The 288358-nt window shown below is 39.8% G+C and overlaps 5 protein-coding genes, 1 long non-coding RNA gene and 1 pseudogene across 8 annotated transcripts; 2 read left to right on the top strand and 5 right to left on the bottom strand.

The window, feature by feature from the left end:
- Nucleotides 1-17703: 17703 nt before the first annotated feature.
- Nucleotides 17704-19763, bottom strand: ARL11 (ARF like GTPase 11). Its single transcript, XM_079721565.1, has 2 exons — nt 19658-19763; nt 17704-18868 (listed from the first exon to the last, which is right to left on the bottom strand). Exon 2 carries the CDS (start codon nt 18848-18850, stop codon nt 18263-18265), a length of 588 nt encoding a protein of 195 aa, XP_079577691.1. The 5' UTR covers nt 18851-18868; nt 19658-19763; the 3' UTR covers nt 17704-18262.
- A 44452-nt stretch (nt 19764-64215) lies between these two features.
- On the top strand, nt 64216-96379 carry RCBTB1 (RCC1 and BTB domain containing protein 1; the record flags this gene model as incomplete). Its single annotated transcript, XM_079721583.1, has 11 exons — nt 64216-64341; nt 65112-65262; nt 75245-75411; nt 78057-78215; nt 80935-81042; nt 81548-81690; nt 82711-82901; nt 86689-86815; nt 89201-89352; nt 90372-90502; nt 96179-96379. 11 exons carry the CDS (start codon nt 64216-64218, stop codon nt 96317-96319), a joined length of 1596 nt encoding a protein of 531 aa, XP_079577709.1. The 3' UTR covers nt 96320-96379.
- Nucleotides 96380-106058: 9679 nt separating this feature from the next.
- PHF11 (PHD finger protein 11) lies at nt 106059-115130 on the bottom strand (the record flags this gene model as incomplete). The annotated part of the gene is made up of 6 exons (XM_079721625.1): nt 106059-106886; nt 108821-108892; nt 110456-110587; nt 111274-111325; nt 111767-111989; nt 115078-115130. 6 exons carry the CDS (start codon nt 115128-115130, stop codon nt 106744-106746), a joined length of 675 nt encoding a protein of 224 aa, XP_079577751.1. The 3' UTR covers nt 106059-106743.
- A 2538-nt stretch (nt 115131-117668) lies between these two features.
- Nucleotides 117669-138918, bottom strand: LOC307065241. Its single transcript, XR_013811328.1, has 3 exons — nt 138895-138918; nt 122341-122448; nt 117669-117687 (listed from the first exon to the last, which is right to left on the bottom strand). It is a non-coding gene; the product is annotated as an uncharacterized lncRNA (long non-coding RNA).
- A 4195-nt stretch (nt 138919-143113) lies between these two features.
- Nucleotides 143114-178197, bottom strand: SETDB2 (SET domain bifurcated histone lysine methyltransferase 2; the record flags this gene model as incomplete). 2 transcript variants are annotated; one of them, XM_079722064.1, is made up of 13 exons in its annotated part: nt 143114-143231; nt 143817-143905; nt 147398-147723; nt 150628-150721; nt 152319-152418; nt 153188-153407; nt 155167-155336; nt 156086-156202; nt 160343-160906; nt 167823-167919; nt 171225-171290; nt 172336-172461; nt 178182-178197. In XM_079722064.1, the coding sequence occupies 13 exons, from the start codon at nt 178195-178197 to the stop codon at nt 143114-143116; spliced, it is 2103 nt and encodes a 700-aa protein (XP_079578190.1). The 2 variants fall into 2 exon arrangements, with proteins under 2 accessions (XP_079578190.1, XP_079578191.1); XM_079722065.1 differs by lacking the exons at nt 147398-147723; nt 150628-150721.
- Nucleotides 178198-207714: 29517 nt separating this feature from the next.
- Nucleotides 207715-208536, bottom strand: LOC307064917 (protein ILRUN-like; annotated as a pseudogene). The gene has a single exon. The product of its transcript is annotated as a protein ILRUN-like (transcript).
- A 27578-nt stretch (nt 208537-236114) lies between these two features.
- CAB39L (calcium binding protein 39 like) lies at nt 236115-287024 on the top strand. The gene is made up of 9 exons (XM_079721685.1): nt 236115-236200; nt 237856-237998; nt 242651-242815; nt 248270-248388; nt 262096-262264; nt 266238-266297; nt 270019-270084; nt 277564-277707; nt 286729-287024. Exons 2-9 carry the CDS (start codon nt 237897-237899, stop codon nt 286906-286908), a joined length of 1005 nt encoding a protein of 334 aa, XP_079577811.1. The 5' UTR covers nt 236115-236200; nt 237856-237896; the 3' UTR covers nt 286909-287024.
- The last annotated feature ends 1334 nt before the right edge of the window (nt 287025-288358 follow it).

Here is a 288358-nt window from a genome sequence, read left to right as displayed (position 1 = left end):
AACAATTAAACGTGCCAGGCGCTCAGGCCTGGAACAGAGCAGCCGGCCGAAACCTGGGGCTTCTGAGCAGGCACATCAGAACAAAATTAAGAAGCCTGTGGGCCGGGAAGCTTTGTCAGTCTGACCATCTGAGACTGAGTTTGAGTTACTTTCCCGCTGCTGTTACTTGGTGGCGTCAGGGCTTTTGTGATTGCTTGTCCTCGGAATCTTTTTGTTTCCTTTCTAAGGAAACATTCTGCTTGTGCTTCAGAGAAAAGGGATTTTCGTCAGCACCTGGATGGAACGTTGTCAGCACCAGGAGAGACCAGAAGAAACTGGGAAAATACGTGACAGAGCCTCCTGTGGTGAGGGAGCTGGAAACAGCTATGACTGTGAGTTGCCGACTCCTGCATTTCACCCAGACCAGCTGAGCTGGACCCCTGGGGTTGTCCTCTCCGCGGCTGCCCCTACCATGTCCAGAGCCAAGCCTGACAAGGCCTGAGCCTCGAGGTCTATCCCCAGTTGGGGGATAGGGCTGCTGCCAGGCTGATCTTAGTTTTGGGTGGGGCTGCCATGGATCTGTGGGCCCACTGGGCCCCAGCCTCCCAACTGGGTGCCTAGGTACCTTAGAACTGGACCTGTGCCTCTGTGGCTTTGTGTAGTTAGCACTTCAGTTTGCCATGGGGATAGAATCTGTCGTGAACCTCAGTTTATTTGCCTGTTGGCCCTGAAACTCTAAGTAGACCTCACTGGTGAAGAGGGGCTTGGCGGTGGTGGTGAAGGTGACACGTGGGAACCAGGTCCTTTTCCTGTTGGTGCCGGCTCCAGTAGTTCAGTAAGAAAGCGTCATCAGTAGTTCACTAGTCTGAAGTCACGTTCTGTGTTGAAAGGGTTCCGTGGTCATGATCAAAGTGGTATACCATACCCTTGCCTGCCTTGCTTTAGAGACTGACTATTCCCATCATCATATTCAGGGCTCTGAGATGTCCTACAGTGGAGAAACCTGTGTAATTCCATTAAGCCCACATTTCCCAAGCTTGTTGGACCATGGAACCCTCTTTTCAGGCCAGTAGCCCTTCACAACCTTCAGAGCTAGTGTTTCACAGATCCTACCTTGGGAAGCACGGGCACAAACCATGCCACAGCCATGAGAGCTGAGAGCCGTGAGAGCTGTCAGCTGCCTTAACTCGTGGCTGCATCCACCCCCGATGGCATCTCCTTGGACACTGATCCCTCCTGAAAGCGAACCTGAGCTCATCCCATCATGAGTCAGCCCCGCCTGGCCCATCTCCCCACTCCTAATCCCACTCAGCCCTGGCTTTCTACCACCTCCCAGTTGGCCTGGTAGCTGAGCCATCATAAGTCAGCAGTGGGGGCGGGGAGGATTCCCCTGTGTCTCCAAATCTTCCCAAAGATGCCACAGCCATTTTCCCCGTCCCTGCCCCCATCAACACCCAGAGGTGCCGCTCACCTCGAGGCCAGGAGCCCCTTGGGCAGCGATCTTCTTGCTTTTCCCTGCTTTCCTCCCTTCCGGTTCCTCAGCCTATGCTTCCCCACATCTGCTTAGAGTGCCCTGGGCCTGGGAGGAACCTTTTATTAAGTGAACCCGTCCCACACACAGCCTCAGTCCTGATTTGGCAGACTTCAGCCCTGGCTACCCTGGCCATTCTGAGACTGTATTACCCTATTTTTTTCCTTAAATCCAAGCAAGATGTCAACCACAGTCCTTGAATCTGCCTGTCCTTCATCCCTGGTTTCCCTCCTCTTCACATCCCCAGACCCCCAAGTTTCGGATGAGTCCAAGCAGAGGAGACACCGCAGGAAGGACGAGGGTGGTTTGTTACAGGACTGGGTGAGATTAAATCCCAGGGGCTCCTGCCCAGCTAAGGTGCATTTTCCCCTATGCTTTATGATGTTTTCCTCCTCTCTGCCTTGGTCAACATCATACGGGAGTCACTGCTTTGAATCCATTCTGGGATCTCTGGCTTTAGAACCCATCGCCTGCTCCTCATTCTTTACTGAAACCTGCTCTCAGCGTAGCATCTGATCAGTACATTCCCATGAAGTTAGAATCAGCTAAACACCCCCAAGATGGGAGAGAGTTCTGTGGCCAGGGACTCCTCCTGGGAGCATGTGAAATTGGGAAACTAAGGAATCTAAGAAGTCTAATATGCAATTTCACACAACTTATAGCTGAGAAGTAGCCGTTGTCACCGCATGCTCACCCTCAACATCTAGGGGTGCATATCCCCCTGGCATGGCCACATTTATGTTAGACTGTCTTCAGTAAAAAAATGTCAAAGCGTATGCTAAGTAAGTAGGACACCTCTGTCATCCACCACACCTGTCTGAGGTTAAGAGTTCTTTTCCTTAGCTCGTAAATGATTAAAGACTCAAGCTCTTTTTATGATTTGACCTTGGGAAACCACCCCTGAGCATTATTTTATAAACCTGTGAAATCTTGGTATAAAACTGTAGATGGGTGGTTTCCAACACTTTGTGCCTGTGTTAGTCACCCAGCACTGAGGGGGAAAAAAACCACAAAAATCTTTTCAGTGGCATGCAGCAATAAGCATTTGTCTTCAGAGCTCTGTGGATCATCAGGGATTTGGCTGACCCAGGCTGGGCTCAGCTGGTCGACTCTGCTAAGGCTGCAGTGGCTCAGTGGCTCTGCTACTCACTTCAGGTCTCTGGACCACTCGGTCGTTTTGCTCTACATGCCTCTCATCCTATCCTCCTTAGACAGCAGGTTAGCTGAAGCTTGTTCTTCTGATGGCAGAGGCGGAAGTGGGTAAACCCCAGTGTGCAAGCACTTTTCAAACCCCTGCTTGTGTCCGTCTACTGACATCCCACTGGCAAAGAAAGTCATATGGCCAACCCCAATATCAACAAAGAAGGACATTCCATCCATGATGAAGCCATAGCAAGTGTGTGGATGGAGAAAGGAGTGAAGAATTTGGGTCCAGTAATACCACCATGCTCACCTGTGGCACACAGGGACGAGATAAAGGGTTTCTTCTGCCAATTGTTGCTAGCAGCGTTCTCTTACAACAAAGATGCTACAGGGAGCCCAGCAGTCAGGGGAAACTTCTGAAGGTTAAACAGCTCACAGGCTCCCTGTGACCAGAGAACCAGGTGACCATCCTGATCAGTCCAACTCAGGTTCCAGTGGGGGTGGGTAGCCCAGGAGCCCAAGTGAGGAGAGAGCAGGCAGCGGAAGTGCGGAGGGCGGTGCAGCCACCGAAGTGCCCTTCCACGGCTAAGGGTGCGAACCGTTATGCTCTGACATACAGATGCCAAGGAAAGCACTGAGGAGGTTAGAACTGGGGCCAGCCAGGGGAAGACCAGCTTTACCCAAAGTCAGAGCAGGAAGGAATACCAAATACGTGAGGTTGAGACCCTGACTTGAGCCTACAGTTAGTTGGGTTTATACGCTTAAATTAACCATTGGGTAAGCAAGGTTACCCATGAAGTCCTGGTTGCTCTTGCCTTATTTATTTATTATTTAAAATATAGTTTTTATTTATTTTATTTTTTTTAATTTATTTATTTTGGGCTGCGATGGGTCTTCGTTGCTGCGCGTGGGCTCTCTCTAGTTGTGGCGAGTGGGGGCTACTCTTCGTTGCAGTGCGTGGGCTTCTCATTGCAGTGGCTTCTCTTGTTGCGGAGCACTGGCTCTAGGTGCCCGGGCTTCAGTAGTTGTGGCACATGAGCTTTAGAGCACAGGCTCAGTAGTTGTGGTGCACGGGCTTAGTTGCTCTGAGGCATGTGGGATCCTCCTGGACCAGGGATCAAACCCGTGTCCCCTGCACTGGCAGGCAGATTCTTAGCCACTGAGCCACCAGGTAAGTCCCTAGTTTTTATTTTTATAAAAATAACACAGGTATCTAGTTTAAGAAGTGAAATAAAAACAGAGACTTATAATGGAAAACAACAGTCTCCTGCTCATCCCTACTAAGCCCCGACTGCTTCTCCCCAGAAACAGCTGTTTTAGCTGTGCCTTCTTATCTTTTCCCTACATTTTTTTTTCCAAATTTGTGTTGCTGTTTCTTGATTTTTCAACCTTAGACATAATCTATTCTCTTCCTACCTTGGAAAATGAGAATTTAACTCTCTTACATTCTCCCCCATGCTCTACCCACACACATATATTTCCCTTCCCCACATCTTCCCAATATAGATATTTTGGTTAAATGAATATGTTAGTATTTACATTATTATGACTTATGTAAAAAATTTTCACAACTGAGCCATTTAGTATGCTATGATTACAAAAAGTGCAACTTTCGTTTCCCTATTTTTTTTGTCTGTTTGCTTGGTTTTCTAAATACTTATCAATAATACAACCCTAGAGGGACTTCTCTGGTGGCACAGTGGTTAAGAATCCGCCTGCCAGTGAAGGGGACACAGGTTTGAGCTCTAGTCCGGGAAGATCCCACATGCTGCGGAGCAACTAAGCCCGTGAGCCACAACTACTGAGCCCATGTGCCACAACTACTGAAGCTGGCGCGCCTAAAGCCTGTGCTCTGCAACAAGAGAAGCCACTGCAATGAGAAGCCCGCGCACTGCAACGAAGAGTAGCCCCCGCTCACTGCAACTAGAGAAAGCCCGCATGCAGCAATGAAGACCCAACACAGCCAAAAATAAATAATAAATAAAAAATACAACCCTAGACTGTCAAAACTGAAAATTTCACTGATACAATCAAACAGATAAAGTAAACTATTGGGTTTTTTGGTTTGTTTGAGACATCCTTCTGGGAATGTTGTTCTGAAAACTCCTTTGCTTCCCTGTGTTGGTGAATTCCACGTTGCCTGCATCCCAGGTCTTCATTTTGGTTTATTCTCTTGAGGGAGAATGACTAACAGTAGCCTTCTAAATTTTTTTTTTTTTTTGATTTATGGCTGTGTTGGCTCTTTGTTTCTGTGCGAGGGCTTTCTCTAGTTGCGGCAAATGGGGGCCACTCCTCATCACGGTGCGCGGGCCTCTCACTATCGCGGCCTCTCTTGTTGTGGAGTACAGGCTCCAGATGCGCAGGCTCAGTAATTGTGGCTCACAGAGCTCGTTGCTCCGCGGCATGTGGGATCTTCCCGGACCAGGGCTCGAACCCGTGTTCCCTGCATTAGCAGGCAGATTCTCAACCACTGCGCCACCAGGGAAGCCCCGCCCCTACCAGTAGCCTTCTAATAAAAGATGCATGTGTTCTTGTTTGTCTGAAAATGTCATTATTCTATCTTCACGATTGATAGCTAGATTGGGTGTAAAATTCTATGTTGGAAATAATTTTCCCTCAGAATGTTTTAACTTTTCATTTTGAAATAATTTTAAGCTTACAGAAAAGTTCCGAAAACATTACAGAGCTCTATCTAGTGCCTTTACCCAGCTTCTCCTAATGGTAACATCTTACATAGCTGTAGTACAGTGATCAAAATTAAGAAATTAACTTAAAAAAAGGAAAGAAAAGAAGTTAACTCATGCACTTCTCAGGGTACAACATCAAAATTAAAAAAAGCAAGTAAGTAATTAACGTTGGTACACTGCCGTTAACAGAGTGACAGACTTTGGATCTCACCAGTTTTTCCAGTAGTGTCGTTTTACTTTTCCAAGATCCAATCCAGGATCTCACATTATATTTAGCTGCTGAATCTTCTTAGTCTCCCACATCTAGAACACATCCTCAGTCTGTCTTTGTCTTTCATGATCTTAACAATTTTGAAGAATACTGGTCAATTATTTTGTAGAATGTCCCTCAGTTTGGATTTGTCTGATATTTTCTCATGATTAAATTGAGGTTATGGATTTGGGGCAAGAATACCACAGAGGTGATGTGCCCATCTGAGTGCATCCTATCAGGGGGACATGATGGTGCTGTGTACTGCTCAGGGTGTTCATCTTGATCACTTGGCTAAGTAGTTTATGCCAGGCTTCTCACTGTCAAGTTACTATTTTTCCTTTTATAATTAGTAAATATATTGGTAGACATAATTTAAGACTATGCAAATATCTTGTTTATCCTCAAACTTTCACCTACAAATTTTAGCATCCATTGGTGGATCTTGCCTACAATTATTACTGTAATGTTCTTAATGATAATTTTCTATTTCCCTCATTTCTTTAACATTTATTAATGAAATTCTTTTGTAAGATAGAGCTGTCCCTTCTCCTCCATGTACTTAGCCATTCATTTATTTACTTGTATCAACGTGGACTCATAGACATTTATTTTATTCTAGAGGTTATAGTACAATTTTATTGTTCAAATTGCCCTCTGAATTTTGAAGGCTTTGCTCCGTTATCCTTTGGATTTCAGTATTACTATTAAGAAGTTTAATAGTAGCCTGATTCTTGACCTTTCATAGTGACCCATTTTTCTTTTTTAGGATGTTCTGAAATTTTACAATATTGTGCTTTTTTGTTTATCTTTATAACATGCATTTGTATTGGGCACTCCATAGACCCTTTCAAGCTGGAAACTCATGTGTTTTGGGAAATGCTCATATTTTATTTATTTATCTGATAATTCACCCCCTCTACTTTTCCCTTCTTTTTTTTTTTTTCTTTTTTTTTTTTTTGTGGGATACCCATTATTCTGATGCAAAACTTTTGGACTAATCCTCTAGTTTTCTTATGTTTTAATTTCCAATTTTTCATCCTTAATCTTTTTATTCTACTTTTTAGGAGATTTTTGTTTCTACTTTATCTTCCAACTTTGTACTGGATTTTTCAGTGGAGATTTCCAAGAGCTCTTTCTTGCTTTCTAAATATTTTTTATAGCCACCTTGCTTCATGGCTGTGATATCTTCTCTTATTTCTAAGGAGATTTGCCATTTGGGGATAGTTTTCTTTTGCTTCCTGAAGTGATCGCTCTTTCCTCTGAGTTGTTTTTTTCTGCTTGTTTTTGTCTCTCTCTCTTACGTTGGAGACTTTTTCTCAGATGTCCTGTCATCCTTTATTGTCTGTTCCTGCAAGGCGTTGAGCAGGATATTCACACTGTGTCAGGTATTACCCAAGGTCCCTTCACATTGGAGTGATCCAACAACCACTGCCTTTACCGAGAGGTGGAGCTTTACTTCCCCACTAGTGAGATAAGCAGACATTGTCTCCTGATGAGATGCAGCATGAAGTAGAGAATGTCACCTATGTGTCTTACCAAAAACATCTGATCTGAATCTAATCGCACCTTTAGATCTAACTTCCACTTGACAGGATTTACAAGAGATATGGGGACAAGTTCAATGACACAAGACCCAATCAGACAAATCAGCTGTGAGACACTTCATCAGTTAATGGCCTGGTCCCTTCAAAAAGTCAACATTGTGGGGCAAACAAAAGGAAAGAGGACTGTTCTAGGAAGGAGAATAAAGAGACGTAATAACCAAATGCAATGAGATCCTAGGGACAGTGGGGGAAATTTGAATGGATTTTGAATTTGAAATGGATTGAATATTAGAATATATTTGGAAGCTTCTTTTTTTTCTTTTTTTGCGGTACACGGGCCTCTCACTGCTGTGGCCTCTCCCGTTGCGGAGCACAGGCTCCGGACGCGCAGGCTCAGCGGCCATGGCTCACGGGCCCAGCCGCTCCGCGACATGTGGGATCTTCCCGGACCGGCCCCGTGCATCGGCAGGCGGACTCTCAACCACTGCGCCACCAGGGAAGCCCTGGAAGCTATTTTCAATTTTCTTAGGTGTGATGCATTTGGGTTATATAAGATCCTTATTCTTTGAATAGAGATACAGAAATATGTAGAGGTGAAATATCATAATGTCTGCAGTCATTTTCAAATGGTTCAGAAAATACTGTATGTACACCTATATCTAAAGATAAAGCATATATGTTAAAATATTAACAATTGTAGAACTTAACAGGTGGGTATATGGGTGTTCATTATAGTATTTTTTAAATTTTTCTATATGTTTACATTTTTCCGTGATAAAAATGTAGGTGGAGGAAAGAGGGAGATACCAAAAAGCCGCTAGAAGTTTGTGTGAGTCCTGGTACCTGGGCAGGAAGGGCTCCTCAGCTGGTGAGCCGACTGTTTCATCCAGAGAACTCCAAATGTCAGTGCTGTGTGTCTTCTCTCCAGCCAGTGAGTTCCTGGAGAGGGGCTCCCAGTTTCTGCCTCAGTGTGTAAACCTCGCGGCCAGCCCCTGCGAGCTGAATGGAGAAGGGGTCCAGGCAGCCTCTCCAGTCAGTTCACAAACTTTGATGGAATTTTTTTTTTTTTTTTTTTTTTGCGGTACGCGGGCCTCTCACTGTTGTGTCCTCTCCCGTTGCGGAGCACGGGCTCCGGACACGCAGGCTCAGCGGCCATGGCTCACAGCCCTAGCCGCTCCGCGGCATGTGGGATCTTCCTGGACCGGGGCATGAACCCGTGTCCCCTGCATCGGCAGGCGGACTCTCAACCACTGCGCCACCAGGGAAGCCCTGACGGAATTTTTTCATGGATGTCTCACCCCATCCTCAACTGGGTAATGCCTCCAGAGAATAAACTGAAGGGATCCTACCAGGGAACAGAGGGGCAGTTGCCTGGGCTGAGTAAAAGAGGGGAAGGAGCCTGAGAGTACGTCTCTTCATACAGACTCTCCACCAGTTCGGTTTCCTGCCCCACTTTGTTGCTCCTTGATATCCCAAGTCCTGAGATCCCCTGGGGTTTGGGTCAGAAGGGCTTGCTAATCACGGTGAGGCTGTGTGGAGCATGGTTTGTGGGCCACACCCCTGCAGAGTTTCACATTCTGCTGTGTGACCTGGGACAAGTTACTTAACTTCTCTATGCCTCATCCGCAAAATCAGGTTACGGGCTTTCACATTGTTGGGGGATTACGTAAGTTAATACACCTTCAACATTTAGACCCTGTACAGAGTTAAGTCCTTTGACTGACACACACACACACACACACACACACACACACACACACACACACACCTCCCAGCCCCCACCAACTTAGGTTTCTACTTTCTCTGGTCTGTGAGGTCTCTTTGTATCCTCTGTAATTTTAGTGCTATCTCAAGCCTGCTATATGCACTTTGGCTTTCTTTTTCCTTGTGGGGTTTGGCCTTTTAAAAAAAAATCCCTTTACTGTCCCTCAAGTCAGGTTTGGGGAGATAGTAGAGTTACATGTATGTGTGCATTTCACAACATTAAACCACAAGTCTCAACAGCTTTCTTTCTTTCTTTCTTTGTCTCTCTCCCCTTCAGTACATTCATCATATTCTAGCCTGAACTCACAGAGTGTTGCAGGCAGAGCCAGGGGAGTGAACGCCAGGCTTCTTAGATCTGGAACCAGCTCCTAATGGTCTATCTAGAAAATGCTGAGAAGCACCTCAGGATAAACCTGCTAGTTGAGTGTTCCCTGAGCTCCTTTCCGGAATCTCCTGAGTCACCATCCCTGGCAGAGGGGAAGGAAGGGTTTGTGGTGGAGCCACCCTGAAGCTTGTGTAAGAAGCTGTGGCCCATGGCTGTGTCAGCACCGAACAGCCAGCAGGCTTCTCGCCCCACCACCCAGAGATCTTGATTCCTAGGGATCACCCGATCGACCCAGAGAACTTGATCCTGTCTTCACAGTGGTAGAAGGGGGCACCTTTGCAAATGACTTGCTTGAAGAGTTTGGAATGCTGGTTTAAAAGAAAGAATTCCTCCCCAGGTAGGATTAGGCCCACGGAGTTTTGTGATCCTCTTCTTCTGCCTGGGTCATGACTGTTGGCCTTTTAAACTCAGAAGCCCCACCCGAAGTGTAGGATACATTTGAGGGAGAGTAGCTTCTCCAGTTAAACCTGAAGCCACCTTCTGGTTGGTCGTCCCTTGGACTTCAGCGCTTTCTACTGAACGGTAATAAAGAGCTTGGGCCGCTTATTTCCATTTTCCATTCCCCACCCGACCCCGGATCCATTCTGCAAACCTGCCTGCTCTATTCCGTGCCCTGGGAAGGCAACTGCTGATAGAGACACTGGACTGAGATGAGAGGGTGGGAGGAAGGGGAGGCCACATGATTCTCTGCCCACTCACAGCCTAAAGGGGTGCTCCTGGCCCAGCCCCCTAGCTCTGCACTCCCTGGCTCGAGGCCACCTTTTCCAAGTGCCTGAGAAGATGGTGGTCCACACACCTAGACCCTCCCCTCTGGGCCTTCTCTCTGGATACAGTAGGTCCTCGCTGTGTGTACAGTGAGAGGGGCGGCCCCGTTCATCGCAGCCTCAGGCAATCTGTGAAGTCTGGTTCATTCCTTTTTGGCAGCCCCCGGCTCCCCGACCACACTTTTTTTTCTTTTAGCTGCATCACAAGGCATGTGGGATCTCATTTCCCTCATCAGGGCTGGAACCCATGCCCCCTGCATTGGGGGCACAGAGTCTTAACAGCTGGACCTCTAGGGAAGTCCCCCCACCTCCTATACTTCTTTCAGCCGTTCTCAACATTTAGCTTTGCTTCCTTTACACAACCTCTTCTGAAAAGACCTTGACAATTCGTTCACATTACAATGCCAATAACTATCCCTGCTACCTTTCTTCTAGGGATATTTTCTTTGAAAAACCGAAGTCCAAGGGATGAATCTGTAACTGTTGAATTTCAGAGAGGAATAGAATTGAGGGTGGGATTCAACCCCCCATCTTCTCAAATCTTTCCTGTCTATTCAGTCCACCCGCCTTTGCAAGGGGAGGGTGCATTTAAAGTGCGTGGAAGAGATACTAATTCTGGGCTTTGGCTACTCTAATTAAACATGCTTTGGCGTGGGAAGGACAGGGGAGAAACTCTAGAATAGGGATGTTAAACAGAAGTGGTAGGGAAGAGGGTACAGGCTAGGTGTCTGGAGTTCAGACGTCAGAAGAGCAGTCTAGGGCTCTGCACCCCTAACCCCTGTACCCTTCCACCAGCCCTGGCCCCCTCTTCACTCCAGAACAAGTCTGAGTCTGGAGAATTCTGAGGGTGGGAGAGGGATCTGCACGAAAAGCCTGGGCCCCCAGAACTCTGGTTCATTTGCATTTGTAGCGAGCTTCAGTGTGACAGTATTAACCACTGTCCCTTATTGAAAGCTAGACTGTATGTCGAGGGCAGGGACAGTGCCTCCATCCTTGTAGCTCTTGCACATTGCTCAGTGTTTTGCGCATAGTAGGTGCTCAAGAGATACAAGTGGCCTTGATGAACACGTTATCTTGCTGAATTCTCATAAAAACTTTGTGAGGTGCCTCCTTTTATCACTCCCATTCTGTAGACGAGGCGCTGGGGCGTAGTTGGGTTAAATAACTTGCCCAGTTGGTGAGTTATAGAGCTCCTGTTCTAGTCCATTCTGACTGACTTCAAGGCCAGACTCGAAGCCAGTGGGCACAAGCCAAGCGCGTTTAGACGGCACCAACTTGAGCAGAGGATGGGGTTGCATCTCCATCTTGGTAGAAATTCTCTCATGGAAGAATTTTCATAACCCTGAAAATCCTTATATATGTTTCTTTGAATCCTTTATATTTCTCCTCCAGGCTAAGCCAACGCCTAGTGCCATACGAAATTGAAGTTTGTGGAATACAAAAAAAGGTAGAATAAAAATTGCAAAATGATATGGTGTCATGTTCATAATCCAGAGATAATTTTTAATAATGTTGCCTCCTTTTTTTGGAAGAATTGGAAGTGCTTTTATGAGAATTAATTAATTTAGGTTTGTAATTTCATGCTTGAAGTAAGATGCAAAGATGCCCATGGGTCCCAGGTTGCTGGAGGGGACCAGGGTGAGGGAGAAGGATACACAATTAGGTTTTTAGCTTGAAATCTAAAGCAGAACAATGCCATTTCTCATGGAAAAATTTTAAATACTTTTCCATAGCCAAATTTCCGTGGGGGTGAATATATCAGAGGAGTGGAAATCAAGACAATGAGGTAAAAATAAAAGACTCCTTTTTTTTCCTTTCTAAAATTATTTTGTTTTTCCTGAGCCACTGCTTTTACGAGCCATGTGGGAAGGGAATACAGGGGTAACACTTCAGTGCACCGAGAAATGCTTCTCTCGGTGAGTTCAGAGGCAATCACAGGATTCTGATCACAGGTTTCCATAATCCTGTGGGAGGGGAGTGCCAGGGGTATCATTCCTAATTAAGTGCCCTCCAAAACCTTCTAGGAGGCATTTGGGGTGATTACTCTTCACCCATGTCTTGTTACTAATCATGGGTGCAGTCAGGAGCTCACAGAGCCAGGCCAATGCGATCTGTTAGGAAAAGAGAATTAAAAACAAATCTGCCAATCCAGCAAACCTTCTCCACAAAGGTAGGAGAGAAAGAAAACAGTTTTATTATTGAATAAGCATCAAACCAGAATGCGATGTGCATCACAGGCAATCAGCTAAGAGACTGCAAAGACAGAGAGGAATCTCAGCCTTTTGTACAGGCAGGCAGACACAGGCCCTTACCTACGCAGTAATAACCAGTCCTCACCTCGCAGGACATGAAGGTGCCATTTGTCACACCAAGTTCATCCTGGATTTGCCTGGTAATTGGGGTCACCATCTGTGTTACCTAATTGGCTTTAACCTAAAGAAAAACCAGCTTCTCCTATCTTTATGACAGGAGGTAGTTTTGCAACAAGGAGCAAGGCTCCCACCCTCCCACAGAGATGGGAGAGTGGCCCTACCTCCCTTGATGATGGCATTTCAAAGGGATGGCTCCCTCGTCCTTGAGAAAGACAGTCCTAAAGCTGGCAGGAGTCTGAGTTAGCTTTTTAAAAAATTTACATACCTTTCAAAGAGACAGAGAAAAGAACTTAGAGTTACCAGTTTTCTCAAGTGAATGCTCTAAAAAGAGGGAGGAAGGAGAAGCATCTTCCCTTATTTTCAACAGGGAGAGCTAAGCCTCTTATTTTTCATCTGTATTTGCCCTTTCAGGCCCAAGAAATGGCAGGAATGGGATCCCCACCTCCCGCTCACTCAGGGACTCTCCCACCTTGACCCAGGCTCTGCGGCAAGAGTCACAGCCTGGACGATCTCATTGCTCGACTGCCTGGCCTCTGTCCGTCTTCGGGGCTGGGGCTTCTGGAAGGGAGCAGCACCCCGCTGGTGTTGAGTTGCATCAGGTGGGTTCTGGGGAAAGTACGAGTCTTTTGTGAGGTGACCTCACCTTACCACCTGAGGTTCCAGCCAGGACGCTTGAGGTGTCGTGCATTCTGAAATCTGCCTGGAGGACGGACACTTCCCTGGTGGTGCAGTGGTTAAGAATCCGCCTGCCAGTGCTGGGGACATGGGTTCGATCCCTGATCCGGGAAGATCCCACATGCCGCGTAGCAACTAAGCCCGTGCGCCACAACTACTGAGCCTGTGCTCTAGAGCCTGGGAGCCACAGCTACTGCGCCCATGTGCCACAACTACTGAAGCCCGTGCACGCCTAGAGCCCGTGCTCCGCGACAAGAGAAGCCACCGCAATGAGAAGCCCACGCTCCGCAATGAAGAGCAGCCCCTGCTCGCTGCAACTAGAGAAAGCCCGCACGCAGCAATGAAGACCCAATGCAGCCAAAAATAAATAAATTAATTAGTTTAAAAAAAACCTGGAGAACGAGAAGGAAGGCAAGGTCCCAGCTCACCACGTGCTGAGGATGGGGGCCTGGCCCACTTTAAAGAACACAGCTGCCCCCAGCCCCAGCGGGAGGAGGTGAGTGTGGAAATCTGTGAGGATGGACAGCTGAAACCCAAAACTCAGCAGGACCAAACTAAAACCCAACTCCTGCAATTCTTACTTTCACCAAAGGATTGCTTCTATCCAAGAGGGGAAGGAGAAACATCTTCAGAATCAATGAGTCAGAAAGGGAGAAACTCAGCCCACATTCAAAGGGGTAATCAGCTCTCCAACGTGGAACAAATCTCACTCTATACAGTGTTTGCGGAGAAGAAAACCGGATTCCTTTATATATAAGGAGGAAATAGATTCGTGCTTTTCAGCCACATCTGCTCGCGCACCTCCTCACTTCCGCTCATGGGTTAACGGGAGACTGATGGACCTGAAAGGTGTGGGTGAATTGGAACACGCAAAATACCCCTCTCATAAGGAGAGCACCTTTTAAAAAACAAAATAAAACAGAAGGCACGGTTTGTTTCTTCCTAAGCTTCCCTATGCTGTAGCTCTGTGATCTAAGTACCTGTATACGTACATATGTGTATGTTTCTCTCTGAGCAGAAGAGCAGGAGGGAAGCCCCTCCGTCTGCCCCCACCATGTCCCTGGCAGGCTCTGGCTTGCCTTGGGTGGGGAGGCAAGGGCTGAGGCTACTGGCCCCTGACTGCCCTCCCCTTCAGTTGGCAGTGGCCATGGGAGTGGAATTCCCAGTTCTACGGACCAGCTTTGTCCTGTTGCCACTCTTGCTCCCGGCAGGCAAGGCCAGCTACCCCATGGTCTTCGGGGAAGTTTCTGAAAGAGGATGGGATTTCACCCTCCTTCCAGAGCCAACATTACTGGAATGGGAGAAGGAAGGATGAAAGAACTGGAGAGGGCAAAGCCAGGCCACTGCCTGTGTGCCATGGAGCATCCTCACCTCTTCCCCGGCATTGGCTCTGGGCCCTGTGTCTGCTCTCTCTGGCCACCTCTGTGGGCTCAGCCTTTCCCAGGGACCCTGGCAGACGCCTAGTGACATGGCAGATGGACCCTTTTCTACTATGGAGTCGTAAGTGTTGGGTAAACTATAATCAAAAATAATTGTTTTAATGTAGGCTGCCCTTGAGCAAAAAAAATAAATAAATAAAGGAAATCCTCCAGTGGCAGAAACCAGTTGAAGAGGGAAACCACAGCTGAAGCAGTTGAGTGAAGCCTGGAGTCCAGGGGGATCTTAGAGGAGCCCAATTTAGGCTCTAGGGACCAGGCTGCGGTCATAGCACCTGTACGGGAACAGGAGATGTGGCCTCACTCTTGCTTGGAGGAGAGAAAATTTTGATCTGAGCTCAGCAGAAAAGCAAGAGCATTGAAGTGGCACCCCTTTCTTAAAAGGGGATTGGAAAATTCTGCCCGCCAGCTCAGCCAGGCATGCCAAAGCAAACCGTCTATCTTGGGAGTGCAAAGAAAAACAGTTGCCTGTCAGAAACCGAATCCTTGGGGCCTGTGCCATGAATGAGCACAGAGTTCAAATTCCTACTACCTGTGAGGTCCGTGAGCCCCAAGCAGAGAAACTGATAATATTTGGTCTAAAATAATTGAAACCTCCAGGATCCTGGTAGATGCTAATGTGAAACCACTCTGTGTAAAAACTGTCATAACCCAGAGCACACGGGAGTCACACAGGAAAAACAAATCCTACTGAAGCTGAGCTCACAATAAAAAATGACAAATCATGTGAGGAAATGAGTCTCCTTGAGCAGAAACCAGCAGATGCCTCCAGAGGGTCCTCAATGCCTCAAACTCTGCAGATAACGGAACAGTCTGAAAAGAGCTATAAACACATTCAGACCCAGCATTCCAAAAGCAGGGTCCAGAGGTTCTAGCCCCTTCCCAACCTGCCCCTCCCGTGTCCACCTTCTCAGTTCATTCCAATCCCGCCTGCCATGCAGACTCAAAATCTTGAGCACCTTCGAGTTCTTCCTTTCTCAGCCTTTTTTTTTTTTTTTTTTTTTTTTTTTTTTGCGTTATGTGGGCCTCTCACTGTTGTGGCCTCTCCCGTTGCGGAGCACAGGCTCCGGACGCACAGGCCCAGCGGCCATGGCTCACGGGCCCAGCCGCTCCGCGGCATGTGGGATCTTCCCAGACCGGGGCACGAACCCGTGTCCCCTGCATCGGCAGGCGGACTCTCAACCACTGCGCCACCAGGGAAGCCCAGCCTTTTGTCTTAAAAATGGCTCTCAATGTTCTTGTCTTCCTCTCCTCTCCTCTGTGACCGCGATGGGCATCTAGCTGGGCTGTCCGCTTTCCCGTCCCCAGTGTCCCCCCTTCTCTTTATTTCACCCCCACACTGCCACTAAATTAGCCTCTTAAATGGAAGCCAGATGGTTTCACTTCTCCGAGACAAACTCCTGATTATGAAAGTCTAAGCCTTCCTTAATTTGGAGCTAAACTTTCTTTCCAGTTTTGTTTCCTGTTATAATACATCCCACCCCTCACCCCAACCTCGTGTTTCAGCCTTTCTGGTTTGTTTGTCCTTCCTACCCTCTCCCTCATGCCTCCAAGCAGTCTCTTCCCGCTGACGAGGCTGCTCTCCCATCTCATCTGCCTACTGAAGGTCAACCTTGGCTTAAACCTTCTAGAAGCATGATGTCGTGGAAAAATGCAGGCATCATCAGGGCTAGAATATCTGGTTTCAAATTCCAGAAATGTCACTTAAGAGCAGTGCCTCAGGCAAGTCACAACCTCTCTGAGCCTCAGTGTCTAATTATATAAAATGGGAATGATCCCTACTTTGCAGGGTTGGGAGAATTAGAGATAATCTCTGTAGAGCACTGAGCACGGAACCAGCCCCAGTACGTGATCAGTAAACAGTAAACTCTCAACCTCTCCTTTTTTATGGGAGTCATGTCCTCCTGCTTCCCCATCTAGAGAACCATGAGGCTGGAGTCTCCTTTGTCTTTGCATCTTTGCCCTTTTCTGCGTCTAACATAGGAAGTTTTTTTTTTTTTTCTTTTTGCAGTACATGGGCCTCTCACTGTTGTGGCCTCTCCCGTTGCGGAGCACAGGCTCTGGACACTCAGGCCCAGCGGCCATGGCTCACGGGCCCAGCCGCTCCACGGCATGTGGGATCCTCCCGGACCGGGGCACAAACCCACGTCCCCTGCATCGGCAGGCGGACTCCCAACCACTGCGCCACCAGGGAAGCCCAAACATAGGAAGTCTTGAAACACATTGATTGACATGTGGTGGAAAGAAGTGGGCACACCTAACTTGATGTTAGAAGGGGGGACTTTGGGTAGAGGGACCGCTCAGATGTTGGAGTGATTGTGTCACTCCAGAGAGGGCAGAACCACCATCAGGAGTCCTAAGGAGGCTGATGGTAGCCCAGGATAGGAAGGAATATCCAAAATTTAGAGTTGTTTAACATGAGAATAGGTACCAAATGGAAGTTACTTGCCATTAAAAAGTATAGAAAGTATTCCTGGGTTGAATGAGGTATAAGACCAGATCAGTGATTCTTATCTTAGGGAGTCACAGGTACCTTTGAAAGTCTGACAGAAGTTATGGATCTTCTTCCCTAGAAAAATGGCCCAAAGCATAACATTTTGCAAATAATTTCAGGAGCTTCATGGATCTTAGGTAACGTCAGCTGAAAATGCTTCGGCTTTCTCTCTCACTATTTATAGTGAGAGGTTCATTGCTGTTATACATATCTTCAAAATTCACACCTGCCATCTGGAGGTCCAGCTTCGTATCTAAAGCTCATTGCCTTTTGCCACAGATTCAATACTCGGCATATTTTTTGATAAAGTGAATAAATAAATGAATGAAATCATTGATTTATCTGATCCTCAAGGAAACCTGTGTGCTTGAAGGAGAGAGAAAGAGCAGGAAAACAGAAAGAAAACAATGAAGGGTTTCAGAGAAAGACCAGTACAGGGTAACAAAAAGTTGGAGAAGGGTTAATCAGGGTCAAAGAAGAGGATCAATTTTGGAAGGCCTGAACTCCCGGCCTCTGCCCAGGGCTGAGCGCCCCATTGAACTTCTAAACCCAAAATCCTGCAGAAGCAGACTCCATCCTGCTGGCCCTGACTCCTTGCCCTCAGAGTGATGGTGGCACATACCCAGGGGCTACCGGGGAAAATCACTCATAAGATCATGCCCATGTCCAGGTGATATTCTTTTTTTTTTTTTTTTTTTTTTTTTGCGGTACGCAGGCCTCTTACTGTTGTGGCCTCTCCCGTTGCGGAGCACAGGCTCCGGACGCGCAGGCTCAGCGGCCGTGGCTCACGGGCCCAGCCGCTCCGCGGCATGTGGGATCTTCCCAGACCGGGGAACGAACCCGTGTCCCCTGCATTGGCAGGCGGACTCTCAACAACTGCGCCACCAGGGAAGCCCCCAGGTGATATTCTGATTTGATTTTGAAACCTCTTTCCCTCTGTGAATTTAGGTCTTAATTATTCTGCAAGCACTTTTTCTGTTATTACAATTGCTTAGTTCACACGTGGTAATGAGTTACTAAGCGAAGTATGCTGAGGTTTGTTTTTTCCCTCAGAGTATCATTATTCAATGAATAGTTGATTTTCAACACAAACACCGGTGACAATAAGTCCCAAAAGGAAAATATGCTGTCTGAGCGCAGGGGGATTCCTTGTTTGAGAAACTGAATTTGAGATTCTCCAGGATTAGCTGGTCTTCCGATCCACATGAGCGAAGAAGACAGGCTGCTCTGCCCGGTCAAGGCCTCTGGCTCTCCCCACAGCCTGCCCCCTGTGCTAACTTGGAGTTACAGTGGTTGCGGGATTTCACGAGGCGCCTCAGGCTCTCCAGGGCCTCGGGCAGCCCCTCTCCGGTGAGGGCGCTGCAGCCCTGCAGCTCCCAGCAGTGCCCCTGGAACCTGTCCAAGCCCAGCCTGTCTCTGATCTCAGGCAGCGGCAGGGCGTGGGGTGCCTCCTGCTTGTTGGCCAGCACCAGGAAGGGCACGCTGGCCAGGTGGGGGTCGCCCAGGGCCTCGGTGAGCTCAGCCACTGCCTCGGGCAAGCGGGCTTCATCTGTGCTGTCCAGCACGTATATGAGGACGTCCGTGCCCTCCAGGTAGTCCTTCCAGCTGGCCCTGAGCTGGCTCTGCCCCCCGACATCCCAGAGGGTCAGAGACACGTGCCCAGGGGCTTCGAGAGGCTCCACGTTGAAACCCACGGTGGGCAGGGTCTCCACCAGCTGGTGGCCCTTCAGTTTGTACAGGAGCGTGGTCTTGCCGGCCGAGTCCAGGCCTATCATCACCACCCGGGCTTCCGCCTTGTGACCTCGGGAGTTCACAGACCCCATGGGGGCCACTGCCAGACCCTAGGGGAGAAAGGCCGGGTGCACACATCAGCCATTCTTTTCAGAAGAAACACAAATCCTTGCGGGCACATGGGAGAAGAGCTTCTACGCCCAAAGTAGGAAGGTGTCTTTACAGTGTCATATTTCAGACAATGGCCTGGGTTTCGAAAGGGCAGGGAAGTAGGGGTGTGTGAGTCAGCATCCGCTGACCTATCTCTGGGGGGTGCCCGCTGCAGAGAAGAGGGCAGGGCCTCCCCTAAAACACACGGAATGTGAGCTCACATTCCTTGGTAGTTAAAGCAAGGAGGCACAACGAAGTTCCAGTTAGACAAACTGAAAGATGTTTCCATTCTTGCGGGTCTGTGGCTTCTAGCCTCTGTTTTCCTCCTGTAAGCCTAAACCCCGAAGGGGAAGCTATCTTGGGGTCAGTGCACTGACGGAGGGGGGCAGTCGGCTCACGGTAACTTCTGCTTCCTTTGGCTGCCCCCCGCACAGGACCAGGCCGCATCCTGTAAACAGTGGCTATTTATAAATACTGTTGACCGTGGACACATGCACGGCTCAGAGCAAAGTGGTTTCCTCCAGTGTCTTGCCAAGGTAAATTACCTCCAGGACATTACACAGGTTTTTCAAGAATCTCAAATTTTAAGACTAAGACCTGTTCCCACCTTAGTCCAGGGAAAGCTTGGCTGGAACCGGGGGAGGGACATCTCACACCCAGGGGAGTATATTTCAGCTGCCCCTGGAGGAAAATAAGATAGCCTCTGTTCATTCCTCAAGCCAGGGGTAGGAGAGTGAAATTAAAGTTACCTCAGTGTTATCAGGCTGCGGCCGAAAGCTCCCCCTCTGTGGTGGTCTTCCACCTGCAGCTGCGTTCAGTCCTGAGAGCGAGATGGGAAAGGAGTACAGTGACTGTGGCCGGTTCTCCCTTTTTGTGTTTCCTTTTCCCAGATGCTTGGGGGCGGGGCACAGGCTCCGCAGCCCCGCCCTCGCCCCTGGGGCTCCCTGAGCAGAGCAGTCCTGCTGAGGATGTGCCACAAAGATGCCCCCAGCCAGGCCCAGAGCCGACTCCGGGTTCTTGGCCGTTCAGACTCCATATGCAGGAGGGAGGGCACCCAGCTCAGAACTGTGCCGTGGTCCGCTGATTCTCCGGCTCTTCCTCTCACAATCCTGGGATCCCCTTGGTGGAGAAATCTGAGGATCAGACCTCTTCCTTCAGCTCATGCCTCAGTGTGTTTCTGGTGCCTGGAGATTCTTTCATTTGCGTGGAACCGTATGTGCTTAAAAACTGCCTAAGTAGGATTAAAACACTCTTAAAAAATAGGTTTAAATGTTGAAGGGAAACCAAAATAGGTATATATCTATATCTATCTATCTATCTATATATAGATATAGATATATACTGAAGGTAAACCATAAAAATCAAAAAGTTGTGTTAATGGGTAGAACTATGCGTGATTAAGCTCATTGCTTAAGTTTTTTTCTTGAACAGTGTAATTATATTTTTCCCAGTAAAAATGATGCCTTCAGAAAATAGAATTTTCAAAAAATTGGCCAGTCAGAAGCCCTTGTTTCTGTAGCAGATTCTGATTTGGATCTGGAGCTCCAGTGATTTGGTTCTCGTAACCAATGACAGTTCTGCTTTCCAGCACATTCTTTCATTACAATGTCAAGAACCAGGTTGGGGCTTGTGATTCTCTCATCTTACCAACGAAGAAGAAACAGGCTCAGACAGGATAAATTATTTGCTCATGGTCTTGCTGAATTTATAATTCGTCTCTTTCTCTTTCATCATGTCGTGTTACGCATGGAGAAAGTGCTTTGCAAATGGCAAGCACCTTATTGTAACAGTTGTTGTCATTAGGCTGCTATATTTTAATAGGAGGAAGCGATTGAGAAAAATCAGAAACCTGGGCGCGACTGTGTCCTGTTGATTTATAGCTAGGGAGCCTAGGGCTGTGGTGTCAGTGGATGGAAAATTACTAAGAGACATCATCGGAAAGGGGGATTCTGGCTAAACTGACCTAACAGAGTCGTCACTAAAGACAGGCCAGGGTGATCAGACCTCACCTGGGGGATGGTGGAGAATGAGGAACCTGGTCAGATATCGAGGGTGGAAATTCTCATTAAACAGACTTAGCAGGGTTCTTGCTAAAACTGGATTTTATAAGGAAGTGCACAGTCTCAAAGCAGTAAAGGACTGTCTGGAGGGGGGCTTGTCCATCTCACGCATGTGCTGGGCAGTTAGATGAAGGCGTGACCCAGCCCTGTCCAGGCCTGGCTGACAAATCAGTGGGAATCCTGCAAGGAATCTGCCAGGACTTTGTAGGAGGATTGGGGCCGGCAGAGGATAAGGACATAGCAGGCTAAGGATAAGGTGTGCGTGGGGGCTGAGGGGCCAGGGATGCTACTCTGGCCCTGGTTCCCCTTGTCTGAGCCCAGGGGAGAAGGGAGTCTGGCAGACTGAAGAAGCCATTGACTTGAGGGGCTCAGAGGCACCATACCAGGCTGCTTGGTGCTGAGTGCCCCCAGGTGACACGGTGAAGGGAGGGACACTCCCCCAGCCTCCTGCCCTGAGGATTCCAGGGAAGCCTGGGGCCCCAGGGCCAGCATGCACGCCGTCTGGAGGCCCGGCTTTGGTACTGACAGTCAGGCTCTTAGAGAAACATCGCCCTCTAGGGTCTAGACAGGCATTCAGGGGGAGGACCCCTGAGCACTGACCAGTCTCCCCTGGAAATAAAGGAGCCTTTCCTGGGGGCTAAGGTCCCTATAAGCTGGAGAAGATGAGAAGCAAGGAAACAGCGATTACGTGTTCTACCCGAAGGCCGTGTGGCCTGAATTACCCCTGTATGTTCCAACCCCATACCTTTGGCTCAGCAAGGAGGAAAGCTTTTCACTGGACGCCCTCGTGTGGGGGGCTATAGAAGGGCTGCTGATAGAAGGGCCGCTGACCTGGGAGGCAATGAAGAGCAGAAGGTAACAGAGTGGGCTTTGGTTTGGGACCATCTGGGGGCACACTTGGTCTCCACTACTTATTTGCTGTGTCACCTCATGCATGTTCCTGAATTTCTCTGTGCCTCCATTTCTTTATCGGTAAAATGGAGATGATGATAATACTATGGTACCTAACTTGAAGGGTTATTGGGAGGATTACATAAGTTAAGGCACATCACTAAGTACTCACATTGGGTACCTAGTCCCAGGTTAGTGAAATAAGGAAAGGGGAGCCATCAAAAGCAGAGGCGTGGTTGGAGAGGGACATGCAGCTTTGTAAGCCTGTGACTGTAGCTTCTAGAACTATAACAAAGATGGGTGTCTCTGCTGGGCTCACTGATACCAGGAGAGACAAGGGTCTTGGGCCCCACCTCTACTGTCCCTAGAACGTAGGACTTCCCCTGATGGCCACTGGATAGCTCCCCATGGTTCAGAGAATGAGTTTAGAAATCTATTTTTGCCAATTCTTGGGTAGATATTCAGGCCCGGAGGATAGAGGCATATTCTGCACTCACAAAGAAATGATTTATAGGCCAGAATGCTATTTCTTACATTTCCAATGGGATCTATTCGGCCCAAGATCAGGGACCAGTTTTCCGTGCAGCACACCTGGAGAAGGTGTGGGAGGAGGGGAAACGTGGCGGATGCACAGGTGAATACATCAACCGTGGAAGCTGCGTCCGAACAGGCTGTTTGGAAACAATGGACAGTTGGTAGATTTTAAGGGATTGTTTGTCATGGAACAGAGCCTGGTGATGGCTTTCTTGTCTCCTCTCTACAGTTAGGTTCAAAGGGAGAAAGTGCTAGAATCAGAGCTTTGTTCCCCTGGCAAGTGCTGAAGAAACGCTGACAAATTCCTCCTTCCAGCCGTCCTTTTCCTGGGCTGCATGGGGGACCCTGGCTTTCTGACTGTCTGTTACAGCCTCATCTTTCTCTAGTCTCTCACTTTCTCAACTTGGCAATACCCAAGTAAGTAACTGGTTTCCAAGGACTGCATCTTTCGAAGATCAGGTTTTATTCATTTATATTTTCAAGTTCTCCATACAAAATTCAAAAGGTACAAAAGGGTCGAGTGTCAAGGAAGTTGCCCTCTCACCCCTGTCCTCCTGCCGTGCAGGTGCTTTCCTGGGAAAAGAAACCCACATCATCGGCTTTTAGACATTTTCCCAGAGACAGTCTGTGCACATGTAAGCAAGTATAATACATTAGTTTTTCATGGTTTTCCTTTCTTTCTTTCCCCAAATGGTAACATACTCTGAGGCATTTAATCTCTTGAGTAAATCTTCTCTTAATCACTTTCTTAGGCATCGGCTCTGTCAAGGGTCAGTGGGAGAGGCAGGGAGTGGTTGCAGCCGGCAGCCCCCCCCCACAGTGGGTGATGTGAAGGGCGGGTGAAAGCGGTCTTTGTGGGGTATTGTGGTGGGAATCAACACTCCAACATGCTAAAAGTGGAACTTCTCTCAGACATTTAACTCCATCTGTGACTATCCTTTATTAGGCACTCCCGTGGAGCCGTAAGCAGTGTATCTGAATTTGGGGTGGTTACCACAGGTGCAGTGTGTTTATGGGAACCTGGTTACAGGTAGGTATGGCCATGGGTAGGGTTTCCCCAGACTCGGAGAAAGCGGGCAGAGAGCACAAGGTCGACGGATAAACTGAGACCACTGACTCTCAGTAGCAGCACTTGGAAAGTTTGGTGAGTGCACACTGCTGGCATTCAGTGCGTGGGGACCAGAGATGCTAGACATGCGACAGTGCCCAGGATAATTCTGCACGAGAAAGAATGTTTCTTGAATTTGAATTCAGCTTTCGAATGCCCCAGGCATTTCTGTCATTTTTAAAAGCCCACTATTTGTAAAAATTATCTGATCCTAGAACCTAATTTTGTTTTATATGTAAACCCAGACAATCTTCTGCATCGTTTCACATACATGACGTTTTCCAGAAATGTCACTACTCTGTGAATTGAGGAAAGCTTGCACTTTGTTTTGTTTGGAGTTTTAGTGTGAGCTGTTCACCATTTTAAAAAATCACATCTCTGACAGCAGCAATGCCTGTGGCATTTAAGTTGCTGATGAGACACAGGAAAATGCTGTATCAGGTGCCAGTGAGGCCACAGTATTTCTTTTCTTTAATTTTTTTAATTTTTAATTTATTTATTTCGGGCTGCATTGGTTCTTCGTTGCTGCGTGCGGGCTTTCTCTAGTCGTGGCGAACGGGAGCTACTATTCTTCGTTGCGGTGGGCTGGCTTCTCATTGTGGTGGCTTCTCTTGTTGCGGAGCACGGGCTCTAGGTGCGCGGGCTTCAGTAGTTGTGGCTCGCGGGCTCTAGAGTTCAGGCTCAGTAATTGTGGCGCACGGGCTTAGTTGCTCCGTGGCATGTGGGATCTTCCCGGAGCAGGCTTGAACCCATGTCCCCTGCACTAGCAGGAGGATTCTTAACCACTGCGCCACCAGGGAAGGAGGCCAGATTGTTTCTATGTTTAGGTGCTGTGATTGTGCCTGAGCACTTATGATGGAAAAAGAGATTCTCTTACTACATTTACCTTCCTTTTATTTATTCCTTATCTTTTAGTTAAAGCATTATATTGATTTTCTTTCAAGACCATGTGGGCAGGTAGATTCTATTATTTCTGATTTTCATTTCTTGATTTTAAAACATTGGACATTGTAAAATATGTGTTATGTAAAACAAAAGGCGAGTTGCTGTTTGGGGCCCCTCCCATAGGAGGAGATAGTTGGATAGAGGAAAGGATGAGTGAGGACCGGTCATGGGGGAGCCAGGTGGAATGACAATGGGGGACCCCACATCAGAAGTCATAGATGGTGACAGCCGGAGGGTACAGCTTCTTGCTGTCTGATCAGTGAAGTCTGTTCCTTCAAGGCGGTGTGCAGTCTCACCCTCATGGATCCTGACTCCTACCGTGTCCTATGGGCCACCTTTGAGCAGAACACTGTCCCACCACATGCTCAGTATTGCACAGGGGACAGGTGCAGGAGCAGGTCACCCACCCTAGGACTCCACATGTATCGGGGGTGGGAAGTTTTGTGTATGAAGATCTAAATCAGGCATAAGGTACAGTAGACACTAATTGCAAAGATATTTATATTTATAATATATAAATATATTTATTTTTATTTTATTTTTTCATATACCTTTTAAACAGATATATCTGTGATAGCTCTGTGCCTTTCCATGCTTTTCCTAGGCAGTTGGTTTCATGGAATATTGCTGACATATTGCCCTCCACAGAGCTTCCCAGAACACAGAACTCTGTCTGCCTATGCTTTTCTAGTACTTTAACTACAAATGAGGCTCTCCTAACAGAGGGTGAATCAATAGGAAACATTCTACAAGAAATATTTATTCTGCACATGGCATGTGGAAGCTGCTTCCCTGTGTTCCCTAAATCCTGGGTTTGGGATGCTCTGTGCCTCCCTCACAGCGTCCGAAGAACTGGGCTGACTTCCTGGTACATCTTCCCTAGTGCCTGCGTGGAGTGTCCTAGGCCTGGGGCTCCTGATGGGAGGCCTTCCCAGAGCACAGCTGTGGGCCCACATCTGCATCGCTGCTCCCCGCACCTTCAGCTCTGGGCTCAGCCGCCTGGATTATTTTGAAATCCATCTAATGGCCTTAGTGGAGAGAAAACAAATGCCCTTTGTATGCCCCACTACTATCACTGTCATATTTTCTCATCTTTCCTCCCTTTTTTGGCCAGAGTTTCTTCAACAATCCACAGCCCCCTTATTTCTTGTGTTCCATTGCACTTAATAATCGGTTTGCCAGTTATAGTCCGGCCTAATTATAGCTGCTCCACGTGGGTGTAACCAGAGTGTACATACACGTCTGTATTCTGATTTATTTCATTTAACTCTATATAGAAAATTATGCAGCCTTACCCCTACATAGTCTCCAATAAAAACTTTTGTGTTGGCTTCATAACTATATTACATCAAGGAGAAATACTATGACTTCTAAAATAATGCTGAATTAAAGGTTTTGAGAATAAAGTTTTTCTCTTCATTTGGATTATTTCCATTGGCTAAATGGCCATAGTTGGTATTTCTTGGACGGAAGAAATGAACGCTTTATGGCTTGCTCAGATCTTCCAATACGTCATCACGTTGCGCTACGAGTTATGCCTTGATTTTACAAGTTGGATTTTCTTTTTCTTTTTTCCTTTTACAGACTGTCCAGCCCTCCAGTTCCCAGGCTCAAAGCACCCATGCTTTGAGTTCCTCAGCCTTCAGAGAGGAGGTGGTAGCCGGATGTACTGTCCCCAGACACTGTTGTAGGGAAAAGCTTCCAGGTGCCGCAGAGATTGGGGAATAGAGGAAACATTCCCACTGTTGAGGTTTTTGATGTAATGATGATAATGACAATGGTACTGGTAGGCACCATTTACTGGGTCCTTTATGTTAGGCGTTTAATGATCTCATTTCCTCCTCTTGACCACTGTGCCAGGTAGGTATCGTTCTCACCATTTGATTAAGAAAAAGCTGAGGTTCAGAGTGGCAGAGTAGCTATGCTTTCAGCTGCAAGTGGCTGAAGCTAGGTTTTCTTATGATCTCACTCGACCACAGGTAAGGAGGGAGGAGGTCCCAGGTTGGTTCAGCAGCTCAGCAGTGTCATCCGGGAGCCAATGTCTTTCCACATTTCTGCGTTGGCATCAACTTGTGGGTGATGTTGCCCTTCCTCGGTGCAGCAACACCAAGCTTCTCATCTTCACACAACCGAATCCAAAAGCAGGAAGAAGGAAAAGGTGGCAGTCTTCTCCTGTGTTTGTGTGCATGTGTGTGTGTGTGTATTTATTTTATCAGGAAGGAAATATTCCCCCAAAGTCTCCCAGTCAATTTTATCTGATATCTCATTGTCCAAGAGAATGAAATGACTTGGTTTGGCCAGGCAGGGTTCTGAGCGTACTGTCTCTGTCTCTCGATAGCTGAATAAAGTTGCACTATTCTTAGTGAGAAGAAACTGGGAATAGTGTTGGGTGGGCAACAGTGTCGACTGCATTTCCCCAGCATTCCATGGTAGAGGGTTGTCTTCTTACACACATGCTTTCTTCCAAGATCGTCTTTAACATGAGTTAACAGTGTGTGTGTGTGCACACGCATCTGTGTGCCAGCGGGCATGTCCCAGGTGCTCACACTTGGTTGCTTGTGTAGCCTGGTCATCGAGTCCAAAGATAAGAAATCAGTGGAAATGCTGCAGTCATTCTTGCTATCTTGCAAATGAGAGGGCAGGATAGCGAGGCTGGATTAGTGAGGCAGCATCCTGTATTAAGGAAGAAGGCGGGTGGAAGACCGAGGAGATCTGGATTCTAGCCCCAGATCTGCTACTTTCTATCTGTGTTACCTTGGGTAAGTTATTCAATCTTTCTGAACCTCAGTTTTCTCATCTGTAAAGCAAGAAGGTTGGACTAGGTCATCTCTAAATTTTGTTCAGCTCTAATATTCTATAGTTACAGTGCACTTTTTACTGAGCAGCTATGAGCTGTGCTCTGTACAGTCTGTCACATTATTCTTTTAAAAACCTTTCAAAATGCATCTGCATGCCATATGAATGGAAGAGGTCAACATTATTCATGTATATGGAGACTAGGACATCATGTAACAGAATTAGATATAGAATATAGTATTGCAGACTCTTTTTGAATGTCTTTATTTTGCATTACAAATTGTACTTTGAGTTATTATCACTTTAACTGGCTTGTGTTTTACATTTACAGCGCAGCTCATCTTCCAGAACTTTTCACTCTTTCTAGTTTCCATTTTATTGGAAACACTATCTCTTTATAACTGAGTAAAGAACATGGCAGAGTCGGGGGAAATGTTTGTGCCTGTCTCTTTTTACTCTCTCTCTATCTCTCACTCTGAACATAAATAGTATCTTGGCAGCTGATCTTTGTCGTTTAAAAAAAACACATGAAAAGGAAACAGCAGTGGATGATCTGCTTTCTGAAACAGTGTAAGAAAGATCTGAAGTGTTAGCTTTGCACTGAAGCTCCTTCAACTTCTGCTTTTACAATATTTGCAGGAAGTTTCCTGACACTAAAGGGGAAAAGAAACAGTGGCCAGAGACTGTCTCCTGAAAATATGCAGGAAGGATAATGTGGAGGCCAAGACAGACGTGTGTGATGAGCTCCAGCCGTGCCTCAAAACAGGAACTGATGACAGGGAGGTTTTGCTATTTATCTTCCAGGATTGTTTTAATACGCAAAGTAGGTCCTCAGCAGCAGCTGCTATTCAGTCAGCCACACTTCCTGAACTGGATAGTGTATTTTTAGTTGACAGGAAAAAAACCACTTGGTTAGGAAGGAGCTCGGATGGTCACGTCTCAGAAACTCAGATCAGCACTTGAGACTTTACTACATTTCCCAGATGAGTTACTGTCACTCTGGGCAGCAAGCAACAGAGTGTTTACTTCAATTCTCTTCTTATTATTAAAAATCATTATATAAGTTATGATGAATATATTTTTCTGTATGAGCGTCAAACAACATAAAAGTCTACAAGGTGAAATTCCTAAGCTCACCCTCCAAATCACTACACCCCTCCTCAGAGATAATCAGAATCCACAGTTTGATGTACATTTTTACAGTGATATTTCTATAATATACTCACATATTTTGGAGCAGACAGATATTTTATTATTTATTTTTGTTTGGTTAGGTCTTTTTTTTAATGTAATTGTGATGTCTGTAACATTTCATTTAACAATGTTGCAGTGATTTCTCCATGTTAGTACATATAAGTCTACCTTGATTATCTTTTGTTACTATTTTAAAAAATAACTTATTAAATATTGAGAAGGCCATAAGAAGTATAATACTAAAACACAGGTGAAATTATGTGATCCTAGAGATTTGCAGAATCTGCAGACCTTTCTAGAACAGGGAGTGCTGCAGCTTCCCCAGGCCAATCTTATGTGGCTTCACAGGTATCGATAAGATGGGAGATCGATGGCTGCTCTAGAGGGAAGGCAGAACATTTCCCAAAGAATGGGTGTTTACACAACATAGGATTGTTCAGATACTTTTGGCCCCTAGCAAACATTGCCCAAGTGGTGTTCTTGAGGTTGGTACATACCTATGCTTGGGAAAGATGTGGAGGCTGGAGGAGGTGAGGAGATGGGGAGAAATCTGGAGTGTAGAGAAGCTTGGATTTCCATTGACACACTTTTTTTCCCCCTAGAGAGATACTGACACACAGTCACTGGATTAAATTCATGCTCCCATCTCAATTAACTCATTAGGTAGGAATAACAAATGTACATACCATTGTGTGGGCTTATTCTCATGAACCCGCCATCCAAAAAAGTAAAAAAAGAAAAGAAAAAAGGAAGATGTGGGGTTTTTTAAACCCTCAAACATTGAAAACTTTTCTTCCCTTTAACTGCTTTCCCCAGTCACTTCAGGTGAGTTATATGTGAAATTGATATTTCAGAGTTTGCCGTGGTAGAAAAAGAAAGAAGTAGGAATAAGACTTTAAAAAAGAAAAGAGGGACATGTAAAAACTATATCAGGATATGAATACCAATGCCCCACCCCTAATCATTTGAAACAAGTGTTAGAGGCAGCAGCAATACCGGATTTCCATTTAGTCACCCGCTAGATCTGTTGCCTTTTAAACAACTTTAGATACCATTTTTATTTTGATAAATGCAGGGAGAGGGCAGGGAAATGTCTGCCTGGCGTGTTACAACATATTAAGCTTATACCTTGCTAAAACTCTAGGAAATGGTGACTCCTGTATAAATTCTGATTCTCCTTCTTCCTAGGGGTGTTTTATCCATATTTGAAGACTCCTTGGAGATCCCTATTGTAAAATTGGGAATTCTGCCTTCTAATCTGGCTCATTGATTCACTTCTGAGTGGACTGAGACAAATCCTACTAATTGTTGAATTTGTTTCCTTGTTTGTGAAGCACTGAAGTAAGTAATCCTCTTGTGGAAGTGCCTGGGCCACCTTTTAAAAGTTGGTCACCCCTGTAGCGGGATCGAAATATTGCAGTGATTTTTAGAGTTGGATGAAGAAATGTATCTTGAAATTAAAAAGTAGTTAAACCTATAGCATTTACCATAGCTGGGTGTGAATTTCTTATCAAAGACAGTGTCAAATCTAGGTTGGTTAATAAATAAACTAGAAGCAAACACAATAAATGGGAATAAAACATTTAACGTGTTAAGTTTGGCTCACGCCACACGGTGGCAGGCTTACTCTGTGTTGTGCTTCCTTTTCAAGCAACAAATTAAATGCTTGCATTTAACTACATTAAATCTTTCTAGAAAGTTATCTTTTTTTTTTTTTTTTTTTTTTTTTTTGCGGTACGCGGGCCTCTCACTGCTGTGGCCCCTCCCCCTGCGGAGCACAGGCTCCGGACGCGCAGGCTCAGCGGCCGTGGCTCACGGGCCCAGCCGCTCCGCGGCATGTGGGATGTGGGATCCTCCCAGACCGGGGCACGAACCCGTGTCCCCTGCATCGGCAGGCGGACTCTAAACCACTGCGCCACCAGGGAAGCCCGAAAGTTATCTTTTAGAAAGTTAACTTTTAGAAAGTATGACATAAGTTATTAATTTGTCAAGATTACATTTTCTTACAGTGTTCTTTACGTTGTATGATACCTGAGCAGCAGTGATTTGAGCCTTCAACAGGACATGCTACCTCTAGATCTCAATTACTTCATCACTAAAATGATGGGCTTGGGTTACTTACAGTTCTAAAATTGTCATACCTCTCCTATAACTAAAAAAAAGCCTAAACATTCCTCTTCAGTAACAAGAATTTCAGTCATATTGCAGTTAACTTGATAAGGAATATTGTTTTTTAGTTAAATTGCCTAGATTTGAATTTTTTTTTTTTGCGGTACACGGGCCTCTCACTGCTGTGGCCTCTCCCGTTGCGGAGCACAGGCTCCGGACGTGCAGGCTCAGCAGTCTTGGCTCACGGGCCTAGTTGCTCCGCGGCATGTGGGATCTTCCAGGACCGGGGCACGAACCCGTGTCCCCTGCATCGGCAGGCAGACTCTCAACCACTGCGCCACCAGGGAAGCCCCTAGATTTGAATTTGAGTTCTGTCATTTATTAACCGTGAGATAAGGAACTTCACCTGTCAAAATTCCCATTTCCTGTAAAGTGCTATAAATTATACTACATATCCAATGGGGTTGTTAGGATTAAATGCGGAAAAATGTATGTGTGGCAGAGACTTGCAAACTGTTCACCAAATCATTTCTTTTTTTTTCTGGACAATCAGCTAAACCACATTCCATATCGTCACCTGCAGTTAATTGTGGTCATAAGACTGAATTCCGGCCAATGGAATGTAAGAGAAGGAAATTCATGCTACTCATAGGCTCAGCTAACAAAAATCTCCCACTGTGATCCTCCTTGTTCTTTCAACTTCTGCAGTTTCCCCGGAAGCTACTCGTTAAAGATGGCAGGACCGCCGTCTTTAGGAAATGGAAGGAAACTTGGTCCCGAAGCACGGTGTGGAGGAGAGCTTTATGCCTGTTAGAAACACTCATTTTGGACTTTACGTAAGTGAGAAATAAACTTCGATTTTGTTAAGCCACTGAGATTCTGGGATTTATCTATTATGGCAGCTAGCATTAACTAAAATAGCATGTAAAGCACTTAGCACAATACCTGTTTAATAAATGTTAGATGTTATCAATATCATGACTCTTAATAATACAGACCAAGAGCCTAAAACTCTGAACTTAAAACACAAGCAATAGTATGGAGGGCTTCCCTGGTGGCGCAGTGGTTGAGAGTCTGCCTACCGATGCAGGAGACACAGGTTCGTACCCCGGTCTGAGAAGATCCCACATGCCGCGGAGCGGCTGGGCCCGTGAGCCATGGCCGCTGAGCCTGCGCGTCCAGAGCCTGTGCTCCGCAACGGGAGAGGCCACAACAGTGAGAGGCCCGCGTACCGCAAAAAAAAAAAAAAAAATAGTATGTAAATCTCTTCTGCAGTATACAAGACTTGGGACCCCCGTTTTTTTTAAAAACTAGAGAAATAAAGTTGTGTGTAGAAGTAGGAAAAATCTGAACAGTTCACGTATGTAACTTGTAGAAAGTCGGTATTTTGTATTTATATTTGCTACATACACTTCGGGGAAAAAATTAACATAATATAAAAGAAGAAAAATTGAATTAAAAATTTAAGTTGGTGCTATCTTTAAAATAATATTTTTTTTAAATTGAAGTATAGTTGATGTACTATATCATGTAAGTTTTAGGTGTCCACCATAGTGATTCACAATTTTTAAAGGTTGTATTCCATTTATAGCTATTATAAAATACTATAAAATTATAAAATATATTCCCTGTGTTGTACTATATATCCCTGTGTGTTATGTATTATATACACAGTATATTTTATACATAGTTTGTACCTCTTAATCCCTTACCCCTATTTTGCCCCACCCTTTCCCTCTCCCCACTGATAACTACTAGTTTGTTCTTTATATCTGTGTAAAATAATATTTTAAATTATTTCTTCCTTGTGATGACTTCAGTGTTATGATTCATTCAATGATTTCTCTTAGTACTTCACACAATGCTTATCTTTCTTTCTTGAAAATGTCTCTTCTTGGCTCCAACACTTTCGATACTTTAACACTTTTGCTCATGCCTATTCCCAGTTCTTTTAAAGACCAGATCAAATTTCGCATATTCAAAGACTTCCAAGACATCCTGGTTGGAAAGGATCCTACTTACACTGAACTGTAACATTTATACAATCCAAGGCTCTTAACCATTTGCTGTCTTCTATAGTAGGGTTTATTTTCAGGTGGGTTTATAAAGCTTGCTTCTCCTTAACAGACTGTAAACTACCTGATGAGAGAGACTGTGATTTTTGTTTTGTTTTGTTTTGTTCTAACATCTTTATTGGAGTATAATTGCTTTACAATGGTGTGTTAGTTTCTGCTTTATAACAAAGTGAATCAGCTATACATATACATATATCCCCATATCCCCTCCCTCTTGCCTCTCACCTCTCTAGGTGGACTCAAAGCACCGAGCTGATCTCCCTGTGCTATGTGGCTGCTTCCCAATAGCTATCTATTTTACGTTTGGTAGTGTATATAAGTCCTTGCCTCTCTCTCACTTCATCCCAGCTTACCCTTCCCCCTCCCCATGTCCTCAAGTCCATTCTCTACATCTGCGTCTTTATTCCTGTCCTGCCCCTAGGTTCTTCAGAACCATATATTTTTTTAATTCCATATATATTTGTTAGCATACGGTATTTGTTTTTCTCTTTCTGACTTACTTCACTCTGTATGACAGACTCTAGGTCCATCCACTTCACTACAAATAAGTCAATTTCATTTCTTCTTATGGCTGAGTAATATTCCATTGTATATATGTGCCGCCTCTTCTTTATCCATTCATCTGTCGATGGACACTTATGTTGCTTCCATGTCCTGGCTATTGTAAATAGAACTGCAGTGAACATTGTGGTACATGACTCTTTCTGAATTATGGTTTTCTCAGGGTATATGCCCAGTAGTGGGATTGCTGGGTCATATGGTAGTTCTAGTTTTAGATTTTTAAGGAACTTCCATACTGTTCTCCATAGTGGCTGTATCAATTTACATTCCCACCAACAGTGCAAGAGGGTTCCCTGTTTTCCAGCCCTCTCCGACGTTTATTGTTTGTAGATTTTTTGATGATGGCCATTCTGACTGGTGTGAGGTGATACCTCATTGAGGTTTTGACTTGCATTTCTCTAATGATTAGTGATGTTGAGCATCCTTTCATGTGTTTGTTGGCAATCTGTATATCTTCTTTGGAGAAATATCTATTTAGGCTTCTGCCCATTTTTTGGATTCGGTTGTTTGTTTTTTTGATATTGAGTTGCATGAGCTGCTTGTAAATTTTGGAGATTAAGCCTTTGTCAGTTGCTTCATTTGCAAATATTTTCACCAATTCTGAGGGTTGTCTTTTCGTCTTGTTTATGGTTTCCTTTGCTGTGCAAAAGCTTTTAAGTTTCATTAGGTCCAATTTGTTTATTTTTTATTTTATTTCCATTTCTCTAGGAGGTGGATCAAAAAGGATCTTGCTGTGATTAATGTCAAAGAGTGTTCTGCCTATGTTTTCCTCTAAGAGTTTTATAGTGTCTGGCCTTACATTTAGGTCTTTAATCCATTTTGAGTTTATTTTTGTGTATGGTGTTAAGGAGTGTTCTAATTTCATTTTTTTACATGTAGCTGTCCAGTTTTCTCAGCACCACTTATTGAAGAGGCTGCCTTTCTCCATTGTATATTCTTGCCTCCTTTATCAAAAATAAGGTGACCAGGGCTTCCCTGGTGACGCAATGGTTGAGAGTCCACCTGCCGATGCAGGGGACGTGGGTTTGTGCCCTGGTCTGGGAGGATCTCACGTGCTGTGGAGTGGCTGGGCCCCTGGGCCATGGCCACTGAGCCTGCGTGTTCGGAGCCTGTGCTCCGCAGCTGGAGAGGCCACAGCAGTAGGAGGCCTGCGTACCTCAAAAAAAAAAAAAAGGTGACCATATGTGCATGGGTTTATCTCTGGTCTATCTATCCTGTTCCATTTATCCATATTTCTGTTTTTGTGCCAGTACCATACTGTCTTGATTACTGTAGCTTTGTAGTATAGTCTGAAGTCTGGGAGCCTGATTCCTCCAGCTCCATTTTTCTTTCTTAAGGTTTCTTTGGCTATTCAGGGTCTTTTGTGTTTCCATACAAACTGTGAAATTTTTTGTTCTAGGTCTGTGAAAAATGCCATTGGTAGTTTGATAGGGATTGCATTGAATCTGTAGATTGCTTTGGGTAATAGAGTCATTTTCACAACATTGATTCTTCCAATCCAAGAATATGGTATATCTCTCCATCTGTTGGTATCATCTTTAATTTCTTTCATCAGTGTCTTATAGTTTTCTGCATACAGGTCTTTTGTCTCCTTAGGTAGATTTATTCCTATGTATTGTATTCTTTTTGTTGCAGTGGTAAATGGGAGTGTTTCCTTAATTTCTCTTTCATATTTTTCATTGTTAGTGTATAGGAATGCAAGAGATTTCTGTATTAATTTTGTATCCTGCTAACTTTACCAAATTCATTGATTAGCTCTAGTAGTTTTCTAGTGGCATCTTTATGATTTGCTATGTAGAGTATCATGTCATCTGCAAACAGTGACAGCTTTACTTCTTCTTTTCCGATTTAGATTCCTTTTATTTCTTTTCCTTCTCTGATTGCTGTGGCTAAAACTTCCAAAACTATGTTGAATAATAGTGGTGAGAGTGAACAACCTTGTCTTGTTCCTGATCTTAGTGGAAATGATTTCAGTTTTTCACCATTGAGAATGATGTTGGCTGTGGGTTTGTCATATATGGCCTTTATTATGTTGATGTAAGTTCCCTCTATGTCTACTTTCTGGAGGGTTTTTTTTATCGTAAATTGGTGTTGAATTTTGTCAAAAGATTTTTCTGCATCTATTGAGATGATCATATGGTTTTTCTCCTTCAGTCTGTTAATATGGTGTATCACATTGATTGATGTGCGTATATTGAAGAATCCTTGCATTCCTGGGATAAACCCCACTTGATCATGGTGTATGATCCTTTTAATGTGCTGTTGGGTTCTGTTTGCTAGTATTTTGTTGAGGATTTTTGCATCTATGTTCATCAGTGATATTGGCCTATAGTTTTCTTTTTTTGTGACATCTTTGTCTGCTTTTGGTATCAGGGTGATGGTGGCCTTGTAGAATGAGTTTGGGCGTGTTCCTCCCTCTGCTATATTTTGGAAGAGTTTGAGAAGGATACATGTTAGCTCTTCTCTAAATGTTTGATAGAATTCTCCTGTGAAGCCATCTGGTCCTGGGTGTTGTTTGTTGGAAGATTTTTAATCACAGTCTCAATTTCAGTGCTTGTGATTGGTCTGTTCATATTTTCTTTTTCTTCCTGGTTCAGTCTTGGAAGGTTGTGCATTTCTAAGAATTTGTCCATTTCTTCTAGGTTGTCCATTTTATTGGCATAGAGTTGCTTGTAGTAATCTCTCATGATCCTTTGTATTTCTGCAGTGTCAGTTGTTACTTCTCCTTTTTCATTTATAATTCTATTGATTTGAGTCTTCTCCCTTTCTTTTCCTGATGTGTCTGGCTAATGGTTTATCAATTTTGTTTATCTTCGCAAAGAACCAGCTTTTAGCTTTACTGATCTTTGCTATTGTTTCCTTCATTTCTTTTTCATTTATTTCTGATCTGATCTTTATGATTTCTTTCCTTCTGCTAACTTTGGGGGGTTTTTTGTTCTTTCTCTAATTGCTTTAAGTGTAAGGTTAGGTTGTTTATTTTAGATTTTTCTTGTTTCTTGAGGTAGGACTGTATTCTATAAACTTCCCTCTTAGAACTGCTTTTGCTGCATCCCATAGGTTTTGGGTCATCGTGTTTTCACTGTCACTTGTTTCTAGGTATTTTTTGATTTCCTCCTTGATTTATTCAGTGATCTCTTGGTTATTAACCAGTGTATTGTTTAGCCTCCATGTGTTGGTATTTTTTACAGACTTTTCCCTGTAATTGATCTAGTCTCATAGCGTTGTGATTGGAAAAGATACTTGATAATCATATCAATTTTCAATTTTCTTAAATTTACCAAGGCTTGATTTGTGACCCAAGATATGATCTCTCCTGGAGAATGTTCCATGAGCACTTGAGAAGAAAGTGTATTCTATTGTTTTGGGATGGAATGTCCTATAACTATCAATTAAGTCCATCTTGTTTAATGTATCATTTAAAGCTTTTGTTTCCTTATTTATTTTCATTTTGGATGATCTGTCCATTGGTGAAAGTGGGGTGTTAAAGTCCCCTATTATGATTGTGTTACTGTCCATTTCCCCTTTTATGGCTGTTAGCATTTGCCTTATATATTGAGGTGCTCCTATGTTGGGTGCATAAATATTTGCAATTGTTATATCTTCTTCTTGGATTGATCCCTTGCTTATTTTGTAGTGTCCTTCTTTGTCTCTTGTAATAGTCTTTATTTTAAAGTCCCTTGCTTATTTTGTAGTGTCCTTCTTTGTCTCTTGTAATAGTCTTTATTTTAAAGTCTATTTTTTTTTTTTTGCGGTACGCGGGCCTCTCACTGTTGTGGCCTCTCCCGTTGCAGAGCACAGGCTCCGGATGCACAGGCCCAGCGGCCATGGCTCACGGGCCTAGCCACTCCGCGGCATGTGGGATCTTCCCTGACTGGGGCACGAACCCATGTCCCCTGCATCGGCAGGCAGACTCTCAGCCACTGTGCCACCAGGGAAACCCTTAAAGTCTATTTTGTCTAATATGAGAATTGCTACTCCAGCTTTCTTTTCATTTCCATTTGCATGGAATATTTTTTCCATCCCCTCACTTTTAGTCTGTATGTGTCCCTAGGTCTGAAGTGGGTTTCTAGTAGACAGCATATATAAGGGTCTTGTTTTTGTATCCATTCAGCCAGTCTGTGTCTTTTGGTGGGAGCATTTAATCCATTTACATTTAAGGTAATTATCGATATGTATGTTCCTATTACCATTTTCTTAATTGTTTTGGGTTTGTTATTGTAGGTCTTTTCCTTCTCTTGTATTTCCTGCCTAGAGAAGTTCCTTTAGCATTTGTTGTAAAGCTGGGTTGGTGGTGCTGAATTCTCTTAGTTCTGCTTGTCTGTAAATGTTTTAATTTCTCCGTGGAATCTGAATGAGGTTCTTGCTGTGTAGAGTAATCTTGGTTGTAGGTTTTTCCCTTTCATCACTTTAAATATGTCCTGCCACTCCCTTCTGGCTTGCAGAGTTTCTGCTGAAAGATTAGCTGTTAACCTTATGGGGATTCCCTTGTGTGTTATTTGTTGTTTTTCCCTTGCTGCTTTTAATATTTTTTCTTTGTATTTAATTTTTGATAGTTTGATTAATATGTGTCTTGGCGTGTTTCTCCTTATATTTATCCTGTATGGGACTCTCTGCACTTGCTGGACTTGATTAACTATTTCGTTTCCCATATTAGGGAAGTTTTCATCTATAATCTCTTCAAATATTTTCTCAGTCCCTTTATTTTTCTCCTTCTCGGATCCCTATAATTCGAATGTTGGTGCGTTTAATGTTGTCCCAGAGGTCTCTGAGACTGTCCTCAATTCTTTTCAATTTTTTTCTTTGTTCTGCTCTGCAGTAGTTATTTCCACTATTTTATCCTCCAGATCACTTATCTGTTCTTCTGCCTCAGTTATTCTGCTATTGATTCCTTCTAGAGAATTTTTAATTTCATTTATTGTGTTGTTCATCATTGCTTATTTGCTCTTCAGTTCTTCTAGGTCCTTGTTAAACATTTCTTATATTTTCTCCATTCTATTTCCAAGATTTTGGATATCTTTACTATCATTACTCTGAAATCTTTCTCAGGTAGATTGCCTATTTCCTCTTCATTTGTTTGGACTGGTGGGTTTTTACCTGCTCCTTCATCTGCTGTGTGTTTCTCTGTCTTCTCATTTTGCTTAACTTACTGTGTTTGGGGTCTCCTCGCAGGCTGCAGGTTTGTAGTTCCCATTGTTTTTGGTGTCTGCCCCCAGTATCTAAGGTGGCTCATGGGCTGTGTAGGCTTCCTGGTGGAGGGGACTAGAGCCTATGTTCTGGTAGATGAGGCTGGATCTTGTCTTTCTGGTGGGCAGGACCACATCCGGTGATGTGTTTTGGGGTGTCTGTGACATTATTATGATTTTAGGCAGCCTCTCTGCTAATGGGTGGGGTTGTGTTCCTGTCTTGCTAGTTGTTTGGCATAGGGTGTCCAGCACTGTAGCTTGCTGGTCATTCAGTGGAGCTGGGTCTTAGCATTGAGATGGAGATCTCTGGGAGAGTTTTTGCTGTTTGATATTACGTGGAGCCTGGAGGTCTCTAGTGGACCAGTGTCCTGAACTCGGCTCTCCCACCTCAGAGGCACAGGTCTGACACCCGGCCAGAGCAGCAAGAGCCTATCAGCCACATGCCTCAGAAGAAAAGGGAGAAAAAAAGAAATACAGAAAAAAATAAAATAAAATTATTAAAATAAGAAATAGAAAATAATTATTAAAAATAAAAAAATTAAAAAGTGATAAAAAAAGAAAGAAAGAAAGAAGAGAGCAACCAATCCAAAAAACAAATCCACCCAAAGCAAAGCTATACAGAGAAAATCACACAAAGAAACATACACACACACACTCACAAAAAGAGAAAAAGGAAAAAATATATATATATATATAAAAAGGAGGAAGAGAGCAACCAAATCAATAAACAAATCTACCAATGATAATAAACTCTAAATACTAAACTAAGATAAACATAAAACCAGAAACAAATTAGATGCAGAAAGTAAACCCCAAGTCTACAGTTGCTCCCAAAGTCCACCGCCTCAATTTGGGATGATTTGTTGTTTGTTCAGGTATTCCACAGTTGCAGGGTACATCAAGTTGATGATGGAGATTTAATCTGCTGCTCCTGAGGCTGCTGGGAGAGATCTCCCTTTCTCTTCTTTGTTCGCACAGCTTCTGGGGTTCAGCTTTGCATTTGGCCCCGATGCTGCGTGTAGGTTGCCTGAGGGCATCTGTTCCTGCTCTTACAGGACGGGGTTAAAGGAGCAGCTGATTAGGGGGCTGTGGCTCACTCATGCCGGGGGGAGGGAGGGGTACGGATGCGGGGCGAACCTGCGGCAGCAGAGGCCGGAGTGACGTTGCACCAGCCTGAGGCGCGCCACGTGTTCTCCCGGGGAAGTTGTCCCTGGATCACGGGACCCTGGCCGTGGCGGGCTGCACAGGCTCCCGGAAGGGGCAGTGTGGATAGCGACCTGTGCTTGCTCACAGGCTTCTTGGTGGCTGCAGCAGTAGCGTTAGCATTTCATGCCTGTCTCTGGGGTCTGCGCTGATAGCCACGGCTCGCGGCCGTCTCTGGAGCTCATTTAGGCGGTGCTCTGAATCCCCTCTTCTCGCGCACCCCGAAACAATAGTCTCTTGTCTCTTAGGCAGCTCCAGACTTTTTCCTGGACTCCCTCCCAGCTAGCTGTGGCTCACTAGCCCCCTTCAGGCTGTGTTCACGCCACCAACCCCAGTCCTCTCCCTGGGATCCGACCACTGAAGTCCGAGCCTGAGCTCCCAGCCCCCGCCTGCCCCGGCGGGTGAGCAGACAAACCTCTCGGGCTGGTGAGTGCTGGTCGGCACCAATCCTCTGTGCGGGAATCTCTCCGCTTTGCCCTCCGCACCCCTGTGGCTGTGCTCTCCTCCGTGGCTCCGAAGCTTCCCCCCTCCGCCACCCGCAGCCTCCGCCTGCGAAGGGCCTTCCTAGTGTGTGGAAACCTTTCCTCCTTCACAGCTCCCTCCCACTGGTGCGGGTCCTGTCCCTATTCTTTTGTCTCTGTTTATTCTTTTTTCTTTTGCCCTCCCCAGGTACGTGGGGAGTTTCTTGCCTTTTGGGAGGTCTGAGATCTTCTGCACAGCGTTCAGTAGGTGTTGTGTATGAGTTGTTCCACATGTAGATGTATTTCTGATGTATTTGTGGGGAGGAAGGTGATCTCCACGTCTTACTCCTCTGCCGTCTTGAAGGTCTCCTCGAGATCTTCTGTGGTATTGCCCACAGAAAAGAGTAGAGTTTTGTGCAAATAGTTATTGATACTAGACTCACTGGTATAAAAGCCCCAAGTCTATGAGATTCCCCCTAACGTTTTAGTATCTATCTTCCATGGAGTTTTATAAGAATGAAGAGCAACAGCTGAACAATACTTTATAATTGGGGAACAATAGTGACAGAGATGGTATTTTATGGTCAGTGGTTTCGGTTAGAGGAAGTTTACAAAGAATACATTGGTGCCTGATTTTCCATTTTGTTTTTTTTTTGTTGTTGTTGTTTTTTGCGGTATGCGGGCCTCTCACTGTTGTGGCCTCTCCCATTGCGGAGCACAGGCTCCGGACACGCAGGCTCAGCAGCCATGGCTCACGGGCCCAGCCGCTCCGCGGCATGTGGGATTTTCCCGGACTGGGGCACGAACCCGTGTCCCCTGCATCGGCAGGCGGACTCTCAACCACTGCGCCACCAGGGAAGCCCTGATTTTCCATTTTGAAACGAGGATGATTTTATATGTACTACCGGTTAAACTTATTTTGCTTTTTTTCAGTCCATCCTAACTATTCATTTTTTTCTTTCTTTTTTGCATATTTGCTTAAGATGTTTTCCTTGAAGATATTAAAAGTAATAGATAAATTTTTTAACATTGTATATGCAACATCATAAGGACCTTAGAATGTTTAACTCTGAATCTTGCCTTTCATCTTCAATGTGATTGCTGTGTAATATCCTAGTTTCACCCTGTGCTTACCCTCTAAAAATTAGTAATTTTTTATAGTCAGTGTTTACTTAGATTTACCAATGTATCTACTAATTTCTTTGCTCATTATTGATTCTTGCATTCTAATCCTTCCTCCTTGGTTTATTTTTCTTCTTTCTGCAAGGGTCTGTGAATGGGAAATTCTCTTAGTCTTGGTTTGAAAATGTCTTTATTTTATCCTCACCTTTGAATGTTAGCTTAACTGGATAGAAAGTTCTAGATTAACAGATATTTTCCCCCATCATTTTGAAGATATTATTTCATTATCTTTGGCATCTGTTGTTTGTAATAAGAAGCCAGCTTTGTATGTGTATTGTTTCTTTGTAGGTGAATGTGACTTTTAGGCTCATCCTTAACATTTGTAGAACCCAGTGCCAAATTACAAATGGAGGCCCACATATCATATGTCTAAAAATTTATGAGTTAAAAATCAAGCCAACAACTTCAATAAAATATATTCTATTGTGTCTTGACAAATATAGCTTTTTAATAACCTGGATGGCCAAGCCTTGAATTTAGTATTCTTGGAATCTTTGGGGTTCCATACTGGAGCTTGGCACAGCAGGGAGGGAGTACCATCCTGGTCCCTGTCCCAGAGTTCATCTCCCATCTTTTCCAATTCTGGCTTCATCCCGCACTGCAAGGAGCTTTACACATATACTTGGGGACACTCCACTTCCAAGCCCTACAACAGTCCCTCCCTGACCACCCCATGGCCCTAAGGGTGTGCAGTCTGACTTAGGGGGGATGGATATAGGGAAGAGGTCCATGCAGGTCCTAGAAGTGGACTGGGAATTCCAGGGTCTTGGGCACCTGGAACATGGTTTGGAGGGAAGGGGCAAACTTTGGGTGGGCATGTTTCTTGATATTGCAGCAACCTCCTTAATGGTTTCTTCCCATAGTGAGTCTTTTTCCTCACTATCAGAGAGAATTTTTTTAAAGTGCAAATCACAGCATTTTACGCTCTTGCTTAAAAACCCTTTAAAGGCCTCCCATTGCATTTGAAACAAAATCCTTTAAAAGGACTACAGATCTCTGGGTGGTACTTCAACAGGCTAAGCTCTTTGGGAAGAGCCTTTATCCAAGATGTTTCTCTTCCTAAGACACACTCTCCTACCTGCTCTTCCCATGGCTGACTTCTATCGTATAATTTTTGGCTTAAATGTCACCTCCTCTCCAAGTACGCCTTCCCTGTGTTTGCTATTACTGCATCTTGCTCATCTCCTTCAGAGTACAAGTCATAAATTTATTTTACTTGTTTAGTGTCTTCTCCTTCAAACTGCAGTCTACACTAAAGAGACTGTCAAAGATAAGATTTCCTGGGAAGTCGACTCTGAGATGATTAGTACATAGAAAGTTTTTTAGGAGGGGCTCTTATTAACACCAATTGAACAAAAGAAAGTAAGACTGAGCAGCAATCACTCAGCGGAGGCTGGCTTCCCAGAAGGGGGCTGACTTTCAGCAAACCAGTTCTCTTCAGCTGAAGCGATTCCTAAGAGGGCTGCAGCTGTGTTCTGGGCAGGGCGGTATCACATCCAGGACGGTCTATGCCTTGCGCCACTCAGATCCGCTTCCTTCACACGAATCTCAGGAGCAGTTCCTTCAGGACACTGGGGTGCCATTTTTCCTTGGGAAACTTATAAAGAGGAAGGTTAGTAAGATGAACTACAACCCCCCTGCTGCTGTAGTTGGTCTTGAGGTTGCAACCAGTAGCCATCCTCTCCCTCCTCACTGTCAGTTAGCACCTCTGAAGGTTTAGGTGATTTACCCAGCGGAGTGACTCAGACTCTCCAAACCCATGAGTTCCAGTTACTGTTTACCGTGCCCTTCTCAGGCTGCACCTGCCGCTCTTGTCCATTTGTCATCAAAATTGCACAAGACAGTACTAAAAGATGTCTACATTGATTATCTGGGTGCCCCAAAAACACATGCTTCCCTGCCTCCACTGTGTAGCAGTAGCCCTACTGCCTCTTGATGGTGAGTCAATTACGCCCACCAGGATCTTACTCTCGTCTGCTGGTCCTTGAAACGAGGGGCCCAAAGTGCCTGGGTGGTGGTGTAGCCTAAAGTTCAATGGAAATTCCTGCTGTGTTCCCTGGTAGAAATGTTCCCCCTCTGAGAACCAAGATCTTTAAACCTGTGGTTACAGTTGTGAGGATGAAAAAGCAGAAATTCCCCAAGTGGGTCACTGGAATTGATGGTACATAGGGACACTCCTGCTTCCACACTTGGATCTCATTCCCAGGTATTCTGGGGATACAGCACCATATAATGGTGATTGATTTAGAGCATTACTACATCCTCGAGGGTAGCACTTTATCCTCATAGGGTATCATCCCCAAGCTGACAATTCAGCCAAGCTTTCAACAGGCTGCTCTATTGCTTATTAGGCCAGTAGCTTCTGGGTGTTTTGCCAAGGGATAGGTCCAGTGGATTCCACAGCCATGTGCCCACTGCTACCTCTCCTTTGTTATAAAGTGGATTCCTTGGTCGAATTCCATATTTAAGAAGCTCTTTCATCTGACAAAGGGCAAGGAAGCAATTTTAAATGGAGTGTATTGGATCACTTTTACACATAAAGGTGATCTTATGTAGGAGTGATATTGATACTATGAGAGGAGCAGTCTCATGCCTGGTCCAGGGTGCAAAGTAGGTTTATCTTTTTATTGTTTATTTATTTTTTAACATCTTTATAGAAGTATAATTGCTTTACAATGGTGTGTTAGTTTCTGCTTTATAACAAAGTGAATCAGCTATACATATACATATATCCCCGTATCTCCTCCCTCTTGCGTCTCCCTCCCACCCCAGGTTTATCTTTTTATGCCACCTGTTCAGCATAGCATCTGCCTCAGTGCAAGTGAAGATATGAATCAGCAGAGTAGTCTACTTTAGCCAAGGCTAAGATGCTTGTTTGTTTATTTAATGTGTTTTCATGGTGAGCAAAGGGAATTCATCTGGTTCTTGGGGTGAGGGAAAAAAGGAATTAGAATTAAAATTCTTTTCCTAGTCTCCATTATCGCTTCTCTCAAGCTTCCCCCTGCCCCGCCCTGTTTTATGCCATGTTTATTTATCCCAACTATAAGAGCAGAAATTATCCCCAAAGTAGTTTGATCAATAAGGATTGAGGTTGTAAAACTTACTGTGACTGATCATGTTTACCTGTTTGTTAAGCTAATTGAAAAATCACGGTGGAATCTCCCTCTAGATAGATTCTATATTTTATTACATTTGCAAAATCCTAAAAGTTATGTCATTCTCAATTCTCAGAAATAATGATGTTTTTGAGAATGTCAGACAGATTTCCTGACTATGAATTACATACACGGGTAAACAATCTTATATAGTGACCTAAATATTCCCTATTTAGCCATTATAAGAGTTGGTGGTTCTCTGGCTTATTTCTCTCAGTCTTGACCAACCATGAGAAGAGGGAGGGGCAGAGAAGAAAAGGTGGAGATAATCTGAGTGCTCCCAGCTGTTTTCATTCTCTCAGGAGCCATAACATTCAAGTCTTTGAGGAAGTAACTCAATCAAGTGTTAGATAGTCCAGCTGAAGGAAGTGGGGCTGGATTGGCTGACCCACACCTGCCCCAATTGACACCTACAGTAGAACAGCACAGTGGAAGAAAAGGGAGCAAACAAAAGATGATGTTCTAATTTTCCATTTACTGAGAGATTACCTTTTGAAATGAACTTCTGAAGCCTCTAAGAGTGATTAGAATTGTTCTATGTCCCACCCACCTTAACCCTTACGTTAACTGTGTTTCCCTAGGTTCTTGACAGATGCTTTTTACCAGCATAGTCCTGTATTAGCATGAACACCAGGAGGAAGAGTCCTCCTCCTCGCCCACCTCTGGAGATAGAGCCCAGTTTCTTCTTAAAGTACTACTTGTAAATTGAGTTCTTTTGCCCTGTAGAAAAAGTTTAGAGAGCTCTAAAATAATCTTCTTTGGAACAACTAATTTTGCTGTTTTCAGATAACAATTATAGAGAGCTTTTGGAGCTGGAAAAAAAAAAATCACCCAGCGCTAGTGCACAGGTCAATTTTAGGTGAAGAGCCTAGGATTTGCCTAATGGAAAGTTACTCAATCCAATAAATAACACTAATACTAATAAATGGCTAATTCTTTCAAGTACATTAACGTTAACCTAATTAGGTTTCTTTTGTTCCAGATGCAAATGAGGTCATCAAGTCCAGCCAGTCAGGGTTACTTGCTTTTCTTAAATAACACTGTTTCAGGCTTTCCCTATCTTTGAACACACTGCTCTCTCTTCTGGAAGAGCCTTCCCTCCCTTTTTCATCTAATTACCACTTGTCCACCAAATTCACCTTCCCAGGAAGTTTTTTTCCTAACCCCCTGTATAATTCGTGGCCCCCCATTCGTGTTCACTTGAGCATTCTGTATCACACTTTTCACCCTGGACTGGAATAACCAGACTACACCTTCCTTGAGATCAGCAACCATGTGTTATTCAACTTTTCATCCTCCAAGATGCTGCAAATACAGCATCAGGCACACGATAAGCAGTGAGTGCTCAGGAAGTGTTCGATGACGCAAACCCCCATTTTTTCTCAAACATGTTTTATTGAAGTAATTTTGATCAGGTTGAGCCTAAAGAAACTGACTTCAGTGTTTTGAGAAAAGTAGGCCTCTTTTAGTAAATTCACTGAACTGCTGCTACCTTGGTCAAGCCACTTCGTTCAGTGGATATTAAGGGTCTATCACGTGGACCTTCACTCAGTGGATGTTGAGGGCCTACCACATGGACCCTCCTCATTCAGTGGCTACTGAGGGCACAGAAATAAGCCCAGAAGTCTTGTTTTAAAGAGTTTATAATCTAGGGAAGAAGATAGGGATAATTTACTTCTTAGAGGAAGTGAACAGTACATTTTTGAGCAATGTGAGATTTATGTATCAGAATATGTACAGGGAAATCAGGGAAGGAGTTACATCTGACGCCATCTGAATGAACTTCAGTTGCCGATGCTGTTGAATCAGGAGGAGGATGCAGGGTAGGAAGACAAGAGTAGGTGGTATTTGACCTGGATTTTGAAAGATGAGTAGGAGACTGATGTGTACCTTGGCGTGTTGTTAAAGATAACAAGGGCTCAACAGTGGTTAAAGCAGTAAGAACAGAGTTTATTCAGGAACTATTGCAATAGGGGAAAAGAAACCTCAGTATAGAACTGGGCTCAGTTCCCCTATTGCAATAGTTTTTGATTAAAATCTGTTTTTACTGCCTTAACTACTCTCTGGTTCTGGTTTTCTTTATGGGAGGAGAGGGTGCTGATTCAAGGCATTTCAGACTGAGGCAAAAGAATGAACAAACATAAAGAGGAGTAAAGCAACTGAGGGAAAAAATAAGTAATCTAAAGAAAATTGAGCAGTCAAGGAAAACAGGAATTCTCTGCAGCCAGAGCCTCGAGTATTGTTGCACAAGCGCTGGAAGATGAGGAAAAGTAGGCTTCTTTTAGCTTAGAAAATGCCATGTTTTCCTATTTAAATGGGGAAAGTTTAAACAAAATTGCTTGGAAAGTTATGCCAAGAAGTTGGGACTTCATACTGTAGAGCCAGGGAGTTTCCAGAAAGCCGTGCAGTACTTTATAAAGATGACTGTGGTCTCAATAGACGTTAGGCTGCATGAAGCACCAGGAAGCATCTCCACTCCCAGCCTCGGTTTACTCATTTATAACAAGAAAAAAAAAATGGGTCTTTTGCTGTCTTAGGTCTCTTCCAATCTTGACAGCCTGCTTCCCCGAGGTACCGCTGCCTTCCTTCCATTACCTGGGCTCTGTGCCTCACTCCCTCCTTCCTTCTGATCTTGGTTCAGTTGCCACCTTCTCTATCCCCGGGCCTTAGGGGCTTTTCGACCGGTAGATAAATGGGGGGATGGTGGGGGCGTCTCCGGAGTAAAACGAGTCTCTTCTCCGAGGCCCTTTGTTCCCTGCAAGCACCACCTCAGTAATGCCCACGTGGGTAGGGCGCGCTATGGAGCAGGGAGAGGAGTTTCCAATTGTACGTCCGTCCTAGGTCTCTTTGGGGTGGCTGGACGGCCCTCCCCACGGCCAATCATCCAGGGAGGGCGGCAGGAGCCCGCCCCTCGCGCGTCCCCGGTTCCCTGAGAGACAAAAGCCTTTGAGTCTCGGCAGCCACCGAGCGCGACCGCGACTCTCCGCAGAGCCTGGGGGCGGATTCGGACGGCCAATCGGCTTCTTGAGGAGTCCCGTGCCCGCCGGCCCAGGGCCGAGAGACTACAAGATCCCAGCCTGCCCGGCGAGCGGATTTGCCGAGGGCTGGCCGGGTGAGCTGGGCGGAGGCATCACGTGAGGCGGCCCGGACCACGTGACCCGGCGGCCCGGCCCCCGGCCCACTTGCCAGCTCCGCCTTTTCGCCCGCCCCTCGCTGGGGAGTCTCGGGCCCGCGACGCTTGCGAGGTCCTCACGGCGCTCCCGGCTGCTGGGCCTGCATGGACGGCGCGCGGCCGCGGCTGGCCTCCCAGGTAGCCGTGGGGAAGGGGGGGCGCGGGCCCGAGCTCGCGGAGACCCCTTTCGCCCCTGTCTTCTCCTTGCTCCCCTTTCCCCGCGGGCCTGGCCCGCGCGCCCCGTTACTCCTGCGCCCTCCCTCCCGCCCTCCGGCCCGGGTCCCCCCGTCCGCCGGGCGCTGCATCCGGGCGGGTGATGGGGCGGCCGGCTCCGCACCGTTAGCGCCTTTGCTAGCGTTTCTTTCGAGGAGGAGGGGGGACAGGGTTGGGAGAAGGTCGGGAAAGTTTTCCCTACTCCCTCTCTTTTTTGAGCTTCAGGGACGCGGTTTTGCTCGTAGCTGAAGTCTGTCTGTGCTCTTGACGCTGTTTGCGTGAGAGGAGACCTCCCCTCCGGCTCTCCCGGTCCTCCCTCGGCCTTTCCCAAGATCTTAGCATCTCTTCCTCGCCTCCGAATGTCACAAACTATACTCTACGCTGTTTCCCTTTCCCCCACACCACGGAGTCCACCAAGGGGTTTCACTTAATAGGGACTTTTATCCAGGAGTGCGATGAACCGAATGAAAAGACATTTCTTGTCCTGCCTCGGGTAGACTACCTACTCTATTATATTTGAGATGAACATCTAGGCACGCTCTGGTCTGCTCTCGTAAGTAAGCTTTTTGTTTATATTTATTTGCATGTGAGACTCTCCGAAGTCATCTGCTGCAGAACTCTGCACCTGGGGATTACAATTTTATAAAGCAATATTATAACACTTAACCCCCCCCACCAGGTTCATAGTCATATTTGTCTTTGGCCTATTCTTTTGGGGGGAAGGATTATAGCCCTTGGAGGCAAATACTATGAGTTGCTGAAGCTGGTGTGCGTTGTGAGCTAGTAACATGAAAATACCAAGGTATATAATGCTGAAAGTAATGGAAAAATGATTTAACCCTGACAACAGTTTATAGTGTGCTTTAGATTTTAGAAAGTATCCATTTGAAGTGAGCGCTGGTGAATTTCACCTTTTTAAACTGCTTTCAGGGTTGAATATGTAACTGTATATTTAGATTCTATTAATATAGCAGTTGATCTGTGGAATGGATATCTTTTAATCCATTGTGCAAATACCAGTCCATTTATTAATACTTCTAGACAGGTCCTTTTTTTCTACCCTGCAGCGTTTCTCTTGAAGAGGGGATATTAATCTCTAAAGAGATTTCTTCCACGGTGGCTTTTATGTGTGATCCAAATGATCAAGTTCTGAGAACTTCGGAAATCAAATAGCCATAAAAACCAATGCTATCAAGTTTGTAGCTTTAAAAAAAATTCTTTAAAAAATTTTAAAGCGTTGCCTCTGTGTTCCAACAAGAGCTTGGCTACATCTTAATAATCAGCAGCTCAAGCTGAGAAGTCTGAGACAGTCTCCTCCTTTATCTGAAAGAGTGGGGAAGATGAAACTGAACGGAAGTCAAAGACCTTTATTATTATTATTTTTTTGGAGTAAGCATCGCTCTTTATTTTTTTAAATTTTTTTGAATTTTATTTTATTTACTTAATTTTTAAGACCTTTATTGTTATTATTATTATGCTGTTCCTTCTGTGTGTACTACATTAAAGAGTAAGACAGGCATGGGAAACAAGGTTTGGACCCTCAAGGAATCTAGAGTCCAAGCAGAAGCATAAAGAAGAATGTACATTACATGTAATTTATATCATCTAAAGATAGCAAGTTAATATTTTGGGGTGTAAGCCCTTTTTTTAAACTAATTTATTTATTTTTGGCTGTATTGGGTCTTTGTTGCTGTGCGCAGGCTTTCTCTAGTTGCGGTGCGCGGGGGCTACTCTTTGTTGCGGTGCGCGGGCTTATTGCGGTGGCTTCTTTTGTTGCAGAGCACGGGCTCTAGAACGCAGGCTCAGTAGGTGTGGTGTAAGGACATAGTTGCTCCGCGGCATGTGGGATCTTCCTGGACCAGGGCTCGAACCCGTGTCCCCTGCATTGGCAGGCGGATTCTTAACCACTGCGCCACCAGAGAAGCTCTGGGGTGTATGTCCTTTTTACGAGACAGATTTACTGGGTTGCTGTGTTCAGATAGTGAGATTCCAGATTGTAAGAGATACTGTGATATCCAAATCTAGTTCATTCCTGAGCCTAAGAGAGCCAGTAGCAAAAGTTTGAGTATTGAAGAATTTACCCAAATCTATTTGCTTCTTGAGTTTAGATAGAGTTTGGATAGCAAGAATTCAAATAGTTGGGGAGACCTCTATGTTTTCTAGTATTAGATATACTTTAAAAAATGAGATCATACTCATGCATACATAATACATTGTAAGGTGTGAAATGACTTCAGAAAATGATGAATCCCATCTGGGGAAGATTATACTCAGACCATTCCTGAAGGATGGTCTCTATTTATCCCACAACCCCAGAAAAGATTCCATGGCTTTTCTAAGCTTAGCATTCCATGGGGGAAAAAGAATATTTTTGCCCAGGTATTTTTCATGCTTAAGAAAAAGTTCTAGTTTTGGAAATAAAGTCTATCCCCTCTCTAGTGCTTCAATCCTGAACTCAAGTGCTATTGTGTAAAACATTCAGTAATATTGTTTACAGCTGTGGTAGAGGTGTTTTCCAAAGAAGACTGCCCGCAATTCCTCCCACCCCTCCACTACTTCTTCTCCTCCCATCAAGAGATGCCGTCTGTTTCTGCTCCCTCTGAATCTAGGCTGGCCTTGTGACTTACTTTGACCAGTAGAACGCAGTGGAAGTGATGTGTGCCAGTTCTGGACCTAGTCCTTAAGAGGCCTGGCAGCTCCAGCATTTACCCTCTTGGAGGCCAACAGCATGTACGGAGGCTTGGACTAGACTAGGTGGAGAAAGAGAGCCCACCTGAGAGAGATAGGCGAGCAAGGCCTGTTTCAGCCCTAGTCAAGTTCCCAGTGCCTGTGACCCCAGCTGAGCCCAGTCAAATCACAGAATTGAGAGAAATAGCAAATTGCCTTTGTTTTAAGCCCCTGAGTTTCTGGAATGCCATATTACTCAGCAAAAGGTAACAAACCCTGGGTATAAATCTGGTTCACATGTAAGTCAGTTCCAAGATGGGATCCCTGAGCACAAAATTGTGGCCAGCATGTGCAGTGGCATGCTTTAAAGATAAATCTCTAAATGAGTTAAATCTTTACTTCATATTAACATAGGGATGTACTTACTGAATTGATTAAACTGAAGACTGGCTATGTCGAGTACTAGGTAACTGGTTAAGTCAAAAGTCATTTTCTTGGGCTTCCCTGGTGGCGCAGTGGTTGAGAGTCTGCTTGCCGATGCAGGGGATATGGGTTCGTGCCCCGGTCCAGGAAGATCCCACATGCCGTGGAGCGGCTGGGCCCGTGAGCCATGGCCGCTGAGCCTGCGCGTCCGGAGCCTGTGCTCCGCAATGGGAGAGGCCACAGCAGTGAGAGGCCCGTGTACCGCAAAAAAAAAAAAGTCATTTTCTTTTGTGTAGTTGGTTATTATTTGTATATGTGATTGTTATTATCAGTCTTAACACTTGGTGATAGGATTATCTGACATGTTTTATAGGAATTGCCAGTTGTTGAAATGACAGATGTGTGGTGTTCCTTGCAGTTTGCCATTTGCTCGATTTAGTACCATGATTGTAGTCGTTAAGTCTTGACGGTACAGATGTAAGATCTGCTGCAGTGAACACATGTCTTGAGAGGTGCTTTGCTCTCAAGGGTCAAGGAGAGTGAATCTTACGCAGACTGTCATTTCTAATGGATATGTTGCAGGACTTTTTTTTTTTTTTTTTTTTTTTTGTCAATACGCGGGCCTCTCACTGTTGTGGCCTCTCCCGTTGTGGAGCACAGGCTCCGGACGCACAGGCTCAGCGGCCATGGCTCACAGGCCCAGCCGCTCCGCGGCATGTGTGATCTTCCTGGACCGGGGCACGAATCTGCATCCCCTGCATTGGCAGGTAGACTCTGAACCACTGCGCCACCAAGGAAGCCCAGTTAGTTGCAGGACTTTAAAAAATAACTGATGAATTTTTCAGGGGCACTTCTTATTGTCTTTAAATGAAAAAGTTCTCTGAGCAACTTTCCATTCCAATTCTGGTTAGTTCGGTTTAAAAAAAAACCTCTTTTCTTGGAGAAGAAAAGCTCACAGGAGATCAAATGGATGCCTTTATAGACTTATGGTCTCCCACTCTCACCGGGCTGTGTCTTAGCATCTTTTTAGGTTTCCCTGGTCAGTGCTCTTTCCCATCCTCCCTGGTGGCTGCTTCAGACTTCAGGGCCTTGTTTTTATTGCTTCACCCCACTTTCTGTTGCTACCTCCCCTCTTGTTCTCAACAGTAAGCCTTCCATCTTCCTTCACTGGGAGAATTGGTGACCTCAGGAGAGAACGCCCTCAAATGCAAATCAAACCCACAATGACCTACCACCTCACACCCACTAGGATGATTATAATGACAAAGACAGGCAATAATTAGGTGAGGATATGGAGAAATTGGAACCCTCATAAATTGCTGGTGGAACTGAAAAATGCAGCCTCTTTTAGCAGAGTCTCAATAGCAGAGAGAATGATAAAGAAAGAAATTACCTGCAACCTCTGGTTCCCCCACCTTTAAACTCCCTTTCATCGTATCCGTCCTTCTCTTGTGTTGTATGGAAGATTCCCCAGCTTTCTATAGCTATGTGCACCTCTGCTTCAGATCCCATTCCCTAGTCTTGCTCAGAAACCTCATTTAGTTATGTCCTCTCCTCTCTCTTTCTACCGACTCCTTCCCAGTAACATTTAAACATTTTCAGATCTCTAACATGTTTGGAATAAAAAGATCATCCAAAATATGTCCTTCAGCTCCAGCCCATTTTACAGTTACTACCCTCTTTCTCCTTTTTCCCTCATAGTCAAATTTCTTTTTCTTTTTTTTAATAAATTTATTTATTTTTGGCTGCGTTGGGTCCCCGCTGCTGCTGTGCGCTGGCCCCCTCCAGTTGCGGCGATCAGGGGCCATTCCCCGCCGCGGTGCATGGGCCTCTCATTGTAGTGGCCTCTCCCGCTGCGGGGCACGGGCTGTAGGCACGTAGGCTCAGTAGTTGTGGCATGCGGGCTCAGTAGTTGTGGCTCATGGGCTCAGTAGCTGTGGCTCGTGGGCTCAGTAGCTGTGGCTCGTGGGCTCTAGAGCGCAGGCTCAGTAGTTGTGGCGCACGGGCTTAGTTGCTCCGCGGCATATGGGATCTTCCTGGACCAGGGCTCGAACCTGTGTCCCCTGCATTGGCAGGCGGACTCCCAACCACTGCGCCCCCAGGGAGGCCCCTCTTCCCAGTCAAATATCTTGAACAAGTTCTTTCTATTCACTGTTTCCTCCTCTTCACCTTTCACACGCTCTCAACTTGCCGCAGCCTGGCCTCGTCCATCCACAGCCTCACTGAAACTCTTCTTAAGGTCACCAACAAATTTTGTTAAATCCTGTGGACCTTTCTCCGCCCTTACCTTGTTTGGCCTCTCAGCAGCGTCGGACACTGACACTACCTCCTCTGTGTGATGCTCACGCCCCTAGGCTTCTGTGTCACTGTTCTCCTGTATCTTCCTGCTCTGCCTGTTCCTTCGGTCCCTGTTACGGAGCGCTCCTTGTCCCTTTGCTTTTGGAGTTCCTTTGAGTTCTGTCCAAGATCATCTTCTCTTCTTACTCTACACACTTTTTCCCGAGTGATCTCATGCCAAATTGCCAAATCTCCAATCCAGATCTCTTTCTTTTTAAAATTATTATTCTTTTTATTGAAGTATAGTTGATTTACAAATATTGTGTTAGTTTCAGGTGTACAGCAAAGTGGTTATACATATATGTATATATCTATACAGATCGTTCTTGATCTTCAGATTGATAAATCAATCTATTGGACATACCTACCTTTTTTTTTTTTTGCGGTACGTGGGCCTCTCACTGTTGTGGCCTCTCCCTTAGCGGAGCACAGGCTCCGGACGTGCAGGCTCAGCGGCCATGGCTCATGGGCCCAGCCACTCCGCGGCATGCGGGATCCTCCCGGAACCGGGGCACGAACCCGTGTCCCCTGCATCGGCAGGCGGACTCTCAACCACTGCGCCACCAGGGAAGCCCTGGACATAACCTACTTTGATATCCCACAGGTAGCTAAAGGTAAAATGTCCAGAGTAGAATTCCTCATCTCCCCCTGAAACTAGCTGTGTTCTCTCTACCATAGTACGTGGCATTACAGATCACTCACTGCCTAAGCTGAGCATCTGAGTCTTACGTAAGCCTTGCTCTGCCTTTTTCCTTATCCAGCTCCCTCCTCCCATTCAGTCAGGTACAGAATGCTTTTGAGTCTACCTGTTTTCCCGCTTGCGTCTCCCTGGCATAGGCTTCCATTCTTTCTTTCCTGGTTACTGCAGCCACCTTAGGCTCTGAGTATGTCTCCCCCATCACCTCATCTAGTCTCTACATTCTGCCAAAGTATCTTTCACAGACATACACCTGATCACGCCACTTCCCTGCTTAAGATCCTTCAGTGGTTACGTGTTGCTCTTTGGATAGTCTAAGCTTTTTGGCTACTACTGTGCTGAATTTCTTTCAGTTTCTCCACCAGACTTTTACCTGGCATATATGTTCACTGTTCCAGGTGCTTGCCTTCTCTTCAGGTACTTGACACTTCCCGATTCTGGTGATTCAGTGGCATCCGAACCTCCCGGTCAGAGCATGGCCACACTTTGGTGAGCATCTGTTTATGTGCCTAGACCCCCCTGATCACATGGAAGTTCTGCTCGGGGTGAGAGGGTGACGTTGGCTGTGTGTCATGTTTACCTAGACAACTTTCAGTAAACATTTATGGAGTAAATATAGTGTGGTTCTGCCTGTCTATTGCTGGAATTTTAGTTTGGCTTTAGGTCATTACAGGGCACTGTTGATACTTTTCATGCAGCAGAGACTAGTAGATGAAATCACTTCAAAGATGTCCCTGTAATAAAGGTTCATGATACCATAAATAGGTTTGAACTTGAGCCCCTCCATTCCAGCCTTGGACTTATTAGGAAAATAAAATGAACTATTATTGTGTTCCATCCATTTCTTTAATTGTTGACCCATCTATTTTTATGTAGTCTATTTTGCAAAGTCTGTATGTTTGGTGCAAAAAAACCACAAAACCATAGAAGAAAATTATTTGTAATCATGGAGGTTTTTTTTTTCTGGTTTCCTTTTGAAAATGAAAGTGTTTTGGGCTTCCCTGGTGGCGCAGTGGTTGCGAGTCCGCCTGCGGATGCAGGGGACATGGGTTCGTGCCCCGGGCCGGGAGGATCCCACATGCCGTGGAGCGGCTGGGCCATGAGCCATGGCCGCTGAGCCTGGGCGTCCGGATCCTGTGCTCCGCAATGGGAGAGGCCACAGCGGTGAGAGGCCTGCGTACCGCAAAAAAAAAAAAAAAAAAAAAGAAAATGAAAGTGTTTTGTAAAAGCAACGTAGTCAGCTTCACAACCCTGAATGTTATTCTTTTTGGTTGCTAATGCTGTTGCCACTTGGGTTGTTTGCTTTGCTAACCGGAACACTTGGCTTCAGTAAAATTATTTCGCTCACTTACAATGAGTGGTCAGATTCCCAGCTTCCTAGAATTGCCTGAAGCTTCTGTGCAATGAAATGAAAGCAGCCTCTTGGATGATGGGGCTTAAGAATTGCTTCCTGAGGCCACTGTTGCAAATTGTGCTTCGAGTTAAGTAACCTGTTGGTGGTTGGGAGGTGACAGTTGTCTTCTTAAATGAGTGATGAATTTGAAGGAAACTGATGAGGCAAAGGGGAATCACAGTGAGTGTTAGGAAATTCTAAGACAGCAGCATGTGGTCTTTAAACGAAGCTAGGAGCGTTACCTTGTCACCTGTACAGCTGCATCTTTATGAAGGACGGCAGAAACTCCTCTGGAGAATGCTACATTCTTAGAGTCCCTTAGCCTTTGTGGAATATGTCAAGTATTCAGGACATTCTTTCGTTTTCATTCTTGCAGTACAGTAATATTGCAGAAAAGAGAAGTGGATGACAGCTGTTCTATCTGTAACAGCATCAGTGTCTCAGCAAATCTCTGAAACTTTGCTCCTTTGATGTAGTTATACCAGAGAATAGGTGAAATAGTTTTAAAGTGTATTTTTATTTAAAAGACTTTTAGGCCGATTCTTTCAGAGGCTTGTCTGGACCTGGGAAATACATTTGGTGTCCAAATCAGAATTGTAGCGTCTGCTCAGTCTCAAAAAGCTCATCAAAATAAGTATGGAAGAAAATGCTATGAGTAACATGTGGCTCTTCTGTAACTTGAGAGGTTTTTTGAATTGCTTTTGCTGTAGCGTGGATATATGACATAATGAGTTGCAAAGTTGTGCCCCAGAAGTTTACCCCAAACCCTATTCCTGTTTCCTCTATTTGAAAGTTTTCTTAGAATTGAAATATAGTGTACTCAAAAATAGGGAAAGATGGCCACACCCTTAAATCTTTTGTCTTCAAATGGGATCTGTTGGTGAAAAGGAAGAAGGCTATGAAAAAACACTTCTTCCTGCAGGAAACCTGGATGATCCTCACTGAGGAAATGCTTACATTTTGTCATATGCTTACAATACTGAGAATTTGACTTCTGGGATTTCATGTAACAGTTTTCTGGGAGACATAATTTTTATATAGTAACTGTTGTACACATAATTTTTTTCCATTTGCATGTATCACGTGGGCTATATGTTTGCATGTTGTATCTCATTGCTTGCTTAGTTATTTCACTTGCATTTGCCCTCTAGGTTTCCACTTACTAGGATTGACTTTCTGTTAGTCCTGAAGTTCCTCAGAGGCAGGGGCCATGATTGTATTGCTTTATGATTTCCCCCAGCATTATTGTATATGGGGTCATTGTCAGAAGAATTAATATATACTATCATTTTGTTCACATTATCATAACGTAGAGGTTATTTTTGGCAAGGCATCTTAGACTTTATCAGTAGCTCATTAACTATGAATAAATTCCTATTGTAAGGTGGGTTAGCAACTAAACTGATAAGTAAAATCATCACCCATCCAGTTTATGAAAATAGAGAAACCTCTATTAGGAATCTTCAGTTTATGTGTAAGTGCTTTAATTAAAGTTTTTTGCAATTAAAAAATCATTTTTCATATTTGACATTGCTGTTTCAAATAGTCTAAACCTGGCTATGGCTTGTATGCTGAGGAACGTACAGGCCATTTTAAATGGATTGTCCCAGCATTCAGAGGCCTTCTGTTTCCTGTGAGGACATCAGCTTCCAAGATATAAAGAATGATACAAGTTCACTTCATGCCCGAAGGATGACACCAGAAAAGGAGTCAGAATCTCGGGGCTAACCAGTTCTGGGTTGCTCACTCTGTTTTGACCTCTTTTCCTTAGCAAGCTCTTATTAGGTTAGCAGAAGATGGGTTGGGAGGTGTAAAGTCTCATCAGTAACATCAGTCTCCTTTGCACCAAATACATCTGGTTAGAATTTGGGGGTCAAGGTCTCTGTGGAAGCCACGTGCTGGCTTACGAGGCAACCCTAAATTTCCGGTATTGTTTAGTATTGAAACCATTATTTCATTAAAAACAAAGTTTTCCTATATTATTTTCTTTATTTCCTGTTGTTTTTTTAAACTCTCTAGACATATTCAAATATATTTTTGCTGGATCAGTAAAACACCCTCACCCTCTCTTAGCACTTGGTTCTTAGGGGAAGGGAAAACAAATGTGCTCTTAGAGGGATCAAAAGATTGGCTGCTACATTACTCCTTCAGTCTTCCAGTTCTAGATGTAGATTTCTAAAGTGGGAAGTTCTCTGTTTGTCCTCTTGATTGAATTTGCTTTCAGAGTATAAAATGAAATAACCTTTTCTTTCCCATGCCACCAGCTCTCTGAGGGACGGTGCCAGTCGCTAGGAAAAGCCATCCCAGGGAATGGGATATAGATCTGTAGTACTAATGGACACAGAGTCAGTCTGTGGGAACACAGGATGTATTTTCAAGTGCCAAAGGAAATATGGAGATCCAAATGGGTTGGCATATTATCCTTTGAGAACATTAAACTCTTTTCCAATCTCTGCTTCCATTTCTCTTCTCTGTTCTTCTGTTCTTGCTTTATCTCCATAGAGCAAAAAAATCATTGATTCACCTATTAATGCATGAGTGATAATTCAGTCTGAACATATCAGTGCTATTTATGAGAAAGTATTTCCTAAATAAAATAATGAATAAAAATAATGCAAAAAAGCCACTATCTCATTGAACTTCACAAGTTAACTATTTAACATAACTGACATGCTAATTACAACTCATTTTTATGATTATCAATCAAGCCCTGGAAGGACCTGTTCATCGTGGCAATTAGTTTGGTCTAGTTTGAATTGCTGTAAGTTCTGGAAAGTTCTAAGAAGGTGATATTTCTTTTAGAAATGTTCCATTCAGAATTTCCCTCATCTGAGCTTGCCTTCCCAAGACAGAATTATGATTATACTTTCCCGGAATTATTTTTTAGGTCTGAAACTTCTACATTTAATTTTTTAAAATACATCTTTGAGTTTATTAATACAGGCTTGATAAAAGCCCATGGGATCATTATTTGATTTTTAAAAGTTGTGGTAAAATATACATAACATTAAATTTATCATTTTAACCGTTTCTGAGTATACAGTTGAATGACATTAAATTATGCCAGTGTCATCATCCTCAGTCTCCAGAACTTTCTCATCATCCTGACTGAAATTCTGTATCTATTAAATAATAACTCCCCAAACCCATACCACCCAGGCCCTGGCAACGTCATTCTACTCTGTCTACGTGAATTTAACCACTCTAGGTACCTCATGTAAGTGGACTCATACAGTATTTATTCTTTTGTGTCTGGCGTATTTCACTTAGCTTAATGGCTTGGAGGTACGTTCCTATTGTACTGTGTGTCAGTATTTCATTTCAAGGCTGAATAACATTCCATTGTAGGTAGATACCACATTTTGTTTATCCATTTATCTGTTGATAGATATTTGGGTTTTCCATCTTCTGGCTGTTGTGAATAATGTTGCTTTGAACATTGGTGTACAACTGTCTGGAGTCCCTGCTTTAAAAACTTTACACTAGGAGTGGAGTCGCTAGATCAAATGGTAATTCTATGTTTAATTTTTTGAGGAGCTTCCATAACGTTTTCCATGCTGGCTGTACTCTTTTACAGTCACACCTTCTCCATTTAAGTTTATATTAAAAACTCATTTTACAGATTTGCCTGAAACATTCTGCCACCCTAGGTTGTGAATTGAAAGCAAGAATACCTCTTAAAACTTTTAACAGCTTAGGGGGTAAGCATAATTAAAATAACTAAGCTTTAGTTTCATTTAAAATACCTAGGACAGGAATAAAGATTCAGACATAGAGAATGACTTGAGGACACGGGGAGGGGGAAGGGTAAGCTGGGATGAAGTGAGAGTGGCATGGACTTATATACACTACCAAATGTAAAATAGATAGCTAGTGGGAAGCAGCCGCATAGCACAGGGAGATCAGCCCGGTGCTTTGTGACCACCTAGAGGGGTGGGATAGGGAGGGTGGGAGGGAGACGCAAGAGGGAGGGGATATGGGGATATATGTATAGGTATAGCTGATTCACTCTGTTATACAGCAGAAACTAACACACCACTGTAAAGCAGTTATACTCCAATAAAGATATTAAATAAAATAAAATAAAATACTTTATTTTTGATCACAAAGTGTGTGTTACAGAAATTTGGAATATATTTAAACAGAAGAAAATATCACCTCTAATCTCTCCAGTGAAGTACATTTTGGTGTGTGTATATCCTTTTTCTTTATATGTTATACTTTAAAAAATTGTATTCACGTAGTACATATTGGTTTTTTATATAAATTTATTTATTTTATTTTATTTTTGGCTACATTGGGTCTTCGTTGCTGCGTGCAGGCTTTCTCTAGTTGCGGCAAACGGGGGCTACTCTTCATTGTGGTGCACCGGCTTCTCATTGCTGTGGCTTCTCTTGTTGCGGAGCACTGGCTCTAGGCACACGGGCTTCAGTAGTTGTGGCATGTGGGCTCAGTAGCTGTGGCTTGCGGGCTCTAGAGTACAGGCTCAGTAGTTGTGGCGCATGGACTTAGTTGCTCCACCGGCATGTGGGATCTTCCCGGACCGGGGCTCGAACCCGTGTCCTCTGCATTGGCAGGCGGATTCTTAACCACTGTGCCACCCAGGAAGTCCCAGTACACATTGTTTTATAACATACTTCAGTCTTACAGAGTACTTTTGGTTTTGTGGGTTTTTTGGTTTGTTTTTGTTTTTTACTTGGGAATAAGCACATAGTTTAGCTTTTTGTTAGCATCTTCCCATTTGATGCACAGTAACATGGGAAGGGAAAACATTGGATTATCTTTCTTTAGGCACTTGGTTAATTACTGCTGAATCCTACTAACTTCTTGAGTTGCTAGCAGTAAATTACTTGCTTGGCCAGTGTTACTGCCTTTGTTGTTCTCATGCATTCATAAATCCACATAGCTTCTTCCTTACATCTTTAACATAAAATTGTAGATTTTTATAGAACAGCTTTTTGGGAAACTCAGGCTCAGGAAGGTTATCACGGTTACTTCTGATTAAAAGTATCAGGTTACTTTTGATTAAAAGTAAACCTGGGACTAAAACCCAGGCCTCAGCAACCTCCATCCTTTCTACCAGGCCAGGGCTACTGGTAATGCTTTCTGATTTTATGAGGGGTGTGGACATGGAAGATATATGACTTGGCTTTTATATTGACTCTCAAGTTACAAGTGTTTGGAGAAATATCTCGTAAAATAATGCTTCAAGTAATTTAGCAATGGGTAAACTCAGTTCGTATAATAAGCCATCATTATGCAAGTTAGCTTGATTTTTTTTTCAGCAGATTACCAAACCCTTAGGGCAGAGTTGCCTGTAAAGTGATTAATGACTTCAGAATAATTGTAGTGCTGTCAGGAAGTTGTATAACTTTGAATGGTAATATCCTTTTGTGTTGTAATGTTAAAGGTGGTGAATCATATTTTTGGCCAATGTAATTATTCCCCCCCATCTAAAATGTAATTGTATATTACCATAAAATATTAAATTTTGATACAGGCTTTGATACAGTTCATAGTCTAGGAAAATAGGCATCTGGATTTTCTTGGAATTTATCTACCTGCTTATAGATATCCACATTGTTTCATTTCTTGTGTTTTCCCCCTCTGTTGTTTTTTTTAATAAATTTATTTTATTTATTTTCGGCTGCATTGGGTCTTCATTGCTGCGCGTGGTCTTTCATTAGTTGCGGAGAGCGGGGGCTACTCTTCGTTGTGGTGTGTGGGCTTCTCATTGCAGTGTCTTCTCTTGTTGGGGAGCACGGGCTCTAGGCGCATGGGCTTCAATAGTTGTGGCTCGCGGGCTCCAGAGCGCAGGCTTAGTAGTTGTGGTGCACGGGCTTCGTTGCTCTGCAGCATGTGGGATCTTCTCAGACCAGGGCTCGAACCCATGTCCCCTGTATTGGCAGGCAGATTCTTAATCACTGTGCCACCAGGGAAGCCCTGGGGGGCATCTTTTCTATTACTTCTAAAAGCATTTAAGACAATCTTCTTACCATACAAAGAACATTTATAAATCAAGAACGAAGAAAAAAATGGCAGTCCAGTAGGAAAAATAGGGACTTTATGTAAAAGAATGGCACCTGGACTCTTAATCACGTGAGATCGAGAGGTGAAGGGTACACATGCTGGCTCCGGGTGGCATGGCTTCAGGTCCCGAATCTGCCACTTACTAGTTTGAGCAAACTCTTAAAGTCTCTTTACCTCCATTTCCTTGTCTATGAAGTGAGGATTAAATGAATTAATAAATGTAAAGTACTTGGAACAGTGCTTGGCACATAATACTCAAGAGGTGTTAGTTGTTATTCTTGCTATGACTGTGATTATTTTTTAAAAATTATCCCAACCTCACTCATCATAAGAGAAATTAAAGTTTAAACAAAACTGAGACACCGTGATAATACACTGTGAGCAAGGATGCAGGTGAAAGGGGCTGCCAGCATGGTTGGTTCTTTTATGTATTGGTACTTCTTTAGTAGAAGACAATTTGAAATAGCTATTAAAGGTAAAACAGCTATTAGACTTGGACCCTGCAATTCCATTTTTAGGAATTTATCTTAGAAACATATATTAAAAAGACGTATATAATGTATGCGAACAGTAGTTTCAGTATTGTTCATGTTAGCAACAGACTGGAAGTGACTTAAATGTCTCCCGGTAGAAACAGGTAAGCTGTTAAATCGATGTAATGGAATGCTCTGTAGAACCATTGAAAAGAAATGAAGTAATTCTTATATGTGCTAATAGGAATGATTTCAAAGATGTACTGTTAAGTGGCGGGGGGGAAGCTTCCACACACTCACGCATACAATGCTGTGTAAGTCTACACCGTGGAAGGAATTAGAATCAACTGTTTCAGTGGTTTCCTTTGAGGAGCGGGTTGGGGAGGGATGGTAGAGAGACTTACTTTCCTCTATCCTTTTGTACCATTGAAACAAAACTTTTTTTTTTTTTTTTTTTTTTTTTTTTGCGATACGCGGGCCTCTCACTGTTGTGGCCTCTCCCGTTGCGGAGCACAGGCTCCGGACGCGCAGGCTCAGCGGCCATGGCCCACGGGCCCAGCCGCTCCACGGCATGTGGGATCTTCCTGGACCGGGGCACGAACCCGTGTCCCCTGCATCGGCAGGCGGACTCTCAACCACTGCGCCACCAGGGAAGCCCGAAACAAAACATTTTTAACATGTTTATGTATTAGTTTTTACCCTCCCTGAAGTCCGTTATCTCTTCCCACCAGCACACACACACACACACACACACACACACGCATGCGCATACGTACACATTCATGCACACTTTTCAGAACATTCAAATGTTAGTCCAGGAGTCTGGCTATGCAGTGATAGGGACCAGCCTGTCCTGATGGTGTTTTTTTGTTGTTGTTTTTTTTTCGGTATGCGGGCCTCTCACTGTTGTGGCCTCTCCCTCAGCGGAGCACAGGCTCCGGATGCGCAGGCTCAGCGGCCATGGCTCATGGGCCCAGCCGCTCTGCGGCATGTGGGATCTTCCCGGACCGGGGCACGAACCCGTGTCCCCTGCATCGGCAGGCGGACTCTCAACCACTGCGCCACCAGGGAAGCCCCTGATGGTGTTTAATGCTTATTGAATATGCGCTGTGATCCTTGGGGTATTTGCAAGCATCTGGTCCTTGTCATCCAAGCTGGTGTTGATGGATAAAGCCTCCCTCGGTGGTGGAAACTGAGGCCCTGGCTAAGTAAGACCAAGCCCCAGGGATCTCTTCTATAGGTGCTGTTGGAGGTTCTGGGGCCAGAAAGACCTTGGCTCGCTTGGCTATTTTTAGAGGTCTGAAAAGAGGGTGGGCGGGAAGGAACTTCATGAGTTATGAAGCTCATTAGGAAACCCTGGTTGTGTTTATCAACTGCTTGGTTCTATTTCAGTTTCCAGAGGTGAGAGCCAGAATGGAAACTGACTTGGCATGATAGGTTTTGTGCTTTGTGCAGCCCCCTGGACTTGCTAGAAATACTTTTTAACTCTCCAAGAATTGGAGCTATGACCAGGATTCTTTGTGCAAAACTTCTTAAACAGATCAAATTTAGAGTTTTGTGGAAATTTATACATATCTCTACTTTTTATAGGGTGCTCTTTAAGCTAATTGCTACTTGCACGAAGTCTGTAGTCATCAGCTCTGACACCAAGATGAGGGTGAATTCTCTTACCCTTGTTCATATAACTTTTCTCCGTGTGAAATGAAATGTCCATGTATATATGTGGTCATATAAATTAGGAATAGAACATAATACCTTCTTTAATGTTTTCATCCAGTAAATCTTAGGCTACTGCTTCTTAATGTTTTTGCCACTCCAGGCTACCTGAGGGATGTCCCATTTCTATCATTAAACAGTGGCTCAGTGTGGCAGTGATTTTCTACAAGGGATGAGGGTCTTTCAGGTCATCCTATGGGTGGTAGTGGGAGAGTAGGGAGGTAGAAATAATGATTCTGATTTTTATAACACACACACACACTCCTAGTTGAGAATTAACTGCCTTAGACAAATGAGTATTGTAACCTTTAACTTTATCTCAGTACCCTGGAGGGGAAAATATCTGACAAGACCTTGGTTTCATCTAGTTGGCATGTCTTCTCTCCATTGTCTGCTGTCGGGTTGCACATAAACATGTATGTGACAGATGAGCACTGACTTGTAAGTGGGCAAGACAGACAGTTGGTTCTAGCAGGTTGTTCCTCCCGTTACAGGAAAAGGCACAGGTTTGAAGGTAGAGGAAGGATTGGACACGTTGCTGGGGCAAGTGAGCGATCCATTTAACCAAAAGTAGGTGGTTTATTCTGAAATTAGCTTTTGTTTCCTTTTATTAACATTATCATTTTTTGTTTTAGTTTAGTGGTTATTTAATTTTTTATTTTGGAATTTTTTTTGTTTGTTACAGCAGAGATGTCGGCTTATTTTTAGGAATTACTTGAAACCAGAGTCATGGTGGATGTAGGCAAGTGGCCAATCTTCACTCTGCTCTCACCTCAAGAAGTTGCATCTATTCGGAAAGCTTGTGTCTTCGGCACCTCAGCCAATGAAGCACTGTATGTTACTGACAATGACGAGGTAAGCATCTCTCAAAACCCAGGGCTTAATTTTAGGGCTTACTTTGGGGTTGAGCTTTAAAGTGTGCAATGTGAAGACAGAAAAAGTGGGGCATAAAGAGAGCCGAAAAATCCAAAAAGATGGTTGTCTTTGATAGAATTTGTCTTTTCTTTCAGTTTCTTGATTTAATACCCCTCATCCCTACTACTCCTTGAGTTTCATAGTATAGCCAAATATTCTAAAACTTTAGTCAGCAGAGGTTGAATGTTTCTTTTTTTAAAATAGATTTTAATTAATTAATTTATTTATTTATTTATTTTTGGGCTGCATTGAGTCTTCCGTTGCTGTGCATGGGCTTTGTCTAGTTGCCGCGAGCAGAGGCTACTCTTCATTGCGGTGCGAGGGCTTCTCATTGCGGTGGCTTCTCTTGTTGCCGAGCACGGGCTCTAGGCACGCAGGCTTCCATAGTTGTGGCACATGGGCTTCAGTAGTTGTGGCTCGTGGGCTCTAGAGCGCGGGCTCAGTAGTTATGGCGCACAGGCTTAGTTGCTCCGCAGCATGTGGGATCTTCCCGGACCAGAGATCGAACCCGTGTCCCCTGCATTGGCAGGCGGATTCTTAACCACTGCTCCACCAGTGAAGGCCTGAATGTTTCTTAACAACCATGTCAGTCTTTTCCTAGCTACTGAGCTGTCAAACTGAGTTTTAGTGTGTCTTATATTCAGAGTGGAGAAGGGACCCTTTGTGTAACTGTAGGCCTAGTGACTCAGACAGAACTATTTGTTTCCCAGGTCTTTGTATTTGGACTGAACTACAGTAACTGTCTAGGAACTGGAGATAACCAGAGTACACTTGTACCCAAAAAGCTGGAAGCCTTATGTGGAAAGAAGATTAAGAGCCTTAGTTATGGGAGTGGACCACATGTTCTTCTCAGCACCGAAGGTAAAGTGGGAATAAGTCCACCTTCTGTTTGTGGGAAATCGAGCAGTTAATTCTAAGCTAAGGGGTGGTGGGTTTGTATCAGATATTGGATTTTGAATGATTTGTTTCTTAATTTCTGAGCAGAAGTACACAAAACAGGTAAAAGTTAAACACTTCAGGCTCCCTCTGGAACAGCCATAGGATGACTTGCAATTTAAGCAAACTTTTGAGGTTTTCGACAACTTATGTAAAGTTGTGGAAGATGAACTATAGCAGATGAAGTGGTCCTTCAGCCTGATTTTTCAGTGAATTGTTGTAGCAAGGCAATGTCCAGGTTTTACTTGGTACTTTTTTTTTTTCTTTTTTTTTGGCTGCGTTGGATCTTTGTTGCTGTGCGTGGGCTTTCTCTAGTTGCGGCGAGAGGGGGCTACTCTTCATTGTGGTGCATGGACTTGTCATTGCAGTGGCTTCTCTTGTTGGGGAGCACGGGCTCTAGGCACGCACACGGGCTTTAGTAGTTGTGGCTCACGGGCTCTAGAGCACAGGCTTAGTAGTTGTGGTGCACGGGCTTAGTTGCTCCATGGCTTGTGGGATCTTCCCCAACCAGGGCTCAAACCTGTGTCCCCTGCATTGGCAGGCGGATTCTTAGCCACTGTGCCACCAGGGAAGCCCACTTGGTACATTTTTAAAAACACAGTTAGTACTGGTTCTCCTTGTGTGAATCTTGAATTCAAGAAATCTCAGTTCTTTCCTTGGCATTCGTGTGGGTGCCATAGGGAAAGAATGTGGGGTAGATTCTTCTTTTCCCCTCTGCCTCCCCAAGATCACCAGAGGGGCCTCTGCATTCTTCCTTGGTGATTTATCTGTACTGTGGGCACCCAGAGCTCTCTGAAAATCTGTCATATATAACCCTGCTTCTTCCCTTTATGTTTTAGGCACATTAGTTCTTGCTGTCTAGCTGTGTTGGGTAAACTGTAGGGCGCACGTGGGAGCGTTTGCTTCTCCGCCTTTCTGTCTCTAGCCTGGGGAATCACAGCTTCCTCGGATGTTACCATGGGTCTTGGTATTGAGCTTTTCAGCAGCCTTTAACTTACATCTGAATCCACTCCCAAGTTGTCCACATCTTTCTCAGGCTGTGAGATCCAGATGTGAGCATGATTGTCTGGTAAGAGTGTAACTGGTGTGGAGTATAATGAGGTGATTATCTTGCCTCTGCATTGTGTAATCATGCCTTCTGACATTACACGGGCTCTTTCAAGCAGTTGCTTCTTTGCTGACTGGTTCAGCTTGTCATCCATTGTGACCTGATGATTTAATGTTTTCCTAACACATGTTAATTTTAATGAGGCATTGATTTCTGACCATAAAATACTGAAGCGGTTTTTTTTAGAGCAAACATACTGAAACATATGCATTCGGATTCTTGGTTTTCTTCAAAGTGGTGACCTTGGGAAACTATAACTTTTCTTCTGGAATTATTTTCAGAGTCCAGATCCTACAGTTTTAACTATCTTGAATGTTACAGTTAAGATATAAATAAACATAAAACACAAATATAAATAACTGGTTTTGTTTTTTTTTTTTTGCGGTACGTGGGCCTCTCACTGTTGTGGCCTCTCCCGTTGTGGAGCACAGGCTCCAGACGCACAGGCTCAGCGGCCATGGCTCACGGGCCCAGCCGCTCTGCGGCACGTGGGATCTTCCTGGACCGGGGCACGAACTCGTATCCCCTGCATCGGCAGGTGGACTCTCAACCACTGCGCCACCAGGGAAGCCCAAATAACTGGTTTTCTTGTGGGAATAGTCTTCTTTTTGTTTTTAATTCAGTTTTGATTGTTATAATACATTTAATACAACATACATATGATACATGATGTATAGGATGCTTAATGTGTGTATGATACATATATTTGTGTGTATTTTATAAGTATTACAAATAGTCACATAGTTTAAAAACAAGTTAACACTTTAAACCATAGAATAGTGTATGGATTTCAGTAGAAAACAGGACTCTGTCTCACTCCTCCTTACTCTTAGAAACTGCTATTCAGGTTGAATTACTTTCTAACTCCTTCAGGTGTTTTTTTCTGGTATTTAGTCTCATATTTTTAAATTAACATGCTTATACTGCTATTTCTGAATTTTTTTACTTTAGATATTATCCTTTGACTTTTTGTAACAGCAGATAGAATTTAGCTCTCTTTCTCCTACCTTTGCTCACCTTATTGCGTCACTATAGGGATCACCATTTTGGTTAAATCAGTATTCAGTGTTCACATTACTAGGACTCGGTAAATATTATTTATAGCTGAGCCATCTCCTTTCTTATACAACTGTTTGTTTTCCTGGGCTTACTTGTTTGTCATAAATGTATGCTGGAACTCTGCTACAGCGCAGTATTTTTTTTTTAACATCTTTATTGGAGTATAATTGCTTTACAATGGTGTGTTAGTTTCTGCTTTATAACAAAGTGAATCAGCTATACATTATACATACATCCCCATATCTCCTCCCTCTTGCATCTCCATCCCACCCTCCCTATCCCACCCCTCTAGGTGGACACAAAGCACCGAGTTGATCTCCCTGTGCTATGCGGCTGCTTCCCACTAGCTAGCTATTTTACATTTGGTAGTGTATATATGTCCATGCCACTCTCTTACTTTGTCCCAGCTTACCCTTCCTCCTCCCTGTGTCCTCGAGTCCATTCTCTAGTAGGTCTGCGTCTTTATTCCTGTCCTGCCCCTAGGTTCTTCGTAACATTTTTTTTTTAATTCCACGTATATGTGTTAGCATACAGTATTTGTTTTTCTCTTTCTGACTTACTTCACTCTGTATGACAGACTCTAGGTCCATCCACCTCAGTACAAAAATATGGAACGCTTCACAAATTTGCGTGTCATCCTTGCGCAGGGGACATAGTAATCTTCTCTGTATTGTTCCAATTTTAGTATATGTGCTGCCGAAGCGAGCACCAGTATTTTTTTTTTAATTTTTAATTTTATTTATTTTATTTTTGGCTGTGTTGGGTCTTCGTTGCTGCGTGCAGGGTTTCTCTCTTTGCAGCGAGCGGGGCTACTCTTCGTTGCAGCACCTGGGCTTCTCATCCTGGTGGCTTCTCTTATTGCAGAACACAGGCTCTAGGCATGCGGGCTTCAGTAGTTGTGGCACATGGGCTCAATAGTTGTGGCGCACGGCCTCTAGAGCACAGGCTCAGTAGTTGTGGCACACGGGCTTAGTTGCTCCGCGGCATGTGGGATCTTCCCAGACCAGGGCTCGAACCTGTGTCCCCTGGGTTAGCAGGCGGATTCTTTTTTTTTTTTTTTTTGGTCTTTGTACTTATATTTTACTGCATTTATCTAATCTTACTAATTCTTTTTTTTTACATCTTTATTGTAGTATAATTGCTTAACAATGGTGTGTTAGTTTCTGCTTTATAACAAAATGAATCAGTTATACATATACATATGTTCCCATATCCCCTCCCTCTTGCGTCTCCCTCCCACCCTCCCTATCCCACCCCTCTAGGTGGACACAAAGCACCGAGCTGATCTCCCTGTGCTATGCCGCTGCTTCCCACTAGCTATCTACCTTACGTTTGGTAGTGTATATATGTCCATGCCTCTCTTTCGCTTTGTCACAGCTTACCCTTCCCCCTCCCCATATCCTCAAGTCCATTCTCTAGTAGGTCTGTGTCTTTATTTCTGTCTTACCCCTAGGTTCTTCATGACATTTTTTTCTTCTTAAATTCCATATATATGTGTTAGCATATGGTATTTGTCTTCCTCTTTCTGACTTACTTCACTCTGTATGACAGACTCTAGGTCTATCCACCTCGTTACGAATAGCTCAATTTCGTTTCTTTTTATGGCTGAGTAATATTCCATTGTATATATGTGCCACATCTTCTTTATCCCTTCATCCGATGATGGACACTTAGGTTGTTTCCATCTCCGGGCTATTGTAAATAGGGCTGCTATGAACATTTTGGTACATGACTCTTTTTGAATTATGGTTTTCTCAGGGTATATGCCCAGTAGTGGGATTAGCAGGCGGATTCTTAACCACTGCGCCACCAGGGAAGTCCCTACAGCACAGTGTTGCTTCTGGGCGCCTCTGAGCACATCAGTGCATCTCCGGAGTGCTCTGTCGCCCTAGTCCAGCCTGGACTGGTCACTCTGGGCTGCTGCACAGCCGTCGGCCTAAAACTTCATTTCACCGTCATCCTCAGATGTCCCTTCTTTGTCCTTTCTGGATCCCCTATTTTTTGTGTCCTGTGTCTTCCTCCTTAGATTATACCCTCATTTGGGTGAAACACATCCCTAGTAGCTTCTCAAGGAAGCAGGTGTGAGAGAAATCTTTGAGACACTGTCTTAAAATGCCTTTATTTTACCCATGCCATTGATCAGTGATTTGTCTGAGCAAAAAGAAAAGAAAAGGTACAGTATTTCCCGTTCCAATCCTTTAACACTATTTTGAGTATTTGCCTCTACTGCCTGGTATGCAAGGCTCAGTCCAGAGTAAAGGACCTCTTCCTGTTAGGACCCCATTTATAGCCCCTGAGGCTACCGGCATTGCTCCAGTGAAATCCCCTTGCTAGCTCTGTGCGGGAGCCTTCCCCACGGGGAGTTTTCCCCACAGCCATCTGCAGTCCCTGGCTCTCTTGTTGACAGAATGGTTCTTGTTGGCATTTTGTGCCTCTCAAAGTGCAAGAGAAATATGTCTAGATTCAACCCACCTCTGCATTGCTGCAGCCCCACCGTGCCCATTCATTCCATGGACCCAGGTGGCCACGTCAAGGGAGTGCACCAAATGGTCCACTTGGTGGTTCCAGTCAGCTTCTTGTGATGTGCATCAACATGTCCTACTTTAATGTGCCTCTTAAATTCCCAGAGTGATTCCATAGGGCCATGCCCCATGTGGGCATCCCTTTAACAAGTCTAGTTTCCAAAGCTCATCTACCTGACCATACAGCCAGGCTATTGGCTATAGCCCATGAGTTGGTAAAGACCCACACATACGGGTTTTTACCATTGCTTAATTCTTCCATCACTGCTCGGAAAACAGCCTGCAGTTCAGCCCACTGCACTGACTTATTCTTGGCTCCTTCGGTCAGTCTTGCCGTCCACTGGTCTTAATGTGGGCGCTCTCCAAATGGGATACTGTCCATTCACCTTGGAACTGTGTGTGTAAAGCAAGCGGCTCTTTGTTGTTCAGTTAGAGCTTCACAGGGCATGTCCACAAGGCAGTGGGTTCCAGCAGCTCCTCAGGCAGCTCCAAAGTCAGTCCTAGATGAAAAGAAGCTCCCTGCTCACGCCTGCCTGCGTTCCCCCAGCAGCACGCTCCCCTGTAAACCATTTCTGTTTTATTATGAAACTCTTCGGGGCACTTCCTTTCTTATTAGAGGGCTTCTCCGACACCACCATGTTATGGGCATCTCAGGTCTCATGATTATTTTATGTCCTTCAATCATTGAGGCAGTCTCAATTAATGCCCAGGCTACTAATTTTCTCTCAAATGGTGTGTGCCAGACAGCGGCATCTGGGAATTTTCTTGTCTAAAATCCCAGTGGTCACTGCTGGGAGGTGCTCCCGGGTTTGCCATAAGCTCCTGTTGCAGAATGCAGGTGGCAGATACCCTCAGAATCATATCTGATGGGGCCGTAAAGCCCCATAAACATTGGGAGAGCTGCCGCCCTCTGCTAATTCAGACACGGGCTGCTCTTGCGCAGGTCCCCACTCAGATACAGCTGTCTCTCGGGTAATCTTATAGATGGGAGCTAGCATTGTTTCCAGATGTGGAATATGTATTCTCCAAACGCCAGATAAACCACCCAAATGCTGTCATGCTGCTGCTTCTTTGGTCCTAGGGGTGGGTAGCGACAGCAGTTTAGTTTAGCCTCTTGTGGAATGTTCTTCGTGGCTTCGGCAGGTTATTCCTAAGAATTTTACTGTTTGGGTAGGCCCTGGGACCTTTGTGGGATTTATTAACCAGCCCCAGTTGGTCATGTGTGTCACCATGGCATTCAAATCGCTCCTTGCCTGCTCTTCAGTTTCCGACATTATCATAATGTCATCAATATAGTGTATGATTGCACTTGAGACCTGTGTCAAGTCCAGATCCCTTCTGACCAAATTTTGACAGTAAACCTGTGAGTTCAGATAACCCCGTGATGACACAGTAAAAGTAAACTGGGATCCTCCCCACATGAAGGCAAACTGCTGCTGGCTTTTTTCTGAGATTGAGAAGGAAGCATGTGCAAGGTCAGCCCCTGGGTTCCAGCTTCTACTGGCCTGCTGCATCTTCTTTGAGGCTGAAGCCACGACCGGAACTGCTGAGGCTGTAGGCAGCACAACTTTATTTACGCCTCCATAGACTACTGTTAGCCCCTAGGGGCCACCTGCCTCTTCCCCAGGCCTCACAGGGCTACCGTACGGTGAGTGCATGGGTACCAGTGTTCCAGCTTTAATTAAAATAGTGAGCTCTTTCTGTCCACGAGGTGTTGTATGTTTAAGTTAAGCACCTGTGCGGGCTCAGGCAGTTCTAGTGGTTCCCATCTAGCGCCCAGTACAACCGGCCTGAGGGCAGATTTACATGCCTTCTGTTTTACAATGTTAGGTTGGGGAAGCAGTCCCCAGTCCGATGTAGTATCCATCCCAAGACTACGTTCAGGTAAGGGGGATGTGTCCACGTCACACAGAATCTGTTCCAAAACCCCAGTTTTCATTCAGATTTTCACTTGAGTTCCATCAACTGTTACCGATCTGTATCCCCCATTCTAACCTTAGCTGTTAAGACTTCAACAACAGGTTTTGGAATCACAGTGCATTGGGGTCCTGTATCAGAAAAGTTTCCTCTCCTCCCCCTGGCTGTTTCACCCACACGTGTGCTTATGCCCTTGGGTGCCTTGCTGGGGGTCGGGCCAGAATATCCTGGCCTCTAGGTCAATCTTTATCTTGATTAATCTTCCTTACCATTGCCCCAGGGCATTCCTGGTCAATTTTCTTACCTTAGTCTTTACCTTCTGGCTTTTTTTTTTTTTTGCCCTGGGCCTCTCACTGTTGCGGCCTCTCCCGTTTCGGAGCACAGGCTCCGGACGCGCAGGCTCAGCGGCCATGGCTCACAGGCCCAGCTGTTCCGCGGCATGCGGGATCCTCCCGGACCGGGGCACGAACCCGCGTCCCCTGCATCGGCAGGCGGACTCCCAACTACTGTGCCACCAGGGAAGCCCTACCTTCTGGCTTTTTAACGCCTTCCAAGCTGGGATAAACAGAGCGGACTTGTTTGGGGCCCTTTAATTTTAGAGACCAACATGGGGTCCCATTGGTTCACCAGTCTCTTGTCGTGCTGCAGTCACACCTTGCTTTCAACTGCATCAGCATCCGATTTATTCATCACACTTTGTAACAACCGTTTGAAGACTTTCACTCTGCTGGGTGAGTCCCTTGATTCTCCCCTTTGTCTTTCCCTATTTTCATAATTAATGTTCTTAGTAAGGCCCCTGTGGGGAAGTTGAGATAGCAAATTAGATGAGGTGTCTCAAACTGATTTTGTAGCAGTAAAGTTACATGAGGTGCCCATGTAACAGGGACCCCCTTAATCACATCATTTACCATAATGTAGGTAATGGGCGTATTCAGTGGATGAATATCCCAGTCATATAAAGCCAGTCCCACATGGCTTGCATACGAAGCATCTCAGCTGCTTCATCTGGGGTGTTCCATCTGGCATTAATAGGGGGAGTTGGGAAATCCCTCTTATCAGGATAAACAGACTTTACAGTGGCTTTTATCCAGTCCACCAACCTGGCTGTTTCCTTGGGAGTGACCTCCTGAGTGTGTGGATCATGTACAGCCACCTGTAATTGTTCAGTAGAGAGCAGTGGGTCCTGCATCAACGCAGACATGCTCTTCCACTCTGCAGCCTTCAAAATCAAAGACACGGCCCTTAAATGAGTTACTCTCACAATCCATTTCAGTAAAGGTTCCTCAGGAAGCTGGTGATGCTGATCCTCAAAGTGAGCCAGTTCCTTCACACTATATCCCTTGCTTTTTTTTTTTTTTTTCTTGCCGTACGCGGGCCTCTCACTGTTGTGGCCTCTCCCGTTGCGGAGCACAGGCTCCGGACGCGCAGGCTCAGCGGCCATGGCTCACGGGCCCAGCCGCTCCGCGGCACGTGGGATCTTCCCGGACCGGGGCACGAACCCGTGTCCCCTGCATCGGCAGGCGGACTCTCAACCACTGCGCCACCAGGGAAGCCCTATCCCTTGCTTTTAGTTGTTTCTTGTTTTTGCCCTTCTCCTATGGTAACTATTTTCTTGGCGACGCAGAGGTACTAGAGGTACTTTCTGTTGCATAATGTTTCCCTTTCTAGGCAGCTTTGAGGCTAATGGCTGGAGCTCAGATTGACCCAAATCTGAGCTTGAATCAGCATTAAGGCCAAGCACTTTCTTTTATTTTTATTTTGGCTATTACATATGAAATAAGCGGGGAATTGTTTATTTATTTTAAAGTATTTATTTATTTATTTGGCTGTGCTGGGTCTTCGTTGTGGCACGCAGGAGCTCCGTTGCTGCATGTGGGATCTTTGTTGCGGCACATGGGATCTAGTTCCCTGACCAGGGGTCAAACCCGGGCCCCCTGCACTGGGGGCTTGGAGTCTTAGCTACTGGACCACCAGGGAAGTCCCAGGAATTATTTATTTAGTGTGCTGCTTATTTTGCATTTCCTTATATATCCATTGAGCCAACTCCTTGGGAGTTGCGTCTACTCCCATTTCTAAACGGCATTGGTAACTTTTACCTTTAGTAACTTATTGCACCACAGCTGCAGTTTCATACCATGGTGACTAGGTAGCCATCTAGGAATCAAAGTTTCCTCATTCCTTTCCCCTTATCTTGTGAGCCAGGGCTGTTCTTGCAAATCCTGTTTCTGACATCAACTGAATAGAGAGTTCCTGGACCCAGTTCGTGTGTGTGTGTGTGTGTGTGTGTGCGCGCGCGCGCGCGCACATCCCCCAACAAGAAGTAATTCTCGGGTGCCAGCATGGTGTCCAGGAATCCAACACAATTCTGATACTACCTATCCAGAGATAGAATCAGATTCCATGGGTAAAGGGCTCAGTCCCACAAGGCCACCCTCCACTTCAGATGTTGGTCACAAGCCCAGGTTGTTACCTGTGCTTCTGATTAACCTGCTGCAAATCAGAGGTTCCCGTGACCCTCTCCTTGGGTTTTTCTTTGTTTTGGGTCCCGCCATGTGGCATATGGGATCTTAGTTCCCTGACCGGGGATCAAACCCGGGCCCTCAGCAATGGAAGCACAGAGTCCTAACCACTGAACCGACAGGGAATTACTTCCTTGGGCTTGATTAATCTGCTAGAATGGCTCCCAGCACTCCAGAAAATCCATTTACTCACTAGATTACTGATTATTATAAAAGTATATTAAAGGATATGAGTTAACAGCCCGAATAAAGGCGCTTCCGTCCTCATAGAGCCTGGTGCCTGGCATAGTGGCACATGTAAGTGTTCTGGTTCCCCGACACGGCAACTCGCTGAACAGGGGCCAAAATTAGCTGTCCTCTTGGGTTTCTATGGAGGCTTCATTACATAGTCATGATTGTCTAAGTCATTGGCAGCGGCAGTTAATTCAGCCTCCAGCCCCTCTCCCCTCCAACCCTCTAATCTTGTGGTTGGTTCTTCTGGCAACAGACCCATCATCCTTAGGTGCTTCCAGAAGTCACCTCATTCACATAACAAAAAACACCCTTATCATTCTCAACACTTAGGATATTCCACCGGTTTTGGGAGCTGTGAGACAGGAACTGTGGGTGAAGACTAAATATACAAGATAAGTGTATTTTTGTAATCTGGATGACCAAATATGTATTTCTTATAAATCACAATGTCACAAAAAGAAATTAAGATTGGAAGATGAGTTGAGCAAAGTACAGGGGTTACTGTTTCTTCTTTGAGCTGATTCTTTGTGTGCCGCCATCCTGTATAGATGGAGTTGTTTATGCCTGGGGCCACAATGGATATAGCCAGCTTGGGAATGGGACGACCAACCAAGGCATTGCTCCCATCCAAGTCTGCACCAACCTCTTGATCAAGCAAGTGGTTGAAGTAGCTTGTGGCTCACATCATTCAATGGCTCTGGCAGCTGATGGAGAGGTAAGTGCCCTGCTTTTATTCTTTATTTTTAAATTGTGGTAAAATACATGTAATATAAAATTCACCATCTTAACCATTTTTAAGTGTACAGTTTAGTGACAAGTATATTCACATTGTTACGCTACCCTCACCACCATCCATCCACAGAACTCTTTTCATCTTGCAAAACTGAAACTCTGTACCAATTAAACATTAACTCTCTCTACTTTCCCTTACTCCCAGCCCCTGGCAAGCACCATTCTACTTTCTATCTCTAAGAATTTGACTACTCTAGGTACCTCACATGAGTGGAATCATACAGTATTTGTCCACTGTGACCGCCTTCATTTCACTCAGCGTAATGTCCTCAAGGTTCATCCATGTGGCAGCCTGCGGCAGAATTTCATTCCTTTTTAAAACTGAATAATATTTCATTGTCTATTTTGTTTATCCGTTTATCTGTCGATGAATATTTGGGTCATTTCTACCTTTGGCTATTGTGAAAGTGCCTTGCTTTTCAAAAAAAAATGACCATATTTGTACTTGGATATGGTGCGAACATAGCAGCCCTGTGTGCGTCGCTAAGAACAGTATGGGAATGAACCCTTTTTCTAATACGACTTATATTGTGTGATCAGGACCACTCTTTTGAAGACAGTAGAGTTAATTCTTAAGGCAGTTGAGTCTCATGCTTTTTGCTAAGATTACAAATCAGATGTGTATGACAGTGTTCTATACTTTTGTTTTTTTAATGATCCCCATCCCCTAAGGTCTATTTTGTTTTTCAGTAAATGTAATGATGTCATAGAAAATAACTTTACCAACATTCCAGTAGGTTCTGAACAACTTGTTCACCCCCCAAGTTCCATGCTTATCTTAAATGTTACTCATCCTGTTGGTTCTACCTTCCAGTCTTTTGTATCATCTTGTTCCTCTCCATCTCCATAACCTTAGGTCAGGCCTTGTCATCTCCTGGACTGTTGCCATGGTCTCTTTTATTCTATAGCTTTTTAGTTGGTCTGCCTGTGCAGTATTACTTCTCTGCCCCCTGTGATTTATGAAATGCAGACCAGATCAGATCGTTCCCTGTTTAAAGTCCTTCAGTGCTGTTACTGTGATTTTACTAAGTAGGGTAGGTTATGGGTGAACAAATCAAAGCACCTTAGGGAGATCAAGCTTTCATGGCTGGGATGTGCTGGAGCCAGGCCTAGCAGGCCTTATGTGCAGAATCTGCTGTTCCTAGTCTGTTTCTTGGTTAGTGGAACCCTCGTCCCCATTTTTAAAATAAAAGGCAACTGCATTGGAAGGGAACTTGGGATATTTGAAAAGAAGTGCAGAAGAATGATTGTTGAAATTAGAACTTGCTAATTTGTGCAGCCTGGATTCCTGGTTTATTTTAACCTGAAGCATATGCTACTTTGGATAAATATTTGCATTATTACACTAGCTAGTCCTGTGAATCCACTTTCAGGAAGTATGGCAGGTTATTTCTTTTGTGCCTATGAAATGAACCTGTAGCGCATATTCTTTTTAAGACATCAGCCGTGGGTTTTAAGACATCACGTGGGCAGCCTCAGACACGTGAACTTAGATAGAAAGTGCTGACAGAGGAAAAGAGAATTGTGGAAGCCGGAGCTCAGGATGTGTGAGGACCACTTCCCACAGGCAAGTGAAGGGGGTGAGAGGGGTCCTTACAAATTCTCCCAGTGTTGGAGGAAGTGATCTCCTCTGCTACCAGCATCCCCCCCTCCTCTGTAATTCTCCTCTCTGGTCACACTCTTGTTTGATAGGCTCAGTTAACAATTAAAGTGAGTTTTAGTTTTGTTTTTCTTCTTTAACTTAGCTTAGAGCTCTATTTGTGTCTCTCTCCCTTAGAAATCTGGTTTTCAGGTTACGGCCGATCACAGGCCAAAAGTAAGCAGGATGCAGCTGAGGAGGGGAGCTGCTTGGAGCTGACAGACAGCAAATGAGAACTCAGAAAATGTTATCAAGAAGAGCCTAACAGCCCCATGTCATTCCTGTAGGGACAGCATCTCCTTAGTACTTGTGAGCATGACTGTGCTAGGACATGGAACTATGATTGATAATTACAATGATGGTAGGCTTGTGTCATCAGCACAATTTATATAATGTCTCCTATTGGTGATTAGTGAGATAGGGAAAAGCATAGTATGGTTTCAAAAGTTTCGATGAAAACAAAAAAGGCTATTTGTGCCCAGAGAGTTAGGCTGATTTTTTCATATCACTGTGGCATGCTTATGTGGCATATACCTCATTTCCTATTGATGCCAGATTAAAAATCCTATATAGCTGCCATAATTATAGTGGTAGTATAACATAGTGGTTAAGAGCGCTGCTAGACTGCTTGGGTTCAGATTAGTAGTAAATTCTGCTTGCTAGCTGTGGCGTCTCAAGCAAGTCACTCAACCTCTCTGTGTTTCTATTTTACATGTATAAAATGGGGATGATACTAGTACCTATCCCAGGGTCATCTTACAGGATTACTATGAGGATTAGATGGGTTAATGCATGTAAAGCACGTAGGACCATTTAACACATTGTAAGTACTCATTAAGTGGGTTTATTTTTATTTTATGATTGTTATTGTGTGTTAGAGGTAGAATTTTCACCCTTACTCTTCTTCCTCTCCCCCTTCCGTTGTGTAGGTGTTTGCTTGGGGCTATAACAACTGTGGCCAGGTGGGATCAGGATCTACAGCAAATCAACCAACTCCTCGCAAAGTTACAAACTGTTTACATATTAAGAGGGTGGTTGGCATTGCCTGCGGTCAGACCTCGTCCATGGCTGTTCTGGACAATGGTGAGGTGAGCGATGTCTGCATCCCCCTTTTTCTCCTCCTACCTCCTCCTTCAGTGAAATGTCCTTTTCTTTCCAGGTCGATTCTGGAAGGAAGACTGCTTTGTTTTGATAGCTCCGTAGATAGTTAACTGATTGAGGTTGTAACCACAGGATGTTTGCTCCTCATTATGAACTTTTAAATTCCAAGATTTATCTGCAAGTAAAGGTTCTAATGTGTTTTTGCCAGATCCAAATAGCCCAGTGCTTATAGGTATTTGTTTGTGATTTAATGTAATAGGTAAAAGAATTTAATACTACCTCTTTCTTCCAATGAAAAAGTGAACTATGCACTCTTTTTTTTTTTTTTTCAAGTGAAAGCAGGTTTATTTAGAGAGATACTCATTGCATAGAGAGAATGCGGTCCATCTCAGAAAGTGAGAGCGGCCCTGGGAGAAACACACTCCACTGACAGAGTGCGGGCCATCTCCGAAGGCAAGAGGCAATGTGCACTCTTTTAAAGTTAGCTGATGATGTTTATAAGCAGTAACTCTAATGGGCATGAAGGCTCTGTACCTAGCTACATCTGGAATGTTTGTCCACAGGAAGAGGCAACTTGCAAAAGGAGAATTTTTCGCCCTGATTGTTATTAGCTACTTTTCAGTGACCTTCTACCATAGTCACCTTTGAGCTGATCATTATTTCTATAAAATAATTCTGGTTGAAGCTTCTACTTCAGTGGACTTGTTACCACCTGTGCCTGTCTAAGTGCACAAAAATTATTCAAAGATGCTTCTTTGGACACAGACGTATGGCATCCTGCATTGGGGTGCGAGGGTGGTTTAGAGTGTACTGAATACTCGGCTTTGTTAGCTCACTTTTTGAATCAATCCTGATACCACGCCGGAGGGCTTTCGAATTCCTTGGGATAGTCATCTAACATCCTCCATTCCAGTATTTTCCACTTCTTTATTTTAAAAAATAAATTTAATTTTAAAATTATTATTATGTGATTATTTCAACAAAGGAAAACAAATGAAACATACAAAGTAAAAAGTGAATACCTTTCCTTCAGTTTTGTTAATAGTTTGATGTATATCCTTTTGGACTTTTCTCTATAGTTAGTTATGTATGGTTGAGAATAATTACCTTCTTTAAACAATGGGCTTGTTATACCTACTGCTTTTTTCTGCCAGTCTGCAACTTTTCTGCTTAACAACATATATGTTTTACCTGAATCTATTATCAGACCATTGATAGTTGCTTTCCATTATAATAGTTGCTTAGTTTTCTTTGTATGGATGTTGGTTTTCCTTGTGCACATGACCTGCATCCAGAGCTCTCCTGATGGGCCTTTCAATTGTTTTTTATATTTGTTTATAAATCTTGTTGCACTGCTTTTCTGTTACTGTTTGTGAATGTGTATATCTTTGCACACTCATGCAAGTATGTCTATAGAATAATTTCCCAGAAATAGGATTTCTGGGTCAGGGAGTATGTCATTAGAATTTTTGATAGCTGTTGCCAAATTTCTCCCCAGAAAGTTCAAACCTATTAGACTTCTGACATTGAAAGTGCTTTTAACCATCTCTTGTTAGTACCCTAAACTCCATGTCCCCTTTTTCCCTCTGTCACCCTGACTGGAAAGGCCTCACCGATGCCCGTTTGCCCTGTGTTGCCATGGGGCGTGTTGCCACCCATATCTCGTGTTTCTGATTTGAGCCAGGCCTTTTGTCTGTTCCTGACCAGTACTTTACCCATGTCCCATGCTGGTCATTCTAAACCTTTAACACTTGCTGTCAAACCTGTGCCCAGCTCTGCTGCTTTCAGCTGACGACCCCCTCTTGCTTAGGGCGTCTAAGGGATCGCCACATTCCCTTGTGTCTCCTTCTTTAACCTCTTTCCTGGTCCCTCTTGTGATGCCGCTGTCACCGCCTTCGTTGGACCCTCATCAGAGCTCACCTGTTTGCTGATGGGAGATGAGGTTGTATGTCGAGGTCTCCCTGCCTCTGGTCTTACACGCCGCAGTCACGCTTCATGTTGCCGCCAGCGTGATCTTTCCAGAATACAAATGTAGTCATATTGATCTCAGGTTTGGAATATTTCAGTGGGAGATGCACAGATGCATTGCACTTTCCTCGGTTTGTGTTCTGGCCCTTTGGGCCCTTACCTTTCCTTCTAGTGTCTCCCCAGCCACCACCCCAGCTGTCTCCAGCACGTTCTGTGCCCTCCCCCTGAAGTGCCTTCAACCCTGCTCAGACTTTTGCTTTCAGAAAAGTCTTGCCTAAACTTTCTTCTGTGGCTAAATCCTTTCTCCTCTCTACCTGTAGTGCCTTGATTATATCTCTATTATAGCACTTGCCACCTGGCTGCAAAAAAATTGCATGTGTCCATCTCTCCTGTTAAACTGTTTCCAAAGACTTATTCCTAGTACCTTTCACAACGTCCTGAGATACAGTAGGTACTTAGTAATTGTTAATGAGCCTCAGCTTCCTCATGCGTAAAACAAGAGTTAATGACTTGCCCAAGGCTCTCCAACTAGTAAGCTATGGAGTAGAAACTGCCAGATTCTGTCATCCCTACGCCTAAAGCATCTTCTGTTTGGAGATCAGTTGTAGGATCACATTTAGTGGAATGTGAGTGTTGGAAGTGAAAAAAGTATCTGATTTGTTTAGATGGATGGCATTTTTAGCTCTTCCCTCTTACCAGCAGCTTTAAAAGGCCGTTCTCCCCCTTTCTCTGTCTAAGGTATACGGCTGGGGCTACAACGGCAATGGTCAGCTAGGCTTGGGAAACAACGGCAATCAGCTGACCCCTGTGAGAGTGGCAGCTTTGCACAACGTTTGTGTGAACCAGGTACGTATGGTGGACCCTTAGGTGCTCGTCCCCATCTATCTTCCCTGCTCTGAGTTGGCGGAATATTTGCAGGCTCTTAGTTCCCCGACCAGGGATCGAACCCATGCCTCCTGCAGTGGAAGTGTGGGGTCCTAACCACTGGACCGCCAGGGAATTCGCAGAGATTTACTCTTTAGTAAGTCTTTTTGAAGAGTACCCTGTGCCTTCATCTTCCACATTTAATATTATATCTTTCCTAAATTCCCATGATGGGAAGCAAGACCATGGTGCTGGCACACTGGTCTTGATAAGTAAAAAACAAAAAACAAAAAAAACAACTAATGGAAAAATATCCAGTAGTCTCAGGTATAGGCTTTTCTAATGCTTTTTTACTGTTGCAGAGAATGTCAGTGCACACCTGATGATGAATTGGCATTCTGCAGAAGCTGGCTGTAATCTTTAAGTAGATGTTTTCCCTGCCCTTCCTGTTCTCCTGTTTATGGTAACCATTTAAATTTACTTGCAGATTGTCTGCGGCTATGCACATACTCTAGCACTAACTGATGAGGGCTTGCTCTATGCCTGGGGAGCTAACACGTATGGGCAGCTGGGAACTGGCAATAAAAATAACCTGCTAAGCCCAGCACACATCATGGTGGAGAAAGAAAGGTAACTTGTCAGTACCATGTCTTGGAATTGTGTGTGCGTTGGGACTTGGGACTGTGTGTGCTGGAGCTGTGGTCTTTGGCTTTGTAGCTCTTCTGTTTATTAACATTCTCATTTTGGACAAAGGAGTGTTGTACCAGTCAGAATGAACGTGAAGTTGACGTGATCCTTACACAGCTTTCTCAGATAACCACCTGAGATTGGTAGGCATTAATGCATCTGGGTATAATGCCTGCAGCTTCTTGTTGCCTGTTTAGTAGGGAAGGAAAGTGAGGTCTGTCACCATGTTGAAATTTAAAGCGTAGTATAAACTGTCCTTTTTGAGCCAACTAAAACAACTTTTAAACAAATAAAATCTGCCATTGAAAGGACGTTATCTGTTTAAATATTGATTTGATTTAACGTGTGTTACTGGAATAGATGCTTAATGTTTGTTCAGCCATATTGTAAGGTCTTATCCACTAAGTGTTAGAATGTTGACTTCTGATTCTGGGACCCTGCCTAAGAAGCATACGAAGAATGTAGTAAGTTTGGCTTGATGTCCATTTGGATTGGGACATTCAGAGTCCATGCCCCCCGGACCAGTGCCTATCAGCCTAATGAGTGTTCTGAGCACTGGTAGGGGGTGACAGACAAAGTTGTATTTGTAAGGAAATGGTATATTGAATACAATATTTTTTGCTACTGTCTAAGCCTCCAGAACTGTCAGGACATTTTTTTTCCAGTGTCCACTTCCCTCATTTACTTTGGTTTCTATTCCCTTTATCCAGGTTTCCCTCCACAGTGTGCATTATTCATCCTAACTCAGAATGAGGTTAGCATGAGAAGTGGGGCAGCCAGGAAGGGAGACACACAGGACTCTTGCTCTAGTCTTTTGCTTTTGTCAGCATGACTTGGTAGCTAAAGTCCCCGGATCTTGGGCTTTTTGAGGTGTTCTGAGCACGAACTTTTTATTTACCTTGTGTGGCACGCTTGGGCTTCTGTGAAAAAGAAGTGACGTGCATTTTTCTGAAAACTTCCCAGGGTAATAGAGATTGCGGCCTGCCACTCTGCCCACACGTCTGCAGCCAAGACGCAGGGAGGGCACGTGTACATGTGGGGCCAGTGCCGGGGCCAGTCGGTGACCCTGCCTCACCTCACCCACTTCTCCTCCACCGACGATGTGTTCGCCTGCTTCGCCACGCCTGCCGTCACCTGGCGCCTCCTGTCTATAGGTAAGGAAGCTCGGGGCTGCTTCCCCCAGTGAAGGACCTCACCAGCTGAGCAGTGCTCCTGCACGTTCGCTGGCTGTGGGCTGTTTGAGGTTCAAAACGTTTTATCCTCCGTTAGCTTTAATACCTTTCCCCAAATTAGATTTGCATAATACGATTTATTAAAATGTTATGGAATATTATATGGATTTATTATTTTCTCCCCTTCAGTGTTTTCAGTTTAATTGAAGTGAAATTCACGTACATAAAATTAACCTTTTTTTTTTTTTTTTTTTGGGGCGGTATGCGGGCCTCTCACCGCTGTGGCCTCTCCCGTTGCGGAGCACAGGCTCCGGACGTGCAGGCCCAGCAGCCATGGCTCACGGGCCCAGCCGCTCCACGGCATGTGGGATCTTCCCAGACTGGGGCACGAACCCGCGTCCCCTGCATCGGCAGGCGGACCCTCAACCACTGCGCCACCAGGGAAGCCCAAATTAACCATTTTTAAAGTGTACGATTCAGAGGCATTTAGTACCTTCACCATGGTGTGCAACCATCATTAATATCAAGTTCTAAAACACTTTCATCACCCTAAAAGAACACACTGTACCCATTCTTTCTTTCCCCCAACCACTGGCAACTACCAATTTGCTTTTTGTTTCTATGGAATTACCTGTTCTGTATGTTTCATGTAAGTGGAATCATACAATGTACAACCTTTTGTGTCTGACTTTTACTCAATGCTTTTGAGACCCATCCAGGTTGTAGTATGTATCAGTACGTCTTTTCTTTTTATGGCTGAGTGGTATTCTGTTGTATATGTAGACCACATTTTGTTTATCCATTTATCTTTTGATGGACATTTGGATGGTTTCCACCTTTTGGCTATTGTGAATAGTGCTGTTATGAACGTTCATGCACAAATTATTTGTTTGAGGAACCTGCTCTTAAGTGCTTTTGTTATATTTATTACATAATCTAATATAACATGAACCAAAAATGAACTTAAAAAAAAATGAAGAACTTGTGGTTTTGTTAACTTTGTGGAGTTGTTAATTCCAATTTCCTTCCCTATTTTTCTTTCAGTGAATCTCAAATACTGGTTTTTTTGGGAGGGGATCAAAACAGAGGTATTGTAAAGGATAGTGGGGGACTTCCCCTGGTAGTCCAGTGGTTAAGACTCTGAGCTTCCACTGCAGGTGACCCAGGTTCGATCCTTGGTCAGGGGACTAAGATCCCACATGCCGCACTGCCCAGCCTTAAAAACAAAAAAAAAAGATAGTGGAATTCAGGTTGATCTTTGGTTATATAATCTGTCCCTTTTCTGAATATTGTCTTCTTCAAGGGTCCATTGTTGATTGAAAATGTTAAAATGTAATCAAGCTGAGTAGCCATTAACATGATGATTTTAATCTCTTTTTCTTTTATATCTTGTTTATTTCTACCTTTTTGCCAATGTATTTCTTCTAAATCATTCTTTTGTTTGTGATGCAGAGGAAATAAGTGTCATGATACCCTGTGCTTGAAAATTAATATAGCTGTTGACAACACGGGGTTTGGATTGCTCAGCAATTGATATTGAAGGTCTTGTAATAACGTGTCATGCTCAGGTGTGTCAGGTAGCTGGAGCTGTCCTGTCATCAGGTGACCAGTCTATATGGTCATGGGGGCAAGAGTATGTTTAGGAAAAGTGAAACTGCTGCTCAACTTAAAGTGAAACAAATGGAACTTTTCCAGGTTCTTTATAATACAGTATTTTTTTTGCAGTGAATACTGTGATCAAAGAAAATTTAGTTCGTAGAATGGGACTCTTTGGCCGTAATAACACCTATGTATAGACCCGGTACACACCTCAGAGTCCCATATACTGCTTAACCTGGACCTGTTTATAAAAGGCTTCCCTCATCCCTGGTGGTGCAGTGGTTGAGAGTCCGCCTGCCGATGCAGGGGACACGGGTTCGTGCCCCGGTCCGGGAAGATCCCACATGCCGCAGAGCGGCTGGGCCCGTGAGCCATGGTCTGGAGCCTGTGCTCCACAACAGTGAGAGGCTCGCGTACTGCAAAAAAAAAACAAAAACAAAAGTCTTCCTTCAGGTTCTTGCATTTTAAAATCCTAATCCTGAAAAGACATTCTTTTCAGACCAAACATCCTAATATTTTCTGTTATTAAGTTTGGAAAAAGTATAGTCCTTGAATATAGCTCCCAGGTGACTTCTTTCTCTTGCACCCGCCAAAAGTCAGAAGTGTTTGTTTCCTCTCAGTTTCTGATCTCAGCTGAGTGTCGGGAAGAAAGTCAGAGGATGAATTCACACCTATGAAGAACATTTCTTCTCTGAAGGGAGGTACTATACTTGTTGCCAGAAACCAAGATGGTCCAACCCTTAGGACTAGATGCAGGAGTTGAGGCACTGATAAGAAGCTGTTTTTTCGGTGGGGAGGTTGGTAGCAATCTAGACTCTTGGACTCTGCCCATCTTAGTTATTTCCTTTCTTTCATTCACTGGGGATTCAGGTTACAGGGTCAGGGAAAGCCTGGTTTTTGAGAGCTTGTCCACTTCTCCTCCACAGCCAAGAGAGCTCTGCATTGTCAGGGTAGGGGGAGGATGTATGTTAAGGGAATAGGGCTTAGGCAAATGATATTTCCTTGGGAGATTCTGATAATAAAGCTCGTGGAAAGCTCCTTTGTTAAGCTTCAGGCTAGTTTTTAGCAGTTGTCCCTCCTCTAAGACGTGCCCTGGTAATAGCAGCTGCTGAGAATCACCTTCTCACCTCGGGGGATGTGGAAATCTGTCTCCTACATCGATGGTACCTTCATTCAGTGCCACCGGGGGTCTCTGGACTTTAAAAATTTCCCCGTTAGCCTTCTTCTACCTCTTTCCCTTTGTTCACGCATGGAAAGCACAAGAAAGTGTTGCATGAGTTTGTACAAGTGCCTTTACTTTTCTTCATGATAGCACAATTCTACTTACATACAAGAATTACATGTACTTACACCTTCCTATCAGGCAGTGTGATCATGGTTTTGTAAAGCTGTTCTTTCTAAGTATACATTCCTACTAAGTAAATTTGCTCTGCTTTTAGATAGTGTGTAAGGGTTATTGCTTGTACTGCATTAATTTTGAGCGTTAAGAAGGACGTTTAGATTCCAGATAACGAGGGAAAAGGGTCACCCTGTGAAAGAACACAACTCTTAGCCTAAGTGGTGAGTTTGTTCCTTAGGACTCCTTGAGTCAAATTTACCAACTCCTTGAAACTATCCCAAAGCAGAGCAAAGGTGTCCTTAGAGTTTCTTTCGAGGAAAATTGATAAATTCTTAGCCTTAGAAGAGCACCACTCAATTTTTGAGAGAAGTAGTTACCTAATCATGATGATCTATAACTTTCTCTTTTTTAAAAAAAATACACATTTTTAATGTCTAACTTAGCATGTCAGACTGGTATTTGGCCTTTCCAAATATGTATTTTTTTCTGATGTTTATACACTTCGGACACTTAGGTAACCGCAGCTGCTGAGAATCACCTTCTCATCTCAGGGGGCGACAAAAACTGTCTCCTGTGTCTATAGTACCTTCATTCAGTGCCAGTGAGGGTCCCTGATTTTTTGTTTCCCCATTAGCCTGTGAAATTTAATTTAATTTCTGTGACATTGATTTTAATTTAATACTGTGAAATTGATTTGTTGAGTAAGGTCTGAACTCTTCTGAAAAATATCTAATGGAATTATCCATCATGCTAATCATTATCTTTCTGAAGTCTTTCAAAGCTTGAACATGTTTCCTGAGCTTCCTGTATTAATGTGCTCGTTTCCTTCAGAGCATGAAGACTTTTTAACAGTTGCAGAGTCACTGAAGAAAGAATTTGACAGTCCGGAAACTGCCGATCTGAAGTTTCGAATTGATGGGAAATATATTCATGTCCATAAAGCTGTTTTGAAAATCAGGTATTTTCGCATGAGTTTAGAGTCATCAATAACCTTACTTTCTTCTACAATCTCCATTTCTTTGTTATTCCACAAAATGGGGACTAATAAGAAATAATCTTGGTAGTAGAGAGAAATGGCACAACTCAATCCATTCATTATGAAGAGTTTTGCATGTTGTGTGTGTGTGTTTGTGTGTGTGTGCACTCATGTGCCTTTTAGAAAAAGTGTAATGTGGTATTGTTTTTCAAATGAAGGAGATCGTGAATACTTATTTTGATCAAAAAATTTGTATATAAGGTTTAAGAAAAGATTATCAGTGAAAAGCCTATATATCTTTTTTTACTCTTAATTAAAGATTCATTTTCCATAAGCAGAAAACTCTTAGGAATACTGGACTTCCTAGCCCTGAGAGACATCTAATTCCCAATTAAAGAAATGTTTTTAAATATAGTAAATGGCAGGAGTTCTTTGAATAAATGTGAGGGAACTTTGTATTTATTAGTACCTGGACCATTGCTCACTGAGGCTGCCATTACAGAGAAAAAGGCACCTAAAATCAGACCATTGAGAGTTAAACTAGCCACTTACAAGTCTTTTTTGAAAATATAGTTAAATATTTATTTACAAAATAACAAGTTTTAAGGAACTGAAAAGCTATGTCATTCATTACTTTAAGGGAGTAAGTATCTGCACCCAAGTATTAACTGAAAAGGTGAATGGGAAATGTTTCTATCTGTGAACCTGTGGCCAGCCAGTCTGTTCCTTTCCTGTATAGTTTTCTGACCGATTTCATCTATTAGTTCTTGCTTAGACAACTGCATCTTTTTACTTCCCAGATGAGGTAAGTTCCTTTGTAAGTGGAGCCATTCTTTTAGTATTCTGAATATTCTGATATTGAAAGTATTTTTGTGTTTATAGTGTAACTCATTTTAAAAGGATTTGAAAAGGTGATTTTTAAAAAATTGTAAAGTATGTTATACTTGAAGAAAACTGAATATTCAGAAATCAGTTCCTCATAGGGACTTCCCTAGTGGCACAGTAGTTAAGAATCTGCCTGCTAATGCAGGGGACACAGGTTCGATACCTGGTCTGGGAAGATCCCACATGCTGCGGAGCAACTAAGCCCACGCGCTACAGCTACTGAGCCTGTGCTCTAGAGCTTGTGACCCACAGCTGCTGAGCCCGCATGCCACAGCTACTGAAGCCCGCGCACCTAGAGCCCGTGCTCTGAAACGAGAAGCCACCACAATGAGAAGCCAGCACACCTCAACGAAGAGTAGCCCCCGCTCGCTGCAACTAGACAAAGCCCGCGTGCAGCAATGAAGACCCAATGCAGCCAAAATAATAAATAAACAAATAGAAAGAAATCAGTTCCTCATATAGGTGGATTTGTGTATGAAATACAATACAAAAAGACCTATTTAGGTTTTCTTGAAATATGTGACTATTCTAGTGAATGTGTTTTATAAATAAATTGGTAACCGGCTTGGGAGGAGAGGGAAGGGATCAGGTCAGAGCAAAGGAACAAAATAGGGGTGGTGGCTGTTTTGAAGATGAGTCAGAAAAGAAGGAAAATTGTCATGTAAGGTAATGGAAAAAAAATCCTCTTAAATATAATTCAAGGGCCTCCCTGGTGGCGCAGTGGTTGAGAATCCGCCTGCCGATGCAAGGGACACGGGTTCGTGCCCCAGTCAGGGAAGATCCCACATGCCGCGGAGTGGCTAGGCCCGTGAGCCATGGCTGCTGAGCCTGCGCGTCCGGAGCCTGTGCTCCGCAACGGGAGAGGCCACAGCAGTGAGAAGCCCGCGTACCGCAAGAAAAAAAAAAAAAAAAAAAAAAAATATATATATATATATATATATAATTCAGTTAACATTTAAAACAGTTTTAAGAATTTGCTAATTACATGACACACAAAAAATGAATCATTTGAATGACATATATCAAAAGTTTGAACACTCATTTCTGAATTTCTTTTAATTTCATTGTTTAAAATGCCCTTCTATACAACATTTTTTTTAAAAAAGCATGCAGAAAAACTTGATCTGAATGGGGTCTATCAGATGCAAACAGTGGTACTGTTGAAGTGGTAGGTACTTCTAGGCTCCATGTATAATTCTTACTATTTAATAGCAGTATAAAAAATGAAAGTGAGTGTACGTAAAAGGTGAATGTAAAAGCCCTTGCCTGCGGAATACGTTTGGGTTCTTGGTCATGGGATGAATGTATCTGGTTGGCCAAAAAGTTCATTTGGGTTTTTCCGTAACATCTTACGGAAAAACCCGAACGAACTTTTTGGCCAACCCAATACTACTCAAATAGTAGTAGTTAAGCATACCTGTAATATTTGTTTATCCCTGATTTCATCAGCTTAATTAGGTAACTTTTGCTGTTCCATTTTAGGTGTGAGCACTTTAGATCCATGTTCCAGTCTTATTGGAATGAGGACATGAAGGAGGTGATAGAAATAGACCAGTTTTCCTACGCAGTGTACCGTGCCTTTCTCCAGTACCTCTACACAGATACAGTGGATCTGCCGCCTGAAGATGCTATAGGTACCAGCCACGTTGGGACTGGCCAGGGCACAGGGTCAAAAATATAACTCCCTGTATTCTTATAGTACTGAAATGTAAAAAGTTTCAGATTTATTGGTTTTTACATGGTTTTTAAGAAAGATTTGAAGTAAATGCCTTTAAAAAATAGTACTGTAGGGCTTCCCTGGTGGCGCAGTGGTTGAGAGTCCGCCTGCCGATGCAGGGGACACGGGTTCGTGCCCCGATCCCGGAGGATCCCACATGCCGCGGAGCGGCTGGGCCCGCGAGCCATGGCCGCGGAGCCTGTGTGTGTCCGGAGCCTGTGCTCCGCAACGGGAGAGGCCACAGCAGTGAGAGGCCCACGTACAGAAAAAAAAAAAAAAAAAAAAAAAAAAAAAAAAATAGTACTGTATTTGGGAGAGGGATGGACTCAGAGTTTGGGGTTAGTAGATGCAAACTATTACGTATAGAATGGTTAAACAACAAGGTCCTACTGTATAGCACAGGGAACTATATTCAGTATCCTGGGATAAACCATAATGGAAAAGAATATAAAAAAGAATGTATACCTGTGTATAACTGAGTCACTTTGCTGTACAGCAGAAATTAACACAAGATTGTAAATCAACTGTACTTAAATAAAAAATTTTTTAAAGATAGTATTGTATAGATAATGGTTAATAATTATGGACACCATATATGACTGTAGTCTTATTTTACTTTTTTAATACTGAAGTATAAGTTGCTAATGGATTTAGCTTATCATTTTGGAAACAAAATGAGGGGGAAAATTCAGTTTTTTCCCCTTCCTTTGTACTACAAAAGAAATTGTATAAAGTGAGTATAGGAGAGGTATGTTTGGGAGGTGGGGAAGGGATGGACTGAAAAAGAGAATTTATTTAATAAAATTCAGAGTGTTATTCCCTAAGAAGCTTCTGCTGATTTATCTACACAACTCTTCACCAAAATGAAATATATATATTTATAAATTATTGGAAATTATTGTAACCTCAATTAAGCTTTCCACATTTTACTTTTAGGTCTTTTGGATTTGGCGACGTCTTACTGTGAAAACAGACTGAAGAAACTTTGTCAGCACATTATCAAGCGAGGAATCACTGTGGAGAATGCCTTTTCATTGTTCTCTGCCGCGGTCAGATATGATGCAGAGGTAACATAAGATAATAAGCAGAAACACAAACTGCCCTTAACACCCCGTGAGCACGTTTCTCCTTTTTTGTATGAGACAAGAAGCATGATGAGTAACTTCACTTCTATGTAGGGAATCATTGAACTGACTGACCCCTAAAAAATGAAATCTGGCTTGCTTTATTCTCTGTTCATAGTTTCAAAAATGGTTGTTTCTCTACTTATATTTTTACCTAAGATAGGAAGCTAACTGAAGTCCCAGCAGCTATACTGCAGGTTGGACTATAAAGTGCCATACCTAATGGGACTAACAAACAGCATATTTTAGTTTCAAGTATTTCTCCAGGTCAGCTTAATATATTTTTCTCAAGATCCACTTTGCTGTCTCCCCAGCTCTCCTCTGTCGTAAACCAAGGCTGCCCTGTGATTTATAGCTGTGTATGCTCTGAAATTCTATCATCGTCTAATTATCACTCACAGTTATTCATGGGTGAAGAGCTTGCTCTGGACTCCTTTTTGTTTGTTTGCTTTTTATATTGGATTGATTGATGGATCTCTAGAGAGTCTCTGAATGAATGGGCTTTTGGGAGTCTTGTGTTTTAGACATTTATGTACATTTTCTTTAAGTTAAGAGCCATGATATCATCAGATTGTAAGCTCCCTCTGAGCAGGAACTGTATCTTATCCATCTGTGTGCCTTGTGCCTGGCACATGATAAATGTTTGTTGAACTGAATGAAGATTGTACCACGTGAAGGATACATGAAGGATAATTAGTGAACTAAAGGCTGGTATGGTTGGTTTTACATATTCATGGAGAATAAAAGTCAAAGAGCAAGAGTTTTGGAGTTACAGATGTCTAGCTAAGGTGTGCACCCTAAATGGCACAATTAGTCTTTCTTATAGGTATTTTGTCATCATATGATGAGGCAGATTACCTGGTATCAGGGAATTTACCAGACACCTGCAAAGATCTGCAGCTGTGGCCTTGGAGATGTGGTGGATAGACTTCATCTTTGTCACATTTGGGGATCAGGTATAGCTGATTTTCTCTGTGACCTTTTCAACAGATGGAATGATGATCAAAGTCAATCATGTCTAATGGGAAATGGAAACATAGTTTTTTTCCTACCCTTGCTTTGTCATCGTGAACATCTTTATTAGCAATGCTATTTCTTTAGATTTTATTTCTGCCCAATGATGTAATTTTAAATTGGTCCATGGCTTTTCTGTCCATTTGGTGATTGACTTTAGAATCTTCTGTGTCTCACCATACTCCTCCTCAGTGCTGATGAGTTCCATATTCTTTGGATTAGCATCTTGCTGACCAAAACCAGTCAGAACCACCTAGGCAGAGGCAGATATCTCGGCTCAAGTTGCTGGAAATTTCTTTCTCACTTTCAGCTAAAATCTACCCCAAAAAGTTTATAGAAAATGCCTTATTCCACTTCTACCCAGGCTGGTTGATCATTTCCTTCACTAGTTTTCACTTTTCTGATATCAAGTATAGATACATTAAAAGCTGTCCCTTGTTTGAGACGACAAATGCATGTGCTTCCCCAGAGTCTGTCACAGTGCGGGCATATAGTTGGCACTCAGAAATGTATGTTGAGTTAAATGAACCAATGAATGTGTAATATTTGAAACACCTCACCATGAAGTTCTGCTTTTTTAAAAAAATGTAAAAACAAACAAACAACAACTCACAACCCCGCAAATATTACACATTCACTGTAGAAAAATAAGAAAATAGAAGGCAAAAAGCCTTCTTTCTAGGTAGTATGGTTTTGATTGTGTTGGGAGTTACGTAATCGACTAATGTAGCTTTACGTTTTATTTCCTTAATACTGTAGAATGTAGAAAGTAAATAAATGAAGTCTCTAGAATATAAAAATAAAACCCACTTACTACATCTATTAGTTGATGGGAAGCTGCTCCTAAGACAGATTGGAAATTAGCTGCAAAATCCGTTGTTTTCAGGCATTGAACTTGGGGACCCTACTTGACTTTCCCTTCACTCTGTTGGTTGAAATGCTGGGAGGATGGAGACTACCTGCCTCTCATGTTTCTTCTCTTTGCTATAAAAATTACTGTGGTTCCTCCATGCCTCCTTTTGACAAGAGAATTTTGAAGCAAATGGACATACATAAAAAGAGCAAAAATGTATTGACTCAGTAGTTGTGGAGATTTTAAAAAGTAAGCTAGTTGTTGTGGAACCCTTGCATTATGAATGCATTGTCAAACTTTCTGCACGTTTTTATAAAGTAAAGAAGGACTTGGAGGAGCACTTAAATATTCCTCTAGTACAAACCTGAATAAGTATCGACATCAAGGGAGAAAATGCGTATAAAACATTGTCTCGTGATAGTTCTGATCACATTATAAACATTTTGAAATGCTTCTATTTATACTGTTTCTTTTCAGGAGATTTTTGTTTTCTGTGTCTATTTGAACATTAGAAGAAACAGTTGGGGAATTTTTTTTTGTTTAACCAGAGTAGAGAACTTTCCAGAAAATCCTACTTTCTGAGCAGCTATGTCTTAAAATTTTGCTTCTGGTGGGAAGCAATAAATATGAGCCAGGAATCTAATTCCAAAATTGATTTGGGATATGAGTATTGGAAAACTTCGTGCTAAAGCCAGATGGTCAGCATTTATTGCTTTTTTCAAAGGGTTAAATTAAAAGTTTTTTGTGATCAGTAGACTGTAAAATACTTTTTGGGTAGTGAGAGAAGGCACCTTTAAAATTTTTTTCCAGTATAGTGAGACACTTAAAAACATTCTAAAAAACAAAATCAAAACCTACTTTGATGTGGAATATTTTGTACTTGATATACAGTTGACCCTTGAACAATGCAGGGGTTAATCACATATAACTTATAGTCGGCCCTCCATATCCCTGGTTCGTCCGCATCTGCGGATTCAACCAAACTTAGATCCTGTAGTGCTGTAGTATGTACTATTGAAAAATATCCTGGGTAAGTGGACCCACGCAATTCAAACCTGCGTTGTTCAAGGGTCAACTATACTATCAAGTGAATTCGAGACTATAGTGTTTGGGTTTTGTTATCTAATTATTTTAACAACACGTTTGGACAGTTAGGTGTGGTTCTCGGTATCTGCCATCTGAAATGTGTCTCAAGGGTGGCCTGTGACACAGAGGTCTCACCCTGGCCAAGTGTCCTTCCACAGGAAGTCTTAGCACTCTCATGTATTTTAGATTTTAAGGCTGGATAAGAACTCCGTTGAAGGCTGCATTAGCATTTTTAAAATGTGGATATTAAGACCATCAATTCTCTGTGTTTTGTTTCTAAAGAAAATCTGTGGAAAGGAAAAACAACTTATTTTCAGAGTGTGTATAGTGATTAGAATAATTTAATTTAAATGCTTAAAGATTTGGAGCAAATTTATAAATTTAGAATAGCAATATTTTATTTTGATCTTCCTTACTAATTATAACAAATCTGATATCTGATTTGCCCCAGAACCACTTTACAATAATTTCACCACAGAATGTCATAAACATGGACTTTGGTTTCTAAAACACCAAGAATACCATATTGGACTCCTTGATTTTACACCCTTCCCCACTTTCTTATTCCATGGCCTTGAGAAGACTCTTAGGAACTTTTTTCATCTACTAGTCAAGTGCTCCTTCTCATCCTTCTTAGAAATTTTTTTTTTTTTAAGCTCAGCAGTCCTGTTATAGTTGACTTACTAGTTGGGTAAGAGTTGCATTTTCTTCTAGGTAATTGAAGATCTGATTGTTTGCAGCATGAGGTGAACAGATCATGTAGGTTTTTATAGTATTTAAGAATTATCAGAAGGGTGTTTATCCAATCCACATGTCAACATCAATAGCACACTGGCTCAGGTTGCAAAGTGAATGTGCTTGGCTGTGCCACTCTCTGGTTCAGGCAAATGAATGTGCAAATTCCAGTTTCTCTCTTCAAGTGTGTTCAGTGCTTCCTTTTCCCAAGTTCTGCCTTATCCAAGGTGCAATTAGTTATTTAAACAACCCAGATTTAGATTATTTTCAGTATTCTTGAAACTGTTAAAACATTTGTTGAATACAGTTGACCCTTGATCAACACAGGTTTGAATTGCACAGATCCACTTATATGTGGATATTTTTCAATAGTAAATACTACAGTACTACACGATCCACGGTTGGTTGAACCTGCGATTGTGGAGGGCCAACTATTAATTATACTTGGATTAACCCCTGTGTTTTTCAAGTATCAACTGTACTGAGAAATCTTTCCAAACTAATTGGAGGGGAAGGGAAGGCAGTTGATAAAACTATTTTCATAGGTATATGAACTGATCTGTAATTAGAAGCACCATTTGTATACCTGTACTATATAAAAAAGTTCTTAAAATTTTTACTCAAGGTAATGTAGTGTGGCTCATGGGCTTAGTTGCTCCGCGGCATGTGGGATCTTCCCAGACCAGGGCTCGAACCTGTGTCCCCTGCATTGGCAGGCAGATTCTTAACCACTGCGCCATCAGGGAAGCCCCTGTTCCAATGCTTGAAGGGACAAACAACAATATAGTAGAGTTTTGCTGGAGATGAAAGCATGTCTTAGCATAGGTAAAAATAGATCTTTTTTTAAAAATTTATTTTATTTATTTATTTTTGGCTGTGTTGGGTCTTCGTTGTGTGTGCGGGCTTTCTCTAGTTGCAGTGAGCAGGGGCTACTCTTCGTTGTGGTGTGCGGGCTTCTCATTGTGGTGGCTTCCGTTATTGTGGAGCATGGGCTCTAGGCGCGCAGGCTTCAGTAGTTGTGGCACACGGGCTCAGTAGTTGTGGCTCATGGCCTCTAGGCACGCGGGCTCAGTAGTTGTGGTGCATGGGCTTAGTTGCTACGCGGCATGTGGGATCTTCCCGGACCAGGGCTTGAACCCGTGTCCCCTGCATTGACAGGCGGATTCTTAACCACTGCGTCACCAGGGAAGCCCAGAAATAGATTTTTAAATTGTTCTGGTTTGCCACTTGTGTATGTTACTCTCCTTCTGAACGTTGGTAGTTGGTAACTTCCATTTGTCTAACTGAAAAGTCAAGTCTCTATGACTATTCTTTTGTGGATTGACTATCCGAGAAATTAGCGTGGTGGAAGTTGTAGTATGTTATTCTTTGTGGCTTTAAAAACGAAGGCATTTTTATATAGGAGAGCATGAAAGTGAATTTAAGGTCTTTGGAAGTTTTATTTTTAATGTGTCACTTTAGGTTGACCATTTCTCTTCATCACTTTTCTGTTTCTTAAAGTCTTCTCTTCCTTGGACCAAATGACCCACATCTTAATTCTTTTCTCTGACTTCTTGAATGTGGTAAAACATATGATATGGATAAAAGTTGCTTTCAGCTTTTTAAAACCATGTCTCTGAGTGACTAGACTATGTGATAACCATGAGGAAATCACCCCACCACTGTTTGTGTGTGTGTGTGTGTGTGTGTGTGTGTGTGTGTGTGTGTGTGTTTTGAAGAGTCAGACTTGAGTAGGGGAACCATTGCTTTTACTGTGTGGTGAGTAAATAGTTTGTATTTTTCTGACATGTACCTGTGGTCACTTGTTTGCCTAGTTTGAGGTTTCTGGCCTCAAGTCTCTTCTGGGGGAGGGTGAGGGAGCTGGAGAGAAGTAATTCAAAGTTAATTAAAAAAGGCCTCTTCTTGTTTTTATTTTTGTTGTGTGTGTCCAGGATTTAGAAGAATTCTGCTTTAAGTTTTGCATCAATCATTTGACAGAAGTTACACAGACTGCAGCATTTTGGCAAATGGATGGCCCTCTGCTAAAGGAATTCATTGCTAAAGCCAGTAAATGTGGAGCCTTTAAGAACTGAAGCCCAAGACTGCTGGGTTTTGTGTGAGTGCTCTGGGGCTGGTGATGGTGTGTCGTTTGTGCTCTATGGGTGATGTAATTCTTCAGGTAAAAGAGCCCATCAGGTTGTTTTGCTCACATGGAGGTACAGTTCTCTGTGTAAGGATACAGGAAGGGTGTACGGCTTTTCCTGAACCCATTTGAAACAACCCTTATTTCCAGATGTGTATATTTTAAATGTGACCTTAACGTTTGGCTGGGACATTGTAAAAGGGTGAAAGTCTAGCTGGTTGTTTGTTTTTTGTTTGGTTTGGTTTTGATTAGAGGAACTCCTGAAGTTGGAAAGGGGGCTTTGCGGCACGTCTCCTGGCTTGCATATCAACAACCCTTTTGACGCCAGGGGTTGGGATAGGGTGCCAACTGTGAGAGATGTAGAGGCCCCGCTGGGAATGACAGATGCTGACTTGGGGGCTTGTTGAAGGGCTGCATTAGTTGTTAGTTCAGTAGCCTCACTGTGAAGGAATAGTTAAGATTGTCTGAGGCTTTTGTTTGTGTATTTGCATTATTGATGACTTTTTAAATTTCAAAATAATATTCAATTTAATATAAGCCTATTGAAATGATAATTATGTGAAGATGGATTTCTAGGTTAGTCAGGGTTTCTCTTAAGACTTAAGTACATAAAGAGTAGTAACGTAGAACTATCTGCGAAAACTTGATAATGAAAGAAACTTCGTTTGGGTGAAAGCGGATATTTTATAACTCAGAGTCTCCCCTACTAACAGCGTTTTTATTAAGGTTAAATTTGAGAACCCAAATTGAAATCCTCCCACCTTTTCTCCTGTAAATGCTAATCATATAAGAGGAAAATAGTGACATATTCAGTGTACTCTTGCCTTCCTGAATTGTGGTTGCTGAATCATCAGATCTGCTACGTCTGACTCAAATCAGTGGTTCTTAAAACCAAGTTTCTTACAGGACTTAATAGAATTTGTTTTTATCGATTTTTATCTATGCCAAATGCTGTCACACATTTTGCTTACTTGAAATGTCACCAGCTTTCACATTTGATTTTCCTTTCCTTTTAATTGTGTTAGGTAACTTTGAAAAAGGATCTAAATTATGAGGGCGTTGTTTTTGGTCTGGTTATGAAATGTGACTTTGGGAAGTAAGAGTGTTCAACTCTGAGTTTTATCCTGTGTGCCCGTTGAGCTTGCTTCAAGAACAAAGCTGTGTTCTGCTCTCTGGCCCACGGACTCATTTCCATTTGTGGGAGCTCCTTTAGTGAACTGTTTCATGTTTGGAAGGTCCTCCATCTGAATTTAGAGACCGAATCCATTTTCAGACCCCAATTAACAAGAGGGTGAAGAGATGCTGCAGCTACTGTTTCTAGCAATGTTTCTAAGTGTATGTTGGTGGGTGAGAGCCCAAAGATGGGAATTCTTTGATAGGTGAAATAAACACAAACCCGGAAGTCCCAGCCCCCTTTTCCTGACCATGTTGCAAGTGATCGAAGCCCAGTGAGTTATTAGGTTAGAATTAGTTCTGCAACATAATAGAATTTTCTTACTAGGTTGATAAATGTACATTAATTTGATTATTAGCTATGATGGGTAGTGTTTCTAACAATCACTGTCTATAGGCTTATGATGTGGACAAAACAAGAACTTCAGTAAGTTTACTATTGCTCTTACTTGAAAAAAAACTTTAAAAAAGCACAAATTAACGTAGATCCATTTCCATAGATAGTTCATTCACTAAGAAAATATTTACTGAGTTCCCAATAGGTGAAGAACCACTTCTCATATTAGATTACTGAGTAATTTGTATGAGTATATTTTCAGTGAAGAGAACAGAAAAAAGTCTCTCAGAAAGTACTTGAGTATCTTGTGTTGTTGTTTTTTTAAATATGCTCTCTTATTTTTCTACTTGGTTTTGTTGTTAATCATAGCAGGAGATGAAAACTATTCTTTGAATTGTTTTTTTTTCATCTGATATAATAATGAAAGCCAAAGTATTGGTATTTCTTCAAATAGCCCTAAAGTGTATTCTTGAACTTCCTACTGGAACAAGGTTTGATACACTAGTTATATAGGTTGTATTTATGTAATGTTTAGAGTGACATATTAATAAATAAAGCAATCTGTTAAAATAGCATGTAGAGTCATTTTTTTCCCTCTCAAAAATCAATAATATGCAGCCTTAAAAGGGAAGGAAATTCTGACACATGCTGCAGCTTGGATGAACCTTGAGGACATTATGCTAAGTGAAATAAGCCAGCCACAAAAGGACAAGTACTGTATGATTCCATTTACATGAGGTCCCTGGAGTAGTCAGATTCATAGGAAGTAGAATGGTGGTTGGCAGGGACTGGGAGAAAGGGTATGAGGGGTTATTGTTTAATAGGTACAGAGTTTCAGTTTCGCAAGATGGAAAGACTTCTGTGCGTGGATGATACACAACAATGTGAATGGACTTAACGCCACTGAACTGTACACTTAAGCATGGTTAACATGGTAATGTGTATTTTGCCAGTTTAAAAAAAACCAGTACTGTGATTCTTGGGTATCAGCCTAAAAACAGGTACCACCATGAACATGCTGTTTCTCAACTACCCTCCCCACCCCAGAAGATATGCTTTGGTTTTATTCCTGCTGAAAGATACTACAATTGAACTATCACAGTAGAAAAACGTATCTGGATCCTTTTGGGGACTTATAAATGAAGGGAGAAACATGGTCCCTCTCCTCAAGGAATGTAAAAATTATTGGGAGAGAGGAGAGAGGTTTAGGAATTAACAACATAATAACATTTATAAACAGCTTTTCGCAAGTCATTGAGAGGAAACCCAATAGGGTTAGTATGAGAAGCAACTGTTCTGAAGGTCGTGTTTGTGCAGCATAGGGGGCAACACAAATGTCCTTTTAGCTCATTTCCAAAACAACGGTAAGTGGCCCAAGCAAAGGCTTAGAGGTGGGGAATAATGAGCCTTCCAGAACTTTACCATAAGCAAGTTTGTTTGGTTAGAATGGGAAAATAAACCAGGGCCTCTCAGGCGGAAATGTTGGCAAGGGGAGGGCATGTGTTTCTGTGTGTGGTGTGGATGAGAACATTTATTTCCCACAATGCCAGGCATTTTGTGCCCTGTGCTTCACATGCATTTTCTTTTTTAGTGCCCACATTTTGTACCATAAAGTAGGCAGAATTAGTCTCATATTAAATAATTTTTTTCAGCAGTGACACTGCTAAAGTAAAAATCCAGGTCTGTTTTTATTTGCCACTTGATGACAAATACATGTTGCTCCCTTGTGCTGAGTTACCACCATGAATGGTGAAATTTGAAAGTAAAGTGGTGGACAGAGGGTTTTTTTTATTTTTATTTTTATTTTTTTTTATTTTTTTTTTTTTGGCGGTACGCGGGCCTCTGTCGTGGCCTCTCCCGTTGTGGAGCACAGGCTCTGGACACGCAAGCTCAGCGGCCATGGCTCACGGGCCCCGCCTCTCCGTGGCATGTGGCATCTTCCCGGACCGGGGCATGAACCCGTGTCCCCTGCATCGGCAGGCGGACTCTCAACCACTGCGCCACCAGGGAAGCCCCAGAGGGTTTTTTTTAAGAAATAAACATCATGGCATCAGAACTGTTACTCAGATAAGCTTTGCTATAGGATGTAACATCAGGGAGGGAAGCTGAAGTTACAGCATCATCTAGACCAGGGGAAATCTTTATTCAGTGGGTCTGGGATGGAGACTTGGTTTTTTTTTTTTTTTTTCTTTTAATTGAGGTATAGTCGATTTACAATATTATCTTAGTTTTATTTGTTTTTTTTTTTTTTTTTTTGCGGTACGCGGACCTCTCACCGTTGTGGCCTCTCCTGTTGCAGAGCACAGGCTCCGGACGCACAGGCTCAGTGGCCATGACTCACGGGCCCAGCTGCTCCGCGGCATGTGGGATCTTCCCGGACCGGGGCACGAACCCACGTCCCCTGCATCGGCAGGCGGACTCTCAACCACTGCGCCACCAGGGAAGCCCCTATCTTAGTTTTAGATAATACAACATAGTGATTCAAAATTTTTATAGGTTATACTCATTTATAGTTACTATAAAATATTGGCTGTGTTCCCTGTGCAGTACAGTATATCCTTATAGTTTATTTTATACATAGTAATTTGTACCTCTTAATTCCCTACCCCCACCTTGCCCCTCCCCCCTTCCCATACCCCACTTGTAACCACTAGTTTGTTCTCTGTATCTGTGAGCCTGTTTCTGTTTTGTTATACTCAATAGTTGTTTTATTTTTAAATTCCATATATAAGTGATAACATACAGTATTTGTCTTTCTCTCTCTGACTTATTTCACTAAGTATAATACTGTCCAGGTCCATCCATGTTACTGCAAATGTCAGAATTTCCTTCTTTTTGATGACTGACTAGTACACACACACACACACCACATCATCTTTATCCATTCATCTGTTGATGGACACATGGTTGCTTCCATATCATGGTTATTGTAAATAATGCTGCTATGAACATTGGGTTGCACATATCTTTTTGAATTAGTGTTTTCATTTTCTTTGGATATATACCCAGGAGTGGGATTGCTGGATCATATGATAGATCTATTTTTAGTTTTTTGAAGAACCTCCATACTGTTTTCCACAGTGACTGCACCAATTTACATTCCTACCATTAGGGTACAAGGGTTCCCTTTTCGCCACGTCTTTGCCAACATTTGGTGGTATTTATGGTCTTTTGCTTTTTCTTTTCTTTTTTTTTTTTTTTTTTTTTTTTTTTGCCGCTTTGTGCAAGTTGTGGGATCTCAGTTCCCCAACCAGGGATTGAATCCGGGCCACAGCAGTGAATCCTAATCACTAGACTACCAGGAAGCTCCCCTATTTGTGGTCTTTTTGATGATGGCCATTCTGACAGGTGTAAGGTGGTACCTCATTGTAGTTTTGATTTGCATTTCCCTAGTGTTAGCAGTGTTGAGCATCTTTCTATGTGCCTGTTGGCCATCTATTCACATGTCCTCTTTGGAGAAATGTCCATTCGGGTCTTCTGCCCATTTTTTAACCTCGTTTGTATTTTTTTTTTTTTTTCCGGTACGCAGGCCTCTCACTGCTGTGGTCTCTCCCATTGTGGAGCACAGGCTCCAGACGCGCAGGCTCAGCAGCCATGGCTCATGGGCCCAGCCGCTCCGCGGCATGTGGGATCTTCCCGGACCGGGGCACGAACCCGCGTCCCCTGCATCGGCAGGCGGACTCTCAACCACTGTGCCACCAGGGAAGCCCCCTCTCGTTTGTATTTTTGATGTTGAGTTGTATGAGCTGTTTATATATTTTGGATATTAACCCTTTATCAGTCGTATCATTTGCAAATATTTTCTACCATTAAGTAGGTTGTCTTTCTGTTTTGTCAATGGTTAATGTGTCATTTAAGGCCAGTGTTTCCTTATTGATTTTCCATCTGGATGATCTGTCCATTGATGTAATTGAGGTGTTAAAGTCTCCTACTATTATTGTGTTACTGTCAGTTTCTCCCTTTTTGTCTGTTAATATTTGCTTTATGTATTTAGGTGGTCCTATGTTGAGTGCATATATATTTACAATTGTTACATCTTCTTGGATTGATCCCTTGATCATTATGTAATGTCCTTCTTTACAGTCTTTTTTTTTTTAATAGATCTTTATTGGAGTATAATTGCTTCACAATACTGTGTTAGTTTCTGTTGCACAACAAAGCGAATCAGCCATATGCGTACACATGTCCCCATATCCCCTCCCTCTTGAGCCTCCCGTCCATCCTCCCTCTCCCACCCCAAAGTCTATTTTGTGTGGTACAATATTGCTACCTCAGCTTTCTTTTGATTTCTATTTGCATGGAATGCCCTTTTCCATCCCTTCACTTTCAGTCTACATGTGTCTTTAGATCTGAAGTGAGTCTTTCGTAGGAAGCATGTGTACAGGTCTTGTTTTTGTATCCATTCAGCCAGTCTATGTCTTTTGATTGGAGCATTTAGTCCAGTTACATTTAAAGTAATTATTGATATGTATGTAGCTACTGCCATTTGTTAATTGTTTTGGGGTTGTTTTTGTAGTTCTTTTTTGTTCTTCTTCTTTTTTTTATATATAATGTATTTATTTATTTATTTTAATTTTTGGCTGCGTTGGGCCTTCGTTGCTGCATGCGGGTTTTCTCTAGTTGAGGTGCGCATGCTTCTCATTGTGGTGGCTTCTCTTGTTGCAGAGCACGGGCTCTAGGTGCCTGGACTTTAGTAGTTGTGGCATCGGGCTTAGTTGCTCTCTGGCATGTGGGATCTTCCCGGACCAAGGCTTGAACCCGTGTCCCCTGCATTGGCAGGCGGATTCTCAACCACTGCGCCACCAGGGAAGCCCTCTTTGTTCTTTGTCCTTGTGATTTGATGACTATCTTTAGTGTTATGTTTGGATTCCTTTCTCTTTTTTGTCTGTGTATCTATTATACATTCTTGGTTTGCAGTCACCACGAGGTTTTTGTATAGCAATCTATATATATATGTGATTATTTTAAGTTGCTGATCTCTTAATTTCAAATGCATTTTAACGGCCCTACATTTGTACTCTTCTCCCCTCATGATTACTGTTTTTGGCATCATATTTTAAATCTATTTATTTTGTGTATCCCTTAACTGCTTATTGTGGATATAGACAATTTTACTATTTATGTCTTTTAACCTTCCTGCTAGCTTTGTTCATGGATGATTTCCTATCTTTACTGTATGTTTGCCTTTACCAATGAGCTTTTTCTTTTTATAATTTCCATGTTTCTGGTTGTGTCCTTTTCTTTTTCGCTAAAAAATTTCCTTTAACATTTCTTGTAAAGCTGGTTTGGTGGCACTGAACTTTTTTAGCTTTTGCTTGTCTGTAAAACTTCTGATCTCCATCAGATCTGAACGAGAGCCTTGTCAAGTAAAGTATTCTTGGTTGTAGGTTTTTCCCTGTCATCACTTTAAATATATTGTGCCACTCCCCTCTGGTCTGTAGAGTTTCTGCTGAAAAGTCAGCTGATATCCTTAATGGAGTTTCATTATAAGTATTGATAACTTGTTGCTTTTCCCTTGTTGCTTTTAATATTCTCTCTTTATGTTTAATTTTTGCCATTTTAATTATGATATGTCTTGGTGTGGTCCTCTTTGGGTTGATCCTGTTTGGGACTCTGTGCTTCCTGGATTTGGGTGACTGTTTCCTTTTCCAGGTTAGGGAAGTCTTTAGCTACTGTGTCTTCAAATATGTTCTCAGGCCCTTTCTCTCTCTCTCTTCTCTTTCTGGGATCCCTATAATGTGAATGTTAGTATGCTTGTTGTTGTCTCAGAGGTCTCTTAAACTGTCCTTATTTCTTTCTATTCCTTTTTCTGTTCAGCATCAGTGATTTCCACTACTCTGTCTTCCAGCTCACTGATTTGTTCATCTGTGTCATTTAGTCTACTTGTGATTCCTTCTAGTGTATTTTTCATTTCGGTTATTGTATTCTTCATCTGTTTGGTTGTTCTTTATGTTTTCTAACTCTTCTTTAAAAACTTCTAACTTCTTGTTCTGTTTATTCATTTTTATTCTGAATTCTTTGATCAACTTTATGACCATTGCCTTGAGCTCTGTCTCCACTTCACTTATTCCTTCTTCTGGGGTTTTATCTTGTTCTTTCGTCTGGAACGTATTCCTCTGTCCCCTCATTGTGCCTAACTTACTGTATTTATTTCTATGTATCAGGTAGGTTGGTTATGATTCCTGACTTTGGAAAAGTGGCCCTTTGTAGGAGATGTCTTATGTGTCCCAGCAATGCACTCCCCTCTTGTCACCGCAGCTATATGCTATAGGGACACCCTCCATGTGGGCTGCGTGGGTCCTTCTGCTGTGGTGGGCTGACTATTGTGGGCAGCCTGGTGGGTGTGGCTGGCCTCTGGTCTGATTGGTTGCCAGGCCCTGCCTTGTATGGAGGAGCCAGCCACTGGTTGGCAGAGTGGATCATGAGGTGGCCAGCTGTGGAACCCCGGGAGGCTGGCCCTGGGACTTGTGCTGGCTCACTGGAGCCAGGAGTCAGGTCCATGAGATCTGGGGCTGGTTCCCACCCACTGGTGGGTGAAGCCAGGTCCTGGGGTCTCACTGCAGGGCCCAGGGGTTCCAGAGCTGGTGTCAGACAGCTGGCAGGTGGGGTCATTTCCTGACACAGCTGGCTGCAGGGCCTGGGGTGTCTTGAAACTTGTGTTTACCTCCTGATGGGCGGGGCTTGGGCTCAGGTGGTCCCAGGACTGGTGCTGGCCTGCTGGTGGGTGAGCTGCAGCCTGCCACAGGACTGTGGTCGTCCTGTAGGGGTGAGGCTGGTTCTAAGGCTAGAGCAGACTTGCTGGTGGGTGGGGCTGGGGCCCAGGGGATTCTAGGGCTGATGCCTGCCCACCGGTGGACAGAGCTGGGTCCCAGGGTGTCTGGGTCTGTTGCCTGCGCGCTGGTATGTGGAGTTGGGTCCTGGGCCCTCTGGTGGGCAGGGCTGTGTCCAGGGACGGCTGTGGGCTCAGGGGGTCTAAAGGGGGCGTGTATGCTCCACCCCAGTTGTTCTGCCTGAAGTATCCCGGTACTGGTACCTATAGGCTAGTGAGCAGGGGCACAGCTGGATCTTGAGACTAATAAGCTAGAGGGAGGATTCCTGAATGGCGCTTGCAGGCACCTGTGTCTCCGTGGTAGAATGTGCTCCCAGAAATGGCCGCTGCCAGTGTCTTTGTCCCCAGGGTGAGCTCCATTTGCCTCCTGCTTCTCTGGGAGACTCGCCACGATCAGCAGGTAGGTCTGTCCCAGGCTCCTTTCAAATTACTTCTTCTGCCCTGGGTCCTGGAGCATGAGTTTTCGGGTGCACCTTTTAAGAGTGGAATCTCTCTTTCCCCCTGCCCTCTGGGACTCCCAAAGGTAAGTTCCACTGGCCTTCAAAGCCAAATGTTAATGGGGCTTGTCTTCCTGGCACAAGACCCTTGGGTTTGGGGATCCGGATGTGGGACTCAGACCCATTGTTGTTCCCTGGAAAGAACCTCTGCAGTTGTGATTATTCTCCCATTTGTGGGTTGCCCACCCAGTGGTATGGGTCTCGACTGTATTGTTTCTGCACCCCACCCCACCCCACCCCCACCCCCCGTCTGGTTGTGGTTTTCTTGGTATCTTTAGTTGTGGAAGATCTTTTCTGTTTGCTTCGGTCTTTTTGATCCATAGTTGTTCTATAAATAGTTGTAATTTTGGCGTGCCTGTGAGATGAGGTGAGCTTAGAGTCTGTCTACTCTGCCATCTTCTAAAATCTTTTTTTGGCTTCCGTAGTTTTTTAAGTGCCTCAGGTGATTCTGATGTGTAGCCAAATTTGAAAACCACTGAGATTTTGCCCCTCAATTAATGACTTGGGCTGGGGTTGCCATTACAACAGGAATGGACGTGTTCTTTCGTTTATATCATATTCTTCAGCAGATATTGAGCATATTATGTGCCAGATACCATGTTGGAGACTCAGATCAAACTCATGTTGAAATGTAGCACTACTGTGGATCAAAGTAGTGTGGTAGAAAAGTAGAAATGTGAAGTTTTCAGAGGTCAGACATGGTAGTAGGGCATACAGATCTTAATTGTATATTGTTAGGTTGAGAAAAACCTTCAAAGAGTCCATCCAGTTTTAAATGTTTGTTTTGAAGATGATGTTATGCCCATGTGCTGGGGCTGAAGAGAAATTTTAAAAACACACAGGTATGTTTGGTACAGGTATACAATTCAGATTTATTATATCCAAGAAGCATTACGGGCTGGAATTAGTCTCAAAAGATAAAAACAGTTTATGCATTTTTTTCAACATTTATTGAGCACGCTAGCTGTTGGGAATGTGATAGGGAGGAAAACACAGGAATAGTGAGTTTCTTCCCTCAGACTGCTTATACTCCAGTGGCTTGATGTATGATAGAGTGGCTTACACCGAGAAAGGGATATGAAGAGAAAGTGCTCTCAGATGGAATAGGTATGAGGACATCAGCAGGAGGAGCAGTGAAGACTTCACAGCAGGATGTGCAATGGCCCTGGGGGCAGGAGCACCTGGAATCCACTTAGCTCACTGTAGTGGGGGTGGGGGAGGCGGGATCTAAAAACCTAAAAACTTACCACAGGAGTTTTAGGGAGATGGGAGGCATGGCCCAGTTTACTCAAGTAGAATCAGAACTATTTTCCTGGGGGGAGAGGTAGACGTGAGATGATGATGAGGAAGAGGAGGCAGTAAAAAGGCGTAAGATGCCAAACCAGCAAGAACAGGTAAGGGCTGGTGAGGGTCAAAGTTTGAGGGCCAGAGAGACACGAGGGCCCTAGTGCTAAAGATGTGAGGCTTTCACAGGCCCGTCTCCAGCTTTCAGCCTGTTTGCAGCTGTGCTTGATTCCTGGCTTAGGAAATGGTCATTCTTAAGAAGACAGAGAAGAATCTGAAGTAGAACTTGTTGACTGAAGCTCAGAGCACAAGGTCTGTTTTACATCCTGTAGTAGCTCAATCTCTTCCTTCAGCTGCTGCTGCCTTTGTTCAGATTGATGAATTTTATTCTCTATTACTATAATAAGAAAATTATTTCAGGTTATCCAGTAGTTTTATACACAATGTACTATTTCTAGCCTCTTCTGAAAGTGCATAGTACACAATGCTGTGCCCCAAATGAAAAGGATCTAGGGTCTTGTCAGCAGGAATTGATGCTTTTATGCCTTTGCTTTCTCTTCTATCTCAGGATAGAATTCTAGTATTTATCACACATAAAGCTGGTCTGTAAATCTTTAAAATTTTGTATACATTTATAACAGAAAAGGCACTTCTGTATACTTTTGAGGATTTGAAAGCAGCGACTAAATAACCTTCATGCTACACAATACCCATTTGTTGAGAGGATGCCATTAGACTATCAAGGGTTAAGGGCAAATCTTTCAGAGAAATGCATCCAATTTTTAATGTTACATAAAAGCTTTTGGTTTTATTTAGAAATAGGAATGCTTTTATTGTGGAAACTTAGAAGCTACTTTAGTTAGGCTTTATAAATTATAATATTACTCAGTGGCAACTTTTTAAAAACCTCAAAATCTTAGAATATCTGTATACCTGCAATTAACTTTCTGGAACACTGAAAAGGCTGAATTAAGCAAAAGAGTCTTTATCAGTTGGGGTGTGAGAAGTTAAGTCTTTTAAGTTGGTTCTCATACGATTCCAAATAGTGTCACCTCCAGGAGCTCACACCCCCCCAAATACGACACTATACTGTATGTACTCCCAACTAACTTAACCTAGGTAGTGACATGTTCCAAACATGTTACTTTTATATGAAAGAAAAATAAACATACATGAAAGTCACCTACAAAATAAAGCTTTTTAGAAAAAAAATTTAAAGGCCTCTTAAAAAAAAAAAAGGATATTCCCATAAGACATATGCAGACATTCTCAAGAAACTGGTAAAAAAACACACTATTGTTGACTATTTTTCTGCTGATTATAAATGTAATACAAAATTCAAATAGAAATGTGTAATATCAAAACAAAAATGAGAAAGGCTTGTGTATACTGAGACAGGAATATGAACTAATATTTTCTCCACAGGGAAAATCTATTTTCCTAATACATTTGCTGGAAAGACAAATACATCTCTGGAAAAGAACAGAGTTTAGGGCACTGTTTGTGTACAACTTCAGGGGGAGCCATCTGCCTTAAACTCTGTGTCAATCTGTGCCCTCCACTCCCACCGGGATGTGCAGTGCACAGCCTGCCCAGCTGTGTGTGGCAGCCTTGATGGAGAAGTCAGGTCAGACTCATCAATGTGGAAACTTAGCCTGTCTTGAAGGCATCTGAAATAGTGGTGAAAGGACCACTGTTTGTTTGATGTTTTATAGAAAGGTCAACTCTCTGTTTCCACTAGGTTTTCTTTTTCAAAAGTTTCTTGGCTATTCTTTTTTTTTTTTTTTAATGATGAACTTTAGAATCAATTGATCAATCACAACCCTCCCTCTCCCATTAGATTTGAAGATTAATGTTGATAGAACTGAAATTTATATACATCATACCAAGTGAGAGGGAGACAGTGCAGCATGGTTTATCACAGCCTCACCAGTTCCTGCTGATTTCCAAACGTGGTGCCCAAATACTTCCATTTTGCAATAAATTTTTTGTTTCCACTTTTTTAGATGAGTTCTTTTTCTGATTACAAAAGCATTGTGTGTATGTATAAAATGTGGAAAATACAATGAGCACTAAGACAAAAGAATATAATCCAGTCACCTAAGATAACTACTGTTTCCATTTATGTGCAGTTCTTTGTGCATGTGTGACCCTGGGTATATATATTTTTTCTTCTGTGTGTGAGGGCTCATATTGTTTTGTAAAGGGCTTTTTCATTTAATGCAAGGGTGAACATTCTTCTAAAATAGGATTTTTATCACCTGAATAGTGTTATTTTAATATATATGATAAATGTTTATAAACTTTGCTGCTCAGTTATAACTCATATACCTGCTTGAAGATTTACAAATGCGTCTTCAAACAATCTACAGTCAAAAAGTGAAGTCCCAATTTCTTCATAGTCTGGAGGAAGAAAAACATTTTCAGTTTTAATTTAAATAACTTACTTACATAGGAAGAAACACCTCACAGAATAACCCTCAAAAAGGAAAAGCACACAGAGCAGGCATCCCCTGTGGACTGCAGTGGCAGCAGCCTCACCAGGGAGCTCGTTAGAAATGCAGATTCTTAGCACCTTTACTGGATCAGAACCTCCAGGGATGGGGCCCAGCCATCTGTTTTAACAAACCCCCCTGGTGGTTCTGAGGGGTATGCTCAAGTTCGAGATGTGCTTGGTCTAGAGACAAGAGTAAACGAACAAAAGAATGTAATGAATGAGCTTTGGGAAATGTCTGTTTGCTCTTAACTACACTTTTTGGTTTTGTCCTGTAGAAAAAAAATCCCTTTCAAATAATCATATATTTTACATTGTTGCCTAAAATATAGACTGTCGAGGTTTTTCCTTCTAAGACAGCTATACAGTCGACCCTTGAACAATGTGGGGTTAGGGGTGCTGACCCCCGTGCAGTCACAAATCCAAGCATAACTAACTTTACAGTCGGCCTCCCAAATATGTGGTTCCTCTGTATCTGTGGTTCTGTATCCATGGATTGTATAGTATTTTATTGTGTAGTATTTATTGAAAAAAATTCAGGTATAAGTGGACCCGTACGGTACAAACCCATGTTATGTGTCAACTGTATTTATAATAAAGTTTTTAAGCTCCTAACACAGGTTATGCGAAGGCTAAGTGTCTGTATACCTGCATGTACAAACGGAACTTCAGCGTCCCCAAGAGCTCTTTCTGAAAGGCCACATTTAACTAAACCAAACATCAATCAAAACATTAAAATTACTTATTTCTTCTATATTTTACAGTATAAAAAAAGGCACTTGCTTGTTTAAGGAACAGAATTAGAGTCAAATCAAAACTAGCATAATGAATGCCATTCTCAGAGCTTAGCAGCAAGCGTGCTCAGCTGCGGGGAGTGGGGGGAGTGCGGGTGTGTGACTGAACCTGGTTCTGAACTTGCCCGTTCTCTTGATGGTCACTCTCAGTTATGAACCTCTGGAAAAGACATTAAAACTTTCACGGAATCAGGGTATTTTACTAAAGTAATGATTTTGTGAATTCCCTACCTCCTGTTGATTTATAAAAAGATAAGAGATCTAGAACAATAAATTGTATTAAAGAATGAGATAAAGGATGTGAGGGTGATCTGGCTGCGACATCTGTCACCCCCACTGATCGCCAGGGTTGATTCGGCTGATCTGGCTGGCTAGGCGGGTGTCCCCTTCCTCCCTCACCGCTCCACGTGCGTCCCTCCCGAAGCTGCGTGCTCGGTTGAAGAGGATGACCTTCCCCGATAGAGGAGGACCGTTCGGTCAAGGGTATACGAGTAGCTGCACTCCCCTGCTAGAACCTCCAAACAGGCTCTCAAGAATGAGATAAAGAAGGAAAAGAAAAGAAACAGCACAGGAAGAAAATGTGTACTTTTGTGGGGGTGGGTGGGGGGTGTGTTGGTTTTGTTTAACATGTAGGTCTGTGAGAAGTCTCTATATGTAGAAATTTTCTTATTTCAATACCTGATTCTGAAGTGGTCTCATCCTTGAGTCTTTCCTGAATCAAATGAAGTTTGTCTACTATTTCTTCAAATAAAGCATTAAGAAGACCCGCTTTTTTACATTTCTTAAGAAAAGCAACTTTCACAATTGCATCTAAGAATAAAAAAAACATTTCAGAAGGAAATCGTCTGTCTCAGGACAGCTATCATACATCATTTTATGGTCACTTCTTCAGACTTTGCCTAATGGTGGATGAACATTATTAGATAATACGTACAGCACCTTTATCTTTTCTATTAATTGTAATTTCATCATACCTCATTTTTTTCAAGCTGAAACAATGAATGAAATGTTATAAAAAGTGAAAATAAAAACTTCTCTTAGAATAATTATATGAACAAAGATAATTTTCTAAAATTTAGCTTCAAATCTTTGAGATAACAGCCTCCCTCATTTTTTTCTGTCACAGTTGACTGTTATTATGGAATGTCTGTTTCCTTAACAGAAAGTTACAATTACTGGCTTCAGCTTCTTGGGCGGGGCGGTCACAGTGTGAGGGGTGGCATGTCATTGGATTCTGAACTCAGGCAACCCTGGCTTCTATATCAAGAGCTGTATCCTTTCTTAATACTGAAGAGCAGTTAGACCATCCCAACCTAACTTATAACCTAAGTTATTTTGATCTGTTGGGGTTATGATGGAGTGAATAATTATGATAAAAGATTTATATTCTTATAATTCATTACTACAAGTCTAGAATAATAAAGTGGGATACCAACTCTGAAATGGTACTAAGTACTGTAAGTCATATTTGTTAACAGACAAAACTTATAGCAAACCTGTGTGTCTGCCATCCTTTTCCTTCCTATCCAATGCCATTCTTTCCGGTGGCTAAAAGGAGAGAAAGATCAAGATTACTTTACACTAATTTTTTACTGTTGACATTTAATACAGTAAGTCCCCTACATATGAATGAGTTCCATTCTGAGAGCACATTTGTAAGTCCAGTTTGTTCGTAAGTCTAACAAAGTTAGCCTAGGTACCCAACTAACACAATCGGCTATATAGTACTGTGCTGTAATAGCTTTATAATACTTTTCACACAAATAATACATTAAAAAACAAACACAAAAAATAAAACATTTTTAATCTTCCAGTGCAGTACCTTGAAAAGTACAGTAGTACAGTACAAGACCTGGCACACAGGGGCTGGCATCGAATGAACAGGCAAGAAGAGTTACTGACTGGAGGAGGGAGAGGAGGTGGGAAATATGGCAGAGCTGAAGGATCGTCAGCAATAGGGGACGGAGGGCAAGCTGCAATTTCACTCACGCCTGACGTTGATGGCACAGGTTCTGGTTCCTTGCTGGATTCAATTCTATCTACCCTCTTGACAGAACGACCCCATGATGTCTGGGCAGTAGCTCTTTTTTTCTTGTCATAGATGACATCGTAGCACGGGGTTGCATTCTTAACAGCTGCTGCAGCCTTCGTGTACTGTTCTACGTTCGGGTCCTGTGCTTGAAATAAAGTTACTGTACTACTGTATACAGAACTGTACAGTAGAGTACACAAAAGCACAACCATTTGTAGAGGATGCACGCACGTGACAGTGTACTCCAGACACATGAATGTGATTAGACGTGTGAATGCACGTTTGCATCTTTGAAGGTTCGTATGTAGGGGACTTACTGTATTGCATAAAATGAAGACCAAATTCAGTGATATGCTTATGGTGAAAATCATGTTCCATGTTCATATGTAGATGTAAACATCAAATGTAGTTTTGTCTAACAAAACATTAACAGGTGTAACAAGCACCTCTTGTATAAACAGTGTGAGAGGTGAAGGTTGCTGGCTCATATTAATTAAGCTTACATGAGCTGTTGCAAACCCCCAAAACATTTTCATATGCTTTACATAGAAATAGGAATCCAGAAAATTATGAATCACAAATTAGGTCAAATGTGGATCCTGCAGCTGGGAAATACTTGGCTAGGTAAGGATGTTCCACTGCACCTGTGCCTGTTTTAAGACCATAAACACCCTGTGGGCTCAGATCCTCTCGCTGATTTGGTACCCGGGGATGTGTTACAGGGGCCAGGGGACGGTCACCTCCTGGAGGTTATGTGCTTGGATACCCAAGACACATCCAACTTCTCTTTAATATTCATCATCATCTATCATTGTGTCACCTGAAATTCAGAAGGTTAAAAAAAAAAAAAAGACATTGTATGGAGAAACTTAAAGCTATAATGAAATTAATTCAAATTACCTGTACAGGATTGCCTGTTAAGAGACGTTTTTTCCTCCCCCTTTTACTTTTCACTCCTGAAAAGTAAGCAGAAAAGTATAAATTATGTAGATACTGGAATCCACAAAGGAAAAGACTGATGCTGGACTACAGAAAATGTACAACTCTTATATGCCAAAGGTTATAACAAAGTCAAAAGATATGTCAAACAGATTACATGTTTGCAAAAAAAAACACAAAAGGCCAATTTTTAAAATATGAAAAGACCTTATAAATCAATACGAAAAAGGCAATTGGGTAGAAAAACGGCCAAATGGGGAACTCCGGAGAGAGGGTTCATTAAACAAAAATAAATTGGATCACAGGGAAACAAATATAATTGATCAAAAGATAGGGGAATATACTCAGTTTCACCCATAAGTAAAGATATGCAAAGTAAAACAGAATTTTTCATTGATCAGATTAAGATGTATAATATATAATGTCTGCAAGGATTTGGGTCAATGTGTACTGCTGGTGTGGCCTCTTTAGAAGATAATTAGCCAAGAGTTACCCAAAGTTTCATTGTTTATACTCTTTGACCCAGCAATCTACTTACAGCAAGTCTTTCTAATAGTATTGTTACATAAAGGCACAAAGATGAGTGGAGAAAAATGTTAGCTACAGTATTAAATGTGATAGAAAAAAGCTGGAAATAACTTACATGTCAGTCACACAGAGACTAGTTCAACTGTGGTTCAGCTATACCACTGAATAATATACACAGTGGAATACTATGAAGCCTTTTAAAAATGAGGTAAGATCTACTTATACCCACTGATAGAGAAGAATCTCTAAGATATACTAAGTGAAAAAGCAAAATATAGTAGTAGGTATGTTTCTATACACAGAACATTTTTGGAAGAATTCGAAAGAAACAACGATGGTTTCCTCTGGGGAGAGGATTCATTACAGTGTTATAATCTGCTTTTTAAAACGAAATCATTATTGTCATCTTTCCCTGTCAGTAAACACTGACTGACAGCAATGTTTTTGATAGTATTTCTGATAAGTTGCAAGGGGAATGGCTGAAGAATGGCTGAAGAATGGCTGAAGGGTAACGCTATTGTTTAGAGAGCGTTGCTTACCACCACAAAATGCAGCTGGCATGACAGGGAACTAAGCCTTTTCCAAAGAGGGCCGACTCCTGTCCACAGAGAGCATTCCACATCTGGTGTTGGCAAGACTGCTCTTCTGGCAGTACACAAAGGCCAGGTAACCCCAGGTAGCCAGGACCCAATGTTCCTCAGAACGGAAAGGCTAGTCATGCATTCTTAGGAGAATTGCATTCAGGGAACATACAGCACTTTATCAGTTTTATCTACGGAAAATTCTGATAGTCTTCTTAGAAGACAAGTAGTCACAAAATTCAAAGCTTCTTACAGTGTTTTGGTTCAGTCCGCTGACTGTAGTGAGAATGGAAGACACCAGACAAAGGCTTCACTGAGAGTAGGTCTAGTTCACGAAGAAGAAAAGTTTAGTCCATTATACTGCACACCGCACAGGGACTGACAATTTTAAAAGTATGTAACATTTTGACTCAAAAATCTGTATTTTAACTTAGTGAGGCCAGTAAATCAGATTATTCCATGTCTTACCGAAGGTTTACCTTTCTTTAAACCCACAACACTAAATTTTAGAGACTTACCATTTTGAGGGTCAGCATGTTGTTGGCACAATACTCTGAAAACATGAAATTTTAAAGAGTCAAATAATTGTATTTACACTTTTCAAACATTATGCCTATTGCATTGTAATTTAAAAGGGAACTAATCTGTTTTTCATGCGAGCTTAACCTTAAATATTTATTTGTTAAAAACAAAATTGCTGTTCAAGCCTGTGTAGTTACTGACAGACATCAAGTGCAGATGGACCCTGTGCCAGCATCCCCTGTGCCCTTGAACCTTGGACAGGTCAGCGTGCTCTCTACAGGGGTGAGTGCTGACTACCTATTTTGAACAATACTTGTTCATAGACAGCGGTCACTGAGATTTTACTGTATAAAGAAAATACCTAGAGATCCAACAGCTAAGACACAAGTTTTCATCTGACTACACAAAGTTCTGCTGACTTTGAACAATAAGCACAAAATTGCATGCATTATCTGGCGGGAAAGTAGTTTTCTAACTCAACGGGCATCTCCCCCAGATCTTAGATTTGAACTGCATGAGCTTAGAACTGGTCAGTGTCCTAGAAGAGAAGAAGAAGCGGAGCAGCTAGAGCAAAGAAGTGCAGTGAGTAAACCTGAAGGAGCTGCTCAGGCCCTGTTTTCTCTCCAGCCTTTCTTCCTCCGCAGCCCCCAGTTTCCTTCCTTATGGTGCTGACCCACAAGATGCAGGGTCCCCCTCACCTAGGGGAATGTATGAACTCTTCCTGTCGTACATCAGTTCCCGCCTCCTCCATGCAGTCCTCCCAGCACCCCACCCGCCCACCCCCAATCAATATTAATCTCTTCGCCCTTCAGATTCTGGTTTCTCAGCACTTTTGTTTGCCAGGTACTTAATTGTTTTTTCAACCATACATAAAAGTGGAGGAGATGTGATGACCTCCCATGCCCCCAACCCGTCACCCGTTTTCAACAATTACCAACTGAAGGCCGAGCCAGTTCCAGGTAAATCCCCTCCTGCCCCCATCAGGCCACATGCTCCTCCTACTAGTTTTGACCTTCTGGTCCTCCTGTGGGGTGACAGTTTTAGTTCACGTCTTGTTTCTCTTGATATTCTCACTATACCTAACAAGGGGTCTCGTGCATGACAGCCACTCCGAATGTTTAAATTCAATTTAAAAATAAAAGTTCACCTGATACTTGATAAAACTATGACAAAGAAGATTATTTCATGAGTCTCTACTCATTGGTTCTACTAATATATGATCAGTATTTTTTCAGACTTTAAGGTATAGCAGGAACTTGACTCCTTTTTGTTTGACCTTGTAGCTCTGCTAATAATAGTCTTTCTAGTGGGTGTTTTAGGTCTTTGGAGAAGTCATAATAAAATAAGCTCTTTGGGAAGGTAAATAATAAAAGTGAAAGAATATTTCAATCCATGAGTTTCTCAGCAAATCAAATATAAAAATATAAAATTAACATATTTACACATTTCCTGTCTAGTCTCAAGCAAGAAAATACCTGTGTAAAATCAGATTTTAAATTATTTAACAAACTTCTTTGAATGTTAGGCTTGCCCACATTTTAGGATATATGGCCGCTAAGCTTAAAGAGGATATGGTGTCAAAGAGCAACGACTCTGGAGCCCTGAAGCCCAGCTCTGCCTCTTACCAAATGTGTGGCCTGAGTACAAGTTACTATCAGGGCCTCAGTTTCCTCATCTTTAAAATGGGGATAATACTACCTACCTTACTGGGCTATTATGAGTATTAAATGAAATAACATTTGTAAAGTACTTTGAAGTATTCCTGGCATAAAGTAAGTGGTTAAAAGATAAATAAAATAGTTCTGGAACACATTGATAAAATTGGGGATATATGCCCACAGGGGGAAAAAATCTACCCTCCATATAGAATTTTAAAGTATCATTTAAGAATGTAACAGATCTTACAAAAATCATATTAAAAATAATCCTCTGGGAGCGATAAATTCGGAGTTTGGGATTAACATATACATACTACTATATATATCAGTAAAATAGGTAACCAACAAGGACCTACTGTATAGCACAGGGAACTATACCCAATATTTTGTAATAACCTATAAAAGGAAAAGAATATATATATATATGGGTATAACTGAATCACTTTGCTGTACACCTGAAACTAATACAACACTGTAAATCAACTACTTCAATTAAAAAAATAAAAAAATAAAAATAATTCTCTCATAACACTAATCCTATTATTCAGATACTATGCCTGAAAAAAATGTATATGTTTCAATGAAATTTAAAATGTATGTTCAACCAGAATCTATTCATATGCCCCAAAGAAGTGAGAAGTGTCTGCCTGGCTCGTCAACATTAGACCATCATTCTCTGTTTTATTCCATCTCATAACTTTAAAAAGGTCAAACCTAACCTTTTGACTGTTATTTCCTTCACCTTTATATGACATATTCTAGACTGCATCTACGTACAAAAAAGAGTTCGCTGAACATGACCTGAATCAATTAAAAACTGGGTTACTGATTTCTTCTGACTAAACTGTATAATGACTTAACCGAACTGACTTCTTTCATCAGAAGGAAGATCAAGTTTCTTCCTGGATAAAACAAATATACTTGTTCTGGACTTGAAATATGCCTTACTGGATCAAAGTTAACATTAAAGAATTATTGAAAAACAAGGAGCAAGATTTCAAAGCCAAAGGCAACACAAACAAGGTCTAAGTTTCTTCAAGGACTTAATGACTGATAACTGTATTTGCTGCATAGTTTCTTTATCATTTTTAGAGGCTATTTATAGTTAAGAGGGTGGTGACAGTGATGGGAAAATACATTCATTTGGAGACAAGATGGGTAAAGCATGGACCTAGAACTAACAAGTCAGGCTCCTTTCCTGTTTACAGAAAAGAGTGAGTGTGAACTGGTTCCCAGCCTCGTGGCCACCTGTTAGGTTACTTGTGCTACCATGCCAACCAGTGCTTTCTATGAGGAAAGAAAGGATGCAGGGAGAGTAAAACCCCAAACAAAACCAACCCTGCTTCTTTTCCTCCTATGGCACTTAGGGAAGGTGCTTTGAAGTTAGGTTCCCAGGTGGGCATCTCCCAAACCACATTCTTACTTGGAAATCATTTGCATAAAATTAGCTTTAAAATATCTCCTTGTCCTTATTCCAATCCCCCAAACGTGGCTTTAAAGCTGTTTTATTAAATACCTGTAAGTTCCTTTAGGTACACCAGCTTGTAGAACTGCGTGGTCACTCTTGGCACAGAAAAAGTGGTAATTCTTGAGACAGGATTTTAAATCACATCCCACGGTGGCTCCTGTTTTCCCACAATATGTGCATTTCTACAGAAGAACAGATTTTACTGAGTAAGCACCTGATTTTTCAGAATCTTTGTTAAAATTTAACATTTCTAAATTTCTAAAAAGCAGCGTTGCCAACACTGTCCAGCTCTAGGCAAGAGGTTCTGTTGGGGACACTGAGCCTGTGGCCAAGGTCAGCTCCTGGCAGTGCCACCAACAGCTGTGTGATCTAGAGCCAGTCCCTTCCCCTCTCTTAGACCCGAATTCCTCCCTGGGGATCACAGTGCCTGTCTTACAGAGGCACTACTGAGGAGACGTGAGAGAAAGGAAGTGAAATCTCTTTGGCATCTATGTAGAAAGGCCAAAAATGTAAAAAAAACAAAAACAAAAAAGCCCCTGAGGAATAAGTTTTTTTCTTAGCTCAATTCATTTGATCTCTTTCTTTTATATATCAGTCTATTGGTCTGATAGGAAGGTGACGTAGAGATGGCTAGGAGGAGAGTACGTGGCCACAGAAACCTGTTTGGGGGAATCTGAGCCATGACCACAGCTGGTTTATATTATGCTCTGGCTGAATGACGTGGGCGCACAATGAAACCACCTAGCAAAACAGGAGGTGACAGCTCACACAGTATCCCAAGGTCAGCACAAGCAACTATATAAATAAAGGAAATTTAATTGCGGGTGAGAAATTATATTGTGCAAAAGGCAGAATTTGAAGTCAGAGCACAAAGAATGATCATTTAATGTTGGGGGGGCCATCTGACTATATGTATAGGAAAGAAAGAAAGTTAGATCCCTACCTCACAATATATTCCCAAATAAACTCCACGTGGATAAAAGCTTTAACTATATAAAAAAAAAGTATTTTTAAAAAGCTGCAAAAAATTAGAAAATATAAGAGAAAGAAAAAAAGGACAGTATTGAGGCTTTCTAAGCAAGGCAGGAGACACAGAAGCCACAAAGAAAAAGCCTGACAGATCTGACTATATAAAAAATTTAAGCTCCACTTTTAAGGTGATAGATACCATTTAAAAAAAAGGAAAAGACTGTTTGCTGCATAGTAGATAAAGGGTAAGACTCTGATAGCCCATAGAAAAATGGGAAGAGAAGAAATACAAACAGCAAATAAAGGGTGACTCATTGAAAGACTACAGAGTAGCTGTGACGCGGCAGGCCCTCTTCCAGGACGGGGAAAACAGTGGTGGATAAGGTACCTGCCTGCATGAAGTTAACTTTCTTTCTAGTGGAGACAATGATCAAATAAAGCAAACTTTAAAACATAGCGATACACGCTTTGTAGAGAATTAAGGCCAAGTGACAGCGTGTCTCTGGGTCCCTACTTCAGATTGGGTGGTCAGTGATATAGAAGGCCTCTCTGAGGAGGTGATATAGAAGCTTAGATTTTAATAATAATAAGAGCTGCTAGTCTGCACCAAAGCAGGGGAAAGGACATCGTAAGCAGAAGGCCTTATGTGCTCATGGCAAGAATGAGCTTCCCCACTGGCAAACTCACAGGAAGGGTGAGAGGGATGGGTAGTGTTGTTGGAGCAGAGAAGATCCAAGGGGTAAGTGAGGACTGGGTCATGGAGGGCTTACGAGCCACAGTGATGAGGTCGGGTTTTACCTTTGTGCAAGAGGAGCATAAACCAATTCATAGTTTAAAGATACTGTTCTGGCGGCCGTGTGGAGAATGGGCTGGGGAGGGATAGGCCAGAGAGAAAGAAGGACAAGTATCTGTAGTGTTCAACAACAGTCTGAGAGAGTGAGGTCACACTTCACCACAGTGGATGAGTGGCAGTGAGGGAGAAGAGGATGCAAGGTCCGTAGGGTGATGCTGACGGACCCGATGCTGGGCTGGGGTTGAGGAGGGGATGATGGCGGACAAATGGTGTGCCGTTTACTGAGGAGTGAGCAGGTTTGGATGGATCGTGTGTGTATGAGTGTGTAGGGGATGGAACTATTCTTTTCCGGCCAGTTTAACATGAGAGGCTATTACCTATCCAGGTAGGTATGTCAGGTTGGTCATCAGGGCTGGAGATAGAGAGTCCTGGCATAAGAATGGTATTGAAGCCATGGGAACTGGATGAGGTCATGTAGGAAGGATGTTCAGATTGAGGAAGGAGCCCAGGAAAGAGCCTTGGGCACTCCAAACTGTAGAGGTTGAGCAGAGGAGGAAAAGCAGCCAAGGCACCTGAGAAGCAGCAGCCAGAAAGGTAAAAGACATCCTAGCAGTGTATGTCCAGGAAGTCAAAAGAAGGAACTGCTTGAAGATGCAGGGCAGGGACCACTGTGTGATGATACTGCTGACAGGTCCACTAAGGTCAGACAAGTGACACTGTAAGTGACCAGCTCTTTGTGTATAAGGGAGAGTTTTTTTTTTTTTTTAAAGATGACATGAACAGTTGATCATGTTTATATGCTGACAAGAGTAATCAATTAGAAAGAAGGGATACTGATGTGAGGGGTAGAGGAAAATGCAAGAACCTAGTCCTTAAGGAGGGAAGGAGGACGGCTCCAAAGCCCATGTGCAGGGTTGGCTTTGACAGGACGGAGCTCTGAGAGTCTGGGGACAGGCTGGTGGGCAGTGGTTTGGACAGTAGGGGTTCCTGTCTAGTCGCTTCCATTTTCTCGGTAAGAATCTGGCAAAGAAATATACAACACCAGGAGTGAACCCTAATGTAAACTATGGCCTTTGGGTGTTTCTGATGTGTCAATGTGGTTCATCAGTTGTAACAAATGTCCCCTCTAGTGGAGGGTATTGATAAAGGGGAGACTGTGAACGTGTAGGGGCAAGGGAAATACAGGAACTCTCTGTACCATCCCCTCAGTTTTCCTGTGAACCTAAAACTGCTCTAAAAAAGTTTATCCAAAAAAAAAAAAAAAATCAGGGATAGTCATCAACTTGGCAAGGAGAAGTTGGGGTGGAGCAAGGTTTTAAAGAGAGATGATAGGATATGAAAGAGTAAATGTGGAAGGTGGAGGATGAAGTGCTGATTGTCTGTTTGAGGTTTATGGCCATGAATCTAAGATCAGTCAAAACATCTGTGGGTTTTTCTCCGGTTAACTGCTCAACTGCCAGCGCTACTCAGCTCCTGCAGACATCAGACAGACACACTTCCCCAGGCTGGGGCTTTGCTCAGTGAGTAAGGAGGGTGTCCAGGGGGTTTGCAAGGGAGTGACTGCTGTGCTGGACCATGGCCAGGGATCACTGAAGAACTGCTGGAGCTGGGTGAGCCAGGAGGATTGGGATGATGACTAAAGAGGGGTAATGTTCAACCTCTCCAGTGATCAGGGAAATGCAAGGTAAAACTTTTTGAGACTGGCAAAAATTAACGAGGTTTGAGATGTTCATTTTCGTTAAGGGCTGGGAGAAGTGCTCTTTCATCCACTACGTACAGAAGCATAAACTATCCCCCCAACTATCTGGGGGATAGTTTGTCAGCATGTTTCAAAGATGTTAAAGGGAATTCTCTTTCACTCAGCTGTTCCACTTCTAGGAATGTGCTGTAGAGCACCAATCAAACCAGCACACGAGGATAATGCACAAAGGTGTTTTCTGCAGCATTCGCTATTACAGTGAAAAACAGTGTCAACTCATTATCTAAGGGCAGGGAATGGCTTCATGCCTTCCAGTACATCCTATGGAATTCCATGAGGTCAGTGAAGAGAATGCCAGGGACAGTCCTATGCTTATGGTTTCATGAATGTGCCACATCTTCTTTCTTGCCTTCCACACTTTTGCACACCCTGTTCCCTCTCTCTGAATTTCCCCCTTCCCCATCCTCATTCCCCCCGACATTCCCAACTAGGAAGGCTTCCTGAGCCCCAACTGTGCTGATCTGCCTGCTCACTGAGCGGCCCGTGCTGACGTTTCTCAAAGCACATCAGGCGATGTGGAAATTGCCCATGTATATGCTGACATCTTGCAAGGACTAAAAAAACGTTTGTTCCAGGTCACTAACCTGACTGTGGATTGTGGTGGTGGTTAGGGTGTTAGTGCTCACGCTTGCTGTACCGCTGATTAAGCTGCGAAGGGCCTGTCACGGAGGGAGTCTACTACAGCAGATCCAGTAGAGCAACTACTCAACATTCTTCCTTCCCAGGGGGAGCTGACCCCAGCTCTGAGGGTAGATCCTCATTAGTTATGGTTGCCTCTAGCAATTGGTGCAGAAAGAGGGGTGTGGCCTAATTAAACTTTCAGAAGGGCTCTTAATCCATGCTTGGGGATGAACTCTCTTGTGATAGGAGCAAGAAAGCCTGATGCTTCAGCTGCTGCCTGTGGCCACCCTATGATCACAAAGGGACCAGCTGATGTTGTGGACAGGAGAGCGGAAAGGATGATGAACCCTTGATGACATCATTGAGCCACTGAATCAACCAACCCTGAAGCCAGTTTTTCCTCTGGCTAAGTTAAGAAAATAAGCATCCTTTTTTTTTTTTTTTTAAGCCAGTTTGTTCCTTCTACTTATAGCCAAAGCATTCTAACTCATATCTACTTTGCCGATGAAGCATATTGTGGTTTATTTTAAAATATTAAAATATTCAATTGAATCTAAGTTTCCAATATAGGTCCTACTTCTTTCAGCTCTCCACGTTGCATCTCTGTCCCCTGGTTTATCAATCAAATAGACTTTCTTTTGAAAGCATCACCAAGGGTCTGTTCATCTGAGTAATAAAATCATTTATACTTACCAACTTCCTTCCTCTCTTGATTTCTTTCTTTACTGATTCCACATCAAAATTTCTATCATTATTAGACGAATCATGATCCTCACATTCCACAAGTGCTGAGGAATACAGCTGCAGATTGGGAAAAGAAAAAACCCAGAGTATGCACAAAGTAATGTTGAAAGCTGCAAGTCAGAAAATGGTACCAAAAAGTACTCACCAGGAGTGGAAGATGGGTTGGGTGTAGAACAGTGACCACCTTTTGGCATGTGTAAGCAGATCCCAAGTCACCCTGCTTTTCTTTGGGAGTTGTCCTGATCCCCAGACATGTTTTATACTGCATAGCCCTGACCCCCAGCGGCTAACTGGACCTGGTCGGGGCCCTGACCCCAAGCTGGGCCAGTCAAAGTCCCTATCCTAGGGGACTAAAACAGGCTCTGAGCCACATGGTCAGAGCAAGTCAGTCAACAAAGAGAGGAAAACAAAAACGAGGGCTAGAGAGGACATCCTGGGTTCCTGATGGCTTCCCAGCTCCTGTTTCTTGTACCCACCTGTGTGCCTGCCTTCAGGAGCCAAAAAATGCCCCTGCAACTTATTGCAAAGCCCCTTTTATATTTAGGTTGGCTCGAGCTTTAAAGTTTCTTGAAACCAAAAGAATCCAAACTACCTCTGAATGAAAGATCAACATTACACATACACTTAAATAATAAAGGGCATGAAAAACATAAGATAAAAAATTTTTGACACTGGCACAGGCAAAGATTTCTTATAAAAAGCAGAAACTATAAAGAAAAAGTTATTAAGTTGGAATTCACCAAAATTAAAACTTTTTGCTCTTTGAAAGACATTGCTAAGAAAACAAAAAGGCAAGCCAGAAATTGGGAGAAAATATTCACAATTCATATATCTGACAAAAAAATTATATTGAGAATACAGGAAAAACTCTTGCCACTCAGTAAGACAAATAATTCAGTTAAAAATGGGCAAAAAACCTGGACAGACTCTTCAGAGAAGGAGAGTTACAAATGGTGAATAAGCACGTCAAAAGATGCTCAAAATCATTAACCCTCAGACAAAACCACAATGAGATACCAATACACACTCACTAGACTGGTTAGAATTTAAAAGACTGAAAATACCAAGTGTCAATGAGGGTGTGGAGCAAATGGAACTCTTACACATTGTTGTAGAAGTGTAAAATGATGCAATTACCTTTAAAGTTAAACATACACTTACTTTATGACCCAGCATTCCTCTTGTAGGTATTCACTCAAGAAATAAAAGCATTATTGTCCACATTTAAAGAAGGCAACAGTATACAATGGAGAAAAGACAGTCTCTTCAATAAGTAGTGCTGGGAAAACTGGAGAGCTACATGTTAAAAAAATGAAATTAGAACATCTTCTCACATCATATACAAAAATAAACTCAAAATGGATTGAAGACCTAAGTGTAAGACAGGACACCATAAAACTCCTAGAAGAAAACACAGGCAGAACACTGACATAAATTGTAGCAATTTTTTTTTTGGATTTATCTCCAAAGGCAAGGAAAACATAAGCAAAAATAAACAACTGGGACCTAATTAAACCTAAAAGCTTCTGCATCAACAAACCACTGACAAAACAAAAAGACAACCTACTGAATGGGAGAAAATATTTGCAAAGGATATGACCGGTAAGGGGTTAATATCCAAAATATACAAACAGCTCATAAAACTCAACATCAACCTGATTAAAAAATGGGCAGAAGACCTGAATGGACATTTTTCCAAAGAAGACATAAGATGGCCAACAGGCACATGAAAAGATGCCCAACATCACTAATCATCAGAGAAATGCAAATGAAAACCATAAAGAGATATCACCTCACACCTGTCAGAATGGCCATCATCAAAAAGACCACAAACAAATGTTGTTGAGTGTGTGGAGAGAAGGGAACCCTCCTGCACTGATGCTGGGAACGTAAACTGGTGCAGCCACTGTGGAGAACAGTATGGAGGTTCCTCAAAAAAATAAAAATAGAGCTACCATGTGATCCAGTGATTCCACTGCTGGGTATATATCCAAAGAAAATGAAAACACGAATTCGAAAAGACATATGCACCTCAGTGTTCATAGCAGCATTATTTACAATAGCCAAGGTATGGAAGCAACCTAAGTGTTCATCAACAGATGAATGGATAAAGAAAATGTAGTGTGTATATATGTATGTATATATACACACACATACACATACATACAAGGGAATACTATTCAGCCATAAAAAAGAATGAAAGTTTGCAATTTGCAACATGGATGGATGTGGAGGGGATTATGCTTGGTGAAATAAGTCAGACAGAGAAAGACAGATACTGCATGTTATCCCTTATATGTGGAATCTAAAAAAATTAACTAGTGACTATAATACAAAAAAAGTGTATGTCTACATGAAGACACATATTCAGATCTTCACAGATTTATCCTAGTATCTTCAAACTGGAATTAATAATATGTCTATCAACAGGCAAGTGGATAAACAAATTGTGATAGAGCCATACAAGGAAATACTGTGCAGAAACAAAAAGGAACAAAATACACATACAAGAAACAACATGGATGAATCTCCAAATACTGTAATGAGCAAAAGAAGCCAGACACACAGAATACATACTGTAGGATTCCTTTCATGTGAGAAGAGAAAGACAGGCTCAAGCTATAGAAGCTGGGGTGGGGAGGAAGTGGCTGCAAGGAGGCATGAGGGAACCTTCTGGGGCAATGGAAATGTTCTACATCTTGATGGTGGTGGTGGTTACGTTGGTAGATACATGTCTTAATACTCTCTGAACTGTACACTTAAAATGGGTGCTTTTTTTTTTTTTTTTTTTGCGGTACGCGGGCCTCTCACTGTCGTGGCCTCTTCCGTTGCAGAGCACAGGCTCCAGATGCGCAGGCTCCGCGGCCATGGCTCACGGGGCCAGCCGCTCCGCAGCATGTGGGATCTTCCTGGACCGGGGCACGAACCCGTGTCCCCTGCATGGGCAGGCGGACTCTCAACCACTGCGCCACCAGCGAAGCCCAAAATGGGTGCTTTTTAAATGTAAATTATACTGACAAGGTTAACTAAAAATAGCAAATTAACATTAACAGTATATTAGAATAAAACATCACAATCAAATAGTGTTAATCTCCGAATGGTTTAACAGCAAAAAATAAACAAGCACATAATTTATTACTAACAGATTAAAAGGAGAAAATTTGAGACATGAAAACCAAATGTAACCTGTGAATCGGAATCTTTTGTTATAAAGTTATTAGGACACTTGAACCTGAAACCTGGGTGGTTTGAGGATTAGATCGTAGTAATATATTAATGTTAAATTCCTGATTTTGATGGTTACAGTGTGATTATGTGAATGTCCTTTGTATAAAATACATAATGGATTATTCAGGAAAGATAATGCATCATGTCTCAAATTAATTTCAAATGGTTCTGTAAATGAAAATAATCAATAAACAGTCTATAAAAAGAATAGAAAAGAGTTTTATTTGAGCCAAACTGAGCACCCTGGAAGCCCACTCTGAGAAACTGCTCTGGAGAAGCACTGTTTCCAGCACAGTTTTATATCTTGTCAGAACAAAGAGCATTAAATGAGTCAGGGTTACATTTCTTCAAGGTTAAAAAAAAAAAAAAAAGAACAGACTAGTATGTACACAGGGAGTCAGTATGGCCTTGGAACCTGGGAAGGGAGTCTTATCATCAAAGGAGTACCAGCATTGGCATCCCAGGAGGAGGGGCATGTAATCTTTATTTTTAACATGGACATTCTTTACTTCTGGTCAGTGTGTCCTTTTCTCTAATAATTAAAGCAGATGTACAGTGTTTACTTGATAGGCCACAAACAGGCTATTTTAGTTAGCATAAAATTCAAGTTAACTCATGTATAAGCCAGAATGACTTCCCTCTATCTCAATATGTGAATATTTCTTTCATCAGTTCCAACAAAAAAGGTACTTTGTACTGTATGTGCAACTTTTCTGTAAGTTTGAGATTTTAAAAAATTGTGTATATAAAAAATAAAGCATCGGACTTCCCTGGTGGAGCAGTGGTTAAGAATCCGCCTGCCAACGCAGGGGACACATGTTCAAGCCCTGGTCCGGGAAGATCCCACATGCCGCAGAGCAACTAAGCCCGAGAGCCACAACTACTGAAGCCCATGTGCCTAGAGCCCGTGCTCTGCAACAAGAGAAGCCACCGCAATGAGAAGCCTGCGCACCGCAACGAAGAGTAGCCCCTGCTCACCGCAACTACAGAAAGCCCAAACGCAGCAACGAAGACCCACCACAGCCAAAAATAAATAAATTAATAAATTAAAAAAATAATAATAAAGCATCTAGCATTGTGCATGGCCAGAGAAAGAGAGGGAAAGAAGCCAGAAGATCATTACAACAGATGCAGAAAAAAGCATTTCATAATATTCAATACTTTAACTTGTAGCAAGCTAGAAATAAAAGGAAACTTCCTAATTTTAATAAAGTATTAAAAAGCTAAAGTATGCACAAATTTAATGATAAAACCTAGAAGCATCCCAGTAATATAAGAAAAAAGACAATGCTCACTAAAATGCTTTTAATCACCACTATAACACAATGTTCTAGAAAAATGCAGTAAAATAAGAAAAAGAAATTAAGAGGCCCAAAAATTTAAAGGAAAAAAAGTCATCTTTATTTAAAGATGAGGATCGTCCAAATAAAATATCCAGGTGAATCTGACTTTTAGATTTGAGAGTTTGGCAAGATTGTTGGATGAGATAAAAAATAAATAAAAATTGACAGTGTTTGTGTATACCAATAATAGCTCACTTTAAAAATGTATTAACAAAACAAAAAACAAACCCATGAATAGGCCTAACCCAAAGTTCTAGACCTCTATAGAAAAAAAACTGTTGGACATTTTTGAAATTCATAAAAGACCTGGATAGTTGAAGAGACATACCCTGTTAATGGATAGAAAGACTAATATATTATGAGGGTGTCTATTTTATCCCAAATTCATCTATAAATTCAGTGAAATTCCAGTTAAAATTCCAATAGAAATTTCTGTGAAACCTGACAAGCTGATCCCAAAATTCAAAGTGCAAAAAAATAGCCAGGGTTTAACATAAAATCATAGTAATTAAGAGTGTTGTACCAGCTCATTAGTCACTGATAATCTGCTTGTTTAAATGGCCTGTTTGAACTCCCATGCTTTGGAGACCTAACTGTTCTTCCAGAAGATAGCATTGAAAGTACCATGTTACACTCTGTGTGATCTCTGCTAATGGCACTTTGGAATTGTATTAAGTCATTTTAGACATAACATCACTGTGGATCCAACTGTCAGGTACTGAGTTATCAGCTCTTTGAAGAAATAAATTTTGAGGAGGTATGGGAGGAAGGAATACATTTCATAAAACATTACAGTGAAGCTCATGACTGACTTTTGAATAGTAGGAGTTTTAAGTATGCTGTTAAAAATCTGTAAGGGACAGTTAAGAAAATTATCAGACTGTAAGGGAAACATGTGAGCTCGCCAAACAAGGATTTCAGTGTAGATTTTGTCTTTATCAAATGAAGTTAAAGGAACAAGTTATAGTTAAAGTTTGAATGGAAGAGCCTGCCATTGTTGTTCCATATCTGGTTGTTGCTGTTTACATTCCTTTACTGAGCCTACATCTTCATAAGCTTTTTGGCAGGTATATGTTGAACACTTCTGTTTCATGGTCAAGACAGGATCAGAGGCCATGGATACTGACAACTGATTTGTCTGTTTTCTTCTTTTTCCATGACTCTATCTACTGCCTCATCTTGATTTACAAGCAAAACCTAGAAAACCTACAAAAATAAGTGTTTTGTGGTTTATCTAGGAATAATACAGAAAATATTGCTTGTTATTTTTGGTGAAGAAAATCAATTTCGTATCGTTTATTTCAACCTAAATAAAATGCAAGTTTTGTTTAAAAGAAAAAAAAAAGAGTGTTGTAGCAGCTCAGGAATACACAAGTGACCAATAGAAGAGAATGGAGAGCCAGAAAGAGATCTGTGCACATATGACAATACTGTTAGAGCAACGGATTAGCATGAGGGTTTGAAACTAGATAGCTGGGTGAGAGTCCCGGCTCAGTCACTTACAGCCCTGTGACCTTGAGCAAGTCATTTAATTTCTCTGTGCCTCAGTTGTTCCACCTTTAGTTTGGGCGTAATTATAATACCTACCTCTTAGGGTAGTTGTGAGGATTAACAGTTAATCCTGTTAATCTCCCAGAGCTCCTAGGTTAAGCTTCCAGAACATTACCTTACATAGTGAACACCAAATAATAACAACAGTTATTATTATCACTATAAATCAGTGAGGAAAGGATAGATTTTTCAATAATAGTGCTGGGGAAGGTGCTTAATCTCATAAAAAAAAAAAACTAAAAGTAGGTCCCTACTTTACACTATAATCCAAATAAATTCCAGTTGGATCAAGAAGCTAAATGAGAAAAGCAAAATTTTTAAACTTTTTGGAAAAAAGATAGAACCTTAGTTCGGAAAAGAATTTCTTAGGGGAAAAATCCTACAAATTATAAAGGAAAATAATGATGAATGTTAATTACATTACAAGCTTCTGTATGACAGAAAGCACCATAAATAAAATTAAAAGCAAAAATATATAATAAAGCATTAGAATTTATTTACATGTGAATAAATACATATAAGCAAAACTAAGATCTCAAAGATAAAGTGTAGTCTATGAACACAAGTCACAGAATCGAAAAAAAGAACTGCACAGGAGCACAGCAAACGAGGTGCAAGCTCACTAAGTAATCTAGTAACTGCAAATGCAAATAACAACGAGAGACCATCTCACACCCATCAGAGAGGAAAACATTAAAATCTCATAGTATCATGACAGACACCAAACCATAGATCCAGGGAGGCACTGTAAAGAGAATGAAAAGAAAAGCCACAGATTAGGAGAAAATATTGGTAAAATATATCTGATAAAGGACTTGTATCCAAGGTATAGAGAGCTCCTAAAAGTTAATTATAAGACAACCCAATAAACCCAATTAAACAATAACAACCCAATTAAAAATTGGACAAAAGATCTGGACAGGCAACACCAAAGAAGATATACAAATGGCAAATAAGTATATGAAAAGATGCTCAACACCACATGTCATCATATGTCATCAGGGAATTACAAATTAAAATATGAACAACATCATATATACACTAACATGTATAAAATAGATAACCAGTAAGAACCTGCTGTATAAAAATAAATAAATAAAATAAAATTAAAAAAAATACGAACAACATGAACTCTCATTCATTGCAGGTGGGATGTAAAATGGTACAGCCACAGTGGAGGACAGTTCAGCAATTTCTTTCAAAATTAAACATACTTTTACCATACCAAGAAATAAATAAATCTCATAGAATCAAGTGTTGACAAGGAAGAAGAGAAACAAACTCCGAAATAGTGGAAGTCAAACTTGGTACGATCCCTTTGGAGAGCAATCTGGCACATTTAGTGAGGTGCAAAATGTTCCCTTCCTGTGTCCAGCAGTTCTAAGTGCCCTAAACCAGAGAAATTCTCCCGTGAATTAGGAGACCTATACAAGGATATTTATGATAGCTGGTCAGTCACATAAAAAACTGGAAAACCATAAATGCTCACAGAATACTTTAATGGTGATTATAGTCATAAAATAGAATACTATAACATTTAGAATAAAAGATTAGAACTACATTTATCAACATGGATATATCTCAATAATCCACAGAATCTGATAGAAATTCTATAAAGTCCAAGAACATGTAAAACAATATATTTGTTTATAAATACTTAAACGTGGTGGGAGCATAAAATTAAAAACACAAGATAATAAGAAACACTGAATTTATGATGGCAATTACCTCTGGGGAGGGGTGGAGAGAAGGGAACAGAGAGAAGAGAGAGTCCTTAACTATCTATGTTTTTTTTTCTTTAAAAAAAAAATCAAGCTGAGGCAAATATCATATACTATCATGACTTTATAAATCTGGGTGAAGTGTCTATGGGTATGTTATATTTGGAATAATTAAAATATCTTTTAAAGGAACTTCATCACCATAATTCTTTGTGTGTTTGATCAGTTATAAATAAAACTAAAAGTAATCATAAGGTGTTAAGATCTGAAACTTTAAAAAGGGAAAAATATGCTCCCCAAATCCCCACTTAAAAGCCCTGGTGGCACAGTGGTTGAGAGTCTGCCTGCCGATGCAGGGGACACGGGTTCGAGCCCTGGTCTGGGAGGATCCCACATGCCGCGGGGCAACTGGGCCCCTGAGCCACAACTACTGAGCCTGCGCGTCTGGAGCCTGTGCTCCGCAACAAGAGAGGCCGCGATAGTGAGGGGCCCGTGCACCACGATGAAGAGTGGCCCCCGCTTGCCGCAACTAGAGAAAGCCCTCGCACAGAAACGAAGACCCAACACAGCCAAAAAATAAATAAAGAAATAAAGAAGCTTTCATTAAAAAAAAAAAAAAAAAAAAGCCCAAACCATGGGCAGCCAACGTGTTATTCTTTGTTGTATCCAGAGTACATTTATCTATTTGGGTATGTCCTTCCCTAAAAGGACTCATGTGTTTTCAAGTAACTTACCAAACAGTTTTCATGAGCAGCTATATTCTCTGACTGTGCAAAGTACAGGACACTACACTCGAGGTCTTTGGGGCAAAGCGCGCATATCCTTTTTTGCAACCTTTCTGCAACCTGAAAGACACCTATAAAGTAACATCCCTGATGAGAAATGGAAAAGTGGAATTTCTTGGTGTCTGCGACTCCTCCACCCATCTTAAAGTAGAGGGCAGGGAACTTGTTTTATGAGAGTCTCAACTCCCAGGGAGAAAAAAAATTGGGACCCAAGTAGAAAAGCAACTTTGTATTTTTTTAATGGCTTAATGAAAGAAAAGAAAAAAATGTTTCATTTAAAATGTCTAAACGTGAGGAAAACCTTTACTTAAGAAACATAAGCAGGAATTTAAATACAAAGCTCTCAAAGCATTGCCTTGCCCATAGTAAGCTCTCAATAATAATTACTGACATTATAAATCAACAAGAAAACAATGGTGTATTCAAGAAATAATGCTCTGATTAACTACCTGTAAAAAATAATCTAGATCCCTATATCATACTATATTCAAAAATAAATTTGGGATAAATAAATAAATAAATAAATTTGGGGTGAATTAAAGAAGTAAATGAGCAATATACTTTAAATGTGCTGTAATCTAGCATTATAATAAATTAGGAGAGAAAGATACATGAAGGCAGGAGCAGTTTTTTTTTTTTTTAAGAGAGGAATAAAGAAAGGAAAGAAGCTTAAGAGAAGGAGAGTTAGGAAGAACAGGGAAGAGACAAGAGGGGAAAAAGCCAGCTGTTCCCAATATCCACTGGATGCATTGGTGACAGGCAATCTTCTCTAACCTATTAGTTTGCTATTAATTGGCCACAAGCATCCATTTAACATTTCTTTGACTTTTCCAATGCTCATCCTGTTATTCATTTAGTTTTCTGTAGCAGAAAGCACTTTCAATTTTATCTTCAAATTTTAGTTTTGAAACAAAAATTCATTTAACCATTTAATGGCGAAAGGTTTTAATTTAAATGAGGTTAACCGCTTAAGCGCTTCCTAAAAGTCCTTTTTGTTACTTAAAAGTGTAAGGTCTCTTGGTGTCTCTCTAAAATTACATCTTGCATCTCACAATGTCAGAAGACCTCACTTTGGAGCTAGCATTTCTTTCACATTCAGATGAGTTTCTTCCTTAATTAACGTCTGTTTCCTGGATTTGGGTCGTGCTTAGTAGGGCTACAAATTAGTAGTCCTCCTGCTCCACATCAACCAAGAAAAAGGGGGGAGACTGAGACAAAACTCCTCAGATGAAATGAAATGGGAGAACTACTGCTTTTCATTCATCTCAAACCACCACCGAGTTGGGAGCACCTCTTGTATGAGAGTCACCGCGGTAAGAGCTCTAGACCAGCGCGGTCCGCAGAAACATAATGTGAGCCACAGGTGCAGATGAAGAATTTCTAGGAGCCTCATTTAAAACAGTCAAAGGAAATGGGTGAAGTTAATTTTAATAAGCTTTATTCAACTAAACATATCCAAAATACTACCCTCTCAACGTTTAATTAAGGAAACAATTAATTCATTCTTCTGTACTGAGTCTTTGAAGCCCAGTGTATTTTGTGCTTACAGTACCTCTCAACCGGACGAGCCACATTTTCAATGCTCAAGAACCATATGTGGAGAGTGGCTACTGTACGGAAGGGCACAGCAGAGGATATAAAAAAACATGAGACAGAACTGTTGCCTGCAAGAAGCTTACAAAATAAACAAGGAGACCAAATAGTATTCTGGAAAATAAGATAACAGAATACGTGGCACAAGTAACTGCTGAGTAGGAAATACAATATACGCTATGGACAGAGGAGGAAGTGCTCCTTGTGGGATGGAGTGCTGTCAAGGACACTTCCTTGAGCTGGTACAAGGAAGCTTGAGATGGAGAGGAAGGGGGGTCAGGGTGGGAGGGACGTTGCAGACAGAAGCAGAGATATGTAAGAGACCAAGAGGTCTGACTGGGAGACAGAAAACCAGCCAGGCTGAAGAGGAGAGTTCATGCAAAGGAAGCTGGAAAAGAATTTGAGAAACAGATGGTGAAAGGCTGCCAGGAAGGATTTTTTGAGCCCCAGGCTGGACATTATAATGCTGTCAGCTCTATCTCAGATAAGTGCGGACAAAAAAATGTTGCCGACATCAAGCCATCAGCCACTGCAGCAAACCCCGCCCCCCCCAACAATGGTGTGTCCTGAGGGGAATTCAGGGTGGAGAAAAACAGGATGCTGGCCCTAGACAGTTACGATGCATTTCTAAGGAATAATTTCAATAAGCCCAGACTCTTGCATCTTCCCATACTTAGAAAAGCACTAAAATCATTAACTTAAGACGTCTGTTTTTTGTTATTAGCCGTAATTGTTTGATGTTTGACTACATGTTTGTTTTCAGCAAAAACTCCTATATATCCTGGCTCATCCCTTACCTCTTCCGATCAGTTCCTCAGAGCTGAGAGGCTGTCTCCCAGGCCATAGTCTTCAGTAAGCTCCCCAAAGAAAACATAACTCGCAATTTTTAGGTTGTGTGTTTTTCTTCAGTCAACATAAGTTTTAGATTTAATGCCATTTCAACTTAAATCCCAAGAAGGTTATTTTAAAGAACTTGAAAAAAATATTATTTGGAAGAACAAATGGGTAAGGGCAGTAAAGAACACTTTCAAAAAACAATGGGAGGGTGTCTACCTATCTGACTTAAAAACATACTAGAAAGGTACAGCTGGAACAGAAGGTTAGATGACCATGTCAAAAGAAAGAACACAAAGTGCAGAGAGAAGTGGATCATAATCTCTAATTATGAATTTAAGGTGGCATTTGCATTTCTTCTCTGGCACTGATGTCCTTAGCCCATTTTTCTATTGGCTTATTCACTACTTCCTTACTGATTTATAAGAGCTTGTGGTGTATCCAAGATACTAACTCTTTGTTAGTCAAACATGTGGCCTTTTAACTTTGTTTATAATGTTCTCTGATATACAGAATGTTTTAAGGTTTTGTTTGATGAAATTATATCAATCCTTTATCATTTCTCACTCTGGGGTAGGGGGAACATAACTTAGAAGACACCTCTTCTTTTCCTCTAGAATTTTATTTCTTACATTAGAATATTAACGTGGAATTTATTTTATTGTAAAGTATGAGATGGAGATCTAACTTATTTTCATAATGGCTAGCCACTGATTTAAAATCTTTTTTCATATATTTAATTATTACATATATTTAGATTTGTTCTACATACTTCTATTTGTTCCACTGATCTGTCACTTCCCCCACCAATACAACACTTTACAATTTTCAATGTTTTAGAATATATTTTAATATCTGACCACACAAAGCCTCCATCCTAGCATGAAAATGGGAAAAAAAAATCCCCAAATCTTATTCACCTTGGACCCAAAATCTACTTCGATTAAATACTGTGTTCTTATTTAAAAGAACACTCAAACTGGACATTAAAATTTGTAAAGCACAGGCTAAAAAAAAAGATTCAGGCAGTTAAATTACTAGTGCTAAAATTCCCTAATAAAAAAATATGATAATGGGGCTTCCCTGGTGGCACAGTGGTTGAGAGTCTGCCTGCCGATGCAGGGGACACGGGTTCGTGCCCCGGTCCGGGAAGATCCCACATGCCGCAGAGTGGCTGGGCCCGTGAGCCATGGCTACTGAGCCTGCGCGTCTGGAGCCTGTGCTCCGCAACGGCAGAGGCCACAACAGTGAGAGGCCCGCATACTGCAAAAAAAATAAAAAATTAATAAAAAATTAAAAAAATATGACAATGTTTGATAGGCTATGCAGCACCCCTTGTGTAAGAGCTAGGTATCTTTGCCGTGTCACCCCTTCCTGTTCAGAGCTGCACCTGCAGACAGGTGAACTGCAGCGGGCTGAGCTATCAGGCCGCTGATACCTGAGTGTGGTCCCCTGTGCTTGCTGTGGGGACTCTGCCTGTCTGAGCTACACTCCCAAGTCTGCAGCGTCTTAGCACTCGGGAACACAGAGGTGGTGGCAACATTGCTGTCCTCTGATCTGGAGTTTCCAGTGTTGATGGACAGAAATCCAAGGTGGAAACACAGGCTCCACCTAAGAGTTTCTTCCTGCTAAAACACCCCCTCATCACAATTTCCTAAAACAGCTTGGCTATTTATTCTTCTAGACTGGGGGATCACAGAACTCTCTGTAGTTGGGAGAGTAACATTTTAGGCTTTTACACAGGCAGGCATCCCTCATATCTGAACATTTGCTATACATTATCTGAAACTCATGGACCAAATACATTTGGATAACTTGATATTCCTCACTATCTGAACTCAGGAACTGTATAGATTCAGACAGTGAGGGACAGGTGTATCATGGGGGCTGGGACATTCCATATTATGGAAGAGTCCATTGGTCTCCATCAGTAGTTGAGACCAAGAACAACGAAGATATGTAGGTCTCCCCAAGGTCTTTCTACTGGGTCTAGCAGGCCTAAGGACTCACAGAGACTGACTCAACAAGAATTCTCAAAAATGAAACTGGTAAGCAGGAAACGTTCTATAGAATGAAGCCGAAGAAAAATTATAAGCCAAGAATACATGAACTATGACTAACTCAAACTAACAGCAGCAGGCTCGCCAGCAATCTCCAGGCTCAGCTCCACCTGGGAAGGGAGTGTTAAGGCCACAGCCTCTGCAGGGGTGTCTTCCCAATGCTTCTCTTCCAAGAGATGGTTAAAGCTCACCAGACAAGGGCAATCCACCCAGAGGATAGAATCTGGGGTAGTCAGATAGGATGGCCAAGGAACATGTTCCACCACTAAAGAAATGAGTGAAATGGATAGAATGAGATTCACTAACCCTATACTTCCATTTGCAATCCCCTTCCAATAGGGTATGGTCTATGTTCTGGACTGGCAACCAATTTATGGTGCTGGCTTGGAAATTCCTTCCTCTTTTCTCCTTTGATCAATAGTTTTCATTGCAGTTTACTATTTTAGTTCTGCCACTGTATATCAGATGTGTAGACGTTATTACTGAGTCCAGTGACTGCATACCTGAACTGACCAAAACAGAAGGGGAGTAGATATTACCTAGAGGCTTGGTAATGGACTTGGAAAATGAATGGCTTCATCACATTGTCTCTGGATGGTGTGACTGGATATAACTTTTGGAGAAGTTTGGCAGGATGTATATTTGGGATAGCCAGAATGCATTACTGGGGACAGCTTCAGAATGTGAAAAGAGGAATAAGGATGTCTGTGTTGTAAGGGAGGGGTGGCAGGCAGCCAGGGAATAGGATGTTCAGTGGACTTCCTTAGGGTATCCATCTGACTCACAATCATACACAGGGATAATCCCCAGCAGGCATGTTTACACTATGTGACTCTCTTTCCCTAGGCACAGCTGACAGTCCCACACGATCTACCTGCCCATCTCCCAGATATACAGAATTCAGAAGATTTTAGTTCAGATTGGGCTGGTTTCTTGAAGGAGATGTAAAAACTGAGAAGCTGTGAGGGTAGCCATCTTCTATCCCATTATCAGGAAAACTGGACCAAAGAAAGAGAGCAAAGCAGATATTCTGAGTGCTGTCAAAGTTTATGATGGCTTCTCAGGCCCTATTTCCTGGCTCTTTCTGATAAATGCTATAGCATCCATGTTCCTGGGGTCTGTGAGTGTGGTCTCCCTGCTTTCCAGTAACAAACATCCCTTTTGCTTAAATGACATCAAGTTGATTTTGTACTATTTGTAGCCAACAAGTCCTAATTAACACTGTAAGTACCATGACCTGATCTCTCTGGGTGTAGGCACGTGTGTACGTATGTGCGTGCGCACATGTGCACTTGAAAGTGAGTTCCGGCAACAGCGTGTAAAGTGGACTGCCCTGCCTTCACTGTCTTCTACCTGGTTCATTCTGATAATCTCATTTCCCTCCTTCTGCTTTCCCTGTCATAACTCCACTTCATTCTTCACGTTGCTGCCAGAGTGATCTATCTAAAATGTACATTTGCCCATGTTTCTCTCCTGCTAAAAACCCTTCTCTATCACCTAAAGATCAGAAGCCAAGCTCTTTAGTGCTACATACAACTCCATTCATTCCTTCAACATATACTTAATGAGATCCTACTATGTATAGTTTTAGGCACTAGAAATAAAGCAGGGAATAAGATGTGAATTTCAAGTCTCATGGAACTTACATTTTAGTAGTACAGAGACATCAAACAAGTATTATTTCAGGATGTTAAGTGCTATGAAGAAAAACAGTGCAGGGGAAGGAAGTAGAGATTAATGAGGGTGGGGGAGGGCTCTTCTAAACAGGATGAGCAGGCAAGGCTGTGGAGGGTACATTTGAGCAGATATGTGAATATGGTGGGGGCTTAGAGGACTCACAGTGCAGTGAGGGGTAGCAGAGTCATCAAGATGGGTAGGGGCTGGATCAGATCAGGACATGGGGTACACTGTAGCCACAGTAAGATTATTCTGAAAGTAATGAGAGACTATTGGAGGGCTTTGAGTAGGAGAATCACACTTACTTTTTGTTTTTTAAAGATCATTTTAGCTACTGTGCAGGCTTGTCTGTATGAGAGGCTAGAGTGGAAGCCAGGGGACCAAAAGTCCAAGCCTGAGATGATGGTGGCTTGGATGGCAGTGATGGAAGCGGTGAGAAGAGGCCAGGCTTGAGATATATTCTGAAGAGAGAACTGACTGGTCTGACTAATGCATTAGTTGGGAGGTAAGGAGGAAAGAGAGGCATGAAGAGTGGCACTGGGGTTTTGGTCTGAGCAACCAGGTGAATGGAATGGGGAAGGCTGGTAGTGGCTGAGCTGGTTTGGAGTGTGTGGGTGTGTGCAGGCAAACAGGAGTCTTCTTTGGGACATATGCAGTTTGAGATCGTTCCTGGCATTAATGAAGTTGGTTATACAAGTCTGGAGTTTGAGGAAAAGGTCAGGATGGAACCTCATCTCCAGTAACTCCTCGTCTTGCATTCTGTATACACACTAGCTAAATGAAATAGTCAACTGCTTGGCTTGTGGTTGCCACATCTGATGTTTTGTGGCTGGTGCCTTTTGTCGAGTCTTCACCTCTTTCTGGACCACCTTTTCTACGTTTGTATCTCTGGGTGACTCTTTCTCTTTAAAACTAAGACAGGATGTTCCTTGAACACCAGGCTGAGTTGGAGGAGCCCCTCATTTGTGACTCTGTGGTTCTTAGCAGGTCACACACGAGTTGCCTATTAGACTCTCTAGGGCAGGGTCTGCCTAACTCGTCTCTGCATCCCCGGCACCTGGCGCTGAGCCTGCACAGGGTAAGCGCCCTACACCTGTTGAAATGCAGGGAAGGAGCCCAGCCAGAAGGCTGTTGCCTCGCTTAAGGGGAGGGCCACAGACTTGAACTACTACATGGAAAGGAGGGGATGGTTCCAAAACGTTACATTCTCTGTGGAAACTTCTCAAACTGCTTCCTGAAACCTAGCTGACCTCTCTTCAAGAGGGGTCCCACTCCAGCCTTCCTCCCCAGAGCACTTCTCCGACTGCATTGTTTTAGGGGCAGGTGGAACCGCGCTGGGAGAGTAAACCCCCAGGCATTTCCTTCGGTTTTCCTTGCTGGCTGTATTCCTAGCGTTGTAGGACTGTAGCAATGGGCTGTCCCATTAGCAGTGGGTGAGGTAAATGGTAAACGGTAAACCGTAAACGGTAAACGGAAGGCAAACCCGCCCCTTACGAGAGGCCCTAGTCAGCGGTCTGGGCGCAAGGCCGCCGGCGGTGGACGCCCAGGGGCCGAGGGGCTGCTGAGCCAAGACCTCAGCGCGGTCTCAGGAGGCGTGCTCGCGGGCCCCCAAGCGGCGGCGACCAGGGAGCTGCCCTGGGCCCCGACTGCCCCTGCCGGACCCCGCCCTCCCCGCCTGACCGCCCCCCCGCCCCCCACGAGCAGTACTCACCGGTTGGGAGGGGGACCAAGTCCTGCGCCGCCCGGGCCTCGGACCAGCTGGCGCCGCAGCTCGACTTGGGCTCCGAAGGTCCCGCCGGCTCCATGGCTGCGCGCTGCGCACTGCGCCCGCGCGGCCGGAAGTCCGTTATGGCGAAATCATGATGATTGATTTCCCCTACCCGGGGAAAAGTCCCGAGCAGGAAGAGACACCTCGGCTTTGCAGATGCAGTTCTCAAACAGAAACTCGCAACTTCTCCAGATCTGAGTCTGAATATGAATTGCTTTAAAAAAAAAAAAATCATGCCAGGAGCTCCCCACCCTGCGCCCACTTAACTGATAGTCGGAGTAAAGGTGGCCGAAGCTCCTGGACTCAGCTGGAGAAATGATTGTTCTTCTGAGGGTTTATCCATTATTTTCTAAAAACTGTATCACACCAAGTCTGACCTAAACAGGTCTATCATAAACGGACGCAGAATTAACTGAGATTAATTCCAGTTGCCAGTAGCGAGCCTTTATTTAGCACCCATTGGGTACACAGCACCATACAAGACAAGGTTTTTGGTGCATGGAACAAATACACATGTAGAGAACACAAACGCATATAATTAAATTACAGTTAAAAAATAAGTTGCTCTGTAAAAGAAGCATGTAATAGCTGGTGGTTTGCTGAGGAACTAATCAAAGGAAAACTCCTGGAGGTCTTGCTTTTTGAGCAGATTTTAAAGAGAGGAAAGGAGGCAAACTGGGGACAGAAAAGAGAACAATATTAAAAAGGATAACTTGGAGAGTCTTGACAAACACAAATGGATTACAGAAGCAAGAGTGTGGAGCTGCAAAACGGGAGAAAAGAGCACGCTCTAGCAGCAAAGTTTTTTTGCTTTCAAGCAGTAAGATAGAAGAGTACTCCTTGCCAGGCCAGAAAGAAAGTCCTAAAGAGACTGGATAAGAAACTGAATAAATAGCTCAGCTAGGTCAGGTGAAGCAGTTGAAGAGCCCCTTACCCTGCTCTCAGTTTATAATCTCAGCTTTTCAGTGTTCCACTCTTAAGAATGAGCAGACTTAACACATATATATGGGATCTTAAAAAAAAATGGTTCTGAAGAACCTAGGGGCAGGAATAAAGACGCAGACATAGAGAATGGACTTGAGGACACGGGGAGGGGGAAGGGTAAGCTGGGACAAAGTGAGAGAGTGGCATGAACATATATACACTACCAAATGTAAAACAGATATCTAGTGGGAAGCAGCCGCATAGCACAGGGAGATCAGCTCAGTGCTTTGTGACCACCTAGAGGGGTGGGATAGGGAGGGTGGGAGGGAGACACAAGAGGGAGGAGATATGGGGATGTATGTATATGTATAGCTGATTCACTTTGTTATACAGCAGAAACTAACACACCATTGTAAAGCAATTATACTCCAATAAAGATGTTAAAAAAAATCCCTTATTTAAAAAAAAAAATGAGCAGACTGCCAAGATCTAACTAACTAACTGAGGAAAGCCTAAAACATGAAAGACGAAGACCAAAGGACACATACAGGGAAAACACAGAAACAAACCTTGCAGGTCACAGAATATTCAGGAAGAAGAAAATATAGATATGAATGCCTGTATGTATGTTACACTATATAAATAGTATTTTCAAAGAGATAAGATACTGCAACCATGAACTAAAAATAGGATATTGAAGAAAAAAAACATTCAGAGAAGAGAGCTCTAGAAATTTAAAATGAGACCAAAAAAAAAAAACCTAACCAGAACAAAACAAAACCCAATCCCCACCCCCCAAAAACTCTCCAAATGAAAACCCAACACAATAGACAAATTGGAAGATTAAGTTGAAGAAATCTCCCAGAAAGTAGAGCAAGAAGACAAAGCTGGAAATTAAAAGATAAGAAAATGAGAGAACCAATCCAGGAGGTCTAATGTCTAGATAAATAGGAATTCTAGAAAGAGACAACAGATAACAGACAACAGAACTATTTCATTAAAGAAATAGTTCAAGAAAATTTCTCTGAAGAACAAAGTTTTCAGATTGAAAGATCCCACCAAGCACCTGGTATGAGGTATGAAAACTGACTCTTACTGGGAACAGAACATTGGGACAAAGAGAATGCTATAAGCTTGAAAAAAACTGGCCACCTATACAAAAGATAAAGAACGGCTTTATCTGACTTCCAACAGTCACCCTGAAGGCCAGAGGTGAGAACATTTTCAGACTTCAAAGCAGCAACATTGGAATGTAGCAGATGTGTTCAAAATTGGGTATGGAAGCTACTCACAACTGAGTACCCCTACCCTGCCAAAATAGCAATCAAGTGTAAGGGTAAAATAACATGTTCAAACATACAAGGGCTCAAAATATTCACCTCTCATTTTTCCCTTTCAAAAGCTACTGGAGGATGTGCTTCACCAACATGTGGGAGTAAATCAAGGAAAGGGGAAATAACGGGATTTAACTGGAAACAGACCTGACATAGGGAAGACAAAGGGAATCTCTAGGACGCCGACAGAAGATGACAGCTGTGAACCAGTACAGAATGAAGCAGATCAAGATGTCGATTTCTGCACAAAAACATTTTCCATACTTATCAAGCGTCTTCACTTTATTTTAGTGCAATGCCTAAAATTCCTGCATCTTTACTGTGAATAAATGGACTTCTCAACTTTCCTCATCTGTCTACAGGCTGTTGGGTTAAAATTTTTTGCTCCCTTTCCTAGCTCTTTGGTTTCCCACTCTCTAAACCAATTTCAAGTTAAATTTTTATTTAGTTCAAAATTTTTAAGAAATTAATCGGGTCCAAACTTAGAAGAGATTTTTGTTTGAAAGGTAACCAAACTAAACCCAGAATCAAGATTAAAAAAAAAAAAAAAAAAAAGGAAAAAACCCCTCAAAAACCAGAACTACTTTTAATTACTCCTTTTTGAGCTAGTATTCCCATCCTGGTTCCTAGTGGGAAGTTTCTGGCAGCCAAACGTACATCTTTGTTATAGGTAAAATTAGTTTTAACTCTTGGAGATTCTCATCCTCTTTCCACTAGACAATCATGGTTAGGTAACCTAGAGCAAAGTAACTTTCTCTAGGAAAGTAATTTGCACATCATGCCTAGGAGAGTCCAAGGGTCTGTTTCAGACTCTGCAGTTCAGTAGAATTGTTTTGTTTTGTTAAGTGAAATTCTTGCCCAGCACAATCTCTTCTGGCTTAAATAAGCCACGTCTGACTATTTTCTAAGTTTCCTTTTCTTAAGGCTCTATCTAGAACAAAAATATTCTAATTCCTCCAAGTTTCTACTCCCTCCTTTCCTGTCCGTGTTTATGTGGAAGGAGTGAAGAGAATCTGTGGAAAAGAAATTGAATCGCAAAGAGTGTGCCAAAACCTTCCCCACAGGAGAGTTTCTCCCCCTTCTCATTCAAACGGACTGATGGGACACTTTCACGGAGCCAGATACAGCTTCTCCAACTAGCATTAAAATACTTGGAAGTAATATGCATGAAGTGAATTTCGACAGATTCTTCAGGCTCTGTTGCCCACCTTATGGTTCACAATGGTAGATTATTTGCCAGGAATTAAACATAAATAAATTTTGTAGGTAAAGATGTGAGCTTTGGCCTTTTGGGGCCATGAAAGTCAAAGATAATTCCAAAAGCAATAAGAAGTGCTGAAATCAATTGTGACATTTGTCTTTCTTTTTTTTTTTTTTTTTTTTTTTTTTTTTTGCGGTACGCGGGCCTCTCACTGTTGTGGCCCCTCCCGTTGCGGAGCACAGGCTCCGGACGCGCAGGCTCAGCGGCCATGGCTCACGGGCCCAGCCGCTCCGCGGCATATGGGATCCTCCCAGACCAGGACACGAACCCGTATCCCCTGCATCGGCAGGCGGACTCTCAACCACTGCGCCACCAGGGAGGCCCTGTCTTTCTTAATATATAATTTACAAATAAGTTACAAATTATATAGCAGTATTTCAAATAAAATATACACTTCCATCCTACTCATGTACAGTTGAACAGCAGTAAGAATAAAGAGATACCCTATGCATATGAAAATGTCCTTATTTTGTTCCTAGCATTTCTAAGTAATGCAAATGGACCCCCCAACAAGGGTAAACTGAGAGGAATTCTCTTGATGGATCATAACCTAAATTAATTCCACTGACCACTGGGGTTTCTTTTGCATGACTCTAATTTCAGCTTGATAAACTAATTTCATGAACAGGCACTAGCTACAGGTTTATAATATTTTTTTCCTACACTTATTAACCCCACATTGGCAGAGTATTTCTTTTTCAGGCATAGTCCCGGCTTCATAACCATAATCCCATGTTAGTTCTGTTCTTGCTTTCACATACCTAGAAAGTAGAAATTTTAAAAATAATCATAAATTACCCTGAATAACTACCAAATGAACCAAATTTGATTATATCAATTTTCATATTAACATCATTAACCATCCTCAAAAATATGGTTTTCTCTCTCTCTCCAACACCAACCAATTAGGAATGCTCTTTTATTAAGAATAATCATTTAAGCTTTATTTCAAATCTACTAAAATCATAAGAAGAAACTTGTCAATATCCACAAGGAAGGAAGTGTGTTTTGCAAACAGTGGAACCCAGTAATGTGATGAGGCATGTGGTGTGGTAGTTGGGGGCAGTTTGGACTCAAAGATGTAGCATTCTGCATCATTTATCCTCTGAACTGAACTGGCTGAGGCCTGCCATCCTTAGCCTTTTCAGGCATTAACTCTAAGAGGAAATAAGAATGAAAATTTCAGCTATTTAAAATTTTATTGACCACAAACAGTTTGGGATAACTGAATATTCTAGGGTGCCAGATATGTGGGGCTATAGCATATATCTTCTCTTAATATTTTTCTATTGTTATTTTTAAAGTCACAATTTCAAAATTAAATCATATAAAAAAAATTTTCAAACCTGTTGGTGAAGAACGCCACCAATGGAAAATTTCTGTCATGTGTTTCTACAAAAACATTCTGTACCAAAAGATTTGGGCAACAACTATGCTGTTAAAAAAAAATAAACAAACACAGAGGTTAGACATAGCATCAAGTTTGATACCTTGTTCTTTGCAGCATTAGAATACCATTCTGTTTCCAACACATCTAACTTATTTTTGTTTATATCCTTTTTTTTCCTGACTAGTATATAGAATATCATAGCTCATTACAATTTTGTTGACGGTAGGAATCCATTCAGAAAAGCCCTGTTTTGACACTCTAACATCTTTCCAGTAGAAATGCAAAATGGTGCAAACCCCTATAGAAGATAATCTGTCAATATTTATTGTTATTATAGATGCATATCTTTTGATTCAGCAATCCAGTATCTGGAAATGTATCCGACAGATATATCTGCACATGTATCCACGTGTAAGATTATTCATTGAACATTGTTTTTAACAGTAGAGGTTTGGAAACAATCCAAATATCTATCTAAAGAGGATTGGTTACATGAACTTTAGGATATCCACACGTTGGAATTCTATGCAGCTATTAATATAAACAAAAAGAATGAGGAGCTCTGTGTACTGATTAGAAAGATCTCCAGGGCATGTTGCTAATTTAAAAAAAAACAAGGTGTAGGATGGTAAATATAATATGCTATCTCTTATGTAGTGGGTAGGAATAAGAACATATATTTATATTTACTTGTATTTGCATAAAGAAACTGTAAGAATACACAAAAAAGTAGTAAAAATGATTTAACTATAGAGGGTGGAGTCGGGGCCAGGTGAATGGGGGCAGAGTACATTTTTTTTAAAACAAAACAAAAAGTTTAATATGAAGAACATATATGACCTGAGTTTTACAACACAGTCAAACAGACCCATTGGAAAGGGTACCTGTATACGTAACTGATTTCTCTGCTGAACATGACCTTCTCCTTTCTCCAAGGCTTCTAACATGATGATACTATTTCCTCCCATTACCACCAATTCCAATATTGTTCTGTTGCCCACTAGCTGCCACCTCTACACATTCATCTATCACCAGATTCATAAAGGGATCAAATCCCAGCAATTTTCCTCAGACATATTTGCCACCATTAAATTTCAATGATAACTTCCTGTCCACACAGTTTTTTCAGTTTGGGCCTGGTAAGCTTTACTCAGGGTGCCTACTTGGCAGGGTCAGAGCTACCTTGAAACAGAATTCTGTTTGGCTGTATGTATGTATGTGTTCTCTAAGGCTTTTTATTTTATTTAAACTTTGAAATCATGTGAATGTATTATCTAAGTAGAGAATTAAATTAAAAAAGAAAGAAAAGCCCTATTTTTTTCCTCCTATAAACAAGGGATGGACCCAGCTGGTGAAACCAACCATATAGTTCTAGTGCAGCCACCATTCAACATAACCTACCAGAAAGGAAGCCACAACAGTCCTTTGCTAGAGATCATTCTTTAATGATCTTCCGGCTCTCCTGGCATGTTTAATAACTCCTAGCATGTTTGGCAATAGTGTAGAAGTAGTGAAAGCGGAATAGAGAAAAGCAGTTGTAGGAAAGACGAAGGGAGGAGAGGATTCTGTTCCCTGTTAACCAAGTATCCTCCTAACTAGGAGACAGAAAAAGAAAAAAGCCAAATAAACAGATTTATCTAGCAAGGAGAAAAGCTCTTTGGTTTTAACGATTTTCTGACTTAAGAATATTTTCTCTTCTGATGGCACCTGAACTACATGTAAAATTATCACTGAGGGCTTCCCTGGTGGCGTAGTGCTTAAGAATCCACCTTCCAATGCAGGGGACACGGGTTCGAGCTCTGGTCCGGGAAGATCCCATGTGCCACGGAGCAACTAAGCCTGCGAGCCACAACTACTGAGCCCGTGCACCACAACCACTGAAGCCCGCATGCCTAGAGCCCACGCTCCGCAACAAGAGAAGCCACCGCAACAAGAAAGCCCGTGCACCACAACAAAGAGTAGCCCCTGCTCGCCGCAACTAAAAAAAGCCCACGCACAGCAACGAAGACCCAATGCAGCCAAAAATAAAAAAATTAATTAAATTAAAATAAAATAAAATAAAAATAATCACTGAACGTCAACTTCAAACTACTCAAAAGTCATTTTAAAGAGGTGTTGAGGGAATTCCCTGGTGGTCCAGTGGTTAGGACTCCACTTTCACTGCTGAGAGCACAGGTTCGATCCCTGGTCAGGGAGCTAAGATCCCGCCAGCTGCGCGGCGTGGCCAAAAAAAAAAGGGGGGGCGGGTATTGAGCTTCGCAAAGGGAATGCATAAAAGAATCATGGGCCATGCATGCTTCCCATTACTTTAAGGGAAAAAGCAAAGCTGTCCATCCCACTAATTCAACCCCAGAGAGGAAGAAGAGCTCTGATACAGATCAAAGAGAAAAATTAAGGTCATATCCAGGGGTCAGAGTACTAGAGTGGACCTTTCCAAAGATGTGTGGAGGGTATCAAAGTTCCCATCCTCCTTCCACGACTCCTCTTCACTCTCCTGGATAGGATAAGCAAGGACAAAGTGGAGACCAGAGAGTAGGGGGCATACAGGTGGCTTCCACATGGTCCAGTTGGCCAAAGAGAGTCTATATACACACTGGGACTAGAGGTTGAAGGGGATTTTTTTTTCCTGTAGGATTCCTGGGACCATACATTCTTTGATAAGCATGTATGACGGTAGGAGGCAGGATAGAATAGCAGTATGATGGGAATGCTACAAGGTAACTCCAATTCCACCCTACACAGTAGTTATGGCCAATAATACAAGTTATCCCTCTTATCATGAAGATGCCAGGAGTCTTAAGTCTTGAACCTTAAAATCAGAGAAATCATAAATACTTCTCTGTATAAATAAAAATAAATCTCATTACATATATCCCAAACATACACAGAAACAGAAAACGACTATGGTTTATGAATAAAAAAGGAGTAAGATAGTAAAATGCAATATTCTGATAAATGTACTGGTTTTCTGTACTAAGCCACTAAACCACTCAAAACTTAGTGAGAGTAAGTAAAACATAAGTACTCCCAAATGATTTTTTTGAATAGAGGCATTTCTGAATAAGACATACTGTATTATATAAGACAAAAAAGAGAAGCTTATTCTATGTCCCATTGTGATTTTTTTTGAAGTAATGAATCTTGAAAACCTTTCAATAAACATATATGATTTTCTTACTATTTCTTATAGCTTTCTCAAGCAAATGTTTACTGTGTGCCAGGTACCTTTTAAGCACTTTATATATAATACATTTAATCTTCACAACATCCTAGTCAGTTATTATTATTATTATCTCCATATTATAGGGGTGGGAAATACAGCATAGAGAGGTCAAGTAACATGCCCCAGGTCATGTAAGTGGAGGACTGGCTTTTTTTTTTTTTTTTTTAATTGAAGTATAGTTGGTTAGGACTGGCATTCTAATCTAGGTAGTCTGGCTTTGGAGTCTTTTAATCATATTTTCCTCATGATTTTGTTAAGAAGCCTAGGAAAAAAAAATTGTGTTTAGACATAGGAACCTCAGCCCATATACTCACATTAAGGAAGCGGCCCACATTTCCTTCTTTTGTGGCATCCAATAAAAACACACTCTCTTTATTGAACTTCTTTAGAGAATCAGATGAAGCATTCTTGGTTTCACTTGGTAACTCTTTATCACAAAAGACCTGCTGGTTTTGACATGCTGGAGATTTTTCCTCTTGGGGCTTTTGTATTTGAATCTCATTCTGATCATCCAGTGTGACTGCTTGGTGACATCTGCCCCCTGGTGGAGTTTCTTCTCTACATTTAGTTATATCTATCACATCTGATTCAATCACAGGGTTGTCTTCAGAATCTTCAACTTGGTTTGAGCTTGAGTCCTCTAATAAACATTGTGGAAGGAATTGTCAGGAAATATAATTGGCCGAGCAACAGTGCTGAGAGTAACAATACTAATTAAATGCAAGCTGTGCTGATTATTGCTAATCCTTACAATGTATTAAGGTAGACAGTACTCCAATTTTACAAATGAAAACTTCAAGCCTCTGAAGGCTTAAGGGATTCACCTAACTAGCAATAGTAATGAGAAGTGGGGTAAGAAACCCAGAAATATCTGACTCCAAAGCCTGCCTTCTTTCTACTACATAACAATGCCTTTCTATGAATCTGTATACATGTTGCCTCCTGTTACTATATTTAATCTCTACTCCTTAGAAACTGACTTACCTCTCTTCAACTTTGGAATCTGCATTTAAGTGTGTCCTAAACATCTGTAACAGAGAGGGTATTTAGGGAGCACTTTAGGCCTTTAATATACCAATGAAAGGCCTGAGAAGACCCTGATGGAGTCACCCTCTATAAGTCCCAACAGTAATAACTATTGCTATGGGTTTTGTATACATTAGTGTTTGGAGTTTTTACTAGATGATCATTCAATAATTACACTTTTACAAACAACAGTACTTTAGAAGAAGATGAACTACTTATTTTTCTTATCCAATAATGGAAATAATTTTCTGAAAATATTCAAAAGTATGAATGCATGTCAAATGGAATAAAATGATTTATTTTTAAAAAGTCATTTGTGTCACCTAATTCAGTGGCACGAAGAAATTATACTTCTCTAAAATTAATGTTTTGGATGTAATCATCATTGTTGCTGGCTGCTACTCCTACATGTACCTGTATTTTAATCATGGGTTACTTGTGAGCCATAATAGTACGTAACTAATTTTTTTTTTTGCGGTGCGCGGGCGTCTCACTGTTGTGGCCTCTCCCGTTGTGGAGCATAGGCTCCGGATGCGCAGGCTCAGTGGCCATGGCTCATGGGCCCAGCCGCTCCGCGGCATGTGGGATCTTCCCGGACCGGGGCACGAACCCGTGTCCCCTGCATCGGCAGGCAGACTCTCAACCACTGCGCCACCAGGGAAGCCCTATATAACTAATTTTTGTGGTGCCTGCTATATACACTGTAGCAGTCAATGGAAATGACAAATTGAACCAAAAGTAATAGTAGTCGTATGGCTCACATGCATTAAATGGTGATATATCAGAATGTCATCCCAAAATATGCATCTCTGACATAAGGACTATTTTGAGCTAAGGGCAATTAAACAGCAATACAGGAAAAGCTCAGCCCTCCCCCCATCTGTCTAAAAGCAGGATATAAATTTACAAAGGTGTCCCTCCGTCTATAATACTAGGAAGGACAAAAGTTAATTACCAGAGATAACTTTAGACCTTTGTCAGCTTGGAGACTGAACCAGAGCAATCTACATAGCAAACTTGACTAACTAGCCTTTATCTACCATTGGTTTCACATATATCTGTGTTCCCACAATTTCCACCCCAAGAGATTCAAGGCCCTTTTCCTTTGTCTTGTTGTTCCTCTAAAAATTTATTGTTCTTTGACTAAGATACTAGATAAGCCAGAGTTCTAAGCCACCTCTCTGAGTTACTCATCTCTGAGTACTCATGTGTTATGTGTACAATATGCATACTAATAAACTTTTGTTTTTCTCTTGTCAATCTGTCTTTTGTCAGTCTAATTTACAGGGCTCCGGCTAGACAGCTTAAGATGGGTATAAAGAGATTTTCCTCCTCTACAGGTGAAATTATTATAAGTGCCCTTTCTTTTTTTTTTTTGTGGTACGCGGGCCTCTCACTGTTGTGACCTCTCCCGTTGCAGAACACAGGCTCCAGACGTGCAGGCTCAGTGGCCATGGCTCACAGGCTCCGCAGCATGTGGGATCTTCCCGGACTGGAGCACGAACCCGTGTCCGCTTCATCAGCAGGCGGACTCTCAACCACTGCGCCACCAGGGAAGCCCCAAGTGCCCTTTCTTGATAGACCTTTTCTGTCAAGGAGCTGCCTTGCCTCCCGCAGTCTCCATCCTTTAAGACCAGGTGGGGAGTTGGGGGTGCAGATGCAAGGAAGCCCAAAGGCAGAAGAGGGATGGTTGGTCAGTTCTTGACAAAGGGTCATGTCTCAGCAATGCCTCTCCACTGAGGGATATATTGAAATGCAAATGAATCAAAATCCAAGTTTGTCAGGTTGTAATATTAACCATGGCAGGTCCGGTAACACTGAAAGATAAGCACTCAGGGTAGCAATGTTTACACTTTTTGCTAAGCATCCCCTGCAGCAGCACTGGCTGGAATACTGCAGGAGAATGATGTGTCTTTATTTTTAAGGAGCCTAAACAAAGAGTTAGGATAGCTGCATTGGACAATGCTCCCAAAGCCATATATGCAGACTTGGAGCTGACCACCCCATTCTCCTGCCATGCATCAAGTCATGGTTGGCATCTAGACCAGGGGTCAGCAAACTTCTTCTGTAAGGGGCCAAACGGTAAATACTGTAAGCTTTGTGGGCCACATGGTCTCTGTTGTGACTATTCAGTCTGCTGCTATAGTGTGAAAGTAGACAGAGACAACATGTAAATGAAAGAGTGAGGCTCTGTTCCAATACAACTTTATTTAGGAACACTGAAATTATAATTTCCTATAATTTTCAAGTGTCACAAAGTATTACTTATCTTCCCATTTTTTCTCAGTTATTATTTAAAAGGTAAAAATTATCTTAGCTCATAGGCTATACATAAACAGGTAGTGGGCTGGATTTGGCCCACCAATTATAGTTTGCCAACCTCTGATCTAAACAAGTAGAAACTCTTGTGATGAATGCCACATTTTTGTTATGGAGTCTGAGAAAATGAGCCACAAGTACTGAGCAAGAGAGACAAGAAGGCAGAAGAGGCAGGCATTCAGACTGAAACAAAGCCTACCTCTCATTTCCTTGGCTTTAGAGTTCAGATGTACTTGAGTTGGTTTAAATCCACCATTATCTTCTGAGGTGACAGACTCTGAGGAAGTAAATCCCTTAAAAGAAAACAAGGAAGATGTCTTTACTTCCTAGGTCAGGAAAAAAAATTTAATTTAGCAGTAAGGCCTCTTTCATCAAGTGTCTATCTTCATAGGCTATAGCTACTAGATTAGTTTTGAAAGCCTCTCTGAAGTGATGGAGCCCTTATGGCTGTATTTTACTCCTAGGCACTTTAGTGAGCAACAGCTATGAAAATTATAAGAACTGTCAAGACACTCTTTAGGCATTATAAGTTCAAAATAAAATTCAAATACACCTGTCTGTATCCCTCAATTCTGATGCCAGATTATAAATTTGGCTTCAACTATAAGATGTGCAAAGATTAAAAACACTCTTTGGCTAGTTACTTCAAAGAAAAGGTTAAAGGAATTGCCTATCTCCATGAGTTGCAGACACTGCAGTCACTATTTTTTTTTTATTTTTATTTTTTTGCAGTACGCAGGCCTCTCACTGTTGTGGCCTCTCCCGTTGCGGAGCACAGGCTCCGGACGCGCAGGCTCAGCAGCCATGGCTCACGGGCCCGGCCACTCCGCGGCATGTGGGATCTTCCCGGACCGGGGGCACGATCCTGTGTCCCCGGCATCGGCAGGCAGACTCTCAACCACTGTGCCACCAGGGAAGCCCTGCAGTCACTTTAAATGGTAATGATAACTTTCAAAAAGGGGTATATGCTGAGCACAATGCTTGGTACTCAACTAAGTGCTCCATACATGTTGACCATTATTATTATTATTTATGTACTTCAGTGGTCAACATGTGTTGAGCACTTAGTTGGGTGTCAAGCATTGTGCTACACAAAGTTTCTGATGTTTATCTCATTTAATCCTCTCAACTCTGAGATAGATACTATTATTCTCATTCTACAGATAAAGAAATGTAGACAGAGAGATGTCAAGCAGCTAGTAAGCTGCAGTGCTGGAGGGCAAACCCAAGTCTATGTGATCCTCTGGCCCAATCTTTTCATAATCATGTGGTACTGAGGAGGTACCTACTGTATGTTACTAAGCAGAGGGCAAATACTTGCACACCACCTAGGGCAGAGTTTTTATTTTTCATCAACAAGCCTTACCGTGAACTACCATTATGTCTGCCTGTTCTTTTTCCCGCATCATTCTGTTTCGAAGTTACATTCTCTGACTATTCTTCTCAGTACAGACTGAAAAGTGTACCTTCAGAGGCTATCATGTAAAATGTTGCTTTCTTGATGATTCTTTCATTAGGCTGCTTCTCTTTTCTCCTACATCTCACAACCATCTCTCCTTGAATTACTCCATCCTTTTTTTCTTATTATGTAATACTATCAACTCTTGAACATTTTAGCTTCTTCTACAAATTCTTAGACTGGATAGCTCTCAGTCTCAGTAGAATACACTGTCAGATCATGACCAACATTCTCCTTATATATCTAAGTTGGGAACATGCCAACCACCATTGAGGATACTAAGTAAATAAAACATAGTCCTAACACTTTAACAGCACCACATTACAAAATAATAAAAGAAATCCTACACATTATTAAGTAACACAAACAATTTGAACTAAGTAATAGTTAATGTTCTCAGAAGAGCACCATCTACATTTTGCAGTTTTTACCATCTTTTTCCCATTGTGTTGAATACTGGCCATCTTGGTTTTAGGACTTCTAATGACTGAATGATACTGAATTCTTGAAATATTGTTACATTTCATTTCTCTGAAAAGGAAAAAAAAGTTATTCTGTATATCACTAAAAATGCTCTTTATTGTGCCCTGAAATATAGATAGCTTCACTGTTACATAAATATCCATTAGAAATTAATCTAAGTTATAATATCTATGCCTACCCCTCACTAGAAGAAAAAAGTATAATATTTTAAAGTCAATCTTTTTTTTTTTTTTTTTTTTTTTTTTGCGGTATGCGGGCCTCTCACTGTTGTGGCCTCTCCCGTTGTGGAGCACAGGCTCCGGACACGCAGGCCCAGTGGCCATGGCTCACGGGCCCAGCCGCTCCATGGCATGTGGGATCCTCCTGGACCGGGGCATGAACCCGTGTCCCCTGCATCGGCAGGCGGACTCTCAACCACTGTGCCACCAGGGAAGCCCTAAAGCCAATCATTTTTGAAGTATATTAAAAAACTGAAGAAAACCTAAGAAAAGCTTTGCAAATAAAACGGTGATAGAAAATAAAAAGAACTGCAAAAGTTACGACATCCATAAAGAACCTGATTAAAGTCAAAGTTTTTAAAGGTAAAACTCCACAAATGGAAACTGAGGAAATAAAGTATGTTGGCTAGATTTTTAAATCTAAGTGCCCTAGATTTCTCACAGTGTTAAGCTTACAACTGTGAAGCAAGTTGACATACAGGAGATATATAGGAGTGGAGGTGGAAAGTAAGAAAGAAAGAGGAAAGAGAAAGAACTACTCTTGATCAATAGTATACAGTAGAGATCAGTCTTGATTGGGTTCATAAGATCTCACTCACATAATAGGCTCTTTGGGATTATTATGGAGCTTAGGTGGACACTCCTCAGTCACAGCACTTCTAGGATATGTCCCCGGTTCTAATGGGAAAACTTCAACCTCACAATCTGTGACTTCTATTTTCCTCTTTTTTGAAAACATATTTTTCATAATATTCTCTTCTTTTCCATTTTCATCAATAGCATCAGGTTTCTCAGTGTTAGATCTGCTTAGTAATCTTCCTAAAAGAAAAAAGTAAAAGAGCTTAACACAACAAAAAATAACACAATTACTAGCAACAAAAGGGCATCTCTTCTGCTCTGTTACTAAAGAACCCTGTAAGGTATACCTTATTTCTAGAATGAAGATAAACACTAACTCATCCTAGAAAGCTATTGTAAGAAATAATATATAAAAGACCAAGAAGAGATTTCATATCTCCCAGTACATGAAAAAATATAGGGCATCTAAAAGAAGTATTTGTCTGTTGTGGTATAACATGAAAGAGCAGAGATTTAGCTACAATAATATAAAACAAAAATACAGATCAGAAAGCATTCTAGAAAATTAGAGAGGTGAACTCTAGTCTTAAAATTTCAGCTTTTGTGTCTAGTTATAAATGCTTTATCATTTAAAACCTTTACTCTGTTTATAAAGTGACCTATTTAAATCTGTGGTGATATGTGCCTATTCTCATATTAAGCCCTAGTGTAATTAAAATCTTCATCTGAAGCTTACGCATTTTCTTTCAAGGAACTCAAAATTATAGTTAACAAGTCAAAATTGCAACTAGATCAGAGAGATAACTTAGGTGCATTTTCTAGCAATGCAGATAAAGCCAATGGATGATACTTTCTGGACACGATTTGGCATTTTATGGGCAGCTGACTTTCATCAAAGAGTTATTTTGAAAGCTGTGACAAAGCGAGAGAGAGACATGGACATATATACACTACCAAACGTAAGGTAGATAGATAGTGGGAAGCAGCCGCATAGCACAGGGAGATCAGCTCGGTGCTTTGTGACTGCCTGGAGGGGTGGGAGGGAGGGAGACGCAAGAGGGAAGGGATATGGGAACAGAGGTATATGTATAACTGATTCACTTTGTTCTAAAGCAGAAACTAATTTTTCAAAAAAAGTTATTTTGAGAAATATGAGATGAATTGTCTAGGCAAGTTGTGTTGTATGTGTGTCTGTAAGTGGTATGTGGCAGGATCCAGGTGTGACTATTCTGAACTCTGATAATTCTCACCCTCACTGAAGTGAACCTGGAATTTCAGATGAGGAGGGTTGCTCTAGTCCCTGCTGCCTAGCACATTTCCTTTAGACTGCCTTGAGAGTCATGTTTCTCCAACCTTTCTCATTTCATGGTACGCACAGAAAGTGAGGATTTTTGCCTGACACTCTGGGGTAAAAGGAAGAGACAACTAGAGACCAACGTGTCTGGCCTGTGGGATATGGCCTGAAAGAATCAGTAATTGCACAACTGTAACACACTGGTTGGAAAGTTTCACTCAGAATATGGGCAACTCTCTCGAGTCCCTGAAATGGAGTGAACTGCTTTGCCTGAATCATCACCTGAAGGTATTTATTATAACGTTAACCTATTAAATTCTAATAGCTCAAGACACTGAACAAGACAGTCTTTGATTAATAATCTTTACCTTAGCAAATAAGTCATTTAGATTTCCTATTTAAATAGGAAGCTTTCTTATCTTACCCCAAAGCATCTGCAGCCACAGAGACCAAAAAATGTGCCTCACACAATAACCCAAGTTTTATCCCTTAGCCTTTCTTTTCTGGAACACCTGATACCTCCTCCTAAGGCATTTCATCCCTTCAGTGCTCGATTTCCCAGTCACTTGTCTTCCTCTGATGCTCCTCCTATATATTGTTGCTCTTGTCCTTGCTATAAGATCTCAGTGGCCCTGACTAGTAAAATGGAGATTCAGAAATGTAGATCTTACTATAGAGTAATGTGAAAGTAAACCTTTGCTTTACCTGAATAAATGCAAACAAACGTCCCTCTGTCAATGTCATCTAGGCAGCGTACTCCCCATCCCTTCTTCTCAGTTTTGAATACTTGTAGCCTCACTTGAGGTCCATGTTGGACAACTCGGTTTTGACACATTCGTCGATTACATTTGCACAACAGGCTGCATTCATAAATGCTGTCAATAAAATATACAAGAGAAAAATCAATCAGACATCTTAAATTAAAAGCAAAAGCACTTTATATTGCTACCTCACTAATAATTACCAAGGGAGACAGACAAAGTGTGAAGGCTCCTAGAGCTAGACTGCCTGGTTCCCATCATAGCTCCAGCATTTACTAGCCACGTGACCTTGAATTTAACCTCTCTGTACTTCAATTTTCCATTTTTAAAATGGGGATTATATGATACTACCTACTTCATGGGGTTGTTTTGTGAAGATTAAATGAGTTGGTATCTACAGAGTGCTTGAGACAATGCCTGGCACATAGTAAAGGTTAGCTCTTTAAAAATGTCTAGCAATGTCTATGAAGGAAATGTCTAGGAAGGGAAAGTCTAGGAAGAAAATTTTCTGTTTACTTTTATTAATAACAACCATGAGAAGTTGAAAATTCCCAATTCTCAGACAAGCTTTGCACAGTATATATATTAATGGGGAAACGTCTACCCAAAGTAAGCTAACCCTAGCAGGGAAAGAGTCAGACTCAAAGCAGATGAGTGTTAGATATAGTCTGCATGTTACATGTGTGCTCTCTGACTTCCATTTCCAAGAACAATATACAGGTTTGTTTTTTTAATTCTTTAATTTAGATTTTTGGTATAAGAAATTAAGATTTAACAACATTTATAAGACTACAGGCCACAATGATAAAGTACCCTTCTTCAAAGATATAAACACCCTGCAACGGATCCTCAAGGTATCTTACCCAGTAGGTATCTGTCTCTGTAGTCTTTTATATTTATATCCAGTGGTTATTTTACTACTTGATAAGGGGTAAGTCTTGGCATTCCTTGCTGTCAGTTGAAGACATGCACATTTTGTTCTAAAAGGCAATGGACGAAGAAGTCAGAATAAAAAAGCACCAAGTTAAGAGACTGTCTTGACAAAAGTGTAAAGGATGTAATTGTATTTAGAATAGTTGTTTGGTTCATGGACTGTTAGACTTCTTCCCTAAATAAAAATGACCTCTTTGAAAGACAACATCTACCAAAAGTTTATAAATAATTATAAACTGCCCTGTACCTCTATTTGCTCATGAAATAAATACTTAACTTTATGAGTTTTCTCTAACTTTTCAAAATGAATTCCTTTCATTTCCTATTCTGCAAAACCTTCTTTGTAAAAATTCTCCTATGTCTGCTCTCTTGCAATGGATAAACTTATATGTGTCAAACTCAAAAGGGCATATATAGTTTTGCATATGTCTTGTATTACCTCTCCCTCCAATGACATGAAAATAAATTGGGGAGACTGATGCTGGGTATCTGGCTACTACAATCTGTTTTTCATAACATTGTTAAGCAGTAAACATGCAACCATAAAAAAATTTTCCCTCTAACTATTTCGATAACTATCTAACATGACAGGGACTTATAACTCGATAGGGAGTTAAGGAACCTGGTTATCTCGGCTATAAACTAGGTATGTAACCACTGGTAAGCTGGTTAAAATCTCTGAATCCTGGCTATAAACTAGGTGTGTAACCACTGGTAAGCTGGTTAAAATCTCTGAATCCTGTCTCCTATGTTGAATTGTAAGTGACTTTAAGGTCTTTTCCTCTATGATTTGCTTCTGCATTTTTCTGTATATACACAATACATGTCAGAGTGGTAACTACTGTTTGCAACAGAAAAAAACAAGCAATAAATTCATTAATTTGGATTCTATTTACAGATGTAGAAATCTACTGTTGCTTTTTTTAGTATGACTTTGTTTGCAAAGTTTAAAAAGTACAGAAAAACACAAACAATAATACAGTAAACACTCATATTTTGACCATATAGAATTAGCTGTCATCATTTTGTCTAGTCCTTTTAGTTGACCCTTGAACAATATGAGTTTGAACTGCATGGGTCAACTTATACATGCATTTTTTTCAAGAGTAAATACCACAGTACTACACGATTCATGGTTGGTTGAATGCTCGGATGTGGAACTACAGATGTGGAACCGCTTATATGGAGGGCCAACTATGTTATATGTTATATTTTCTACTGCATGGAGGGTCAGCAGCTCTAACCCCTGCATTGTTCAAGGGCCAACTGTAATTTAAAACATATATACTGTATATATGATCTTCCTTTAAAAAAAAAAGCATTACAGATAAAACTAAACTCTCAAGAGGTTTGGTGAGGCATCCTTTATACTTTTTACATACATATTTATCTACAAACAATATATTGTATTGTTTTTTTAAAAAGTACTATAGTTATTATCCTACAACTTTTTTCATTCAGTATAATGTTTTTGAGACCCATCTGTGTTATACACAAATCTAGTTATTTCCTTTTAACTTTTTCACAGCATTTAGATTACAATTAAGTTGCTTGGTATACAATTAAGTTGCTTCTAGTTTTCAATACACCAAAAATGCTACAACATCCTTACTCTTACGCACATGTGTAAGCATCTCTAGGGTAGTAGCTTTCAAATATTTTTGACTATGACTCACAGTAAGAAATATATTTTCTTCACGATCCTACAGAGGCATGCATATTTATATATGTGTGTATGCGTACAAGCAGAAATAACAGTGGCATGAAAGTACCTTATCATGTGTGATGCACGTGGGTACCTTCTGTATGATTTAATTTTTAAAATGCTAGTTACAAGTGATTTTACATCCTACTAAACCTGTAGCTTGAAAAACAATGCTCTAGATAGACTTAAAAGTACTATTGCTAGAAAGCAGTTATGCATGTCTTCAACTGCTGTGTAACTGTGTGAGGACCCTCCTCCCTCCCCACAAATGACCGTCTGGGTTGGTACAGAATTCTAGTTTTACCTTTATTTTCCGTCAGCATTTTAAGCTAATATGCCTCCTTTTTGTCTTCTTTCTGATGAAAAGTGTGTTATCAATCTATTTTTCCTCTTTTCTATCTGATAGTGTGAGATTTACTCTTTGCCCTAGATACTTTTTAAGTTGCATCATGATATATTTAGATATAGTTATCTTATTTTCCATTCCTAGTATACAGTAGGCTTTTTCACTCTGAAGACTCCTGTCTTTCTTCAATTCTGGAAAATTCTTAGCTATTATCTCTGAATAATGCTCTTTTCTTCTCAGATGTATGTTAGAATTTTTCATTTATCCTCCATATTTTTTAACCTGTAAATTTAGTTTCCCCATATCTTTATCTCTTTGCATTCTGAGGGAATCTCTTTAGTTTTGCCTTGCAATTCACTAATTCTTTCTCCAGCTCTACCAATGCTTACCATTTAGTCCATCTATTTAGTTTTTATTTCAATGACCATATATTTTATTTCCCATATTTCCAAATGGTTCTTTTACATATACAGTATGTAAAAAATAAAATAAAAAAATAATCTCCTTTTCTTGTTTCATGGATGCTAATATTTTATCTCTTTGGACATTTTAAACATACCTATTTTAAAGTCTCTTTCAGTCAGATTCTACATTTACCTCTGATTCTTCAGGTGTGAATGCTGCCCGTTGTTGGGACTTATGCTGCCTTCATGGTCCTAAATGTCTTTGTGTGCTTTGACTGTTTGAAGTCATACTTTTCGTGGAATTTACTCCTGGGTGCTCCTCTACACTGTCTCCTTTCCTCATTGCTCTGGCTCTGACCTATGGGTTTCACAGCTCTAAACCCAGTTGTTATTAATACAATTCCAGGCCCTGTGAGTTATTAGCCTGCTTCCCAGCCTTGTGCAGGTCCCTGTTTCTGTCCCCCCATAGAGCTCAGTGCCCATTCTCTGCCACACATGGGACATGTTTAATTCCCATTCCTGTCAGGATTAGAATCCCTGGCCACAGTGCTCATGCCCAATTCCAGATCCCAGTGGGCTTCAGCTTTTGCTTATTTTGTGACTTCTCTTATAATTTCTGACCAACAGATGAAAATATATATGTTGGTGGTGCATGTTACATGGGGGTTACTTTCTACAGTCTAAGGCAAAAATCACATACAGTCAAAATTATTCTGTAAAAATCCCTGTTAAACTGACCATAAAGTACAGTAAACACTGTCCAACAGTTAGCTTTTTTCCTCCATCACTGAAAAAGATTGGGCTTGGCCAGATGTAGATGGGTTACGTTTAGAGGCAATGCTGAAAAAACAACAACTTATATTTAAACAGAATAAAACTTGGCACAGTGAGAGGTTTCCTCTGTGACAGACCTAAAGGAACTGAGCCAAACTGAGGTAACAGCAGATTGATATCTCATCTCACACTCCTTCTGAGAGGATGGTGAAAACTATCTATATAATTTAAATTATTTCTCTTTATCTCTCTCGTGCTTTTTCTTTTTCCTAGTACAGGCAGCTAAATTTGCATTAAAGTAAATGTACATATAATGCAACTCCGCTCTACATATGCAAACCTACAAATACCAATAAATTACACACCCTGAAAAAAAATTGTTTTCAAAGTCTTAATATATTAGAACATGTTTTCATTTTTTTTTATGGAATGTCAATTTTATGATCAGGAGAGGCACCATTAACTTTCTAAAAAAAAGTAGCAAAGAAACGATTTGCAAAAGTAAAATACAACATATAACATAATGGTTAAGAGCACAGGTTCAAATCCTGGTTTTTAAATTTGTTGACCTTACACTTGGCTTCTCAACTTCCTCATCTGTAACATGGAAATGATATTACCTACCCCATGGGGTTTTGTGAGAACTAAACAAGAAGATATATGTAAAGCACTTGTCACAGTGTTTGGCACAGTTCCATGGCATTAGCTGTAATTGCTGCTATTAGGAGTATGGTACTAGATTAAAGGGAATACTTATCCTTGGAAGAAATAATTCCCAAATTACTAAAATAACTGGCAAAGAGTTTTCTTTCCTATTGCTAATGAGATGCATCTTTCTATTTTAGATTCTCAATGAACTGGTTTTAGATAGACAGACAAACTGATACACAGCAGGACTTCTTGACAAGTACCCCTACATTCAGAAGATTTTTTTGAAATGCCATGTTTTTCTACTCACATGTCTATGCAGCCCTCAGAACAGTCACATGAATCAGTAAACATGTTGGAAAAGCTGTTTAAATAATATGCTCGTGGCCACATAGTCTTTCTGTACTTAAACTGTGGAAGCTTTCTATTGTCAATTTCATTACAGAAAGAAATGGGCACCGATTCCACTCCATTGCTAATATCCATATCAGAAACAATTTCTTCTTGCTTTGGGTAATTCCGAGTCAACTGAACATAGGTATTGAAAGAAAAGTTATCTGGAAATAGAAAGTTACACTCTGTCTCAAGCAGGTAACGAAAAACTTCCTCCATGTTTCGTAGATTCCTTCCACAAGGGGTTTTATAACTCACGTGGAGTGCTGAAGAATGAGAGTTTGTCTTTGCATGTCGTCTTTGGAAGTGGCATTTGATTGGTAGCTGCAGAGGGTTTTCTCCCTTGAAGGTAAGTGGCATTTTCATCAGACAGGCACCAGAGCAGTCATGCTTTTGGTAAGATAAATTTGAAGATGATTCTTTTTCTCTAAAGTCTGCAACTTTATTTTCCAGAGGGGGAACTTCCTTATTTTCTGTAGATCTGTTTAAAATTAATTATTTATTAGTATTTCAAATGTATAGCACAATCCCCATTTTTTAAAAAAAACAATGCACACTAAGGTGGTATTTAACTATTAGCTTCTTCTTAGACAACACTAAAATAAGCCAGACTCTGAAATCAACATCTTACTATGTTCTGCAGCCACATAAAGTTATACCTGAAGGTTTTTTTATCTTCTGGACATCAAATATGTGGTGTTTTTTCCAGCACCACTTCTTCAACTGGGTGTCCAATAATTCAGTTCAATTCTGACACTATCGACCTGGAGTGTCAGCAACAGATTCCACAAGTTAAAGGGCTCAGTCCCATAAGACTGCCCCCATGCCAGATGCCAAATGCAGTTTCCAGGTCACCCACACTCTTGACAACCCCTTTCTCTCTGATAATGTGCTGGAAAGACTCAGAACTCAGGAAAGCACTTTAATTACTATTACCAGTTTATAATAAAAGATACACTCAGGGGCTTCCCTGGTGGCGCAGTGGTTGAGAGTCCGCCTGCCGATGCAGGGGACATGGGTTCGTGCCCCGGTCTGGGAGGATCCCACATGCTGCGGAGCGGCTGGGCCCGTGAGCCATGGCCGCTGGCTGAGCCTGCGCGTCCGGAGCCTGTGCTCCGCAATGGGAGAGGCCACAGCAGTGAGAGGCCTGTGTACCGCAAAAAAAAAAAAAAAAAAAGATACACTCAGGAACAGCCAAATGGAAGAGATGCATGGGGCAAGGTAGGTAAGAAGGGGCATGGAGTTTCCATGCTCTCTCCAAATGCACCACCCTTCCAGCACCTCAAACTGTCCACCAACCAGGAAGCTCCAGGAGCCCTGTTGTTTAAAGTTTCTTATGGAGGTTTAACTGCTTAAGCATGAATGATTAAATGATTGGCCACTGGTGATTATCTCCACCTGCAGCCCTTCTCCCCGCCCTGGAGGTTGGGAGGTAGGGCTGAAAGTTTTAGGCTTCTAACCAAGGTTGTCTTTCTGGCATCCAAACCCCATCCTTAAGTCAACTAGGAGCGCCTCATCAAGTCATCTCATTTGCACACCAAAGACACTCCTACCACTCAGGAGATTCCAAAGGTTTTAGAAGCTGTGTGCTGGGGACCCAGACAAAGCAAGTATCTTTCTTATTATATCACAGTCTAGGGCTTCCCTGGTGGCGCAGTGGTTGAGAGTCCGCCTGCCGATGCAGGGGACACGGGTTCATGCCCCGATCCAGGAAAATCCCACATGCCACGGAGTGGCTAGGCCTGTGAGCCGTGGCCGCTGAGCCTGCGCGTCGGAGCCTGTGCTCCGCAACGGGAGAGGCCACAATAGTGAGAGGCCCGTGTACCACACACACACACACAAATACATAATCTCAATGGCCCATCTTCACATTTCCCTGATTGTCTTAAAATCTGTTTGAATCAGAATCAAACAACCCCTACACTCTGTATTTGATTCAGGTGTCTTTTATGTCTCTAACCTTATGTAGTGCTCCCTCCCTCTTCATTAATGACATTTATTGGTTAAAGTTAAATAAATTGTGTCACTTGTCCTATAGTAGTTCCCACATTCTGGAATTTGGCTGATGCCTTCCTTGTGGTGTTGTCATTTAACTCACCCCCTTCCATTCCTGGCAAAGCGGTAGTCAGTTCTAGAAGCCTGATTTGATTCAGGTTCAATTTTGGTGGGGGGTCGGGGGAGATAATTCATACGTGGTGCTATGAATTTCCTATTGCATCACATAAGGAGACAAACAATGTCTGATTGTTCATGTTTAGTGATGCTTAGATTTATAAGTGGGTTTGGGTGTTTCCATCCATTTTAAAGCTCCTCACTTTCACTTAACAGTTTTGGCATTCACTCATGATCGTTGTCTAGACCAGTGCTACGTTCAAGTGTGGTGGTGCCAGTTCCCAGTGGTTTTTTAACAATTCATGGTAAGTACAAAAATTGAAAGTGCAAAAGTTTAGAAACTTTTACAGCAATTTAACATTGCTGCAACATTTTACTGCATTTTACAAGAGCATCATTCCTCAATAAGTTAGAAGTTTAAAACAAAACACCTGTTCTGACCACAATTTATTTGAGACCACTGGGCTAAGGCCACTGTTTCTTTGGGGCAGGGTGGGGTGGGGGTAGTAGTTGTAAAAATAACAATCTTCTAATTCTATCATTCCTACTGCATTTTCCAGCTAGAGTGCTTTGATAAAGAAGAAATTTTATTCATCAGTTCTTGGGCTATCCTGAAATACAGTTAGTATAAGCAGGCAGATAAATGCTTGATTCTTTTTCTTTAATTACTAGTATTCAGAATGATGAGTTGTATCCTAGGAACTACCAAAGTGACAGATTTTTTTTTTTTTTTTTTTTGCTTTACAATGGTGTGTTAGTTTCTGCTGTATAACAAAGTGAATCAGCTATACATATACATATATCCCCATATCCCCTCCCTCTTGCGTCTCCCTCCCACCCTCCCTATCCCACCCCTCTAGGTGGTCACAAAGCACCGAGCTGATCTCCCTGTGCTATGCGGCTGCTTCCCACTAGCTATCTATTTTACATTTGGTAGTGTATATAGGTCCATGCCACTCTCTCACTTCGTCCCAGCTTACCCTTCTCCCTCCCCCTGTCTTCAGGTCCATTCTCTATGTCTGTGTCTTTATTCCTGTCCCGCCCCTAGGTTCTTCAGAACCTTTTTTTTTTTTAATTCCATATATATGTGTTAGCATATGGTATTTTTTTTTTTTGATAGCTTTTTTGCTTTCTGTCACAAGATATCTCAGGTCTGGAATCAGCCCTTTCTCTAAGGGACTACGGTTCCATTTAATGAGAAATGGCATTTAGAGACTACGATCATGGTACTAGGAGGTACACATACTTTAATCAATATAAAATGCCAAACAGCTTTCCGAAAAGGCTGGACCAATTTATACTCTCATAGCACGGATGAATGCTCAGCTACCTGAATATTTTAAAATTTTTCATCAATTGGATTGGTGAAAAATATTTTATTATCTCAACTTTTTCTCTAAATAATAATGAGTTTGAACATAATTTCATGTTTATTGATCATTTTTTTCCTTTTGGCTAACTGTCTATTCATATGCTTTGTCCATTTTCCTACTGGGGGCTTGTTCATTCGTTCGTTCATTCATTCATTCATTCATTCATTAATTCTTCCATCAACGATTTCTTGAGTGCCTGCTATGCGCCAGGTGCTACGGAAAAAAAGATGAGAGCTCTGTGATCTCAAGGAGCTTATATTCTAGGCAGTGAACTAAGTATTTATAATAAAGTATAAACAATATTATGAATAATGCCATGATACATAATGTTATAGAAAGATATCTAATATTTATTATTTTTCTGTTTTTTAGGGTTCTAATTTTATAATTAATTTTTCTATGGTTTGGGAGTCCAGTTTCATCTGGAATTTATTTTGATGAAACATGAAGATATAACTTAAATTCTCCAAATGATATCCAATTGTTCCAGAGTCTTTTACTGAATACCTCCTTCTTTCGCCTTCTGACTTTTGACTTACTAGCTTAATCATATCTCAAGTTCTTAGAAATATATAAAAATGTCCTCTTATTTTCTAGACTTATTCTGCCTTTTGATCAAACTGTTAATTCTTATACCAATATAACATTGTTTTCCATACTATGATGGAACATTTTGATATTTCTCAAGGCAAGTCCTTCCTCACTATTTTGCCTTTTAAACATGTTCTAGGTGTTTTCTGATTTTTTTATCTTTTGAGATTAAATTTATAATGGCTTTCCAAGTTAAAAAAAAATCCAAGTGCTTGGATTTCATATGAAATTAAATCTATAAATTAATTTGGGAAGAATTACCATTTTTACAATATGCAGTTTTCCCATCCAGGCACATGGTAAGTTTATCCATTCATTAAAATCTTTAGAATTAATTTTCCTCAGGCTCTCAGGCTCAGTAGCTGTGGGGCACGGGCTTAGTTGTTCCGCAGCATGTGGGAACTTCCCGGACCAGGGCTCAAACCCGGGTACCCTGCATTGGCAGGCGGATTCCTAACCACTGCGCCACCAGGGAAGTCCCGATTTGGGGTAATCTTAAAGATCCCAGACTATACCTTTAATTTCCTTAATTGATTTTCACAATGAATACTTTCTTAAAAGAAAATCTGGGATAAAACTGATCACTGCACTACTATTTATAATAGTAAATACTTGGAACAATCTAATTATCCATCCTTAAAGGAATGGAATTAATAAAATGTATTCTCACATGATGGAAATCCAAACAAGGAGATGAAATAGATCTATAACACGGAAGCAACATGATTAGATCTCAAAACTAATGCTGAGTAGGGACTTCCCTGGTGGCACAGTGGTTAGGAATCCGCCTGCCAGTACAGGGGACACAGGTTTGAGCCCTGGCCTGGGAAGATACCACATGCCGCGGAGCAACTAAGCCCGTGCACCACAACTACTGAGCCTGTGCTCTAGAGCCTGCGAGTCACAACTACTGAGCCCATGTGCTGCAACTACTGAAGCCTGCACCCCTAGAGCCTGTGCTCTGCAACAAGAGAAGCCACCACAATCAGAAGCCCACACACCGCAACAAAGAATAGCCCCCACTTGTGCTGCAACTAGAGAAAGCCCGCCCGCAGCAATGAAGACCCAACACAGACAAAAAAATTAAAATAAATTAAATTAAAAAAAAAAACTTTCAAAAAACGAATGCTGAGTAAAACAAGTAAGAAGGTACATATATGAATGTTTATGTAAAATTTAAAACTATAATAGCACTATATATTATTTATGGCTATATAAATATTAAAAAATGAACTAGAAAAATAACTGATGATAGTGACTGCTTCTAGAGAAGCAGAGAGGGCAACAGAACTTTGTCATGGTGAGAAGTTAGGTATGGCTCAAAGAGATTATAGTGTTTTGTTTTCATTTTAAAAGAGACTGGAAGCAAATACAGTGAAAGGTTAATAGCTGTTAATTCTGGATGGTGTGAGTATGGGTTTCTGCCATATCCCATTTTATGTTTTCAATCTTTAAAATTTCTCGAAAAGGTAGCAAAAACTATTGGATGAGAATGCAGCTAAAAGATCAATGCAAATCCATCACTACCCATGGATTACAATGCAGTAGCATCTAATACATTAAAAATGAGGAGGGGGGAAAGCAGAAAAAATGAGGTAAGGTTATGTTTCCCCTTAAATAACTTCAGTCTGTTTTAGTATTTTTGAAACATGCTGGGGGTACATCCCATAGTAAGAAATATATTCTATAATGTACTTTTTGTTTTGTTCTTCCATTTAACTTCTATCTTCTTTAGCCTAGTCTACTATAATACGTTTCTGTTTTTATTTATTTATTTATCTAATATTTCCTTGTTTTTTAAAGCCTGTGCCTGGAATTGCTTTTCCCCTATTATTAAGTGCCAAGTTCCTTTCTACCACTTTTCATTATAATGTATTCTGAACTACGAGCAGTACTATTTACTTGTCTACCTAAGATATAGATCCTTTGTTTGGTTTCACTCAGTATTCACTGTAATAAATTCTCTTAGGCTCTCACAGCTTTGTTCTTTGTTTTGATATAGGCTAATTTACTCTCAAGTGATTTATATAGCTACAGTGTTGTACAACCAGTAAACTGAATGTTTCATTTCCCTTTTCAGCTTGACTTAACCAACTAAATTATGTTCCAAACTGGGTTCTGTGGCATTCTTTTCTACAAATGTCATCATTTGATTTCCCCTATTTTGGGGGAAGGGGAATATGAAATACTAATTTGAAGATTCAAAAAGTTCTTCTCTGAATATGAAGGGATTAACTTAGGGTATATGCAAGAGAGAAAATTGTATATAAGCTATCATTAGTTCTTAAATAAAAACTAAAATTTGTACAGTAATTTACAGTTTACAATGTATTTTTACGTAATTTCCTCATGTGACACTTAATAAGTACAGCTCTAAGTTAGTCATTACTGGAACAATAGACAATTAGAACTACTTACGACTAAAATGTAAGCATAAACATGCTGGTAAAATCTGTAATTTGGAATTTAGGGTTGCAAGAAAGTTAGCTAAGCTGGCTTACAAGTACTCTTCTGGTGACTAATTTAATAAAAATCAAGAGATGTAAGGCTCAAGTTATCAGGCAATTAACAAAGGAAAAAATCTTTTTGTATTTATAAAGAAAAGTTAGAAAAGCAGAAAAACATGGAAATGAAATACTGATATGAACCTCAGAAGTGATTCTTTTCCTAAAAATTAATTAAAAAAAGAAAGAAATGATTCTTTTCTTATCTGAGCTTCATTTCATAAAACAAATGAAAGAAAACCAACCTACTACAAATCTCAGGAGTTAAGTAACCTAATTTCAATCCAATTTTGTGGGGAGGAAGATCAACTTTCTTACATGTATGAAGGTACTTTACTGGAAAAAAACAAAAACAAAAATAAAGAAAACCAATCCTATGTACAGTGCTGTAGACCTAGTTACTGACCCTGCAAAAACACAAAAATGCTGTAAGTAAACAACAGATACGTAGGTAAAGCAGGGTTACCTGGTATTGTCTGCATCTTTCTGCCAGTCTCTGGGTAGGGGTAAACTGATGATAGTGACTACTTCTATCAGCCACTATAGGGGCTTCTCTGTTTTTACTTGGCTTGAGAACTGTTTTGTCATTAGACACCTTGAACTACAAGGCAGAACATGGCTTCAGAGAATGCCAACTGATTTCCCAGCTCTTGACAAGTCTGATGTACATAAAATACACAACTTTTAAAACTTTTGATGGGAAAGCATCCTTTTTTATATATTTTATCTACTCTTACGTCAAATGATTAGCAACAGTAAATCCCTTTTTGGGAGCAAAAGCATTAATGACATAAATAAATTTAACTTATATACATACAGAGAGGTATAGTCTTCTGGAAAGGAGTCTTCATGTGATGTACAGGGCAATGAACGTGATTTGTTTTCCTGTGCATTCTGGGTCACAGATGTATGATCTACATGAAAAAATTACAAACTTAACAAGAATACCAAGTTAAAAATCACTCACTGTAAAATCTAAATAGTATCTTTATTGACTAGATATATATATAGCCCTTAAATCTGAAAACATATTAAGATTTCGAGACTGAGCCAAAAAATTAGGTGTCAACATTTTCAAAAACATTAAGAAAATAAGATAGGATAAAATAAAAGACTTAGGATAGAAGAGATTTCTACTGTAGAAATTGTAGTTTGGCTGAACTTTATCTGAATTTTAATCAACCTTTAAAGTGAAACATCAAGTATCCCTATTTCTGCTTGTATTTTACAAAAAAACATAACTCTTAAAGGCTCTATTAAGGTCACAAAATGGAAAGTTTATGTATCTTTTGTTTTCTCATTATTCTATTACTATCTATTTTTTGGGGAGAGAGGGAGGTATTTGGGTACCTCTTTTTGTCTTTCCATTTGTATTTTCATATTTCTCTTAGTTTCTCCTATATCTTTCCACACTTAATTTCATCTCATTTGTTGTCTCTTCTTTTTCAACTTCATCTATTCTTTCTAACGTGACTCCACTATAGAAACAAGCTTATTTAATGAAAAAGTTATAGATTTCGTGCTCCTATTTTGAAAAAAATGGATATGTAGAATATTCTATGTTTGGTTTTAAAAAATTGTTTTTAATTGTGCTTTTTCCTATGCAGTGGTGGACCTTAAGAAAAAATGTGATTCTCATCCTGCCTTAGATTATTAACTTGCATTGGTCCTTTAGTGCAGACCACTCTTATTAAAAAGAAAAAAAAAGTTTAAGTAAATAAAAGAATAGTTTAAGTTATAATCCAAGGTCATCCTTGGCTAATTAGAAAGCATAAATAACCCTCTTTAGTTATCCAGGTGAAAAAAGAAGATTTAAAATCTGATAGCTGAAGAGAGCTGAGTAAATAATATAATAACTGATGAAAAATTAAATAAGTTTAACAAGTTAAGAATTTCCCAGCTAATTTCTTTGTGTGAGCCATATTAACAAATAGGAACAAAACAAATAAATATAAGCATAGTTAGAAATAAGATTTACTAAAAAAACATGGAGATTTTATATTAACCATTAGATAAGGGGAGAATGGAGAAATAATAATTTCTTTCAAGAAAACAGTATCCAATTCTTTGTATGGGGATACAGCAGATATTTACAGAATTATACACAATCAAAGAAAATTAAAGGTAATTAGTGGTTTGGAGAATTCAGGCTGGATCTGGGATGGCTTGTTTTGACCTCAACACCAAGCCCTTTTGTTTCCCCCAGTCTCAATATTCCTTTCAATATAAATACTAACATGAATCTTTATTATTAGAAAGTGTTTAATCCCTACATATGCTAGCAATGTCAATTACATAGCTCCCCAACTACTTTTAAAACATTGCTCTACCACTAGCAAACATATACTTTTATTTTGATAAATTTGTTACACTTCAGATGAACTATATAAAAATATGAAACTACAGTACTCAGTATTTCTATTGATGAAATCATTACTTTAAAAGAACCAAAACAGGGCTTCCCTGGTGGCGCAGTGGTTTAGAGTCCACCTGACAATGCAGGGGACACGGGTTTGTGCCCCAGTCCGGGAGGATCCCACGTGCCGCAGAGCGGCTAGGCCCGTCAGCCATGGCCGCTGAGCCTGCGTGTCTGGAGCCTGTGCTCCGCAACGGGAGAGGCCACAACAGTGAGAGCCCCTTGTACCGCAAAAAAAAACAAAAAACAAAACCCAACCTACTTTCTTTTAGTGGGAAAGACTGTTTCAGAAAGAAAAAACAAAACAAAAACGTTGTTTAGAATTAATTCCTCTTACCACCTCCTGCATTTAAAAGCTTCTCTCTTGCAAAGCAAATGTAATCCCTTAAGGGTGTGTTGATTCCAAGTGCTATTGAAGGATACTGAGAGAAAGACTGTTTTCTTAAAGAATCTACTCTTCTAAAACTGTACATTAGCTACTGAAATTGAAAATACTTTTGAATAACAAAAGTTTTCTTTAAAATAAACTTGGGACTTCCCTGGTGGTCCAGTGGTTAAGACTCCTCTTTTCCACTGCAGAGGCATGGGTTCAATCCCTGGTCAGGGAACGAAGATCCCGCATGCCTTGGCACAGCAAAAAATACATACATACATACATACATACATACATACATAAATAAATAAAAATAAACTGATGATGTTAAGCCATTTTTCAGAGATTTAAAACCTTATAGGGGCTTCCCTGGTGGCGCAGTGGTTGAGAGTCCGCCTGCCGATGCAGGGGACGTGGGTTCGTGCCCCGGACCGGGAAGATCCCACATGCCGTGGAGCGGCTGGGCCTGTGGGCCATGGCAGCTGAGCCTGCGTGTCCGGAGGCTGTGCTCCCGCAACGGGAGAGGCCACAACGGTGAGAGGCCCGTGTACCGCAAAAAAAAAAAAAAAAACAAAAAACCTTATGGCTCCAAATTATGAGTTAAAATAATTACAATTTGTTGAAAATATTTACCAATATTAATTAAAATTAAGTAAATGTACCTCCTCAACACTTTAGCAAATTAGTGATAGTCTAAGATTTATAGGATAGTGATTCTGATAAAATAACTTGCTTTTTAATTAAAAAAATTTTTAATTGACGTATAGCTGATCTATCATGTTGTGTTAGTTTCTGGTGTACAGCAAAGTGATTCAGATATATATATATATATATATATATATATATATATAAAAATATATACACACATGTATTCTTTTTCATATTCTTTTCCATTATGGTTTATTATAGGATATTGAATATAGTTCCCTGTGCTATACAGTAGGACTTGTTGTTTATCTAAAATAACTTTTCAATTTTTCTTTTTATAATCCTGGTACATTATCTTTGTTCAATTACTTCTAAAATAAATTTGTTAGACTGATGGTCTAATAGTAATCTAGAAATGAAAAAAATTTCCATCAATTTATCTATACCAGAAAGTACCTTTTAGCATTGTTCTTTACACAAAGTATCAATAGGTTTATAGTGGTTTGGAGTCTTGGAATTCTATTTGCCCTTCTTATAGTAAAAGCGTTTTTGAAAAAGAGATACATTTGTTCATTCCTTCCCGGAGAGGTTTAGTAGAGTATGCATTTCCTATCTCTGGATGGGTAGGACTTTTCGTTTACTAGGGAAACTGATTTTCATATATGGATCTTACAGTTTTATTTTAAACTGTCTTCAGTTAACTTGACATAATTAAGGCTGGCTTGCTTCAAAGCAAGAAAACAGCAGAGAATATTCTAGATTGGGATTAGAAATGTACATACCCTTTAACAAAGTTGAATTATTATTTATAGTTGCTTCCTTCACTAAAATCATTGCTTGGATGTATTCTGTTAAGGAAAGGAAAAAAGAATGAAAACAATCAGCAGCAGTATCATCTTCACTCAAGATGTCAGCTACTGTACTAGGCAATTTATATATTTTATCTCCTTCAATCTTCACAACTCCTCTAAGAGGTTCTTATGATTATCTACTGAATACATTAAAGACAAAGAAATTAAGGCCTAGTGGTTAAGCTGTTTATTCCAGGTCAATAAGCTAGGAAGTGGCAGAACTGGATTCAAACCTAGATATATCTGATTCATGAAGGAATGAGAAGGAATATGAAAATGAAAAATAGTATTAATTTTGTGGACAAGCACATCACAGATTAATGTCATAAGAACATCCATAAAGTATTAAGAATATCCTGGGGAAAAATAAAGGCTAGTCGGGGGAGATTTTGCTTGAAAATCATATGTTCTGATGGAATGAAGGAAATTTCCATATAAAAGTCTATGTTCTACAACCACTTAGGTTGAACACAAAGAAGCAGAAAAAATACTTGGTTGACTGAACTGACTGCCTATGTAGAACGCAAGGTTTGCTTTCTGAAGACTACTAAGGTAAGTTCTGTTTAAAGCAGGCAAAATATATTTATATATTTACTTTTATATTAAAAAAAAAGTTGTCTCTGAATGATTGGGTAAAAGATAATTTCTGTTATATTCTTCTATATGTACCAAATGTTCTACAATGAGCAGATATTAGTTTTGCAATACACCCCCCCAAAAAAAGATAAAATGAGGGAGAAAAAGGTAGCCTGAGATAAATAGAGATAAATTCAGCAGCTATTTTTCAAAGTAATCAGCTTCATCCAGTTTTACAAAATGTCCACAGTATGGTAAAAACAAGTTTTTATAGAAGCGGGGCACACACACACACACAAAAAGCAAGTAGAACTGATGTTAGGTTCTCAAAAAACAAAAGAAGTTATTTGACTTTTAAAACGAACAGCAATACTGGAAACAGAATTATATTATCTATATATTAAACTATATTATGAGTGGGTAATATTCAGCATTAAATGTACTGAACGTTTTTATTGCTTCATACCTTTATTTGTGGCAGATCCATCTTTGATCTTTTGTTTCAGTGACTGCAGCACATTTTGCACTTGTTCAAATATGAAATCCACTTTCCCATCATCTTCTAGCTCCATCCAGAAAGTTTTTGCATCACCTAAAGAAAAAGTAAGTGAATAGCCTAAGAGCTCAATAGACATAATTTTCCTAAGGCACATGTTATTAAAAATATACTTGGTTTCTAAATAAAAATCAAAATTTAATTGGCCTATTACTTTCCTTGAAGAAAAAGATTTTGGTCACTGTTTCTTTACAATGACCTACAAGCAAAAAATATGACCTGGGTATCTCACTTATTTCTGCTAATTAAAAAAAAATGTGTTGAAAACTTTAGTGACAATATATATATATTTTTAACTTTAAATGCCTAAACAATTTATTTTTCTTTCTGTGTAGTGACACTATTTCTTGACTGGAAAACAGTTTTAGGGGGTGGGAGTGGGTGTATTTATAGACACATTCATTTAAAAAATTTCAAGGACATAACCTCCACTGAGTATGGAAGTGGAGGGTTCCAGAAGGAAACATCTCAATTGTTGAAATAACTAAATGTCTAACAATAATGCTTTAAAAACTATCTTTGATAGTAACTTTTTAATAATTATGTTGACTGAAAGAAAAATGCACAACCTACAAGTTGCACATTATGTTTTATTTGGCAAACTACTGAGGACCACAGCCTGGGAGACAGCCTCTCAGACAGCTCTGAGGAACTGCTCTGAAGAGGTAAGGGAGGAGCCAGGATATACAGAAGTTTTTTGCTGGGGGGAGTGGGGGCTGGGGGGGTGGTGGTAATAAAACATGTAGTCAAACATCAAAAGATTACTGCTAATCACGAAAGACAGACATCTCAGTTTAATGATTTTAGTGCTTTTCTGTGTCTGGGGAGATGCAAGAGCTTGGGCTCATTGAAGTTATTCCTCAGACATGCATCTTAACTAACTAGGACTAGTATCAGGTTTTTCTACACTCTGAATTCCCCTCAGGGCATGCTGCTGGGGGTGGATGTAGTGGATGAAGTCTTGATGGCAGGCAATATTCAATGTTTACTGAAAGGGCAGGCAACATTTTTTGTTCACACTTACAGGAGGCACAATAATGTTTAAAGCTTTTACAGATAAAGTTATATAGATAAACCAACATTTCAGATGCCCAGCAAGCTAACACCTTAATCAAAAATTTTCTAGCGAGGGCTTCCCTGGTGGCGCAGTGGTTGAGAGTCCGCCTGCCGATGCAGGGGACATGGGTTTGTGCCCTGATCCGGGAAGATCCCACATGCCGCGGAGCGGCTGGGCCCGTGAGCCATGGCCGCTGAGCCTGCGCGTCCGGAGCCTGTGCTCCGCAACGGGAGAGGCCACGACAGTGAGAGGCCCGCGTATCGCAAAAAAAAAAAAAATTTTCTAGCGAAATCATCCTTTCAAAGCTGGAAACAGAAATACGAGAAATGCAATTAAAATAAATGGGCGAAAGTCAAATCTTACACCATGTTTAAAAGTAACAAAAAATACCTAAAATGTTAAACACAAATTATTTATAAAATATGTAAAATTAATGTATAAAATGTTTAAAACGAATAGGGCCTTAAGCAAAGGAGAAACATAACAATAACTGCACTGTAGAAAGGTCACTTGAGAAGCCATTGGGAGGATTAATGAGCAGACAGCTCAGTAAGTTTACAAAAAATACATTTTCCTTAATATTAAAAATTAAACCCAGAACCTCCAAGTTGGTAATGGAGTGAGATTCTTCAAAAGAGGCTTAGGACTCAGAGTCCCAACTCTCCCTGGCAGTCATCTAACCAAAGGGGGAACCTCTGGCTAATTAGGGCTGCTGCTACCATAGAAGCCTCAGGAGGGGTGCTGTTTCACTGTTAACTCTCTGGCCTGATGTCTACTACACAAGACTAAGCCTACTTTTCCTTTTTCCCCATAGCACAGTTCAGACAAAGGTTTCAACATTTGAAAAAAATGCAATGTGAAAGGACAAAAGGAATGAGAAATGATGTTTTAGAGACAGATAGGGGCTGTGACATAGCCTTGAGTGCCATGCTAAGCAACTTTATTTTTATATGGAAGGCTATGGGGAGCCACTCAAGAGGTTTAAGCATCTTATTATGTTATTAATTTTGCTTCTTAAAAATATTACTCAAATGGCAGTGGGAAGAGGGATAAGACAAGAATGATTTCTACATTTCTGACTCAGGCAACCATATGTATAATAATGGTGTCCACCGCGATAGGGAATAAAGGTAGAGAGACAAGTGAGAAATTCAAGTAGGGTGAGTAAACTGGATGCACAGGCTCCAGGGTAAGATCTGGTCCAGATATACAAATTTTGGAGTCAATAGCACACAAATTCTTGCTAAAGCCACAGAATAGATGTGATTAGAGAGAATTTGTAGAATGAAAAGAGGGTCTTCTGTAGAACATCAACATGGAGTGCTTACTAAATACATCAATAATGACCTAGGTATGTGTATATGTATATATCTATATTTCTCCATCCATCCCTTGAAGAGCTTCAGGGCACTGGTCCAGAGAATCTCTGGACACCTTTGAGCCTGTTATCAGCAAAGTGTAGTCTATGAACTCCCGGGAGTTCCCAAATCCTTTCAGACAATACGCTAGGTCAAACTATTTTAATAGTAATATCAAGACATTATTTCCCCTTTTCTTCCCTATATTGACATTAGCTGATGGTTCAAAAGCACTGGTGAGTAAAAATGTTGGAGCCTTAGTGTGAACCAACGCAGTTGCACCAAACTACTAGTAAGTCATTGTTATTATTTACCACCTATTTCACTTAAGAAGGTCCTTGATAAAGCAACATAAATAATTACCACAGTACAATGGCTGTTTCAAGGAAAAGCACTAGGGAGATTGTTTGAGTTGTAAGCTAAACTAGCTGGTTTTTTTTTTCATAGAAAACCATTTTTCCTTAAAAGAACCACTAATAAAAATTATGGTTTTTTCCAACTTGGGTGTTTGGTACACATTTTCTCAAACATGAATAAAGGGAGCCTATCACTTGAAGGACAAAAGTAACAGCATTTGTTGCTAATGAAAAATTCAAGCTATCAAGTTGAAATTGAAAATTTAGAAAACTTGCATCTGCCATGGTAAGCGTGAGAGCTTCTCAATAACTAATCACTTTTTGATGAGATTGGTAGCAATATTAACAAATGTAATTTTTAAATACTGTATGATTAAATGTGTCAACATTTGGAAAAATCTGCATAATTCATTGAACCAATGTTTTCCAAGTGGCCAATGAATGATGTTATAAAATCATACATGTGTAAAAGGCCCATCAAAGTGCAAAACAAACCAATGGATTTTTAATGTAACATAGTGTAAAAAAAGCTCACTGATATGAATTCAGATTGCACACTATAACTGACCTTGAAGGAATGACTACTTGTTGAGTTTTGTAGTTGTATCAAAGAAAAATATCCACAATTATCTGAGAGGCTATTAAAATATTCTTCCTTTTTCCAACTTCTTGTCTGTGTGAAGCTTCATTTTCTTTATACATTTACACCAAAGCAACATATCACAACAGACTGAATGCAGAAGGAGATCTGAGAATCTCTCTTCTATTAAGTCAACTATTAAAGAGATTTGTAAAAATATAAAACAATGGTTTTCTCACTCATTATTTTCGTTTCAGAAAATAGTTATGTCTCACAAAAACGTAATTTGTTAACATGTTGGGTTTATTATTTAAAAAAAAATAAGCCAATTACCATTTTTGAAGCTTCTCAGTTTTCTAATACAGTAAATATGAATAGATATTATCCACATAAACAAAAGCTGTTAGGGGTTTTAAACACTTTTAAGAGTATAAAGTAGTCCTGAGACCAAAAGAAAGTTTGAAACTGCTGGCCTAGATAACTGTCCAGTGAAATTAGTACTACAATCTGTAAACAATCCGCATATTACAAGTATGTTAAAGGGTGGTGAAACTATTCTGTATGATACTGTAGTGGTGTATACATGACATTATGCATTCGTCAAAACCTATAGAACTTGAAAGCACAAAGAGTGAAGCTTAATGTATGCAAATTTTAAAATATCATTTAAGACATCAGGGATCCCAGGAAGGAATGTATACACAACCTCTCTGAAGGGCTGGGTGGAAAAGGTGCTGACCTAAATAACTTTGGAAATAAATGGACTCTGTAAAACTATAGGCAAAAGGAAGTTGCACAAGCACTGAGGTGTCACACCTGGGAATAAGTTTACAGTACTTCTGATACTGCTATACATATATACTAGAATTGAGCAATTAAATAAATGGATAACAGATAATGGGAATTTATAGATAAGCAAGGAGAGTAAGCTAGAATAATCCATGTGGTAATGGATTAGAGCCAGAAACATCAGTATGAACTCATGTTTAGCTCAATACAGATACAGATGGTTACATATAGAAATATTTATAGATATGTGTATATACAATTATATTTATATATACCTTGCTCTGTCAGCTGAGAGGGCCAGAAGCAAGACACCCCAATAACAAATGAATACACCTACTGCCCAGATCTTAGTTTGTAATACCATTCTCCAATAAAAGGAACCAGGAGGGCTCATTCAAGAAATGGCTCATTCTAGGACTATGGCAATATACAAGATGAGCCTGGAGCATCATATAGTACCAGAAAATAAGGAAGTGCTAAAAACCAAAAACAAAGAACAAAACAAAAACCACCTACATTGATGGGGGTATGTCAAAGAGACAGGAAGCTGACCGAAAGAGCTCCAAATGCCTAATCCTGGGACAATTTGAAGAACAAAATGAAACAGTACTGGATTATAACCCAAAGTATAAAGTAAGTATCCATGAATCCATACTGATGTAAATAAATGATTGAATAAAACATATATTGGGGAAAGGAGACAAATCTCCCTTTCAGAAGAATTCTGAATAATTAATGTAAATATTCTGTTCTCAAAGAGGAGGAGCATAAATTCATGTTCCTTAAGTATGGGCTCCACACAGTGAATTCCTGTCAGAGTATAGTAGAGAAAGGGAGAAAAAAAGAGTAGTAATTTACAGTGGAGAAGCCACTTAACACTATGTCAGCCAGGTGATCTAGCTCAACATCAGCAGGTGAGAAATCATGTTGGTAACATGCACCTTTGATATCATTTCATAAAACTGACACTTTACCTCTATGGTCTTCCTCCCCAAAATCCACTACCCAAGTCTAATCGCGAGGAAAAAAAAAAATCAGTCAAAAAGTCCAATGAAGGGGCATCTTACAAAACACTTGGATACAAAATCTTACAAAAACAAGGGAAGTCTGAGAAACTGTCATATGCAAAAGGACCCTAAGGAGACATAAGTAAATGTAATGTATCCTGGATAGGATCCTGGAATAGAAAAAGACATAAAGTAAGGAAATAAGAATAAACTATGGACTTCAGTTAATTATAATGGGTCAATAATGGTTCATTAATTGTAACAAATGTACCAGCCAAATGTAAGATTTTAATCATAGGCAGAACTGGGTGCAGAGAATATGGGAACTCTCTGTACTATCAATTTTTCTGTAAATCTGTAAGTTTTCTAAAAAAAAAGAAAGTATATTTTTAAAAAGTACATTAAGGTAGTGACTTAGTATTACAGATACACAACTAATTATAAAGACAATCAAAATTGTTGCTACATGAGAGTAAATCCTATAAATCCTATTAATTCTAATTAGAAAAGTTACTTGCACAGAAAAACCTTGAAAATTCCACAATTCAGCTTCATTAAGTAGTCTATATACTTTTAAACATAAAGTTTAACAATGGTTTTTCTACCTACCATTTTTTTCTCCCATCTTCTGGCGTTGTTTACAAACATAAAATTCTTCAAAATTAACTTTATCAAAGAACTGAATCACTTTGATTGTAGAATATAACTGGAATCCAAATGTGGTCTCTATGAAATTTGCAGTACTCAGAGAAAATACATCATTATACCACTCTAAACTAAATATTCTTTGATACTTGAATTTTCAAGTAGAAACTGTGGCTGAAGAAACTTTCAGAAATGATCACTAGTCCAACTTAATGACAGGTCTGTGCATCTTCATCAAGTGAATACTTATAGTCGTATCAGATCACTGACAATATCATTTTAAAAATAAAAACCAACTCCATCTTTCGGTCCATGAATGCATGAAACACTCTGTAAGGAAAACAATAAGGAATGGTGCATATTTGTTAATAATAAAATATATAAGAAAAAAGAGATTGTTATAACAAAAGCGCTATCTTTTAAAACAGCATGAACTATTATGAAAAAAGAATACATATTACCTGGAAAAACATGTAAAATATCAATATTAGGAAAATTACAGAAAAATTAAGAATCATCTACTTAATATATATGTTAATTAATATAAACTATCTCCACTTTATAAAACTTTAAAAAACTTTTTAAATGGGGATAATAATGCTAACTACCTCAAAAGACTGTTGTGAGGTTAAGACTTAACCATCTAGAATAATACCTGGCACATTACAAAGGACTCAATAAATGCTAGCAATTATTATTATTCTTTCAGTATATATACTTTTAAAACAAAATTTGAATTTTGGTATGTATAATTTTTTATAATCTTTCATTGATAACATATCCTGTACTTTCTCTCATCATTAATGTTTTCCTGTAATATGACTTTTAAGTGGCTGTATAATGTACTTTGGTCAATAATCCATATATTAAATTACACTAAAGAACAATTATTATGTCCTTTAGTGTAATATGAACAATTATAAACAATAATTATGCAATTATTAAAATTTAATAAGTTAATAATTAGTACTATAAATAAACCTGTATAGTGTATATTTAGATTATTTCTATTTTTCCAGTATAATAAATAAGGCTAGAATATATCTTATGCATATCTCTGATTATTTCCTGAAGATATACACCTAGAGGTAGAACTAAAAGGTCAAAAAGAGATCAGCAATTTTAGTCTCAAGATGTTAGTCAACATATAAATTCTTCTCCCACTACCACACCAAATCTGCAGAAATGGTAATTTTTTTTGTAATTAAAAAAATAAAGTCATGCTGAAAACAAAAAGGGAATTCTCTATAGATTGAGTCTGTGCGACCTCTCTAGGGAAAGGAAACAGATGGGAAGTTGCAGACATAATGCCAACCACAAACACATCACCACGGCAAAAGGAAGAGTAAATCCTCTCAGAGGAGATGAATACACAACCAAGAATCATCAAACATATGAAGAAAGCTACACCAAGAAAGAGACTTAACAAGCCTACCAAACTGATGAACTTATATTGAGGAGGAGAATTAATACAGCATCCTGGGCTTCCCTGGTGACGCAGTGGTTGAGAGTCCTCCTGCCGATGCAGGGGACACGGGTTCGTGCCCCGGTCCGGGAGGATCCCACATGCCGCGGAGCGGCTGGGCCCGTGAGCCATGGCCGCTGAGCCTGTGCGTCCGGAGCCTGTGCTCCGCAACGGGAGAGGCCACAACAGTGAGAGGCCCACACACCACACACACACAAAAAAATAGGGTATCCTGAAAATAATTTTAAAGCAAATATTGTATTTAATATCAAAGAGCTAAAGAAGGAAACCTCACCTGTAAAAAAACATACAATTAAAAAAAATAACCAATTGGGGGCTTCCCCGGTGGCGCAGTGGTTGAGAGTCCGCCTGCCAATGCAGGGGACACAGGTTCGTGCCCCGGTCTGGGAGGATCCCACATGCCGCAGAGCGGCCGGGCCCGTGAGCCTTGGCCGCTGAGCCTGCGCGTCCGGAGCCTGTGCTCCGCAACGGGAGAGGCCACAACAGAGAGAGGCCCACGTACCGCAAAAAAATAATAATAATAATAATAACAAATTCGCTATCTTGGATATAAAAAGTTATTGAATAAACTCAATAGACAGATATAATAGCATAGACTCAGATGAAGAGCCAGTTAGTAAACTGAGTTGAGTAATTCACTCAGGACACAGAGTAAAGAAAAAAAAGGAGGGATAACTAGAATGAAGAAGAGGCAATAATGACCAAAAAATTCTCAGAACTGGAAAACACATTAGCCTACTAATGTAGCTAGTGTGGGTAAGGGTCCATTGAGTATCAAGCAAGATAAACTTTTTAATACATACCACTAAACAAACCACGGATAAACTTCAGAATATCAAGAAGAAAGACAAGGTCTCAGAAACTTTCAGAAAATCTAGATTATCTAAAAGGAATGTTTATCAGACTGGTACTCAGACTTCTCATCAGAAATGCCAGATGCAAAGTGTAAAGGGAAAATAAGTCTGAATCCAGAATACTATTTCAGCCAAGGTATCTTTCAATGGGGGGGCTGGGGGGGAAGGCTTTTACAGACACTCAAAGACTCTGAAAGAAATAAAGTACTTCATGAATAAAAACTAACGTAGAAGGAAGTACTGAGGTAAAAGAAGCAAAAGTGAGCAAATAAATGAGTAAAACACATTAATGCTAGATAAATACAGATTAAAAATGGGTTTTAATGACAAATGAAACCAAATTGCTAGAAGATATAACCATAGGAAATTTATATTCTTTTTTGAAGGAGGGATGGAAGAGGATTCTTGCAAGATCTGAGAAAATAAAGTAGAAGCATACTAAGTTCTTCATAGGGAGGATATCAATACAAACGAAATGTAGACTTTGTTAGGAAAATATAAATTTAATAATTGTGTTAAAAATGTAAAAGTAGGGACTTCCCTGGTGGTCCAGTGGTAAAGAATCCGCCTTACAATACAGGGGATGTGGGTTCGATCCCTGGTCATAAAACTAAGATCCCACATGCCGCGGGGCAACTAAGCCCGCTCGCCGCAGCTACTCAGCTCGCGCTCAACTAGAGCCCACGCACCCTGGAGCGTGCAAGCCACAGCCAAAGAAGCCCACGCAAGACAACGAAGAGCCCGCGCGCCCCAACTAGGACCGACACAGCCAAAACTAAATAAAATTTTAAAATAATAAATAAATCTTTAGAAAAAAATGTAAAAGTAATCTATGAAAAAGAAAACAAACAAACAAACAAAAAACCCCAAACAAACAAAAAAAGAAAACAGAACAAAGAAAACTAGGGGCAAACCTCAATTAAAATGAGAAATGGAAAAATATAAGATATAAAAGATACAATGGGAAGCAAGGGAAATAAGAGGACAAGAAAAAGGCCAATTATGTTAATAATCACAAAAAAGGTGAATGTGTTAAGCCTTATTAAAGGAGACTCTCAAATTAAATTGCAAGCAAAACCTAGCTATATTTTAAAATAAAAGACCCACTTAAATCTCACAAAATGTCATCAAAAGGTTGAAATGAAGGGATGTGAAAAAAAGACATGCCAGCAAATACAAGAAGAAACATTCATATCAAACAAAATAGAAGTTAATATGAAAACCAATAAAAGAGATAAATCTTTTTTTTTTTTTTTTTTTTTTTGCGGTACGCGGGCCTCTCACTGTTGTGGCCTCTCCCGTTGCGGAGCACAGGCTCCGGATGCGCAGGCTCAGCGGTCATGGCTCACGGGCCCAGCCGCTCCGTGGCATGTGTGATCTTCCCGGACCGGGGCACGAACCTGCGCCCGCTGCATCGGCAGGCGGACTCTCAACCACTGCGCCACCAGGGAGGCCCCAAGAGACAAATCTTTTACACTGACAGAACAATTCACCATGAATATCTAATTGAACTTATTGACTAAATACCAACTAGGCTCAAGAAAAAAAAAAAAAACCAATTAGAGGGATAAGTACGAAAAGGAAATTCAAACAATTAAAGATCTTACCAGAGTTGCATGCCACACATCCCCATCTCTCACTCCCAGTATACCAGGTCCAAAAAGTTTTATAGATGAATTCTACAAAACTTTCAAGGAATGGATGATTTCCATAGTATACAAACTGTTCAAGAGCAGAAAAAATATGGGAGGCTACTCAACATTTTTTTGAGGTTACTGTAACCTTGACGCATAAAAAAAGAAACTCAAGGCCAAATGCACTTCTTGGTATAGAAGCAAATATAGTAAGTAAAAATATGCAGCAGTAGCGTAAAAGTATGTTACCAAAGTATGGTTTATACCAGGAATACCCCAAAAGTTTAGCATTGTAAAGTTACTCAATGTAAATTTCTATATTAACAGATAAATAGAGGAAAACTATCATTTTAAATACAGAAAGACACACAAAAGAATTTCAATAAAAGTCAACAACTATTCTGGGGCGGGCGGGGGAAGAGGAGGGACTCTTGCAAACTAGGAATAAAAGAGAATTTCTTTAACCCGATAAAGATTACCTACCAAAACAAAGAAGTAAATATCATACTCAATGAGGAAACATCAGAAGCATTTTCGTTAGTCAGGCACCAGATGGGGACACTTGCCACCAATGGAAGTTTGGTACTGGAAGTCTTAGAGAAATACAGTAAAATAAAAAGAGACCTAAAGATTGTAAAGAAGAGAAAAATCTATCTGTAGAATAAATAATTGAAAACTAACAAACTTAAAATTTTAACTTAAAGTTAAAAGCCAACCAAAGAGTTGGGAGAAAATGCTTGTAACATTTTTTAACAATGGTAACAAAAAGTGGGCATAGCCACAGACTCTAAAGAAATTTTAAAAAATTATACAGGATACACAGTAACCAGGGCACATAAAGAACTCCTCAAATCATTAAGAAAAAGATAATTCAATAGAAAAATGGGCAATTTGAAAAAAGAAATTATAGAAACATATATATTATAGGTCAATAAACATATGAATAGATACTGCAGTTTTACTGGTAATTAGAGAATGAAAAAAATTTTTAAATGAGTATAATTTTCATCCATCAGATGGTCAGAAAGTACAAAGATAGTATCTCATGTTGATCTAGATTGTAGGGAAATTGAACTGTCATAGACTACTTTGTAGGATGTGTAAATTAGTAGAAGTATTTTGGAGGCAAATTTGGCAATACCTATTAAAATTTAAAATGTTCATAACTTAAAACCAAGCAATTCCACTTTTAGGTATATATTCTTGAGAAACAGCACATGTGCACAGCAATACAAATACAAGGATATCTCTGCAGCACTGTCTGAAAGGTGAAAAACTGAACAACCTAATGTCCATCAAGAGGAGAATGGTAAATAAAATGCGCGACATAGTACATATCAAGCAAAATATAATTTAACATGAAAATCGATTAATGAGACAAAGATAAATATTTTACATTAACAGAACAATTCAGTCATACATTGGAACACTATCGAGCAGGTGAAAGAAACGAGCTGTAAATAACATAACAAGCTATAAAATAACAACACGTTTACACTGCAAAAACACTGTCAAGTGAATAAAATTACAAAATTATATAGTATGATACCATTTCGATTTTTAAGAATTACAAATGCATATATGCACCTACAGAGAATATGTAAGTGTAAAAAAGGACTTGAATGCTCTGCATCAAAGTCTTGAGTGTGGAATGGAGGAAGAAGGGGGTAGGTAATTCAGGGATTGTGGATTGTGCTCTTTATCTGTAAGGTTCTAATTTCATAAAAGGAGAATGTAAAAATGCACTAATTTAAAAATTAAGTATATAACTTTCAAAAAGGGACTGTCCATTTTAAAGCCTTCTGGAGCATACTGCCAAACTGCCTTCCAGAAATGTTCTACCAATTTATACTTCCACCTGTAGCATACAAGCACACTCAGTAATAGCTTCGTTTTAAAGAAAGCTCTCACCAGTGTTGTTCATACCTTCTGAAAATTTAAAAGTAACTAAACTTACAAAATTAAAACATGTTTACTGAAGAAAATTTGCAAAATATAGTAAAGCATAGTGAAGAAAATTTAAATCACTCATAATCTCATCCTCCAGAGACAACCAGCATTATCTGAGAGTGTAACAGGATTTTAAAATTTGCTCATATTTTTTCCCCTTCTTTTTCATTTTGGCAGAAAAATAGTCTGTTTCGCTTCAATTTATAGTTCCTTTTCGTTTTTACAAATAGGCTCTTAGGAAACTGTGACCATTTCCTGTTATGTTTTAATTGTGATGACAGTAATGAACATTTATTGCGTATAAACCATGTGACAGGCAGGCTTCTAAATACTTCACGTGTTCGTATTAATGTGCCTAACAATCATGTGGGACAAATTAGCATGCCCGTTTTTCTCACAAGGAAGCTAAAGCCGCCACACTGTAAGTGGCAGAGAACTAAGGAATCAAGCAGCCTGGTTTTGGGGCCCGTTTTTTGATTATTCCAATCTACCGCCTCATTAATACATGCAGAGCTCACTGCAGGTTTCCACCTGCCAAAGAGCACAATTACATACTGTTCCTTATTTTATTTAACTACCTGTTGGGGATAATTCCTTATTGGATTGTGATTAACTTAAAGAGTCAGGAGCTCTTAGGATCTGACCTCAACTCCGTGATCTTGGGTAAATGATTTTACTTATTTAGGGTTTGTGTGGTCTTACCTGTGAAATGGGTCAGTGGTTAAACCATCAAATTCTGCTTCTGGATTTTGGACTGCAGTCCACTCCCCGCAGCCCCTTTTACAGCCTCAGGTTCCCCAGCTGCTTAGGAATCACCTCACATGAAGATGTGCACCGGGTGACAAGAGACTGGAATGCGGGTTGAGAACTCAGTGCGCCCGCAGTCCCTTCTCCAGCCCGGGACTGCACGTGGGTGAAAGAAGGGAGGTGACAAGGGCTGGGATCCACGCGGCCGAGAGCTCCGCCGCGTTCCCGGGTGCTGGGCCGAAAGAGCCGTCGGGTGGGCCAACCACGACCGTGCCTCGGTTACACCGGCTCGACTGCGGTTTCCACGCCGCCCGCCAGACCGGAGGGCTGCGCTCCTTCCGCTCCGTTGGCGAGGCTGGGTTCCCCCGCGGGTCTGACTCCTCTCCCACTGCACGCCACCGAGACCCCACGGCCCCAGGTGTCCTCTGGCCGGGAAGTACTTCACCATTTACTAGACCTCACCTCGGCAAAAACAGTCCCGCCTCGCTTCAGCCGGGACGGAGGACCGCCCAAACCCTAACGGCCAGGCCTAACGCGAACCCGAAATGGGAGGAGTCGGACACTGAAGCTTCCACCACCTGGCCCGGAGCCCATTGGCTGCACACCCACTGGGCCCACGCCTCAGAACTTCCGCGCGCGTACCGTCGGCAACGCGGCAGCGCTGGAGCGCGCCGTCTCCCGATTGGCTGTCAGAACTCTCGGGTTGTCTCGCGCTCTCTGAATGGACCAATGGGGATATCCGCAGTCGAGAGGACGGCATCGCTGGAGTGGTGGCTCAGCTGTTTCCTCTGGTAGGTGGTTGGAGCCATCTTGGGTGTGTCTGGGAAGGGGCTGCTTGGCGGTTGAAAGCGTACTTAGCAGCTCAAGATGTAGAGGTGTTCTGAGGGAGCAGTGGAGGAGAGGAAGGGCCTGAGGAAACAGACCTGGCGCCTTCTTACTTCCCTGAAAGGGAAAGGTTTTCCTGGTCTGAGTCTCAGCCCTGGCTAGGAGAGCGATAAATGGTGGCGGTGATGGGGATTGCAGGCTTTGGTTGGTTTGTTATTGTCGGGGCTTGGAGAGGACTCTGATGCCTTAACAGTGATCCCTTGGTTTCCAGGGAACTATTGCAATAATCTTTGTCTCGAAAAGATTCTGACCATCAACCCTCTTTACTGACAAAAGAGGTTGGCTGATGGACTGCCTGATTCAGAAAGGAACAAGACTGGTAATGGAAGGGGACAGGGGGAGATACCTCACGACTGTCCTCAGATTCGAAAGAGACGTCTTCATTTTCTGTCGTTTGCGAGGGAGTGACTGCTAAAATGTTTGCCCTACTCGGTAGTTAACCTCTGACTAAGGCCCTCCTTTGGTAGTAGTGAGCGTCAGGTTCTGCGTTAGGGCAGTTTTATTCATTAAGTGTACAGCCAGCATTCCTGCAGTGGTCTGTTTTTAAAAACAAGAAAGTGGTTGATCTTTGCAGAAACAGTGGAAATGAGGGAAGAATTTGTCAAATTTTGGTTTTCCTTGTTACAATCTGCTGAAGATTTAGGAATCTCCGGGTTTGCCTTGGCATCCTTGGTTGCTTCGTCATGGGTAGGGAGAGGTTTTTGTATGAAAAAGCATCTTAACTTCTCAGCTCTTTGGGGATGGGAGGAGGGAGACAGGAATTAGCTCCTTTTCCTCATTATTTTAAAAAATCGAAGTAGAAAGCACGCATGGTCATTCATTTGAGGGGAAATTTTATCGGATCTGAAAACCTAGCTAAAAGGTTAATATTTTGTGATTAACTTCAGCAGTTTTGACACTCATGAGAAGAAAGCAAAGACACTTATTGCCTTGAGTTTAGTTTTCATTTATTCAAGGTTAACTGTTAACCCAACTCAAAAGTACCATGGCAGGAATACCAAAGAGAACAGCAGTAAAATAATAATTGAAAATTAATTTTCTTTTACAATTTTACTTTTTATTCATGAGTCTTAAAAACTTAAGTTGCAAGAGTTCAAGTATCAGTAACTTAGTGTTGAGTTGATGGCTGAGGTACTACGTACGTAAGGAATGTTGGTGTCTGCGGAGAGTTTTGGAACCAATCCTGGGCGGATTTCCAGGGAGGACTGTATAGGCTTAGGCTATCAAAGTAAAGTTGGTGGGAATTCCCTGGCGGTCCAGTGGTTAGGATTCTGTGCTTCTACCGCAGGGGGCACGGGTTCAGTCCCTGTTTGGGGAACTAAGATCCCGCAAGCTGTGCAGTGCAGCCAAAAAAAAAAAAAGTAAGCGATTGGTGGCTAACAAACACCGATAACACAAAGTAGCTGCTCAGTAAATGTTTGCAAAAACTTTTGGATAGCGTTCACATATCATAGTTACTGGCATATATTCAAAAGTGTAATTGTTGATTGAATAAATTTAAAACATACAGTAATTGGGAGGTATGGATATATACATTTTTTTAGCCTAACTGAAACATAATTTTTTAATCTGCTTTCTGGAAAACTTGACCTTCAATGTGAACTATATTTATTTGTTGCTTCCACTTTATACATGTGAGTAATAATGAGGATAGGTTCATAAACCTTTTGTGAGGTCTGTTTATGAGATCCTACTATAAGGAAATTTAGATAATGAAAATGAACCCTCAACTAATAATGCTGTAGTTGCCATTTTTTCTTGAAAGTGTACAATCTCAGTAAATGATACCAAACTTATTAGTGCCTTCGCTCTCTTCTGCTGAAGAAAATTTATTGCTTTTCTATTTTCTATTTTTTTAGTTTTATTTTATTTTTTTATACAGCAGGTTCTTATTAGTTATCCATTTTATACATTTAGTGTATATATGTCAATCCCAATCTATTTTCTTTTTAACACAACTTAAAGTCAAAATACTACGTTTACATTTACTATATTGCGTAAATATGTTCTGTATGTAAGTAATTTTAAAATAACAAATTAGGTAAGTGTCTTCAGATTTTTCTTTGAAGAATACAGTTCTCTAGATTTCATAATATATAATCTGAAGATCTGTAGAAATTTTTTAAAATATCACTTTTGCATGAACAATGTTAAGTGACTTTAAGTAAAAGTCATTTAACTTAGATTGGTATGTTAGAGATTATTTTTTATTGCAGTCTCATATATACAAATTTAGATTTTTTTCCCATTATCAAGTGATGCACCGTTTAATTATAAAAGAAAAAATTTGATGATACCTTTTAAATGAATATGTTTTGTGACAGAATGTATATTAGAATCTCTTTATCTAAAAGAGCATAAAAAAGTCAATAAAAACTGCTCTCAGAACCTGTTTGGAATTCTTGTGTTTGGTACTTAAAAAACCCAAATGATTTTATGAGTGAAGGTTTTAGAGTGATTATAAGCACTTCTTTTTTATTATTATTAAAGTATAGTTGACTTATTATATTATTTTCAGGTATAAACCACAGTAATTCAATATTTTTATAGATTACACATCATACAAAGTTATTATAAAATATTGACTATATTTGTTATTGAACCAAACTTGAGTCTGCTCACCTGCCATGCAGCAAAGCCTATTTATTGACACTGGGTATGGTGAAGGAAAGTACACCATTTATTGCAGGGCCCAGGAAGGAGTATGGGCAGCTCATGCTCAAAAGACCCGAACTCCTGGATGGTTTTCAGGGGATCAGTTTTAAAAGCAACATTTGGGGGTGAGGGCTGCAAGATTCATGACTTTCTTCTGATTGGTTGGTGGGGAGGTAGCAGGATGACATTTCAGGAATCTCAATCGTCAATCTTCTGGTTCCAACCAGTCTGGGGTCTAGTGCTTGAGAATGTAGTCGCTGTCCTCCACCTGGGGGAGTGGGGGGCCTTAGTTCCTGACAAAGATATCTGTCAGATTGTTATGTATATCCCTTGAGGAGGAACTAGGACTCTGCTTTATCGCTGAATTTTACTGCCATTATTTTTCTTGTTTAACTGCTTTTCCTTTGTTTCTGCATTCTCTCATTTCCCTAATTAGTAACTGCCTGTGCCTGCTCTTTGGAACTCAGGGAAAGCCTGGGAGACTAAAGACATTTTTTACAAACAAAAAATGGGGGAAATAGGGCTTCCCTGGTGGCGCAGTGGTTGAGAGTCCGCCTGCCGATGCAGGGGACGCGGGTTCGTGCCCCGATCCGGGAAGATCCCACATGCCGCGGAGCAGCTGAGCCCATGAGCCATGACCGCTGGGCATGCGCGTCCGGAGCCTGTGGTCCCCAACGGGAAAGGCCATGACAGTGGGAGGCCCGCGTACCGAAAAAAAAAAAAAAAAAAATGGGGGAAATGGAGGGGGTTTATACACAGGAGGACCCTCCCCACAAGGACCTGCTTGATTTCAGTACCCCGTTTTGTTTGATATTCTATCTTGAGGGGAACAGTGTGGGACAAGAAAGGGAATAAAGTTTTGGATAGAGAGGTTAATAAACTCAGCAGAGGAACTCAGTTTTAGGGGGACTCAGTTGCATATTCCCTGTGCTATATATTACATTCTTGTAACTTTTTAATTTTATACCTAGTAGCTTGTACCTCTTAATCCCCTTCACCTACTTTGCCCCTCCCCCCACGCCCCTCCCCTTGGTAGCCGCTAGTTTGTTCTTTGTATCTGTGAGTCTGTTTCTGCTTGTTATATTTGTTCATTTGTTTTATTTTTTAGATTCCACATATAAGTAACAATACAAGCACCTCTTTATTTAAAAAAAAATTAAAATGTGATAGGTTTTCCCCTCGTACTAAATTGCATATAATAATCATTCCTCTTTTTAAATTTATTATTTTTTTATTTTTTGCAGTACGTGGGTCTCTCACTGCTGTGGCCTTTCCCGTTGCGGAGCACAGGCTCCGGATGCGTAGGCTCAGCGGCCATGGCTCATGTGCCCGGCCGCTCCGCGGCATGTGGGATTTTCCCGGACCGGGGCATGAACCCGTGTCCCCTGGATCGGCAGGCAGACTCTCAACCACTGCGCCACTAGGGAAGCCCTAAATTTATTTTTGAAGTACCAGAAATACGTTGCTGGGCTTTGTAAATAATTTTGGCCATATAAATGTCACTTTGGGGGAACATTTTGAGATTTTCAGAAATATTTCTGTATTCCTCCTTAATTTGGTATGTTTCACCATTATTTTTCTGGTATTCAACCAATAAGGTCCATTATGGGAATAAATTAAGTGATGTGACTAAAAATAAAAAATGACTTAAAACTATATAAAGATCATCCTACTGCATAGCACAGGGAACTATAGTCAATATCCTGAGATAAACCGTAATGGAAAAGAATATAATAAATGTATATATGTATAACCGAATCACTTTGTGGTACAGTAGAAATTAATACAACATTGTAAATCAACTATACTTCATTTTTATTTTTTAAAAAGATTTATTATTTATTTATTTTATTTATTTTTGGCTGCATTGGGTTTTAGTTGCGGCACAAGGGATCTTCTTTGAGGTATGCAGGATCTTTCCTTGCGGTGCGCAGGCTTCTTTTTAGTTGTAGCATGCAGGCTCCAGGGCACGTGGGCTCTGTAGTTTGCGGCACGTGGGCTTAGTTGCCCCACAGCCTGTAGGATCTTAGTTCCCTGACCAGGGATTGAACCTGCATCCCCTGCATTGTAAGATGGAGTCTTTACCACTGGACCACCAGGGAAGTCCCTATACTTCAATTAAAAAAAAAAAGAAAAACAGGGCTTCCCTGGTGGTGCAGTGGTTGAGAGTCCGCCTGCCGATGCAGGGGACACGGGTTCGTGCCCCGGTCCGGGAAGATCCCACATGCCGCGGAGTGGCTGGGCCCGTGAGCCATGGCCGCTGAGCCTGCGCGTCCGGAGCCTGTGCTCCGCAACGGGAGAGGCCACAACAGTGAGAGGCCCGCGTACCGCAGGAAAAAAAAAAAAACAGAGAAACAAAAAAAAACCTATGTAAAGATCAAAATAACTACTGCAGTTTGTGGTGTTCAGCTAATCAATGAAATTGATTGGATGCCTGAATCATGAGAATGTCCATTAACTACTGAAAATGATTGTGAGGTAAACACATGGGACATTCATATTTCACTTAAAGGAGTAAACTTTAAATTATTATATATTTTGTTTTTTTTAAAGGATAGGGGAACTGAAACACTAAAGTTTTGCCTTTACTGTGACTTCTCCCTTTGAAATCTCATTTGTTCCTGCTGTTTAAACCATCATTTTTGTGCAAATGAGCCCTAATTCTAAAGCCAAGTTCTGCTCTCTTAAGCACTTAACACACATTTCTCACAGCCTTTTGGACAATTAGATCTACTCAATTTATACACTATTCCTCTTTCATGTTTCCTAACTTGATTAATGGGATAAGCATCTTCTGAGTGGCTCAGATGTAAAACTTCAAATTCTTACCTCTCCTTTTGCCCAACTGTGTAATCTGTAGCTTTAGCCTCCAAAATGGCTTTCTTCATTTTCTGCTCTCACTGCCACTGCTCTAATTTAGGCCTTCCTTTTCTTTTTCTTAACGACATTTTATATGCCATTGTATGATTGACAAAGCCCATACTCCTTAACTTGAAATTTGTATTAGTTAAGATACAGGTTTGGCTTCTGTGATGGAGAAACTGAAAAATAGTTGTGGTCTAAAATAATATTTTTTTAATAAAATAAAAAATTTATTTCTTTCCTATGTAAAAGTATGAGCTGACCAGGTAGCTTTGCTAGAAAAAGTTGTCAGGGGCCCAAGCTCTTTCTAACCTGTTGCTCTGCCATCCTCATACAGCTCCATCTTGTGGACCAAGATGGCTGCTTCACTTCCTGCCATTATATGCCACAGGCTTTTAACTTAAAGGCTCAAATGTATGGGGTTGGGGAGTGGGCAGAATATTTGCAAGTGATAGTAGGAGTAGAATTTTATTTTCAACCTTGGGTTTTAGAAAGTTATTTTTAATATCTTTACAAAATAAAGTAACAATTTCTTCATTTCTGTTATGATTTCCTGAACTTTTGATGATTCTGTTAGGTTCCTTCAGTTACATTTGGGAGAAGTAAGGTGGGTTGCTTGTGACCCTCAAATATTGTGCTCATGGCCTATCACTTGCAGACCTAGGGACTGGTACTTTCCTTTTCTCTGTGTGTAAAAATGATTTCCATATTCCAAAATTACTTTCTTTTGAAAGTAATCAATGCCTAGCTCAACTTCCTCTTAAAGTATAAATAGGTTTCATTCAATCACAATCTCTTCTAATCACGCTATACTCAAATTGTGCATTTTATACAATGCTACTTGCTTCTTACAAGCTTGTGAGAAACAAAATAACTCCCTGGAAGGCAAGACTACTTCCTGAATCTGATGAACACATGTTTGTATGTAATTGATATTCGATAAATGTTCATTTGAAGTATATTTCATTTTTCAAATAGAATAAAGAATTGAGTGGGGAGGTCAGAGGTAGGCCTATATTGCTTTACATGTAAAGTGTGGTCTATACTTTTGGCGAGTGTATTCATTTCTTACAAATCAACATATAAAAACATCAGTACCCGACAGAAAATGAGCAAAGGACATGGACTCATGGTGACAAAAGTACAAGCACAAACGGCTTCCATGAAAAGTATTTAACTTGTAATTAAAGAAACAAATACTTAAAGCAATTTGTCGGGATGCATCAGAGACATAATTATGTATACTCTTTGACCCTTTCTAGGAAGCTTCTGTGAAAATGGAGATGGAGTCAAAACTTTTTGATCACAATGTAATCTTATACTTGTGAAAAATTGGAAATAAAAACTACCCAATGGTGGAAGAATGGTTTTATAAATTACGGCACACCCATCACAATAGGCTATATTTCAACCTTTTAAAAGGATTATTTTCAAAGGGTATTTAGTGATACAGGCTATTTAATGACATAGAAAAATGATCATTATTTTGTGTTACATGAGAAAAGTATATAATAGTAATTGAGGAAATGCAGTGAGATTCCACTATACAACCTCTTAGAATGGCAAAAAACAAAACAAAACAAAAAGAAAAAGAAAAGAACGCAAGTGCTGGCAAGGATACAAAGCAACAGGACTCAAATCTTGCCGGTGGGAATGCAAGTACTATAGCCATTTGGAAGACTTTGACAGTTTCTTATAAAATCCAACATACCTTTATTATATGACCTAGCAATCCCACTCCTAGATTGAAAATTTCCAGCAAGATATGAGAGTTCCATTAGCTTCTCTCTCTTGCCAGCATTTGGAATTATCAGTTTTTTGTGTTTTTTTTTTAAATTTTAGCCATTATAATGAGATATGAAGTGACATCTTATTATGACTTTAATTTGCATTTCCCCAACAACTGCTGTATGCTTTTCTCATGAAAAGTGAAATGAAAACCTGTAGTCTCCTCTCTGCAAGTATTTATAGCAGTTGTATTTGTAATCACCAAAAACTGTAAACAACCCAGATATTCAACTGGGGAATGAATCTTTAAAAACTGAAGTATGTCCGTACAATGTGACACAGGAACGAACCTCTTAGTCTAGGATAACATATAAATATATTGGAAAAGGGACTATGAGATAATTACATACTAAGTTATCATAAGAAAAAAAACCACATGAGCCATGGAGCATTGCATCATATAATGAAAACACACCAGAAAAAAAGTGGCCAAAGAGCAGATGAAAATGGTAATTAAATATTTCAAAATAAAGCAAAGAGAAATTAAGGGAAAGATGAAACCTTTGAAAGAACCACACAAATCAGAAATAAAAGGAGCTCAGAAATGAGGTGAATAAGCTATATAGAAGGATGTGAAATGAGAGCTGGCAGAACTCCAGAAAGAATTAGAAAAAATGTTTTTTGTTTTTTTTTTGCGGTACACGGGCCTCTCACTGCTGTGGCCTCTCCCGTTGCGGAGCACAGGCTCTGGACGCGCAGGCTCAGCGGCCATGGCTCATGGGCCTAGCCGCTCCGCGGCATGTGGGATCTTCCCGGACCGGGGCACAAACCTGTGTCCCCTGCATCGGCAGGCGGACTCCCAACCACTGCGCCACCAGGGATACCCAGAAAAAAGGATGTTTTTAATGATGATTAAATTAGAAAGAAAACAAGAGTGAATATACATCATAGAAAGCACAATAAGAGAAATAAAGAGTAGATAAGAGAAAATTGAAGAAAATCAAACAGATAAAGATTTTTGAAAAGGGGCCAAAAGAAAGTGACAAGATAGGGACTTCCCTGGTGGTCCAGTGGTTAAGACTTCACACTCCCAATGCAGAGAGCCTGGGTTCGATCCCTGGTCAGGGAGCTAGATCTTACATGCCTCAACTAAAGATCCCGCATGGCACAACAAAGATCCCACGTGTGCTGTGACTAAGAGCCGGCGCAGCCAAATAAATAAATAAATATTTTTTTAAGGAAAAGAAAGTGACAAGACAGACAGAGAGCCAAAATAAGTGTATTAGGAGTGTATTTGGTTTTGTTAAACCAAAGCATAGAGGTGATGGTTATGTAACATTAACAAGTATATTGTGAATATACTTAATGCCACTGGATTGTATACTTAAAAATGGTTAAAATGGTACGTTTTATGTTGTTTATTTTGTTGTTTATTATTGTTGTTTATGTTGCTTATTTTACCATGATAAAAAAATTGTAAACCAACACAGTGGAACAGAACAACTATTAGACCTATAATTCAGGAAAACTTTAAAGAAGGTTTAAATCTGTATACGTTGAAAGGCACACTGTGCATCTGGGGAATTCAACCCAGAACAGTCAGTTAACACAGAAGGATTCTTGTAGAATTGTTGGATTTTAAAAATAAAGAAAAAAAAATCTTTCTGCACCCATGGAAAAAAGACCAAGTAAACCTGGAAAGAAAATTAGACTGGATTAGATTTTTTTATATAAAAATTTATTTATTTTATTTATTTATTAGTTTTGGCTGTGTTGGGTCTTCGTTGCTGCATGTGGGCTTTCTCTAGTTGCAGTGAGTGGGGGCTACTCTTCGTTGCGGTGCGCAGGCTTCTCATTGTGGTGGCTTCTCTTGTTGCAGAGCACAGGCTCTAGTCACACAGGCTTCAGTAGATGCGGCGCATGGACTCAGTGGTTGTGGCTCACGGGCTTAGTTGCTCCACGGCATGTGGGATCTTCCTGGACCAGGGCTTGAACCTGTGTCCCCTGCATTGGCAGGCAGATTCTTAACTACTGCGCCACCAGGGAAGTCCTGGATTAGATTTTTTTAGTAGCAACATTTCATGCCAGATAATAACAAAGCAACATTTTTTAAATATTCAAGGAAATAAATATTCCATATCTCACCAAATTATACTTCAAGAATTCAGGCCATTAACAAGCATATATGAACATAAAACAACTCAAAAGAATATTGTTCCTATGAATCTTTCTTGAAGAATATACTAGAGAACAAATTTCAGACAACCACGAAATGACTGGAGAATCTTTGACATGAGGTCAGGTGGTAAGCCCTGAGTATATATTGTGTAGCACTAAGATTGTAAGATGGGAATAATTGTGGTAGAATGGTATGTAAATGTTGTATAATCTGATGATGTAGAAAAAACATAGCCCACAGAAAAAGGGAGGGGGGTAGGGGAGTATAAGTGAAAAGTAGAATAAAGTGGTTGTTTGCCTCATAGGAATTAGCTGTAAGGTAAAGGATAGCACTTGAAGCCGACTGATGGACATAAACATACTATAAATAAGTATGTATACTTAGATGAGTAAGATAAAATGCTAATAAAAGTAATACCAGTGATCAAAACTAGATGGTGGGGGAGAAGAGGAAGTTACTAATTTTGTTACTGCTAATCGCAGGGAACTAACAGTATCTTAAAAAGAGGGGAGGGGAATGACGAGTATTGTATAAAGATATTACTATAGAGTTAACCCCAATAACAAAAACTTTCCTAAATACTAAAAGAAATACCTACCCTAAAAAGAGCAAAGAGAACTATGTAATGATATGCACACATTTTCTATATGTATTTTATTTCTATATGTATTTATTTTCTATATGTACTTATCTGTACACACACACAAAATGAATAGAACATGAATCATTATCACAACACTAAATATATCAGGTGTATTAATAAATGTATATGGGCTCAACTTACTTAATGATCGCTGTATGCAAAAGATACAGTTGTAAAAAGTATGAATAATAAAAGGAGTTCATAAGAAATGAAGAATAATTTTAAAATAACAATAATAGAGGGAAGGTTGAAAACATATCAGAAAAACGCAAATTTTTAAAAAAGCAAGGTTCATCATCTTGGTATCAGACAAGCAGAGTTTAGTTCAAAAAGCATTAAGATGAAGGATATTATAAAATAGTCCATATAAAGCTAACGGTTATATTTACAATGAAGATTTTTTTAAATATCTATTTACCAAATGACACATCAATAGTTTTCATAAAGTAAAAACTACTAGATGTAAAAAGGAATAGAAACCTGCTAATAATAGAAGACTTTAAAACAGCTCTCTCAAAATGTCAGGTTAAGTGGACCAAGAAAATTAGTCATTATTATACATAATCAGTAAGGTAGATCTTACAGATTTGTATCAAAGTCTGAATCCATTAATAGAGAATATGTCTTCTCAAATGCACATAGGACAGTTATAAAAATCTATTATGTATTAGACCACAAAGAATATATCAATTCCAAAATATAAAAAGTCAAAATTTTGACCACATGTAATAAGACTAGAAAATAATTTAAAAATTAAAAAACTAAACCTGGGTCAAGTTTTCTGTAGGATGGTGGCAACTGTCTAAATCCAAATCTCTCCATACATCCTTTTAAAAAACCATATAGGGCTTCCCCGGTGGCGCAGTGGTTAAGAATCCACCTGCCAATGCTGGGGACATGGGTTCGAGCCCTGGTCCGGGAAGATCCCACATGCCGAGGAGCAACTAAGTCCATGTGCCACAACTACTGAACCTGCGCTCTAGAGCCCATGAGCCACAACTACTGAAGCCCGCACGCCTAGAGCCCGTGCTCAACAACAAGAGAAGCCACCGCAGTGATAAGCCCACGCACCGCAACGAAGAGTAACCCCCACTTGCTGCAACTAGAGAAAGCATGCGCAGCAACGAAGACCCAATGCAGCCATAAATAAATAAATAAATAAATAAATTTATTAAAAACAAACAAACAAACATACAGATCTGTAAGGAAAGCAAAGTGAATCACCACCACCCTTGCCTAACTAATGTAATTTCAAATTATGGTTATGTAGGCACATAAACTGAAATGCAGCAGACTCAGCTCTAGACCCCATGCTGAGGTGACAAATGAGGTTGAGACTTCAGAACAGAGAAAAAGGAAGCAGGAACTGGCATCAGTAGAATGCAAGTAAAGTAACTCCAAAAAGAGAAAACCTAAGGAGGGAAATACTAAGGTTTGAGATTCCTTAGACAAAAGGGACTTGAAAGTACATGGGATCAAAGGGGCCATCTCAGAAAGGTATTGCTTCTGGGAACAGAATGACTTGAAGGGTCACCATTTACCTGGAGGCTTGGTGGTAAAGAGGACGAAGAGGTAGTAGAAACTAAGGATCTTGGTGAAACAGAGTAGAAGATAGATGAACCCTTTTTCACCCAAAAAGGAGTCACTGATTTTTAAAAGTCTGTACTTTATTAAACCAACAGGAGGTGCTATTGAACTAAAAAAATCCAGTATTTCTTGCAAATCCCTCACTCCTGTCTATGTACCGTTGTTAATTAGTTTAGGAAAATTGAAACCCTTCAGAATGAACAGAAAATGATAGGCAGCACCCATATAAGGTTACTATAAGTAGAAAAAATAAAATGAGAATCAAAATATTTCAGCTGATAGAAAGTCTCCCCCAAAGCTTACTCAACTAAAGAGCTAAAGAAAACTACCTGAATTAAATACTCCTACCTGAATGAAATACCCTTAAACAAGCATTTGCAGAGATAAAGTCTCAAATTCAGAACCCCAAGACAAAAAAAGAAGGGAAGAAATGGAAGGTGAATTTACTGAACTCAGGAAACGAAATGAAGACAAAAAATAATCATCTTTTAAAATGAAGCTAAAGTCCAAGATACCTAATGCAAAGAATATAAGGGGCATTGAGAAAAAATATGAAGACAGCCAAAAGAATGAAAATTAAATGAAGAAAGGTAAAAAGTCAGAGAGAAAATGATTTATATAGATAATATGTAAAATTAGAGTTCCCAAGAAGAAAAAAACAGTAGCTGAGGCAATATTTAAACTTAAATCCATGAAAACATTCTAGAAGTAACAGAAGATTTAAATCTATGTATTGAAAATGCTCCTTGTGTACTGGGAAAATTGATCCCAAGTAGTCAACACTAAGTCATGTCCTAATAAAACTATTGGACTTTGAAGATAATGAAAAGTACCTCTGGGCTTCCAGGCAGAAAGAAGAGGTTAGCAACAAACTTCTCAATGGCAACATACAAAGCAAAATAGGCATGGAACAAATTTAAAGTCTATGAAATTGTAAGCCAAAGATTTTATAACTATGACTCAATCTCAGAAGAAAATTAAAACTATGATAAATTCCACTATATTAAAAAAATATTTACATGGTGAAAAATGCCATGAACAAAGTCAAACGACAAGTGACAAACTGGGAAGAAGTATTTGAATATACAGCACAAAGAGCTCATTTCCTTAATGAAAATAACCTCCAAAAATCAAAGCAAATTACCATCAACCTGGTAGAAAAATAGGCCAAAGATATAAAAATAGATTTCATGGAAAAAAATGCAGATGACAAAACATATAAAAGATGTTCAACTTCAGTCATACAAAGAGAAATACAAATGAAACCTATTCTAAAAAACCACAACGACACTAAAGCCTTTCTCACCAAAATCTGTAGTTATATAAAATATTCTATGGACTGTGGGGAAACAGGCACTTTGATGCATTTCTGGTGGGGATACAAAAGCACAAAGCCCAGGAGGGAATTTAGTAGTATCTGGCAGAATCACATATGCGTGTGTCTTTTGACCCAGACATCTAACTTAAGAATCTGTTCTAAGGACACACTGGCATAAAATATAAACTGGCATTTGTATCAATTTAGTCACAACAGAATTACTTGTATTAGCGAAAGATTGGAAATAACCAAAATGCCCATTAATAGGGAACTGATTAAAGTACATGCAACAATGGAATAATCTTCAGGTTGATGGTGTCCCTTCCAAGTCACCCTTTTCACTAGAAGGCATAAAGAGAGTGTAGAAAGTCTCCATGTACCAATATCGGGTGATCTGCAGAATATATTACAAAGTGGAAAAAACAAAGGTACAGAAGAGTATATAGAGGAATCTATTAAATATGTAGAAGGAAGGAATGGGAAAGGTGCCAATGATAGAGAGAGTTCTCTAATGATAACTTGTTTACATGGTTTCAATCTTAGAATCATGCATGTTTACATATTCAAAAATTAAATTAAGTAAAAAGGTAGAAAGAGAAGAAACATCTACAAAGGAAATAAATTTACATAACTCTATAGAAGTTTGGTGACATAGCCACACAAGAAAAGGAACAATTTTAGTGACTTTAGAACATAGAGTTTGGACTGTACATTGGCCCTCTGTATCTTCAGATTCTCCATCTGCAGAGTCAACCAACCACGGATCGAGAATATTCAGGGAAAAAAATTCCAGAAAGTTCCAAAAAGCAGAATTTGAATTTACCCCATACTGGCAACTATTTATATATCATGTACATTGTATTAGGTATTATAAGTAATATAGAGATGATTTAAAGTATATGTGCAATGTGCGTAGGATATTTGCAAACCCTATGCCATTTTTTTTTTTTTTTTTTTTTTTTTGCGGTACGCAGGCCTCTCACTGTTGTGGCCTCTCCCGTTGCGGAGCACAGGCTCCAGACGCGCAGGCTCAGGGGCCATGGCTCACGGGCCCAGCCGCTCCATGGCATGTGGAATCTTCCCGGACCGGGGCACGAACCCATGTTCCCTACATCGGCAGGCGGACTCCCAACCACTGCGCCACCAGGGAAGCCCCCTATGCCATTTTATATAAGGAACTTAAGCATCCGTGGATTTTGGTATCCATGGGGGGATGGAGCTGGAACCAATCCCCCATGGATACCAAGGGATAACTGTATCTTCTTAGCGGGGTATATTCAGTAGTATAATTGTTGTATTGCTATTTTTTAAGTATTTTATGTCTATTGTTGGGTAAAATAAGTGTTGCAAAATGTTAATTGTTGAACAAAACCACCGTAGTTTATCAGGGCTATGACTTAGAAAATTTAGTCTGGAAAGTCCTTTGATAGATTGAGCAAAGTGGAAATGAAGTGCAAAATTACACTGAAGGACAGCTAACATAACAGAGTACAGGTTACGTAGCAGGCTTTGTGCTGGGCACTATATATATGCTATATAATTTGGCTCGTGCAGCTACCCATTGAGACTTGTGATATTATTTTCCTAAGAGGGATGTTGAGATTTAAAACCAGATCTATGTGATTCCAAAGCCTGTGTTTTTTCTACCACATTATTGCAGGATGTACATCAAATATTGAGAAGAAAGAACTAAATCCAGAGCTAAATGTTCTGTTTAAACCAGTAGTTGCTGCTCAGAAAATAAATAAAGATGCAGACCCAAAGTCAGTGGTTTATACGTTCTTCATGCAAGAACATTGTATTAAAGGAGAGAGTGTAAGTTTTCTCTTATTTCTAATGGGAAAATGTAAGCATACACACATGCACACATACACGCCCTCATACTGATATTGGAGATAGAAATTTTCTAAGAGTTGCCATTGATGACTGAAATTAGTGACAGATGTGAACTAAAACTATGGCAAAGCAGAAAAGAAAAAATCTATCAGGCATGGGTTTTCATGATGCTGTTAAAAGCAAAAAACCTTTCAAAGCTTCCCTTCATGACACTTCAAAGCTCTTCTAAGCTTTGCACAACCTTTTTGTATTGGCCTTTAAGATACTAGTTTAGATAAGGTGGTTTCCTCCTGTGGAAGGTTAGGGCTGATAGAGATTTCAGTGGTGCTAGAGTTCCCCTCATCTAAACCACCCCTTCACATTTCTACTGGTTTTCCCTAATGATGAAATATTTTTATTTGGTTCAGTACTACTTTTTAAAAAGTCTACCACTTGAAGTAATTGGGGTAGGGAGATATTCCTATTTTAATTTGATTCATTTGTATGTGATTATGATGGAAATTCAATTTATAATTCTATGTACATGATAATAAGAAAAACGTTGAAATTTCTATAAATATTTTTTAAATTAATTTTTAAACTTTTCTTTTTGTCAGAAGCTGTGTTGATCAGTGACTTTGGTGAAGGCTGAGAAAGTTGAAGAAAATTTGCAGATGATACACAACTTCTAAGGTAAGCTAATATAATAACTCAGTCAAGATTATAAGTACCCTTGACAGACTTATAGACTACAGTTAACACACTAAAGTAAAATTTACAGGAGTAATTATAATATCCTGATTTAAATTTTACAAAGCAATTGTAGAAGTATTAAATAGACTTCCATTTCTGGCAGTATGATAGACAAGACATCCACCAAATATGTAAAATACTAGATTCAGTATTTTAAAAATCCTTTAAAATGAATGGATGAACCTATAAGAAAATAAGGGAAACTTTCTGGGGCTAGAAACCAAGCAAGTATATTCTGTGAGGTAAACGAGTGCTGAAATCACTGAATACTTTGGGGGCATCCTTCAGTTTCTGTTGGCATAGAAACTTGTGCATGGAGAAGAATGGAGACTGAGGAAAATTCCCTGCGTTCTGCAAAGTGAAGGGGGCCTATCAGAGACCATCCTGGAGAGGCATACAGCTCTGGGTGGAGTTGAAATCCCCCTGAATAATTCCTGGTTACCTGCTTACAGTCACTTGGATTTGAGGCCTTATTTTATACTATTTTCATGGTCCTTAAACTCTACAAATGGAGAGTTTTAATGTAAAATAGACTTGGGTCTGTAACACTCTTCAGTACCTACCAGAAACAATCACAAATCCTCCATGGAAGGAATTATCAACCTAGTTATCAAATAATCATAGTTAAAATTCTAACAAATAAACTCACTTTTAAAAAAAAATCACAAAACATACAAGGGGAAAAAATCAAAACACTATGAGCAAGAGTCAGCAGAAATCACAACTGAAACAGATCTACAGGTATTTCAGCTATTAGAAATATCCAATACATGAGATAAATATATTTAATAAATAAAAGAGGGATTCTAACCAAATGTAAAATAGATAGCTAGTGGGAAGCAGCCACATAGCACAGGGAGATCAGCTCGGTGCTTTGTGACCACCTAGAGGGGTGGGATAGGGAGGGTGGGAGGGAGACACAAGAGGGAGGAGATATGGGGATATATGTATATGTATAGCTGATTCACTTTGTTATACAGCCGAAACTAACACACCATTGTAAAGCAATTATACTCCAATAAAGATGTTTAAAAAAAGAGGGATTCTAAAACATAAATAAAGAGTAGTAGACTATAAAAATGACAAGGCACATTAAAATAAGAATGAATTAGAATATCAGAAATGAAAAATCCCATAATAGAACTTAAAAATTAAATAATATGTTAAACCAGCATATAAGGCACAGTTAAAAAGAGTAAGAAACTATAGTTGACCCTTGAACAACACAGGTTTGAACTGCATGGGTCCACTTATGTGTGAATTTTTTTCAGTAAATACGTACTTCAGTACTACATGATCTGCAATTGGTTGAATCCACAGATGTGGTTACTGCAGTTATGGAAAGCTGATTGTAAAGTTAAACATAGATTTTTGACTGTTTGTGGTTGGTACCCCTAAACCTCAAGTTGTTCAAGGGTCAACTGTTCATGGAAGGCCATACACAGAGAAAAAAGATATAGGAAAAATAAAAGAGATGGCGAGATGATTTAATCAGAGTAGCAGGATACAATTTATGAAGAAAGTTAGTACTAAAGTAAGACACTTCAGAGTAACCTAAGATGAGCTTCTCTAGAGAGAAAGCATCATCCCCTTTGTAGGGGCAGGAAAAACAAAACAAAACCAGAACTAATTTGTTTTTAATGGGTTCCCCAACTCATCACTTAAAACTCAGCACTTCCTCTTTGTCTTACTTTTTTATTCAAGACAAAGAATATAGTAGAACAGGAATGTGATTCATAATTTTAAAAAATCAATTGGAGATTTATTCACAAATATTTGCTGAGGATAAAGCAGTGAACAAAACACAAAAGTTCCCTTCCTTCACATTAGCTTATGTTCTAGTGTCATTAAAGTTGTCAGTTACGAAGTAAAAATCAGGACAACAGCAAACTTATTCCTTTCCTTTTCACTCATAACTTTCCTCAACATGGGGTTATAATGGAAACTAAGGAGTATGCAGTGTAGAGTGTATACATTATATATATCAGAGCCTACATTTTAAAAAATGCCTATTTCTTGTGTCAAAAAAATTAAAAATGCCTGTTTATAGAGAAACGTAGCTGCTGCTTTTAAAAAAAGAAACATCTTTTCCACTTATGAATGCTATGGTTGAAAACTTGATTTTTTTCTTTTTAAACATTTGTTGAGTGACTAATTATTGAAACCCTTAAGGATGAACTGGATGCTGCAACAGCTGCTCTTTTGGGATTAGGTGATGTTCTTCAGGGAATTCATGCCTGAATCTACTGTATACAATTTTTAGGTACTTTATTCAACCAGTGCCAGTGGCATTTCATCTTTTAACCTTGGCACTCCAGTTATACTTTCTCTTGCACTTGGGAGGGTAGCCACATTTGCCACAGATCGACTTATGTCGGTGGTAGGCCTTAGAGCCACAACAGCGGTACAGCATGTGTGTCTTACTGCTATGCTTTGCAAATGACGACATTCCCTTCCTCATCTCGCTCCTGATCATTACAGAAAAGAATAAAAGAAAAAAAAGTAATCAATCCTAATACCCAAAGAAAATTACTTCTAAAATTTCATTGTACTTCCTTCTAATTTTATCTATGTAAAATTATATGTGTGTATGGACACACAAATGGTTGTGTGTATATATATATAATTTAAAAGTGAATTTGAGGGACCTCCCTGGTGGTCCAGTGGGTAGGACTCCACCCTCCCAATGCAGGGGACATGGGTTTGAGCCCTGGTCCAGGAAGATCCCACATGCCATGGAGCAACTAAGCCCGTGTGCCACAACTACTGAGGCTGCTCTCTAGAGCCCACGTGCCACAACTACTGAACACACGTGCCACAGCTACTGAAGCCCGCACGCCTAAAGCCCGTGCTCCGCAACAAGAGAAGCCACCACAGTGAGAAGCCTGCACACTGCCAGAAGAGTAGCCCCCACTCGCCACAACTAGAGAAAGCCCGTGTGCAGCAACGAAGACCCAACACAGCCAAAAAAATAAATAAATTAAAAAAAAAAAAGAACCGGCACAGCCAAAATAAATTAAAAAAACAAAAACCAAAAAAAAACCGAGGGGGTAATCAGCTGTGTCAAATGAGTGAATCAAAGGGATGGATAGTGTTTCAAAGCAACACTAATAAACTGCTCACATTTAAAAAATAAATAAAAGTGAATTTGAAATACTCATATTTATTCTATTTTTTATTTTTATTTAACATAGTATTTTTCTTATATGAATATATGACACTTTAAAATATTATTTTGACACCTCTATTAAATTCTATTATAAGATGGTAGCATAGCATAATTTATTCAGCCATTTCTTTTTGTAAGCATTCCAGGCTTTCCTATTAAAAATAACATTACGATAACATCGTTGACTATCTGGCCATATCTCTGATTATTTTCTCAGGATAGCTTTCTGTTAGTAGAAATAGTATGTTAAAGAGCATGAATATTCTGATAAATTGTTTTCTAGATATATTCTTAGTGATTTTGTTCTACACAGCAGCATATGAGATTTTGTCTCACCACATTCTTGCCAATGGTAGTTTATGTTTTAAAACATCTTCTATTTCTTAGGAGGATTGGTTCTGTTTCTTATAACAGTTATGCTTCTTTTACTAAGGTGAAAACTTTTCATCTGTATTTTTGGTTTTGTATTAAGATGGAGAAATTGTCAGTCTTTTAGTAGTTGGCACAAGAATTTTTGTTATTGCAGAAAATGCTGAATTTGTTTGGAAGAAATGCCTTGATAATTCATTTGTGATGAATATTGAGTCTACAAGGGGCTTGTTCAAGTATGAAAAGATGATTGTTAAATTGCCTTTTAAAGAGGTGTGTTGTGTCCATTGGAAGGGCCTGTTTTGTTAAGTTTCAGGATGAGTTATGTACACAAATTTGGAAGTAGAAGCTGGGACAGAAATAATGGGAAGAAAAAAGTGAAAGGTACAGGGAGAATCTGGCAGGAGGGGAATGGGAACCCTCTAGAGATGTTAGATGAGACTTTCCAAGTGAAATGCTGTATATTGTGTAATATGACTCTCACTGTGACCCCACAAATAAAAACATATGGAAATTAGGAAATCCTTGGTGTACCTGGATTTCTTGCAGAAGCCAGTGAAGGGGCTGAATGCTAAATGTTGGTTGATATGGGACTGAAACATTTGGCCAAGTGTTTAGGGAGCAGCTACCATTTGGGTTACTTCTTCCCTCTAGGGGATATCTCTGTGTCTCACTGTTCTCTTCACACTTTCCTTTACCACTGACTTCTTTTCCCACTAGGATCTTTTAGTTTTACCTCTCCCCAGGCTTCTTCCTCTGACAGTAAATATATGTGCCTAAGCAACAAACAACCCTCCCTGCCCACCACTCCATCTCAGAAACTTTTTCCTGTATGCTTCTCTCTTAACCATGATTTTTTCTCCCTTTTTCCTAGTTCTCTTTCTTTCCCCTTTCCTACTGTTTCCCCTTTCTTTTTTCATGCCAGTCTTCAAGATTTTCCTAAAACATTTTACCTTGCCGGAAGTCTCTTCCCCCCTTTTCTATCTCACTATCCAGATCCTAGTACTTTCCCAATGTGTACCTAAATTCCCATTTCTTCCATTAGTTCTTTACCTTTTCTCTCCTCACTAGGTAATCTCTATATTGTACCTTATAATACTTGGTCCCTTGATTATTTTTTCTTCCCTTTACATTTTCTCCAGTCTTTATATTCTGGTGTAATTGTTTCATATACGTAACTAAGTTTTTTTCCCCAAAAGTTGTAAGCTCCCTGAAGGCAAGTCCTTTGTGAAAGACTTATTTTTAATTCCTTAGACAACGCCGTACTACAGTAGGCTTGTAGAAACACCAATAAAGAGTTGTTACATGTAATTGAGTGATAGTGGAGAATTAGGCTATAATGTGTAGTTAATTTGAAAATCAGTTATATGTGAAAATTTTCAGAATTGCTGATAACACTGCGTGGAAAACAATGACAACTTTTGCATATGATTATCAGTGATGAAAGGCCAAAATCTTTATTTAAAGTAAAAAAAAGTTTATTACTATTAGATGACCACATTACAGCTTCTTTCAAAGGAGAACTGGCATCATAATTTTTAATCCTAATTTATACTTATATTATCAGTGAATAAGTTAAAAATAGATTATAAGATAGAAGGGGTGGGGGAGCAGCAGCTACTGTAATATCTACATGTAGAGAAGTGGTTAACAAAATTGGTACACCAATATTAAGGAACACCATGCAGCTCTTTAAAAAGAATGAAGTTTTGGGGCTTTCCTGGTGGCGCAGTGGTTGAGAGTCCGCCTGCTGATGCAGGGGACACGGGTTCGTGCCCCGGTCTGGGAAGATCCCACATGCCGCGGAGCGGCTGGGCCCGTGAGCCATGGCCGCTGGGCCTGCGCGTCCGGAGCCTGTGCTCCCCAACGGGAGAGGCCACAGCAGTGAGAGGCCCAAAGAATGAAGTTTATCTATCAAATCTGGCATGTAAGAAATCCAGGATCTACTATTAAGAAACACAAATAACTTATAAAACAGTTTGTGTGGTATGATCCCATGTTTTAAAAGTTGTGTGTATACTCGAACAACATGTATGTCTGTCTGTGTTTGCCTGGAAACAAATGTCAGGAAGAATAAAACTAAACTATTATTAGTAGCTAACCTTGAGGAGTGTAATTAGAGAAGAGGAAGGGAGGGGATTTTCAAACAATAGAGAAGCATATAAAATAAAAAGTTAGTTTTTTTTTTTTACAGTGAGCATTTATTTTGAAATCAAAAGGCTAAAAGATATTTTTAAAGAATTAATACAGCAAGAAAAGTATACTAGTTTGTATTTTATTTGTAAAACGAGATACCATTTTATTTGTAAAACGAGATACCATTTTATTAAAGGTATTTTTCTGTGGTCAGTAGTTATTAATAGATTATAATCATTTCTCCTACTCTAGATCATGTTTTATAAGTCTTCAGAGTTATGGTAAAATGTGTTTTATAAAGATAATGAAATCCAACTATAGTTACTGAACTAATTCCATAGAGATTTTTCCATTCAGTGAATATGTTTTATTATAATTCTATGTGTTGTTTGCTGTCAATGTCTCTGTTTGAATCTGAAAATTAAATATCTTGTCAAAAAGTACTTTCCATTATCAACAATCTTCAAAATGTAGAAAGAGATACTTTGAGACTAGTTTCCCACGACATTTTATTTTATTATTATTTTTTGTGAATGAAAACATATTATTTAAAGTCCTACAAGGAGATAGATGAAGGATGTTGGTTGAGTTTGACTTCCCTTTCATTAAAGACTTCAGAAAAGGCTATTCGCTATTTGAAATTCTAGTCCCCAAGATCTCATGTAATAGCAGGTGTGCTAGAATCCAGGTGAGATGCCGGCAGACAGAACTCTCTTATGGCCATCTCCTAGGGTAGAGGAGATTCCTTACTGTAAGTCACTACTGATAAGTTGTTTGCGTGACTGCTGGGGGAGAGTCTTATTCTCATCTTGCTCGGTTTGGTCAGGAGTGGGAGACCATGTGTTTTTGCTGATCGAGTCGAACCTGGAACCCCCAGGGTCTTTTAAGTTGTTTTCATCTGATTGTTGGTTCTTTTGGGGAGAGGCAAACGGGTTGAAGTTTCTCCTACCTTGCGATGTGGCTGTGTGTTGAACTCCGTTTCAAAAGATGACAGCTGCTGCGTTACTCCTAAAAGTCCACCCACCTCCACACTGAGAATGACCCAGATGACATCTCCATAGTAGAGTCCTGTAGCAGTGCACATCTGCCACTGTCCCTGATACATTCCTGCTCTGCTGGGGCTGCACATCTGGACGCTGACATCTGCAATCACTTGGGGCTCTAGCGATCTCACCATTACCGTGTTCACATGTCCAAATTGGTCCTCCCTGACTTATTTAAGACAAACCCCTGGAGCCCAGGCCTCTGTCCCAGAATTTTGGATCCGCCATGTTTTTATAAACTGAGTATCAGGAGGTATCGACTCCCCTTCTCCTATGGTGACATCTTCAACAAAGGACATAGAGGGCACACTGATGTTTGGGCTCTCAAAGTCATAATAGGCGCCAATTGCTGCTTGTAGGTTCCAGTTGGTCATGTCCAGGAAGAGGGCGCAGACGGCTGGGTTGAGCTGGAAGCCGAGCAACCGCTGGAACTCGGAGATGAGCACGTCCTTGTCGGTGGTGCCCGGGCAGCTGAACTTCTGCATCAGCTCGGGGTCCAGGTTCATGTCCATGCCGTCCGTGGCTGGGGCCGGACACTCGCTTCCCCGCCTCCTCGTAACTGAGCCGCCGCCGCCGGCCCGGGGACCGGGAGGGGGCCCGCTGCTAGCTGGCGCCGCGACCCCGCTCCTCGGAGGTAGGCCCCGGGCCTCTCACTGCCCATAGGGATAAACTCACTCAGCAGCTCACTCACTCTCGCACCACCCCCACCCCACGCGCCCCCAGTGCCGCCGCCAACGCCTCCTCTCGCTTCTCCCTCCCAGGACATTTTTAAACTGAATAATTTGTGACTCAACGTCTTCTGTCCTTTTATTCAGCCTAATTCTCTCTTTGTCCTTTCTGTGTTCTTTTTAGATCCTGTTTTCCTTCTTGGTTCTAGAGCACCAGCTTACAAATTGTACTTTTAAAGAGTTATATCAGAAATAATATGATTTTCCAACATAAAATTTTTTGTATAGCTCTGATTTCAATAATTTGTAGCAAAGTGAAAGTTTGTAAAAACTCAGAAAATTGGAAGGTGACGTACTTTATAAAAAGTGAACGAACGTGTGTCAGTTCCTGATAGGATGAGAGTTGTTCTTTCCTTAAAAGCTATGTTGTGTTCTTAATTGATTCAAGGAAGAACTTTTCGTACAAGTATCAACTGTGGAAAAAAACAGAAAATATATCCAGCAAAGAAGGGCAGGGAAGTAAGAGAGTCATTACCATCTGACTATGGTTATAGCACTAAGCCCATTTTTGTTGGTTATGATGCTATTGTATTGATATATTGTATCTGAGGATTCCATGACTTCTTTCTTACCTCATTCTTTGTTATTCCTTGAATTGGGAAGTTGGAGGAATACCATAGCATGTATTTCACCTGGTTATTGTTTGTGGTGCAATTGTAAGTGGAATTGTAACTATTGAGCTTAGAATTTGATGTATGCAAGTTATAACCTTTAGCTTGTCTTACTACATTTATATGACTTTTTAAAATTATTATTTATTTATTTATTTTGGCACCCCTTCATTTCTTTTTTTTTTAAATTAACTTATTATTTATTTATTCATTTTTGTCTGTGTTGGGTCTTCATTGCTGTGAGGGTTTTCTCTAGTTGCAGCGAGCGGGCGCTACTCTTCATTTGCGGTGCGCGGGCTTCTCATTGCGGTGGCTTCTCTTGTTGTGGTTGCGGAGCACGGGCTCTAGGTGCGCGGGCCTCAGTAGTTGTGGCTCACAGGCTCTAGAGCATAGGCTCAGTATTTGTGGTGCATGGGCTTAGTTGCTCAGCAGCATGTGGGATCTTCCCGACCAGGGATTGAGCCCGTGTCCCCTGCATTGGCAGGCGGATCCTTTTATTTTTCCTTTTTATTTATTTATTTATTTTATTTATTTTGTTTTTGGCTGTGTTGAGTCTTCGTTGCTGCGCTCAGGCTTTCTCTAGTTGCGGCAAGTGGGGGCTACTCTTCACTGTGGTGTGCAGGCTTCTCACTGCAGTGGCTTCTCTTGTTGCAGAACACGGGCTCTAGGTGCGCGGGCTTCGGTAGTTGTGGCTCGCAGGCTCTAGAGCACAGGCTCAGTAGCTGTGGCGCACGGGCTTAGTTGTTCCGCGACATGTGGGATCTTCCCAACCAGGGATTGAACCCGTGTCCCCTGCACTGGCAGGCGGATTCTTAACCACTGCGCCACTAGGGAAGTTCCAACAGGCAGATTCTTAACCGCTGTGCCACCAGGGAAGTCCCTATATGATTTCTGATAACATCAATTTTCACTCTGCTCAAATGCACATTCTATTACTCCACTCTCATTCTCTTCAGATGATCTTGAGTCCTTCTTTTCTGAGAAAATGGAAGCAATCATGTGCTTTCTAACTTCATTTCTCTTTACCTGGACAGTTTATTTTACTCACACTTTCTCTTCCTTTTTCATTTTAGAAAGATATATATCATTCTTCTTAGGGGTTAAACTTTCCACTTATGTTCTTTTTTTTTTTTTTTTTTTGCAGTATGCGGGCCTCTCACTGTTGTGGCCTCTCCCATTGAGGAGCACAGGCTCCGGACGCGCAGGCTCAGCGGCCACGGCTCACGGGCCTAGCCGCTCCGCGGCATGTGGGATCTTCCCAAACCGGGGCACGAACCCGCATCCCCTGCATCGGCAGGCGGACTCTCAACCACTGCGCCACCAGGGAAGCCCAACCACTTATGTTCTTGATCCCATCTCCCGCTGTGGGCTTAAGACTCTTCTTGCCTCACTAATTATCCTCTTATCTTGCATCTTTCTGAAATCTGTTCCACCCAATCTACTGAGAGTTTTAAAAAAAAAAAAAAAAGCAAGCAAGCAACAAAAATCCCTTTCATTAGTCCTTCAAGCTCTCCTTCTGTTCCGTATCAAAACACTTGGAAACAGTAATACATGCTCATGCCTCCATTACCTCATCCCTGACCTCTTACAATCCTAGTTTTACCCCGGAATATTTGTTGTGTGTCAGGGACTACTACTCCAGCCTCTCATCCAGTGTTCAAGGCAAGTCAGTTGAGCCATGCTACCTGGATCAGAACGAATATTACCAATTTCCCAGAAGGACTGGCTTGGAGCCCTCTGCCTGCTTTATGCTTTGCTGTAGTACGGTATGCTCTGGTGATCCCAGCCTGGCTTTGGCCTCTTTATCAGCCTATGTCTTTAGGATTTTAGGGGAATATGAATTCTTAAAGGTCCCTTTACTTGTCCTAAGTGGTTCTCTGAATATCCCTATTTCCCCTGATACCTTTGGTTTGTAAGAATTGAAAGAGGGCCTTAGAAATTAGATGACAGGTTTAGGCAGGATGCTCATCACTGCTCTACAGTATTCCATATTGTTGCACACTTCATATTCTTGATGCTTTTTTGTTCATAGTGATAGTAAACTTTTCTGGTTCTCCTGTCCTTCTCTAACTACTGTTTCTTTAGTCAGTTTTTTCTATCACAACTTATAGACATTCCTTAAAGGTTTGTTCTTGGCTTTCTTTTTGGTCTCTCATATTGCACTGGCAGAATGAGTGACCCCCAATATATCTCTGGCTCTGTTTTCTCTCCAAGTTCTATTCTATGTGTTCAACTGCCTCAGTAGGCATCTATATCCAGAAGTCTTGCTGGCACCTCAAACTTGTTACATATCAAGCAACTGGTTATTTTGCAAAAAATTGTTTTTCCTTCGTTGGTCCTTATTTATTTTGAAAATATTACCCATCTACTCTTTCACACAGGCATGGAAACTCATCATATTGTCTCTTCTCTCAATTACCATCTACATTTATTCAGTTGCCAAACCTATTGTCTCTGATACTCACGTAGTCTTTTCATTCCCACTGCCTAGTTACTTTCATTGCCATCCTAGACTAGTGCAATTGCCTTTAATTTCATCTCCTCCTGTTTCTTTGCCTCCTTGATTCTTCTTATACACTGCCACGTTCATATTCATGAAAGAGAGTTTGATTACATCATGGCTCCCTTTTGCCCACAAATTAACAGTTAAACTCATTAACCTAGTATTAAAGCTCTTCATAATCTGATCCCAACCTGTTTTTTTCAATTTTTTTTAGTGTCATTCACATAGCATTTGCTTCTGATAAGCTAAATTATTGTTTGTTATTTATATCTTGTACTTCCTAATGCTCTGTTCTTATCTCCATGTGACCAAATCATACCCATCATTCAAAACTGAGTTCAGTGCACCTTTCCTATGACACCTTCTGTGATTCCTCAAGGTATGTTTTTTTGGCTCTTCTGAATTTTTTGGTATTTCATTAGTCTTCTCATTTGTAATTCATAACTTTTTGCCTTACACTATAGTTATTTTTAGTACATGTCTTATATCCCCTAATAAAATATGAATTTCTTATTTTACTCTGTACCCCCAAAGAGCAGATTTCCCTCAGATGGTTGGATGAATGAATCCTATACATTGAAGTGATAAGAAAGTTGTAACAGAGCCTTGCCATTGTCAAGTGTTCAGGGCCATTGTATTTAGTTGTATGGCTTGTCCACTGCCCAAAGGCTCCTGGCCAGGGAAGTGAGTGGGGCCTGAAATCCAGCTCACATCCCCACTTCTGTCACATCAAACTATGTGCCAGGCTGGTGCAGGGCTGCATCTGCCTGTGAAAAGGGTACTTGTTCTTTGTATGAAGGTGCTATCTGCTGGTTAATCTATACGCCTGCTTGACTGCACCTGTCTCTTTTTCTGACTTTTACCAAAGTACCATATAAGCTAGTAGCAACCCTGAAAGTATGCACAGTATTAACTGAAGTTCATTATGAAAACTACTTTGTGTCACATAGAAAATACTCCCAAAGTGTTTGTTAGAATGAAAGATGTGGATTAATCGAGTGTAAAATAAAGCACTGTTATAGAGCATCTCCTTGATAATTTGCCATTAATCTCAAATTCACAAATATTCTGGAATCCCTGCACCGCTTCTAGAACCTCTGAGACTTCTTGTAATTTTCTTACTTAGATCAAATGATTAAGGGTCCCGTTTCCCTTGCCCCCACCCCAACTCTGTCTTTTGCTTAGAGTAAATTAGACTAAACTCCAGGGTTTCTGTACTCCCATCCTATGCTTTTTAAAAATGCTGCATTCAGGGAATTCCCTGACGGTCCAGTGGTCAGAACTCTGTGATTTCACTGCCGAGGGCCCGGGTTCAGTCCCTGCTCTGGGAACTAAGATCCCACAGGCCTTGTGGTGTGGCCAAAAAAAAAAAAAAAAAAAAAAAAGCTGCACCCAAAATTCTTTTAACGGAATTCTTTTGGTCTAGTTGGTATATAAGACAAATTTAAAAGTCCTTAAACACATAGTTAATGACTTGTTGGTGTGTGGGTTATGAGTATCTCTGGCGCACCTACTATAGCACTTTGCATCTACTAAGTGTTTCATAAATGAGGTTGACTACAAACTGCTTGTGACTCCTCCAGTGGATCTGCCCCATTCAGGAGTAGTGACAGAGCAACTGCAAGTTGGATGATGTACTTTTAATATATGCTAGAGTTTTTGTTTGTTTGTTTGTTTGTTTTTTATGAGTGGAGCAGTGTCTAACATTTAACAGTTAACTAAGTCAGGCATGTATGTATATTATTTCACTTGATGCTCACAACTAGTCCTGGAGTGTATACTGTTATCTCCAATTTAAAGATATGTTACTTACGTACAATCTGTTTTCATTCAAATCTGGGTCTGCCTAATTTCAAAGATTTTATGGACTGTGAAACTAGGCACTTGATATGAGAAGAGTGTTCAGAATAGTTTATCACATAAAGGCCTTCAGAGACTATGTATCTATATTTATTTATTACTAAATAGATATACGTAGAGATATATTTTATCTTGGCATTAGGGAAACAAGGCAGTCATTCCTTGGACTGGCATAGTAGATGTTACTGCTGAGGGCCAAATATTGCAGCTGCCACTGCAGTGCAGTACCAGTAGGGGGCCAGAGTAGTGCTAGAAAGTGAGAAAAAGATTGATGGTCTCAGCTTTGAGAGATTGCTCAGACATTTTGGAAATACAGCCAACGGGCAGGGATGTCACCTAAATTTTGTAATTCAAGCTTCCTCCTTCCTAAAAAAAGCAGAAGGCGGAGATGGAAGCAGAGTTAGCATAAGAGAGAAAACAGACTAATGAAGCTTTGTTATCTTGCTGAAGTTAAGAACTTTTAAAGATTTCCAAATTTGGCCAAGGATTAGCAATTAATGGACAATTGGAAATGTGTATTCATTCTATCAATTAACCCCTATTTCAGTGCAACTTGGACACCTCTAAAGCATTTGTCCTCTGGCACTTCTTCTATATTCTGCTTTTATGAAAGCAATTTGAGTATCTTTAAGCAAGTTCCAGGGCCACGATGTTAATTCTGTCTGAAATGGGAATTATGAGAAGAACTAGAGATATCTATGGTACATGAATAGCATGACAAACTCCTAAGATAATAAATAGATTCTTTGCTTTGGGGCTCCCTTTTTGGCATAAGACTATTGAAGAAAAGTCAAATGTTATTCCTCGGCTACCTGAAGTTGCAGCTGTGGTATTTTGTACCTATACTGTAATCTTTAGGAAGAGAGAAAAATAGAGAAACAAAAGCATAGATGAGAAGTGAGGAGAAAAAAACAGTGAATGGAATCAACCTAAGTGTCCATCAACAGATGAATGGCTAAAGAAGATGTGGCACATATATACAATGGAATATTGCTCAGCCATAAAAAGAAACAAAATTGAGTTATTTGTAGTGAGGTGGATGGACCTAGAGTCTGTCATACAGAGTGCAGTAAGTTAGAAAGAGAAAAACAAATACCGTATGCTAACACATATATATGGAATCTAAAAGAAAATAATGGTTCTCATGAGCCTAGGGGCAGGACAGGAATAAAGACCAGACATAGAGAATGGACTTGAGGACATGGGGAGGGGAAGGGTAAGCTGGGACGAAATAAGAGTGTAACATTGACATATATACACTACCAGATGTAAAATAGATAGCTAGTGGAAAGCAGCTGCATGGCACAGGGAGATCAGCTTGGTGCTTTGGGACTACCTAGAGGAGTGGGATAAGGAGGGTGGGAGGGAGATGAAAGAGGGAGAGGATATGGGGATATACGTATGCATATAGCTGATTCACTTTGTTATACAGCAGAAACTAAAACAACACTGTAAAGCAATTATACTCCAATAAAGATGTTTAAAAAAAACAAAACAGTGAGAGTAAGAGGTAAATACCACTTAAAAAAAAATCTGTAGTTACCCAAATTAGCAAAATTACAACAATAGGTTCACAGTACTTGTCAGCATACTCAGCATATACATATACATATATTTTACAGTGGTAAAAGTAATAGTCATTTCTGCTTTTAACACTTGTTTTGAAAACACAAATTTGTTCCAATATGATTGATATATTAGGAAACATTTGAGCATAATGCAGATTTCTCATTTGCTTTTGTACAGTTTTATGAATGCAGAAAACCACCCAGCTGAACCAAGCCATGGAGAAATGCACAAAACATAAACCATGGAGAAATGCACAAAACATAGACATGCACACACCTCAAGCATGTACCAGCTATCTCTGTGTACCACATGTTATATGAGTCACATTCATCCATGTTTGGTGTTACAACTCTCCAACTGATTTCAGATAATCCTATTTCCACTATTTTGAAATAATTCACAAGCTATAAGTCTCCTAACATCTACCGCCACAAGCAACATGTCAGGTCTTTTTCAAGGAAAAGTACCATATTTATTGTGGTATTTATGTATTTTTTTAAACCACTTAACATGTGTAAAAGTGTGCTACTATTTTTATTAGGTTCCTACTTTAAGAGAAAAAATATGTCTCTGATGAAATTTTTGAGTATTGAGCTCCAACCGTGTTTCCCCCACAATTCCTGTGGTTCTTATTGCATGATATTGCATAGCATGGAAATTTTTAGGAACACTTACCTCATTTTGTAGCAAAACTGACTGTACATGTTAATTTTAGAACATTTGGAAAACACAAGAATATATGAATGTAATCACTGGTGTTCCAACTAATGTTAACATTTGGTATTGTTTCCATGTCCAAATAGAAGGAAATATTTATGTAAAAAATAGAACAAAAATTGGAGGCTCGTACTCTTTACTAAGTTTAGCATCTTGGATTTTTTTAACTTGGTATTATGCGATAAATATATCCCCATTTCTTTAAATGTTCTTAAACAACTTGACCATGATATTCTGTATTAATGAATGAACCCTGCTCAATATTCAGTAGGCATGCTGAATGGCCTGAAACTATGCTGGTTGTTTGGACATCTGCTTTGGTTGGCCAATGCCCATGCCACATGGAACCCGGCGATTATAATCAATCACATACTTTGGACTTTAGTTTTGGGGTTTTTCGCTATAAGTAGTGTAATAAATATCCCTGTATATTCTTCCTTGCATACTTATTATTCTCAGAATAAATTTGTAGACATTGAATTACTAAATAAAAAGGAATATGAATATTTTAAGCCTTTTGCAACTTATTGTTAATATCCCTACAGGAAAAAGTTATGTTAATTTACACTCTGTGTTAAAGAACTAGAGTTCTTGTTTTATTTTACCCTCCCTCACCAACCTTAGAAGTATAATTAAAGCAAACACAAAAACAAACTTTATTATCTATTTAGGTAACTACAGTGTTATTGATCAGGAGAGAAGAATGTGGGGGAAATAGAGGCTGACCCCTTTCTATAGGGAGTTAAATATCGAAGTGGACCATGGGAAGTGGAGTGATGGATAGAACTGATAAATAGGAATTTATTTAAGTAATAAATGAGTGTACTAGGCTAAGAGGTCTTTAAGAAAATGCACGCAAGGTAAGGGTGAAAGGAGGCTATAAAATTTCTGCCTTCTTGCAATAAAAAATGCTGAATGACCCAATGATATGAGTAAAGTAGAAAAAAAAGGCGGGGTGAGGTGGAGAAAGTCTTATTTAAGACCTTCCAGACATCACTTCCAATTGCCAGATTTTAAGCCACCCTCCTCATGATAATGATATTGTAAATAAGCAAAGTCACAGGTTAATGAAATGAATCAATCATTCAAGTGGAGCAACATGTGATTTTGCAGAGCTCCACCTGGGTAGAATTTGAGTCAAAGGATTTTGAGTAAGAGATAATGAGCTCATATGGAAAAGGATAACTAAAAAGGCATATACAGAACCTGAGAGCTTAAGAACTTCCTAAGCATTATGCCTGCGTATTTGTCTCTCCAGTGTGATCACAGCCATGAGCTAAATTAGTTTGAGCAAAAGTAGGGAGGCACAAAGTATGAGAAAGATATGATTAGAATCTAGGAGAAGCCCGAAAACCCAAGCATCTTTTTCTACTTCTGCCTTGTGGGGCAGTCAACCCCGGAATACAGAGCAATCTAATAGGATGCAGCCTGGGTGTAAGGGGAGGTTCCCCCATTTTTTTGGAAGAAGAGACCAAGAAGGAAGCATTTTAACCTGGGGGCTTGAGTAATGGGCAGACCAAGGAAGCTGGTTAGAGACAAAAATCACAACAGATTCAACAATTTCTGGCTTTGATGAGTAGAAGACAAAAGGCAAAGTGGTTAAAAGCCAAATGATAAGTTGTATTGTCAAAGAAATTCAAGCCTGAGAAATAAAATTCTGTCATCCCTTGGCAACTCCCAGACCCCTAAATCTGGCCCCCAGACAGGTAGACTGGCTTCAGCAGGAAAGCTGTCAGTCATGAACCATCCACAATGACCCTCTCAAGTGTGACGTTGGAGGACAATTGATAGGGAGGATTCTCCCAGGGATTAGAGAGATTAGAACCAGGGGCAACCAGTTTGGTAGCTAAGGAACTCATTCCCAGGCAGGGAAGCTTGCTCTTCCTGTCCAGCAAAATATCATACATATTATAGATTAATGTTTCTTCACTTACCCTTTTTCATGTGGGAGTATTTATTCCTGGTATCCTGTGTTCCTTTTGCCTTGTTTATTAGATGTCCTGGGTGGGTGGGGGGGTAAATTTATAATTGAGCTATAGAATGCTAGACCATAACGAGCTACTTCAAATTTGATTAAAAAGCATAAAACCAACAGAGATCTTGGAGCTGCATGCAGTAAGTAAACACTTTTGAGCAAGGGTAAGTGCACTGTTCCTCACATTTGGAAAACTTCTCCCTGGAGAAATGGCCCAGATCTGGGAGAAAGTAAATACAAGGTGAGCCTGCACCATTGTGTTGAACAAGAAAGCAATGAAAGTTCAAAGATTATTGAAACTGTATCAGAAGGATGTAGGAGCTATCTTGAAAGGACTCCCGCTGGCCTAATTTGTGGAAGTTTGAGCAATTGTTTTAGATACCTCTTATATACCATTGCAGAGCCTCTAGGACTCACTGGTCTCATTTCACCTCTATGCAAACCCCCATGCAGGCATAACCTAATAGCTTCATCTCCTGTCACTCTGCAAGCCCTTTGCTACCTGCTTCAGGGCTTCCATGTGGTCACTGATCTGGGGTCCACTCAGTGCCCAGACACACACATGTGCAACCGGGAAGAAGAGAGGAATTAAACTCAAGTGTAGGGGAGTTAGTGCCCTTTGGGGAAAGGCTTTGATCAATCCAAGATGAGAACCAGTAGATAAATTCTTCCTCTTCCTTTCCCACCCTACCACCCCCAAACCCTAGGGGTGATCCTGAAATGCAGTTCATATAGCTTCTAAGAGTTTCAGTCTGATAGATTTAACAGGTGGCCAGCTTGATGATGCATTGTCATATTGGCTGACATATTCCTTCTTTGTTTTATTCCCCTATTCCCTCATTCCTGCTCATTGTGATTGGATTTCTTATTAAAATAATGTTACATGAGCTTTTTGCTTCAGACCCTGCTTTTGGGGGGCAACCCAGGCTACAAGGACAGCACCAAAAAGAATAATGCCTGTAATTGATTGAAACATTGAATTTATAAAAATTTGTGAACCTATAGTGATATTCCAGAGAATAGAAAGACTTCCCCCACTAAAAAAATGTATCTCTCATTTGCCACCATTGGAAGTGAATATTACTAGCTTCCTACTCTCAAAATTGGTAATTAAATAAAGAGAATTAAACAATTAGAAGTATAGTTGAGGAGAAGCTCTTCTCTACAAAACAATGCCAGCCAATATACATAGAAAGAATAGAATTTTTAAAATTTCCAGTTTGCAACCCTGATGAAGTAATTGATTTAGGGAAGGATCACCAATGAATACTAAAATCATTGGAGGAAGCACTGAGAGAGAATTGCATATTTGCAGGTTGAAAAAAAATATCAGTCTGTATCCTACTAGCTAGTCAAAAAGGGAAATGTCTTTTCAATAAAGAAATGTGCTATTATTACCCTAACTCAGTCATCAAACATAGATCACTAATAGTGGGACAATGAGACTGTTGCCTCTTGGTGTGATTCATTATGAATTTATCTTGTAAAAAATGTTTATGTTTTATTATGCTTTCAGAGCTAGTTTCCTTTTTATAGGAAATACAAGGGATAGAAGAACAAGTTAAATGGCACCACAAAACACATTCTCAAAAGTTTCTGTAACAGAATTGTCTTGGTTTTTTGAAAAGTCCAGAATCAGTTTTTATAAAGGAAGAGGAGGGAGGGCTTAACAAATTAAAACATTATTCTTAAATAGATCTGGTCTGAAAAAACTATCTTACCCAGAGATCAAATAAATATCAGCATTTTCTCATATCTTTTTTATGGTTTAATGTTTCATTCCTGATAGTGATATTTTTGTCTTTTTTTCTTTGTCAGTCTTGTAAGATGTTGAGCAATTTTATTGATCTTTTCAAATAATCAGGTTCTGTTTCATTGATTTTTTTCATTGTTTTTCTGTTTCTAACTTTATTGATTTCTGCTTTTTATTATTTTCTTGGTTTTGCTTGCTTTGGGCTTAATGCCTCTAGTTTCTTCAGGTGGAAGCTGAGGTCATTAGCTTGAGGCATGCTTTCTTTTCTAATATAAGTGCTTAATGTTAAACACATCTTTCGAAATACTTCTTTACCTGCATCCCACAGATTTTGATGTTAGGTTTTCCTTTTCATTCAGTTAAAAATAGTTTCTTTTCTTTTCCTTTTTAATTTTTGGCCATGCTGCATGGCTTGCAGGATCTTAGTTCCCTGACCAGGGATCGAACCTGGGTCTATGGCAATGAAAGTGACCAGTCCTAACCACTGGACTACCAGGGAATTCCCCAAAATAATTTCTAATTTCTGCTTTTATTTCTTCTTTGACCAATAGATTATTTAGTAGTGTGCTATTTAGTTTCCAAATGTTTGGGAATTTCTCATATCTTTTATTATTGATTTCTAAGTTAACGTGATCAGAGAACATATTTTCTATGTTTGTATGTTTGATATGTATCAGATCAAATTGTATTTAGTGCTTTTCAAGTCTTTTATATACTTACTGATTTTCTATGAATTATTGAAAGAAGAGTATTTATATCTTGGACTATAGTAGTAGATTTGTATTTTTCTTCTTTCATTTCTCTCAGTTTAATTTTCATTAAATTTAGAAAATTTTTAGTCATTATTTCTTCAAACATTGTTTTCTGTTTCCCCTTTTCTCTCCTCTCCTTTTAGGACTCAAACAATGCATATATTAGACTGCTTGAAGTTTTCCCATAGTTAGGAATGCTCTGTTAATTTTTTTTTTGGTCTTTTTTTTCCCTCAGTGTTTCATTTTGATAACTCCTGTTTTGTCTTCAAGTTTACTAATTATTTCTTCTGCAGTGTCTAATCTGTTCATCCTATTTGGTATAATTTTTATCTCAGAAATTGTAGTTTTAATATTTAGAAATTTGATTTGGGTCTTTTTAATATATTCCAGGGCTCTCCTTAACATACTTATGCTTTTTTATACTTTCTTAAACTTATGGAGTATATTTGTAATAGCTGTTTTAATGTCTTTTTGTACTAATGCTGTTACTTGTGTCATTTCTGAGTTATTTTCTATTGATTAAGTTTTTCTCCTTATTATGCATGTGTTTTCCTGCTTTTTGCATACCTGGTAATTTTTGACTGGATGCTAAACGTGTGGATTCTATGTTGTTGTGTGCTAGATTTCTAAAAAATTTTAGTTCTACTCTAGGATACACTTAAGTTATTTGGAAACAATTTGATCCTTTCAAGCTCACTTGTAAGCTCTATTGGCGGGGGGGACCAGAACAACCTTTAGGACTAATTTGGTCCTGCTACTGAGGCAATATTTTTCTGAGTACTCAACCCAATCTGCCATTTATTATGAGATTTCTTTACTCTGACTGTTGGGAACATGACCTATTTATTCTCAGCCTGTGTGTGTAGTGGGAATTCTTCAGCGTGCTTCTTTCCAGTGGTTCTTTCCTCGGCCTTGGAGAGTTTTCTCATGGACGTGCACTGATCAGTTCTCAGTGAAGATTTGAGGGGAACTTTTTGCAGATCTCTGGGGCTCTCTTTGCAGCTCTCCCTCTCTGGTATTTTGCCCTGTGAATTTTAGCCACATTGGCCTTCTTGAATGATCAACTCTTTCTTTTGAACTCAGGGAGACTGCCATGCTCTGTTTGGGTTCCCCTTCCTGCTCTGCAGACTGGGGCAGTTGTGAAGCTTACCTTTGTTTGTTTCCTTTCTCTTAGGGATTACTGGGCTGAGCTGCCTGGTGTCCAGTGTCTAAAAACCATTGTTTTATTAATTCTGTCCAGTTTTTTAATTATGTAAGATAGAAGAGTAAATCTAGTCCCTGTTACTCCATCATAGTCTGAAACAGAAGTCCCTATAATTGTACTTTTAATTCTCTGTCCAAATAATTTTTGAAAGAATGTTCTTTTTTAATTTTCAGGTATTAATAGGGTATTTTTAAAGAACAGTTTGCTTATCTTCTGAAAAATTTAAAAATAACTTCTAGTTTTATTGTGTTATATTTACAGAATGAAGTTTGCACTATTTCTCCTTTGAAAATTTACTGACGTCTTTGTGGCCTAATATAAGGTCACTTTTTGTGATTTCTTTGTATGCATCTTAAAAAATGGTATTTAGTAGGAATCAAATATAAACATACATTCATATGCAGACAATCTGCTTAATTATGTATTAAATGCCTTATCTTTATTTTGTGCCTTAGACTCCATCACAGATTGATATAAAGTCTAATTTTAAAGTGACTTAAAAAATCAGCCTTATAGTTATTCTAAGTGCTACCCTTACAAATTCTGAACTTCTTCAGTTATACCAGAACTCTTTGAGTATAATCTTAAAAAGATAGTAGGCTCTTAATACCCTTTAGGGTTTTGGGATAATTTCCATTTATTGTTTCTTTAAAAATAGGAAATAAGATTCCAGGTTTACAGAACTACTAATTTGAAATAACAAACAGCAGACTAATCTCTAGCCTTCTTTTATTTATTTATTTATTTATTTACTTACTTACTTACTTACTTATTTATTTTTGGCTGCGTTGGGTCTTCGTTGCTGCACACGGGCTTTCTCTACTTGCGGTGAGCAGGGGCTGCTCTTCGTTGTGGTGCGCAGGCTTCTTACTGTGGTGGCTTCTCTTGTTGCGGAGCATGGGCTCTAGGTGCATGGGCTTCAGTAGTTGCAGCACGCAGGCTCAGTAGTTGTGACTCACGGGCTCTAGAGCACAGGCTCAGTAGTTGTGGCGCACGGGCTTAGTTGCTCTGCGGCATGTGGGATCTTCCTGGACCAAGAATCGAACCCGTGTCCCCTGCATTGGCAGGTGGATTCTCAACTACTGCACCACCAGGGAAGCCCTAGTCTTCTTGATGCCTAATTTTTAGGTGTTAAAATTTTCTTGTAACATATTTAAATTTTTAAACTGTACTTTAAATAAGCCAGATAAATATATATTTTAAAATAAGTATATATAAGTTAAGAAATATATATTTAATATATATGATATTTAGATTAAGAAATAAAGACAAGATTTATTCACTTATTTTTCGTAAGGATAAACAACTAAGTACAAATAATTACCTTTCAATTTATTTAAGCTCATATTCTTAGAGATATTTTAGTTCTGCAGAGAGTAAGATTGAAGTAATAATAGGTCTAACAACAATTTCTGTCAGCTCTATAATTGGGAGATCTGTTAGAAGAGACAAGACTTTTGATTGGAAACCTAGTGGGAGACAGAGAACCTAAAAGTCTTTGGCGCTAAAGAACTGCAACAGAGGACTTTCCTGGTGGCTCAGTGGTTAAGAATCCACCTGCCGATGCAGGGGACACGGGTTCGATCTTTGGTCCGGGAAGATCCCACGTGCTGCGGAACAACTAAGCCCGTGCACCACAACTACTGAGCCTGCGCTCTAGAGCCCACTGAGCCACAACTACTGAGCCCGCGTGCCACAACTACTGAAGCCACGCGCCTAGAGCTGGTGCTCCGCAGCAGGAGAAGCTACGGCAATGAGAAGCCCACGCACCACAGCGAAGAGTAGCCCCTGCTTGCCGCAACTAGAGAAAGCCCGCGCACAGCAACAAAGACCCAATGCCAAAAATAAGTTAATTAATTAATTAATTAATTAATTTAAAAAAGAAAACCCCAAAGCAGGCTCTGACTAGCATCCTCACAGAGCTAGCATGTATTCCAAGCTTACCTTTTAACTCCAAAGAATCTAATAAAGTCCATCTAAGCCTGTCACTAGCCATCCCACTCTACCTAATTCCTCATCCTCAAACCTTGCAGAAAGATCCATAATTTTAAGAAATTTTACTCTATAATTATACATGTATATTAATGAAAAAATGTTTTTTGAAACCTTTAGCTTTTAAAATTCTCATTGAAGAGGTATTACGTATCCTGACAAATAGTGCTTTTGTGTGATGGGGTGGGGAGGGAGGGGGAGACATTCTACACCAAATAGTTACATTTGGTTTGCACATAAATGGTGTAAGCTGCTCCATTGAATAGTTTTGGTGTTAATATTTCTCTATGTTCTTTGTAATTTCCTTTTTATAACTAAATTGATTCTAAGTTCCAAAATATACCGTATTTTAAAAAAATTAAGTTTTCACAAAATTACACTGAAATTAAATTATGAATACTCATTCTAACGCCTCCCTTGCTTTTTAGAATCTTCTGATCCGTAGTCAGAGGCATTATCCATTGTGCCAATGCCCCCACCCCCACCCCCGCCGCCTCCCTTGCTTTTTTAAAATCTCAAGATTAAATTAATAATACTTATGTATTTACTTGCTACACTTTCTTATTATGATTGGGAATAGCATCTTCCCTGGGGAACTAACATATTAGCAAATGAATCTGTTATTATCACTATCAATATGCCTTTGTTATTTAAATTTTTAAACAAGATGGTCAGGCCAATTTAATTTCTTGACAAAACCATGCATGAACAAGTATAGGACTTAAAAGGAAAAAATGTGATGAGAAAAAAATTTTGTTTATACCTAGACTCTTTTTTTCCTTTGGCCAAGAATTAAATTTGCCTCAACTTAATTGCTTTACACACATTCTTGTGACATTGCATGATTAGGAAGGAGGAAGAAAAGAGGGAGCTGTGACTGTGTGGTATGTATCTAAAAGAGTGCATTAGAGGAGGAGAGGAGAACTCATAAGCAAGCTGGTTTGACCAGAAACAGAACTGCCTGTGACAGATTAAGAGACAAGCAAGGCTTGGAATCTGAGAGCAAGCAAAGAGAGTGGAAATTTACAGCTGCCCTGTGTGAGTGTTCAGTGATCATTTTCTGCTAACTTTTTCCGGTGGTAACTTACTCTTCAAAGAGGGAGACAGAAAGTCAAGACAGGATTGTGGAAACTCTTCTCTGCCACGCTTTGGTAATAGGAGGCACCCTCTATTAAATGGAAGATAAAGGCTACTTCATCTAAAGTGCTTTGAGCCCCAGAGAGAGCTGTCTTCAGCACCTCACCACGTGTCTACTTTTCTTTGCTTAGGTGAGCCTGGGCTTTTGTGTAACATTTGGTGAGTATCAACCAGGTTACCTATAATGGTTCACAGAGATGGAATTAATATGATAACCTTTAGTTTAGTTGAGGTTTTGCAGTTATTGCTTATATTTTCATTTTAAACTGTGCTGTTACCTTGTTTCTTTGTGCATGATAAACTGCAGTTACTAGGAGAGGTTTTAAAAAACAACTACAAAACAATACTTCTCTGTTGCCTAAGGCACTTGAATCATTACCAACTATTCCGTGTCCATGGAATATCTTATTTTGGAAATGGGTTTTTATTTACAAAGAGTTTCCAAAAATAAAATAGTGGCAGGATACCATTTTCCATGTTTCTCTTTCAACTGAATAAAAATTCAAAAGTTACCTTGTTCCGTCTATTTTCAGTAAATTTAAAATAATCATTGTGATGTTTGATATTATCAATATTATAAATTACAGCATTCCCTCATAATTCAGTTAGAAATATTAATGATGCCATTAAATAAAGGGATATGTAATTTGAATGTTGAATGCTTCTGTTAGATCTAATAAGTGACACATGATTTTTTTCAAAGTTCTGGAGTGAAGATAAAAATTAGACAGTTTACATATCAAACTTACCATTTGATACAAAATGAATGCACATTTCAAATTAAGGAATAAGGCAGTTATTTTGTTCTTATAGCTGGCACCAAACTCTTATATAATATTGTTGTTCTGCTGAAGAACTATTTTAACCAGATGCATATATGTATGTAAATAATAGAGAAGAGAAAAAAGAAAAAACTCTTAAGATATATATTCACATTCCAATAAAAACTTCATTTGTACAATCTTAACTTGGGAGATTGTATGCTAATTTTATATATGTTTTTTTAAAGGCATCGATGGAAGGCATGTAATCATTCTTCTGTGTAAGAAGGAAGTATATATTGTTAGCTGCAAAAGTGAGTCATTGCTTAAAGATGCATCATTCTAAGCAATGTTTCTAGTTTGCTAGCCTCAAAAAAGATGTCCTTAGTTATTGATTCAAGTGAGTCCTTTAAGGCAGAACAACTTAGCAGAAATGAAAACTTAAGCAGGGTGTCAATGAACCTATTAAAAGGGTTTGTACTCTAGATATAATGTAAAACTACTGTACTTTCTCTAATATTTCCTGTATGTGTGCAGAAGCCTGTAGAACAAGTTTTGTTTTGTGGAGTTTTTTTAACCTATTGACCAGTGTATAAAAAGAAACTCAGCTTGTCTGTGAAAACCTTTTCAGGACTAGTATCTTATACTTGAAGTCAAAAATAAATACAATAGAGATTATATCACAAACCAAATTTTACTTCTTTACAGAATTTCCCACACTCAGTCCTTAGACTGTTGGAAGATTTGCACGTAGCTTCACAATCTTCCAAATAATTTTTTATTTTAAACTAGTAATTCATTGATATTATCTTTGTAGTGGCACCATTTCTTAAGCCTATAGGATTGTAAATATAGAAATAAAAAATAAGCCATCCCCGATTTCCAAGTGTTTTGTACCTTAGAAGTTTATTTGTGAGTGGGTTGTTGGGAATTTGGGAACCATCTTCTCTGGGAAACAATTTAACAAATAATGATTGCTTGGTGTTTATTATAGCCTAAGTTTATATTCCACTTACACAATAGAAAATCCATTGCCACCCTGAAAAATATTAGAAAATCAATTACAGTGATGAAACTAAATATAAAAACAATTACAGGTTGAATAAGACATTATTTTTCCTAAATATTAATACTTGAAGAAAAGCAGTATGTTTATAAACAGCATTTCTGGGTACTTTTATGAGCTTCCAAGATTAATTGCACTGTTTATGAGATCTAATCTTATATTAAAATCAGTGATTTTTCTTTTCCTTGCTACAGGAATATTTCTAGCCATTGCTTTTATGCTTATCAGCCATTTCTGAGATCTAGCCCAGTGTCTGGCATATAAGTAGGTACCTAATATATAGTTACCAGATAGGGACTGAACTCTTTCTTTGGTTTACAAAAATGGAACTGAGTAGTTTTTCTAAGGTACCCCAAAAAGGAAAGGGGTTTAGGGGCACACAGTTTTCATTACGAGAAAGAGAGGGCCTGTCAACAATTGAATTTTAAGAAGTAACCAAAACAATAGTAGTACAGAATAGGCCTAACTGTTAAGAGAAAAAGAGAAGACTGTGGTGTAACTTGGGGGTAATCCTGAATGAGTAGGGATGGTGATGAGGGGAGGCAATTTACAAGCTTGGTATCTTGAGTACATGGGACATTCTGAAGTAAGGTGTCAACTTTAACTCAGAAGAATTATGTATTTGCATATGTGTACTAGGACCCATATGAAGAAATGTGGCCTATACGGAAAACTCAAATTAGGTCTATCCAAATTAAGTTTAGTTACACTGGCCCTAAAAGTTTCTCTACAATAATGGATAATAATCTGGAAAAATATATATATAGATATAACTGAATCACTTTGCTGTATACCTGAAACCAACACAATATTGTAAAGCAACTATACTTCAATTTTTTTTTAAAGTTTTTCTAAAAGGCCAAGATATAAAATGTTAAAGTTAGTACTGCAGTAAACATATGTAATGAAATAAACAATACAATGAATGCAGATTATACTTAGATGATTTTTAGTGGCAGAAAAACCTTTCCATCTGATCAAAAAATACTTTCTATATTCTATTTCAAATCATATTTTAAAAGTAATGATTTTGAGTAGTCCCAAGTGGCATATAATAGGTGCTTAATAAATATTTGTTGAATGATTGAATGAAATAATGTGGAATAGTTTGGACAATTTTCCATTTCTGAGGTATGGATGTCTGTGTACATGCATGTATAGATTTATAATGCAGCTTAAAGATAATATTTAGCTGAGATTCCCTTAACAAGGAAAAAAATCCATATTAGCATGCTTCTTAATTATGGACATACTTAGTGTTCCACTGGTAATTAAAATGGTTGGTTTAAGATGAAATCTTTACTGCTTCTAAATGAAATAATAAATATTTAATTTTATGACTTATATGTCTTAAATTTCCAGCAGAAACTCATCTAGTCTCTTCCAGCTGTGGAAGGATGAGAGGTCATATTAACTTACCCATCCAGAAGAACTTTACAATCCTGGAAGTCTATAGGATGAGAGATAACTTCAGCTAAATCACATTCATCTTTATTCTCCCATGTTAATGTTTTATAGATTGAGAGTTCATAGATAGGCACAGGGCTTACTGAAGCTATGAAATGGTTGTATTTCACACTGTAACTATAAACTTTGCCTTAATACCAGTAACAGTATCTAACCAAAATTTGATGATTATTTTGTATATGTATATGCTTACAAGAAAGACACCCCCCCAAAAAAAAAGAATTACAAGTTTCTCTTGATAATTCTGTTGTGAAAAATAGCCATTTGTGAATTTCAGTGAGAATTGATGCTTTGATTACACTTCCTAGTCTTTGAGAATACTGACCTAGCTTCAGATCTCTGCTATAAATTGAGATTATGAAATTCAAATGTAAAATTATTATCCATTGACAATCTTTATTAACTAATAGATGTAGAAAATTTTAACTCCAACAAGTGACTGGAGCTGTCAACAGAAACATTACTGTGAATGAAGTTTCTGGTTCTTTTTCCTGGAACAGTAGTCTAGTAGGTTAATATTTATAATAATAAATTGGTAGTTGTATGTCTTCCTAATTTCATAAACTAGTTCTATTTTTAAATTGTTTCAGTGGTTACAATACATTAGAATTAAGGAGCAATTCCCAAGGACATGGGTTTTTTTCTTGTAAAAGAGTTTTTATTCTGATATAAGTCTGATCAAGGCTTCCAAATGAGTAAGGGTGCATAAAACACTTCTTACAAGTTTTTCATTTCTATATAAATTGTTCATTTTTGAAAATGGTGCTCCCTCAAACTCTGTTAGCAAAACTTATAAAAACAGGTTCATTCTTAGTCATTTTGAACTGAGAAAAAGGATGATCAGTGAAAGTTCTTATTTATACTTTGTCCACTGATTTTCACTCGTTTCTATAGGTCTTCAAGTACAAAATGCAATTGTGGTGTCTTCTAATTACATCTAGGAAGTATATTTTAAAATGGAATGGTTGAGGGATAGCAGGCATTTATTGGAAGGTACTTTGACATATGTAATATGTTTTTATAATGGATTTGATATCATAACATATATAACAATAATGATATGCTTTGTAATTTATTATATCTGTGAAGGTAATCAATGATTTTGTGGTGGGAAGAGGCCTATTTGGGATGCAACAAATACAGTAGAACTTTTAGGTGTACTTTTTTTTATTTTAAAATTTACATTCAATGAAATGTACCCATTTTAAGAGAACAGTTCACTGAATATTGACAAATACATATACTCATGTAATCTCCATCCCATTGATTTTTAAAAATGAATCTTATTGGCCCAATTATTTGCCGTAGGTGTACTTTTTGATTGCATTATTTCTATCTGTGAGTCCTATTTGGAATAAAAGATAAAAGAATGGTAATTTCTGAACTTTCTTGAAATTTATTTTAATGTGATGGTTTAATTTTTTTACTTTGAGCGAAGGTACCTGTGACTAAGTTTAAATTAGCAAGCTCTATGAAAGGCTTTTGGAAATCTTCCTTTCTTACTTATTGTTCATTGCAAAATAACCTATATGAAGGAAAACAAGGCTCATTTTTGAGTTGACTTTCTTACAATGAGTTAGCAGTTTGGTTATGTTTTTTATGGTTTTACCTATGGAAATCTTGAGACTTCTCTTGTCTTCAGTGATAAATTTCCCACTCCCTTAAGCTTTCGTGGAAAATCTTTGAAATGAAAACTATTATTGAACAGCAAATTTGCAGGTTAGACATAAAGGCCTAGAGATACTCATTAGCCACCTACAGATAGACATTTATTCCCCTTTAAAATACTTTAAGGGATAACAGTGAGGGTATTTAATGCCCCAAATGACCTCTTCTCCTAGCTTCCCTTTCCCCGTCCCCCTTCAAACACACTCCTCTCCACTTACGTCACTGAACATGTTCAGATGAGGCATTTGAGTGATTGACTTTGGGTCATCTTTAGAAGCGCTCACACATAAGTTAGGAATATGAAATATTCTACTGTGTCTTAGGAAAGGGAATGCTGCCAAGCTGCCAAAATCTACTAAAAATCTACAGGGCCTGAGTTCTCTGGGAGCAGAGCTGAAGAATTTTTTTTGGCTTTCTCTCCAGAATCTGAGCCAAGTGCTACTCTTAATGAAATTTCATAGCCAAAGTAACAGAAATCATATTTGTTTGACTAGTGCTTTGACAAGACATGATGATCAGATATTCCACAGTTTGAACTTTAAAAAACGGTTATTTAGTCATTAAAAGTATCATTTATGAGAAGGTGTTTCCATTGTAAAAACATTTGCATGATCTATTGAACAAAGTTTGGGGACAAAAGAGAAAATTTGAAGGAAGAAGAAAACTAAGTATTTATAAGCCAACTACCCAGAGGCAATCACTGTTAACTTTTTAAAATTATTTTTTCTATGCATAGGTTTTGTGTATTTGTGATTTTGTTTGCTTTTACATAGTTGTAGTTATGCTCTATATTATGGGATAGTGTTTTTTTAACATGTACGTTTCATTTCAAGTTCTTTGTAAACATTTTCATAGCCATATACTATATTTCATCAAATCTAAGAAGCCATTGGTTGTAAGGCATATACTCTTGTACCACTAAGAAAGAAAAAAACAAAAACAAAAAAAAAACCCTGCCAGTTAGTGTAAGGTCCCATCAATTGTAAGACACATGCACATTTTAGAGATGTTAAAATGTGGGAAAGGGCTTCCCTGGTGGCACAGTGGTTGAGAGTCCGCCTGCCGATGCAGGGGACACGGGTTCGTGCCCTGGTCCGGGAGGATCCCACATGCTGAGGAGCGGCTGGACCCGTGAGCCATGGCCGCTGAGCCTGCGCATCCGGAGCCTGTGCTCCGCAACGGGAGAGGCCGCAGCAGTGAGAGGCCCGCGTACCGCAAAAAAAAAAAAAAAAAAAAAAAAAAGTGGGAAAAAAAGTTATAAAGATAACCTTTGTTAGTTTATTTTCTTAGGACAGATTGATAGAAGCAGGATTACTAAAGTCAGAGGTTGTGAATATTTAAAGGCTCTAGATCCATATTGCCAAATTATTGTACAATTTTTACTCCCACCAGTAAGAAAAGAGAGGGCCTGTTGCATCTCACCATCAATAGAATTGAATTTTCTCAGAACAACAACAAAAAACTTTGTTATATGATGGGCAAAATAGTCCTTCACTTTAAGTTTGCATTTTTCCATTATAGAGAATAAACATTTACTATGTGTTTAACTGTATTTCCTCCTTTGTGGTTTTCTAATATCTATGTATTATTTCTTAATGATTTTCTTATTTGTCTTAGATCTCCTTTTATAATGATATTAGCCCTCTGTCTTTCATATCATGTCATAGAATTCTCTTATTTGTTGTTTGCCTACAATGTTTTTATTATTTTATCCATAAAAATTCAAAACAATTTATTAGATTTGTAACATATTTATATTAACTGATTTGTCAGTCTTTTTTTGAGATTTATTTCATCACTTCTAAAATTAGAGAAATTATTTTACATCCAGAAGTTTGAAAGTCACTTATAATAACATCTGTATCTGGCCTCTTTTGTTCCATTGGTCTGTTTTTCTTGTGTCACTGTTTCACTTATAGCACTTGATAGCACTTTTAATTTCATTCCCTCGTAAGAAATCTTCCTTTTTATAACTCGTTATCCTTGTGAGTTTTTTTTTGGTATTCTTGGCTTAATTTAGTTACTAAAAACTTTTTTGGACTTGTGACTGGAATTGTATCAAATTATGGACTTTAGGATTATTGACATTTTAATAATATTCAGTTTTTCTATTCAAAAACAAAATAGGTTTTTCTATTCGGTTCTTTTCTTAGTTACATGGGTTTATTCCCCACTATTATAGATAATACAGAAAAACATCAAGATGAAAAATTTTAGATGTATCACAAATCTCATTCAGATAATACCATTAACATTAGCTGAGCCACATTCCAGAAATAGTTCTGTGGCTAATTAAAAGGGTGGCTTGCTGAAGGATTGAGTAGACAAATAGACACATCGTGTACATCTTTAAGTACATCTTTCATTTGTTAGTTTTCTACTTCAGGAACAGTAATTATCCTTATGTTGGATTATCACTGTCGATTTTTCATAGTGATGGATTCTTTATTTTTAACTTTTTATTTTGAGATAACTAAAGATTCACATGCAGTTATAAGAAATAATACAGAGAGATCCTGTATACCCTTCATCTAGTTTCCCCCTGTAATGACATTTTGCATACTAATTAGCAGGTAGTGAATTAATGGATAATGATCAGCACTTTTAAAAAAAATAATGTAGGATAGAACAGAATGGAATCTATCCAGAGGTCAAGTATTGTTTCATGAAACAATTATACAATCATTTATACATTCCTTTGCTCTGGATCACAATATAAAATGCATTTCTTGCCAGTCACAGGACAAATACTATATGATTTCACTTATATAGGGTACCTAGAGTAATCAGATTCAGAGAGAGAGAAAGTAGAAAGGTGGTTGCCAGGGGCTGGAGGCAGAGAGTAATGGGGTGTTATTGGTTAATTGGTACAGAGTTTTAGTTTTACAAGATGAAAAGAGTTCTGAAGATGGATGGTGGTGATGGGTGCAAAAAATGTGGATGTACTTAATGCCACTGAATTGTACATTTCAAAATGATTAAGATGATGGATTTCATGTTCTGTATATTTTACCACAATTAAAAATAATAAGTGTTAAATAAAAGAGAAATATAAATTATAATGAATAAATATCACATTTTTAAATTAAAAAAAAATGCATTTCTTACTACAAGTCACTATTTAAAAAGTTGAAACCACTGCCCTAGAGAAATTCTCATAGAAATGTATAAGTAGACCGGCAAAAGAATCTGTGTTATGATTATGCGTGTAATAATAAACAATTGAAAATAATTAGAACTCGGAGAACTGATAAATAAATTGTGGTATAGTCATACAGTGGGATGCTATACAGCACGTAAGATAAACGTGAGATTTGTGTATTAACACAAATGAATCTCATAAACACAATGTTGAGGGAGAAAAAAAGAAATTGGCCATGTAATACCATTTCTATAACGCTTTAAAGCATACACAACAATATCACATATTGTCTGTAATATTAATAGAAGTGTGAAAGCATGTATAGGTAAGGGTACATGATAAATAGGTACAGTATGAGACAGAGGGAAATGGGATCAGAAAATTGTACCAAGTGCATTGCTTTAGTTGTTTTATTTTTTAAGCTGGGTGGTAAATATACAGGAACTTGTTACATTGTTCTCTATTTCTTCTTCTAGATGCCCTAAATATTTTATTTAAACTAAATTAAATTAAAATACCTAGGGGAAAAAGTCCTGTTGAAGCATTTTGATTAGCTTGATGGTGTCACAATCCATTTGTGAGCCAATTGCTGTAGCCAGGGCAGTGGAAGGGATACTCTGGCCCCGCCTGGGTCATGTTCCCACCCTTTTGGTAGGGTGGAGTGGGAAGGAGAGCAGACAGGTCCAGCACCAGAAAAAAACAGGCACCAAAAAGTACCAGAGATTTTCTTTTTCTTTTACTTTTCCGATTCAGTTATTTCTAATTCTATTGTTATTTCCATCATTCTTTTCTTGAGATTTTTGAGGCAGTTTCCTTTTTAACTTATTTAGTTGAATCCTTATTTATTTTTATTCCCACATGAATGAATTGTAGATTTGCACCCTCCCAAATGTTCTGCCAGCAATATCAAGGCTCCCTTTCAAGAACTGTTTCTGGTTTTTAGCATTTATTTTCTTGAACTCTTGTGGGTTTGACTCCATCTCATCTTTTTTGTAAAAATTTTAGTAAGTGTACACAGTCTATTCACACATAAATATGTTGGCTAGAGACTTAATTGTGAGGTTATAGACTTTCCCTTTCCCTTTCACTCTGTAGATTCTCTCCATGGTTTTATGACATGTAGTTTTATGGAAGTCCAAAGACAACTTAATTTTTATCCTTTTTGTTGTTAACAGTCATTTTGTAGGAATGAGCTTTAAGAGAAGAATGTTGATTTCTTCTAAAAGCCACAAGGCACTGAATTTGGGGTCTCATCATTAATCTCAACTAGAAAAATCCTGTAAATGACCACATTTAGATCTTTTTTTCTGCTTAAGCTGTTTTATCTTTGTTGCTTTTCTCCATTTTTTAGTTCCTTTTGCATTTGTTGTCTTCCTCCACCTCTTTTCATTGTTGTAATACCCGTTTTTATAGATATAACACTGTATCTTCTCCATATTTCCATAATATATACTATGCACACATACACACGAACACACACCAAGTACCTTTTCTCCATCATTTAAGTTTGTTTAACCTTTTCTGGCATTCTGGCAAAACCCTTTGTGTGGCTGTGTCTCCACTACATTGTGCACCCTCTGAGGCTTATTTTGCATTTACTAGTGCAACGCCTCACACCTTACAGGTGCTCAGTAAATATTTTCTGAATGAATAAATATAGACTAACTAATTGTGTACCTTTTGGTTGTCCTCAATCAATTTTCTGTGGGGTCATTTCTGCTGTATGCAGATTTGGATTGCCATGCTGCATTTTGGGGTGTTTCTGTATACGTGTGTATATTATGTGTTTTTGATCTTTTATCTTGACCAGCTCTCTTTTTGTCTAAGTTCTTCTCTTCCTTTTTTAAATTTTTATTTTACCAATTATATCTATTCTATCTCCTACAGAGAATTAATTTTGGAAGTAACCTTTCCTGTCAAAGTCCACAGGGCATTTCTCCCCTTTGCTTGTGCTTTTTTTTTTTTTTTTTTTGTAGAACCTATTTATTTGTTGTTTATTCTGTTCACTTACTTTGGAAAGTGGAAAAGTACAATAGGGCCCATGTCAGTCCTCTGATATTTGTGTGCTGCATGGCCTGCTGTCAGTACTAACGCCGGAGGGCAGGTTGATGTGTGCAACCTCACCACAGTTTTCAGTGCCCAGGAGGCATTCACTTAATGTCAGTCTGTTGGACTTAGCACGGCATCTTCTCCTGTTCCTGCTTCTTGTGTTGTTGAAATATAACATGTGTTCTAAAAACTCTGACATAGAATTTATTACTATTACCACTTTATCCCAAGGAGGCACCATTTTCAGGACTCCACCTTACATACTTTATCTTTGGCCTTGATGGAGTTAGAATGGGTGTGGACCAGTGATGAATATGCTAGAGCTCACTGTATTTGGCCTATCTAATTCAAAATATGATGCTCTATCTTTAAGAATCCCCCTTGCAGTATAAAGGTTCCTCAAAAAATTAAAAATAGAACTACCATATGATATAGCAATTCCACTTCTGGGTACTTATCCAAGGAACATGAAAAAGCTAATTCATAAAGAAATATGCACCCTCATGTTTACTGCAGCATTATTTACAATAGCCAAGATATGGAAACAACCTAAGTGCCCATCAATGGATGAACAGATAAAGCATATGTTCTATGTGTGTGTGTGTGTGTGTATATATATATATATATATATATATATATATATGTTTAATGGAATATTATTCAGCCATAAAAAGAATGAAATCTTGCCATTTGTGGCAACATGGATGGGCCTTTGAGGGCATTACGCTAAGTGAAATAAATCAGAAAAAGACATATACCGTATGATCTCACTTATATGTGGAATCTAAAAAAACCAAAAACCAAGCTCATAAGTACACAGAACAAATTGGTTGTTGCCAGAGGTGGAGGGTGGGGTGTGGATGAAATGGGTGAAGGGGGTCAAAAGGTACAAACTTCTGGTTACAAAATAAGTGAGTCATGGGGATGTATTAAAAAATAAAATAAGGTAACTAAACTGGTACTAACAAATAAATATAATGTATCTGGGCTTTCCCAGAGCATTTGGAAAATTGTTTCTTGATATCTTCGTGAATGAGATGAAAAAAATATGAGTTAAGTGATATGACTAGGTGAATTCACAGTTAAAAAGCAAAACACTCATTTTACAGATAGAGCAAATGACGTGCAGACGAGGGTGATAACTTCGGAATCATAGCAGATGAATTACCAACTCAGAACAATTTGGGGGTTTAAGTACCTCCTGTTTGTTTAGCAGGTATGTTAAGTGCCACTTAGCATTATTCTTGATCACAAACAACAAATACTGAAGAAAGTTTCTGGAAGCATATAAGGTAACTCAGAGATTTGACAGAAGTCCTAGGGAACCAGATTTGGGAAGTAGGAGTCTAGGGAAATGAAGCAAATATTTAGAACCATAGCCAAGGTTATGCCAGAGGAATAACTGCTTAGAGTGTTGCTATCGACTGCTGTGTACAATATTCTTTATTGATTAATTGCATCATTGTTAATAAGAAAAACATGAGGAAAAATGGAATTAACCCAAAAGTCTATCAATAAAGGTATTGGTAAAATAAATTATATAATAATTTAATAAGAAATTACCAAATACTAGAAGTAATTACATAATATATCTGTATAATGGATATTGCTATAAAAAGATTGTAGTGCATCTAAACATATACTCATAGAATGATATTCAAGATATAAAAAGTGGGGAAAAGTTGAAAAATACTATATTTAGTATTTATTCTATTTTGGTTTTAAAAAATATATTTTTATATACATAGAAAAAATTCAGGAGGAATATGTATCAAAACTGATAATAGTTGTTGCCTCTGGATGGCTGGTTAATGGGAGCCTTTGATTTATTACATCATATTTCTGTAACATTTGAAATATTTTTGCTAATAAATGTAAAGTAAATGAATATGCCTCTACTAACTGGAGCCTTTAATTTTAGATATTTTTCTAAAAAAAATAACACATTTTTAGTGTAAATAGGGCAATGACAGCTATATTTGGCTTTCTCTGCTCTATGTAAATAGATGTTCTCAAAAAGAAGAACTGATTTTCCTGTTCCCCTCCCACTTCACCCCCCATCATGGTAGTCCTCATTTCATCAGTGAGTATGCCAGCTGAATATTTGAAGAGTAAATAAAAAACAGATTCTAAACAATTTTACATTTTAATTTTGTGATTGCTATGGAGTGGCATGTTTTTAAACATTGCTTTACCAAAGTATGTGGATCCTAATCCCACTTTTGTTTTACATGTTTTATCTATGATTATTATTATCACCATCATCATCATCGCTCTCTTTAGTCAAAATATCTAGTTTTAAATATCAGGTTATTCTCTAAAAATACTCCTTTCCCCATTCTTGCATAAATCTTGAATTTCTATTTTAGGAAAGATTTTAAACTTTGAGTAAAAACTTTTAGGTATAAACTTTAAAAAAGATCTTTCTTAAAATATTTTATATTAATTTAAATTTGGCACAAAACTTGGTGAAACTTGTTTTATTTTTTTTAATATTTATGTATTTATGTATTTATTTATTTGGCTTCGCCGGGCCTTAGTTGCGGTACGCAGGATCTTTAGTTGCAGCATGCAGATTCTTTAGTTGATATGTGGGATCTTTAGTTGTGGCATGGGGGACCTTTAGTTGCGGCATGTGGGATCTAGTTCCCTGACCAGGGATCGAACCTGGGCCCCCTGCATTGGGAGCACAGAGTCTTAACTGCTGGACCACCAGGGAAGTCCCAATGAAACTTGTTTTAGTTTGACTGATTTTAATGTTTCATATTACTGAATTGGTTATTGAAAACTTATAAGACATTTTGGTATAACAATTTAATCATGTTAAGAATTATAATTATAATTTTTGTTTATTTGTTTGTTTGTTTTTAGCATTCCACATTGGAAGAAGAGATTTCTATAGATTTTAAAAAATGCCTTTGTTTAGTAAATCGCACAAAAATCCAGCAGAAATCGTGAAAATTCTGAAAGACAACATGGCCGTTTTGGAAAAGCAAGACAGAAAGACAGATAAGGTATGAGCTAAAATAATAACATTTTTATTAAAATACATGAATAGACCAAAAAGCTAATGTAAAAGCTAATGAAGAATCCTAAACATGGTCTGTGATGCACTCGTAGGGTCTTTGTAAGTACGTTTAAATTGATTCCAGGTTTTATGCAACTGATAATTGTTGAGTCTGTTGTCTTGAACTCTTTGTTCACTTTCTAGAGCCTCTGACCAACCTTGGATCCCTCTAGACTTAAACTAAGGGGTAACACCCCACCCTCCACCTCTGGCAACCACCAATCCATTTCAGTCATAAAAAAGAATGATATCTTGCCATTTGCAGCAACATGGATGGACCTAGAGGTCCATTATGCTAAGAGAAATAAGTCAGAGAAAGGCGAATACCGTGTGATTCCACTTATATGTGGAATCTAAAAAACAAAACAAAACAAATGAACAAATATAAAGCAGAAACAGAGTTATAGATACAGAGAACAAACAGGTGGTTGCCAGAGGGGAGGTGGGTTGGCGTTGGAGGGGGAAGAAATTGCTGAGGGAGATTGAGATACAAACTTACAGTTGCATGGGTGTGAAAGATACAGTGTAGAGAATATAGTTAATAACTATGTAATACCTTTGTATGGTGACATATCATAACTAGACTTATTGTGGTGATCATTTTGGGTTTTTTAATATATTTTTTAAAAATATTTATTTATTTATTTGGCTGCGCCAGTCTTAGTTGCGGCGCATGGGATCTTTGTTGCAGTGTGCGGGATCTTTTAGTTACAGCATGCAGGCTCTTAGTTGCAGCATGCGGGGTCCAGTTCCCTGACCAGGGATCGAACCCGGGCCCTCTGCATTCGGAGCTCAGAGTCTTAACCGCTGGACACCAGGGAAGTCCTGTGGTGATCATTTTGAAATGTATAGAAATGTTGAATCACTATGTTGTAAAACAGAAACTAACAGTGTTGTAGGTCAATTATACTTCAAAAACAAAGAAACTCAGAAAAAGAGATCAGATTTCTGGTTACCAGAGGCAGGGGTACTGGGGAGAGGGAATTGGATGTAGACAGTCAAAAGATACAAACCTCCAATTGTAAGATAAGTAGGTACTAGAGGTGTAAGGTACAACATGATAAATGTAAGTAACACTGCTGTATGTTATATATGGAAGTTATTAAGAGAATAAATCCTGAGTTCTCATCACAAGGAAAAATATATTATTTTCTTCTCTGTTTCTTTAAGTTTGTATCTATATGCAATGATGGATGTACACTAAACTTATTGTGATAATTATTTCATGATGTATGTAAGTCGAATCATTATGCTGTACACCTGAAATTTATACAGTGCTGTATGTCAATTATATTTTAATAAAACTGGAAGGAAAAAAACTCAGAATGAAAAAAAAATCTAAGGGGTTGTACTGGTATATAATATTATACTGACATGGAGGGTAAAAAGTTTATATTTAAAGATCAACTGATAGTTTCTACTACAGTGCAGCCACTTTTTTTTTTTTTTTTTTTTTTTTTTTTTGGCACACCACGCAGCATGTGGGATCTTAGTTCTCTGACCAGGGATCGAACCCGCGCCCCCTGCTGTGGAAATGCAGAGTGCTAACCAGGGAATTCCCAGTGCAGCCTCATTTTAACATTGTTTTAAAGTCCTACCAAGAAGGGGTTCCTTAGAGGAAGGGGTTTTTAGTAATTTAGTTATTCCTTCAAAGGGACATTGAATCCTACATATATAATTTGTCTCTAAAGTGACTAGTTTATGGCAAGATTCAAGATATCTGTAAAATAAATACCCTTGAGTTAATAGTATCTTTCTGTCCCAGTGAATGATACAATATTGTATTCTTGTAATGATATAGAAATATATTTTTTATCCTACATCTTATAAGGAATGTAGAAATATATTTTTATTTCTAGTGTACTTTGTAATATTGAGCAAAATATTGGCTCAATAGAATGAAGAAATGACCTTCATATAAGAGTGAATCTAAATAACAAAAGAGGGGAAAAAGGAAAAGACATAAAACGACACTAATTTTCATCAGTGATCAGGAAAAGCCCAATTAGAACAACAGTAAATTCGTATTACATTCCTACTATCTTGTCAAAAATGAAAAATGTCTGATGGTATTAAATGTTGACAAGTGTGGAGAGCAATAAGAACTTTCATTCACTATGAGTGATAAAGTATAAATTGGTGTTTGGAAATGAGTTTAGTATATTAACTGTTAAATATGAAGATATACATGTTCTAAGACCCTGCAGTTCCCCTCCTAGTATAAACTCTAGAGATGTTCTTGCAAACATGCACCAGGATGCGTGTCAAGAATGTTCATAGCATTGTTGTTCATAGTAACCCCTCAGTGGAAACAACCCTGATGTCCATCAACAGTAGAAGTGAGAAGCTGTGGTCCAGCCATTGATGGAATACTACAGAGCAATGAATATTAAAGAACTGCTGCTACATGCAGCGGCAAGGATGAACCTCCCAAATACAGTGTTGAGTGAAAGAAGCAAATCATAAGAGGGTACAGGTACTATTCCAAATCAGCAGAACTAAACTATGTTGTTTTGGGATACAAACATAGGTGAGAAAGCTATAAAGAAAAGTAAATAAATGATTGTCATCAAAAACATAAAAGGATTTACTTCCGGCTGAAAAAGGGGCATTCAAGTGACTTCTGGGTTGCTAAAAATGTTCTATTTCTTGACCTCTCTTATGGTCACACTGGTGTCTGCTTTATAATTATTCTTAACTCTATATATGTTTAAAATAATCTTCTGTGGATTTATGTCACAATTTAAGGAACTTCCAACCTTTAATAAATTAAGGATTGCTTTAGCAATATCATAAAATGTATCTGGAAATTAATTTTTTAAGTAGCGTCATGCTACTATGAGTTACTTTTATTATTTTGCCTTATTCTCCTCATTTCCTTCTTCAATTATAATGATTAGAATACAATACTTGAAAGTAATAAAACTACATTTCTTTAAAAACATTCAGCAAATTGTTAACTAATTGGCCTGTTTTTTTCTTCACCTGTTTTTTTTTTTTTTTTTTGGTATCCCATGCTTGCTTGCTTGCTTGATTGATTGATTGATTGATTTATCTTCACCTGTTTTAAAAAAATTTTTCTATTGAGTATAATTATGATACCATATAATCCACCATTTTAAAGTGTACAATTCAGTGGTTATTAGTTTATTCACAAGGTTGTGTGACCATCACCACTATCTAATTTCTAATTTTCAGCACCTCCTTCTCCCTTACCTAGGCCCTAATACTCACTAATGTACTTTCTACCTCTATGTATTCTCCTATTATTCTTTAAAATGCAGTGAGGGCTTCCCTGGTGGCGCAGTGGCTAAAAATCTGCCTGCCAATGCAGGGGACATGGGTTCGAGCCCTGGTCTGGGAAGATCCCACATGCCGCGGAGCAACTGAGCCCGTGCGCCACAACTACTGAGCCTGCACTCTTGAGCCCGAGAGCCACAACTACTGAAGCCCAAGCACCTAGAGCCTGTGCTCCGCAACCACAACAAGAGAAGCCACCGCAATGAGAAGCCCGCGCACCGCAAATGAAGAGTAGCCCCTGCTTGCCACAACTAGAGAAAAGCCTGCGCACAGCAACAAAGAGCCAACACAGCCTAAAATAAAATAATTTAATTTAAATTTTTTTTAAGAATTAATAAAAGCAAAGTAACATATAAAATATGAGGACATTTAAAAAATATAGTGAGATCTTTTGCTTTTTTTTTTTTAAGTTTCATAGATAACAAAAAGATAATGGTTATGTGTGAGGGATCAGTGGATTGACAAAGGTTATGGGTTTTGACAATATATGATTTTGTACCTACTCCATTAAAAAAACCAGAATAGGGCTTCCCTGGTGGCGCAGTGGTTGAGAGTCTGCCTGCTGATGCAGGGGACACGAGTTCGTGCCCCGGTCCGGGAAGATCCCACATGCCGCGGAGCGGCTGGGCCCGTGAGCCATGGCCGCTGAGCCTGCGCGTCCAGAGCCTGTGCTCCTCAATGGGAGAGGCCACAACTGTGAGAGGCCCACATACCGCAAAAAAAAAAAAAAAAAAAAAAAAACCAGAATAATAGGGATTTGTTGAAAAACATTAACAAATGATTTAAATAAAGACTACTAGCTACTGATAAGTCTTCAAAATGGACTGAATTTAATTTATAAGTTAAATTTATAATTAATTACTAGTAAAGTTCAATATGAGTATGATTTAAGGAAGTTCATGGGGACTTCCCTGGTGGTCCAATGGTTAAGACTCCACACTTCTACTGCAGGGGGTGTGGGTTCGATCCCTGGTCAGGGAGCTAAAATCCCACGTGCTGCACAGTGCAGCCAAAAAGTAAAAACATTTTTTTTTAATTTAAAAAAGTTTTTTAAAAATAAATGAAGATGATTTCAATTATTCTAACTAAGTAGAAATACTAAAGATCTCTCTTTTATAAATTAACTTTAGTAACATTTTCTGAAATAAAAAACACAGTGCCGACTGAATGATTTTTGTTTGTAACTGTACAGAGTTCTTTAATCATAAATAAGCAGGGCTCAATAAGTGGTTTTTGTTTGTTTGTTTATAGCCTGAAATTTTTTATTACTCAACTATTAGCATACTTTTTGGTCACTAGGCTTCAGAAGAAGTGTCGAAATCACTGCAAGCAATGAAAGAAATTCTGTGTGGGACAAGTGACAAGGAACCCCCAACAGAAGCTGTGGCTCAGCTAGCACAAGAACTCTACAATAGTGGGCTGCTGGTGACACTGATAGCCGACCTACAGCTGATAGACTTTGAGGTAAACTATCTGCAAAAGGATGACAATTCTGTTTTTCAATTTTTATATACATAACAATATTTGACTGTAATTTTTTATTATTACTGTTTATATATTATTTAAAATCCCATTTTCCCCTGAAAGTTCTAAAATCACTTTAATCATTTTTTTAGAAAGGCAAAAGGTATACTGGAATTAAGTTTTATGCAGCTAAGTAAGAAAGTTACTGGTCAATAATAATAATAATAATAGATAACATTTGTTGAGTACTTACTGCATGTTGTACAGTTTCCAAGCACTCATCTCATTTAATTCTTAAAGCAACCTATATATGATTGGTACTATATTATTAGTCTTGTTTTACAGGTGAAGACCCTAAAGTTCAAAGATATTAAGTAATTTCCCCTAAGTCACTCAGTTATTAAGAGCCTAAGCTGAGATTCAAACTTATTGTCTCCAGACCTGTTTCTTTAATTGAAATATTTATACCAATGATTTAAGAAGTTTGTTAAATGCTACTAATATAGGATATTTATCTCATTTTGAAAGCAATTATACCTAATTACCCAAATAATAAATAAAACAACACCTAGAAACGTAAGTGGTGAATATGTGTAAGCATTTTATTATCTATGGTACATCTAACTTAGAACAGTGGTTTTTCAATGAAATGTATGTACGTAAGGCACATTTCAATGATGGAAGTCTTGGTTTTGATTTGTTTGTTGTTTTGTTACTACTATCAGGCTTTTGATACTCTCAGGTGAGTGCTTGGATCTCCATTAATTCTCAAAGATAGAAGAGAATGGAGATTTCTGAAGTAAATTGCTTTTAGTTTTGTCACCAAGGAAGTTAAAAGAAACTCATTACAGTGATTAGACCAAGATAAGGTCAGGGCTCTGGGGATCTGTGGAAATACTAGCCCACAGCTCTCTGGATGGCTTAGATAGGGGAAGATTTTGGCTGACTGGAGCAGCGGGAGAGGAATGCAGGGCAAGACTGCTCTGGAGATGTGAAGTTAGGTGTGTTGACTAGAAACTTCCCTGACTGAGGGCCTCTCAGGGCCCAGACTTCACAGCCTTCCTTTCAGAAACACCTGTTTTTTTCTTTCCTTCCCTCTCTTATTTGTTTCTCTAACCTTGACATTTTCTGCTCAAAAATATCCTTTCCTACTTTTTCCTCTTGCCTGGCTTGTCACTCTCCCTCCCCATCTTACTCCCCATTTCCTTTTTAAACCTGGCATATGTGGAATTAAAGTGTAGTTTTATCATTGTGTTTATATACTTTCATGTTTTTTAAGTTTAGTTTAAAATGAGGTATTATGTACATTTGTAGGAGCTTTGCATAGTGGAAAAACACTTGACTTGGATTTAGGATTGTTTATAGAGTCCCTGCTCTGCCATTTGATAGTTAGTATCATAACCTCTTTGAGACTAAACTTTCTCATCTATAAAATAGGAATAATATGAACTTATATCATTGTTTTTAAATATTAAACAAAGTAAAATATATATACATATACATGTTATGGAAGAACACTAAATACATGTGCAAATATATACAGATGTCCGATAGTATATTTTCATCTTCTCTCTTTCTCAAACTTAAGTTAAATGTAAGCTGGTTTATTTTTGTTATAACCTTTGATGTTTGTTTCTTTGTTTATTATTTTAGTTTTAAATTTAGTTGGTGAGTGACCATAACTGGGAAACTCCCTGCTCTTGGAATATGGTATTATATTTCTATAAATCTCCCCTTGTTTTGCACATTTCCCTGAAAGCAGCAATGTATTAAGCTATTATCATCACTAATTAATATGTTAGCTTGAGTTAGTTTATGAGATTAGCTTAATTTGCAATGGGATGCTGGAAGGAATATGACCAAGGTTGGTTCTGTTTTGAAGAATGAGTCAGGGATGAGATGTCGTCAGGTCCAGTGACCTGGAGAAGCCTTGAGCGACCACAGAATAGCATAGGTTCAAAGTGCTCTCCAAGAATTGGGGAGATCGCAGTAGACCAGAGAAAAACTTTGGGTGCCTCACAACTTTGTGCAGCTTTGGCTTAGAAAACAAAAGAGGAACAGTAAGAAACACTTATGCAAATTTCCCTTATTTTACATGGTATACTGGAAATAAATATAGAGAAGTTTACTTAAAAATTATTTGGGGGGCTTCCCTGGTGGCGCAGTGGTTGAGAATCTGCCTGCCAATGAAGGGGACACGGGTTCGAGCCCTGGTCTGGGAAGATCCCACATGCCGCGGAGCAACTAAGCCCGTGAGCCACAACTACTGAGCCTGCGCATCTGGAGCCTGTGCTCTGCAACAAGAGAGGCCACGACAGTGAGAGGCCCGCCCACCACAATGAAGAGTGGCCCCCGCTCACCGCAACTAGAGAAAGCCCTCGCACAGAAACGAAGACCCAACACAGCCAAAAATAAATAAATAAATAAATTAATTTAAAATATTATTTGGGGATTAAGACATTCAATTGCCTAAAAATTGACTTATACATTATCAAGTAGAGTAAACTTTTATTCTCTGGAATCCTTGGGGAAAAAATTATCTTTCTGAATATGTGCATTTTCCATGTAGCTAAAGATTAACTCTTCAAATGAAGAAAGTTAAGTAGATTACTTTTGTGGATTACTTTACATTTTCTTTATAACATGCATTGTATACTTGCCTCTCCTCCAAAATTATATACTAGATGTGATAATTTTTTACTAATGACTCAACACTATCATTATGAAGGTCTATTATCATGATAATTGCAGACAGTTTTTTTTTCAGCTTTTTTGAGGAATAATTGACCAGACGGTTCTTGACTTTGTTCATTTAGTTGATGCCTAGAACATAGTTATAAATGAATGTGATATTCAGTAGGTGAAGCTGTCCTCCTCAATCAAACCCATAGAAAATAAATACTTATAAATACTTCTTGGTTGAATGAATGAATGAAAAACAGTTAAACTTGAAAATGGTTCAGTTTTAAGCATTCCACCAACTATATACTCATAGTATTTTCAGGAAGGATGCACCATTACTAGCATTATGAGCCCGCTTGCAGAAATGTGCTGTGTATTTCTATGGACTGGAAGCATGAATGATCAGCCCACAGGCAGCAACTTTCCTTCTCAAGCTTAAAGTATCCATATACACTAGTGACCATTTGATAAAACTCCCCCTAACTTCAAAACTCAGTCTAATCACACAGAACCCCACCCTCCTCATCTCTTGGTTCTTAGGTAGCCCTGGAACAGCTCCTTCTGGATTGAGAGTATCTTGAGTACTAGGACTGCATTTCCCACGCTTAGTTCCATATCCATTGGTTGGATGAATGAATCAATGTAGGTATGAGAATGAGAAATAGAAGCAGAGGTAAGGGAACTGGAACAAAGGAAGGTGTCCTGAAGCACAGCAGGAAGCCACTTTTCTTAAAGAATTAGTAAATGTGTAGAGCATAATTCAAGAATATTGATACTACTTCAGTAAGTGAATAGCCTCTCCTGGGGCTTCTTTGAAGAGTATAACAGTCATTTCACTGTAAAATCTTTGGTATATTTTTATAACAGGAAAGGAAAATTATTACTTTACGGAAGGGCTGTAGCTTTTGCCAGATAACCTAAAAGGATGGAGCATTCCTTACAGAAAAAAAAAAAAAGAACTTTTGTTTAGAAGACACCTACATGGGCTTTTTTGTTAGTTGTGAAAGGTGAGGTCTCTAGGCAATGTTTAGAAGGAAAAAGACTGAAAGAAAAGAGCTTAGATTCCCTTTGCAGAGTAAAATAACAGAAATTTGAGAAATGCCGTCTCTTTGGCTAAATTTGATAGGAGTAGGAAATAGAAGAGAGATAGGAGAAGGGTTTGGAGTAAGGGAGAGAGAAGGCTCCAGAGCCATGACAGAGGAAGGGCTTAAGGAAAAAGATGATCAGGAATGCTGAGGAATCTTTAATAATCTTTAATTATGATGTGTAGGATTCAATTTGAAGTTGTTTCTGCACTGTGCTATAATTACCCTTTGTTACCCTTAAACCCTTGATAAAAGAACTATGTACTAATAGTATATGTCAAATGAAGGAGAAGAGGCGGCTTTCTATACTTGGATAAACAGTATAGAAAATAACTAGTTGAGAAAATAACTAGTTGTAGAAAGCAAGACAATGAACAAGGGCTGAGAGGAGCTAGGAGCAGGGATTTGAAATCCAGAGCTGACAACAGTGATGGTGCCCCAAGGCATTGGTTTAGATTGGGTAGCAGAGACTGACTCAGGAATCTGTGTGGCAAACCCATTTTCTTCTTCAGGAATCAGGAGGAAAGTGGTCCACTGGGGTGAGGAAAGTACTGGAGAATCCTGCTGTTGTGTGAATAATGGCTAGTTAGAAGACAGACCTTTGGGTTAAAATTATTTGAAAGAAAATCTCATTACTTTATAGCCATAAATTTTTGTCTAATCCTTTAAGCCTTAAAATTGCTGACAGAAAAAAAATACTTCAGCATATTCTTATGAGGTTAAAAAAAAAAAGAGTTATGGCTGAGATTGCAAGGTTTCTGATTTGTGGGCTCAGGATCAAACTCAGAGCTGTGTTTTTTGATGTTTGGCCACTATTCAAGACACAGCTTTAGACTCTTTGATGTTTTGAAACACAGTGTGATAAGAGATCAAAGGATGAAAATGTATTGCCTGTAAGAGTTGATGCATTCATTTTAAAGGCAGGTGTGCCTTGTGAAAATAGGGTGGATGCAAAGTCAGCTGTTCAGTTTGAATTAGAAAGCAGCTCAAAGAAGCAGAAAACTTCCTAGGGAGGGTGGGAGAGAGACGAAAGAGGGAGGGGATATGGGGGTATATGTATACGTATAGCTGATTCACCTTGTTATACAGCAGAAACTAACACAACATTGAAAAGCAATTATACTCCAATAAAGATGTTAAAAAAAAAAAGCAGAAAACTTCCTACTGTGATAATTTAATCTCTAATGATTATTTCTTGCTACGTTTTTAAAAAAATAAGCAAAATAAGCACTCCAGGATCAGCTTCTCAATAAGCCATTTTATGGTCCTAAGTTTTTGAAAATTTCCATCCCCTAAATATCCTTTTCTGTTCCCTGGCCCTCATTAAAAAGTGGTCCTTAACCTTTGGTTTTATTACTATAAAAATGAGAAATCAGAAAGCTTTGAGACACAAGCTTTGACTGTACTTCATGCATTTAGCAATTTGAAATGCTTACTATATGTGTAGGGCATTGATTTTATTTGATCTTGATTTTTTTGGTTATGTATATATTTTGTACCCATCATTAGACAAATTAAGTCAAAGAATTCACAATCTCAGGTGGGAAAATACTATGTCATATTAAATGGAATGAGTGTGTGTGTGTGTGTGTGTGTGTGTGTATAAACAGCTTTTGAAATAATTCACATGCCATGCAATTCACCCATTTAAAGTATACAACTTAATGGTTGGTTGTTTCTTTAACAGGGAAAAAAAGATGTGACCCAGATATTTAACAACATCCTGAGACGACAGATAGGCACTCGGAGTCCTACTGTGGAGTACATTAGTGCTCATCCTCATATCCTATTTATGCTCCTCAAAGGGTAGGTGCGTGCTTTCCTTTAAAGTAGGTTTGAGTTTAGAAAAGTTGTTAAAAGTAATATATAGCATTAGCCTCATTTGAGAAAACGATCCCGTTTGGATTCATATTTGCCATGCTTGAAGTTAGCCCTCCAAATCTGTCTCTGGGATTACTCAGGCTGCAGCAAAATCCTTTCTAAATAAATTCCCTTCCATTTACTGCTTCTCTTTCCTCCACTTTCCTGTTATCTCTTCCTATTACATTACTGCTTGTGCTTTTTGCAATCTGCCCTTTTTCTAGCTGCCCACTTAGCCTCTTTGCATAAGACTGAATCCCCTCATTACACAAATACACACACACACACACACACACACACACACGATATCCTTTCAATGGCTAGCATCTACTATGGTGACATGCTTCACGTGAGGATAGAATAAATATCACTGTATGTATTTGGGACCACAGGGCAGCCAAAAAACTAAAGTCTGGTCAGATAATAGAATTCCTGATTATTACTTTTTATGTATACTCATTTACAAATGTTTCTTGGGCATTTTGAGGCTACTCCAACTCCTAAAGCCAGAAATATGGATGTAGAAAGGCTTGGGGATAGCAGACTATCTTTTGTCTCCCCTTCTCTATCTTTCTACTTTACCATCTTGAATCTAGCATGCCCTTCTAGTCCATCTCGTCTGTGTTCAGTTCCCAAATCCTTTCTTGTACATTTTAAAACATTTTATTGTATCAAAATAATACATACCACATAGTTTAAAAATAAGAAATATCAACAAACATCAGCTCTTTGCCTCTTCCTTCTCTATTCCTCAGTCCCATTGCCCAAAGACAATCACTTTCATCTTTTCTATTTGTTCATCTGGTATTTACCTCTATATTATCAATAATGGGCTTTTACTAACTTCTGATTTACCAATTTTAAAAAATATCTTTTAACTTTCTCATAGACTAGATGACAATTTAGTATTTCCACCACCACTGTTACTCCATTTTCCTTCTCTTAACCCTTCCAATATACTTTATCACAATTTTTTATTTTATTAGTCACATTTATATTATTATAGCTATGTAATTATTATTCATTGTTAAACAAAGTAGTGTACTATAATTGCTTTGTTTTTTAGTACGAAATATTGTTTTTACTGGAGAATTAAGTCTTTCAGTTCTGGAAAGGGAAATATACTTGTATCATGTATTAGGGTAGGCTAAACTTATAACAAACCTTAAGCTTTATAACAAATGGACCCCAAAATAGAGTGGCCAGCTACAAGATAAATTTATTTCTCACATAATAGAGAAGAACAGATGTTCTAGGTCAGCAGGGGTTCCTTCAACATGTGGTTCCTAAGATCACTTTGTTGATTGCCATTTCAGCCCACAAGAAGGCAAAAGTACTTGGGAGAATTTATGAGCCAGGCCTGGAAATGGCTTGCATTACTCGCACTCACATTCCATTTGAGAGCACTTAGTCACTTGACCTCTTAATTCTTAAGGAAACCTGAGAAATGTAGTTAGTGCCCAGGAAGAAGGGGAGAAAGGATTTCTGTGGACAGTTAACATTCTCTGCCACATACTGTTTCTTTGAAAATTTATTCCCTTCTATATTCTCTGTTCTCACTTTCTCATTCTCCTATTAGTCAAAGTTAAATCTCTGGGATTGATTTCATATCTCTTCTATTTTCTGTTTCTTTGTCTTTTTGTTTTACTTGTCAGAAGATGTTCTTTTTTTTTAAACATCTTTATTGGAGTATAATTGTTTTACAATGGTGTGTCAGTTTCTGCTTTATAACAAAGTGAATCAGCTATACATATATATATCCCCATATTTCCTCCCTCTTGCGTCTCCCTCCCACTCTCCCTATCCCACCCCTCTAGGTGGTCACGAAGCACCGAGCTGATCTCCCTGTACTATGTGGCTGCTTCCCACTAGCTATCTATTTTACATTTGGTAGTATATGTAAGTCCATGCCACTCTCTCACTTCGTCCCAGCTTACCCAGGAGATGTTCTTAATTGTATCTTCCACTGAAGATAAACTCTACTGAATTTTCCTTTCAGCGACCCTATTTTTAATTTATAAGAGCTCTTTTTTTGCTCTCTGATTATTCCTGTTTCTTGTCTCTTCCACTTCTTAGCTCTGCGACTTTGGGCAGGTCACTGCACTTTTCCAAGCCTCAGTTTTCTTATCTATAAAATAAGAGTAAAATTTGTAATATTACCTTTGCACTAAAATAATGTTGCGTTATATGACTTTGACTGTGCATTATCAGACCGACCTGTGTGTTCAGTCAGGTTTCTGCTATTTACTTGCTAAGACCTTGGGCAAGTTACCTAACTTCCTTAAGTCTTGATTTCCTCATTGCAATATGAAGACAATAATAATACCTACTTCAGTATGTCATTTTGAGTCTTTAGTGAGGTAGTTCTTGCAGAGCATAGTACCAAGCACATGGTACTCAGTACTCAGTAACTACTAGTCTAAAAAATTATTATCCCTTTCCCTCTTAAGAGCTGCAGTTCACATTGAGATATATGTGCAATTTTAAACAAATACAATTAAGACCATACCCAAGTGTCAGAATAATATTATAAAGGGAAGTGTTTGTTTCTAGCTCAGATAAGATCTACAAAATGTAATGGGTTATGATCTGCCCAGCTGGTCATTGGTGGATAAGGCTGGAATGATCAATTTGTACCCCCTTCTGGAGATTCTAAAATGTTAAGCTAAAGCATTTGACATTATCCTGTAGGAAATGGGGAGTCATTGGAGAGTTTTGGAAGAAGAATATCAGATTTGTGTTTCAGGAAGTGAAGATAAATTAATAATCATTTAAAGTTAGTTTGTAAATAAATGATCCCTTGAGAATGCTAAAATGTGTTGTCCTAAAAATGTATTGGAGAGCCCGTCAGCTGATGTGGAGGAGAAGTTGTGTGGATGTTCTAAAACAGTATCTTCCACCGTGGGGTCGTTATGTGAAGGATACACGCAACTCCATGGACTTCATTCCTGGAGTGGGAATTATTTGTTTGGAGGATCTCCTTCATGTAGCTGCTGTCACTGGATAGCAGTCAGGTGATGGCAACTGCCTTGTATTTAGTTTGTCAAAGAGCTGCACCAGATACAAGTGGCTCTGCTAAAGATATGAATTTAGTGTCTTCTTACCAAGGAAATTATAAACACATGAAAATTATTACTGTTAAGCTTTAAGAATTCAGATAAAAGCAATGCAATAAATTATAAAGTATGGTTATAGGGTAATTTTTTCATTCCTTTTATATATGATAGAATGTATATACATTTTATACATTGACACATTATATATGCTTTGTGGAAGATGTGAAAATTTAGTGTAATGGGATATTTATTTTTTAAATTAAGTTGGTGAAGAATTACAACATATATTAGGGAACGTAACTTTATTTTCCCTTTCTAGAAATAACGAGACAAGATAAACAACTAATTGTTATTCATTAATAATTTATCTGCTGGAACATATTACAGATCTGTAGTGAGCCTTTATTATTTGTGATGTGCACAGGATCCATTAATGTGTAATTGTCCCCTGTATTTCTCCCACCCCTTCCCCTTTTTCAGTAGAGAGAGTTGAGAAAAAAACCTAGTGATGGGAAGCCAGGCAGGGGAATTAAACTAAGCTAGAAGGTTGTGTCCACTGGCACAAACAAGACTTAGAGATGAGGAGGAAGGAATCAGAGGGAGAAAACCCACTAATATCAGGAGAGGGTTTTGGAGGTTTACTAATGGGAGGCTCCAAAGCAGCTGCAGAGTAAATTGGAGGAGGGAAGGGAGTTTGAGAAGTGGTGCTGTAAGTTATAAATCAATAATTTTGAGAGACAAATGATAAAGGTTGGAATCTCTTTTAATAACTTTTTCCTACTAGATTATATTTATGTATATGTGATTCTATAAAATGTGTGGGTCGTTGGCACTTTTGCAATTATGATTACATATAAAATTTACTGAGTATGAATAATCAGTATATCTATATTATATCTTTAATTATTTGAAAATGTGTCTCTGTCCTATTTGGTGGTGAACTTTATGAAGAATTCAAATGACTACTATTCTTTTACAAATTAGCTGATGCAAAAGATCACTCAGTTTCTGAACAAACTATTAAATTGATGTAAGTAGAAATTTTCCTTATATTTCAAATATGAACTCTTCTATTCATTACTTACCTGTATTTACCAGGAATCCTATTGTAATGGGTAATTTATAATAATTATATGTCGTTTTTTCTGTATTTAAGAAAAAACTTAGCTTTCATTTATTTTATAATATGTGGAAAAAGTAATTTTGAGTCATTTAAGTTAAAAAACACTTTCTCAATATACAGATTTCTAAGACTCCATTTTCATGTAATTATAGCACACAATAGAGAAATAGGAATTGTTTATTTTAAGCATAACTCCCTCAAATCTGATTCATCAGGAAAGTTTTATAAAGCGTCTTGCCATATCTTCTGAAAAGTTAATAATTAATTTAGTTTGTAAGGCTAAAACTGCATATTAGTTCATTTATTAGGGGTCTACAATAATAATAGTAATAATAGCACTAATAATAGTAAGTATAATAATTGTAGTAGTTAACATAGTACTTAGTATATGTCAGGCCCTGCTTTGTATTTATATAATAGTCCTGTGGATAGTTATTGTTGTTTTTGTTGTTATTTTTATTATACCCATTTTATAGAAGAGGATACTGCAGCCCAGAGGGGTTAAGTAACTTGTCCAAAGTCACATAGCTGGTATGCTTTAAACTCTAGTAGTCTGACTCCAGAATCTGTGCTCTCAGAACAATATCCAGCTTTCCAGTCTTCAAGCAGTTATAGTCTACAGTGAGCAGGCATAACTCATTACAACTCATTGTTGTTTCTTTACCAGTATATTCTGTGGGAGCACAGATGAAGAAGCCATCACCTCTGCTTGAGATGTCAAAAATGAAGCAGGTCTTAAAGTAGAAAATTTCCAAATAGACACAGAAAGTAGAAGGATTAGGTACCTCCCATGCAAAGCCACAGAGGCATCAAATTGCACAATGTGTTTGGAGGATGACAAGAATTCTGATGCAGCTGGAACCTAGTGTGAATGGAAAGTAGGGCTGAGGATAAAGCTGGAAGGGCTAAGACCAAGTTATGAAGAGTCTTTCATAAGTCTTTCAGTCCTACCAAGGAGTCTGAATGTTATTCTAAAGGCAACATGGAGCCATCCAGGGACTAGATGTGATGAGTTCTGGTGGCAGTATAGAAAATGGCTTGGAGTATTGGGGGTCTGAGATTCCAGCTTGGAAGAGTCCAAGCAAGGGACAATTAGGGCCAGAACTTTAGTGCTGATATTGAGGATGAAGAGGAGTAGATATTTTTATTTATTTATTTTTATTTTCTTTTTTATATCTTTATTGGAGTATAATTGCTTTACAATGTTGTGTAAGAGTAGATATTTTTAAAACATTTTATTTTTTCTGATTCAAAGTAATACATGTTTATTATTTAAAAATTCAGACATTTTAACACAATATTGTAATTCAACTATACTTCAATAAAAATAAATTTTAAAAATTCAAACATTTTAGAAATCTATAATATAGAAAGGGAGTGCATACCATAATCCTTCCCAAGGAAACCATTATCAACAATTTGGTGATGACTCCTCTGGTTTTTATTCTATATTATAGTGATTCTTCTTTTATTTTTTAACCCAAACTTTAAACTCATTGCCTCACATCCTGTTTTATAGATACCGTTTATTGAGTGTTTGCTGTGTTCCAGGTATTACATTCAACGTCTTATGTTATTTCATTTAATCCTTCTAACAATACTATGAGGACTAGGTATTATCCTTACCATTTTACAGATGAGGAAATTGAAACTTAGAGTAAGACTATTGCTCAAGGTTATAAATACACTAATAAGTAACAGAGCCAATTTTTCAATCCAGATCTGATTCTAAATCCCATCTTCTTAACCATTAATATGTCCTTAATAAGATTTGAAGCCCTTCAGATAAGAAGGGAGAGGTAATTATAGAAGACCCTGAGGACAGAGTAGACAAGAAGCCCTGAACGGAACCACTGCACCTGAATCAGCTTTACCCATTACTATTTTCTAGGTTAGCTTGAAATGCTAGAGGTTTAGCTCTTTGTTAAAGATCAGTATTTTTACTGAATTATCTCTTGTAAAGTTGCTTGAAAACTGGAGACATAATTTGATTGGTGCATTCAAACATCAAACAGTGATGTCATTTAGGTAAACAAATGGGACCTAATTAAACTTAAAAGCTTTTGCACAGCAAAGGAAACCATAAACAAGACAAAAAGACAACCTTCAGAATGGGAGAAAATATTTGCAAACAAAGCAACTGACAAAGGATTAATCTCCAAAATATACAAACAGCTCATGCAGTTCAATACCAAAAAAACAAACAACCCAGTCAAAAAATGGCAAGGAGAGCTAAATAGACATTTCTCCAAAGAAGACATACAGATGGCCAACAAACACATGAAAAGATGCTCAACATCACTAATTATTAGAGAAATGCAAATCAAAACTACAATGAGGTATCACCTCACACCAGTCAGAATGGCATCATCAAAAAATCTACAAGCAATAAATGCTGGAGAGGGTGTGGAGAAAAGGGAACCCTCTTGCACTGTTGGTGGGAATGTAAATCAATAACAGCCACTGTGGAGAATAGTACGGAGGTTCCTTTAAAAATTAAAAATAGAACTACCATGTGACTCAGCAATTCCACTACTGGGTATATACCCATAGAAAACTGTAATTCAAAAAGACACATGCACCCCAGTGTTCATTGCAGCACTATTTACAATAGCCAGGTCATGGAAACAACCTAAATGTCCATCCACAGAGGAATGGATAAAGAAGATGTGGTACATATATACAATGGAATATTACTCAGCCATAAAAAGGAATGAAATTGGGTCATTTGTAGGGACATGGATGGACCTAGAGTCTGTCATACAGAGTGAAGTAAGTCAGAAAGAGAAAAACAAATATTGTATATTAACGCATATATGTAGAATCTGAAAAGATTGGTATAGACGATCTTATTTACAAAGCAGAAATAGAGACACAGGCATAGAGAACAAACATATGGATACCAAGGGGGCAAGGGGTGTGTGGATGAATTGGGAGATTGGGATTGACATATATACACTATTGATACTATGTATAAAATAGATAACTAATGAGAACCTACTGTGTTGCACAGGGAAGTCTACTCAATGCTCTCTGGTGACCTAAATGGGAAAGAAATCCAAAAAAGAGAGGATATATGTATATGTATAGCTGATTCACTTTGCTGTACAGTAGAAACTAACACAACATTGTAAAGCAAGTATACTCCAATAAAAATCTAAAAAATAAAAAAAAAGAGAAGAAATGCAAAATAAAAGAAGATTAGACAGTGGAGTCGGGTGATGAATATGGCTCAAGATGGAGGTCAGCATTATTCTGTTAGTTGAATTGCTCTTTGAAATTATCTCAATTCTTTAAACATGTTAGTAAGAACATGTCTCAACAGAACTAAGTGCTTTGCCACTACTATATATAAAATGATAACTAAAAAGAAACTATTGTGCAGCACAGGGAACTTTGCTCAATACTCTGTAATGACCTATGTGGGAAAAGAATCTAAAAAGGAGTGGTTGTGGTTATATGTGTATGTATAACTGATTCACTTTGCTGTACCACAGAAACTAACAACATTGTAAATCAACTATACTCCAATAAAAATAATAATAAAAAAAGAAAAAGAAAAAAAGAAAGAAATCATTAAAAAAATGATGTAATTTAGGGATATGCTAGTAACATGCTATACTGGACCTAAGTCTAACCATAAAGAATGTAAGACAGAAAGAAATTGATTCTTTTCCATCAAGGAGAATCACTTGGATATGGGATACAAAACATGGTAAAAGGATTTGGAACCCAAATTTTATGAAAAGATTATTAAAAAGGACTTTCTCACTTCAAACGAACTTTTCTCCTGGCCCATGCAAGTGACATTTCAGGGTACTGAGAGAACTTGAGAGTGAGGTCACTAAACTGCTCTCAGTGATCCATAAAGAACCACTGCCAGTGGAAGATTTTCCAGAAGTCCAATATTAAAATAATAAATTTCTCCTAATAATCTTATTTTTAAAAATTTTATTGCAAAAATTTTCAACCATATACAAAACAAGACAGTACAAAGAAATTCCATGTACTCATCTCCTAGCCTTAACAACCGTCAGTATTTTGCTGTGTTTATTTCATCTGTCTTCCCAACACCCCTTCCCTTGTTTTTTCTTTTTTTTTTTTTTCTTTGACTGGAGTATTTTAAAGCAAATCTCAAATCTCATGTAATATCATCATATCAACCCTAAACACATCAATATGCATCTCAAAAATAAGATAATTTTTACATAACTACAATGTAATTTTGCACTTAAAAATTAATAATAATTCATTAATAACTAATACCCAGTCCATACTCAAACTTCCTTGATTGCCCCCCCCCAAATTTTAGTTGCTTTGTTCAAACAAGAATTCTAATAAGGTCCACTTATTGTATTTGCTTATAATGTCACTTAAGTCTTTTTTAAGTCCCTTTTCATTTAAAACAGCACCTTCTCCCATGTTTATGCCATTGACTTGTTGCAAAACTGAATCAGTTATCCTACATAATTTCCTTTATTCTAGGTTTGTCAGATTGCTTCACTGGAGGTTATATTTAAAGGCTTGATTAGATTCAGATTCAGTTTTATTATGGCAGTCATATTTTGTAAGTGGTGCTGTGTAGTTTGTGTTTCATCACATCAGGAGACATACATTTAGTGATGCTAAGACTGAGCAATGAGTTCAGATGGTGGCAGCCTAATCCGTTATAAAGTTCCCCATCAACTACACTTAATTGTTTTATCATCCACTGATGAACATTGCCTGATTCAGTCATTTCGTTAGGGGTTACAAAAAGGTGATTTTCTAACTTTATTATTCCTTATGTATTTATTGACTGGACTAGTTTTATAGAGAATAACTTTCCATCTTCCACCACAATTTAATTAGTCTGAAGTACAATCCATACTGGAGAGGAAGAATAAATGCCTAATTCTTTTCCTTCAATTATCAGTTTAGAAAGTAATAACTTGTTAACCTGGGAACTTCCATTGGTGTCCATTTATTTATCTCTCTCTTTCCCCCTGTCTTTCTCCCTCTCCCCCTTTTTCCTCTCTTCTTCTCTCCTCCTCCTCCTCACCCCTGTATCCCTGTAGTATCATTATGAACTAGTGGACTTAGTGTTTTTTCATACATCGTATATAGTTGCACTTTAAAAAAATTTTTTTGACCCTTGATTATCTGTCTGTGGCCTCTTCAAGTTGACCCATGTCCTTTTGATATCACTCCCATTAGATTGTGAGAGTTTCCTTGCTTTCTGGCCCATCTTGTACATTTTCTAACACAGACCTGGAATTAGCCATTCCTACCAAGGACTCTTGCTCCTTTTAGTTAGAACTGTTTCTTAGGGACTATAATCTGGATGCTAGGGATGCTCATTGACATTGGATTATTGCTTCTAGCCCTTTTCAGTGGACAGAGTTAGCTCACTATTTTTAAAGTAAGCAAATGTTTCTAGATTAGAAGCAAAACTTGATTTTGCTTGATTATATTGAGGAGGCCAAGTGTTTGCTGAATGGCATCTTACAAAACTTGTCCTAGTGCTGGCTGACCTTGTTTCTTCCATCAGTAACAACAAAAGTCATTTTTCTCCTTACATAATATAATCTGTGTTCTTAAATTGAGATATTCTTGCACAAGATCTTTCTTCTAACCCTTTTTTGTGTAATGTTTACTGTAGCTCACTGCTAGATGAGATCATTTCTCTTACACTTTGGCTTTTATTAAATTTGAAACAGATCTTACACACTGTTATTATGTGAATAAGCATGCATATAAAGTAGTGTGCATTCTCCACAATGACATAGTTAATTATATAGTCCAGACTATATGATCCAAACTGCAAATCAGCAGGAAGATATGACTCAATTCTATAAAATAGTGATTCAACATTCATTGGATTAACCTTTATCAGCAACCTGCCATTAAGTTAGTTGTTGTGGAGAACATAGTGATTTGTTGTGGTCTTTTGTCCTTGAGACCCTTATCCACGAGTAGAATAAAATATATGAGGTAAATATTGATTCTTTACCAAACCTAATATATTAATGTTCTTGGGATTTGAAACTTAAGGTAGGCTTAACTTATGGAGCACTTCTTTATATTGTAGGCAGTAAACTATCAAAAGTCAATATCCTAGAGGGTAGTCAGGTTGAAATGATGTATGTGAATTATAAATTCCTTAAAGGTACTGAGGAAAATTAGGACTTTCCTTATATATCCCAGTATATTCCTAACTTTAAGAAGTTGTCGGGGGCTTCCCTGGTGGCGCAGTGGTTGAGAGTCCGCCTGCCGATGCAGGGGACACGGGTTCGTGCCCGGTCTGGGAGGATCCCACATGCCGCGGAGCGGCTGGGCCCGTGAGCCATGGCCGCTGAGCCTGCGCGTCTGGAGCCTGTGTTCTGCAATGGGAGAGGCCACAACAGTGAGAGGCCCGCGTACCGCAAAAAAAAAAAAAAAAAAAAAAAGAAGTTGTCGGGCCTTCCCTGGTGGCGCAGTGGTTGAGAGTCCGCCTGCCGATGCAGGGGACACGGGTTCGTGCCCTGGTCCGGGAAGATCCCACATGCCGCAGAGCAGCTGGGTCCGTACCACAAAAAAAAAAAAAAAAAAAGAAGTTGTCATCTCAGAGAAATGACAGTTCCACTCTTGGGCACAAACTACTAGGTTGGAATGACAAGTGTTCTGACCTAGAGTAGCATCTTTTAAAATATTCTCTTGGTTCTCAAGAATAAATAGTCAGTGCATCACAGATGGTTCCAATAAACTTCACCAAATGAAAGAAAAAAGAGAACTAATTATACACAAAAGTTGGAGTACAAACTTTTTTTATAGATAATTTCAGTTTGACAATTGAATTAAGAAATGAAAAAACATTGGCTAGAGATCATACAGTTTTTTCTCTAAGCCAAAGTTTGTGTCTCGTCAGAGTCCTCTAGTATTAAGAATTTTAATCAGAGTTTGAAGAATGAGAAAAGTGCTAAAGTAGAATTACAGACAAGCTGTTGTAGGAGTATGAAGGAAGGGGAGAGTGATTCTGAATGGTAGGTGATTGGAAACAGCAAGGAGGAGGTGGCATTTGAACTAAGTCTTGAAAGATGAGAGAGAATCTTACAGGTGGAAACTTAAGGAGAAGGGCATTCTAGGTTGAGAGAATGGCATACCCCAAGGAGTTAAGGGATGTGATGAGAGATGAAATTGAAAAGTTAAGTTTAAAGCAAAATTATGAAAGTCCATAAATATCTTACTAATAAGTCTGGATTTTAATTGTCTGTAGGTTCTTTCTCTAGGTCAACAGTCTTCATTTTATATTCTCCTAAGTACTCTATTAATAAATGATAGTGTTTTTCTCCTTCACATTTCAGAAAACGTACCCATCTTTATAACATCTTTAATAAAAACCCACCTTATAACTCTTCCATGCATGCCAATAGGCTGATTTTTCAAATTCTTCTGATAAGAGAAATTGCTAACACTATAAATTGGCTTTTTTTTTTAATAGGTAGATTAGCCAAACACGTGCAGGGTACTAAGACCTTCATCGCACTTAACTCTTTTTTTTTTAGATGTTGGGGGTAGGAGTTTATTAATTAATTAATTTATTTTTGGCTGTGCCGGGTCTTCGTTTCTGTGCGAGGGCTTTCTCTAGTTGTGGCAAGCGGGGGCTGCTCTTCATCGCGGTGCGCGGGCCTCTCACTGTCGCGGCCTCTCTTGTTGCGGAGCACAGGCTCCAGACGCGCAGGCTCAGTAGTTGTGGCTCATGGGCCCAGTTGCTCTGCGGCATGTGGGATCCTCCCAGACCAGTGCTCGAACCCGTGTCCCCTGCATTAGCAGGCAGATTCTCAACCACTGCGCCACCAGGAGAGCCCAAATTGGCATTTTTTAATATTCTGCAAAGAATAGTGCCTATCTGAATATATTAGCATTTAATGTTAATATGAGTTTTTCAGGGAATATTCAGATGATATTTGTGAATATTATTCCATATAAAAATGGGGAAAAAAATGAATAAATACCACACTGGTTTAATGAATTCTCTCAAATACCTTTCTTTGCTATTTTCCCTACTGTATTTATAAATTTGATGTTGCAAAGTAGCCTATTTCCTAAATTGTGGGAAAGAGATTTTATTATTGATTCTGAATTTCATGTAAATATTATTTTGTTACTCTTTTTTTTTTTTTTTTTTTTTGGTGGTACGCGGGTCTCTCACTGTTGTGGCCTCTCCCGTTGTGGAGCACAGGCTCTGGACATGCAGGCCCAGCGGCCATGGCTCACGGGCCCAGCCGCTCCGCGGCATGTGGGATCTTCCCGGACCGGGGCACGAACCCGTGTCCCCTGCATCGGCAGGCGGACTCTCAACCACTCCACCACCAGGGAAGCCCTATTTTATTATTCTTGAATCCTCAATTTCCCTCACCCCAAATTTATTCTTCACCCTACCCCAACTACAACATCTACAAGTTTTGTTGACTCTTCCCCTGAATAATATGCATGACCTGCCCATAGTCCTCTATTCTACTACTGCCACCCCAATCCAAGCCCCCATCATCTCTAGCTGGGCTTCTGTTCCTCCTACTAGCTAGTCTCCCTGCTTCCACTCTAGCTCCCCAGCTCATTCTTCCCTGTTTTACAAGATTCTCCACAGGTAGCCAGAGTGATCTTTTTTAAAGCGTATGATAGACTGTGTTAATTGCTTTCTTTAAACTATCCAAAGGCTTCCTATCACACTTAAAAATGAAACTCCCTGGGGCTTCCCTGGTGGCGCAGTGGTTGAGAATCTGCCTGCCAGTGCAGGGGACACGGGTTCGAGCCCTGCTCTGGGACGATCCCACATGCTGTGGAGCAACTGGGCCCGTGAGCCACAGCTACTGAGCCTGCGCTCCGCAACAAGAGAGGCCACGACAGTGAGAGGCCCACGCACTGCGTTGAAGAGTGGCCCCCGCTTGCCGCAACTGCAGAAAGTCCTCACACAGAAACGAAGACCCAACACAGCCAAAAATAAATAAATAAATATTAAAAGAAAAAAAAAAGAAACTCCTTACCTTGGCTTACAAAGCTGCTGGTTCTTTCCTTGGAGCCTTTGCACAGTTAGTTCCCTTTGCCTGAATGTTTTGCCTCTTCCCTGACCACTCAGTCTAAAGTAAAGCAAATTAAGTACACTCTATAGTGTACCTATTTTATTGTCTTCAGTTTCACAGCACTAAAGTATATGAAATTATCTTTTCATTGTTTATAGTCTGTCTCCTCCCCCACCAGAAACATTTGCACTGAACTGTGAATGCTAGGAAGGCAGTGACCTTGTCTGCTTACTGTTCTATCCCCAGCATCTGGAATAGTGCCAGGCACATTGTGGATATTTAGTGGGTATTGAAAGAATGGTGTTTGAATGAACTGTGACAAATGGTATCTATGCTTCCATTAACAGCAGTATTGAAATGGTTCTTTTGATACCATTAATATTATTTTGTTAATAAAACAACATAGTTCTCTGTTTCTCTCTTGTTTATGCTTTAGATATGAAACCCCACAGATTGCCTTACGTTGTGGGATTATGCTGAGAGAATGTATTCGACATGAACCGCTTGCGAAAATCATCCTCTTTTCTAATCAATTCAGAGATTTCTTTAAGTATGTGGAGTTGTCAACATTTGATATTGCTTCAGATGCCTTTGCTACTTTTAAGGTAATTTTTTCTAAATCAGCTGGGTTATTTAATTTCAGCATTTAGTCATTTGGCCTCTAAGAGGCGGTTTAACTTTTAAAAGCAGAAAATTATATTCCTTAGGTCAGAGCATAGCCAACTGTATATGATGTGGATCATAAGAGGATTCAGTAAATAGAATGCAATTAGACCCGTCTGTCACATTGTGGAAAAAGCAACTCAAAATGCTTGTCATAAGCTCATATGGGCTTATGAAGAAGACAAAGACACAGAGTAAGGAAGAAGAAACCAGTGAGAAGAGCAAAGAGTGAGGGAAGGAAGGAAAAGAGGAGGAAAGGGCAGGGGACAGACTCTAAGGAGAGTTGGCGGTGGGTGGAGGGAAGAGGAGCAGCGAGGGCAAGAACCATGGACTTGTGCTCAGGGTGTTGAGAAACCCCAGCAGCCTTCAATGTTTCATAGGCGACAAGTCTCACCCGGCAAAACAACAGTTGTACAGTGGCTACAGATGAAACCCCCAAGAGTATATCTAGAACACATGGTAGGAGGGGCCTTGGTGCATCAAATAAGAAGAAGGACATTTAACACAAGGATGGTTCCATTTCTTTCTAGCAAATATCTGTGCCTAAACAACTGAGGAGGTGTTCTCTATTAGTAGCTACTGTGGTGCCATTTTTTTTCCTTTTCTATCTGATGACTCTTTGCTGTCATGGAAACAAGTTAGTTCCTTTTTTAAAAATCCATAAATAAGACTTCACAAATAACTGTAAACATAGAACAACTCTAATGGAGGGGGAAGATCAAATTCAATTGAGCATTTATTTTTGAAAATTTCCCCAAAGATTTTTCAACATTTAATAGAATAAACTGTACTTGATAATAGTGTCTTGCATCATATGTTCAGCTCAGTTTAATTTTCAGCACAATATTGAATCACAAAAATAAACTATGGTGATTTGTGCATGAGCATATTTTCCGTTGAACTTAAGTCAAGTCCTTGAAAATCTAAATAACCTTAAAAAGTTTCCCAGTATGCTACCGATATTGAAAATGCCTATTTTCTATATTTTACCAAAATGCTGTGGTTAATATAATGTAATGACCATAAGTCACTTTTTTTTTAAGTAGCTGGTTTCAAGGGGATTTGTTTACTTGGTTGGCTGGTTGGTTTGGGCTTTTGTTTTTATCTTCTTAGGCTTAACCTTTTTTGTTTTGAACTGCAGGATGACTACTGCGCAGTTAGTCATTGGTGTTTTCACATTGTTGGCTTATGTTTTTGTCATGGTATTGTCTACAAATTGTCCTTTCCCAAAAAAGATTCCTTACAACCCAATCTCTTTCACCTCTTCCTCTAAGAATCGACATGATAAGAAGTGGTATGAATTCCATCTCTCTCTGCACCTGACTTGCTATATGTCCTTCATCTGTGAGATGAGGAAAATAATCTCTGTTTTTGCAGAGTTGTGAAGATTAGAAATAACGTATGTAAGGTGCTCGGCACGCTCTCCAGCACGTAGTAAAAACTCAATAAATGCAGCTGCTGCTGGCTGATGTAGTATCGTGTCCCTGCCATTGCATGTCTGTCTCTGTCATTGCGCCCTGAGTTCTCCCAAGCTGTGAAGAATTCACTAAAATATCAATATCAACATTTTTTTAGCATGATACTTAGACTATGCAGAACCTAGCCCTGTCAAAATAATTGTTAGGAGGTGGGATGAAAGAGTACACTATTCCTGATACTTTTTTTAAACTTTAAATTCTTTAAAAGTTGAACTTTATTTTTCTTGGCAATTTTCTGCTTTTTCCTTTTTGGGTGGGATCCTAGCAATTTTTCTCCCACTCAGTTATTTGATCTATAATAATGCAACTTCTGTATTTGTCTATGTATTATGTTTATATACATGTATTGTTATATATATGTGTATGTGTGTATATATATATGGTATAATCCCTCCAGTTTTGTGCATACATTTATTATGTATATAAATTGGAGGGTATATCTATGTATATATAATGTATACACACTCAAGTGTAAGAGTGTATGTGCACGAATCACTTATTGGCTGTATCCATCATACACGTGTGCTGGAGGAATTCTGCCCTACCATATTATATTTTCTATTATTGGATTTTAAAGTTATTTTTTTCCCTTAGAATTTGAAGGAGCTGCTACTAACAGAACCCCTTCCTTATTCCTCTTTCTTTGGTGTAACACTAATGTGTAGTGAATGGAAAACCTTTCCAGGCAGCACTCATCGGCAAAGTACTCTTTCTGTTGCCACCATCACGGTATGTGCAGGGCCTGAGGCCATGGGAGATCATGGTCCTCATACCCGAGGCTGATGACTGTCCTAATAGATGCAGAACCCCATGGGTGCAGCCATCCACAGTGTCTGCTGCAGCCCATGGAGAGAACTTTCTAACCTGGGTCAGCTTAGAAAATCACTGATGCTGCTCAGGAGATTGGGGAAGAGAGTATCTGAAAACTAGGCATCCCGAATATCCACTTGGAAAAAGATTAGGGACCCCAAAGGATGCTGTGGAACTACCTTACTCTCTGAGGTGCATAGGAACTGGTTTGAATTTTGACCTGGGATGGACCAGGAATGAATTCCTTAGAGGATTTTCCCATTTTAAAATTGCGATTCCAGAACAGTATTACATGTTCTCCTGAGGAAAAAAGTACATTTCTCCATGGATAGGCTGAATGGTCAATCAAGTTGTGATGAAAGGTAATATGAAATGAAATTAATAGCCAGTCTCATTATTTTTGAACTTGAAAATTGTAGTGCAAACTAATGAGGACCTGCTGTATAGCACAGGGAACTCTATTCAAATAATCTGTAATGACCTATATGGGAAAAGAAACTAAAAAAGAGTGGATATATGTATATGTATAACTGATTCACTTTGCTGTACAGCAGAGACTAACACAACATTGTAAATCAATTATACTCCAATAAAAAATTTAAAAAATAAAAATAAAACTGAAAAAAAAAGAAAATTGTAGTGCAAAGTGCTTTAAATATTTAACTTTTTATTGAAATAGAAATAAGTGAGTTTTACCATTGCTGCTGCCTTCTTTTTCTCTGTGAGGTTATGTTGTGTATCTTGTATATGCTTTTAAGAAGCTTTAATTAAATATGTATTAAAGTATAAGAATTTATTTTTGAAAACTTGAAAATTCTTGTTAGGTTTTTAATTAAATTCTGCATAGTACCTAGACAGGGTATTTAGCCCTTAAGCATGTTAAACGGATTACCTGAGGCTTGTTTTCTTTCAACATTGAGGTGAATTAAGGATATAATGTAGGTGTGAATTTTCAGTCAAACATTCCTTTATGCTTTTGTTCAGTTTTCCGAGAGTTATGTCTGTAGTTAGATCAGGCTACTTGTCTTCAACTTTGAAAGGGTGCATTGTGCTACTTAGTAACTGAACAACACTTCCCAGCCCATTAACCCAAGAGCGGGATGATGCTGAGATGGCCCTATTAAATGTCATTCTTGTGCTTCCCAGCATCCTAGGCATTTACATTTCAAATGTGGTTAAGAAATTTTAAAGGTTAATCGTTGAAAATCTGTTAACTTGTGAGATATGGTTTTAGTCCATGCAGAGCTCTTTTTTTAATAAATGGTTATTAATGACATTTTAAAAAGATCATCATAAACTTTATTTGAATATTTATTATATCATTTTCACAATGTAGAGTTATGGCTTGAAGAAATATACTGCACACTTGTCTGTTAGGTGACATTTGTTTCACTAGTTGAATTATTTCTATGGTATGAATTTAAAGCACTCTGCTGTTTTTAGCATGAAACAAATTGTATTTCACATCTTAAACTAAGAATGGAAGTAATTTTGTGATGTAAATGAAAATATTCTGAAACTTTTATGTTTCAAATTAATGGACTTGGAAAATCTTAGAAGAAAAAGATAGATTTATAAAATTTGTTACCTATAATAATTTTGTTTCACTTGACTGTTCTTTTTCTAGGATTTACTGACCAGACATAAAGTGCTGGTAGCAGACTTCTTAGAACAAAATTATGACACTGTAAGTAGAAGTCATTTTTAAGTCTTTACCTCATTCTCTCTTCCTCTCTCTCTCTCCTTCTTAGATCTGTTAGCACTTACTCCTATTTATGATACGCAGTTGAAACCAACCATACACCCGATTGGTTTATTACCTAGAAGCCAGGTCATCAAGAAACTATGGAAACTATGGAAAATAGAGGATGGCAGGAGATCAGGGCTTTCTCATTTTTCAAATCTCTTCCTGTTGTGCTCTGGAGCTCCAGGAAACAACTAGTACCTGCTCACTTTGATCTTGACTTAAGAGCATCCATGTTGCCCTTAAGAGGCAGTAGGGAACTCCAGATGGAAGAGCACCCCACCTTACTAATAAATACATTACTAGTAAATCATTTTACTTGGTTTAATAACTAGTTTTACTTACTAGTAGAAATACCAAAATACATATCTGTCTTCCAACTCCCTTCTCTAAGGGTGAATCCATCTCAACCTTTTGATAATTAGCTGTAATTGTTACTGAACCAAACTCACCCGACATGCAGCAAAGCCAGTCTACTGACACCGGGTTGTGATGAAGGAAAATTCAACATTTATTGCAAGGCTGAGCAAGGAATGTGCGGTGGCTAATGCTCAAAAGACCCCAATCCCAAATGGTTTTCAGGGAAGGGGTGAGGGTTGTGGGGTGCCTCATCGGCTCATGGACAGTCTTCTGACTGGTTGGTGGTAAGGTGACAGGGTGGTATTTCAGGGGTTAACATCATCAGCCTTTTGGTTCTAACCAGTATGAGGTCTACATGTCTGTGGGCAGTATGCAGTTAACTTCTTCCACCTGGTGAGGGTTTCAGTATCTGCAAAACAACTCAAGGATATGGCTCAGGATATTATCTATAGACCTTGAGGAGGAACTAAAGATCCTTGACTTTGTTTTATGGCTAAACTATTATTATTTTGTCTTGCTTGGCTGTTTTCTTTGTTTCTGCATTTTCTCACTTCTTTGATTAAATTTGCTCTTTGAAACTCGGGGAAGACCTAGGAGGCTAAAGCTTTTCTACAAACAAGAAGTAGGGGACTCAGGAGGGTATGTTCCTGGGAAGGCCCCTCAGGGTCCTTCTTGGTTTCATAATGTGACTCTTCTAGGAAGCTTTCTGTAATCCCCCCCACCCCCAAACACACACAAACACACACACACTCTCTCTCTCTCTCTCTCTTTCTCTCTGTCTCTTTCTCTCCCCTTCCCCTCCCTCCCTCCCTCCCTTCCTTCCTCCCTCTCTCCTTCTCTCTCACACGTTTTCCACATTGTATTTTTATGGTGTGTCTTTATATCTTCCTGACTGGTTCTTAAGCTCCCTGTGAAGCAGGAACGTTATCTGTCAAACACAGTGGTTCAGAATACAGTATAGACTTTAGTGTCTACTTGCTTTGCTTCAGGATCCTGCTCTACATCTTACTAATTGTATGATCCTGGACAAGTTACTGCACTTACCAAAAAATGAAGATATTAATAATACCTGCTTCATAGGATCGCTGTAGGAATTTGACAAGATTTAAAGTTTTTAGGATAGTACCATGTATTAATTTTTATCATTATTACTTACATCCCTAATACCTAACTCAGTGCCATACATTTGGTGGTATTAAATGAATATTGAATGAACAGACCCATCCAAGAGCTTCTATGCTTTTGCTAAGTGTATCAGCAATAGGAATAGCATAATTAAAGTGAAACATAGCACAAACCTAGAAGCAAAACTTTATAAGGTTTGTTCCAGTATTAGTTTAGCTGCTTTAGACCAGTACTGTCCAATTGAAATACAATGCAACCCACTGTGTAAATTAAAATTTTCTAGTTAGCCACACAAAATGTAAAAGGAAACAGATGACTCTGGGAAGACATGAAATACCCTATCAGTATCCTATGTCTTCATACATCCAAGTCACAGAAATTATGGATTTGTTATTCATAAATTGTTTGCTGATCTTCCTTTGGTTTGAGATTAAGAATTATCAATATAATCATGAAATCAAAAGTGATTTTCATATCCTAAAATTATCAAGAGAATACCCATGGGATCAACTGGAGAACTTTGATCAAAGTGTAAAATATGAAGGGAAAAAAAGATTATTGCCAGAGATATCCAAAAGCTTCAAGACTAAAAGAAAATCACATCTTTTTGAAGTTAGTAAATGAATTGTTATTATAGTTTAGTTGTTCAGTAACTATAGATGCTGGATGGAATGTTAAAGACTCATCAGATGTTACATTTATAATAAATGAAAATAAAGAGGGCAAAGATAGTTTATGACAAAACCTGTAGTATTAACTACTAATCTTTTCTATAGGATGAGTGAGATAAATGTGTTGTGCAGTTTGCATTCAAGGATAATAAGCAATAATCTGAGAGACCATAAACTCATTCTCTTTGACCCTTATTTACCTAAATTTGTCTCTGTATCTATAGTCACTTCATGGGTAATTTAGTAGTTTCACAGATGCTGAGCCTGCTACACTGACCTGAACATTAGCTTTGAGAACTCGTACTCCCTAAACATTTCATACTCCTTGAGTTTCATATTTCTTTAGCAGTAAACCTGAAGCTGGAGAACATGATATACGACCTAAAATAATGAAACTGGTAGCTTGGGGAGCCAACAATGCCTTACCTGTGTGTATTTGCATTTTATAGTTACAATTAAAATTTACCACAACATTCGTGTGACAGATTTAGTGAAAAATCCTCCTTGTGTTCCATGACAATTAGAATAAACAAGTCCTTTATGTAAAAGAGTATAATTACTGTGACTTTAATGTGAGCTACATGATTTTGTTTTTACTTTTCACTTTCTTAATTCTCTGCCAGGAATTGTCCTCAGTGTGCACAGCTTGCCATCATCACGCACACGCACACACACCTGGCACTTGCTCCTCTGAGGACCAGGACCCTTTTCTACCCTCCTCAGCCCCTGAGCTCTCTTGCCTTCAGTTCTCTGCCAGGCTTGCTCCTCCCACCTGAGTGGTCTCTGAGTGTGTCTATGTGTGATGGGAGGTTGACACTGAGCTTCGCCAGCCACTGGCACTCTGTGTTCAACTGAAGGGCCTGGGCAGTGATTGACGACCAATCACATTAGCAAACGGACCCCGATCACCAGCGTCCCCTAGCTTCTGGGGAGAGTGGAAATGCCCCAGAGAGGCCACTTGGGATTAACATGGCCATTATGTGGCACAAGTCGCCCTATTCCTCTACCCGTTCATGCTATGAATTTGACAGTTTGATTCTTCATGAGTTGCTAAGTGTATTTAATCTTTTCTCAAATTATTCATAGACTAACAGCTACCAGCAAGACTACATAAACAGATTTCTTTAAAATGGCATAAAATGAGTTATCCTGTAGCTCATTAGATGAGCTAACAGATGTTTTATTCAAAGTGATTTATTGGGAGGACTCAATTACTTCATTTTCTACTCAATTTCTAATTTACAGAACCAAAATAAAACAAAGAGAAGTATCTCTCTGGTATCACTTGACTCCTTGTCCCCCAGTATCCCTACGTGTAAATGAGGATGGTGAAATGGGGAAACCGCCCTATGGACAGTGGTGATCGGCCCAGGGATACAAAGCACAGCAGCTGGGCTGGGCTAGGCTAAAGGGTTGGGGATTTACTTCTGAAGTGAGAGAGCAAGCAAACTTAATGCAGAGAAGTCACTGCTGGGTTTACACTCTAATATTTCTTTTCTTTTCATTAGATTTTTGAAGACTATGAGAAATTGCTCCAGTCTGAGAATTATGTGACTAAGAGACAATCTTTAAAGGTAATATCAAATTTCTTTAAGTTAGAGTCTCCAGAAGTTGATATTCTTGTTAGTAAATGACAGGTTTAACAGTGGACAAGTAAATACAGAAAAATTATTCTCTTTTTTTGTAACTTGAGAAGTACATTCAACGTTATGACTGTACTTTGTAGCAAAACGAGGTAAGTGCCCTGCTTCAAATACTTTTTGGAGGTAACAATATAAGTAATAAGTACAGAATAAATACAGGATGAGGGCTATGTTTTTATTTGTATGTAACCAAACGGCATTTCTGATTTGAGATTCTATCTCCTTTGAAATGCCTGTTGAAATGCCTCTCTCCCTCATCAGACAGGGACCCTGCAGAATCAGGCCACATCCATCTGTGAATGGCCTTCCCTCCCTCCGTGAAAAGGTGCCTGGAAGTAGCCATTTGGTCAAGAGGAGGTGGGACAGCTCCTGAGGGAGTGGGACATTGGCTAGAGCTGCATCTCTGCCCTTCAGATCCTACTCAGATATTCAAAAGAATGTTTTTGGCAGATAATAATTGGCTGTTTTTGGTCAAGCAATTTGTATGATGCTTGAGCTTACTAAATATTATTTTATATTATTATATATTCATATTATTTTATGTATTAATTATAAAAATATAGTATTATTTTTTAAATGTTGGAATGATGACATTATAGAACAATGCATTTGTTTCTAAATATTGGATACAGTTTTAAGCTAAAGCAATAAATTAAATGTTTTGGACCACATATTTGTGAATTCACTTTCCCCATGATTATGTGTCAGCCTTGACCCCTCTCCCCTGTACTTGTGCCCTTGCTGCTCCAGCTCTGCCTGTTGATGGAGAGATCAGTGTACTATTTTCAGCCAGTCATTCAGCACTCTTGATTGAGTTTCTCCTTGTGCAGAAACCCATACAGAGTAATCCACATAGAAGAAAAATATCATGGGTGTGCTGCTGTCTGTGCTGGAGCCTGAATTAATGAGACGGAGCTCCAGGCAAAGGCAGGGATATCAATGCTGTGCTCTCCCATGTCCAGAAAGCTTCTTAAAAGCAGTTGAAGATAAGGATACACCCTGTTGGGACAGCCGTGTACTTAAAGAATAGACACAAGGACAGTCAAACCAGGAAAGCTTGTCTGTGTTACAGAGGTAGTCATCCTGGCGGGGAGTGGAAATTGGAACAGTAAACAGAGGTGACGATGCTCTGAAGGGCCAATATATGGCTAATTGCTCATAAATTTTCCAAGTCCTTCCTGTTTTCAGTGGAATCTGTCAGATACTGGGCCAAAGTAGGGGGGTTGATATGAACTAAGGTGACTGAACCAAACTGGGATCAAGAAAGCTGAGGGTCATGGACTTTAGAATTTATCCTTGTACCATTTTCCACAGTGATAAGAACTTGTGACAGAAATTTTTCTGTGATCGACTGTCTCTAGGGCCATAGGCAAAGTTATAAAGCGTACAGTTTTTTACCCAGACATTTCCCTTCTTGGCCTTCTTCCTGCTTTTCTTTCCTGCTGTCCTGTCATCCCCTCCTACCCATGTGCCCATTGCCCTCATTCTCTCCTCAGGATGCCTTCAACCCCACCTTGTCCTGTTCCCTTGTTAATATTTGTAAAATGGTTAGAGCAGAACCTACCACATGGTAAGACCTGGATATATTTGCTAAAGAAAATTGAAATAAATTTCATTAATAAATATTCCTCGTCACTGTCCCCAGAGTTCAGTCTCTGGACTGAAGGCACCGATCTATTCTAAATAAATAATTGGGACTAGGGTATGAGTTAGACTTTTTCCTACCAGGATGCATTTGCATTTAAAAATCGAAACCTATTAACCCAGTAGATGTATGATTAGTACAACATGTAATACAAATTTAGCGGGTAGCAAAGGGGAGCAAGAAAGACTCATTTCTCACCTCTGTCCGCTGCCACCTGGCTCTCCACCATCTAGCCTCTCTTCCTCTTTTCACATAGTTCTCCTGATGAAGACCTCAGCACTATTCCAGTGACATGGCAAAGAGCATCTGACTTTGTACAGCATGTGGTGTAGAAAGTCTCCTTTAAACTCTCCCTTTTCAAGCTGATTGTTTGTTTTCTACTTATTTACAGATGCCCCAGCCCACTCATAAGGCCTCTTTCCTGTTCTTTATTAATGCACCCACACATACTACATGAGCTGCTATTCCCACTTAAAATCCTTTACAGTTGACTGTCTCACAAATATTTGATTTACAATGTGGTAAAACCAAGCACTGGTTAGACAGTGAAAAGCACTAGTAAAAGGTAAAGTGTATCAAGAATGTAAAAATTGCTAAAATTGTTACTGAAGAGTTGGCCTTTTTTGAACGTTGGATTATAGGCAGAGATATTGCTAAGATGGTCTTGTATCAGTCTATTCAAGGAAAGAGCTCCTTAAGTATTGTTTGCTCTTTTCTTCATCAGAACATTGCTCTGCAGAGCTCCACTGTGTGCTGTTGGGTTTTCCTTTGGGCAATTAGATCTGTGGTAGCAGTATGTTCTATTTTGATTTTACTATGTTTATATCTCTGGATTCTGTAATATTTTGCACATAGATGTTTCATAATTTTAGAAAACAAGAGAGGTTAGATTATTGTAACAGTGTATTTACTAGGCTATTTTCTGATTCCAAAGTAGTTGCTACTTACTGCCTTTTGTTAATCAAATTCTAAATTTTTCTGAACTATCTTGGGGTGCTTAGGTGCCTGGTATCAATAAAAAATAATTAACAGAGAAATTCCTTTCACTATGTGACAAAGCTTAGGAATTTATTTCTTATCTTCTTCAGAGGCCTGGTATTTAATCACTAGAAAGATTATAATTCAAAAGACGCTTGGTGGAATTCTGGATGTGGGGAGAGCTCTGGTCAATATCATTAAAACACAAAGTTTTTTAAAAACTCATTATTGTGCGTGGTTTCACTGTATACTATGAAGCCTATAATATGAAAGTTAAAGAAGTAAAAAATATGAATTTTTTTCCTTTTACTTAGTATAATATTGCTGTATAATCCTTTGTATTACTATGAAATGCAACATTTTTCACTGTCAGTATTAATTAATAGATTAATATTTAATGGCTAAAAGATTCAGTGTTTTTGGCCAAATGATTTAACATAATTGATTGTTTCCAAAAAGTAGTGAAATTATATAAGCAGAGGATAGATTGGATAGAATTTATATATAGGCATCCCCATGTAATAAGAATTGAAGTGACTTAATCTGAACTTAACTCATAAATGTCACTTCAACAAATATTTATTGAATGTGTGTATGTATACAAATTTTAAATTTTTTAAATGAAATTGCTCCGTTGCTAGAAGACCTTTTGATATGTGTGTGTGTGTGTATGCTATATATGTATTTTTGGCCATACCACACAGCATGCGGGATCTTAGTTCCCCAACCAGGGATCAAACCCATGCCCTCTGCAGTGAAAGCATGGAGTCTTAACCACTGGACCACCAGAGTTATATTATAATTATATTTTATTATAACATATAAAATATGTTATATTTTAAATAAATATATATCTACATAGAATCTATATTTACATAGATGCTATATATATACACATATGTGTGTATATATATAAAGATATATATGTGTGTATATATACACACATATATATCTTTAGAAGCTTCTTGTCAGCTTTACAACCCAGAAGGTTTTTTGATTTTTTTTTTTGAGAATCCGGGAGCCATACCCCTGGAGTGTAAACATCTAGGAAGATAGCTCTCCTTCCTCTGTATCACAGGAAAATTTAACCTTGATGCTTCTCTCCAAGCTGTAACCATTTGCTTGTCAGAGAGATAAGAGAAGTTTTATTATTCTCTACATTAGTTGGGTAAAAGCAATGAGGTAAAACAAATGGCTACTTCAATGGCCAGGTGAGTTCAGGGTGAACTATGAAAGGGTGCACAGCAAATGGCGCTGTCTGGTCCTCTTATAGGGGACCAGTTATCTTTCACCTTGAGAGTATATATATGTACTGGATTGTAGCTGCTTGGTTGTATAAATAAGGTAGAATTTTACGTCTTTGTAATGCCTTTTTTGTAGTTTACCTACAGTGTTGTGCTCTGAATACGCGTATTCGATAATAAAACTGCTTTCTTTCTTTTCTACACTTTGTAGAGAGGATTCTGTGTTGCTTGGACTTTATTTCCCCAACAATATCCACACACCTCACACAGTTAGGTTATAAGGGATACAAACACTAGTAGGAATTGACACATGCCCTTATGGAGCTTATATTCTAAATAAGCTCATGAGTAACTCTGCACTGCAAGGCAAAGTGAGTACAACTAGGAAAAAACAAAGAGCACAGAGGGAAGAGAGGAAATTCAGCTGAGGAGAAGAGTTGAACTATAGAAACAGAAGGTAGAATGGTGGTTATGGGTGGGGGGCAGTGGGGTGGGAGATGCTGGTCAAAGGGTACAAGCTTTCAGTTATAAGATGAATAAATTCTGAAGATCTAACATACAGCATGGTGACTATAGTTAATAATACTGTATTGTATACTTGAAAGTTGCTGAGAGTAGATCTTAAGCATTCTCACCACAAAAAGGAAAAGGGTAACTATGTGAGGCTATAGATGTGTTAATTAAATTGCATGTGGTAAATATTTCACAATGTATACACATATCAAATCATCATGATGTACAATTTAAATGTACACAGTTTTGTCAATTATACCTCAGTAAAGCTGGGAAAAATTTGGAGCAAGGGTAGTGAAGCCACAGAAGCAGAAGAAAGAGAAAGAATAAGTGAGGGGCAGAGGAAAGGATGCAATAGAAATGACTCCAGTCACAGTGGGGGTTTTTTTTGTGGTTTTTTTTTTGCAAAAAGTTTTATTATTTGGAATCTCAACAAGAAAAAAAGAAAACTGAAATAGAACCTACGTGCAATGACGTATATGAACATTTTATCCTAAAAGTGTTGCATTTTTGTTATTTAGATTTTTTTTTACAACTTTATTGGAGTATAATTGCTTCACAATGGTGTGTTAGTTTCTTCTTTATAACAAAGTGAATCAGTTATACATATACATCCGTTCCCATATCCCTTCCCTCTTGCGTCTCCCTCCCTCACACCCTCCCACCCTCCCTATCCCACCCCTCTAGGCGGTCACGAAGCACCGAGCTGATCTCTCTGTGCTATGCGGCTTCTTCTCACTATCTATCTACCTTACGTTTGGTAGTGTATATATGTCCATGCCTCTCTCTCGCTTTGTCACAGCTTACCCTTCCCTCTCCCCATATCCTCAAGTCCATTCTCAAGTAGGTCTGTGTCTTTACTCCTGTTTTACCCCTAGGTTCTTCATGACATTTTTTTTCTTAAATTCCATATATATGTGTTAGCATACGGTATTTGTGTTTCTCTTTCTGACTTACTTCACTCTGTATGACAGACTCTAGGTCTATCCACCTCATTACAAATAGCTCAGTTTCGTTTCTTTTTATGGCTGAGTAATATTCCATCACAGTGGGTTTTGAATGCCAGACTAAGGACTTCAATTTTTATCCCCAGTTCAAAGGAATCTAGATATTTGTTTGTTTATTCATTCATGTTATAACTGGCATTAGTAACATGAATAAGGCTGATCATCAGGAAGATTCATTTGACATAATGTGAAGAATGGGTCGGATTGGGTGAAGACTGAAAAAGAGACCATTGTGTGTGCTGTTGCAGTAGTCCAGATGGAAGGTAGGAGGGTCTGAGTGAGTAAAAATGGAACGAAGGATGTTCAAGACATTTAAAAACAGAAAATTGGCAGATCTTAGATGTAGATTTGGTATGAGGAGTAAAGGAAGGAAAAGAGCTGAGAAAGATTTCAACTCTCTTCCCCAGGGGACTAGCAGATCATGATGTCATTAACAAGGAGAGGAAGGGGAATTGGTTGTAGAGATGTTGAGTGTGATAGGCCAGCTAAGTGTTCAACCAGGGCTGGGGTGGGGGGCGGGGAGTTAAAAATGTGGCTATAGAGTTTAGGAAGGAAATTAAAACAGAGATGTATAATAGATTTGGGAGACATCTTCCTGGATGTCATAGTTGAAGCCACAGGCGTAGGTGAGATTGTTGGGAGATAAAGAGATAAAATACAGCTTGGAAAATCCCTGCATGTATAGTGCCTAAAGGGAAGGGGAATCAGTAACAGGCAGCATAGGAACTCGCTTCAAGCGGTAAGAAAAGAGAAGAAAGCAGTGGCCTTGAAACCAGGAACAAAGAAAGTTTCCAGGAGAGTATCCAGTTAGCTTTAGATGCTGAGGAGAGATTAAGAAAGATGAAGACTAAAAATTCACACAGTTGCTATTGCATATGTTTGAGACTAACTGGTGACCATCTAATATCCAACACTGGTCATCATTAAGTATATCATATATAAAATTATGTTAAGGGTACATTTCAGCCACGTGGTTGCTGAAGCTTTAGGAATTGCTACCACTACAGTGAGAATAAAAGTTCAGCCATATGCTGCTAGGGGGTCTTCAACTATTCTCACTCTTGGTATTTTTATTTTGTTTTGAAATGTATTAGTCTGTCTGGGCTGCTATAACAAAAATACCATAGACTGGGTGGATTAAACAACAAACATTTATTTCTCACAGTTCTGGATGCTGGCAAGTCTGAGATCAAGGTGCCAGCAGCAAGGGAGCTTTCCGGGATCTCTTTCATAAGAGCACCAATCCCATTCATAATGGCTCCACCCTCATGTCCTATTCTCCTTCCAAAGGCCCCACCTCCTAATACCATTGCATTGGGGATGAGGATTTCAACATATAGATTTAGAGGGACGTAAACATCCAGTTCATAACATGGAGTAATGCTGCATTTTAGGAATTAATAATTTGTCACCAGAAAATGTTTTGCTTTACTTTTTTATAAAAACTTGCTGCACATATTAAATTTCATATGAATTCAGGGTCAGAGTTTTTTTCTGGCTCTATATCAGGTTTCGTAATAAAATTTAGGGAGAAGGTAAGAGTCACTTAATATAACCTGTTTTCCCAGTAAGCTACTAGAGTATATTTATTCAGATAAGGAAGGTATAATTGTAAAGTCAATTTTTTAATTCTTATCCTACCTCAGTGCCTAAGGAGCAATACATTACTGGGAAGCACATTAAAGTAAGGGATGAAAATAATAAATTCATTTCTGGCTAGCTCTTGATGAGGGCAGCAGAGAAAGCTTTTTTAAGCAGTAGCAATGACTGGCTTAAAAAAAAAGATTCAGAAATGCAGTAAGCACTGACTTTAGCAAAACTGTATGAAAAGTTCAAAAATAACTTAATAATAACTACAGCTTCCATGCCTATGCTTTAAGGTGTACTTAAGGACTCTGAATTTTTTTCATATCAACATTCATAACTCACATTTATATTTTGTTTTCCGGTGTGAAGAAGTGGGATATATTTTGAATAAGATGACTCTCGGACAGATTCTACTTTGATTCTGTGTTTTTTGTAGCTGCTGGGTGAACTGATCCTGGACCGGCACAACTTCACCATCATGACAAAGTACATCAGCAAGCCAGAGAACCTCAAACTGATGATGAACCTCCTCCGGGATAAAAGTCCCAACATCCAGTTTGAAGCCTTTCATGTCTTTAAGGTAAAGTGCAAGCTGCAGAAATAATGTGGGCATTTGTTTTCCAGTTGCAAATGGCAAACTCCCTACTTTGTACCCTCCTTTATACTTGAGAGAAAATTAAATAGGCCGTCTTTCTGTTTTGCATGACTTAGATGAAATTTTAGAGTTATTTTAATGAATGCCCATTTGTTTCTAAAAGATTTGCTAACTAATCCATATCTCGACATATTTTCATTTTTTTCACTGAGAAAATAGGGGGATACTGTTTCCCAAAAGTTACTAAAATAATCAGTGATTGAGTTGAAGCTGAAAACCTGTGTCAGGATTTGAATGCTTTGCTTCTGCCTGAAGTGTTTCTTTGAACTTTAAGTGAAATCTAAAGAAACACTGAGTACTACTCACTTTGTTACTTGCTTAGAAATATTTTAATTCGTTTTGAAAGAAAAGTAGTCCATGTAACACCTGCTTTTTCTTTCTAATATCTTTTCTTTGATGTAAGAGTAATAAAATCATCTCCTAGAAACTTTAAACAATAGATTTGTTTAAAAGTAGGGTAGGTGGAAGAAATCTAATCTATAATCCCATACCCCTGGCTTAACTATTGTAAAGATTTTAGTAAATTTTATTTTCCTGTGCACATATTTGAAGGTTTTTCTACAGCTGTATTTACATTGTACACACAATTGATACACTAATTTTATCACTCATGCTATACCGTAAGTGAACATTAATTCACTGTTGTTATATATAGTGTTTAAAAAGAGCCAGTAGTTTTATTGGCATCATAGTTTTTCATTGAGTATACTTACTCTAGCTTACTTAAATATTTCTGTGTCGTTTATATTTAGGTTATTTTCAATTTGTAGCTACAATGAGCATTTTATGTATTCAGCTAATTTTTTCCATATTTAGGATTATTTTCTTAGGATAGGTATCTAGAGTAGAGTTAAGGATTCAGAGAGTTCCAAGCTTTTTTTTTTTTGGCCTTTATAATGTATATTCAGTGATTGAATTTATAAGTCTATAAACGGGAGACATGGCAGTTTATAAGGTATGTGATTGTTTCTTTGAGAGGTAAAAAACAATTTTAGTCCATCTTTCAGCCACCACATCTTTATTGTCCAAAAGGCCACTAGAGCAGTTCAAATCCCAAATTAATTTATAAATTCCATTTAATTACAATCAAAATCCCAGCAGAACTTTTCCTGGAACTTGACAAGCTGACTTTAAAATTTGTAAGGTAGAACGATGGCCTGGGATTATCTATGGCAATTTTCAAGGAAAACAAGGTAGGGAAATCCACCCTACCATATATTAAGACTTATTATGGATTTATAGTAAATGGAGACAATATTGTATTGGCATAGAGATAGATAAATAGAACAACAAAACAGAGTAAAAAGCCTACAAATAAGCCTGTGCAAATATGAAATTTGATATTTCATAGTGGAGGGATTGTAAATCAGTGAAGAAAGGGTTACTGTTAATAAATGGTTCTAGGGTAATAGATTATTCATATAGAAAACCCTACTCTCCACTATATTCAGAAATAAATTCTGGTAAAGATCTACACTTGACAAGCAAAATTTTTTAACTTTAAAAAGAGAAAATAGGAGACTTTTTATGATGTTGGGGAAGGAAGAATTTTTAAAAAGAATTTAAAATCACAAAACATAATAGAAAATAAGTTTGACTACATTAAAATTTAACACTTCTTTTTGAAAAGACATCATAAGCAAAGTGAAAGACAGGACAGATGTGACACATGTAACTGACAAATCATTTAGAAAAAGACAAACAATTCAATAGAAAAATAGGCAGAGCATACAAGTTGGTAATTTACAGATGAGGAAACCTGATTGGCCAACAAATAGGTGAAGGTGCTCATCTTAGTAGTAATTGTGGAAATGGCCATTAAAATATGAACAAGATATCACTTTACATTTTTCATATTGACAAAAATGTTTAAGTCTGACAACATCAAATTTTGGTAAGGTTGGAGGGCAGTAGGTCATACACTGTAAACTGGTACAAGCACTTGGGAGAGCAATTTAGCAAAATGAAGTACTGAAAGTGTCCATACTCTTCAGTCCTGAAATCTCATTTTCTGGCAACTTCCTAGGGACAATCTTGCTCACATGCATAAGGAATCCTGTACCAAAATGTTTATTGCAACATTGTTTCGCATGTTGTAAAATGGAAAACAAAAATGGGTATCTACACGAGACTGGGAAAATAAATTGTGATGTATTCATACAATATCATATAGTAATGGGTTAAATATCAGAAGCACTGAGTGGGATAAGCAAATGTTAAAAGGATGTTATTTAAAGTTTAAAAACATGGGGGCTTCCCTGGTGGCGCAGTGGTTGAGAGTCCGCCTGCCGATGCAGGGGACACGGGTTCATGCCCCGGTCCGGGAAGATCCCACATGCCGCAGAGCGGCTGGGCCCGTGAGCCATGGCCGCTGAGCCTGCGCGTCCGGAGCCTGTGCTCTGCAACGGGAGAGGCCACAACAGTGAGAGGCCCGCGTACCACAAAAATAAAATAAAATAAAATAAAGTTTAAAAACATGCAAAACAACGCTATGTATGGATTCAGACATATGCAGTTATAGTCTAAAAACCTGCATGGGAATGATAAATACCAAATTCAGGATAGCAGTCACCTCAGGGGAGGGGTAGGAAAGAATGATATCATGAAGAAATGTCTAATAGCCTTTAATTATATCTGTAATATTTTATTTTATTAAAATTCTAAAGGCAAGTTTGGCAAAAATGATAGAGCTGATGGTGGGAACTTGAAATCTGATATGTTATTGCTGTGCTCTTCTCTGTGTTAGAATTATTTCATAAAGAATAAACACAAATTGGATGAGACAAAAATAGGCTCTTGTAGGACAGGAAAATGCCTGCAGAGTATAAAATGATAGGCCCTCTTAAGACCCTTGCCTTTTGACTGAGGAAATTATAGAAGTCTGTGTGTCCTGTCTTTCCAGCTCCCACAGAATTTTAATATATCATCCTAGATGAGAACATGCTTCATATAACTTGGTTCCAAAATGCAGTATTAGGGAAGTATTCAGTGGGTGGCAAAATAGAAATAACCTACTTCCATCCTCTGAGATCAGAATTTGGATCATCCCATTATTGGACAGAATAGGTGCATTTAAAAATAGTTGGCCACTTGTTTACTTGTATGTGTATAAAATGGACTTACTCTGGACCCTAACTATGTTCGTTGCACTGAAGGGCAAACTGAATTGTTTACTTGCCAAAAATATTTTGTTATTTAGAAAAAGTAACAGCTGAGTCCTAGAGTTTTTTCATAGTTCTTTATTAATAGTCTTTTTCCCCAGGTACCTTTCATAAAGTACAGAAAATGTGGGACACATGACTAAAAATGTCTTTGCCAGATTATTAGTGGCCAATTTTCATTAGTTTGCTTGAAAAGTTCAAGGACTTGAATGAGTTGCCATTTCATGTTTTCTCTGCTATTGATGAACAGGATGGTATGATGGGAAAGGACTAGATGGAAGTCATGGAAGTCAAGAGACCTGGGTCTTTGTTGTGGCTCGGTTGCCACCAGTGACTTTGGGCAAATCCATGTGGATCTGTTTCCTCACTTGCAAAATGTTAAATTTAAAAAGTTAAATTAAAATCAAAAGTCTAATTCTAAGATACTAGTTCAGGAGACCTTTGTCTCTGTGATCCTGCCTCTTCCAGAAATATGGCCAACGTGAATTTAGCGATCAGCTATGAGCTGATCTTTCTTTCCTTTCCCTGTTAACATCCTTAATAGCAAAGGACCATGTTGCCACTGTCTTTCGAACCTAGAAGGTGGGGAGCCAGTGCCTTTTGGCTCACCTCTCAGAGCTGCTGGAACTCAATGGCCATTGCCGAAAATGGGCCTGAGTGTACTGCTCTGTTGCTCAGATCCTAGCAGTTGGCCACAATAGCCATTTCCATGAAAACAAGAAGCTCCACCCTAGCTTATTCCAAAATCCAAACGCCAGCTTGACAATTCACCTGAAAAAGTATACAGAACAAGAATGGTTGTCCTCATGAATGGTTCATCTCAAGCCTTGATTTCAGTGTCCCGGATGCCCCAAAGGAATTGTGCATTAGAGCATTAGTCACCTCTAATCAGCAACTACCTTTAGAGGCAGCAGAGTTCAGAAGCCATAAAAAATAAAAATAAGGAAAAATTTTAAACTTGAAGACAAATTGAACATTTTTTTAGGTCTGTTGTACAGTGTACAGATTCAGTAGAGTTGATCCAGTGATGCCTTGTCTGCAAATTCCACTACGTTTTACATTTATTTTGGATTCAAACAGAGAAGCTTAGTTTGTTCTATATATTTAATCTTCTAAAAAATTCTTTTGGGAATAAAGACTGTTATGAGTTATTGCTGTAGTTACCACAAATGCCAGACAGTTCCTAGCTAAAACTTCCCAACAGCTCACTTGTAAACTAATGGTAGCCAGAGGAGCCACACGTTTGGCTCCAGTATGTGATTTCCTAACATACTAGGTGTTCTATAAACATCAGGCATTTTGTGTAACAATGTAAACGAGCCTGGGGTACTTTTTTTTAATAAGTAACAATTTTAATTTATGGTAATAAAGTTCATATAACATAAAATTCACCATTTTGACCATTTTAAAGTGTACAGTTCAGTGGCATTTAGTATTTACAGTGTTATACAACCATTACTACTCTCTAGTTCCAGAACATTTTCATCACCCCAAAAGGAAACCCTATACCCATTCAGCAACTACTGCTCATTTTCTCTTACCCACAGCCCCTGGCAATCACTAATCTGCTTTCAGTCTTTATGGATTCACCAGTTCTGGATATTTGATATAAGTGAAATGATGTAATGTGTGGCCTTTTGTGTCCAGTTTCTTCTATTAGCATAATGTTTTTAAAGTTCATCCATGTTGTAGCATGATCAGTAGTACTTTATTCATTTTTATGGCTGAATAATATTCCATTTTAAGGATATATCACAATTTGCTTATCCATTCATCAGCTGATGGACCTTTGGCTATTGTGAATAGTGCTGCTATGAATATTCATGTACAAGTTTTTCTTAGAACAAATGTTTTCAATTCTTTTGGTATATACCTAGGAACAGAATTGCTCAGTCTTATGGTAATTCAGTGTGTAACTTACTGAGGTACTACCAAACTGTTTTCCATAGGGGCTGCTCCATTTTAGATTCCCACCAGCAGTGTACAGGGTTCCAATTTCTCCATTCCTCACTTGTTATTGTTAGTTTTTTTTTTTTATTATTGTAGCTGGCCTAGTCTCATTGTGGTTTTGATTTGTGTTTCTCCTAATGATCTAATGATGTTGAGGATTTTTTCACATGCTTATTAGCCATTTGTATATCTTCTTTGGAGAAATGTCAAGTCCTTTGCCCCTTTTTATTTTATTTTTTAATATTTATTTGTTTATTTATTTTGACTGTGCCAGGTCTTCGTTGCAGCACACGGGATCTTCGTTGTGGCATGCAGGATCTTTATTTGCGTCCTGTGAACTTCTTAGTTGTGGCTTGCAAACTCTTAGTTGTAGCATGCATGCAGGATCTAGTTCCCTGACCAGGGATTGAACCCCGGCCCCCTGCATTGGGAGCGCAGAGACTTACCCACTGGACCACCAAGGAAGTCACCCTTTGCCCCCCACCCCTTTTTTTTTTTTGCGGTACTCGGGCCTCTCACCGCTGTGGCCTCTCCCGTTGCGGAGCACAGGCTCCAGACGCACAGGCCCAGCGGCCATGGCTCACGGGCCCAGCCGCTCTGCGGCATGTGGGACCCTCCCGGACCGGGGCACGAACCCGTGTCCCCTGCATCGGCAGGCGGACTCCCAACTACTGCACCACCAGGGAAGCCCTTGCCCCGTTTTAAAAAAGGTTGTTTGTCTTTTTGTTGTTGTGTTGTATGAGTTCTTTATATATTCTGGTACTAGATGCTGATCATATATATGATTTGCAAATATTTTCTTACATTCTGTGTATTGTCTTTTCACGCTCTTGATAGTGTCCTGTGATACACACAATTTTTAAATTTTGATGAAGTTCAGCTTATCCATTTTTTTTGTTGTTGCTCATGCTTTTGATGTTGTAGCTAATAGACCATTGCCAAATACAAGGTCATGAGAATGTACCCCTATATTTTCCTCTAAAAGTTTTATTAGCTCTTATATTTAGTTTTTTGATCAATTTTGAGTTAATTTTTGTTTATGGTGCAAGGTAAGGGTCCAACTTTATTTTTTTGCATGTGGATATCTAGTTGTCCCATGTTGAGTGTTTATTATTATTATTATTATTATGAAAAGGTGTTGGATTTTGTCAAATACTTTTCTGCATCAGTTGAAATGATCATATGGTTTTCTTTCAATGTACTAATGTGTCATCTTAGTTTCCTAGAGCTGCTATAACAAAGTACCAAAGACTAAGTGTCCTAAAACTACAGAAAGTCACTGTCTCAGAGTTCTGGCAACTAGAAGTCCAAGATCAAGGTGTCAGCAGGATTGGTTCCTCTTGGAGCTTTCAGGGAAAATCTATGCCTCTCTCCTAGCTTCTGGTGGTTGCCAGCAATCCTTGGCATTCCTTGCCTTATAGATGCATAACTCCAATCTCTGTGTCCATCTTCACATGGCATTTTCCTCTGCGTATCTCTGTGTGTTTCTGTGTCCAAAATTCCCTCTTCCTCTAAAGATACTGGTAATTGGATTCAGGCCCAAGCTAACTCAGTATGAACTGATCTTAATTTGATTACATCCTATTTCCAAATAAGGTCATGTTCACAGGTACAAGGGTTAGGACTTTTTTTTTTTTTTTTTTTTTTTTTTTTTTTTTGCGGGTAGGAGTTTTTATTAATTAATTTATTTATTTTTGCTGTGTTGCGTCTTCGTTTCTGTGCGAGGGCTTTCTCTAGTTGTGGCAAGCAGGGGCCACTCTTCATCACGGTGCGCGGGCCTCTCACTATCGCGGCCTCTTGTTGCGGAGCACAGGCTCCAGACGCGCAGGCTCAGTAGTCGTGGCTCACGGGCCTAGTTGCTCCGCGGCATGTGGGATCCTCCCAGACCAGGGCTCGAACCCGTGTCCCCTGCATTAGCAGGCAGATTCTCAACCACTGCGCCATCAGGGAAGCCCCCAAGGGTTAGGACTTGAACATTCATCTTTTTAGAGGATGCAGTTCAGTCTAGTACATGTGGTGTATTACATCGATTGATTTTATTATGTTGAGCCATGCTTGTATTTCTGGAATAAATCCCATTTAGTCATGGCATGTAATCCTTTTAATATTATTCTGGACTTCGTTTGCTTGTATTTTGTTGAGGATTTTTGCATCTTTATTCATAAAGGACAGTGGTCTGTAGTTTTCTTGTGATAGCTTTGTCTGGCTTTGGTATCAGGGTAATGCTGACCTCATAGAATGAGTTAGGAAGTATTCCCTTGTCTTTTATTTTTTGGATGAATTTGGAATGGATTGGTGTTAATTTTTCTTTAAAAGTTTGTAGAATTTACCAGTGAAATCATCTAATCCTGGGCTTTTGTTGAGAGGTTTTTGGTTACTGATTCAACCTCCTTATAGAAATAAAAAAGATTATAAGAGAATACTACAAATAATTGTACATCAATAAATTAGATAACCTAGATGAAATGGACAAATCCCTAGAAATGCATAAACTACCAAACTGATATTAAAAAAAAAAGAGAGAAAATCTGATTTATGGACTCTCATTTCACCTACACCATGAGCCCTTCCTGTTCCAAACTCAGAAATCTAATGTTATCTCCACCTCCTTTGAACCTCCACAGCTTTTCATTTCCCTCTCATAGGTCCTTTACATCCTGGTGTAGTTTTTCCTTCCTCATGCTTGCTGGATTGGAGGAACCTTGAGGGTTCAACCTTGTACCTCCCACTGTCTCCATAACCGATCACTGGCCACAGTGTGTTCGGAGTAGAGTTGTGCACTGTTGGAGGTTCAGGAAGAGGAGGCGGTGAGCAGAGGGGCTGGTGGTGAAGCACTCAGCCCTTCTGAAGAGTGGGGAGCCCATAACATGAAACCAGAGAGCTATATAGCACTCAATAGTTTTATGGGTATTCTGGTCACGTCATTATATATATAGCATCTAACTAGGAAGTGTGTCCTTTGCAAAATACTGTACCAGTCAGCATTATAGTTTTTCTTTTTTTTAATATGTTGTTTTTTTCAGTTTTTTGGGGTTTTTTTTGGCCACACCTCGCGGCATGTGGGATCTTAGTTCCCCAACCAGGGATGGAACCCCGCCCCCTGCAGTGAAAGCACAGAGTCTTAACCACTGGACCACCAGGGAAGTCCCAGCATTATAGTTTTGACTTATTGTGTCCTGTTATTATAGTTGTCACTGTCTTTTATAGTACAGCTGAGTTATTAGCCCAGGATCATGGTTTCAACTAGGAGTGCACATAAGGATCTTTGTGGAACTTTATAAAAATGCAGAGAGACAGACCTCCCCTCTAGATCTACTGAACTGGAGTCTCTGGGAGGTGGGACCTAGGCAGTTATAAATTTTAAAGCTCCACATACATAAGAAAATAATAACATTGGTGACCTCCAGGGAGAGGAGGTGAGAGGGGGACTTTTCACATTTGTCCTTTTTGAATTTTGAGCCAGATGAATATATTAAGTATGTTCAATATATTATATATATTGAATATTTTATATTTTATATATATGGTTATATATTTATATATTATCTGTTTCATTATATAGAATTATATATATTTAATTTTATAATCACATATTTAGTTATAATGGTAATTTTAAATATATGATTAAATACATAATTTAAATATATAGAATATATTTGTATATTCTCTGTAGAAAATGGATATGAATGGGGAATTACTCATTTTCCTCAATAAGGAAGTATAATCTGGGGCTTTCTGTATTTTACTAACACATGTAACAAATGAGACACAGGTGGGATCTGTGTTTTCCCTGATGTGCATTCCTTGTCCTAGGTGTTTGTTTCTCATGTTTCAGGTGTTTGTGGCCAGTCCTCACAAAACACAGCCTATTGTGGAGATTCTACTAAAAAACCAACCCAAACTCATCGAGTTTCTGAGCAGCTTCCAAAAAGAAAGGACGGACGATGAGCAGTTCACCGATGAGAAGAACTACTTGATTAAACAGATTCGAGACTTGAAGAAAACGGCGCCTTGAAGTCTCACCCAGTTTCCTGCCACTGTCACTGTCTCATTTGCTCAGTTTGTACAAAAAGTGTCGTTTCAAAAAGTAGTCATTCTTGGGAAGGCTTTGGAGGTGGTTATTTTTTTCTCAATTCATTGTTCAGGGTAGATGGAATATAAATGTCTGAAAGAAAATAATTAATTTAGAATAATATATTCATCTTATTCGAGTCTGTGATTATTTATGTGAAATCAGAGCCATTGCTTTAGACATTGATAAAAGCAGTTTTAACCCTTTCTTGATGAAGGGCAACAAGGCTGTTGTGGGCTTGCAGACCTGAGCCCTCAGTCACCACAAGCCACCAAGTAGTAGGAGCCCAAAGAATGGGCGTCACTGAGTCCTCGAAGAGGATTAAGTTCTCAGAGAACTGGGCATGGGGGCAAGACGCACGAAACTGTTTTGCCCATCTGTACTTGGACAAACAAATTTCTCAAGGCACCAAGAAAATAAGATCCATGTTTTCAGTCATTACGTATTCTGTTCCCTGCCCAGATCTTTTAACTGTAATCATTCATCCCTAACTTCCTAGGGAATTGATGCCCACCTTTCTGCTCACTGCCCCACGTTCCACCCCAGTGGATCTCCTCAGCATGACCAACTCATGGTACACGCACACACACACACTCCTCCACTCTGACCAGGTTAGCATGGGACCAACTAAGTCCAAACAGGATGGACTAACAAGGGTCATGGGCATTGAGGACCCACGGGGTAGGACCTGCTCACTTGAGAACTTGGAACAGATGGGTAAGAACCACAGATCTAGCGACAGTCACTGCTGTTTCCCACAGACTTCTGTTGGGTTAGTGAATGTTTGGAATATTTCATTCATACTTCTCATTATGGGAAAAAAGTTTTGTGGTGAAAGTGTGTTTTAGAGTAGGAATCATTGCATTGAGATGCCTAGCGTGTGCAAAACCATGGGTCCAGAGGGTTGTACAGGCCTTTATAAATAAGGGAACATTGCCGTTGGAAGTGCAAATGATTAAATGCATGAAAAAAATCCTCAAAGGACCAAAAATTTTTTTCACTTTATTTTCTAATAAGCTTTCGTTCTAATTTCACATCAAGTTCCTCAGTGAAAAGGTAGAAAACTTATAAAAATGTTGGTCTCAAATACTCTCTTGCATACTAGGATGGTTAAAGAATTAATTTGTGTTTTTTTAAAAAGGCCATGGTTTGTTTTCAGGCATCAAGTGTATAAAACGGAATTTTAAGCTATATTTACAAGACATTAAAGGCACAATTGTTAATCTGTATTTTTTTCATAATTCTGTTTCCAAATCATGAGTTATTGCCTTCCATAGGAATCTTCACTTTTTACAACATTGGGTACTGTGTTCTTCAACCAGATATTTCTCCACCCAGAGAGGGAAAGCTCCCTCTCCAGGATCAGTGCCCTTGTAGATGTAGCATCTGAAGA

Source organism: Hyperoodon ampullatus (assembly GCF_949752795.1).
Source record: "Hyperoodon ampullatus genome assembly, chromosome: 16".
Taxonomy (NCBI): domain Eukaryota; kingdom Metazoa; phylum Chordata; class Mammalia; order Artiodactyla; family Ziphiidae; genus Hyperoodon; species Hyperoodon ampullatus.
The sequence above is the reverse complement of the archived record's forward strand: the minus strand, read 5'-3'. Positions and strand labels throughout refer to the sequence as shown.

Excerpts from the sequence above, each read along its gene's own strand:
- ARL11 (XM_079721565.1), bottom strand. The coding sequence starts at position 18,850 with ATGGGGTCTGTGAACTCCCGAGGTCACAAGGCGGAAGCCCGGGTGGTG.
- CAB39L (XM_079721685.1), top strand. The coding sequence starts at position 237,897 with ATGCCTTTGTTTAGTAAATCGCACAAAAATCCAGCAGAAATCGTGAAA. Across the intron at positions 248,389-262,095 it reads CTATTTATGCTCCTCAAAGG|ATATGAAACCCCACAGATTG; the intron begins GTAGGTGCGTGC and ends TTTATGCTTTAG. Across the intron at positions 277,708-286,728 it reads AAGCCTTTCATGTCTTTAAG|GTGTTTGTGGCCAGTCCTCA; the intron begins GTAAAGTGCAAG and ends CTCATGTTTCAG.